Source organism: Dasypus novemcinctus, chromosome 1 (genome assembly GCF_030445035.2).
Source record: "Dasypus novemcinctus isolate mDasNov1 chromosome 1, mDasNov1.1.hap2, whole genome shotgun sequence".
In the NCBI taxonomy this organism is placed as follows: Eukaryota; Metazoa; Chordata; class Mammalia; order Cingulata; family Dasypodidae; genus Dasypus; species Dasypus novemcinctus.
This window is the reverse complement of record NC_080673.1, coordinates 190,266,448-190,554,805: the sequence shown is the minus strand read 5'-3', so window position 1 is coordinate 190,554,805 and position 288,358 is coordinate 190,266,448. Positions and strand designations below refer to the sequence as shown.

The following is a 288,358-nucleotide window of genomic DNA, read 5'->3' as shown; positions in this document are numbered from 1 at the left end:
TAATTCTTTCCTAAAGTAAGGGGGAAATGGAAAGGAGAAATGAGTTTATATGGCTACGAGTTTCTAAAAAAGAGTCTGGAGGCTGGCAGAAGGTTTGCCCTCATGCACAACTGAGCAGAGTCAGAGAGACAGATAAAGCAGATACAACCCCCAGATATTGGTTCCTTTGAGGGCTAAAGAGACCCATGGGAGTTATGGTCATGGCCGATGGGGTTAACTACCAGGGCAGATGGCTCCTCTTTGGAAATGGTGTTTATGTGTGATGAATCTGGACTCAGATGGGATCTCCCTTCATAAGACTTTCATGCTAATGTGCTGGAGGTGCAGTTAATGTTGGGGTTTAAGATATATTTAGGGGATTTGAATCTCTAGACTGACAATGTGATAGCCAGATCCTGAGCCTCAACAGACTCCAGCACCTACAATCTGATTTATTGGACTTACCACACTCAGCTAAGATGGAGTTGAAGAAGGACAACCACCACACCATGGAGCCTAGAGTGATTACAACTGAAAATGGGAGGATTGCATCCAGCATCCATGTGGAATCTGAGCCTCCTCTTGACATAGAGGTGCAATGGACACAACCAATCCAATGTCCACATAGAAGAGGTGGCATTGGATTGGAAAAAGTGGACATAATGGACAAAGGGTATGGGGAAAGGCAGGAAGAGATGAGAGGTGGAGGCGTCTTCGGGACATGGAGCTGCCCTGGATGGTGCTTCAGAGGTAATCACCGGACATTGTAAATCCTCACAGGGCCCACTTGATGGAATAGAGGAGAGTATGGGCCATGATGTGAACCAATGTATATGAGGTGCAGAGGTGCCCAAAGATGTACTTACCAAATCCAATGGATGTGTCATGATGATGGGAACGAGCGTTGTTGGGGGGGGGGAAAGGGGGGGTGGGGGGGTGGGGTTGAATGGGACCTCACATATATATTTTTAATGTAATATTATTACAGTCAATAAAAAATAAAAAAATTAAAAAAAAAAATAAAAAATAAAAAACGAAAAGAACATCACTGCACCCCGTAGTCAATGGTCCACATCATAGCCCACACTCTCCCACTGTTCCATCCAGTGGGCCCTGGGGGGATCTACAATGTCCCCTAATTGTCCGTGAAGCACCACCCAGGACATGTACTTACTGGGTGCAATGGATGTCTCACGATGATGGGAGAGAGTGTTGCTGAGGGGGGTGTGGGGGGTGGGGGCGGTGGGGTTGATTGGAACCTCGTATTTTTTGAATGTAACTTTTAAAAATAAATAAATAATTTTAATAAAAAAAAACGAAAAGAAAATGTCACATTTAAGAAAGTGCTTTTATGAATACACTAATTCAATATTCACTCTAATACTAGATATCTGTTGATCCAGGAAGTTAAACTTTTGATTGGTATTCTGCTGGGCCTTCAATTACTTCATGATAAGGGGATGAGAGGCTTACATGGCATCGTTCTGCACTGTCACATCTTTTCTTTCACAAAAAACTGGCGTGAAAGACCTTTATTTCATCCCTATTCTGTATAGTGCTTGCAAAGTGGTGAACGTCAAGAATAGACTTCGCATTCTGTTGAACTTCATGAGTGCCCTGCTGTTTAAAAAACATTTTTAATATGGGAGACCATTAATTACTAGGATTCTGATTGTAATTGCCTGGTCTCAGAATTGATGAACAAAGCCATTTTGGAAAGCAATCAATTTGAAATCTAATTTGTTGGCGAAATGAACCATACAAACAGAATGCCACTTGCGGTTTGTCTAAAATGAGATGTGCTTAACGAGCCCATCATCTTCTGGGCTCCTCGTCACTATGGGTCGCAGCCACCTCAAATGTCATCAGTCGGACCCGGCGCACAGAAAGTGGAAATAGAACCCTGCACTCTGAGCAGGGCGAAATGACAAACAGATGGCTCCGCAATCCCTCAGGGTGACTCCGCGGGCTGCTTGGGCTGAAAGCCGAGAGGCTGCTGAGAGCAACCCAGTGCCGCACACGCTAACCTGCCCCGTGTCGTGCACCCCAAGTAGCTTGGATTGTGTGGTGTAGTACAATTCACTCATGTGTCTTCAAGGCACAAAAGATAAAAGTGCAAGTAGTCACACTTGACGAAGAGGATCTGAATTCTACTTTTATATATGAAGATCTCCATCTCACTCTCTCTCTTTCCTTTTTATGAAGATATATTTAAAGATATTTATTTATTTATTAATGAGACACACCAACAGGCAACTGATGGGTTATATGTAGAGTCTGTGCTTCCTACAGTTAAAGTTTGGCACAGCATTCTCTCCTCCTTTCATTATTCAAATTTTTCTTTTTTGCTATTTTAAAGTTTTGCTAATCGGCTTTGATGACTTCTTATCACATGATCTTAAGAAACTAATTCTTGGGTTGATGATAAAAGAATTCTTAGCATGTATGAGTTACAGTTTCAAAGTTAAACTTGTCATCTAATTGTTTCAAAATTGAAAGGCCATGTTTATCTTATGGCTTATTCATGTTTAAGCAGGTGGCATGTATAAACAAAGAATTATTTGAAATAGAGTAATCTCAGGGATTTGTGCAAGTGAAATTTGAGTCGCCTTTAACATGGCTAGTCCCATCATGAGACTGGGAGGTAACTGAGACCTCGAGGACTGAAGGCCATCCAATTTAAGAAGGTAGAAAGCCCTTTTGAATAAAGTAACCTCTGTCCAAGATCAAGCATGCGGTCAACAAAGAGATGTAAATTTTAGCCAATGACAAAGTGATTTCCGGTGGAAATGTTTAAATCTTTCAAGGCTCTTTGATAATGATCTGATTTCCAGAACCCTTCTGCCTGTTTTTATTAATTATTAATTTCTCTTTTAAAATAAGGTACATAAAAATGTAAACCATTATTAAAGGAACAATTATACCTGCTCTAAGAAGACTGAGAGTAAAATTTATTCATGCAATGGCAACAAAAATTATTGCAAGCTTAACAGGCACCAGGCAGATAAAACAAAGAAAAGACAAACAAACAAGCAAAACAAACGAACATAGTTCCTATCTTCAAAAATTTTAAAGTCTAATGGAGGAGATAAAAAAGGGAACAGGAAATATCAATGAGTGGTACAATGGGGAGGTGAGTATGGGGTATTTTGAGGAGGGTCCCCAATCCAATTTGGGGACAGGGAGTTCAGATGAGAGAATTAACCAGCTAATTAATAGGAAAGTGAAGAAGAGTGTGCTGAAGACAGAAAAAAAATGCAAGTGCAGAAGCTTGGATTTCTAGAAACAAAACTAGAGCATAGGGTTAGAGCAGGATAATGGGATTTGATCACTTTTCATAAATGGAGCATGATTCTCTGATTGGGGCACAATGCTTAGGATAGGTATTTCATTCACTCATTTATTCATCCCATGATTACTTATTGAACTTCTACTTTGTGCTAGGCACTGGGAATGCAGCCGTGGATAAAAGAGACTTGGTCTCTGCTCTAATAGAACTCTAATTTAATGTGGGGAGACAAAATAAATAAATGGAAAGTGTATACGTTCTGAAACAAACATTTAAAAAAGTGTAATAGAAATTGGTCTGATGAGATGACATGATATAAAACTAGGTAATAAGGAAACATTCATACAAATATCTGGGCAAGAGCTTTCCAGACATGGGAGAATCCTGAAATGAGGATAAACATGATGTGGTGAAGTATGGGATAAAAGACAAACGTTGCTTGAAGATTTGGTGCACAGATTTGAGAATGGTACAAGGTAAGCTCAAGAGAGGTAGAGAGGCGCTAGATCCTGTAAGGTAGTTAAGACCATGATAAGCCATTTCGATTTTATTCTAAATGTGATGGGGAGGGATTGGCAGGTTTTAAGCAAGGAAGTGACCCCTTTAAATTTACATTTAAGAAAGAGCTTTATCTATTAGAATGTCTAGAAACAAAAACAATCTGACAATACCAAAGTGAAGCAAAGGATGAATAACAGCTGGAATTCTCACACAATGCCGATAAGAATACAAAAAGATACAGCTTCTTTGGAAAATAATTTGTCAGTTTTTGTATAAAAATTTAAACATAAACTTGCTATATGACCCATTGATAATGTTCCTAGATACCTACCCAAAGGAAATTAAAACACACATCTATACAAAAATCTATATGCAAATATTTATAGCAGCTTTATTTATAATCACAAAAAACTGGAAATAACCTGAATGTTGTCAACTGATGAACGTAGGAACAAATGGTAATATATCATATAATGAAATATGACGCAGAAATAAGAAGGAAAGAATTACCGATATAAGCAGTAACATGGAAGAATCTCAGAAGTATTTACTATGGAATTGAAAGAAACCAGACGCTAAGGCTGCATGCACCCTGTATGATTCCATTTACATAACATCCTGGAAAAGGCAAAACTAGGAACAAAAAACAGACCAGTGGTTGAAAGGGACTAGGTTAGTAGGGAGGAATGAGTCTTTAAAAATATAATTCTGAAATTTATCAAAGTTTTATATGCTTTAGTTTTAAAGAGTCTGTAGCCTTTTGGTGATGGATTTCTGACAATTCACCAACATATGGCAAGTACCTCCTTGTGTTTCTCCTGAATGACTGTGCCCAAATTTCCTCTGCATAGAAGCATTTCAGGAATGTGGGTTAAGACCCACCCTCATTCAGTCTGACTACGTCTTAACTGATAACATCTTCAAAGACCCCATTGGTAAATGGGCTCTTACCCATAGGATTGGGAATTAGGACTTGAACATGATTTTGTGGGGGACATGATTCAATCCCCAACAATAGGCCTTTTGTTTATTGTTCTATCCAATTCATTGCTTAGCATATGCATCAAAAACATCACTTCTTGTTACCCAAGACAAGAGACAAGACAAGCCTCTTGTCACATAAGACAGTTCCACTGGCCAAATTCCTGTTTAGCTGTGGTAAATCAGTGACCCATGTTCAGGCAACGTTGGAGGATTTAGGATTTATAGAGTCCATGCTGAAATGCAGTAGTTAGACAAAAACTAATTAAGCTTTTTTAATCCATGTCAGGACCTCTTGGCATATTCAGAGAATAAGTAGTTTCTGGATTCTACCACATTGGCATTATATCAGGTTTTATTGTATTTACACATTCATCACTTTTTGAATACAGATGCAATACTTTTGTAACAAAATGGGAAGTCACAGTAGACTACAAGAGAAAAGGACTGAGAAATAAAGGAAAGCTATAAAACTATAAAAGGATTGTGGAATGGTAAACCAGAGATCATATGGATTGTGCTGTTTTTTGCAGTTAGGATAGTATATAGAAGGAGAAAAATGTTGCCATTGGGAGAAGGAGAAATAGATATTCCTAGGTTTGTGACACAACTTGTTTAGGATCTGCAAATCAGGAGTCTATAAACTGGATGCAGGGTGTGATCTGGCCCCAGGAGGATGACATCGAGTCTGCAGCAGTAGTCAGAGGTCTTCATTGAATGTGAGAGGAGACAGAGGACCCACTGGGGAGCTGTAACCCCTGAAATTATATGGAAGCTTGGAAAGTAATTTTAGAAATTTTAGGCTGAGGCTTTGTCTCTAGGATCAGGGTTTTTTTCTGATTCTCCTGGGCCATCCACACAGCTTTCTATTGACTTCCCACTGCTGTCGAGGTCTGCTGAAGCTTGTGTCTGGACAGGAAGTTTAAATACGCGGCAGACATGGTAACCGTGGAGGTCTCCCTCCTGATGAGGCTGACTGGGCCAGGCTCTCAACAGACTTCACACACTTGTTAAGGTTTGGTGAATAGCACCAGTCTCCACAGAGGATGATTTGGGTTCCCATAGAGAAGTCATCAACACAGACTAAGAATTCAGCCAATTATGCCTCACCTCATCAGTTCTATTTAGATGGGAACCCCATGGGGTATGGACTATGTCTTTCTCTGTGTATTATACAGTGTTGAGGAAACACTTGGCACTCAGTAAATACTAAACAGGAGCTCATTTCTTGTCCCCCTCAGTCTCCCACTGAGCTGATCTGAGGCAGACATTCCCTTTGAAGTCAATTGTCCCCACGCCCAATGATGAACTACATGGAGGCCCAGAGGGAGGTGAGAAATAGGGAGTCCTGGACCTGTTTTTGGTATCCTTAGTGTTAAATACTATCTCTACAGTGATAGAGCAAGGGTGTGTGTGTGTGTGTGTGTGTGTACTTAGTGGAACCAGGCAGTGAGAAAGGCTCCACTTCCATAAACATTGTCTTACTTCTTTTTTCTCACAAATTCATGATTTGTGCTTTCAACATACACTAATACCACCACCAAGCTATCTAGATAAGCTGACAGGCAGAGCCTTATAAGTGTTAGTTCCCTTTAAATGTCCATGCCTTTCACCATCATCATAGAGAAAAACGTTGGTGGGGAAGAGAAGATAAAAGAAAGAAAAGAAACATTATGACAATAAGGAAAGCTTTCTTTTTTAAAAGATAACCTGTGATAACTTTAATTCAGACTTAGCAGGGGTTTCACATGGCACTGATTTATCTGTTCTGAAAAATGGCTTTGGGGTTTATATTGCAAATATCACAATTTTTGCATCAGGAAAAATATTTTTATTTACACATCTAGAAATAGGTCATATTTAAGGATTTCTCAATTACAGAGAAGCATAGTTGGAGTATCTGCAAATGGAGATGCTATAAGGCACTGAGATCCTTGAAAGAAAAGAAAAACAATACAGAAAATGATGTGCTACAAATGAAATAAGGCATCTGAATTGGCATGTGCATATTACACATACATATTATCAAATGAATTAAACGTTTTTAAATACTGGGAAATAAAGCATTTTCTTTAACAGCTGAGGCTAAAATGTCTAGCATCAAGAAAGGCAGGTGTGTGGGAAGCAGACTTGGCCCAATGGATAGGGCATCTGCCTACCACATGGGAGGTCAGCGGTTCAAACCCTGGGCCTCCTTGACCGGTGTGGAGCTGGCCCATGCACATTGCTGATGCGTGCAAGGAGTGCCATGCCACGCAGGGGTGTCCCCCATGTAGGGAAGCCCCACGTGCAAGGAGTGTGCCCTGTAAGGAGAGCCACCCAGCGTGAAAGAAAGTACAGCCTGCCCAAGAATGGTGCCGCACACACAGAGAGCTGACACAAGAAGATGACACAACAAAAAGAAACTCAGATTCCCGGTGCTGCTGATAAGGATAGAAGCAGTCACACAAGAACACACAGCGAATGGACAGAGAGAGCAGACAATAAATAAAAAATAAATTAAAAAAAAAAAAGGCAGGTGTTAATTAATGAGGTTAAATAATACCTAGAAGATGTGGCCATGGGTGATATGATGGCAGTTCTAATGATTTTTTACATATTTGGAATTCAAGATCTCTGTCTCTTTCCTTCCTCTCTCTTCCTTATCTCCCCGCCCCCCCTTACAATGAAGCATAATAATTATTACAGCTATTCCATCTGAATGGCTTATCCATGTCTTTCAGTCAGGAAGCCTCTTAGGGTCTTTTATGTTATGTAGTGTCCAGAAGGAGATTAAGGCACATGAGGCCAGGAAAGAGAGGTGCAATGCCTACTCATGTTTTTTTAAAGAAATTTTTGCCCTGAAAAGTGCTGAAAGTATGAAAAGGATAACAGGAATTAGGAATATCTTAGTCCAAAGGCAATAGATACTAGGAGATTTTCTTTTTGTAAATTTTCCATTTTGTTATTTGTTTCTTAAAATTAACCTACCCCTAAATTAAGGTCAAAGGGTAAGACATTGCAAACTGTAATAACTAAAATATGTTGGAATTCACCCAACATGCTGGGTATTTTGTTACTTTCAATCATGTAAATGGGATCTCAGGTTGACCATCTTAGGGTTATAGTATCTATTGCAAAGGAAGGTGAAGTTAGCCCTGTATTGTGTAGGAGGAGCAGATTGTGCCCTAAAGGACTGTATCTAGTGTTGAATGCCATAGGACTTTAGGAATGTGATTGACGTATTGAAGGGAATTGGTCTCAGAAGGCTCCAGAATGTCAAATAAATGTAAGAAATGAGGATTAAAAAAAGAAACTCAATGTATTATGGAAAAGTTGAGGAAGCAGAAAAATATTCCACTCTGAACAGAGAAGGGTGAGAAGAATATTCTGAGAAATAGAAAGGAGACATGTATAAATGGATTGTGTCTACGGATAATGCTATAGAGTATAGAAAGGGTCAGCTCATGAAAAACCTTTAAGTCTTGACTTAGTATTTTGGATTTAATGAAAAATGGAAAGCCATTGAAAAGTTTTAAGTAGGGGAATTAAATGAATCCAATTACAAGTTATGCAACCACTCTGGATGTTGTGTAGGGCATAGATATGGACAGTTTGCTATGTATTTTGGAAATAGAATTATAGGAAGAATAACTGTTTATTAGCAAAACTGACATTCTGTGTCTCCCTAAACCATTAAATAAAATATTGAATAAAAAGGATGTCCTCTCAAAGAACACAGGACACGAGGGACTCTCATGTACATAAAACATTCAGTCACAAAATCACATGACATATGTCAAGTTTTTAAAATTTCAGATTTATGTGAATTTTTTATTTTAGTCAACCATGAAAACCACAACATTGTATTCACGAAGTTACAAATGTATTTTTTTCTGTATTTTGTCATTAATGGAAATGGTATGTATGGAGCATTTACTCTGTGTCAGGTGGTCTACTATATTACTTAGCAAAGGTAGAACCCCCACACATAATAGATAATGGACCTCCAAAGATGTCTACATCCTGATGTTTAAAACCTGTGAATATGTTACCTTATATGACAAAAGAGACTTTGTAGATGTGTTTAAGTTAAGGATCTTGATAGGGGAAGTTTTCCTGGATTATCTGGTAGGCCCAATGTAATCACAAGACACCTTATGTAAGAGGGAGGCAAGGAGGCAAGAGGATCATGGGGAAAGGGGCCATGAGCCAAGGAAGGCATGCAGCCACCAGAAGCTGAAAAAGGCAAGGGAATAGATTCTCTCACGACCCTCCCAGAAAGCATACAGTCTTTTCAACATTTTGATCTTAGTCCCATAAGACTCACTTTCGACTTCTGGCCCCCAGAACTGGAAGATAACAGATTTATGTACTTTGAGTCATTAAGTTTGTGGCTCAAAAGGTCAGAAAGGTAGGAGTAATATGGTAAATTGAGTTAGCAAGTTTGAAAGCAAGTGCTTTTCAGCATTTGATGTGAAAATTTTAGATATAAGAAAGATTTTATTCACTTAAGGTTTACAGATTTCTGGGGAATGGCAAAAGATGAACTCACATATCAGGGAGGAATCACATTTTGAAAGGTCTTATGTATTAAGCTTAACTATCTACAGTTTATCCTATATAAGTAAGGGAATTTCAGGGTCAACTACTATACTTTATTTAAGAAGGATGGAACTGATTACAGTATAGGGGATGGATTGGAGAAGTGGAAGGGATTCATGATTTCATGCTGGAAAACAAATTTTGAGGTTATTCTGGAAATTAAGGCAAGAACTAATGGAAGCCTGAACTAAGGCAGGAGGATGCTATGGATGAGATTAATTTAGAGATACCTAAGGGATAGAAATTAAAGATTTTTGAGCCTAAGGTGAGGTGTGGAAGAAGAGACCAAGTTATCAAGGGTGACTCATTGGATCCTGGCTTGGATGGTTGTATGAATGTTGTTGCAATTAGTGTTCTCGTGAAATTAAGAGCTCCTTGCAGGCAGCAAGCATGCCTTAACATTTTCTTAAAAACTTTACATCTTCCAGAACTTTAAACATAGTCTTTTACATTTATATTAGAAACTCAATAAATAATCATTTAATCTGTAGAGGATTAGATTTATCTTCCCTTGCAGAAAATACTGGAGAATTAAACATTCCTTTATATTTTGAGTGAAATAATGTGATGATTTCAGCAATTTGAGGCTTTTCTTTACTGAGAAGAAAATCTAGCATATAAACTAGAAGCAGATGAAGTTCTTTACCTCTGAATTACATATCATAAAAAACAAAATAATTTACGTATTATACCTCTAAATAAATACTGCTTAATTTTTTTCTCTTAGTAATGACCAATGTGGCTGTGGAAGTTTGATATTGTCTTATGAATTCAAAGAGATATTATTTATGTTTGTAAACTGGTCTGTTCCTCTGAATATGTGATACCCTTTGATTGTATAGATTCAGTTGAGGTGTCTTTGATTAAAATTAGTTAAGATTAGGGCTTTAATTCATCCACATCATTAGGGTGACTCAGAGTTGATTCCCCATCCCCTTGGTGAGCTATATAAATGGACACTAAATCAAGGAGACATACAGAAGTAGATACACAGAAGAAGAAACATGAAAGAGAGAGAAAGTTCCATAGACATAGAAAAGGATCCTTCAGCCCCAGGAAGAGAGATGAGCCATTTGCCTGATATTTTGCAGCTGAAGAGAACAAAGCAGCTGAACCCTATGCCATTCTACAGCTGAGATTGGAAAAGCTGGGCCCCTGGACCCATGGAGCCTTAAGAGGAAGAAGGAAGGAAAGACCAGGCAGACATCATCCACCATCTTGCTTCAACACATAACAGTTGGCTTTAGGTGAGAAATCGACCTTGAGTTTGACACTTTACGGCCTTGTAACTCTAAGATTTTACCCCAAATAAGTACTTTTTATAAAAGCCAACAGATTTCTAGTACTTTGCATCAGTACCCCTTTAGCTGACTGTGATGGTTAGGATAATGTGTCAACTCGACCAGGTAATTGTGTCTAGTTGTTTGGTCAAGCAAGCACTGGGTTAATTGTAATACAAAGACATTTATGGACTTTAGTTACCAGTGACTTTACTGAATAGATAGCTGATTACATCTACATCAATCAGGAAGATTGTTATTAGCAAAGAGTGATGCTTTATCCAATCAGTTGAATGCCTTAAACGGGGAAGTGATTTCAGCATTCAGGGAGAATTTTCCAGCTCATCTTTGGGCAGCCAACATCTCCTAGAAACTCATGGAGGACATTAATTGGGTTTCACTGGAGCCCCTGGTTTGCAGCCTGCCAGCAGAACTGGACTTGTGCATCCCCACTGTCTTATGAGAGACCCTTATAAACCTCATACAATTGACAGATATCTCCTGTTGATTCTGTTTCTCTAGAGAAACCTGACTAATACAGAATTTAGTACCAGGAGTGGGGCCAGGTCACCACTCATTGCTTTGAGAGGGTTGGGTCTGTATACCAGAGATTAGGGAAAATGTTGCCACCACCTCACTGTACTAAGGGGGTTGAGATAATCTCTGGGGTAAAGTGTGACCATCAACCCAATGTTCTTGGAGGGTGAGGTCTGGAGCACAGGCACTAACTAGATGCTTCATGAGGATGGAACCAAGAAAATGGCCATTGGGCAAGTCTGTGGAAAGGGTGGGCCCTCATGATGTCCCAGGGAGAAGAAACCATCTCCTTAAGAATAACTTTCAGACTTTGAAATCAAATGGGGCATCCCCAACAGATTTACAGAACTGTAGGGAACTGCAACTCATGTTTCCCTCACAATTTCTCCTTATGGTAATGCAAATGTTTATCCTTTGTCTGTCCCTTTGCATATTGGAAGCAGATAATATGTTTTGTAAGTTTCAGAGGTTTAGAGCCAGATGGGACTTTGCCCCAAGACAAACTGTATTTCTATAAACTGAATGATTTTGTACTTTTGTTAACCAAAAGGATTTAAGGTTTCTTGGAATATTGTGATATCATTTTGGTATTCATAGGGTGGAGTGTGGCATTTTGAGATTATTTATAAATTCCAAAAAAGAGATTATGTTTGTAAACTGGTCTGTTCCTCCGGCTGTGATACCCTTTGATTGTATTAGATTTAGCTGAGATATCCTTTGATTAAATTTTGTTAAGATTAGGGACTTGACCATGTCAGTAGAGTGTCACTCAGTTTAAGTCCCTGCCCCCTTTGTGGGCTATATAAATGGACACTCACTCAAAAAGACATAGAGAAGAAAGATACAGAGAAAGAGAGACAGCTCCATAGACACAGTGAAGGTCCCTGGAAGAGAGATGAGTCATTCAGCTGATTGTTTACAGCAGAAGAAACCAGAACTCTGCGCAGCTGAGCAGGCCTGCAAAGAAACAAGCCCTCCAACCTACCACTGAGATTGGAAGAAGCTGGGACCATGGAGCCTTAACAGGAAAGAGGAAGGCTGAACCCTCACAGACATTGCCAGCCATCTTGCTTCAACATGTGGCAACAGACTTTGTTGAGGAAGTAACCTTGAGTTGAACTCCTTAAGGCCTTTTCACTGTAAGCTTTAAACCCAAATAAATACTCTTTATAAAAACCAACAGATTGCTGGTACTTTGCATAAACACCCCTTTGACTGACCAATACAGTGACATATGTTACAATTGTAAGGATACCTTTCTCTGAAAGGCTATTGACAAAATAGGCACAGCTTCAGGCAGAAGAGCACTGTTTGATTTGGGGGTTCCAAGGCTGCAGATGACATCAGAGGCTTCCAGATCTAGCTGGACACTTCTTCTGCTTGAGACAGTGAGCTGATTATGGCCCATGAAAGTATACCAAGAGCATTTTTGTGCACAGGTCCAACCTTTCCTCATTGAAGGTTTATGGAGCTTGTAATGCCAAGATCCATGAATTCCAGGGACTATGCTTGTCCTTGGATCAGATTTGGAAACAGCTTTTGATCAGCGAAGTGAAACAATTAATTATAATAAATAATGCTACTAGAAGTCCTCACATAGTCAGCTAAAGGAGGAGGGGAGCCAAAGCAATAAAGTTGTTCCCTGGCAGAATATCATTATCTGGCCAAGTGAACCAGATCCTGTTTTTGGTTACAGCAATCCTAGCTCACTAAGCCGATGGTGGAAGGCACAGCAAGTTGGTTGCATCACGTTCCAGTGGGTGGAGGGGGTGATAGAAGGAGGTCAGTGCAGAAGGAATGCAAAATTTCTTTTTATTCATCTGCATTTGATTGCTTTGCGCCCTGAGGCACATGATTTAATTATTTTCATCATTGCCTCAGCTTCCTTAGCTACCAATCTGATTGAGGGCAATAAAATTATTCAGCCTTTACAAAAAATGCAGCCATAATAATTTTTGACTTGATGAATACTTACGGTTATAAAATTAGCCCCTTGGATGACCATGTCCAATTGAAAACACTAAACTAGGGTTTTCTCAACAATTGAAGTAAAACACAACCTTACATGAAGGGCTGATGAAAGATATAGCTCAACCAGATTCAAGTGCCCTGCTTGTGTTTTTTATAATAATTCCTGGGTATTGGTTGCTTACAATGTGTACTAACCATCTCTAACCCAAACAAGAGCTCTGAGTGGAGCCATTATTATTATCTCAGCCTCAAAATGAGGAAAATAATGTTCGAGACCTGATGCGAGTCTGCTTCCTGCAAGGGAGTTCAAGGAAACCCTGAGTTAATGTGTTGAGTTGACATTATAAGATGTGTGGAGAAGGGACAGGAGCAGAGAAGAAAAGTGGGCAGAAATGGATGCCTGATGTCCAGAGAAAAGTAGACCAAAGGATAAAGCTACAGTAAGAAATGCTACAAATGGAGGTGAATAGGGGACTCCTGGGTCCAGGCCACAAATTATGAAGGAAACCAGGGTAGATGTCAGAAATGAACCAGAAGGTCCAGGGCTGCATCTAAATGGCAATTTCCTTTCCTGGAAGGGCATAGCAAGAAGCGCTGGCTCTGCCTGGTACTCTGAACCTTCCCTCCAAGTCTTTTGCATTTATGTGCATGTGTGCATGGGTGTGTACATGCACATGTGCACATATGTGAGTGCATGGTTAACTTAACCTCCTTTATTATTGTATTTCCTTCATTAAAAGTTCTTACAGGGTCTGAACCATGGCTCTTTGTAAACTTAGGCCCATTAATCCTAAAATTCACTTTTCTTACCTGAAAATAGGACAAAGTGCTGTTTCACAGAGGCGTGTGAAATAGATGAGTGTGGTATTTAGCGTAGTGCCTATTTAAAACAAGTACTCATTAACTGTCAATAAATTAGTTATTGTTTATGAAATCATTGTTTACTTATTTATTTACCTAGCTTTTTTTCTTCTTATACACTTACTCACTTACTTCCTTAAACCTACCTTGTTGCAAGATTGCAGATGACGTGTTGTTCAGCTGAACAGGGCCCTGCAGGTGGAAAGGACGGGGCTGATGTGATGGAGTGATGGGTCACACAGTGTGCATGTGTAGGTGGGTAAGGTGGCTCCCCTTGAGGATATGTTTGATCTGCAATGTGATTTGTAATCTTAATTTCAACACTTAACTAGTTGTATGACCTTGGGCAAAAGACTTGATCTTACTGAGCCTGAGTTGCCTTATGCTATGAAATTAGTACCCACCTTCTGAGATACCATGAAGATCAAATGGGGTGGAGTATATTAAACATCCATCATAGTATCTGGACCTGACCAAATGTACCATTAATGTGAGTCCAATTGCCAACTCCCTAGGGCCACTAAGTACACGTTTAAGCTTTGGTTTGGGGGTTGGGTGAAATGATCTTTAAGTAACTGTCCAACCCTAAGATTCTGTGACTCAAAGGTTACAAACCAAGCAGGAACACTGAGAAGTAAAGCCTTCAACTGCAGATAAGTGCCTTTCCCTGTCTTCTCATGTAATTCATTGTGTGGCTGGGAGCATAAGTCACCTGACCTCTTAGGGCTTGACATTTTTCCAGTGTTAATGGGATGTTCCTACTTATGTGATAATGGTGAGAAATGATTGCTGATATTTAAAAATAAAGGGCACTGTGTGTTCATAAGCAATTAATCAGGTGTTTTGGCCACAGGAGAATGGATTTAAACTATAGTAGGAAAATAGAAGTCAGGCTTTGGAGGCAGAGGAGGCTACATTTAAAGTCCAGTGACTCCATTTGGGCAAGTAACTCAAGCTCTTTAACTTCTACTTTGTTCATTAATAAAATGGGGAAGATAATCTCTACCCATGAGGCCTTATGTGTTAAATGAAATAAAGTATATAAAATACCTCTACATAGTTTCTGTCAATGAAGATAATGATGCTACAGGAGTAGATTAACAGAATAGTAGCAGTTAATGGACCTGACCATATTACACATTGGAATTTCTCGTTCTTGAATGTTTACTAAGTGTATAAGTTATAAAAAGTACTCAGAATGTCAGTTTGCCAGAGTTTTAATGTCTTTCCTTTAGAACAGTCATTCACAAACTTTGTCTGAAAAGGGCCAAATAGTAAATATTTCAGATTTTATGGGTCATATGGTCTCTCTCTCAACTATTCAATTCTGCTGTTGTGTAAGCTAAGGGATATAACTGTGTTCCATAAAACTTTACTTATAAAAGTAGACAGCAGACTGGCCTGTGGGTCAGTTTGCCATCCTTGCTTTACAACATTGATTTATCCAATAATATTTATTAAGCATCTACAATATATAAAACATTGACTTTGAATTGTTGGAGATACAAAGATGAATCAGTATCATCAGTAATAGTAAAAGGCTATTACTAGAAAGTGATTGGCTTAAAGTAGGCTAGGAAAAAATTGTAGACATGGTTCTAGATTAAATCTTGACTTTTGCCAACTCCTTATTATGTAACTTTGGGCAAGTTATTCAAGAGTTCTAAGCATCAGCTTCCTCTAGATCTATTAAATTGAGATACAGTAGCTATCTCATGTAGTTTTGGAGAAGATTAAACAAGGTAATGTACACAAAGCATAAAGCAAACTGACTGGTGTGTAGTAAGCAGTAAATAAATGTTATTTATTATTATTCAGAAGAATAACGGATTACTACTGCTTACTCTAGCTGTGCAAATCCCTTTTCAAGGTACAGTGGATTGACTCATTCTGTATTCTGCTCCTGCCCCTTAGTCTAAGTTTTAAAATCCTATTTGTCCTTAATTTTCCTGACCAGGTCTCTTTCTGCGAAGCCTTTCATAGAACCGCAGAGGTGATATAAAATGCAATCATCATCTCTTTTTATAACAAACAATTTTCTGTCAGTTTGTAGGATCTTGTTCATAAACTTCTGTTCACAGAATTTATCACTACTCCTATTGCTCTTTAAGCACATTTTTTTGTTCACCAGTACTGTACAACGCTATGATGAGGCTTAATTCTGTAAGAGGGTATCACATACCAGGTCGTCTCACTTTGTCATAGTAATCATTTGCCTATTAACTTTGCTACATTCTCTCTTGCCACTAGTCTGTAAAGAATATTAGTATCTTGTCTCTGAATATTAAATATTCTCAACCTATATCCACAATCACTGATATATCTTTATTGATTTAGTTCTAACAAAATTTATTCCCTGAACAAAGAAGTTCTGGAATATGGCTGCTCCTTATTCTCTTTACCTAGGTTGTGGCTTTTACTTTCAATTGCTCAGCTTTTCAGTTCTGCTGCCTAAAATAAACACTATTTTGCTTCCTTAGGCTCATTGACAATGGGTAAAGAATTCCACTGCTTCACTGTTAATAGGTTGAATGTTAAAAATTGCCCTGTTCTTTTTTTGTATGTGGAGCAAGTGGTTAAATATTGGAAATTTCAGATGGTTCAATCTGATGTTATTTTCAATATTATTATTTTTAATAATAAAGCCAATATCATTATTGGTTTTTTATTAGAACTTGAGCTAAAAATGAATTCCCACCATTGAGCAGAAATAATGATGTGATGATTTTTATTGCACATTACAATTAAGTATCTATATCTCTTATCTTTGGTTGCAGGAACTAAAATTATCATTGTTTATTCATTTCATACTCAAAAATAGGTACTTTGTATATTACCACATAGTCTATTTAATAATTCAGTGGGTACTTTTTAATGTCTACAATATGTCTTCATCCATTAATGCCAAATTAAATGAAGGAAGGTCATATGCCCTTGGAAGAACATAAGAGGTAAAAATATATAATAGAAGACAGGGATAAATTCTGGGAAAACATGCAGAATAAATCCCCTAACACTTTAAAAAGAATAAAAGCAGATTTAGTAGACTGACTATATAAATTACTCCAATTTTCTATTCATCACTGTATCCACTTCTTTTCTGAAGTGAATTTGAAGGTCTACTCATCAAGAAGTGGAATCTATATTCTCACCCCATGATTTTGGACTAACCTTTCAACTTGCTATGGTCAATAGAAGACAGCAGAGGTACTGCTGTGTCAGTTCTGGTCCTAGGTTTTGAGTGGCCTTACCCACATCCACTAACCTGACTTGCTGAAGGACAAGAAACAACATGGAGCACAACTAAGCCATCCCAGATCAGCCAACCCCTTGCCGACATGATAGCTGACTGACTGCAGAAACGTGAATAAGTCTAGCCAAGAGTTGCCCAGCTGAGCTCTGCCCAAATTGCTGGCTCAGAATCATGAACCGCATGAGCCCCTAAGTTTGGGGTAGATTGTTATACTAAAAATATTGCTCATACACAAATCTAAGAGCGTAAGTTAGATTTCTGCTAGTTCTTAAAAATAAATGAGACTGACAGATAAAGAAGAAGGAATAGGGAATTCATAGCAGGATAAATATTGTAAGAACAGGCTCATACTCACAAAAGAGCCTCTTTTGTTCTGAGAGAAATCCAGTAAAACAGGATCATAGAATGTAGAATACGTGGGAAAGTGTATGAGTGAATGTGTGTGTATAAGCATCTCATGCATGTTTGGGAATTTGGTAAGAAATAATGATAAACGAGTCCAGAAATGCAGATTAGACAAGACTAAAAAAAGCCCTGTAGATGAAATTGATGAAATGGGTTTTATCTTCAGTGTTTTTCCAGCAAATGCTTTGCTTTTGTTAGCTCAAAGAATTGGAGAATCAATCACTGAGAGACTGCTGCATGCCAAGGAACACCATGCTGAGTGCCTTATGTACCTCATCTCTTCCCATCCTGCCTTGGGATACTGTGCCAATTTCTAGAAAGAGAAATAGAGTCTTAGAGGTAGGGAGACCACATGTCCTGGTTTGCCCGCACAGTCTGACTTATACTTGTCTCAGCACACAACCATGCCCCTTTGACTCTCAAACAGTGTCTGGTCTTTGCATGACAAATTACATTATTGTTCTATTTAGAGGTTATGTAAGTTGTCAGATTTTGTACAACTAGTAAGTGGCAGGTCTGGGTTTTATATCTTAGTGGTCTTATTAATATCTGTTAGTAGCTTTTTTAAAAATGTAAAAATATGTGATTATTTTGTGTAATGGAGGTTCTTTGATCTTATAAAACATTCGTTAATATCTATTTGATTTAAAAGTTGATTTTAAGAGCTGTCAACCTCCATTCTAACTTTCCTAAAAGCTTGTCAATAATAAGCTTTAATTTTAATAATAAATATTGGCTAGTCAATAAACAACCTTAAAAAATTGCTTAATGTGCTGTTCTTATGAAGACTGGGGGTGGAAATTTTTATCCCGTGGGATAATATCTCTGGCATTATTATTTGAGTTCAGGGAAAACTTGCCTCTATTTATAGAAAATCCAATGACAAAAAGAACGCACCTTTCATACAAATTTGGATTTACCTATATTGGCAAAGATAACTTTTCAGAACATGGATCGTGAAAAATGCATGCATATATGTTTGTGATATGGGTGATGTGGCAAGAAGGTCAACCATTTTCACTTATCTCCCAATCACATTTGGGAACTTATACCAAGCCAGTAGATTTTGCATTGGTTTTGTTCTTGAACAGGTATCATATCAGCATTTGTCTGCCAACCACTATAATTACCAAGTATATATACTATCTGTAAGCCAATCAAAGTACAGCTCTGTCTCAAAAATTCAAGTGTGTGTCATGACACTTGGTTTACATTTTGAAAATAGATGAAATCCTTTTTCCCTAACCGGACTCCACACACCACTTAGCAAGCTTGAAGTTAATTGGTTTGTTCTAGAGTAGGTCAAGTGTGCTGTCATTTCTTCCTGAGGATATTTTTCTGGGAACTTTTTAGCATCCAAACTTGTCTTGCTCTATCACACACAATTGATGTTATACATGATCAGCAAATTAACACACTGCCCAAACAATTTCCTGTGGTGATTAGGCAGTCTGATTAGAAGCTGCTCCAAGCTTCACCACAAACAGGCAGGTCTAATTTGAAAAACATTGAAAAAAAATAGATGAAGCAAAGCACTCACCTCTACCTTGTGGAATAAAATGGTCCCTTTAAAGGGGGGCATGCTGGACATGGCATAGTTTTGTTCACACGAAGGGTTATCTTTCTCAGAGACGTGACTCTTAGCCGTATGGGCTTTCAGGAATTTGCACAGAGAAGCGTTTCTGGATTGGATTGAAAAATATTTACTGAGAACCTGCTTTTCTAGCCCTGCTGAAGGTATAGGGGACAGAAATGACTCTTGCCCATATGTTGGTGAAAGCAACACCCAGTCAAACTGGTCTAAGTTCAAATTCCTCACTGCAAATTTATCAAGAGCAATTTACTGATTGGTTTTTTGAAGATTACATTTTTATTTTTTGGATCATAAAATTTGGAAAATTTTCGGAAGTCAGAAAAGGGCATGTAAAAAGAAATTCACCATTACATATATGACAGTTGTTAAAATGTTATTTCCTTCAAATCAGTTTTTCTTTGTTCATTTATATATGTGTGTATACTATAGTATATATGTGTATATGTATATAATTCAGGTTGTAGTATTGCTAGTTACAAAAGTATGAGCTTAACTAATTACTAGCTACTAGTTACAAAAGTATGAGCTTAACTAATTAATTTTATGTTTATATTATATAGTACCCCTTGTTCATAATTTTAGAAGTTCAATGCTTCTGATGGTTTTATGGTTGAAAGAGTATAAGAAATTTTAAAACAAAAATAAACCCTGTTTTATCCTCCTCAGAGGAGGTAACTTAAAAATTTTTTTTTGCTTCTTATAGCATTTATCATGACCACTTATTGACATTTATACTAGTATATTTTAATTTTTTAAGATTAAACATTTTTATCTTTTTAACAGGGAAGACAAATATTTAGTTCTCTTATATTTCTATTGATCACCAAACATTTATCTTCTCTCATTCATCTAATATAATTATGTGAAATATTAGTGTTTATATTATTCTGTTTCTGGAAATATTATTCACAGCTGGGCCAAAGTGTGTATGTTAGCAATCCTTTCTTGTATGTCTCTTCAAATTTCCTGACATTCATTTATTTTTTAAAATTTACTATGTACCTATGTACCTATGTACCTATGACCAATTCATCCCACAATCTCTAAAAAAACTATAAAATCCCTCTGAATATGCCACACTTACAAGGAAATCTACATATTCTATTTTTTATATCAATACGCCTCCTGGAGTTCTCTGACTATTTACTTTAAGTTGTATAAATTCTTCCAAGGGGCTGCTATACAGATTTGATCATGTAATTTCGCTTTATGATCAAGGTGGTGATTTCTTTTCCTCTCTCCTATTTTCATTCCTGTTTCCCGAATCCCATGACTTCTCATTACTGGTTTACTCTCTCGTTTTGGCAAAGTGCAAACTGAGAAAACACTGCATAAAAAATACATTTTTGAAACCTCCCAGGGATGAATTTGTCTAGTCTACCTGCATACTTGCATTTTAGTTTGGCTGGGTATAAAATTCTCTGTTGAAAATAATCTCTCAGAATTTTGAAAACATTGTTCCACTCTTTTCTAGATTTCATTATTGCTGTTGAGAAATGTGATGCTACTTTGATATGCAGTTTTTAGTATTTTTTCCTGAAAATTTTTCACTTCTATACATTCTCCTAGTGTTATAATATATGGGGTCTTTTAAAATATGAATATCCAGGTTCTCCAGTTGTAGCAAAATTTCTTTAATTAAATCTCCAAAATTTTCCTTTTCTCATGTTTAATGTCTCTCCGAGCCTTCTTAGTAAGCTCTTGAATTTTCTAGATTAACTCCTCATTTTCTCTCCCATCTCCATTTTTGTCTTTTTTTTCTACTTCTTTAGAATGCTTTCAAATTTATCTTCCCATATTGCTATTAAATATTTTATTTCAGATATTGTATTTTTATTTTAAAGAGCTCTTTCTTGTCTTACAATGTTTATCCTTATAACCTCTTGTCCCTTGTTCATGTGTGCAATATTTCCTTCAATGCTTTTGAAGATTTTAATAACAATTTTCTTGATGCTTTCTGCTACTCTTCAATTGCCTTAATTTCTTTTGAGTTTATTCATTTTATATAACTATTTCATTCTTTGTCTTTCATATTATATTTTCTCCAAATAAATATCAGGTCATTTTTGACTCTTTGCTAATCTTTACGATTGTACCACGATAAAGCTGATTGTTTGTTTTGTGTGAGATGGTAAGCTATTGACCGGAGGCCTCCTATGTAATGACTGGGCAGTCACATGCATTGTTTTCCACTGGACATTATTCAAATGCCAGAATCAACTGGCATTATTCTCAACAGCAATAATGCAATCTGGTTGCTAAGGGAAGAAAGGAGAATGCAGAATTTGACTTCATTTTCCCGATTTAAGTTTGTAACCATCTCTCCACACTCCACAGTATCTAGTGCATTTATAATTCATAATCTCTGAATTTCCTACCTTCTGCAGAGTTGAAAAAGAGGTAATTGAGTAGGAAGACTGTAGGAGTTCTACTTCTTTTATGGATATTCCAATAACCCTTCTATCTTTAGTCCCACTGACTTCTTCTCCTGAGATTCCTGGCTTTCCTAGGACCCTGCAGAATAATTTGTTTTTATTGCTTTCTTCTCTCTGAAGACACTTCATTTTCAGCTACAAAGTCAGTTAGTACTCACACATCTGATATCCTCTTATCTCAGTTTTTAAACTTTTTGTTTTGTGGTAATTGTAGCTTCATATGCAGCTTTAAGAAATAATGCAGAGAGATCATGTATACCCTTCATTTATTTTCCCTTTGATGTTAGCATATTGCATAAGTACAGGATTATCACAACTAGGAAATGGACATTGATATAATCCATTAACCTTATTCAGATTTCATCAGTCTAACATACATTCATGTGTATGTGAGTCTGTACATATACTTTTATGCAATTTTATCACATTCATAGATTTATGTAACTACCAATACAATCAAGATAAAGAACTATTCCATCACAAAGATGTCTTATGCTTTTCTTTTATAGCCAAAGACACCTCCCCTCCTTCTACCAACTTCTGGCAACCACTAATCTATTTTCCATCTCCATAATTTTGTAATTTTAAATGTGCAATATAAATGGGATCATATAACACGAAACTTTTTTGCGATTTGACTTTGCGAATTCTACATAATTTCCTTGGGATCCATCTAAATTATTGTGAGACTCAATAGTTTAATTCCTTTTTTTGCTGAGTAGTATTCCATAGTATGGGATATAGATGTATCACGGTTTGTTTAACATTCACCCATTGAAGGATATTTGGGTTACTACTAGTTTTGGTTGATAAGAACATTCATGTGCCTATTTTTGTGTGAGCATAAGTTTTAATTTCTCTGGGATAAATGCCCAACAGTACAATTGCTATTTTATATGGTAAGTACATGTTTAATTTATTAAGAAATGGCCAAATTATTTTTCAGAGTTTCTGTAATACCATTTGGTTTCTGAATGAATGAGATGTTCCAAGACAGAAGAGTAAATAAGCATAGTGAGGCATCAGAGATCAGTATAGAGAATTCTGTCAGGGAGTCACAGAATAGAAGGCACCTGCATTATTCTTTGAAGAGTAGCAATGCTGAGGTCAGGTAGTATGCAATGAAGAAGTTGATCCATTGCTGTTAAAGGCATCTAGCAGGGAAAGTATGTTAAAAATAACTGATTTAATCAAGTTGGATAAAAAGCAGAATTTGTATAGACTAGCCAATGGAAATGAGGATGGAAAGACAGATTAAGACCAGATAGTGGATGCCCTTGAATGCCCAGCTAAAGACTGACTTTTCCCCCATTATCTTTAGAAAGCCATGCTGAATTGTGTTTGGAGAAGGACTGATGAAAAGCTGAATTTAGTAAAAGTAGCCTGGCGGCATTGGCTGCTAGGTTTTATTTATTTATGTCCAGATGATGTGTGCATCCTATCCTGTGGTTGAAGAAATGTTGAGTGCTATATTGTTTTTGAATAAGCAATCACTACGTGGGAAGCCAGGGTCAAGGAAGTTTCTGTTTCCAATTAAAGGAAGGATCTACAAGGTGAAAGGGCTCTGGAAGTCATCAGAATTCTTTAAAAGGCAGAGAAGAGCAAAAACTGAGCACATTTCAGGACCCTAAACTTAGGGCAACTTTTGCCTTGCTATCAAAGATGAAAGTGGCAGAAAAATAATGCCAGTCCCTATTACCTTTGCATCTTCCCTGTATTTTACATGTAATAAATATATGATTTAATCTTCATGGCAACTACACATGGAATGTGTTTTTACTCTAATTCTATAGATGAGGTGCCTTGGTCCTATGGATATGTCCTGAGAGTCCACAAATAGAGCAATAAAATAATACCTGTCACAAGAAAAGCAGGGAGAGAGAAAGAGGAAGAGAAAGAGAGGGATGGGGAGGGAGACTGAGCTAGAGTCTAGAAGTTCTTCAAGAGTAATTCTGGAACCACCACTAAATCAAAAGGACGGTAATGAAACCCTGCACATGAAAGAAAATCAAGTGGGTAGAGCAGAATAGAAACCGAGGTGAAATAAGAACAGTGATCCAAGGGGAGACCTGAGCAAGGACTTCTGAAAGCACTGCAGTTGCAATGGTTATTTGCTTTATTGACCCTCATGTATGAGTAGATTAGCCTAACTTAAAAAATAAGATAGTTTCAGGCACAGCCTTAAGGCGGAAGAAAGATTCTCACGGGAGAAGGGACCTGAAGACCAAAAGAATCTGTCCAAGGGCTCCACGGCAGGCGGTGGTAGAGTGCTAGAGCAGCAGCAGCAGGAGCCCCTCTCTGCTGCTCTTCAAGGCCAGGATGCAATTTCCCCCAGCACAGGACTGCCAGGTTTCTACCTGCTGCAGTTCAGCTTTTTACCAGACCATCAGAACTTTCCCAGAGCCTTAGGTGGGGCTCACACAGGTGGAAGGAGGATTCCCCCTTGGAGCTACACATGGTGATTTCATTGCAAGTGAGTTTCTGAGAGTCCCTGCCCTGAGTGCCCAACCACTTTTTACCAACAGAGAATTGTCCCTTTCTCCCCTACTCGCACCCCGCCCCACCCAAAGGAGACTCGCTGCTCTATCCAGGACTGATAGCAAACTCTCCTGCCTGGAACAGATGAGGGATCTTGAAGGACTATCAAATATAGACTGAGCTCTGCCTGTCCCATTCAAATCCCTATGAAACACCGGGCTAGGCGGGCTTGTCACTGGCAGGAGTCCTACTGATTCATCAGTGATACTGACTTCTATGGGGAGATGGTCTTGGACAGATCCATGGGACTAATCAGGGCATGCAGAAATCCACCAGGATGTTCTGTGTGCTTGCTACAGGCAATGTTTTAGACCATCATCAATGAATGGCTTCTCTGGACATTGGGAAAATTAATGTCCTTCCTTCTCTAGGGCAGAAACTGCACTTTATTTCCAATGTTTGATTAGGGAATCCTACCATGTTCAGATGCCCGTTGGCAAACTGTGGACCTAATCCTGCCCAAGGACTGTTTTTGTACAACTAATGAACTAAGAATGGCTTATTTTTTGAAGGAATATAAAAGCAGCGACAAAAACATCAACCATGTAGATGCACAACAGAGACTGTGCATGACCTGCAAGGTTTAAACTAAACTATGTATTATCTGGTTCTTAATAAGAGTTTGACCACTCCTGGCCTGTAAGAAAGAACATGTAGACTGGAATTTAAAATTTTAACAAATATGGTTATGCGTCCTGATACCACGGTTGGTGCAATCCTGGGCATATTATTTTAGCTTTTGAGTTTAGGTTTCCTTACCTGGGGAAGACTGCACACAGACCTTCTCCAATGAGAAATGTGTATAACTATGTGAAGTCCAGCATTTTAAAAGTGCATCAACACAACAATGGGCATTTCATTTATATTCAAAATAAGCAAAACAAATCTACAGGGTTGAAAACAGACTAGTGTCCTTAGGGCAGAAATTCTGGAATGTCATCCAATGAGGCCACAGGAGTTGGGCTGCTTAGTTTTTTGATGTAGGTGCTAGTTATATAGGTACATTCAATTTGTAACAATTCACCAAAACATCCATTCCCTCAGAAACATTTTCCTAAATGTAAATTACACTGTAATAAAAAGTTGAAAAAAATAAATCTCATCAAGAAATCTTTTTTTTGGCAGCCTGTGTAGAAAATATCTTTGCAGGAGGTTCATCCTCCACAGAACAGAAGATGAGAAACATAGAGCTGGCTCAACCTTTCCCCACAGTCACGCTGCAGATTTTCCCAGCCAGACCCCTTTTCTAAGAACTTAGAGACCAGTATTGTCTCCATATCACCAGGCTCTCTCTTGCCTCTGGACCTGGAGACGTAAACAGCTTTCAGCGGTGGTGGCCAAAAGATGCTTTCAATTCATCTTTGGCCTCTGTGACTTCACAGTAGGAACAAGCATCCCAGCCTCTTAAAGCTCTGTTCCTGCCCACTTCCTCTCCACATCTGGTAGTGTCTACCTCTGAACCTATGCTCTAGTTGTCCTGACCTGGTTTCCTTCCTGACCCCATCAAGATACTTCACAATTCTAAACTTCCTCCACTCCAAAATACCCTCTGCCCAATCATCAACTTGCAAACTTCTGATTATTCTCTGTACCCCAGATCAAGTGTCTCTCTCTTCCTACATACAGGAATCCTTCCCAGACCTCCGTCCAACAGTATTGTGTGTTACAAGCATATTTCTGTGAGAGCACCCATTTACCTAAATGATTATTTATTCATATGTTTTCCTTTCCAGGTACCTGAGAGCTCTTGAAGAGAATATTGTAATGTCACTAGTGCTTGACACAGAGCAGAGACTCAAAATATATTGAAAAAATAATCTAGTGTTCTTATAACTTTAAGGCAATGTTTTAATATGGTAGGTCAATAATTATTTTACCATTTGTGTGGGTCCATCTAGTGGAAAAATACTCAGTAGTTTTTAGATTTTATCTTTTAAATAGTAGATTCATGTAAATGAATTTTTATACACATAGTGTTATAAGCTTAAAAAATTTCGTCAATTGTTATTTAGGAAACTCAAAAGAAAAGTTAAAGATTCAATGAAGTATAAAAAGATGATAGAATATTATTAGGTGTCTTTGGATTATTTCTTTCATGGAGGAAGACAAAATCTAAAACCAAAAAAATATATATTTTTCATAAAGAGTTGAAATTTAACCTTCAGGCAAGGAATAACTAACTAAAAATAACATAGATTTTAAACTAGACTAATCATGAATAACCAACAGGCATTCACTGGCTAGACAGAAATATGGATTGCAAAAATATTTTCAGATTAAATGAAGTAGAATTAATCATATCCATTGTTATAAAATATTATGGTTTGTCAATATAGTTATTTTGGTGCTATTTAAAGCACTACCATTAGCTCACTGTGAGACATTTGGAAACTTTAATTTATCTTTAAAATGCCACAATCTAAAATGATTCAAGATTTAACTTTACGCATTTCTATTTGTTAGAATGGCCTTATGTGTACTTCTAGAAATGGCCACTAGATGACAGGGTTCCCATTTCAAAGGGAGCACTACTTTTCTTGCTCCAAAATAAGCGCCTCCAACAAACTGAATTTGAAATGTGTTTATTTGCACAGCTATAAATATGGCACATCTGATCCAGTTTTCCACTGGGTTCCATGGTTTTCAGTGATTTGGAGCTATTTTTTTTTAAAGAAAGATACAGAAAGTTATTTGATATGCAACCATATTCTTTCGAAATAATCAGAGTTAATCCCTCTTCTTTTTTTTTATCAGACATTGCAGGTCCACGGTGTTGTTAGTGGAAAAAAATTGTGGAACCATTCATTAAATAGTGTGTGTGTGTGTATGTGTGTGTATGTTTTGTGCACAATTCCACAGATTCCTCAGCAAGTGTCAATTTGAGCATCCCTGGAAGTTCTTCACAGTTCCAGACATTTGAAGCAACACCTGCTAAATGTCTTTAGATTCCTGACATGGCACTCATGACTGTTTAAAAACAATCCTACCCTGGTTACTTGGGAGTGACTGAACACTTATACTGTAATGATAAGTTGAACCGAATTTCTAGACAAGTGAAGGTGCTTTGATCAACTAAGGTAATGTATGTGGCTAATATTTGAAAAACAAATGGCATGCATACAAATGATGATATTTTCATTATTACTACAAGTTATTATGGTTATTATTGTTGTTGACTTTTTTATTTCCAGATTGTTGGAGAAGTGTGTTCCCAGAGACTGAAGAGTCAAGGAAAGAAATGTATTTCTTCCACATCTGACAGAGCAGACCAGAAATGCCTCAACCAAAAAGATTTTTTTTCCACTTGCAAAGTTTGTACTAACATTTTTTAAAGAGAAAAAGGAATCATCAAGACTTTCCTGAAAATTCCAGGGTTTCCAATTTCCAAAATTTATCTGAGCTTGCTAGACATTCTACTTCAAACAAATGAAAATTATTGTAAGACAAAAGTATCTCAAGCATTTATAACACTGTTTTCCTATTTGCAAAATAACATAACACACAGAAAAGAATTCCTGTTAACATAAAACTAAGAAGTAGATTATGTGATCTTGAGTGAAAGTGTAAAGGAACCCCCCCCCCCTAAAAAAAAACCTGCCTTCTATCTATTAAAAATACAAAATTTTAAAAAACTGGGTTATACTTGAAATTCCCCTCACCTCCCTTGTGATGGACAATCTCTCCCCAGCCTTCTGGGCAGTGTTTAGGCACAAAGTATTTTAATATATCATGTTTCCATCTTCCTGCCTAATCCTACTTCATCACAATGTGCTGTAGCACAATGGAGATGCATGCATTGCTGAATTTCCATAAATTACACAGCCTGACATTTTCATAAAGACAAATTCCAATTGTAAACTATTAAACCTAATTCTGTGTCCTTTGATGTCCCTGCAAAAGACTGTGGGGGAAGTTTAAGCATTCCCACATGGGAATATGTTCACTGGAGTAGGTGAATAGAAAGGAGAGAAAAGGTTTTTGCCCCTCAAAGCTCTTCATTAACTTGGTTGCCTTCTTCTGAAACTGAAGGTAGTCCCTTTTCAGAATATTACAAAAAACAAAACAACCTAAACACTGGGGACAAACTACACATATCAGTCTCCTGAAAGCTAAATCCTGAATCAAAAAAAAAAGACTGCTGTGCGGCACCCCTGGCTTGATTTCAACTTTGAAGGTGAGAGCCAAGTCTAACTGCCCTTAAGCAATAGTTTCACTCTTCAGATTATTTAAGATTTTTCTTTCTTTGTTTCATAACTCTCTCCTTCCAAGCACCCTTGTAACTAGGAAGTTAGATTAAAGAAAACACCATTCAGGTACCCTCACGTTTTCATCATTTGGTTATGGAATTTCCTGGGCACAGCTTGTTCTCAGCATCCTGTTGCGGTAATTTAACACACAGGTTATAAAGAATACTGTGACCCTTCTCCCTTCCTGTTGACTTTCACTCCTCTGCAGCAGGTTCTTTTAAATTGGAAAGCTGTATTACCTCCCCTGAAAGCAGGAAAGGTGTGTAGAGCTAACAGAAGAAAGCAAATACAGTGGCTTTTCAAAGGTTGCTCAGGGCTTGCTTTAGTCTGAGGGGAGATTCAGGGAGTAGGGTTTCGGCACAGGGGCAGGATGGGACCATGGATACACTTCTAAATCCTGCTGGGTTAGCCTTTCACAGGGCGGCTTTGTTATGACATGTGAAGTGTCAGGAATTCCTGGAAGCTTACACCCTCCCTATGCAAATGCAAGTGCATTTAACCACAAAAGACCACTCTTAAATCAGGACTACTGACTTGAACTAGTGAGCTGAAAGATTCCTGCATCCTGTAATGACTCCTGATGGCGTCATCCATGCACACCTTTGGGAAGAGGCTCTTTTTTCAACTGTCAGCAAGCACTGGCTGGAAACCATGGGGGCCAGTCCAGAAACATGAGTCAACATGTCATAATAGAGACGTAGGCTCAGAAGGTCCTTTAACAGCTACTTGAATGTCATAAGCACAATACAAAGCAACAGTTGATAGCACTGGGCTTGTGGAATTCTGTGGGTGGGAGGATGAGGTGTTGGTGGGAGGGAATGTGTATCGGGGGTCAGTTCTGGGGCTCAGGGTGACTTTGAGGCAGGCAGGGGAGACACTGGCAATGAGGAAGAAGGGAATTATTTATGTGCATGGCCACTAGTGAAGGAATGCAAATTTCTGATGAGGGCCACCTCTGCAATACCTCATATGCAATGAAGATTTCCTTAAGTCCATTTTGACAATCCACAGTAAAAAGGCAGGCATCTGGATCAAGAGGGGGTTGAATCACACGTAGTAGATTCTAGGCAACTGAACTGAAGCTTAAGCAAACCACAATGTGATCAATACAATTCACATCTTTCTGTGTCAAAATTCACTTTGATGAATTAAATCTTACATTACTTTTTGGAAGACATTACAAACACGATGTTAAAAACCTTATTCATTTACTCTTCCTGAATAAGATAGAAAATTTAGCATGGTTTTATGCTGCCATTTCCAACCCAAATATCATTTTTCGTCACTATGATCTGAGATTTTAAACCCAAATTTATAATAAGTGTTATAGTTACGGAATTTCCTGTGCAGAGCTTGTTCTCAGCACTCTGTATTGTATTATTCATCTTCTCTTCAAAAAGTATCTTCGCATCTGCTTGATGTGTATAAACTTTAGCCAAAAGCTTATTTAGTTTTATTTCTCATTACCAGTTTTTTTTTTAATACCATGATGCTTCCATATCTTGAAGTCTATGTATTTTTTAATTTCCCAGCCTATTGATATATAAATTTGAAAACATTTTTCAGGAAGCATATGGAAGCAAAGTGTACTTTCTAAACCCTCACATGAGGTTGTCTTTCCGTAGTCCTCACACAAAGTCAATAACATAGTTTCCTATAGAGTTTTTAGGTTGAAAGTTTTTCTACTCAAATCACTGAAGTTTCATTTATTCCAAAGATATTTATGAAGCACCTGCTATATGCCAGTCACCCTTCTTGGTGTCACATGTAAGTGAACATAGCTACAGAGTCCTTGACATTTTTGAACTTCTATATGAATTGGAAAACTCATGCAGTTCTTTTACAGTATAGCGTGCTTCCACATGGGCCATCCCTTTACTTCACCTTTGGGGGGCAGTTGTGACTTCAGTCAAGTTATAATATATATATGAAAGAAAAGAGAGGTGTTGGGGGTGGGTAAGGGGAAGCTTTAGAAGTGTTTTGCAAGCCAAGTACCTCAGGGCATTCCCTGTAGGCTGGGAAAGGGAAGGTAATATGGCAGGAGCTGGTCCATTGGCATATGGGCCATTTCTGCATGTAACTTACTTGTGCCTTCAGGGCCTACTTGAGATTGTTCTTGTACAAACCACTTCCATTTTATGATAGAGTGTTGCTGTGCATGGCCAACTTTAGGACTCGGTGGGGTCAGACAATACTCAGTTCTTGACGGGCAACTCAGTTCTACTGGTAACTTGGTGGCCTATGCTTAAGTGTTGATCTCTTCCAAGGCCCAATAGCAGGACAAAAGCTGTATCTCTGGAGAATAGTTATCTGCATGGTATTGTCTACATAAAGTGGAAAAATCATGCGGTTCTTTTTGGAGTGTAGTGTGCCACCTCATAGGTCACACTTTGTATTTCGCCTTTTGGGGCCTGTTGGGAATTCAGTCTAGTTTAAATCTGTTAGAAAAGAGAGATGGTGGGGTGGGTACTAGAGGAATTAACAGTGTCTGGCAAGCCAATTACTTCAGGCCATTTCATTGTTGTTTTCTATGGTGAAATAGGATTAATCTCTTCAGAGATGTAAAGACTATTTCCTCAGCAAAGTGTTCACAATTTTATCAGGCACAGCTGGATTAATCTTTTCGGGTGGAAGCCGGATGCCTAATTCCTCAGGACAGAGACCATTACAGATTTATCTGGCAAAGAAACTTAGCAGCATCCAAGGTTTCACTGTTCCTCTGTCATCATTATCAAACCCTATGTCCCCATTCCAATTATCAGGATCCCATTACTTTCCAATTAATGCACTCACTTTAATAGCATACACACTGCAAGTTTGGAAATTCAATTTACATTGTAAATCAGCTATTTTCACAATGAGACTCTGGGTCTTATTTTCAGAAGTTTCAAGTCTGTGACTCCATAAATTAAGTTTCTTTCAAGGCAAACATAAAAACATTCATATCCTTCATGCAGTGCTTAAGCTGGGTATTTGAAACCTAAAGCTCATTCCTTTCTTTAATAACTATATCTAGCATATTTAAGAACAACCAGCCACCATTATTATATTTTTTAACACCACAAAATCCTGTTAAGGTGTAAAATACACTTTCACCCAAAGCCTCTTTTAACCATTTGGGTAGCAATATCAATATTTTATGTGTCTCTATTACTAACTTACTCCATGGACTATCAGTGCCACCTTGATCATTGGAAATAGAATCATTAGTGCCAATGAATCTAATCAGATTAGAGAATCAATGCCCCAAACCCAAGAACAAACTTAGAAATCTTATTTTTAAGATTCTTTTTTCTCAAGAACCATTCCCTGTACCAAATCTGTAGTAGTTGGTGTTATCCAAGGAAACAGACCTCACGTGTAAATGCTATGTTTGAATTGTTTCACCTGACTCTGGGGATGGACAACTTTGAATACCATAGGGCAGGCCACAGACTGGGAACTATGATGAAGGTTTTGGATGAATTCCTTAGGAGAAGCTGGCTGGCTGAAGTAGAAGTAGAAATTCTTTCTACTGACTGCTGAAATCATCAGTTCTCCTTTTAAGGCCTTCAAATAATTGGATGAGACTTTTCTCATTGTTGAATGCAATTCTTTGGTTGATTGTAGATGACATAATCCACCACAAATTCAGTCAACTAACTGATTATTTAAATGCATGAAATATATTCACAGTAACAGTCAACCAGTGCTTGCTTTACCAAACAACTGGACACTATAACCTAGCCAAATTGACACAAGAACTTAACCATCACATTATCCCAATGATTTTATTTTTTTGTAATGATAAACTTTATTTTTAGAGAAATTTTAGATTACAGAATAGTTATAGTGAAAGCCTAGGGGATTCCCATATAACCTACTACTCCCTCCCCCACCCATTTTTTTCCCTTTTAATGACATCTTACATTAGTGTGGTACATTTGTTACAATTGATGAACCAATGTTGAAGTGTTGCTCCCTGTCAAGATCTATAGTTTACATTTTGTGCTGTAGAGTTTTATAGGTTTTGACAAATATATGACATGTATTTTTCATTGCAGTATCATACAGAACAATTCCAATGTCCTAAAAATGTCCTGTATTCTACCTAATCTCCTTCCTCCTTCCCTCAGAACCTGTAGCAACCACTAATTTTATATCAGTGTTACAAGTTTTGTGTATAGGTTCATAATTATGAATTTGATTTCTTTATTGACATAATTTTATTCAATTAAAAAACATTCTTGTTTTAGTGCTGGTAATTTGTGTACTTAAAGGGATTGGTCTTTACTACTTAAGGTGAAAAATCTATTGTCATAAAATTGTTTATATTATCTACTTATTATCCTTCTAATTTCAGTAGGATCTGTGGAATACTCCTTTTTCCATTCTTTTGTATATTTTATCTTCTTTTTTCCTTGTGATGATTGTAGCTAGAAGTTTATCATGTAATTTATCTTTTCAAAGAATCATTTGGTTTCATTGATTTCCTCTAGTTTTTCTATTTTCTATTTCATTGACTTTTGCTTTTATCTTTAATATTATTTTCTCTTTCCTATATACTTTATGTATAATTTTCTCTTTCTTTTCTTCATTCTCACATGAATACTTAGCTCTTGATTACATATCTTTATTCTTTCCTAATATAAGCATTTAAATCTATATACTTTTATTAAATAACTGAATTTTTTGGTTTATTCAAAATAAATCTGTTCAAAATATTTTTCAATTTCCCTTTTTAATTTCTGTTTGTTTCATGGAATAATTTTAAAAACTGTGTTTTTTAGTTTCTGGATAATTTGGGATTTTTTTAAGACTGTTTAGTTTCCTAGTACTGCTGTAACAAAGTACTATGAACTGGGTGACTTATAACCAAAGAAATGCATTGTCTCACAGATCTGGAGGCTAGAAGTCTGAAATCAAGGTGTTGGATAGGTCATGCATCCTTTGAAGTCTCTAAGAAGAATGTTTCATGCTTCTTCTAAATTCTAGTGGCAGCCTACAGGTAATCCACGGTGTTGCTGCATAGCCATCTCCCCTCTGTCACTCTGTCTCTCTGTGTGTACATTTCTTCTCCTTTAAGGACACCAGTCATATTGGATTATGGTCCGGCCTAATCCAGCTTTGCCTTGTCTTAACTAATGACATCTTCAAAGGTTCTATTTCCAAATAGGATCACATTGATGACAATGGGATTAGACTTGAACATAACTTCTTGGGGATATAACTGAATCTTTAATAGCAGCCTTTGGTATTCTTTTTTCTTTTCTCAAAGAAAAACCAAAGTGATTCTATTTATATGTAAATTAGGTTATTACAATTCCTCAACATTAAGACAACATAGATCATACAGTGCACCGCTATTTTATGTATGACTCAGTTAGAAAAATAATGTTGTCTATTATACCATATAATGCACCATTGGTTGTAAGCCATATCTTGAGCTGAGTGATATTAAAACATGAAAACAAAACAAACATATATGCTTTAGAAATGATGAAATGTATTACTGTCTCTTCAGCTCAAAACTCATGGTTTTCAATCTTTTAGCAAAATCCATAATAATTACAATTACCCACAAGGCTCTCATGTAATCTACCAGTTCCTCTCCCTGCCTTCTTACTTTTCTCCCATATCCTGCTCACACAACCCTTGCTCCTCGAGGCATTCTGAACTTTGGGTGCTCAAAGACTCTAAATATATTACCTCAGGGCTTTTTTATCTCCTGTTTCTTCTGCCTGAAATCCAATTTTCTCCCTATCAAATAGCCACATGGTTCTCTCTCTCACTTTTATTAAGTCTTTACTCAACTATTATCTTCTCAGTGAGAGCTTTCTTAACCATCCTCCTTAAACTTGCAATCATCTGCTTCCTTCCCACGTCCCTATCTTCCCACTTTTCTTTCTCTCCATCATACTCATCAGAACCGAATCGAATTTACTACAGAAAAATCCCACAAACCATATCCCAATTACTATTTTCCCAGTAGAATATCTCCCCATTATAACACCCAACTTCACGGAACATATGCATCTGTGAATGCAACATTTATTTTGGCCAAACTTTATAAAAGAAAAGACATATTTTTGCCCCCAAGACTCAAAACAACATTTAAAACAAACCATGTGTATGAAAAGTCTTGAGTTAATTCCAAGTACAAATCTGAAGGGAGAATTTAACACCAACTAAGATGAACATTATGTTACTACACACCCAGAAGCTATTAACAACCATATCAATGATTTAGTGAGCAAAAACCAGTGTGTTAAATATTGCACACATGAATGTAGCCCTTTGTTATTCATATTTAAGTATTCTATTGGGTTTTAAATATGGGATAGGACATTGGTTAGGGTTTGGGGTTGATGTTAGTAAATCATTTTTCTGCTTTGGAATAATTTTTAAAATCCTCTTCCGAAGTTAGAAATTGAATGCTAAAATATCTGGTTCTCAAGAATGGATGAGAGAATAGTGATTTTAAATACAAGAGAGGCCTGCATCTATTTTACTTATTGTTTTGTGGTTATTGTTATTGTGGCTATATTTTTTCCAAACAAGAGCCCCATGAAGGAAGACTTTTTGTCTGTTTCATTCACCACTTCATCACTAGAGCTAGAATGGAATCTGACACATGGTGTGTACTTAATAAGTATATCCTGACTGCATACTAATTATTGGCCTATAGATAGTCTTGCTTTTGATATCTCTCTGCAACTGGTTACCTAACAGAATTTTTGTTTTTACTTCTAGTAGTTTTTTAGTTGATTTCTGTATGTTTTCTCAGTAGAATATAGTTTAATTTTTGAATGGTGATTTTGTATTCCCTTTTCCATAAATGATTCATACTTTATATCATTGTGTGGAGTTTCCAGAAATAGTTTAATCTTGTTTTTTATACTAGGCACAATTTCCTTACCCTAAATTTTAATGGGTTCTGTTTTAAATGTCTCTGTTCATCAGTAAAACCAGTAAATATGATGCTAATTGATGTTGGCTAATACTTATCACATTAAGGAATAAAACTTTTATTCTTTTTAAAAATTTTTTGGAAAACTTATGAGCTTACAAAACAATCATGCATAATATGAAGAATTCCCATACATCACCCCTCCACCAACACTTACATCGTTGTGTAATAATTGTTACAGATGATGAAAGAGCATGATCGGACTATTACCACTAACTATGATCCATAGTGTACATTTGGTATATTTTCCCATATACCCTTATTATTGATAATCTGTATTAGATTATATTTGTTGTAGTTCATGAGAGAACATTCTCATAATTTTAACTGGTAACCCCAGTCCGTCTTTCACCACACGGTTCGCTGTATTATAAAGTCCCTTGTCTTGTACATTCTATCTAAAATGTACACTCAGTGGCTTCACTTTCATCACAGAGTTGTGTAGGTATTGCCCCAGAAAAGCTTTGAATGTTTTCATAAGTCCAAATAAAAAATTTCCATACCTCCCTTTTATTGACCCTTAACATTGATATAGTACCTTCTATGACAGTGATGCAAGAATATTACAATATAGCTGTTAACTATAGTCCATAAGTTACATTAATTTTATTTTTCCCATGCATCACTATATTCTTACCACTTTGCAATAAAGACATATTTTGTTCTTGTTCATAGAAGAACATTCTTATATTTGTATTATTAATCACAATCTTCATCCATCTCTGGGTTCACTATGTTATTTAGTCCTCAGATAATTCCCTAACTTTCTTTCAGTTTATATTTATATCCCTCGACTACCCCTTTCAGCCACCATCTCATTATAAACTAGGAAATTATACTCACGAAAATAATGTGTTACATTCAACTCTATCCATTTCCACATTTTTACAGTGGAACTACTTAAAAATTCTATATATGTTAAGCATCAGTACCCCTTTGCAGCCTTCATCCTATCTCCTAGTAGCTTATACTCTAGGCTTTAACTCCATACATTTATTCTTCATATATAGTTCATATTAGTAGGACCACACAATATTTTCCTTTTTGTGTCTGGCTTATTCCACTTAGCATAATGTCCACAAACCTCATCTATGTTATCAGATGTGTACTAATTTCATTTCTTCATATAGCAACATAGTATTGAATATATGGATATATCATAACTGTTTATCCATCCTTTGGTTGATGGGCATTTTGGTTGTTTAATCTTTTGGCAATTGTAAATAATGACACTAGGAATATTGGCATCACTGTTTTCAATTCTTTTGGATATATTCTTAAGTAGAGGGATTGACAGATCATATGACAGTTTCATATTTAGATTTCTAAGGAACTGCCATACTGTCTTCCACAGAGGTTGCACCATTATACATTCCCACCAACAGTGAAGGAGTGTTTCTATTTATTCACATTCTCTCCAGCACTTGTTGATTTCTGTTTTTTTTTTTTTTAATAATGGCCATTCTATGAGCTGTGAGATGACATATCACTGTAGTTTTAAGCAGCATTTCCCTAATAGCTAGTAGTATTGACCATTTTTTTCACGTGCTTTTTCACCATTTGTACTTCCTCTTGGGAGAAATGTTTATTTGAAGCACAAAAGTGTTTAAATTTGAAGAAGAGCCATTTATCCATTTATTCTTTCATTGTTTATGCTTTCATTATAAGATTTAAGAAACCATCACCTATCACCAGGTCTTGAAGATAATTCCCTACATTTTCTTCTTGGAGTTTTATGATTTTCATTTTTATATTTATGTCTTTGATCCATTTTGAGTTAATTTTTGTATAAGGTATGAGGTAGGGGTCCTCTTTCTTTCTTTTGCATATGTTTATCCAGTTCTCCCTGCACCATTTATTGAACAGACTGTTTTGACACAGCAGAGTGTATTTGACAGTCTTGACAAAATTCACTTGACCATAGATATCAGGGTCCGTTTTGGAGCCATCAATTCATTCCCACTGTTCTATATGTCTATCTTTATGCCAGTATCATGCTGTTTTTACCACAGTACCTAGGTAATATGATTTAAAGTCAAGAAATGACTGTTCTCCAACTTTGCTTTTCCTTTTTAAGATTTTTCTGTATACCTTACCCTTCCAAGTAAATTTGACAATTGGGTTTTCCATTTCTTTAAAAAGGAAATTGCAATTTTTATCAGATTACACTGAATCTATATATCAATTTGGATAAAATTGACATCTTAATGATATTCAGCCCTCCCATCCATGAGCAGGGAATGTTTTTCTGTTTATTTGTGTTATCTTTAATTTTTTTAGCAATGCATTGTAGTTTTCTGAATACAAGTGCTTTATGTCCTTGTTTAAGCTTATTCCTAAAATTTTGATTATTTTTGTTGCTATTGTAAATAAAATTTTTTTCCTGACTTCCTTCTCTGATAACTCATTACTAGTGCAAGGAAACACTCCTGATTTTTGCATATTAATCTTGTATCCTGCCACTCTGCTGAATTTGTTAGCTCTAGTAGCTTTGTTATATATATATTTTTGGATTTTCTAGGTATAAGATCATATCATCTGCAAATAGTGAAAGTTTTACTTCTTCCTTTCCAATTTGGATGCCTTTTATTTCTTTTTCTTGCTGGAATGTTCTAGCTAGAACCATTAAGCACTATACTGAATGAGAGTAGTGACAGTGAGCATCCTTATCTTTTTCCTTATCTCAATGGAAAAGCTTTCAGTCTTTCACCATTGACTCCATAAATACCCTTTATCATGTTGAGAATGTTTCCTTTGATTATTATCTTTTGGAGTAATTTTTTTTTATCAAGATAGGATACTGGGTTTTGTCAAATGTCTTATCTGTGTAAATCAAGATGATCATGTGATTTTTCTTTATTGATTTATTATTGTGGTGTTTTATGCTGATTGATTTTCTTGTGTTGAACTATCCTTGCATGCCTGGGATAAAATCCACTTGATAATGATGAATAATTCTTTTAATGTGTAGTTGGATTCAATTAGCGAGTATTTTGTTGAGGATTTTTGCATCTGTATTCATTAGGGAAATGGTCTGTAATTTTATTTTTTCACAATATCTTTATCTGGCTTTGGTATTAGAGTGGTACTGTCTTCATAGAATGAGTTTGGTAGCATTCCTTCCTGTTGAATTTTTGGAAGAGTTTGAGTAAGATTTGTTTTAAATCTTCTTTGAATTTTTATTAAAATTCACCCGTGAAGCCATCTGGTCCTAGGCTTTTCATTTTGGGGATTTTTTTTGATGACTATTCCAATCTCTTTTCTTGTGATTTGTTTGTTGAGATCTTCTATTTCTTCTAGGGTCAGTGTAGGTTGTTTATACATTCCTAGGAATTTTTTCATTTCATCTACATTGTCTATCTAGTTTGTTGGCATGCAGTTGTACATAGTATCCTCTTATTGATCTCTTTTATCTCTGTAGAGTTAATGATAATGTCCCCATTTTCATTTCTGATTTTATTCATTTGCATCTTCTCTCTTTTTTTCTTTGTCAGTCTAGCTAAGAGTTTGTCACTTTTGTTGATCTCGAAGAACAAGCTTTTTAAAAAAAATTCTCTATTGTTTTTTGTTCTCAATTACACTTATTTCTGCTCTGATCTTTGTTATTTCATTCCTTCTGCTTGCTTTGGGCAAAGTTAGCTGTTCTTTTTCTAGTTCCACCAGCTGTGTCATTAGGTCATTGATTTAGCTCTTTCTTCTGGTTTAATGTAAACATTGAGAGATGTAAATTTTCTTCTCAGCATTACTTTCACTATATTCCATAGGTTCTAATATGATGTGTTCTCATTTTCATTCATGTTGAGATATTTATTTCTCTGAAGTTTCTTCTTTGATGCAATGATTTTTAATAGTATATTGTTTAATTGCCTTATATTTGTGAATTTTCCATCTTTCTACCTGTTGTGGATTTCCATCTTTATTCCATTATGATCAGAGAAAGTGCTTCATATAATCTTGATCTTTTTAAATTTATTGAGACCTGATTTGTGACCTAACATATGGTCTATCTTGGAGAAAGATCAATGAATACTTGAGATGAATGTATAGCATAGAATGTTCTGCATATGTCTATTTGATATAGTTTGTTTAGCACATTATTCAAGCTCTCTGTTTCTTTATTGATCCTCTGCCAAGATGATCTATCCTATGATGAGATTGATGTATTGAAGTCTCCCACTATTATTGTAGAGACATCTATTTCTTCTTTCAGTTTTGCCAGTGTTTGCCTCATGTTATTTGGGGCATTCTATTTAGGTTCATATACATTTATGATTGTTATTTCCTCCTGGTGAATTGTCCCTTTTATTAGTATATAATGTCTTTCCTTGTCTCTGATAACTACTTTCTTTTTAAAGTCTATTTCATCCAATATAAGGATAGCCACTCCAGCTTTTTTTGGGTTATTGCACATGTGGAATATCTTTTTCCAGATATTTGTATCCTTGGACCTAAGGTGAGTCTATGGACAGCATATAGATGACTTGTATTTTCTTATCCAGTCTGTGAGTCTGTGTGTTTTGATTGGGGAGTTTAATACATTAACATTAAATGTTATTATTTTGAAGGTAGTTTTTTACCCATTTTGATCTTTGGGTTTTATCTGCAATGCCTTTTTACCACTCTTTTTACACTTTTAGTTACTTTTATCGATATAAACTTCATAGACTCTTTTCCAAGCCTCTCTCTCCTGTTTTTTTCTTTTCAGGCTGTAGTACTCCCTTTAGTATTTTCTGCAAAGCTGATCTTTTCATTATAAACTCTCAGTTTCTGTATATCTATGAATTTAATAAACTTGCCCTCATTTTTGAAAGTCAATCTTGCTGGATATAAGTTTTGGCTGTCTATTTTTCTCTTTCAGTACCTTAAATATATCATACTACTGCCTTCTTCTTTCTAATGAGAAATCAGTGATTGATCTTACTAGATATCCCTTGCAGGTGATGAATCACTTTTCTCTTCCTGCTCTTAGGATTTTCTCTTTATCTTTGGCATTTGACATTCTGATTAGTAAGTGTCTTGGAATAGGTCTATTCTGATTTATTTGGATGGGAATACATTGTACTTCTTGGACATGGACATCTATGTCCTTCAATAGGGTTCAGAAATTTTCTGCCATTATTTCCTCAAATATTCCTTCTACCTCCTTTCCCTTCTCTTCTCCTGGGACATCCATGACACATATATTTCTACATCTCTTGCCATCATTTAATTCCCTGAGTCCCTGTTCAATTTTTTTTTCCATTTTTTCTTTATGTTTTTTGTATGTTCATTTTCAGAGGCCCTGTCTTCAAGTTCACTGATTCTTCCTTCTGCCTCTTCAAATCTGCTGTTACATGCCTCCAGTGTATTTTTAACTTCATTTATTGTGTGTTTATTCATTTATTGTGTGTTTATTATTGTGTGTTTATCTGCTATTTTTCTCTGTATACTTTCAATTTCTTCTTTCTGCTCACCCAGTGTCTTCTTGATGTCTTAATCTCTTTAGACATACTGTTGAATTTATTAAGATTTGTTTGAATATCTATGATCAGTTGTTTCAACTCCTTTATGACATCAGGACGCTTAGTTTGTTCCTCTGACTGAGCCATATCTTCCTATTTTTTGGTTTGGATTGTAATTTTTTATTGGTGTCTCAGCATCTCATTCATGAGATGTATTTATTCTTGGCCCCTTTTCTTTCTTTAGTCTAGGTCTTTCTACTTGATTAACTTTGTGCTACAGATCCTCTTTGATACTTGGTTCAACTTAATTTGGAACTTCAGAGTGGCTTGTGTATAGACAATCTTATTTTTCCAGGTCTTTTTCGTCTGTTTCTTGCTCTTTATCCCTTGCTGGTTGTGGAATAAGAGCCAGGGACATGGCTGGTTCTGTAAACCATGGAAGTTGAAGCTATCTGCATTGTCTCAGGAACTAATGAAGCTTCTTCCACCCTTCTCTGCCAGGGATAGGGATGCAACCACAGCCACATGCAGTAATCAAATCATGCATCACCATCTGTAGTTGTCCAGAGAGACTGAAGAAACTCCATGCCCCTTCCTCCCCTTCCTGGTCCAGAGATAGAGCTGAAAGTGTGGGTGGCAAACTAAGCCATGTAGGCTAAAACTGATCACAGTTGCTCAGGTACACTGATGAACTGGTCACCCTCCTCCCCTTCCAGGGCAGGGTCGAGCCTCCAGTGTGCCCAGAAATCTTGTCCATGTGGGCTAAAATTACCTGCAGTTGCCAAGAGAGGCTGGTGTAGATCTTCCTGGCTTCCTCCTTGCCAGAGGTGGGGTTGGAGCCTAGGCTAGGGCTGCAACCCAACCTTGGTTAAAAGACTATGATTTCTATCTTCATTATGATTTTCAGTCAGCCCTGCTTTCCCTCATGCTGAAGGCAGAGTTAAAATGGAAGCTATCTGCCTCTTTCTGACTTGGACAGCTTCAAAGTTCAGCTGTTCTTCGGAATGGACTTTAGTTAGCTGAATTTACTAATCAGTAGCTGAAATGTGTGCCTAGCCATGTCTTCCTCCCCAGTTTTGGGGAAATGGTGCTTGCGACTCCAGCCAGGGAATAGCTCCTGTGGTGGCTTGCACCATCAGTGGGGGGTGGGCTCTGTCCTGCAGTGTGGAGTGCTCTATTCATGAATCTTCACTGCAGATTGGCAGTCTCCTCCTTCTGTTCTTCCAAGGATGCTGCAGGATGATCTTCTTGTCTCTTGGGCCCCTCACATAGGTGATTTAGATAGTTCTGGCTGATTCCTAACTGCATTATAGCATGAGCTGACTCTTGGAGCTAATTATTCTTCTGCTACCTTTCCCCCTCTCTAGAACTCTTTTATTCTTAATTTACAGAAAATTTTGTTTTAAGTGGAGTGATAAAGATTTATCTGAATACTCATATGGTTTTCCTTCTCTAATGATAAATTATTATGACCCTTTCTTTTCTTGGCTAAACCCTAACTGGCTCTTACACTTCATTTTTTCAGATTCTATTGAAGTTGATAAGAATATCTACAAGTACAGGCTATATTATTTTCATAATTAAAAACTATCTCAAATATCAATAATTTAAAAGAAAAAAGACTTTTCCTTGTCATCACAAAATCTGTCAGTGGCCAGGTTAATGCTCTGGGGCCACTGTTTTCCATGTGCTGCATCATTTCTATGCCTCTCTATGAGCACAGCTCCCACAGTCACTAGAGAAGGGTAAGAAGGAGATGAGGAATCAAGTATTGGCAGATAAATGCTACTACCCAAGAAAGTATCATGTTAATTCCTGCTCATGTTTCATTGGCTGTAATAAGTCATATTGCTATGGCAAATTTCAAGAGGGTCATGACAGTAAAATGTCTCTCCATTTGCCGAGAAGAAGAGGAGAATTGAATATTGGTGCATGGTAGCAAACTCTGCCACAAATGGCTAGGTGTTTTGTTTTGTTTTGTTTTGTTTTTTGAGGATATTTGCAGATACTTTAAGTGAAATATATATGTAACTTTATTTCTTGTGCCATCATGATTGTGATGGTTTGATTTTTGCAAATCCCAGTAAAGATTATGCCCTTGAACTAATCCATTCCTGTGGATGTGAGGCCCTTTAGTTGCATTAAATTCACTAAGGGGTCTTTGATTAGATTGTTTCAGGTATTTTGATTGGATTATGTCAGTGAGGAATGACCTAGGTAATGTCTCCACCATCTTGCTGGGTCTTATATAAATTGAGAATACATAAAAAGAGAGCTACACAGAGAAAGGAATATATCTGTAATTTTGACCCTGTCCTATGAGAGGATTCCAGGTTCATCTTCAGCTACAGAAGGACAGAGAAACCCTAAGAGGCTCAAGGAGACAAGTCCCAGGGAGAGATACTTGATCACCCACAGCTAAGCTCATGGAGGAAGAGGAATAGCTGAGCCTGAGAGCAGAGGCCTGGAAAGAGACAAGCCATATACCTGATCACCCACAGTTGAGCTCCAGAATACAGTTAGCCTGGAGGGGAACGGAGGGACCTTCACAGATATGGCTGCCATCTTGCCTTGCCACCTGGCAGGACTCCAGGATAATCAGTAGCCAACCTTGGTGAGAAAGCATCCTTAGTGGTGCCTTGATTTGGACATTTTGTGGTCTTGGAGATGTAAGATTTTTCCCTTAATAAAATTCCAATATAAAAGCTAACTCATTTCTGATATATTGCATTGTCAGCCCTGTGGCAAACTAAATAATGATCCTATTTAATTATTCAGATACGTAAGTTTATAAATGTACATGAAAATAATATTGGACTTATATTTTTTCTATAAAGATTGCTAAGTTTACTGATAAAAATATTTTGTATAACCAGACATTTTTGGAAAGTTAATGTTATTTTGGAAAATTACTTCTCCTGTATAGATATATTCATATACTTTATATATTTTTGAGCTAATTATTTCATTTTTGTTTTTATAGAAAGCTATCCATTTCATTGATATATTCAGATACATTACATAGAACCTTAAATGTTTACTTTTTATTCTTTTTGGTGAGCTGTCAGTTTTATAACACAATTTTCATTCTTAATTTTATATATCTTTGTTTTCTCCATATCTCATGTTAACTTTTCCAGAGACCTATCTATTATATTTTCCCCAAAGAACAATTTCTCAATCTTATATTCTTATTTTATTGTATTATCTTATTTGCTATAGTTTCTCTTTTCCCCTTATTGTTAATTTTTTGAGTAGGCACTGTAAACATAAAGGATTGCAAGGAAAAATAGAATTTACTCTCAGAACTTTCTCTCAGCTGCACATTTTACCTACTCAGAAGCTAATCAATTTCTTATAAATACATCCAGAGATATTTTAAATGTACACTATTAATACACATTTTGTACACTAGTATATTCATATTTTATTATAATTTTTCAAAGATTAGATTGTACTCAACTCAGTATTCTGACCTTATCTATTTGCATACAAAACTTTCATCAAATCATCTCGTGACTGTACATATAAATATAGAGTTATAGCTCTCATTTTCATTGCTGTATAGTGTTGAGTTGTATTTTTAAACCATTATTTATTTATACAGTTCTCTATTGTTAAGACTTTTTGAAATTTTTCCCCACAATCTTTTGATACTACAAAATGCTGCCATGAATATCCTTGTACATCTATCATTTTATTAAACTTTCTAGTGTGTTTGTAGAAGAAATACAAAAAGATGTAACTTGGGTCAAAAAGGAGGTACAATTTTGACTTTGATAGATGCAGTCAAATTTCTCCATGTAAGTTATTCCAATCTACATAGACTCCTAGGAACTGTGTAAAATGTGTATTTCCTGAGATAATACAACATGTTATCAAATTATGTACTCTTTTCCAACCTGGTAGGTTAAAAATCAAATCTTCTTGCAGTTACAGTCACAACTTGTTTGTTTGTTTACAGTCATTTTCAGTTTCTTTAATGTGAATGGACTGGGTTTGTTACCTCTTGTCTTGTTTTCTATTGGATCATCTTCTTTCCTTGTCTTAATTTAAAAACACATTAGTACTTTACATACAAAAGTTTCTAGGTCTCTGTAATGACTTCTGAAACATATCCAAATAGGCCTTCACTTCTCTGAGATTAATTAAAATAACAAAACAAAACCACAAAACTTCATATTTTGCCCTAGGATTTTTATGTTTCCTTTTTTGTGTTGAAATTTTTGATTCATGTGTAATTTATTTTAGTATGAGGTATAAATTATCGATTTTACTTTATTTTCTTCCAGATGGCTATCTTGTTTCCTGAGTACAATTTATCAAATAATGCATATTTTTCCTATAAATTGAAATACCAAATTTATCATATTTTAAGTTTCCATATGTATTTGGTAATATATTTGAACATTTTTTTCAGGTACATTTATATATCTGAAAATTAATCTATCCATATAAAACTATTTAGATTTTTCTTTTTAACATATTTTAATTCTGGTATGATTAATCTCTCCTCATTCCCTCCTTTTCTTCAGAACTTGTTTAGTTTCCTACCTAAACTTTAGAATCAACTTTTGTCATTTCAGAAAAAAAAATTCCCTTTTATTTTAATTAGATCATAACAAATGGGTTAATGTAGTCATGAACATGGGATGACTTTTATTTGTTGAAGTCAACTTTTGTTTCTTCCCCATCTATGTGTTCATCAACATTTATTGTCCCTCAATTATTTATTTATTTATTTTTAGTTTTTTCTTTTTTTTCTTTTCTGTTTTTTTGGTTCCTCTTTCAAATATAACAGACAATCCAGAATTGCCAGAAACTAAAGCAAATAGAAAAAATTTAAACTGACAAAAGGCTTTGCAGTAAGAGGAAACTTCTTAAAAACAAAAAAAAACTATTAATATTCTCAGGAAGTCAAAAGAAATATTTCACCCAAGAATAGCTATAAGATGTTATAAAAAGGAACATTCAGAAAACAGAAACTAGGTTTTAGAAATTGTAAACAAAATAAAAATGCAAAACTTAATAGAAGTGCACCAGAAAAATTTGAGGAACATTCCTAGGAAGAAGAGCAACTGTTAGAGACAAGGAAAATAGAAGGAAAATGAGAAAATGAAAAGTATCTGAGATGTCAAAAATGGGATTAACAGGAGTGCCAGGAACAGAGAACAGAGATAACAACGGCTGTGACTAATCAATAACATATCCTAAAACAAATGAGTTTCCATACTGGAAGGGCCCTATAAGCAAACAACACTATGGATTGCATTAATTATCTAGTGCTGTATAACAAATTACCATAAAACATAGTGGTTAGCTCATATCTCATGAGGTTGTACTCAGACATTGGCTAAAGATGCAGTCATCTGAAGGAGTGATGAGCTGGAGGATCCACTCCAAAAATGACTTCCTCACATCACTACCAAGTTAATGCTGGTTACTGGCTTGGGTCCTTTCACCACCTTCTATGTATGCCTAATTATTGGGCAAGTTGTGTGTCCTCATGAGATAGTGGCTTGCTTCCCAGAGCAAATGATCAAAGAGACCAAGGCAGAAAATGTACTGTTTTTTATGACCTAGTCTTAGAAGTCACATACTGTCACCTCTGCAATATTATGTTGGGCTGACAGGCCAGCCCTGATTCAATGTGCTAGAGATGATACAATGGTGTGAATACGAGGAGGTAAGGATCATTGGGGGCTATCTCAGAGGCTGGCCACTATACCAATAGGCTTATATCAAGTTCCTTAATCATGAAATGTCATAATAATTGTATTTTAAGTAAGATTCTCTAATAGCAGAGCCTGAAATGAGGATTCATGTACAAGTGACTTTTGGGAATAGGACTCTCAGGAAAAACCTGTGACTCAGGGAAGAAACAAAGTAAAGATGTGATTTCAGATGAAGTCTATTCTCAACTTTATCCCAACGTTATCCCATGGAGAGCTTTGGAAGACAATTATACCATTGAGCTAGTTCCACTTGGAGGCAAGGGAGCTAGCTATTATATACCCAGATTGGACAATCATTGGTGGTGCACTGCATGGGGCAAGAATTACCTTATAGGCAGCCAAGGGCAATGGAAAAGGGGTATCAAGTGTGAACCACTACAGTAACTGGGCTATGGGTATATTGGACTTGTAAAGGGGATCTGGTTGGGCTACAAACAGCATGTACTAGAAATGGGAACAAAGAAAATTTCTCACAAAGGGAAAATGCAGCTCATATATAGGTATTAGTAAACAGAATTTTATTTAGTTTCTTAAAAGCAGCAGATGTAAATAGAATGAAGCAATGCCTTCTAAATTCTGGGGGACAATGATTCCCAATCTACTATTCTATACCAAGCTGTGGCAATCATTGAGAATATATCTCACAGTCCTCTCACTGCAAGGAGTGACATTACTTTGAAATCCTTCACCATGTTTTCGCCAAGGCCACACCTCATCAATTACAGAATGTAGCAGGGTTACTAAAACAGATACATTTCTGGGAGACCTAAGATGTTCCTTTTGTCAACTTTGACTCAAGTGTGCCTTGATGGCTTTACCAAACATTCTTTAGACTGTACAGCAGTTTATGGGGCTTCGACTCTTTCATTTTCCTGCAGTCCGTTGGCTCTCCCAGGACTTCTCAGCTCCTTCCTTATTTCCTTTCACATAGACCTTTTTCCCAAGAAAATTTTTGGGTGTTTAACTCTGTCTCAGCATCTGTTTCTCAGAGAAGTCAGATTGGTATAAGTGGTGTTAAGGGTGGTCCAAGAAAATAAGAGGTAAGATAGAGCTTTAGGACTGTCTCACCAACTACCCAGTAGTCAAAGAAGATGCTGTCTTGAACGGTAGGTGGAGCACAGTAGTTCTTGGCACAAGGTGGTAGTTCAGTTGACAATGATTTCCCCACTGAAGACCTGGGGAAATGTCCTGGTAGAAAAGTCAATCCAATAAAAAGTCATTATCCATTGCTCAGTTTCAAGACCTGAGACAAGTTTCAGACCCAGACTCTGCAACACCATGGCAAAGTATGTACCATGATGTTTATACGATTCCTTAAAAAAAATGCTATGGGTTGTGGCTCAACTGATAGAGCATCCACCTACCATATGGGAGGTCCAGGGTTCGGTATCCAGGGCCTCCTAACCCATGTGGTGAGCTGGCCCATGTGCAGTGCTGCTGCATGCAAGGAGTGCTGTGCCACACAGTGGTGTCTCCCACATAAGGGTGCCCCATGCACAAGGAGTGCACCCTGCAAGGAGAGCTGCCCCATGCAAAAAAAGGACAGCCCACCCAGGAGTGGCACTGAACATACAGAGAGAACTGACATGGGAAGATGATGCAACAAAAAAAGCAACAGTTTCCCAGTGTCGCTTGACAAGAATGCAAGAGGACACAGAAGAACACACAGTGAATGGACCCAGAGAGCAGACAATTGGGGGGGGGGGGGGAGGGGATGGGGAGAGAAATAAATAAAAATAAATATTTAATAAAAAAATGTTATGCACCAGTGCAGATAACAATAGTTTCCAAATTAAGTCTTTCTGAAAGAGACTTCTTCCAAAAGTTAACATTTTATAGGAAAGGATAAATAATTATGACCACTCCAACTGTTATAATCTGTGAATAGTATTTTCACGGTCATAATATTTTAAACTCTTTTTAACCATTTTCAGAGGAATGGGCTGGTCAAAAAATATGAATGTATATGTGAATGTTTGAGTGTGTAAGGTAGGCTCACATAGGAAATAGAGAAAGGTCTTAATGGTCCATGAAAGAAACTCAATAGATAAGACCTAAAAGTGAAAAAGGACAAAACAGCAGTACAAGCACAATATGAAGATAAAGATATTTAGCTCAAAGAATTACTAGTGATTGCTTCTGGGAAAAGAAAATTGAAGTAGAGCTCTTTCTTTGTTTTAATAGAGGTATTTATCTTCTTAAATATGTGCATTATTTTCTATGATTAAAATACAGGAAAGATTAAAGCTAAGTATGCTGATTGCTACTAATATTAATAATTTAGGATGATTTTACTTCTTTATAAATTTTTAAAAATTTTGAGATACTTTCAAACATGCAGGATAGTTACAAAAATATTATAAATCCTATACAGAGAACTCCAACATACCTCTACCCCCAATTTTAACATTTTACCATGTATGTCCTTCCTTCCTTCCTCCCTCCCTCCCTCCCTCCCTCCCATCCATCATCTATCTTTTTACTTATCTTCTGAACACCATAGTATAGGTTGTATACATTATGCTTCTTAAACACAATACAGCCATGTACATTTCCTAAAAAAAAGAATATGCTCTTACCTAACCACCTTAAATGCAATAATCAAGTCCAATATATTTTACTTTTCTTCATTTTTCTTCTTTCTGCTTCTCAGTTTGATAATTTCAATTGTCTTTTCTTCAAGTTCTGTGTTTCTTGCTTCTGCCAGCTCCAGTGTGCTGTTTAACCCTTCCAGGGAATTTTTAACTTCTGTTACTGTGGTCCTCAGCTCTGTTTGGTTCCTTCTCATAATTTCCATCTTTTTATTGATATTTTCTTTGTGTTCATCTACTGTGTCCCTGATTTTCTTTAGTTCTTTGTCCTTGTTTTCCTTGAGCTCTTTGAGCATATTTAAAACCAGTATTTTTAAAAAGTCTTTTTCTGTTATGTTCTAGGTCTGGTCCTCCTCACTGATAGTTTCTAATGCTTTAATCTTCCCCTTTTCCTGGACCATCACTTCCTGTTTCCTTGTTTATTTTGTAATCGTTTATTGAAACCTAGGCATTTTGATACTTACGTTATTGCTGGAACTTAGACGCCTGTTCCTTAAACTTGTATTCAACTAGCATTATGCCAGAACTTTCCTTGAATGCCAGGAGGTATGGAAGGAAGGAAGGAAGGAAGAAAGGAAGGAAGAAAGGAAGGGAGGAAGGAAAAGGAAGTCCCTCTCCTATTCTTTGCAGATTGATTTGTGACAGTGTTGTCCTTTGGGGTTTATCCATACAATTAGTTTGGAGAATTTCTCCAGGCCATAGCACAGGTGCCTGCCCTGATCCTCTGCACATGCCTTTTGCCTTGTGTGTGCACGGCCATGGCCATGGCCCTAAGAGGTCCCAGGCAGTGCACTGAGTATCCTATAGCAGCAATTCCTTGCCCCAGGAAGCACAACTTGACTGTTCTACCAAAGCATTCTGAAGGAGCTCTGTGAGCTACCTTCTATATGTAGGGCAAGTTCTAGGATGATGAGTACCTCAGGCCACTAGATTGGACCCAATATACATCCTCTCTGCATGTGCACAAGGGTTACTCTGCTGCCTCCAGTACCAATACCAGGACCAGGGATTCCCCTGCGAGTGCAGTCCAGCTCAGCCTAGCAGATGAGGGGCAAGGCAGGGGTCAGCTAAGGTTCCTGCAGTTTTTAATAGCCTTTTTCTTGATTCAGGGCTCACTCTCTCACTGTAGTCTTTTAACTATTTTCTGGGGCTTTGAGAAAGATGTTTCTGCTAGTTCTTGCTGATCGTTCAAAGTTTCTGGAGGGGATAGAGCCCTGAAGCATCTCACTCCTCCTTCTTGATCAGCTTCTCATGATTTTACTTTTTCCTAAATCCCTTGTCCTAATTTCTCTTCATAATGATACATTAGGAATTTCAATTCGGTTTATTAGTATTAAATTATAAATTGTAATATCTCTCTTGCACAGTATTTTCTTTTTCATGTTCATTTTTATATTTATAATTATTTTATAATCATATTAATAATATTTTAGAAGCAAATATATTTCAGTTGTCTTCCTTCCTTTACCTATTTGTCATTCTCCAATTTATTTTGTTTCTTCTCTGCCCAGACAGACTAAACATTTGGATATTTTCAGTGGCACATTCAGAGAAGGCAAATGAACACTTGTATCCTGAGCTAAAATTCCAGAGACAGCACCATACAAGGATTCAATATTAGATCACAAAAAAAGTGCTGATTTCCAAGTAATTGAGGATAATATGCTCTGGAAATCTGGATGATATGACTTGAAATTTGCCTTCAGTGATGATGAAGGCCTTAATGCTGAATACATACATGAAGAATTGAGATAAAGTAGATTCACATAATAAGAATTAGGTGTTTTAAATTGAAATATTTCACATAAAATATCATTTACAGAAGAATGTATGGAATATTATAAATTAATCATTTCAGGTATGCATTGGACATGGATCCCTAAAAATCATTTTTAAAAACTTTTTTCCAAAAACCAATTTTTGGATTTTCTCATTCAAGAAAATAGTATCAGTCTTTGCATGTAACTGTATTAACTCCTTTCTCTCAGAGAACCAGCTTTAAAATCTCACCAAAGTCTGAGAAAGACCAGGCACGTGTAGCACATGAGGACAAACTCAGACTGAAGATTAGAGTAGAGAAATGCAGAACACTCAACAGGTCAGCACTGGAGTGAGGAGGAATATGGTAAAATACAAGACAGTGGACAGATAGTGTCTAGCTCATAATTTGTCTTAGAGTAGTCCTTGCCAAACTTTCCCCTGCATGGAACACCATCTCCCCCATAGCTCCAAGAAATCTGCTCCTCCATCAAGGCCCTTTCAAGTTTCTGCTCCTCTGGAATGCACTCTTTGACCCACTTATTCCTTCTTCTGAGCTTCATTGTCCCACCTTTATAATTATTATCACCATCATGATTATTTGACTGTAACTTATTTGACAATCATTTGTTTGCATATCTAACCTAATATTAGTCTCTAAACTCCTTGAGGGGTTTAAATCCTAGATACATATCTAGAACATAACACATGGCCAGTAGCGAAGTTGGGATTTGAACCCAACTCTGGTTATTACAAGAAGGAAAGAAAGAATGAATGATATAAAGCTTCCCTTGCAAATGTATGTGGGTAATGATGTTTAGGAGTTACATTTAAAATAGTTTTTCCAAGCTTTGATTTTTTTTTTATCCTGGAAAAAAATTTGTGATATTTCACAGAACTGTGGATTATATTTTGAAGCTCAGTAGATAATTTAATATATGATAATCTATCACCTTCTGTCCTGTTTTCCAAAGGTAATTGTTTTATGTCATTTCAGATACTTGGACCTTACATTGAGGATGTACAGTATTGGAATATTAAGTTGGGGCAAAAAGGGCAGACAGCTTAGGTTCATTTTGGGGTGCAAGAGTGTATCCTTCCCGTCACTCCTTCCATGATACATTTAGAGAAATCTCTACTGCCCTTTATTTGCAGGTTCCTTAAATTACAGTGCCAACTTTCCTATGTGGCTCCAAGACATAATTGAATGAGAAAAAGAAATTGTGTAAAACTGATAAATGGACAATGAGTACCAGTTGATGACTCTAGAGGTATATGTTCTGAATTGTCAGGACATCACAAGTGCTACTAATCAGTCTGAAGTAGAAGACACAAGATTTACTTTGGAGACTGCTTTTCAGAAGTTTTTGCTTAGGTACTATGAAAGGTAGCCTGCTGCCCTGCTCCTGCCTCCCAGATATGTTGTTCTTCCCATGGGCAGCCTATTCGATCCATACTAGAGACAGAACCACAGCAGTGTTTTAAAGAGTTTGTTCTAGGAAGCCATTCAATTCTGCAGCAAACCGATATTTCTCCGCTCTGCTATAGAGACATCTCCAATGTGCTTTCCATCCCTCACACCTAATTTATGCAAGGAATCTCTTGCCCTGGGGGCTGTTCTGTTTTTCAATGAATTCACTTTGATGACAGCTAAATGTGGTAGGTATTTCAGGAAGCAGATAAAGCAGTTCGTTCAGGGATAGTTTAACTTTAAAATTCTCTCACATGTGTGAAGTCTCTGAGCCTAACATTTTGGTTGAAATGCATAGATTTTGTTTCCTTTTTCATCTCTTTCCATCTGAAAGGTTGTTTTCCTAACTTATCACTGGCCTCCTTGTTGGACTGAGAGTGAGGAAAACTTTAGGTTGACTCTGCCAAAAAAAAAAAGCCATTTGACCCTGTGTATGCCACTGAGTAAACGTCTCCATACTCTGGATTCTGAGTCTGTAAAATGAATTAGTGGGAGTGGGAAGGAAGGGTTGGATGAGATGATCTCTCCACAGCTTCAAATACCACCTCTATGGTATGAATTAACATATCCAGATTTTCAGCCTAGAGTTTGAAACATAGATGTACATCTTCACCTACTATCCCCAAAATATTTCAAGGCCAACATGCAAACATGAGCCCAGCATACTAACAGTTTTTCTATGTCCTCTGTGGCTGTGAATGATGTCACCATCCTACCAGTTACCCAGAGAGATACCTAACTGTCAAGCTTGGTATTATCTGCATTTTCTTCTACTTATAATTCTGTGTGAGCCTTCATCCTAAATTTCTCCTCAATCCTCTGCTTTTTGTCCTCATGTCTCCTGTGTTAGATTGGCGCTGATGAACTTGAAACGTGATCTTTGTTTAACAAAGCAAAATGGCTTAAAATGCAAATACTTCATAAAAAATACATACATATATAAATATATACATTACATATATATATACATTACATATATATATATATATATATATGGAAAGTATTACCTTTGAATAGTTATGGTTTTTTGCTGTTAAGACTGGATCATGACATTAAAGAAAGACATGACATAAGGAAACAGAAGTAAAAGGGAAAGTAAAAACCCTCTTCTGGTTTGGGTATCAGAGAGAGAGGGATTAAAGGGCAAGCGATTGTCTATCCACATACTGGTTCCCATTCATCCTCTTTTAGAGGGGGCTTATTCTCCATTCATTAGGGCACAGCCTAGGGAAATTCAAACCCTGCATATAACAATACATGGGCATATTCCAGTGCTGAGTGGGAAAGAGATTACACATAACTGAATAAGTTATCTAGATAAGTTTTACTGGCCTCCCAGAACCTTCAAACTCAGTATTATACAGAAAGTTACAAAAATGCTGAGAGAGCTGGTGTATAGAGACATGGGGTTCAGATGAGGAGACCACAGAGGCTTGGATTTTGGGACTCCACGACTAGAAGCTATTCACAAATAACAACAGTAAGCACAATGTAAACAGGATCAGGTGATATGGCAGATTGATATTATTTATGAATTTCAAAAAGAGATATTGATTATATTTGTAAACTGGTCTTTTTCTCTAGGCATGATACTCTTTGATTAATTTATATTCAAAAGCTTTATGTTTACTTGATTAAATCAAGATTAGGACTGTGATTTGACCACATTATTAGGGCTTACAGTTGTGAGTACCCTGCCTGCTTGGTGGGCTGATGAAACAGATTCTCGAGGGAGGGGCAAGATGGCATCAGTTTAAGTGCACACTCACCATCTCTCTTGCAAAAAACAACTGAGTGGGGGCAAGATCCTGCCTGAGTAAGCTGTTTTGGGAACCCAGAGAACAGGAGGCTTCATGGAGAGAGCTTGACAAAGAGATAAATTGCTCAAGGGAACATAGACAGCAACAAGGAAATAGAATAAGAAGAACAAAATGTCAAAGAGAAAACTTGACAGATACACAAAAACAGCAACTAATTAAACCCTAGAGTATAAAGAGAAGTTAATCAACTAAATAAATGCATAAAGATAAAAAGATGACTAGACAGCAAGCAAAAATTACGAACTATACCAACTGTTGCAGTGTGATATGGTTATGAATTCCAAAAATAGATATGGAATTATGTTTGTGATCTGGTCTGTAACTGGGCATGATTGAGTATGATTGGGGCTTTGATTGGGCCCCTTCATTAGGGTGATGGGGTGGGACTCAAGTTAAAAGGCTTGGCAAAGGACAGACAGAGTTGAGGGTTCTTATTGTTGGAGTTTTGATGTTGGAGTTTGATGCTGAAGTCTTAAGTTAGAGTTCCGGGGAAAGAGACAGAGCCTTTTGCCTGATAGTCTATAGCTGACCTTGTGGAGAAAACGGACGAGCTGAGCCCAGAGGAACTCAGGAAGCCTGAACCCTCGCAGACATCAGCAGCCATCTTGCTCCAACACGTGAAAATAGACTTTGGTGAGGGAATTAATTTATGCTTTATGGCCTGGTATCTGTAAGCTCCTACCCCAAATAAATACCCTTCATAAAAACCAACCAATTTCAGCACCCTTTTGGCTGATGAATACACCAAGTAACAGGAAGACATGGCCCAGTCCAATGAGCAAACTAAAAACCAGGAAGACATGCAGAACATCAAACAACTAGTCAAAGCTGTCCAAACAAATATCATGGACCAACTTAATGAAGTGAAGGAAGAGATTAAGGATATTGAGAAAACACTGGGAGAACATACTGAAGAAACTGTAAACACACATAAAAATATAATGGATATGATGGTGATGAATGGCACAATCCAAGAAATAAAAAAGCATTGGTAGCATATAACAGCAGATTTGAACAGGCAAAGGAAAGAATTAACGATGTGGAAGACAGTACATCTGAAATAAAACAGATAGTAGAACAGATAGATAAAAAGTTAGAAAAAAAATCCAGCAGGCTCTTAGGGATTTGAATGACAACACAAAACACAACTATGTGCATTATAGGCATTCCAGAGGGGGAAAAGGAGGGAAAGTGGACAGAGGAGTGTTGGAGAGAATAATGGCTGAAAACTTCCCAATCCTATTAAGGGAGATGGATGTACAGGTCCAGGAAGCACAGCACACCCCAAACAGTATAAATCCCAACAGGTCTACTCTATAACATATACTTGTCAAACTGTCCAGTGCTCAAGAAAAAGAGAAAATATTGAATGCAGCAAGAGAAAAGAGAATCATCACATACAAGGGAAGCTCAATAAGATTAAGTGCTGATTTCTCATTTGAAACCATGGAGGCAAGAAGGCAGTGGTATGACATAAACAAGGTACTAAAAGAAAAATCTTCCAGCCAAGAATTCTCTGTCCAGCAAAGCTGGCATTCAAAAATGATGGTGAGTTCAAAATAGTCACAGATAAACAGAAACTAAGAGAGTATGCCAATAAGAAACCCGCCCTTCAAGAAACACTAATGGGATTTTTGCAGAATGAAAGGAAAAAACAGGAGAGAGAGTTGGAGGAGAGTGTAAAAACAACTAAAATGATAAAAAAAGAAATAAAAACAATGTATGACATATATAAACCTAAAGAAAAAAGGGCTAGTATAAGTAATTCCTTTAGAGTAATAACACTGAATGTTAATGGACTAAACTCATCTAGTCAAGAACAAACTTTGGCCGAAAAGATGATAAAGAAACATGACTCAACTATATGCTGTCTACAAGAAACCCACCCTAGACTCAGGGATTCAAGAAGGCTGAAAGTGAATGTCTGGAAAGCAATGTTACAAGCAAACAATAACCAAAAAAGCATGGGAGTGGTTACACTAATATTGGGCAAAATAGACTTTAAATGCAAAACTATTGTAAGAGACAAAAATGGACACTATATATTAGTGAAAGGGGTAATCTTTCAAGAAGAAAATACAATCATAAACATTTATTCATCTAACCAGGTTTCCTCAAAACACATGAGGCAAACACTAGAAAAACTAAATGGAGAAATAGGTATCTCTATAATTATAGTGGGGGACTTTAATACAATATTATTACCATTAGACAGAACATCTTGACAGGGAATCAATAAAGAAACAAAGACTTTGAATAATACATTAGAGGATTTGGACTTAATAGACATTTACAGAACACTATACCCAAATACAGTGGAGTGTATTTTCTTCTTGAGTGCACATGGATCATTCTCCGAGACAGGCTACATGCTAGGCCACAGAGAAATTCTCAATGAACTCAGAAAGATTGAAATCATACAAAGTAATTTCTCTGACCACAATGGAATGAAGTTGGAAATCTGTAAGGGTCAGATAATCAGATTAGACACAAAGATATGGAAGTCAAACAACAATCTTAGACAAACAGTGGGTCAAGGAGGAAATTCCAAAATAAATCAGTAACTACCTTGAAATGAATGAAAATGACACAACATATCGAAATCTATGGGGTGCAGCAAAAGCTGTACTGAAGGGACATTCATAGCCATAAAATTCATACATAAAAAAATAAGAAAGACCTAAAATCAAAGACCTAACAGCACACCTGGAGGAATTAGATAAAGAACAAAAAAACTAAATGCAAAGTAAGTAGAAAGAAATAACAAAGATGAGAGCAGTGCCAAATGAAATAGAAAATAAGAAAGCACTAGAAAAAATAAACAAAACCCAAAGCTAGTTCTTAAAGAACATCAATAAAATTGACAAACCTTTATTAGCTAAACTAAAAAAGGAAAAAAGAGAGAAGGTACAGATACATGAAATAAGAAATGAGGAAGGGGATATCACCACTGACCCCACAGAAATAAAGAGTAACATAGATGATAATTTGAAACACTATATGCCAACAAGAAGGACAATTTAGAGGAAATGGACAAATTCCTAGAAACTACAAGCAGACTACTGGATGAAAAAAGAAATCAATGAACTCAACAGACCAATTACATGCAAAGAGATAGAATCAGTCATTACAAACCTCCCAACTAAGAAGCGCCCAGGACTAGATGGTTTCCCTGGTGAATTCTACCAAACATTCCAGAAGGAACTAACTCCAATCCTGTTTAAAAACTCTTCCAAAAAATTGAAGTAGAAGGAACATTGCTTAACTCATTCTGTGATGCCAAAATTACCCTAATACCAAAGCCAAACAAAGATGCCACAAGAAAGGAAAATTAGAGACCAATATCTCTAATGAACCTAGATGCTACAATTCTCAACAAAATACTTTCTAATCATATTCAACTACACATCAAAGGAATTATACACCATGACCAAGTGGGTTTCATCCCGGGTATGCAAGGATGACTCAACGTAAGAAAATCAATCAATGTATTATACCACATAAACAAATTGAAAGAAAAAAAATCCCATGATCATCTCTATAGACACAGATAAAGCATTTGACAAAATACAGCTCCCTTTCCTGATGAAAAAACACTGCAAAATGCAGGAATAGAAGGAAACTTTCTGAACATGATAAAGGGTATGTATGAAAAACCCACAGCTAACTTCATATACAATGGTGAAATCCTAAAAGCTTTCCCTCCAAGATCAGGAGCAAGACAAGGATGCCCACTATCACTGCTCCTATTATCATTGTGCTAGAAGTACTTACTCAAGCACTGAAGCAAGAAAAAGATATAAAAGGTATCCAAATTGGAAAGGAAGAAATCAAAATTTCACTATTTGCAGATGACATGATCCTGTACACAGAAAGCCCCTGACAAATCTACAACCAAGCTTCTAGAACTTACAAATGAGCTTAGTAAAGTTGCATGTTATAAGAGTAATGCGCAAAAATCAGTAGTATTTCTGTACACCAATAATGAACAATCTGAGGAGGAAATCAAGAAAAAAATACCATTTACAATAGTAACTAAAAAATCAAATCCTAGGCATAAATTTAACTAAAGATGTAAATGACTTATACACAGAAAACTATACAACACTGTTGAAGGAAATCAAAGAAAACATAAATAAATGTAAGAATAATCCCTGTTCATGGATAGGAAGACTAAATAGAATTTATTGTAAAGTGTTTATCCTACCCAAACTAATCTACAGATTTAATGCAATCTCAATAAAAATCAACACATTTGTTGAATAGGGCAAGAGGCCCTGGATAGCCAAAGACATACTGAAAAAGAAATATGAAATTAGAGGAATCACCCTACCTGACTTTAAAACATACTACAAAGCTACAGTAGTCAAAACTGCATGGTATTGGCACAAGGATAGACACACTGACCAATGGAACTGAATTGAGAGTTCTGATATAGATCCTTGCATATACAGTCATCTGATATTTGACAAGTCTACCAAGCTGAATACAGCTGGGAGAGAATGGCCTCTTCAACAAATGGTGCTTGGAGAACTGGATGTCTGTATCCAAATGAACGATAGAGAAACACCATCTCATATCTTATACAAAAATCAACTCAAGATGGATCAAAGATCTAAATATAAGATCCAAGACCGTAAAGACCTTGGAAGATAATGTAGGGAAGCATCTATAGGACATTGCAATAGGAAATGTCTTCATGATGAGCACAAGCAGTGAAAAAAAAAAAATAGATAAATGGGACCTCCTCAAAATTAAAACCTTTTGCACCTCAAAGAAGTTTGTCAAGAAAGTGAAATGACAGTCTACCTAATGGGAGAAAATATTTCTAACCACATATCTATATACAGCATATATAAAGAAATCCTATATATCAAAAATAAAAAGACAAACAATCCATTTAAAAACTGGGCAAGTGATTTGAACAGACACTTCTCCAAAGAAGAAATACAAATGACTAAAAAGCTCATGAAAAGATGCTCAATATCACTAGCTATTAGGGAAATGCAAACCAAAACTACAATGAGATACCATCTTACACACATTAGACATGTGGCCATTAAAAAAAAAGAGGACTACAAGTGTAGGATAGGATGTAGAGGAATGGGAACTCTCATCCACTGCTGTTGAGAATGTAGAATGGTCCAGCCATTATGGAGAAGAGTTTGGCAGTTTCTCAAAAAAGTAACTATAGATCTGCCATATGACCCAGCAATTTCACTGCTGGGTATATACCCAGAAGAATTGAGAGCAATGACATGAACAGATAATATGCACACCAATGTTCATAGCAGCATTATTCACTATTGTTAAAAGTTGTAATCAACCCAAATGCTCATCAACAGATGAATGGATAAACAAAATGTGGTATATTCATACAATGGAATATTACTCAGCTGTAAGAAGGAATATGGTACTAACACAGGGGATAATATGGATGAATCTTGAGGACCTTATGTTGAGTGAAGCAAGTCAGGCATTGAAGGACAAATATTACATGACCTCTCTGATATGAATTAAGCAAATAGAGCCAACTCAGAGAGCTAGAATCTGGAAGATAGGTTTACAGGAAATAGAAAGGGAGAAGAAGGTTGTGAGCCAATGCCCACATGGACAAAATCTATGATAAGGTAGAAGTGAGTAGTTGTGCAGTGAAGGGATATGACAGGAGTGTAGGGATAGTATAGGGTTGGGTGGTACAAACTTGAAAGGGGGTTAGGATGGCGAGGATGAAACAGACAGGGTGGATCCATCCAGGATGGATCATGGAACTGGGGGGAGGGTTGTGGGAGATAGCAGGTTAACACTGGGGATTGGCAGGTACATAGTTGAAACTTTAATGTTGAGAAAACTTTTTTGGCAATATGACAAGGAAGTGTTACTTGTTTAGGGTGTTAGATGGAGGGGAGCATTCAGCACATAACATACTTGGGGAAGGCTTCTAGAGAGAGTGTGAGTGTTCATCCTGTCATAGTGTATTATATCAGTGAGTGGAAACCATATAATGAGCTAGAGGGTGTTTAACTTCCATCCTGGGGAGGCCTGATATGTTCTCATGGATGGTTTCTAATAGGGAAGGACAGACTAGTGGGTCAAACTCTCAGCATTGTTGCAAGTATGTATGAATCTTGTCCTTCACGGAGTGAAGCTTGGTGATCCCTGTGGGTCACAAGAGGAGGGGGAGAGAGGAATAGAATAGATGGAAGAGAGGTTAGTTAAGGGGCAATGGAAATGTTCTGCATGATCTAACAATGATAGATACAGGCCATGTTAAATTTCATCAAAAAAATCGAAATATCGTATGGTCTGAAATGTAAACCATAATGTAAACTACTGACGATGGTTAGTAGCTATGTTTCAACATTGTACATCGATTGTAACAAATGTACCATCCACATGTAAAAATATTATTAATAGGGAAGGGGGAAAAAGGAGAGGATGTTTGGTATATGGGAGTCCCCTATATTCTATATGTGACTTTACTGTGACCTAAAACTTCTGTGAAGAGGTAATGAAAAAAAAAGTAGGACACTGAGGAAGAAATGAAAGAAATTGGCACTGTTCATATAGGACAACAATTATTACAGTGATGAAAGGCAAAATGTAAAAAAAAAATTTTAAATACTTTTCATTTTTTGAATACCCCAATATTTTTTACTTTATTTTAGTTTTAGTTTTTCTAAATTATTATGTATTTTATTTCTGATGTTTACATGTATCATTATTCTCATTTTCCTATTAATTTAAATTTGTCCAGTTCATTGGACTCACCCAGGACAACTAACAAGGAGGTGAGGATGGACAACCACCATACAAAGGAACCAAGAGAGTCTACAACTACAAGCAAGAGCATCCCATCCATCAGTCATATGGGATCTAAGCCCCTTCTCAGTTAAAGTTCGAGTGGGCATCACCATCCCAGAATCCTTAGGATTGGGGAATAAAATATGGACTACAGTGGACTTACTGGTATTCTACTATAGACTTATTGTGATTATAGCAATGGAAGAAATTATATCATTGGTGTGGAGATAGTGGCCACTGGAGTTGCTGAAGTCAAGGAGAGAAAAAAGGAGATATACTATGGGGGCATTTTTGGGACTTGGAATTGTCCTGAATGACATTGCAAAGACAGATACAGGACATTATATATTTTGCCATAACCTACAGAATGGAATGGGAGAGAGTGTAAACTATAAGGTAAACTATAATCTATGCTGTGTGGCAATGCTCCAAATGTGTTCATCAATTGTGATGAATGTACCACACTAATGAAAGAAGTTGTTAAGGTGGGGAAAAGTGGGAGGTATGGGGAATGTGGCATATGGGAACCCCTTACATATTTTTTATATAACATTTTATGTAATCTAAGTATCTTTTAAAAATAAATAAAAAAATATGTTTAAAAAAGTGGACTCTCACACAGAAGTAGATACACAGAATACGATACACAGAGGAATAGAGAGGGCACCACAGACATGGAAGAGAAATGAACTTTGATCCTGTGGCCCTGGGAAGAGAGATGAGCCTGATAGTCTACAGCTGACTTGTGAAGAGAACAGAGCAGCTGAGCCTGGAAAGAAACCAGACCTCCAACCTACAGCTGAGAATGGAAGAAGCTGGGCCCACAGAGCCTTAAGAGGAAGAGGAAAGCTAAACCCTTGCAGACATCACCAGTCATCTTGCTTCAACACGTGGGATCAGAGTTTGATGAGGAAGTAACTTTGAGTTGGACTCTTTAGGGCCTTGTAACTATAAGCTTCCACCCCAAATAAACGCTCTTTATAAAAGCCAACAGATTTCTGATACTTCGCATCAGAACCCGTTTTGACTGACTAATCAGTTGGGAATTTTTTTCTCTTTTATTCCTGTATAGCCCATAACCTAGAGCACCACTTGCTATATACTAGGTATACTAGTGTACATGGTCACAGGATATCCAGTGTGAGGCTGGGAGAGCGACAGCTCTAGGAGACAAGAGAAGTGTCTGATGCCATCTCAAGGGCCTAAAGCTTGCCAGACATAACTCCACCCAAGACCAGGTTGGTATGAAATTTCTCCACTCCCCTTCAAAGTTAAGTTCAGGAAAGGGGAAGGGAAAAAATCCATAATTATTTGAACTTATATTGGGAAAAGAACATTTTTAAAAACAGAAGAGTATAAATTGTCCTTAGTTGGCTATTTTAATTATTTTTTCCCCTATCAGAAGGATTGGTGATTGTGAGAACATGAAATTAGTTACAGAGAAGAAAGTCATAATGTGTAACTTTGGCCTCACAACAATTACTGAGAACTTCCACCTTTTCTGTGCTTCTTGTTTTGTTCCCTTATAAAGCTCTTTAATGGCTCCTTGTCACATAGGAGAAAGTTTAGCATTCAGGCATTCAGGCCCCACTGGCCCCACCTATGTCTTCTACATCTCTTATCTTCTCTATATTTTGTTTGTATTCTCCATTTCAAGGCCACCCTTGACACATAGCTTCATGTGATCTTCGCACCAAGGTGTTTCAACTCCTCATTCCCAGCACCTACACACTAGCACATATGCACACACACACTATATTTGTTTCCTGGGGCTGCCTAACAAAGTCATACAAACATGGTGACTTAAAACAACAGAAATGTATTCTCTTACAGTTCTGGAGGCTAGAAGTCTGAAATAAGGCATTGGCAGGGCCATGCTCTCGCTAAAGTCTCCAGGTATGGGTTCTTCCTTGCCTTTTCCTAGTTTCTTGTGGTTGTTGGCAATTCTTGGTGTTCCTTGGCTTATAGATACATCATTCTGACCTCTACCATTGTCATATACATGGCGTTGCTCTTATGTATCTGTGTGTTCTGTTCTTACAAGGACACCAGTTATTGGATTATGGCCTACTCCTATTCAGTATGTTTCAATTTGGCCTTAACTAATTCCATCTGCAAAGACCCTATTTCCGAATAAGGTCACATTCTGAGGTTCCAGGTGAAAATGAATTTTGTGGGAGACACTATTTAACTCAATTCTCTCTTTCTCTCTGACTCACATACACACTCACACATGATCACACACACAATCTCAAATCATGGTATTATAGTTCCCTCAAAGTCTGCCTAAACTTTAGTTATACTAGTTCTCCATTCATCCAACACATCTTCACCCCATCCATCCACTTTTGTGAACACCTATACATTTAAAAAAATTCAACTAAACTGTTACCTCCTCTGTGACTCACCCATCTTTCTTGTGTCCCATGGTAAGTATTCTCTCCATTGTGCTCCCTTCTACTTGTACATTGTTCTTTCCCAGCAGCTGTAATGCTTTGTTTCCTTTTCTAGTGCAAATGATTAGCATTGTAATCAGCTAATTTTTAAACTTTTAAAAAACAAACCATCTATAATCCCAGTTCATGTGTGGGCTTCTGATTTTCTCTAATACTAAGCAATTTTCTCTTGGCTTATTTTGATTTTTCAGAATAATCTTCCAAAAGAGATTTCTATTTTACTTGGTTTATCTTCTGAATATCATATTATTGCCTTAAGTATTCCTTCTTTCTCTTATCCCATTACTTTTAGGGAAAGTGGCTTCAAGTGATCTCCTAGCTCAAGAATGTTCCAATTCTCTGTTCGTATTATTATATAAAATGTATTTTGATAGCTTTATTTTTATTTAAATATGCTCACAATGCTTAAATTCATTCACTTAATTCCTTGTTTTACAGTCTCATTCTTCATCTTAAGATATGTTATATGTTTATTTATTCAGTATCCATTTTATTCCCCGAAATTTATAGGAAACCAAACATATTAAACATCTACATTAGTAGTTTCATCACAACTGCTCATCATCTTAAGTCTTGCTTATCTCTTATTTTAATGTCCAGCAAAAAATTAAATAAATTAAGAAATGATGTGGAATGCATGAAAAGAAAGACAAGAAAAAGTCTAGGGGAATCTCCATATAGGGAAATATTTCTCTGTGTGTGTGTGTTTGTGTAATCAGTTCTTTAGAATCATGGATCAAAGGTTTATTTATCTTTGTATCTTTATGGTCTAGTATGGTTTCTAGCTCATAGTAAGTCAAAGTAATGTTTGCTCAATGAATGCTATTTCTTCCAGCTCTAATCAGCTGAGATTTTAAGATTGGAAACAAAATTGGATGGCGTTTGGAAGGAACCACCTGGACATGATATCTTACCTGATACTGATGAAACTTCTCTTAGTGTTTTCTAGTCCTAAGATGAGCCAAATGGAAAATGGAAAATAATGGTACAGTGGATAGGACAAGATTAACTTTGAGTTTCAATACTCAGTTTTGCCACTCACTCTCTATTTAAGTTCAGTTTCCTTTTCCATTTAAGGACGAAATAATAGCTATCTTCAAATGGCAGTTTTAAGTAAAAAAATGTGCTAATCTATGTCTGCTTTTTAGAAGATTGTAAAGCAATATTTTTGCTCAGGATAATGCCTTGTGGGAAGTTTCCTGCTCTCTTTTCATTTCTTCTTCAAACCAGAAGCAGGGAAATAAATCCTACAATAGGCTTTGGAGGGTATTGATTGGGAGAATAAAATAAGAAACATTTTTATAATAACTAGTGTTGCAATCATTGCTAAGATTGGCTCTCATTTTATAATGAAATACGATTCTGTGAAATAGTTAGCTAAATGTCAAATGAAGGTTATTCCATTAAAATGCAGTTTTAATCCAATCAAGCAAAGGCAAGATCATGCCACTATTACTATTACAGAGTAAAGCTATTAGTGTTTTTTTTGTGTGTGCAATTTTCTTTGGCTGGAGGAGTTTCTGCTATTCTTTATTCAGTCTTCCTACAGTAGAACAATTTGGCCTGGAATCTTTGTGTTAATGAAAAATTACACATTGGAATATGTACTATATATTGAAATAATCCTATAGTGCAATGTATGTGCATGTATAACTCTAATCGATTATTTCAAATTGAGATAACATGTTAAGGAATCAAAGCATATGTCATGCTTTATTTTGTTACTGAGTTTGATGAAATGTGATGAAATGTGAAAGAACTAGATTTAGCATCAGAAAGTTAATAAATATCTTAGGTACTACACGTTCATTTACACGTAAACATGAGGAAATAACTTAAAATTTCTGAGGCTGTTTCCCTATTGGTAAAATTAAAATTATGCCTCAGCTTTCTTATCTCTCTAACTTGTTTCCTTGTGAAAAATAGATTACTCAAAGCACTTTAAAGCTGAAAACATACAGTAACATATGAAGTGAAGGGTATTATTACAAGGCCCAGAGAACAGCTTATGGGACAAGATATTGTTTCTCTACCAATTATTAATTGGGTGGCATTAAACTAGTTATTTACCACACTCAGTTTTTTGTAGCCCCATCTATAAAAAGGGGGAGACAGGTTTGTCATACATAGCTGTTGTGAGGAAACAAAGTAGTAACATTTGTATATATCGGGCCTTGTGTATGATGGACAGTCAAATGTTAGCAATCCTGAGAACTTTCCTTTTTTTTCATGCCCCTAAGCCCAAACAAATCTGTTTTTTTTTTCTGGTAAAATTAGTTGAATGCACTCTAATTTGTAATACCCATAACTTGCTTTTGATCATGATTATAGTAGTTATTTATGTTTTATGGTTAAAATAAGTGGATGTTCTCTGTGCTTGAAAATTGGTAAATTGTGGACTGCCTACTCATGCTTTCCTTCTCTTTTCACATTTGCAAATGTTTAAGTGGAGATTAGTCAAAGGCATTAGAATCACATGCTAGTACCCTTTCCCAAAGTGTCTTATGAAAAATAAAGATTATTTTCTCTTTATTTATTTCTCTTTATTTCTTTTTATTTTATTTTGTTTGAGAGACTATTGGGAGCTGACATTTTCTTCTTTCATAAATATCTTTGGAATATTTAGGGAGAATTTAGGGTCTATACAAATCTGGTGAAATAATGAACATAGAAAACACATTTATTGCTAATCCATCACATCTTTGCCCTGAATTCTTTGCTGACAAATACGAGAGTGATGTTTTCACCAGCAGAGGAATGATAAACATCATGAAAAGGGACTGACCCCTTGTCTTTTCATCACATTAGTAGAGATACTATTTTCCGTTAACTGAATGGTTTTAACCCACCTCTCTTCCTTTTCTTCCTCAAGCTGTTCTTTATAGCTTCTTTTTTTTTTTTTCCTTGCATATCCCATATGTCCTGAGAACCAGCACTCAGTATAATTCACACAACTCTAGAGGTTTAATAAGCGGGACTCTGAAGAGCTTACATTTTCTCCTTTCATAAATATCCTTTTCGGAATTTCCTCTAAGCCAGAAGACTGGTAAATCAAGCCTGTTATTCCCAGTCACCTTGGAAATGGGGTGGCATGGGATTGTCTTCTTAATGTCTGCTTGTTAATTTCTTCTGTAGGAAATATAGGAAGAGGAGGGAGTATAGAATAGATGGAACATGGGGCATTTTTGGGATGATGGAATTGTTCTACATGATCTTGCAATGATAGATACAGACCATGTTAAACTTATCAAAATCTATTTAAGAGTGTACAGTCCAAAATGTAAACCATAATGCAAATCATTGACCATGGTTAGTAACAATGTTTCAATATTTGTACATCAATTGTAATAAATGCACCATCCACATGTAATGTGTCATTAATAGGGGAAAGGGGAAAAGGGAGAAGATATTCGGTATATGAGAATCACCTATACTCTGTACATGACTTTTCTGTAACCTAATGTTTCTTTGAAGACAAAATGAAAAAAATAAGACACTGGGGGAATAAATTGAAAAACAATGTCACTGAACATACAAGACAACAGATCTTACAGTAATGAGAGACATAATGTAAAAAAAATAATTTTATATTATTTTTTATTATTTCAAACTTGAAAATTTTAAATATTTTATCTATTATTTCTAAAACTATCATTATTATATCATTTTCCTATTAATTATACTCAGTTATTTTGTTGGCTTCAATTTTGAAGAAGATTTGGATCATAGGAAGGTTACAACTGTGGAAGGGGAGGATCGTTGGTGTGGAGTGTCAGAGATGCGGGATTCATGGGAGGAGGTTCACCTGGGGCATACGTATAAGTCATATGACTGTGTTCAAGCATTCATTGGGCATTGCCACAGTGGGTGGAGATACACACAATAACCAAAAGAATATCGAATTCCAGCCTGGGGAGCTCTGTCACATTCTCTAATGGGACAGCAAGAATCCCCTGCATACAAGGGCAGTGACTAGTGATGGAGGATGGACCACTGATGGGCCCTTAATAGTGATGACTGTACTTGTGAACCTTTAGTTTTGAAATTGAAACTTAGCTTAGTATTGTAGGGTACCTAAAAGCTACCTCCTGGGAGTCTCCTTGTTGCTCAAATATGGTCTCTCTCTAAGCCAAACTCAGCTTATGAATGCATTACCTTCCCCCCAGGGTGGGACAAGGCTTCTGGGGATATGCCTCCCTGGCATTGAAGGATTACTGCCAAGCACCAACTAGCAATGCAACTGGAGAAAGACTTTGACAAAAAGGGGGAAAGGGTAAAGAAAAATGAGTTTATATGGCTAAGAGACTTCAAAGTGAGGAGGTCTTTCCAGAGGTTACACTTATACATGTCTCAGCAAGATCTCATTGACTGTGAAAATAAATATTGCCTCAAATAGCGGGGCTCCTGAGGGCTCTGGAGACATCCAGACACTATAGGCAGGGCAGACAGCTCAGGAGTTTGATGCCCTGCCAATAGGCCCTACTTTGGAATTTATGCTCCCCAGTGTGACAGAGTTGCACTCTATTATGGTTTCCCTACAAATGGCTCTTCTGCCTCTTCTATCTGAACCTGTAGTTAGTACTAGAGTTGATAGTTATATGTCCAAGAGACTTAAATCTTTGGGCTGTTCATGTACCAGTTGGGCCCTGAATCTCAACAGATTTCCAACACCTACTCTCCAGGTCATTGAACTCACCCAGGGCAACTAACAAGGGATTAATGATGGACAATGACCATCTCAAGGAACAGAGAGAGTCCACAACTGCAAGCACAATAGTCCCATCCATCTGCCCCATGGGATCTAAGCCTCCTCTCAATTAGAGACAGAATGGACATCACCATTCCAGAATCCTCAGGATGCAGAATGAATGATGGCCTAGAGTAGACTTACTCTTACTCTACTATAGACTTATTGTGATTCTAGTAGTGGAAGAACTTTTTATCAGTGATGTGGAGACAGTGGTCACTGGAGGTTCTAAGGGAGGGAGAGAGAAAAACGGTGTAATTTGGAGGCATTTTCAGGACTTGGGAATTGTCCCAACAACTGCAATGACAGATATAGGCCATTATATATCTTGTAACAACTTATAAAAATGTGCAGGTGAGAGTGTAAACTACAATTTAAACTATAATCCATGCATAGTAGCAATGCTACAAAATGTATTCATCAATTGTAAGGAATGTGCCACACTAATGAAGGATGTTGTTAATGTGGGAAAATCTGGGAGAGCTAGGAAGCAGGGTATATGAGAATCCCCTATATTTTTTATGTAACATTTATATAATCTAAGTATCTTTTAAGAAAAAATAAAAAATATATTAAAAAAGAAGAAACTAGCGAGGAAAGGATACAAGATAGACTAGATATTTCCAGGTCCAGAGAGCCCATTAAAAGATCTCTGTTTAACTCCTTTTCAGAACTCAGAGGAAGAAACAGAGGCACAGAGGCTTTCAGGTTATGGCCAAGGCCATAGAGCTAGTTATTGGTAGAAATGGACAATACGCAGAATCCCAGAATCCCAATCCAGTGCTGCCATCAATAATTACTTTCTCTTTTTAGACATTTTTTTTCTGAAATTTTTCTAGTGATAGAAATTAAGCTTATTTTCTAAAATGTAAATATTTGCAACAGATGATCACTTCCAATGTGGATTATGAATTCATGTCTGATGTGTAAAACTCAGACTTTAGTAAAAGATCAGCTTATTATTATGTGAGCCAATGATTATCCATTCATCTAACCAGCAACTCATCCAATAATACTTAATGAGCATCTATCACAAATATAATTTAATGATAGCTTGAGAATGAGTGTAATGAGGAAGACCTAGTCCAAGGGCTTAACGTATTTATAGTTTACTGGAGGCTATAAGACAATAAAAAGTAAGCTGTAGTTCAAAGTGAATTACAGTAATTGCCTTGAGAGAGGTACAGTAAATAACCATTGGGATATGGAGAAATAAAAGTTACTTCTATCTGGGGCTCAGCCTGAAGATAGAAGGAGGCATTGAACCAAACATTAATTGGGGAAAAGAGTTAATTCTAAAACACACATAGGATAAAAATACAGAGGTGGGAAGAAGAGGATGCATGTGAAGAGTAAGGAATTCATTTTGCTGGAGGGTTTCATGTACAAAGGAGGTAGTGGGAGGTAAAGCTAAAGAAGTGGTTTGAGATTTGATCTTGAAGGGCTAAATAGTTTTGACTTTATGAGACAGTAGGGAGTCATTGAATATTTTGTGTACAATGGCTTGGGGAGGGATATTAGTCAAAGAAAACTACTCTCAGTGGGGGGAGAAGTGTTATTATACAAGCTGAGTGAGTAAGGAATTTTAAACAAAAGATGGTAAACAAAGAGTTTGAATCAGGTGGGTATGATGAAAACACATACTCCTGTGCACATGTGTGCACTAACAGACACACACACACATATATACAAAAAACATTGGAATCAATGAATGGGATACAATGTTTGATAACATAGCTAATTAAAATAAATGTGGTGGAAGCCAGGTTGCAGGTAATCTGTTAAGAAAGGACTAAGTTGGCTGTAAGTAATAGATGCAGAAATCTTGATATATATTTTGAGAAATTTGCTAGTGTTTCTCCACCACTGTCTACTACAGTGCTGAGCCAATAGTAAGCACTCACACAATATTTATAGAATGAATAAGTGAAAGATTCACAAACTTGATAAATCATGTGGTTTTCTTCTGTGGCATTATTTATAGCTATCTTACCACACACATAGAGCCAGTCACCTGGATCATTAAATAAAAAGCATGTCTGATAGTATGAAAATTTATATCCCAGTGGGAAAACATTTATAGAATTATAGAAATTAAGGTAATAAAAATAAAAGAATGAGACTACCTGAGTTTTAATATTTGACTTACCTTAGGCAAGTTCTTTGACATTCTGATCCTCATTTTTGTCCTCTGCTGGCTGAGGATAATAAGAGTTGGTAGCTTATAGCACTCTAATGAGGATTATATATTAATAAATCTAAAGTACTTAGATCAGGCTCTGGCATACAGTACACACTATATTAATGATTGGCTAGTAATAGTGTTCAAGAACCTACTTTTTTAGAATTTGCACAATTCTATTAAGTTTTGCGTTCTACTTTAAAATTTAAAAGCCATGTTCATAGGCAATATCATACAGTATCTTAATTGATTCCTCATAACTTCCTTCTCCCTTCTCCTCATGGAGTCAATGAAGAAATTCAGAATCTGAGAAGTTAATTGACTTGCTCAAAGTAGTAGAGCTGAGTTTCAAACCCATCCCTTCAGATGAAGAGCCATTAATTTCTAAATGATCGCAGGGTACCTGACTTACCCAAGCCCAGTCTAGTAAGTCATGGGGGGAGAATTTGAAGTCATGTCCCATGTCTTCAAAGCCCATGATTCATAATTATCAAACCAGAAGTGACCTGATATAATGTGGGAAGACAAAAGCCATTGCTTGGTGAAGGTGTGAGGGAAGTATAAGGACTAAGGTGTGCTCCGTGGACTGTCTTCTCAGCCTCTCCAGGATCTCAGTTCAGGATCCCAGCTGGGGGCTGATGCTTTTCCAAGTGGCCAGAGCTAACTTTCCCCCTCTACTTTCTTTTCTGAGGCCCATCTCTTTGACTCCACTGGCCAAGCTCTGCCTTGGTCCTGGGTAATCAACTGCAGTCATAAACCCATCAAATAGGTGCAGAGAAGAGCTGTTTTTCATCAGGTCACTGTAGGCAGCCTTGGCTGCCAACTTCCCATCAAAGCCTCATAAACTCTTTTATGAGGGTCATAAAACGCTGCCTATGCCTGTTAGGGGAACAGAGGACCGTCAGGCCCAAATCATGCTGGTTTCAATTGCTTCATTTCCATACATCAGACTCCTTGGGAAACCAGAAGCAGGCCACTGCCAAATAATAAAGTGGTCTTTGTGTTCCTGTGGCTTCCATTTAACAGACCTACATGTCCTATGCTATACAGTAATGTTGCATTACCCTGAGAGCAGTTCTGGGTGGCAGAGTCAGCAGAAAGGAGAGCTAGGAATCCTGGTTCCTGGTCAGAGCAGGGAAAGAGTTGGCTGCAGAGTGGGCTCGTTTTTTCCCATGAACACTGAGAGAAGGAGGAACACCCTAACAATCTCTTATGGCTTCTCCACTATAGTTAGAGAGACAATCTGCCTCTATTTGTATCTATGTTGCTGGCATGAATTGCGGTTTCCAAAAGAAAAGATAAACATCTTATTTATTAGGTTTATGGAACTGCCCAGCCTCCAAGGATCTCTCACCCAACTGCCTCACACCTCACTTCATACTCTCTGCTTTGCCCCAGAGAACTGCCCATTTTAGATTCAAGGGAAGGGAATATAAATGGAAAGGAATTTGCAGGTATTCTAATTCTCCATTTAATAGGTATTTTTCACCTCACTAAACTGTAAGCTCCTTTAAGAATAGGGATTAGTTTTATTTCTTTACCTATAAGTACCTAATCTTGTGCCATATATATGGCTCTCTTTCTCTTTATATGTACATGGTGAGAGAGAGAGAGACTTTTACAAATGGATCACTGCTATTGTTACACTTATCAATTAGGAAGTGCCAAGTTGTGCTGTGATAATATACACCACATTGGAAGTTTATTTCTCATTTTTGCTACAAGTCTATCTTCAACTGGCCATTCCATGCCATCTTTATTCTGAGATCTAGATTAATGGAGCAGTGTCTATCTGGAACATTTCCAGTCTTCTGGCATAAGGAAAAGATGACAGCGATATGGACGAAATGGTAGTTTAAAAGTTTCTGCTTGGGAGTTAGCCAATTCGAATTCAATTCATGTGTACCTGATGACCCCAAAATATAATTTAGGTAATACGATATTTCACTGTAATTTCAGACACAACTAATCTGAAACCTTCGATAGCAAACATATTTTTGGCACTTGGGGATGAATCCAGTGACAAGACAGCAAACCAATATTGATGATTTAGAATGGAAAACCTTTGTTCAGGTAATGTTTTGTGCTCAGCACCCCAATCTTATACATCTGCAATCCTGTTTAAGAAGAATTGTGGTGTAGCAGTGCTCCAAAATGTGTTCACTGAGTGCGATGAGTGTGCCACAATGATGGAGGAGGTTGTTGGTGTGGGAGGAGTGGGGTGGGGGGTGGAGGGTATATGGGAATCGCATACTTTTTAATGTAACATTTTTTGTGTGATGTATATATCTTCAAAAAATACAATTTACAAAAATGATGGGGGGTGGGGAGTAGGGTATATGGGAACCTCTTATTTTTTATGTTTTTTAATGTAACATTCTTTGTGATCTATTAACTTTAATAAAAAAAGTGTTAAAAAAAAAAAGAAGAAGAATTGATGCTGAGAACACTGATGCCTCTAGTAACAGGATGATTTTCCATTACGGCAATCAGCTTATAGTTACTAAGGCAAAGCAAAAACTGATACATTTTAGGAAGATTTTGTCATGATAAATTATTGAAATAAACAAATGAAAAATGATTCCTGTGGAAGCTCTTTTCAGGTCTTACAGGAATATAGGGAGGCACAAGAACATCTCATTCAGGAGTGATTTTATTCCCCCTAGAATATTCGGCGCAAGAAATGATTCATCCAAGCAAATTACCTGAAGGAAGATGATAACTGAGGTTTAAAGACTTGGCTAATAGACTGGAAAGGAAGGATAAAAATGAAATTAAAAATGAAGTCCTCAGTAATAAAAAAATGCATTCTGAGAGGGGCTATATATGAGGTTTCATCATTTCATGGATTGGGAATGAAAGAGGAAGATATTAACATTGAAAGAGTTAATATCTAGAAGAATTGTGCTGTGTGCTTTTTACATTAGGGATTTTGTAATGACTCAGTGCAAGGTTTACCTCATATTACCCTTTACCCTTCAAAATAAGATAGTGGCTACATTTTATAGTATCTAATATATATTGAACATTCATAATCTACTAGATCAGTGGTTCATAATCACTGGAGTGATTTTACCTTTTGGAGACATTTGTCAATGTCTGGAGACATTTTTGGTCATCACAACCTGGGGGAGGGGTGGGGTGTGTTCCTTTTATCTAGTAAGAAGGGTCTAGTGAGGTTGTAGAAATTCTATAGTGCACATGACAGTCCCTTACTACAGTGAATTATCTGAGCCCCAATGTTGACTGGCTGAGATAGAGAAACCTTGTCTTAGAAAATGGTCTAAGGTTTTTCATTTAAGAATTTGAAGTAGCTAATTTCATTAACTAATTTGATCTTCTTCATAATACCCCAATGAGTTCATAGTGTTATTATTTACACTTTACAGATGAGGAAACCGAAGCACAAGGAAATGAGTAATTTATCCCAGATTACATAGTTGGTTAGAGTTGGGGTTCCTATCTGAAGACAGGCAGTTAGGCTTCAGCATATATGTTCTTAACCACTATCCCTTGAGTTTTCCCACTATTTCACAAGTTTGTGACAGTAGGAACTCAATGTATATTCACTACTGTTCTCTGCCAAACCCTTAGCACCATGTCCATTATATTGTTGAATAAATAGTTGCTAGATGAATCATTGAATTAAGAACTTTACTACTGCTATTTGTGGATTGCTGCTGGACAGCTAAGACAGTTCTTTAAATTTCCAGCTTAAAGAAATTTTATTCTTCTATTTATTTATTCTTCTATATTTAGAAAAATTTTGCCTACCAAGTAAACATCATTTGCCCAGTGTATTAGACAGCCAAAGGATTGGTGATGCAAAATACCAGATATCAGTCGGGTTTTAAAAAGGGTATTTATTTGGGGTAGAAGCTTATAGTCACAAGGTCATAAAGAGTAAGCTACTTCCCTCACCAAAGTCTGTTGCCATGTGTTGGAGCAAGATGGCTGCTGGTCTCTGTGAAGTTTCAGCCATCCTCTTCCTTCTGTGGCTCTGTAGTCCCAGCTTCTTCTGATCTTAATCATAGGTTGGCATAAGTTCGTGTCTCTCACCCAAGGGCTTGTTTCTTTCTTGGCTTTCTCAGTTGTTCAGAGCTCTGGCATCTTCAGCTGCAAACTATTGGGCGAATGGCTTGGCTCTCTCTCCAGGGTTCCAGTGTACAAAACTAAACTCTCTGAGTTCTCCTTCTCCACGCAATTACTTCCCTGTCTTTGATTGAGCATCCATTTACATAGCCTACGAAGGGGAATGGGTAGAGACTCAAATGAGTCACCCTAACGACATGTTCAAATAAAAGCCCTAATCTTGATGTAATTAAGTGAAACCTCTGAATCTAATACACTCTATTATGCCCAGAGAAACAGACCAGTTGCAAACACAATACAATATCTATTTTTGGAATTCATAAACAATACCAAACTGCCACACCTCGTAATAGTACACACAATTTCAATCAATATGAGCCTCTGGTTAACATGAGGTGGAGTTATCATTCATTCATTGATATTTATTGAGTACCCATTTTATGCTTTGTGGTAGGCACATTTTCTAAAATGCCTTCCCTCTCCCACCCTGCCCCCAGGCAACAAGTCTTGCCCCATTCCATGGCAACTGTGAATATGATATCATTCCTGTGATTATGTTATGTTATATGGAGCAGTTGACATTAAGATAAGGAAGTTATACTGGATTTTTTGGGTAGTTGTTGAAGAATTCAGATAGATTCAAAACAAGGGCGGGATTCGATGTGCCATTGCTGCTGTGAAGATGGAAGGGGCTGCTAGAGAGAGAATGCAAGAGGAATGGCCTGATGGAGCTGACAGAGGTCCCAGCTGCTCATCAGCCAGGAAAAGATCTTAGCCCTTTAATGGCAAGGAAGTTAATTCTGTCAAAAACAGGATTGAGCTTTAAAGGTGATTCTTTCCCACAACCTCCAGATAAGAAAGAACTCAGTCCAGTCAACCCCTGCATTTTGGATCTCAGTGGAACCCACCTAGACTTCTGACCTAAAGAACTATAAGCTACTAAATGAGTGTGGTTATAAACCACTAACATTTGGTAGTTTGAGAGCAATAGGAAACTATGGGAACACAGTTTCTGTGTGTATGAACCTTTATATTGTAATGGAGGATTATGGCACACAGTAGTTGTTTCATAAATATTTGTTTTAATAAGTGACTGGATGAATGTTTAATTAATTATTTACTTAACTATTACTGATAATACTTGACACTTACATACCTTTTTACTATGTGCAAGCATTATGGTAAGTGCTTTACTTGTATTTAGTCAACTAATACCCACAACAACCCTGTGCTGTAGGTTACTATTACTGTTTCCATTTTAAAGATGAGAGCACTGAAACCTACACAGGGACTCATCAAAACTTGAAGACCTTATAGGGTCAGAATTGGGAGTCCTTCCTTGACATTCCAACACCAGATTCTGAGCAACAACTCTAAGTTACTTACCAACAGTGGTAAATGAAATAAAAGAGAAATTGTAGGTATCATGTGAGGGGAGAGGAAAACTTCTATAAAGACAGGAGTTTTTTTTTTTTTTTTTTTAATTTTTTAATTTTTTATTGACTTTGTAATAATATTACATTAAAAATATATATGTGAGGTCCCATTCAACCCCACCCCCCCAACCCCCCTCTCCCCCCCCCAACAACACTCGTTCCCATCATCATGACACATCCATTGGATTTGGTAAGTACATCTTTGGGCACCTCTGCACCTCATATACATTGGTTCACATCATGGCCCATACTCTCCTCTATTCCATCAAGTGGGCCCTGTGAGGATTTACAATGTCCGGTGATTACCTCTGAAGCACCATCCAGGGCAGCTCCATGTCCCGAAGACGCCTCCACCTCTCATCTCTTCCTGCCTTTCCCCATACCCTTTGTCCATTATGTCCACTTTTCCCAATCCAATGCCACCTCTTCTATGTGGACACTGGATTGGTTGTGTCCATTGCACCTTTATGTCAAGAGGAGGCTCAGATTCCACCTGGATGCTGGATGCAATCCTCCCATTTTCAGTTGTAATCACTCTAGGCTCCATGGTGTGGTGGTTGTCCTTCTTCACCTCCATCTTAGCTGAGTGTGGTAAGTCCAATAAATCAGATTGTAGGTGCTGGAGTCTGTTGAGGCTCAGGATCTGGCTATCACATTGTCAGTCCAGAGATTCAAATCCCCTAAATATATCTTAAACCCCAACATTAACTGCACCTCCAGCACATTAGCATGAAAGTCTTATGAAGGGAGATCCCATCTGAGTCCAGATTCATCACACATAAACACCATTTCCAAAGAGGGGCCATCTGCCCTGGTAGTTAACCCCATCGGCCATGACCATAACTCCCATGGGTCTCTTTAGCCCTCAAAGGAACCAATATCTGGGGGTTGTATCTGCTTTATCTGTCTCTCTGACTCTGCTCAGTTGTGCATGAGGGCAAACCTTCTGCCAGCCTCCAGACTCTTTTTTAGAAACTCGTAGCCATATAAACTCATTTCTCCTTTCCATTTCCCCCTTACTTTAGGTCAAACAGCATTTTAAAGTCATGGTATTTTATGTAGACATGGATATTCTGCTGATCCGCATTGAACCTTCCGTATAAGGTCATTTTCCAGTTGCATCATCAGTTGGTAGTTGATAGTGGTCCCTCGTTGCCAGGGAGGCTCATCCCCGGGTGTCATGTCCCACGCTGGGGGGAAGGCATTGTATTTACATGCTGAGTTTGGCTTCGAGACTGGCCACATTTGAGTAACGTGAAGGCTGACAGAAGGAAATTCCCAGGCACAAAGTTGCTCTAGGCCTTGTTATTATTTTGGGTTTATCAGCTCACAAGCATAGTCATTAGTATCAGGGGCTCACTGTTGAACCCTCACTCCCTCCCGGTCCCCACCACTGTACCTGGGAGACTGTCGCTGCTCCCCTAGGGACCACGACAGAGCACCACTGGCCAGGAACCCAGTACCCCCCCTACTGTGGTTTTTAATTGTTGCCACTATGAGTATATCCAAACATTACCATGCACCCTGGACATATGTTCTGTACCGCTCCCTGTCAGTCATATATCACCTGTCATTGGTATCCCATACCAGTATCCCTCCATTGCCATTGTTGAAACACTCTGTGATCCAGAACTCCTCGAAATTTGAAACCCAAAATAATGTCATGGTCCCTTACTAGGGAATGGCATATAGCGATGAGTTTAAAGGATAGATAAAGAACTTGGATAAAGTTAGATAAAGAACTTAGATAAAGAATGTTGACTTGAAAAAATTCCACATCCTATTTTTTTCTTTTTCCCCCCCCCCCCCCCTAATTATTCAGCTTTTCTTCACAGGAGTCCTAGACCACAGCAATGTATATATATAATATACAGCACTCCCACACATCCACCAGAAAACCTTTTCCCTTCCACAGTGATACTCTTACGCCCTATTCATATCATATTTACTTAAAGTGATGTACAGAGTCTGAGACATTAGCTTTCTAACAAGGTGACATCTGTGTTTACATTATGGTGCATACTTTAGGATACACAGTTCTTTACATTTTTAGTTATCCTATGTTTTACATTATGGTTTACATTATCAGTCTGTCATCTCCTATATGTTATGGTGTAATATTACATGTTTTATATCCATCCTTGTGTACTCTCAAGAAACTCCTCTCTTACCCCCCATTTACTTTGGTTCCACACATTTAACGTCCATTTTCCCTTCCACCTTGGTGCCCTCAGTGATAGCCAACCTCCGTTTCCTGAGGAGCCACTTCCAGAGATAGATGGAATAGTGTTCAGGGCCTAACTTGCTCAACTGCCCCAATGCCCTGGGAGCCACCCTTTCTCTCGAGGGATACAGTTCCCTCTATTGGATGGCATTAGTCCTCCCCAGGATGTGGGTCCACCCCCACTCTCACTACTTGGGTTTCTACCCCATGGTGTCACCCACTCTGGCAGAATGAGCATTTAGACATTCCCCAGGAGCCCGTCCTGCATCAGACCCTCCCCTCCGAGCATTCTAAACAGGTAACCCTCTTTATTATATTTTGTTATGATTTTCTCGGCATTTTACTCTCCACCAACACCTGACCCTCTCCTGGTTCGTATGCTACCCCTCCCTCCCCCCACTTTTGGGCAACATTACCCACCCGTCCCTCCCCAGCCACCCTCAAACCCGCAAAGCCCCAAGCAAAGGCAACCCCTTGCCCCCCTTTTATCTCTTCTTTGTGTTCATACTTACCACCATCTCGTCTTAAATTCCACCCCTGCAGACATCGGCTCATATCCTTCCTCCACCCTCCGATTTCCTGCAAGCCTATCGTTCAGTCTCTTGCTATCTAGGGCAGCTTGTTTATTTCATATCATTGAGGTCATGTAGTATTTGTCCTTCAATGTCTGGGTTGCTTCACTCAACATAAGGTTCTCAAGATTCATCCATGTTATCACATGTGTTTGTAGTGTGTTTGTTCTTACAGCCGAGTAGTATTCCATTGTGTGTATATACCACATTTTATTGATCCACTCGTCTGTTGATGGGCATTTGGGTTGATTCCAACTTTTGGCAATAGTGAACAATGCTGCTATGAACATTGGTGTACATATATTGGTTTGTGTTCTTGTTTTCAGTTCTGCTGGGTATATTCCCAGCAGTGGTATTGCTGGGTCATATGGCAAATCTATGGCTAGTTTTTTGAGAAACCACCATACTGTTCTCCAGAATGGTTGGATCCTTCTGCATTCCCACCAGCAGTGGATGAGTGTTCCCCTTCCTTCACATCCTCTCCAGCACTTGTATTCTTCTGTTTTTTTCATAGCTGCCAATCTTATGGGTGTAAGATGGTATCTCATTGTGGTTTTGATTTGCATTTCCCTGATAGCTAGAGATTTGGAACATTTTTTCATGTGCTTTCTTGCCATTTGTATTTCTTCTTCGGAGAAGTGTCTATTTAAGTCTTTTTCCCATTTTTTAAATGGATTGTTTATCTTTTTATTTTCAAGATGTAGGAGTTCTTTATATATGCAAGTTATAAGTTTCTTATCAGATATATGATTGCCAAATATTTTCTCCCACTGTGTGGGCTCCCTTTTTACTTTCTTGACAAACTCCTTTGAGGTGCAGAAGGCTTTAATTTTGAGGAAGTCCCATTTATCTATTAGTTCTTTTGCTGCTCGTGCTTTTGGTGAGATATTCATAAATCCATTACCTATTACAAGGTCCTGTAGATGTTTCCCTACACTGCTTTCTAAGGTTTTTATGGTCTTGGCTCTTATATTTAGGTCTTTGATCCATCTTGAGTTGATCTTTGTATAAGGTGTGAGATGGTAATCCTCTTTCATTCTTCTACATATGGCTATCCAGTTCTCCAGACACCATTTGTTGAATAGGCCACTCTCTCCCAGTTGAGAGGGTTTGGTGGCTTTATCGAATATTATGTGGTTGTATATGTGAGGTTCTATATCAGAGCTTTCAATTCGATTCCATTGGTCTATATGTCTCTCCTTATGCCAATACCATGCTGTTTTCACCACCGTAGCTTTATAGTATGTTTTGAAGTCAGGTAGTGTGATTCCTCCAATTTCGTTTTTCTTTTTCAGTATGTCTTTGGCTATTCGGGGTCTCTTTCCTTTCCAAATAAATTTCATAGTTAGTTTTTCTAGTTCCTTAAAGAAGGCTGCATTGATTTTTATTGGGATTGCATTGAATGTGTAGATCAATTTTGGTAGGATAGACATCTTAATAATGTTCAGTCTTCCTATCCATGAACAAGGAATAGTCTTCCATTTATTTAGGTCTTCTTTGATTTCCTTGAACAATCTTGTATAGTTCTCAGTGTATAAGTTCTTTACCTCTTTAGTTAAATTTATTCCTAAGTATTTGATTTTTTTATTTACTATTGTGAATGGTATTTGTTTCTTGATTTCCTCCTGATCTTGCTCATTATTGGTGTACAGAAATGCTACTGATTTTTGCGCATTGATCTTATAACCTGCGACTTTACTAAACTCATTTATGAGTTCTAGAATCTTCGTTGTAGATCTCTCAGGGTTTTCTATGTATAGGATCATGTCATCTGCAAATAATGAAATTTTGACTTCTTCCTTTCCAATTTGAATGCCTTTTATTTCTGGTTCTTGCCTCAGTGCTCGAGCAAGTACTTCTAAGACAATGTTAAATAGGAGCGGCGACAGTGGGCATCCTTGTCTTGTTCCTGAGTTTAGAGGGAAGGAGTCTAGGATTTCTCCATTGTAAACAATATTGGCTTTAGGTTTTTCATATATACTCTTTATCATGTTCAAAAAATTTCCTTGTATTCCAATCATTTGGAGTGTTTTTATCAAGAAAGGGTGCTGTATTTTGTCAAATGCTTTTTCTGCATCAATAGATATAATCATGTGATTTTTTTCCTTCAATCTGTTTATATGGTGTATTACGTTGATTGATTTTCTTATGTTGAACCATCCTTGCATACCTGGGATGAATCCCACTTGGTCGTGGTGTATAATTCGTTTAATGTGTTGTTGAATACGATTAGCAAGTATTTTGTTAAGTATTTTTGCGTCTAGGTTCATTAGAGAAATTGGTCTGTAATTTTCCTTTTTTGTGATGTCTTTGTTTGGCTTTGGTACTAGGGTAATGTTGGCATCATAGAAGGAGTTGGGTAATGTTCTTTCTGTTTCGATGGTTTGGAATAGTTTCAGCAGGATTGGTGTCAGTTCTTTCCGGAATGTTTTGTAGAATTCACCTGTGAAGCCATCTGGCCCTGGGCTCTTCTTAGTTGGGAGATTTTTAATAACTGATTCTATCTCTCTGCTTGTGATTGGTTTGTTAAGATCATCAATTTCTTCTTTTGTCAATATGGGCTGTTTATGTGTTTCTAGGAATTTGTCCATTTCCTCTAGATTGTCATTTTTGTTGGAATATAGTTTTTCAAAATATCCTCTTATGATAGTCTTTATTTCTGTGGGGTCAGTGGTGATATCGCCTTTCTCATTTCTTATTTTGTGTATTTGCATCTTCTCTCTTTTTTTCTTTGTTAGTGTTGCTAAAGGTTTGTCAATTTTGTTAATCTTCTCAAAAAACCAGCTCTTGGTCTTGTTTATCTGTTCAAGTGCTTTCTTATTTTCTATTTCATTTAGTTCTGCTCTTATCTTTGTTATTTCCTTCCTTCTTCTTCCTGTTGGGTTACTTTGTTGTTGTTTTTCTAATTCCTTCAAATGTGCAGTTAGTTCTTCAATTTTTGCTCTTTCTTCTTTTTTGATATATGAATTTATGGCTATAAACTTCCCTCTCAGTACTGCTTTTGCTGCATCCCATAAATTTTGGTATGTTGTGTTATCATTATCATTTGTTTCAAGGTAGTCATTGATTTCTTTTGAGATTTCCTCTTTGACCCACTGTTTTTCTAAGAGTGTGTTGTTTAATTTCCAAATCGTGGAGTGAAATCTGGGCTTCTTTCCCTTGCAAATCTCCAGCTTGACTCCACTGTGGTCAGAGATAATGTTTTGTATGATTTCAATCTTTCTGAATTCGTTCAGCCTTTCTTTGTGGCCTAGCATATGATCTATCTTGGAGAATGATCCATGTGCGCTTGAGAAAAATGTATATCCTGCTGTGTTTGGGTGTAGCGATCTATATATGTCTATTAGATCGAGCTCCTCTAATATACTATTCAGATGTTTTGTTTCTTTGGTGATTCTCTTTTGAGATGTTCTGTCCAGAGTTGATAGTGGTGTATTAAAATCCCCCACTATAATTGTAGATGTATCTATTCTTTCACTTAGTTTTTCCAGCGTTTGCCTGACGTATTTAGAGGCACCCTTGTTAGGGGCATAGATATTTATGATTGTTCGATCTTCTTGACAGATTTTCCCTTTGACTAAAATGTAGTATCCTTCTTTGTCTCTCACAATTGTTTCACATTTAAAGTCTATTTTGTCTGATATTAATATAGCTACTCCTGCCTTTTTTTGGTTATTGTTAGCTTGTATGATTGTTTTCCAGCCTTTCACTTTCAATCTCCATGCGTCTCTGGGTCTAAGATGTGTCTCTTGTAGACAGCATATGGATGGGTCATATTTCCTTATCCAATGTCCAAGTCTGAATCTTTTGATAGGTGAGTTTAATCCGTTGACATTCAGTGTTATTACTATCAAGGAATTATTTGTGTTAGCCATATTTTGATTGGATTTGTGTTTGTCATATTTTGTTTGTATTTTTTTTTGTCTTTTTTGTTATTGTTGTTGGTCTTATACTCTCCTCCAACTTTGCCTTTCCTGTTTTTTCCTTTCTTCCTGCAGAACTCCCTTTAGAATTTCTTGAAGGGGAGGTTTCTTGTTGGTATACTCTTTCAGTTTCTGTTTGTCTGCGAATATTTTGAACTCTCCATCATGTTTGAATGCTAATTTAGCTGGATAGAGTATTCTTGGTTGGAAATTTTTTTCCTTTAGTACCTTGACTATATCATACCACTGTCTTCTTGCCTCCATGGTTTCAGAAGAGAAATCAGCACTTAATCTAATTGAGCTTCCCTTGTATGTGATGGTTTTCTTTTCTCTTGCTGCTTTTAGGATTTTCTCTTTGTCTTGAGCATTGGATAATTTGACAAGTATATGTCTTGGGGTGGGCCTGTTGGGGTTTATGACTTGTGGAGTGCGCTGTGCTTCTTGGATATGTACATCTGTCTCTTTCAGTAGATTTGGGAAGTTTTCAGCCATTATTTCCTGCAACACTCTTTCTGACCCCTTTCCCTTCTCTTCACCTTCTGGAATGCCTATAATACGTATGTTTGAGCATTTTGCATTGTCATTCAGGTCCCTAAATCCTAATTGGATTTTTTCTATCTTCTTATTGACCCCTTCTACTATCTGTTTGATTTCTGATGTACTGTCTTCCACATCACTAATTCTCTGCTCTGTCTCTTCTAGTCTGCTGATATTTGCTGCAAGTGTATTTTTGATTTCTTGAACTGTGGTGTTCATTCCCATCATATCTGTTATGTTTTTGCGTATGTCTGCAATTTCCCCTCCAAGTGATGTCTTCATGTTGTTAACCTCTTTCATTACTGCATCAAATTTGTCGGTGATAAATGTTCTGAGATCTTTCATTGCTTGTGCCAAGTTTTGCTCCCCTTCGTGATTATTGGTTTGTTGATTGGATTCAGCCATGTTTTCCTGATTATTGGTTTGGTTTGTAGATTTTTGTTGCTTTCTGGTCATCTCTTTATTTTGACGAATTTAATCAGTTCCTTAGCTTCTTTGTCTGCTCTTGGAGGTTAATTAGTTGTTATTTTTGCACAGGTGTTAATCTTCTCTTTGTCACTTTTTTCTTCTTATTCTAGTTACTTGTTGTTGGTTAAGTTCACTTTAGAGGAAAATATTAGTGTTGGGGAAAGGCAATTGTGTAAGCAAGGGAAAAGTGTAAAGTTGTATTGGTGATGTATGTTAATAAAGCAGGAATATGAGATCTGGAAGGATGGAGGTTAGATTCATGTAGATTGTATAGAGTTATAGCTGTAGGTAGAGTACCTTTTATGAAGTTGATGACTGAATTTGGGAGGAATATGGTATGAACTACACAGCTATTGTTTTCATGAGAGAGGGAAAAAGAAAAGAAAGGTAATAGTTTCAAGAGTGGATAATAGACAGAAAACAGAACAAAGGTATTAGAAATTAAGAGTTAGACACTTTGTGGATCAAAGAACGGGAGGTGGGGGGTGGAATATAGGAGAGACAGTAGATGATAGTGGATATCAAGATGCAGGGGAAGGGGGATAGTGTAGGTAGCCTAAATCAGTTCACACAGAAATGAGGCAGTGGAGGATGGGAAAACCCAGCAAATGTGAGGTGTTCCCTGTAGCACCTATTGTATACTTGAATTAAAGTAAAAATAAGTGGAAGATGAGGGACAAGAGGGAAAGAGAAAACCGAAGGAAAAAAAAAAAAAAACAAACTAATTATAATAAAGAAAAAAGAAAGGCAAGAAGAAAGGAAGAAAGAAAAAGAGGATGGGCAAACGGTGGGGAACGGATAGGGAGAAGAGAGATACAGGTACACACGTGTCACAATTGCAACACTATCTAAAACAATAACTTCCCCCCGCTTTGCCCTAAAACCCCCCCGTCTGTCTGCCCAAATGGGTCTGCAAGCACCTCCCTTCCCACAAACCCCCAATAGGCCGCCCAGGGCCCACGAACTCCCCAGTATTGCAGATGCTCAAAAAAAAAAAAAAAAAAAAAATTAAGTAAAATTAAAAAAAAAAAAAAAAAAAACAGAAACCCCTCCGCAGGCCCGGCTCCGCCCGCCGCGGAGGCTTGGACCGGCTCTGCCCGGCTCCTCACGCCGCCTTGGCCTGGCCTGGCTCCGCCCAGCTCCGCTCGCTACAGCGGCCCAGCCGGCTCCGGCGTCCACCTCCCGCCACCGCGGCCTGGACCGGCCCTGCCCGGCTCCGTACCCGCCGCGGCCTGACCCGGGCCCGCCCGGCTCCAAGCGCTACCGCGGCCCGCAGCCGGGGCCTGCACCGGCCCCGCCCGGCTCCAAGCGCTACCGCGGCCCGCAGCCGGGGCCTGCACCGGCCCCGCCCGGCTCCAAGCGCTACCGCGGCCCGCAGCCGGGGCCTGCACCGGCCCCGCCCGGCTCCAAGCGCTACCGCGGCCCGCAGCCGGGGCCTGCACCGGCCCCGCCCGGCTCCAAGCGCTACCGCGGCCCGCAGCCGGGGCCTGCACCGGCCCCGCCCGGCTCCAAGCGCTACCGCGGCCCGCAGCCGGGGCCTGCACCGGCCCCGCCCGGCTCCAAGCGCTACCGCGGCCGGCAGCCGGGGCCTGCACCGGCCCCGCCCGGCTCCAAACGCTACCGCGGCCGGCAGCCGGGGCCTGCACCGGCCCCGCCCGGCTCCAAACGCTACCGCGGCCCGGCTCGGCCTGGCTCGGCCCCGCCCGGCCCCGCTCACCGCCGGCGCAGCGCGGCCCGGCTCCGGCGTCCGCCGCTGCGGCCCGGCCTGGCTCAGCCCCACCGAGCGGGGCTAGATGCCTCGTCTCCGCCTACCCAAGAAGGGAATCCTCTACAGGTAGCTGGGATCTCCGTGTGTATTTCACAGACGAATTCTCTCTGTTACCTTCCCTCCAAATCGATGACCAGACACCTCCGGACCAGCAAAAATCCCGAAACAATCCGGTCCCAAAGAGTCTCCAACGCCGCCCAGCCGATTCCCTGCAGAAGACTCTAACAGGGATGTTCACTCAGCCGCCATCTTGCCCCCCTCCACAAGACAGGAGTTTTAGATTAAGCTTAGAGATAAGTAGTCATTAACTAGAAAAAGAGGCAAGATACAAATTATTTCAAAACAATGAAGTTGGGAGAATTATAATGAAAAGTGACCAACATTTTTGCTAGCCTGTATATGTGATTATTTTCATTGAACACTGAGAATAATTTAAGGACACTGAAGGATCTGGTTAGCCCCAAATTAGAAACCATGCTTGATGACAAAAGATAGTCTACTGCTTTAATGACCACAGGAAAAAAGTAAAACAAAATAAAACAATCACAGCACCTTCTTATTCCTCTAGAACTGGGGTTGACAAATACCCACTGGCCAAATCCCACACAAGCCTAGTTTTTATAAGTAAAGTTTTATTGGAACAGAGCCACCCTCTTTCATTTATGTATTATCTATGACTGTGTTTACATTACATTGGTAGATTTGAGACGTGAGTGAAAGTATGTGGCCTGCGAAGCCTAAAATTACTATCCGGCCATTTTCAGAAAAAGTTTGCTGATTTCAACCATAGGGCAATATTGCCAATACTTTTAAAATAATATTTTGTTTGTCAATTCCATGGTATAGTGTTATTTTTTTCCCAGGAGCTGTAACCAGATCTACTTTGTTGGTTTTGGAAACTAAAAAGAATCTGGCAGGTGGGCTCTTGTTTGCATAGAGATTATCTGGATGACTGTGGCCTATGGCTTGATAAGTCAGTGCACCTGCATTGCTGAGTAGGTGGAAGGCTTTCTGGAAGTACACTAATATGTCTATGTAATTTTATTTATAAATTTAAAAAGCTTAAAAATTTTGGATTTAATTTCTTCCAGATTCCTGTGACAAATATACAGAGCACCCTGTTTATAAAGCAGCATGCAAACAAACCTGAAAGGGGCCTAAAATTAGTTGCTGATGTATATGGATTTCAACATAAATAAGAAGAAACACATCAAGATCTCAAGGTGGCCAGATTTGATTTCTAGCATTTGTCTCCAAAGCACATCTTTTGATCTATCTATCTATCTATCTATCTATCTATCTATCTATCTATCTATCTTAAATCTGTCACATTGTTTAGATCATTTTCCTGAAACAAGATCATGGAACACTGAATTCTTTAAAATTATAAATCCAAAAACTTTGCCAAAATGGTTCTTATCTGTAAGATTGAATATAAAATATGAATGGACAAAGATGACATTTTAAAACCTTTGTATGGAAATATAACATACATACAGAAAAATACGTAAATAATGTGTCCAGCTCAATTTTTTTTCATAAATTAAATACTTCCATGTAAATAGCACTCAGATAAAAGAATAGAAAAATCACCAGCAAACCAGGAGCACTTTAAATTAAACTCACCCGGAATATTAAATCCTATCATTGCTTCTAAAACCATTTACTTTTGCCTGTTTTTGAACTTTCTATAAGTAGAATGATATGGTATTTATTCTTTTGTACCTTTGACTCAACTTGATGTCTGTAAGATCCATACTGCTACATATATTGGTAGTTGGTTCAAATCCTTATAGTTGTAAAGTATTCCTCTGGGCACATATGTATATTTAATTCATTCTACTGTGAAGGGACATTTGTATAGCTTCCAGACTAAATTTATTATGAATAGCTCTCTTATGAACATTCTATTTCATGTCTTTTGTTGAACATGTATATGCATTCTTCACTCATTTCTGGATAGTGGAAATATTATCTACCAATCTAAACTATCTATCTCAATTGATCAATTGATCTACCTACCTACATATATAAAATGTGTTGAGCCTCTGTGTAATGCATTATCTCCCTTTAATATATTATTTGTCTAGAGTAAAATAAATGAATTCACTTGAAATTATTCTCAATAACTCATTAAAAAATCCATTGCCACAGAATCATTGATAGAATAATTTAATCTCATATTTGAAAAGTCTTCCTAGGTCATCTCCAGAATTAATTTGATGGATGAGTCACTTCTCAAAAAGTCTCAGTAAATAGGCTACTGACTACTGCTTATTTCCCTCTATGTAAAAGAAACTCACTTGCTGAAAAGGAAATCCATTAAATTTTCAGAAAACGCTAAATTTTAGAAAATTATTCTATAATTTTATGTCTTTGATACTAATTCTACACTCAAAAGTCATATAGACTTTAGCTTAATTTCTCTTCCAAATGATGGCATTGTAGGTACTAGAAGGTAGTCACTGTAGCTCTGAAAAAAAAGATGCCTTTCCCTCTTTTTTGCCTTGATCATTATTTCTAAATTCTTCCTTGTGATGTATACATTACACTGAACACAGTCTAGTCTTCCACTATCCTTTCAAAACCGTTACTGCTCATTAACAAATAATTAGAAAGACAGAACAAAAATGATAGAGTATATCTTGTATACTAAGAAAATAAGTGCTTTTAATAATTTTTTTAATTTACTGTATATTTTTCCTAAGATTTCTAAGACAAAATTAGCAACTTTTGGAAAAAAAATCATTAAACAATATAGCATCCAAAACTGAGAAAAATCTAGAGAATTACTAATCCAGTACAGAATAGAACACAACTATTTTCTCCCTTGTTTTGAATATAATTTTTTTATGAAGTTTAATTTTCTGGCTACTTTTTGCATCTGCATTTATCCATTACATCATACGCACGAGACTATCAATGAAAATCTAGTGACAATTTTTACTTGTTCATTCAGCAATTATCACTTGAACTCTGTTGGTAATAGCATAGGAGAAATTCAAACCCTGATGTAAATGAGCAGTTAGTGAGGTTTTATCATATAAAACCTATAATAATAGCTGCAACTGGTTGGGGCATGGCTGGGGGAAGGCTGGCTAGACTAGCAAAGCATAATAAATTGGATGCCTTAAAATGAAAGAAGTTTATTCTTTTAGAGTTTTGGAGTTTCGAAGGGATTGTAGGGCCATGTATCATCTTAAACCTGGGAAGGAATCTGTTCCATGCCTCTCCCCTGGTTTCTGGTGGTTAGCTTGCTGGCAATCCATAGCAATTCCTCTTCCCTCATCTGTCTGTCTCCAAATTTTCTCTTCTTATCTTGTAAGGACACCTGTCACACTGGATTAAGGACCCACCTTACTCCAGTATTACCTCATTTTAATTTGCTTAATTCCATCCAGAATGTCCCTATTTCCAAATAAGGCCACATTCACAGGACTGGGGACTAGGACTTGGACATGACTTTTTAGAGGGTGTGATTCAACCCATAACAAGAGGTGACCGTAGGGTAGCACATAAAAGATATATTAATCCATCCCAGAAACTTTTCTATGGAATACTGAGACTGGAAGGGATGATGCAGAAGGATTCTAAAGCAGGACCAGACTATGCACAATGTGCCAGAAGAGAGGAGTGTGGTATGTGAGTGGAGTTTAGGCAGGAGGCTGGATAGGCAACCTGAGACCAGATTCTTAAAACTTTCTGAAAGGTACCATGCATTCAACAGGGCATCAGTGAAACCTTTACTCAATGATGTAATATGATGCAATTGGGTGTATCCAAAAACTCATTTGGACTGCGTGCCACTCCAATGTGTAATCACTTTTGCAAGACTGTGTAATTATCCCTAATAATTTCAAATATGATGGACATTTCATCATTGAATAAACACAATTTCTTTAGTCAATATGTAGTTAATCTTTAATAGTCAGAGAGAAAAATAATGAAACAGACATTATTTTCTCTAAACCCGAATTTGAATTTTTCCTTTTTCCTCGCTGTCTCATTGATGTTAACTTCAGACTTAAATATTTATTTAATTTTACTGGTGTTGGTAGATTTACTATCTTTGAAAATCAAGTGTGACCTAACTTTATTTCATATTAATAATTCTGTCTGAGCTTGGTTTCTATGACTTTCGGATACTAGTTGGAATATACAGACCATCCTCTGGAAGTGGGACAAGACGTTCGCAGCTGTGCTTGTGGTAAGCGGTTTCAGTCCAAAAACAATCAAGCTCTTGTATTACCATAGGGCTCCGGGCTTTCTTTTGTGCTCAACATTGATTTGGATCTTAAAATTTAGTATGCCAAGTTTGTCATCAAACCCTTGGAACTCAGAAGAGAATAGAGTTTGAGGTTACTTTTGCAGAAACAGGACTCTTTATTAAGATTGGAAAAAAGCCACATCGATTCAAGAAAGGGTGGAAAAGCAGGGCCGTGTCTCTTTCAGTTTGAAACAACACGCAGTCTCCTGCTAGTGCTTTACTTCAAAGAGCTGAAAATGCGCAGTGTTGGACTGCCTGAAAATCAGGGCTGGAGGAAGAAGGAATAAATGAATGATGTTTTTGCTCCAAAAAATGTCAGGCACATTGGTCTAAGCAGGCTCATTTGCCCACTGCTCTTTGGCATCCATCAAGTCTAGCTTTGTAACATCAGTTAAATGGTCCAGGGTGATAAGCCCAGAGCTTGTTCTTGCCACACTGGCTCCGTGCCTGCTTATGAGACCTGGGCACCCTTGTTCAGCACAGGAGCTGCCAGCGGAGTGTGTAGAGGGAGAGATTGTGCCATCACAGAAACTTGTGTTAAAAATGACCATCAGCTTTCAAATCAGTTCCAACTATCTGTGCACTGGGCTGTTGGTGCTGGAATGAGAGAATCTTGGATTATTAAACCCCTCCTTGCAAATATCCTGCCTAACTGGTGACCTTTCTTTTTTTGGTGTGGTTTCTCAGTTTACTCAGCTATCTCCTTTTTCCTTTGTTTCATGTGCATGCCCCTTGAGATGAAGGCAAATTTGACATCATGGCAGGCTGCCATAATGTAATTGCTTCATTTAATCACATCCTAGACTGGCACCCAGACTCAGTATCTGCCAACTAGTGGCACCCTCACCCAGTATTCCCAGCTGCCCCCCAGTGTCCACTGGTAGGTCAAAGTGATAGACCCCTCCCTGAGCCAGGCTAGAAGGACCATGTTAAGAAGGCTTTGGGCATAGCCCTGAAATTACTTTCAGGGCCCAAAATAATGCCATAACTTATTTTTAGCATACAAGTCTTTATTTTTTTTTTCTTTTCTACCCTTGATAAATAAAATTTACCAACTGGGAATGTTGGAATTGTGTTAGAAGTGGCTTTAGAGCCATCATAGTAATTTAAGGTGAGGTTAACCATACTTCTATTTGGAAGAAGGATGATTACCAGCTTACAGTCTTCCCAAACCCTTCCTGTGCTGTATTTATCAGACATGTTTGAGCATTAACCATGTGTAGCAAACTGTGTAGAAGATACAAAAATGAATTTTTCAACAGAGGGCTCCCCTATATGTCCCACTTAATAAATATTAGACTGACAATAAATTAAGAGGAATATTAACTCAGTTAAAAATTAATTTTTTGGAACTCACTGTGTGTCAGGCACTATGCTGGCTCTTGTAGTGGGTTTAATAAAATGGGCCCTGCTCTCAGGAACTTCCTGTTAAAGGGAAAGAATCCTTTTAAGAATCTAGAAGCGAGATGAGATAAATGCAAAAATAATTATACTGAAATCAGACTTGAGTAGAAATTCTTTAGGGTTAGGCAAATTTCAAAGAGCAAACAGAAATGAAAACAAATGAAGTTATACATTTGAAAATGAGGTGATAGTACTATTGTATAGGACAAATCACTGAAATACTGGTTCAAACCAAGGATAATAATGGAATCAGACAAGGTTGTTAAATCCATATCCTGGCCAATTGTAAAATGTCTATTCTATAACTATTCTACTACTTCTTTTCATCTCTTAACACATTCCATCTCCTCCCCTATTCAACTCTTACAATCTCAGGAACATGCTCATGTCAGAACGATTGGTGAATTTATAACAGTACTTTAAAAAAAAATTAGAAAATTTCTGAGTTTTTTATCATGAAACACAAGTATACATTTTCTGCTATACAGTGGAGGGATCACTGGGTTAATACTCATGTGTGCATTTCTTTCATAGCCAATGATCAATGGAAAGAGAAGGCATGTTAATTTATGTGAGGGAATCTGCTCTGACTGTTATACCGGTATATGTTATTGTAGTTGGAATTGCTTGTCTTGATTGCTGTGGCAGTAGAATAACTTTGGAAATAATACTTTAAAATGAAAAAAAAAATCTAATTTTTCAAGTTTTTAATTTCTCCAGATGTGCAATACCATTATTTCATCTAATAAGTAACAATGTAAGTAATACCTCTTTGGGTAGGAACTAAACAGGGAACCTAAAGCCCAGGGGTCCAGTTTCTGTTTTTGCCACTAACTTTCTATGCAGTTTGAAATGATCATGTTCTATCTCTGAGCATTATCATTTGTAGAGTAAGCTGAATTGTATTGGCAATCATTAAGTTTCCTTTGAAATTTGAAATTCCATGATTCAAAATTAGTTCAATTAGAGCAAGAGGCCAAGAATTCACTCTTGCTGTCTGCTGCCTGCCTCTCTTGCCTGAGCTGGGCTCATCCCATCTCCAACAATGGAAATTATTGGGAATTGCTAATGACAATTGTTTTAGTTCCCTATACTGCCCAAGCAAATACGCAGTGGTTTGGCTTACACAATGGGAATTTATTGACTCACAGTTTTGAGGCTAAGAGAATGTTCAAATCAAGGCATCATCAAAATGATGCTTCCTTACTGAAAACTATGGAGTTTTAGGGCTGGCTACTGGCAATTCTTGGTACTTATCTTTTCACATAACAAGGCACAGGACTGCATTTCTTGGTCTCTCCCTTCTCTTTTGGGTTATATTGAATTTCATCTTCTTCCTTCCTGTGGCTTTCTCTGTCTGAATTTCATTCCGCTTGTAAAAGACTCCAGTAATAGGATTAAGACCCATCCTAATTGGGCTGACCCACATCTTAACTGAAGTAACTTCATCAAATGGTCCTACTTACAATGGGTGCACATCCACTGGACTGGATTAAATGTAAGAACATGTTTTTCTGGTGTATGTACAGCTCCAAACTACCACAACAATAGATAACTGCATCACTTTGACGAGGGTTCCTACTGTCTCTATCATGTGACAGTCCACCACAAAGCCAGAGTCTAGGTACTTATGTTTTCCATAGATTCAGTCAATTAGGAAGTGAGGAAGCCAAGTTTGTACCCAGGTCCACTTGACTCCAGAACCTGGCTTTGGCACTCAAGGCCTCTAATCAGTGGAGCTCCATAATCTTGCAAAACTTTTATCAAATGTAGAAGTGCTGGCTTGGCCCCAGATAACTGAAATAAGATGACATTTGTACCCACAGCTGTTTAGTTTGCCACCAGCCCACAGAAAATTGCTCTTTGAGAATGACTGACCTACCCTGTACCACTGTGATCCTCATCTCTGTCAGGAGAACTGTGATTATCCATATACTGGACAATTGCCCCAGCAAGACACCCAGCATTCCACACCATGACCTCCCTCAATTGTTCACATGCCGATTGTTGCTCAGACATTACTGATAAAATATCTCAGTGGATAGGCACAATTCATATTTGAACTGTAAAATAATAGAGCAACAAAACCCAATAAGCTTGGAAGTCCAAAGAGTTAGTTACAGTGTTCATGCAACTGTCTCTTTCCCTTATCATCTGAAAGGTAGCTTATAATGCTTTTACAGGATGGTAGGAAAGTTAAGGATACTCAAGTAAACTCTCTGATGACATATTTCAGAGTTATTATGCATTTATCATTTGATTTTATCATGGCTATTTGGTTTAGTATGGAAAAAACATTACTAGAAATGCACTTCAGGTTAAAAAGTGGCCTTACTTCCTCTTAGAGGCCCGTTTTTTTGTGTAGAGGGTTTTATTACTTTTGGGGAATTTCATGAAAATTTTAGGATATAAGTACTGTATAAACATAAATCCACACACATCCCATAAAATAAACTAATCGCAGAGATAAGGTTTCCTTCTCTGTAAAATGAGGATGGAAATGACACCTAACTTGCAGGAATATTTGCAAGACGTTTTAGATTCCTAGGCTGCTAAAGCAAATACCATGAAATGGTTCTGCTTAAGCAATGGGAATATATTGGATCAAGATTTGGAGGGAAACCTTGTCCAAATCAAGGCATCACCAAGGTGATGTTTTCTTCCTGAAGACTGGCTTCAGATGATTCTGGCATCTCTGCCACATGGCTAGGTGCATGGAAGCATCTTCTGGTCTCTCCTTTCTCTTCCTGTTTTGTTCATATTGGCTTTTCTTGCTTCCGTGGCTTTTTCTCTTTCTGTCTGGATTTCATGCTCTTAGTTATAGGATTAAGATCCACCCTGATTGAGGTGGAATAAACTTTAGTTGAAATCCTCATCAGTAGGTCCTCCTAGCAGTGGGTTCACACCCACGGGACTAGGTTGTATTTAAGAACTTGTTTTTTTCTGGAGTACATACAGCTTCAATCCACCACACAAGGTAACTTTGAGAATATGAATATCCCTGATAAAGTATGTGCCACAAAACCTGTAGGGTCAATATTGTTTTATTAATTTATTTGTTTATTTTTATTCTTTCCCACTGTCTTTAAACAAACTTGAGACAGATGTTTTTCTTTCAACCTCATCTGTTTGGTGTGTTTTCCTAAATACATGTTTCTTATAAGTAATTTTTTAGCAAGAAATTTTTAGAGTATTCTTTATCTATTAATACACCTTTAGGAACTTTTGTTAGGGGTTTATTTAGAAAGTATGTATAAGCATTGTTTAATGGGGTGGTCATAAAGGCCATCTTCTTAAAAAGGAAAGACAATGCACTATAAATAAGCAGTAATTTTACAATTGCATGCTTGATTGAATAAGTGATGCTTTCTAATTTTGTTACATACATTAGAAAAAGGAACATTTTTCCTTTTGAATCTCAAGAAATACATATAATTGAAGATTATGATTGATTTTTTCAACGTTGATTTTTGAGCATTTCATCAGGTTCTATTCTCTTTGTGTTTGTGGAAGCAGAATTTCCCAAGGCAACTTGATTTTGCTGGTAATAATATATGTTTAATTCCTTAAGAATTTGTAAGCTTAGCCTTTTTCCTCCTTTTTTGGAATGGATTCCTTTTCTTAGAAATATCACTGAATGATGTTTAATAATTCATTGGTGTCTGTTAATTTCAGATTCTTGGCAAATTGTTTCTTGTTAAATTATAAGATATGCCTATTTCACTAAAGGATGGTAAGTATTGTTTGAGAAATTTTGTAGTGCAGTACAACGGGAAAGCTGCCTTAGGTCTACAGTCTTGGGGTGGATATTGGTGCAAATTCATTTAATAGGTACCTGAAACTCCTTTTATAATTTTAACACTAATAAGTTAATTATTATTTACAAAATAAGTAATTATACAATAATAGTTAAGATTTACTAAATGCAATCTGTGGTCTAGGAATTGTGCTAAAACTTTGAACATATGATCTCATTTAATCTTTCTTCTTTATCCACTAGAAGGGTGGAGAAATTAGAGTTTGCCTAATATCACACAGTGAGTAATATTAATTATTGGTAACAATAATTACTAACAACAGCAATTAACAATAATGACAGCCAAACAATTAATTTAGGATCATCTTTATCATTGCCCCCCAAAGAACTAGAAAACACATAGCTTATTATTATCACTTTGTGCTCTATCAAGGATTGTTTCATATTAAACCACATTATTGTTTCCCTCCATGCAAGCTTTGGTTAACTTTTACTGATACAGAATGATATCAACTATACATTCAATAAAAGCATAACATTTATCATTAAATGAAGAGCTGGCAGAGGTCATCTGCAAGCGCTTGCATTAGTTATCTATTGCTGCATAACAGATTACAACAAATTTAGGTTTTTAAAACATTTATTTTCTTGTAGTTTCTGGGGGCCCAGAGTTTGGGCACAGATTTTCTGGATACTCTGCTTCATGGTTTTTCATGAAGTTGCAATCAAGATGTCAACAAGAGCTGAGGTCTTCCCTGAAGGCTCAAGTGTGGAAGGGTCTGCTTCTAAACTCACTTATATGGTTGCTGGAAAAATTCAGTTCCTTTTTGGGCTATTAGGCTAAAAGTTTCAGTTCTTTCTTGGCTAATGGCTGGAGAAAGTTCTCAGTTCCTTGCCATGTGGGCCTTCCCAACATGGCAACTCTCTTCATTGAGGCATGAAAGGGAGAGGCTCTGCTACTAAGATGGACCCTGGAATCTTTAGTAATCTTATAACAGTAGTGACATACTCTAAATGTTGAGATATTCTATTGGTTAAAAGCAAGTTACTGAAGCAAGAAAACAATGAAAGGTTGTGACAGGCTGTGATTGCCAGGTGGTAGAGATCACTGGGGGGCAACTGTAGAAGAGACTTACTCCAACCAACGCCTTTTCTCTCTTTTTGCCATTCTGCTACATTCCTAGCATGCTGCATCACAATATTTTTGATACCTTGTTGGGAATAATTAAAGATGGGAAAAGGCTCTTAAATTGGATTCCCTGTCTAGTGCCTATGATATAATTTGCCTAGCTTTCCATCTACAAGTCTCCTGATATTTACATGCTGTCACATCAAGGTATCTAGTCTATTATTTTTTCAACTTGCCCTGTTTGGGAAAGTTGCTGTAGTTTTGAATGAGTAACAACTCAGGAGGAAGAAACACAAAGCCTAATTTTATTGAACCATCTTCTTCAATGTAGCCTAGTAGGAATAAATGTGATAGCCATCTGTCATTTTTTATCTTTCTCCTCTTCTTCCTCCCTTCTTTTTCCTTCTCCTTTTCCATCTTTTATTCTTAGTTTTCTTCTTCTTCTTCTCCTGCCTGCTATAATCAGATTTTTGAAATATAGATTTACATATTTATAATAGTTAGACTATATATTTCTAATTCCATAGCCTGTACTATGTATGCCATATATTCTTAAAATACTACAAATTCTACTACATATTCTCAAGTAAGGTAGAATGTGCAAAATAAAATAAGCTTTAATAAAGATTAGTAAAAGTTTCTTTGTATCTGGTTAAGAGAAAATTGTGGAAGGGGCAACATAATTTTAACGAGAAAAATGTAAGTAAAAAACACTGCTGTGTAACAACATAGACAAACTATTTTCCTAGTAAGAGTGTTTGGCCTAGGGAGATGGATAGATGCTTGGAAATGTCCAAAGATTTAAGTTCCAGGGTTTGTGCTCCACTGTAGCCTACAGTGGCAGAGCTGGAAAATAATCAAATTGCTCTGCAAAGGAGGTGAAAGTGATGTTTAGAGACTGCATTGAATAAAGAGAGAGGGAATCCTGATAGTGCCTAAAGAGGGGTGGTGTTATGAATAGGTTTTAATTTTGTTGGTTACAGTTTGCTGTGCAAAACAAACCTTCTCCTTCATTTACCACAGGAATTTCCACTAAACTCCAATAAATCTGCATTGCTCACTAGTCGTTTGAGGAGAGGATATGTTTCAGAGGTGGCGGGAAGGAGATAAAGTGCCAAATCTTTCATCAAGACTTGTCTGGTGTGAAGACAGAGGCTTCCCATCACAAAAGCAGACACATATTAACAAAAAATTGTGCTGCTGTGTGATGTTTGGTAATGTACTATCTACTGTGGATACAGAAATAAGCATGCTATAGACTCTGCCTTCCTAGGAGCCTCAGTCATCAGTGAAGAATACATCATAAATCTTATGGTATATTACTTGTGAACCTGTTTAGCAAGTCATTGATGGGCATGCTTTAAAAAATAATTCTTTGGTTAAAGATGTTTTGAAAATGCTGCATAATTTAACTCCTCTTGGAGGATTCACAAAGCACCTTAACTTTAAAGGCTGAGAAGTCTGTAATTAAATATATTCATAATCACATATATTATTTAACTTTAAGCTGGTGTTTCCCAAACATAATTGCTCATAAAACTCATTATTAACATCATCCCTATTTTGTCTTCTTCCAATGTTGCCTTGAAAAAAATATTTAAAAACTTAACTTGAGCAGGAAAAATAATGAGCAAAATGTTATGTTTTTGTAATGGGACGTGAATATGTTTACATAAAATCACAATGGAAAGAGCTATTGTTCTCACTGAAGTCCTTTGAGAATGATAACCCTGTTAGGTCATTATATTAGGGTAAATAACACCAGACGCTGCAACAAGCAATCCCTAAATCTCAGTGATTATACATAATAAGCATTTATTTCTTGCTTTTATCATAATTCAGTGCAGTTGGCAAGGGAACAGTGTTTTATGGTGTTATTCAGGGAGTCAGACTTCCTCCAACTTGTGGCTCATATTCTAAATTATTCAAGAAGTTAGGGTTCTTCCAACCATATTCTGAGGCACCAGAGACCATCACCCAATTCCATGCACACAGCTACCAGAAGAGGAAGAACTTTCCCACGGAGAATTATGTAGATAGTTTTAGGGCCAAGCCTAGAAATGGCAGTTATCACTTCTCCAGCCATTCCATTGCTTGGGACTTTGTCATAATACCCATGTATACATCCGTGCCAAGCAACAAAAGAAGACAGGTATGAGGGAGCATTTTCACTTTCTTCCAAATTTTGAAAGTTCTCTAGGAATATACTGATGGGACAACATGGGTAAGAATATTTTAGATACAGGGTACTCTGTAGATAAAGGGCATGGATGCCCAAAATGGAACTGTGATTTGGAGTAATGTGGCAGTTCCAGGTGTCTCTCTCTGAAGAGAAAATTTGGCAATCTTAAGTCATGTTAAGCCTTTTGAGTTTTATATTGTCAATGACTGGAAAAGAATGGTGCTTTTCAAAGTGAGTGCTTGAGCATATTTATGTCATGTAAGACAGCTCTGATAGGAGTGTAAAGTTGGACTGGAGAGAGAAAGGCAAGAAAGGATAATGGAGGGAAAGCAGTTGCATTTGCCTGGACAAAGGGATTTAGACTCATTGTGGGGAGAGCATTGGAGATGAATAGGACAAATGAAATTGGACAGATAATTCCTTGAAAAAAATCGGTAAGATTTGTTAAGGAGCTTGTTGTGGTGGAGGATTAGGGGAGAGAAATGATTGCGGCATTTCTAGTTTTTGAGATAGTGTGGATGGTATCATAATTTATCAAATATTATTTTGGAATTGGATCACATTTTAGTGTAAAGATAATTAGTTTATATGTTTTCATATGAACTATAATGTGATTTTTGGAAATAGGTGACTGGAATTTGAAACAGAATGAACCATTGCTTGGAGCAAAATCATCACATAGACTCAATTTGAAACCTTGGAATAGATGAAGTCACCCATGGATCACAATTAGAAAATAAATGGGGACAGTCAAGGAAAGAACTCTGGGCAAAGCTGAGAGTTAAGTGATGGGTAGATAAATGCTTAGCAGCAATAGGCAAAAAAGAAAGTTCATGCATGTAGTGCGGTGTCCAGTAGGGAAAAAAGTTATTTCATAAAACACTATATCCAAGAACTTTCCTTCCTCAAGTAATACAGACATTTCTACCAATGTCAAATAGAAAAATAAAATCTGTTGCTATTAGGAGTAAAAAGCAAACCTCTGTGACCATTATTCAAAATGTTTCCAAACTTGTTGCTTGACTAATAGAAAGCATTTGTGTTAAAAGCACAGCAGCTGATACCACTTTTCTCCATAGTATTGATATTTGGTAAGCACCGGATTTTATTGGAATAATGAAGGAAAGCAATGTCAGTATTACTAATGCATGCTATGGAATAAGTATTGTCAGAATGCCTTGGTAGTCTTTAACCACTAATGCTGGCATGATGAATTTGTGGGAAGAAGGAAATGATTGTCACATTTGTATTTATTTAGAGGAAGAAATATGAAATGAGTTCCTTGACAAATGCTTAACCAAGAGACATTTCTATGCAGGAGAAAGGAAATAGCTGTTAAGTGGACCCTGATTTGGAGCATAATCAAAACTTCACAATTTCCATATTTATTTGTGAACATTTCCTTTGTTGACTTTTAAATGGCCACTTACAAAAGGGTTAGTATTTTTGGCAGGGAAAGGCACAAAGAACATGTTGCCATTTGGAAATGTGAATAAGGAACAAAAAAGCACATTGGTTTATCCATTTTTTTCTTTGTTTAAAGAAAGAAAAGGATATTGGGCATTAGCTATATGATTAAATTATGACTCCCCATGGATCTATACCAGATGTATAAGCTGTGTGCACTGCCATGCTCGGAAAATTATTGTCTTTATTTTGCTCTCTCTCTTGCTCCCAAAGTGAATCTTTAGTGACCCAAGTAGATTGAGAGTTGCAGGGAACAAAGGAAAAGGACAGAGCAGAGTTTGTCTCTGCTTTCTGTACCACACAGCCAAACTTTGTCAAAAAGCTTCCTACGATCACAGCTCACATCCCCATCCCCATGACTACACTCCATTGAAATAGCTCTGAGCAAGGCTGCCAATGATCTTGTCAAACAATAGACACATGTAAGATGTTTTACGTATCAACCCGGATCTCTTGATTTGCTCGTTTGGCTTCCAGGAAACCCTTTTCTCCTGGTTCTCTTATCTGATGGCCACTCTTTCTCAATCTGTTCCACACCTCACAGGCCACTCAAATGCTGTTTGCCCCTGGATTCCCTTATTTTTAGGATCCTTCTCTGCTGACTTTGCATTGCTGAGGCACAAAAAGTAAGATGCCTAATTTTCCATGTATGCCTAATTTTCTATGTATATTATAAAATTGGAAATTGGGATGGAGAGCATATTCAAATAGACTGAAAGATGAAAAACTGTGGAAAAAGTCCTTAATGATGTCACAATTGGTCTAATGATAGTTCACAATGTAAGAAAATCCCAACATTACCTGAATGCTCTCCCTCAACACAATTTAGGCAAGGCTGTTCATTATACCAATTTCACACTCTCACCAACTCCATAGGTAAATTTTTTATTTTTTATTTTTTTTATCCCCCCTTCCCCTTGTGGCTTTTTGTGTGCTGTCTGCTCTCTGTGTCCATTTGCTGCAGCCTCCTCTGTGTTCTCGCTTGGTGCCCTTTTCGTTGCGTCACCTTGCTGAGTCGGTGCTCCACAGTGTCTGCGGGCCGGGTGGCTCTCTGCAGAGTTTGTGGGCCTGGTGGAGCTCCACAGCATGCGGGCGAGCTTGCCTTCACAAGGAGGCCCCGGGACGCGAACCCAGGGCCTCCCATATGGTAGATTGGAGCCCATCTGATCGAGCTGCAGCTGCTTCCCCATAGATAAACTTTTAACAATTTCATCAAACCCAGAGTCACTCTCCTTGGCACTAGTTTGACATTATAATGGATCTGTAATCCTTGTGGCATATTGTACTTCATTCTGCAAAACATCACCATCCTACAAAACATCACAAAGTACACTCGGCTCATTGTTATGCCTCTTAGAATATTCTCCTGTTACCAAATGAGTTTTATCCATGGACGAAAATGCAGCAGACCCGTGCCTTTGGTTGTGTGTTTCTGTGGTTCTTGTTTCTCCTGGGATCCATTGCTTGATTACCATGTTCCTGCTAGTCACTATTTCATAAATCCCTGAGGAAATACAAATCCCCTTAAGTAACAGTGACTCCCAAAGAGTATTTCCATCTGCTTAGCTAGAATCTCTGCATGGTGGTTGTACATCTTCCTCAAGCAAACCTTGGGTCTCTATGTTTTACACTTCCCCACCACAGACACCATTATGCCCCTGGCTGTACTCCTAAAGTCAGTTTGTAGCACCATGATCTAAGTGCTGTACTTAAGTGTGTCCTGAGAAATAGGGTTGTCATTTAATCCTCTGCCTTTCTTTTACTGTCTCCTTCCACTCTTCCCTCTCCTGTCTTTACCCTACTCACCAGTTGCTCTATCATAGACCAATTACTAGCTCTTATCAGTTATGTCCTATAAATAGTTCTTAAATCAGTGCCCTAGTTTCTATATTTGCCATAAATCTCATAGTCAAATGACAATGCTGATAATATTTTTTGACAGAGATACGAAATAACATGTAGGGGCACCCCTGCATTTTCCAACCTCTCTTGTGGTTGGATTAGGAACACAGACCAGTTCTGGCCAATGGATTTTGAGTAGAAGTGACACATGTCATTTTCAGCCTGAGAAACCCACCTCAGCAACCTTTGAGACCAAATGCTCCAAGTGGTTTAACTTCAAGATGGGGTTGGACTTTCTGCCATGGATGAGGAAACAGCATCAGGAAACAAACCCTAAAGTTCCAGGATAATTTTTTACTACAGTGTAGCTTAGCCCATCTTGACTAATACACTTAGGAAAACTAGCTGTTCTGGTTGCCAGTGTTTTCCCTTTCAATCCACTCTTTACGACATGACTAGCTGTCTTTCTAAAATGCGCTTCTCTCCACTCTCTTGCTCATAGGATTTAACGATCTCTCCTGTCGAAAGGATGAAGTCTACATGCTCTGCAGCCCCACCCAAGGCCCTCGAGGAAATGGCCCATGATTACCAGGAGACCCTCAACTCCTGCAAGTTCCTCATTCACTTCCTCTCCAGTCACGTGAAATAATACATATGAGCTCATGTTCTCTTTCCCGTCTTCTTTATATGCTATTTCCTTTACTGGTATACAAGTAATACACAAAAATACCTTCTCAGGATAACAAGTCAAATAGTATAGAGGGGTACAGAGAAAAATGTAGAAGTTCCCCATTTCTTTCCTGTTCCTTATGCCCACGTCTATGGTCAGTCAGCATGTTGGAAATGTTCTTTCCATCTGCTTTCCATGCTTTCCATTTACTTAGGTAAATCTACAAATTCCCGTCTAAAACAAAAATAGTATTATATTCACATTTTATTCTGCATTTGTATTGTTTTTGTCTCTGTCCTATTTTATGCCTATTCTTTCTTCTTGGAAACTCCTGTCCTTATTTTGTTGAATTTATATTTGCCTTTTGAGATGCAGTACAAACATCAACCTTTAAGAAAAATCTTTCTCTAACCCTATGACTTAAAAGGCACATTCTCCCCCACCATATTCCTTACATATCCTTCCAGCAGAGCTCTTAGTGCAACATGGCATAATTACAATCTATACCCTTAAAGACTGTGAACTATTTACTCATCTAGTAATTTTTTCACGCATGTGGTTGACACTGATCAAATATCTGCATGAAACAAGACTATCATACATTCAACGCACCCTCCAAAATCATTGCTTTTACTTAGCTCCTTGTCTAGTTTTGACAGGAATAGAGCTTTCTGGTAAGAAAGAGGAGCTTTTTAAGTCAAGCTTAAAATCAATACATATTTGAGTAAAATTTTTTTTAAGATTTATTTTTTATTTATTTCTCTCCCCTCCCCCCCCTTGTCTGCTCTCTGTGTCCATTTGCTGCGTGTTCTTCTGTGTCTGCTTGTATTCTTATCAGTGGCACCAGGAATCTGTGTCTCTTTTTGTTGCGTCACCTTGCTGCATCATCTTGCTGTGTGCAGTGCCACTCCTGGGCAGGCTGTGCTTTTTTTGTGCAGGGTAGTTCTCCTTGTGCATGGGCTCCCCTCCACGGGGGATACCCCTGTGTGGCGTAGCACTCCAAGCACACATCAGCACTGCACGTGGCCCAGTTCACCACACAGTCGAGAGACCCTGAGTTTGAATCCTGGACCTCCTATGTGCTAGGTGGACACTCCATCAGTTGAGCTAAATCCGCTTCCCTATTTGAGTAAATTTGACTAACTTTAAGGGGGTGGATATCTGAATTTAGTTTGGTAAAATGATTTTCTTGTTTTCTCTTTATCCCTTCCATCAGTTTCTTGACTGAATTTATAAAAACTGTATTGTCTATAATCAAAACTGATTCTGTTCCTTTCTTGCTCTTAAGTAGACTCTAGATTCCTTAATATGGACTACAAGGTATTTTATGATCTAACCTTTTTTGTATTTATCTCTTGTTGCATTTCTTAATGTATTCTACATTGCCTTGCACTTAATCATACCTTAGTGCTGAACACACTGCATAGAAATTTTATCTATTTACTTGCTTGCTTCACACCCTGGAACATGTACACCATCATTATTCATTATCTAAGTCCCCTAGAACCTAGTAAATCCATAACAATGCTTAAAACAGTTTTATTGATGAATGAATATATATAATATATATTTTTATTTTGTTATTTAATAGCGACTACTTTCTGAGTACTTACTTTGTGCCAGATGTAGAATGAAGTGATTTACAAATAAAATCCAATTTATTTCTTGTATCAATTGTTAGAAGACACTATCATTATTTTCATTGAATAGATGATGAAACAGAAGCTTGGTGAGGTTAAATAAATTCATCAATATTGCACAGTTCAGAAGCAGCAAAACTAGGCTCATCTGAACTCCAATTTGAATCATTCATATTACTCCTCCCTGTACTCAAAATAGATATTTAATTTGTTTCACTCTATTTCCTACTTTAAAAAGATTTTATTTTCAAATGTGGGTCCTCATAGATTTACTGCTCTTCCCTAAGAGCTCCAAATTTTTCTTCCTTCATCTCCTCATTTCTTCCTTCCCTCCCTTTATTCCTTTCTTTCTTCCATCTGATTTTCCTCATTCACTGAAGTTTTAAAGACTCTGCTAGACAACTGCTGAGTAGAAAAATTACTTCAAATGGGTCTTAAGTCTTATTGACTAGATAAGGGATTTAGGCAGGGCATAATCAATTGTCTTTTTAGTGTCTGCCTCCAATGTCCCTTATCAGGTATCAAATTTGAAAACCACCATATATCTTCTTTCCTTCCCTACTGAGCATTGCATAGACCCAATCAGTTTTCCCCTCCCTTGGACTCTGACACTTTTCACTATAGGCCCTGTATTTCTTCTTCCCCCAGCCCCTGGATGCAGGGAGGGTGCATTTCTCTAAATATTTTTCTCTATAGACATCTCTGAAGACAAACTACTTAGCACATTTTTAAAAATCCTTTCTAGATTTCAAAACAATTTTTTCCCTAGTTCTTACGAGATTGATACAAAGATTCAGATGTTTCTTGTAGCCAATGTCTTATTTTACCAGAGCTGCTATCACACAAATACTGAACAATGGCTTGGTTGTACCACAGAGATTTATTGGCTCATGGTTTTGAGGTTAGAAATCCAAAATCAAGATATCATCAAGGGTATCCAAGGATTTATGGCATTTTGGGGGGCTGGCTTGCCATAATATTTGGGGTTCCTTGACTTATATTTCTGCCTCTTCACACATACTGATGTACTCTCCTTGTTTTCCTCACTTTTCTGACCTCTAAGTTCTCTTCGTAAGTCCTCCAGTATTCTGGATTAAGGCTCACCCTGGTTCAGCTGGCCACACCTAAATAAAAAACAACAACCTCAAAAGGTCATATTTACAATGAGTTCACACCCACAGAAATGTGGAGTACAGTTAAGAACATATATTTCTTGGTGTATATCATTCAACCCACCAAACGCAATATTTCTGGAAGAGGGGATAGTTAAGTGACTTGAAGAAATTTGGAACCAGTGTCAGGGATGCTACTATTTTAGAACTCTTAATATGGGACCATGAACTCCAGGCTTACAAGTAAATGAAACATACCATGATCCATTTCATGTATACATTATATTTCATTCCTGAGTTAGCAACAAAAAACTAAGTACTATGTAACATGAGATGCCCACTGAGCTGGGGCAGAGAAAGCAGGCATGTTCACATGATGGGTGCTGAATGCTACTGATTATTTACTCTTGGTGGTGAGATGAGAAACACTATTCTCTATTCATATTATTCACTTATTTACTCATAAAGTATTTATCGAGCATTCAGCATGATAGAAGAAATGGCACATGCTCATAAGGGTTCACAATTCATTGAAGATATAACCCAGCTCCAGACCGAACCTTTTATCCTGACCAGAAACTACCAATAGTCACTCATGGAGAAATCAGCCTGTGCCAACTTGACTGGTAATACCAGTTCACAACATAATTAGCCACTCCTTATGTTGAGTTGAGCTAACCTACGAGTCCATCAGTGGTTGAAGGGACAGCGGTTATCTTTGGTAGAACAGCAAAAAATATCAGTGATTCCCCTTTGCCTTCAGGGTCAAATGTGAGCTCTGTGTGATGCTGCAAGAGATTTCATAATAACCAAACCCTGCAAACACTTATCTCAATCGGTCATCACTCTCTGGTTTGTGCTTTGTTCACTAACAAAATCATACTACTGGAAGTTCCTCATACACATCACTATGTTTCTCTCATTTCCTTGCCTTTTCCCTATCTGCAAGGCCTGCTTATCTTCAGGCCTCTGCCCCTCCAACCCACCCCTCCCTGTGGTCATTTTTGTCTATGAGTTCCTAATCATATCTGAATATTCAATTTAGTCATGACCTCCCCAGGAACCTTCCCTGATTTCAAGAATATTAACTTTAAGTGGTCCTCCTCATTGTTACCTGAATCTCTTTGATTATTGCTATTTATTGTACTCAGTTACCACTCTGCAATATCCCATTTCTGTGTCTGATGGCCCACTATATTGCAAGCTTCTTAAAGGCAAGAACTCTGCCTTATCTAATTTTATATAATCAGGTTTTTGCATAGTATCCAAGACTTTTTAGGAATAAATGAACTAAAGGATAAATAAATGCAAGAAGAGTGAAATTTAGTTTTGTATTAATTTGGAATTGCATTTGATATTGAGTAATAGATTCTCTGATCCCTAGAACAGTTATTCTCATATAACATGGAGTCTGGAGGTAGGTGGTCCCATGCTGATATTTATGTTTCAATTTTTCTTCAGTGATCCAGGCTCTTCTATGCTTTCATTCTTCTTGCTTAAATAACATCTTCCAGATCTCATTATCACAAGGTGACTGCTGTAATTCCAGTCATTATCGTTGCACCCTAGAAAGGAAGAAGCAAGAAAGGTGAATGCAACAGGTACATAGCAATTAGGTGAAGTCATTTATAAGGCGCATTTCTCAAAGGTCTACCATATTCTGCTTCTATATCATTAGCCAGAAGTTAATCAAATGGCCACTTCCATCTGCAGTGAAGCCTAAGAAATATAGGATTTTTTTGGGGGGGTGTCAATGTCACACTCAACAAATTAAGATTCTGCAAGAACAGTAAAAGAGCAGAATGGATATTGTCTGCCCCAGACTATAAAGAACATTTGAATATCTAATGTCATAAGTTGATTTAAGTGGAGGCTAAAAATAATTCCAATTTGGATTGGAATAACTAAATTCTTTGTGTGATCACTTTATCAGTTAAGTTCTAGTCAGAGAAACAGATACCATGGCTCTATGTGAGCAAATAAATATAAGAATTTGAGAAAAATGAAAGGCCAAATGGGAGACAGAGAGGCAACCCAAGACTTAGCAATAATAGGAAGTGCAACCCTCCTTCCCCCAATATTAATGAAGCAATGTCAGAAGGTAGTGTGACCATAGCCTGGGAGCTAAGGGTGCCCAATGAGTCAGCTTGCTGTGATTAGGGAATGGATCTCAGGGAAAATGGGCAAATGCCTGGCACAAGCACCATGGTAGTGAGACGAAGCAGAACAATCTCAGCCTAAATGCAGGTTTCCATGAATCTATAGAGAAGAAGTATAAGGCATGGTGGTGTTTTAGTTTTTTTGTTGCTGAAGCAAAGACCATGCAGTGGATTGGTTTAAACAATGGGGATTTACTGGCTCCTGGTTTTGAGGTTAGGAGAAGGCCATACTGAGGCATTGTCAAGGCAATGTTTTCTTCTTGAAGACTGGTATTCTGGGACTGGCTGCCTGTGATCCTTGGTCCTGGGATTCTCTGTTACAATGGTAATGCACATGGTGGCTTCTCCTGGCCTCTCCCTTCTATTTCAGGTTCTGCTGACTCTCAGCTTCTGGCTGCTCCTTCTGTGGTTTTTTCTCTCTGTATGACCTTCCCTATAAGGTCTGCAGGAATAGGATTAAGACTTATCCTGGGCCACACTTTATCTGAAGTAACCTCATCAAAGAGTTTTATTTACAAGAGTTCACATCCCAGAACAGATTAAATTTAAGAACGTGTTTATCTGGATACATAGCTCCAACCACCAGAGAGGCATGCACTGATTATTCAAAAGTGAATATGCTAGCTCCTCCATTTAAAAACAGTAGAATATATAGGAAGCCACATAAACTCCTTGAGCTTCAGCTTCTTAATTGGCAAAATGGAGATATTAAAATCTCATAAACTAAGAATAAAGCTGGAGGATTCACAATTCCTGATATCAAAACTTATTACAAAGCTACAGTAATCAAATTAGTATAGTTACTAATACAGAACAAACACATAGAACAATGTAACAGAATTGAGAGCCCATAAATAAGCACACACATCTATTGTGAATTAATTTTTTACATGGACGTAAAGTCCACTCAATAGAAAAAGAACAGTCTTTTCAAGAATTACTGTTGGGGAAACCAGATATCCACATGCAAAAGAATGAAAGTGGAACCCTACCTTAATATACACAAATATATACCAAATACAAAATTAACTCAAAATGGTCAACAACCTAAATATAAGAGCTAAAACTATAAAACTCTTAGAAGAAATCTTAGGCAAATATCTTCAGGACTTTGTGTTAGGCAAAGGATGCTTATATCTCATTGGCCAGTAATTAACAGAAGTAATAAGAGACTAAATTGAACTTCATCAAAATTAAAAATTAAAATTAAAAAGACTTGTGCATCAAAGTACATTATCAAGAAAGGGAAAAAACAGTGAACAGGATGGGAGAAAACACTTGGAAACTGACTATCTGATGGGTTTACTATCTAGAATATATAAAATGCCTACAACTCAATAACAAAAAGACAAACCACCCAATTAAAAAATGGACAAAGTATTAAATAGACATTTATCCTAAGAAGATATACAAATGGTCAATAAACACATGAAAAGATGCTCAACATTATTAGCCAATACAGAAATGCAAATCAAAACCACAATGAGATATTACCTTACACACACAAGAATGGCTACTATTAAAAACAAAACAGAAAACAACAAGTGCTAGTGAGGATGAGGAGAAAAGATACCTTAGTATATTGTTGCTGGGAATGCAAAATGGTGCAGCAGCTGTGGAAAATAGTTTGGCAATTCCTCTAAAGATTAAACATAGAACTACCATTTGACCCAGCAATCCCACTTCTAGGCACATATACCCAAAAATTGAAAGCAGGAATTTGGGCAAATATTTGTTTACCAATGTTGCAGTATCATTAGTTACAATAACCAAAAGGTAAAAGCACCCTAAGTGTCCAACAACCTGGACTTGTGTAGTTTCACGTAATTTTGTATATGGTTCCAAGCTCTGGTTTCAGAGTGTCTGATTTGTGTACATGACAAGTTTTCCCAGGGGGGTGGTTGCAGAAGGGAAGAACATCTACATTCTCCGAAAAACACAAAAGCTCTTTTAGAGAAATCATACATTGATCTTCTCAGATTCATAAGCACAACCAGAGCTAATTATTTTATGGTTTTCTTTGAAAAGTCTTATTGATATAAGCCAGCACACAGTCTCTTACATTGGGAATACCTCATGTGACAGATGGTGCAATGGTCCTCATCATCATCCACAACACTCTTTTAATGCTCTCCCTGTATCTTAGAAACCACAAGATTGGGGATTATATTATACAGCATTCTCACCACATGTTTCAGGTATATTTTCCACTAATGAATGACCCTGCATAAGTATTGGAAGGTGGAACGGAGCAGAAGCCATGGTACTTTTTTTTGTCAGTGATAGGTAAACACTGGTCTTCAACAGATGTGAGGTTCAGCATCAGCAGTAGCTTTTGGGACCATGTTGACAATAGCCTGCCTTAGTGCTCCAGGAGGCAGTGATCATTTGAAAATAGTCCCTGGAGTTCCTAACCTGGTTGAAACTTCCTGATTCTCAAAAGACAGGTCAGGTAAATCTGAGAGCCGGTGTAGCCTTGCCTGATCTGAGTTCCTCCAGTCATTCAGTAGTGTTGCAACCACCAAATTCTGGGCATTAAATGCTCTCTTGCTTGAAATACCTAAAGTGTTTTTTGTTTTATTTTCTGAACCTGACTGTTACATCCCATTGATCATGGTCCCCATTGTATTACTTGGAAACCTAAGATGGTAGATTTTTTTATTGCTTTTTACTTATATTAGGACTCATGGCAGTCTGAAAGACAGTCTGGGTAAAAAAATCAGGTGAATACACTGAGACATCCCCCTCTTCAATCTGGCTTCATGTTTCTTAAACAAAATCTTTAAAAATTCATTATCTCTTCTCTTGAGTTGAATCTTTCATAGTCAGAGACCAACTCTTTTTCTTCTAGAAAGTGACTTATGACAATTCTTTTCCTTGATTCCTCCAGACAAATTATAGTAACTCCAGGATGAAAATAATAGGGAATAGTTTATTTTAAAACTCTAGTAGGACCAAAGACATAATGCTCCTACTAGAGTTTTCAGTTAGGGGCAGAGAAAATGTTGCTTCACTGAATATTGTTTAAAAAGATGGAGGAAGGAAAGCAGATGTGGCTCAAGCAGTTGAGTGTCCACCTACCATATGGGAGGTCCCAGGTTCAGTTCCCAGTGCCTCCTAAAGAAGACAAGCTGACACAAAAAGGTGACACAATAAGATGGCATAATGAAGAGACACAATAAGAAACATAATGAGAAACTCAACAAAGTGGGGAGAGGAGGTGGCTCAAGTAATTTGGCACCTGCCTCCCACATGTGAGGTCCCAGGTTTGGTTCCTGGTTCCACCTAAAAAAAATGAAGATGAACACACAACAAATGGACACAGAGAGCAGACAGTGAGTGCAAAACAACAAGGTGGGGAAGGGGGAGGATAAAATAAAATTTTAAAAAGGAATGAAGATCTTAAAAAAAAAAGGAAAACCAAAATACAGGTGTCTTTAAATAGGCCATGAGTTGTGCTTGTTTAATGCACTGTTCACAAATATATAACAGAGTTGTCAGGTGATGTCTCTATCAAAGTGTCTGTCCAATTGTCAATCACAATCCTGGGAGAGGCGGGGCAAGATGACATCAGAGTAAGAGCACCCACCTACGAAAAAATGGCTGACTGGGGATAAAACTCTGCCTGAGCTGTTGTGGGAACCCACAAAGCAGGAGGCTGCTGGACATCAATCTGGAGAGAGCACAACAAGAAGAGTGATAGCTTCTGCCCCTCCCCCAGAGCAAGAAGCCACAGCTTTCCTCAACCTCCCCGGTCAGGTCACACAGAAGGAGGAGAAAAACTCTGAGAGTGGGAGGGTTCTGGTGAAGGGTGGAGAGGGGTCCTATGAGTGGGAATTCAATTGTCTGGACTCCTCTTTTTGAGCTTTGAGGAGCATACCAGCTGGCTTGAAGAAAAACCAGGAAGAGTGGGGAGGCGAATCTGCAGAGGGAGCCCTATTTACCTAACCTCTGTGGGTTATATCTGGGAGAAGGTGGAGCCAGGAAGTTAACTAATCCTGTGCAACACACCTAAGGGAGGGGGACAGTGCGAGGAGGCTTCCAAGAGCATATTTAGGGTCTTGACGAGGTGGGTGCTCTCTCTCAAAGAGACTGAGAGAGTTATTATTCTCCATGGTGATTTGGTTCACCAAGGTCCCACTTGAATTTTGGAGAGGAGCTCTCACATGGGCTTCCTGTTACCCTGGAAGAGAGGGAAGTGAGAAAGGGAGAAGGGGCAAGGACAGATTACTAATTGGTCCATTCAATTGCAAAGAGTCTATCCTGTTCCTGGAAGAAAATTTTTTTGAGGAGCAGGTTGACCCTGAAGGAGGATTTGGCTCAGTGGAGGAGTTTCAGCTTTGAATGTGCAAAGTTCAGTTCCTAGCTCCACTTAGAGTAGTGACACACTGAGATATTAGCTGATACTTTAAGACATGGAAAACATAAATAATATCCTTGTATTAGCTTCCCTTGGGTCTTTTATTTTCCCTAAATAAGAGCTTAGGAGGGAAGTCTGGGTTTTTTGTTGTTTGGTTGACTCTTTGCTTGAGAGCTTATGTTTTTTTTTTTCCCTTGTTATCTGCTCTTTCCTTCCTCTTTATCCCCCTGCCCTTATTTTATTTCTTTTTTCAATTAGGTGCTTCTAGCTTTATTGTTTGCTGTGGTTCCTCATCCTCAACCTCCTCTTTGCTGTGTGTGCTGATTTTGGCTACTAATGCTATCTCTTTTCCTTCTACATCTTTCTACATTCCACCTTCTGTTGTTGCTCTTGCATTCCCTCTTTGTTTAGCCCCCAATTTTTCTGGCTTTTTATTTCTAACACTTTTATTCTGGCTTCTATGTTTTATTAACACATTATCTTATTGTCCTTTCTTTTCTCTTTTCCTCTCTCCTGATCATTCTAGCCTTTTAATTCATACTATATTCTTCTCCATACTCAGTTTCATATTTCATTGTAGGTACTCCTCTTTCTTATTCTGATAACTATACACTGCTTACATGAGTTTAATATTTGTTCTCCTAGGTCTTATATGGTTCTTCTGCTAACATTTACTACCATTACTACTATTATACTTTTTCTTTTCTTATCTCTTTTGCTTTTCCTGGCCCTAATCTTTTTCATTCAAGGTAACTTATACAACAACAAGGTAATAGAATAAGAAGAACAAAGAGTGAAAAAGAAAAATTAACACACACACAAAAGCAGTACCTAAAAAATCCCAAGATTAGAGGGAGAAACTAATCAACTGAACAAACCCACCAAGATAAAATGAAGACCAGACAGCAACAAAAATGTACAAACCAAACCAATAATCAGGAAGACATGGCCCAGTCCAATGAACAAATTAAAAACCAGGAAGAAGAGAATAATATAGAAAAACTAATCAAAGCTCTCCCATCAAATATCATGGACCAACTTAATGAAGTTAAAAAAGAGATTAAGGATATTAAGAAAAAACTTGGATTGGGAAATGGACTTGGCCCAGTGGTTAGGGCGTCTGTCTACCACATGGGAGGTCTGCGGTTCAAACCCCGGGCCTCCTTGACCCATGTGGAGCTGGCCCATGCGCAGTGCTGATGCGCGCAAGGAGTGCCGCGCTACACCGGGGTGTCCCCCATGTAGGGGAGCCCCACGTGCAAGGAGTGCACCCATAAGGAGAGCCGCCCAGCGCAAAAGAAAGTGCAACCTGCCCAGGAATGGTGCCGCCCACACTTCCCATGCCGCTGACGACAACAGAAGTGGACAAAGAAACAAGACTCAGCAAATAGACAAAGAGAACAGACAACTGGGGGAGGGGGGGATTAAATAAATAAATAAAAATCTTTAAAAAAGAAAAGAAAACACTTGGAGAAGATACTGAGGAAATTGTAAACATATGTAAAGATAATGGATATGATGGTGATGAATGGCACTATGCAAGAAATAAAAAATACACTCTCAGCAAATAATAGCAGATTTGAAGAAGCAGAGGAAAGAATTAGTGCTGTGGAAGACAGGACATCTGAAATCAAACAGATTGTAGAATTGATGGATAAAAATATTTTCAAAAATCCAGCAGGGATGTAGGGATTTGAATGACAACACAAAATGCACAAACATACACACTGTAGGCATTCCAGAAGGAGAAAAGAAGGGAAAGGGGACAGAAGGGGTATTGGAGGAAATAATGGCTGAAAACTTCCCAAACTTATTGAAGGAGATGGATATGCATGTCCAAGAAGTGCAGTGCACCACAAACAGTATAAATCACAATAAGTCTACCACAAGACATACACTTTGTCAAATTATCCAATGCTCAAGACAAAGAGAAAAACTGAAGGCAATAAGAGAAAAGAGAAGCATCATATACAAGGGAAGCTCAGTAAGGTCAAATGCTGATTTCTCAACTGAAACCATGAAGGCAAGAAGGCAGTGGTATGACATAGTCAAGGTACTGAATGAAAAATAAATTCAACCAAGAATATTCTATCCAGCAAAGCTGGCATTCAAAATTGATGGAGAGTTCAAAATATTAACAGATAAACAGAAACTAGGAAAGTATGCCGTTAAGAAATCTGCCATTCAACAAATACTAAAGGGAGTTCTTCAGGAGGAAAGAAAAAACAGGAGAGACAGAGTTGGAGGAGAGTGTAAGAACAACCAAAAAGACAAAAAGAGAAATAAAAACAACATATGACATATACAAATCCAAAGAAAATATGGCTAATGTAAATAATTACTTGAGAGTAATAATACTGAATGTTAATGGATTAAACTCACCTGTCAAGAGACACAGATTGGCAGAACTGATAAGGAAATATGACCCATTTATATGCTGTCTACAAGAAACCCACCTTAGACCCAGGGATTCAAGGAGGTTGAAAGTGAACAGCTAAAAAACAATCTTACTAGCAAATAATAATCAAAAAAGGGCCAGAGTAGCTACATTACCATAGGACTAAATAGACTTTAAATGCAAAACCATTTTGAGAGACAAAGATGGACACTACTTATTAGTAAAAGGGGTAATCTTCCAAGAAGAAAGAACAATCATAAACATTTACACACCTAATCAGGGTGCCTCAAAATATGTGAGGCAAACACTAGAAAAACTAAGTGGAGGTGAAGATTCCTGTACAATTACAGTGCGGGACTTTAATACACCACTATCACCATTAGACAGAACATCTCAACAGAGAATCAATAAAGAAACAAAGACTTTGAATAATATATTAGAGGAGCTGGACCTAATAGACATATACAGAACACTACACCCAAATACAATAGGATATACATTCTTCTCAAGTGCACGTGGATCATTCTTCAAGATAGAACACATGCTAGGTAACAGAGAATATCTCAATGAATTCAGAAAGATTGAAATCTTACAAAATAATTTCCCTGACAACAATGGAATGAAACTGGAAATCTGCAAGGGCCAGAGACCCAGGTTAGGCACCAAGATATGGAAGTTAAGCAACACACTCTTAGACAAACAGTGTGTCAAGGAGGAAATCTCAAAAGAAATCAGTAATTATCTTGAAACTAATGAAAATTACAGCACAACGTATCAAAACTTATGGGATGCAGCAAAAGCTGTATTGAGAGAGAAATTCATAGTCATAAATTCATACATCAAAAATGAAGAAAAAGCTAAAAATGAAGACCTAACTGCACATTTGGAGGAATTAGTAAAAAACAACAACAAACTAACCCCAAAGGAAGAAGAAAGAAAGAAATAACAATGATTAAAGCAGAATTAAATGAAATAGAAAATAAGAAAGCACTAGAAAAAAAATAAAACCAAGAGCCAGTTCTTTGAGTAGATCAAGAAAATTGACAAACCCTTAGCTTGACTAATGAACAAAAAACAGAGAAGATGCAAATATACAAAATAAGAAATGAGAAAGGGCATATCACCACTGACCCCACAGAAATAAAGACTATCATGTCTTTGAAAAACTATATGCTAATAAGAAGGACAATTTAGAGGAAATGGACAAACTCCTAGAAACACATAAGCAGCCTACATTGATGAAAGAAGAAATTGATGATCTCAACAAACCAATCACAAGTAAAGAGATAGAAACAGTCATTAAAAACCTCCCAACTAAGAAGTGCCCCAAGCCAGATGGATTCACAGGTGAATTCTCAAGACATTCCAGAAAGAACTAATACCAATCTTGCTTACACTTTTCCAAAAAACTGAAATAGAAGGAACATTGCCTAACTCATTCTATGATGCCAACATTACCCTAATACCAAAGTCAAACAAGGGCAACACAAGAAAAAAAATTATAATCCAATCTTTCTAAAGAACCTAGATGCTAAAATCCTCAAAAAAAAAAAAAAAACCCAAAAAACAAAACACACACACACACACAAAACTTGTTAATCATATTCAACAACACATCAAACAAATTATATCCCTGGTATGCAAGGATGGTTCAACATAAGAAAATCAATCAAAATCAATGTAATACACACATAAACAGATCAACAGAAAAAAATCACATGATCATATCTATAGATGCGAAAAAGCATTTGACAAAATACAGCACCCTTTCTTGATAAAAAACCCTGCAAAAGATAGGAATAGAAGGAAGCTTTCTGAATACGATCAAGGGCATATATGAAAAACCCACAGGTAACATACATCATTTACAATGGTGAAATCCTAAAATCCCTCTAAGGTCAGGAAAGAGACAAGAATGCCCAATATCACAGCTCCTATTTAAATTGTGTTAGACATACTTGCTCAAGCACTGAGGCAAGAAACAGATATATGAGGCATTCAAATTGGAAAGGAAGAAGTCAAAATTTCACTATTTGCAGACAACATGACCCTTTACATAGAAATAACTGAGAAATCTACAATAAAGCTTCTAGAACTAATAAATGAGTTCAGTAAAGTCACAGATTATAAGATCAATATGCAAAAATCAGTAGCATTCCTGCACACCAAAAATGAGCAATCTGAGGAGGAAATCAAGAAAAAAATACCACTTACTATAGTAAATTAAAAAGTCAAATATTAGGAATAAACTTAACTAAAGATGTAAAAGACTTATACACAGAAAACTACACAACACTGCTAAAGGAAATCAAAGAAGACTTAAATAAATGGAAGAATATTCCCTGTTCATGAATAGGAAGACTAAATATCATTAAGATATCTATCCTATCAAAACTGATCTACAGATTTAATGCAATCCCAATAAAAATCAATACAGCATTTTTTACTGAACTGGAAAAACTAACAATGAAATTTATTTGAAGTGAAAGAGGCCTTGAATAGCCAAAGACATATTGAAAAGAAAAATGAAATTGAAGGAATCGCAGTACCTGACTTTAAAACATACTACAAAGCTATAGTGCTCAAAATGGCATGGTATTGGCACAGGATAGACACATTGGCCAATGGAACTGAATTGAGAGTTAAATACAGATCCTCACATATATAGTCATCAGATATTCAACATGGCCACAAAGCCCACTCAACTTGGAGAGAATGGCCTCTTCAGCAAATGGTGCTTGGAGAACTAGATATCCATATGCAAAAGAATGAGAGAGGATTACCATCTCACACCACATACAAAAATCAACTCAAGATGGATCAAAGATCTAAATATAAGAGCTAAGACCATAAAGACCTTGGAAGACAATGTAGGAAAGCATCTACAAGACCTTATAATAAAAAATGGCTTCATAAACTTCACACCCAAAGCACAAGCAGCAAAATGAAAAATAGATAAATGGGACCTCCTCAAAATTAAACCCTTTTGTACCTCAAAGGAGTTTATCGAGAAAGTGAAAAGACAGCCTACACAATGGAAGAAAATATTTTGTAACCATATATCTGATAGGACCCTAATATCCAGCATATATGAGGAAATCCTGTATCTTGAAAATAAAAGGCAAACAGCCTTTTCAAAAAATGGGCAAGAGATTTGATCAGATGCTTCTCCAAAGAAGAAATACAAATGGCTAAAAAACCCATGAAAAGATGCTCAACATCACTAGCTATGAGGGAAATGCAAATCAAAACTATAATGAGATACCATCTTACACACATTAGACTGGGAGCTATTAAAAAAAGAGAGGACTACAAATGTTGGAGAGCATGTGGATGAATGGGAACCCATATCCACTGCTGTTGGGAATGCAGATAGATCCAGCCATTCTGGAGGACAGTTTGGCAGTTTCTCAAAAAACCAGCTATATATTTACCATATGACCCAGCAAATCCACTGCTGGGTATATATCCAGAAGAACTGAAAACAAGGACACAAACTGATACATGCACACCAATGTTCTTGGAGGCAATATTCACTATTGCCAAAAGTTGGAGTCAACCCAAGTGCCCATCAATAGATGAATGGATAAACAAAATGTGGTATATACACACCATGGAATACTACTCAGATGTAAGAGGGAATACGGTACTAACACATGGGATAACATGGATGTATCTTGAGGATCTTATGTTGATTAAAGCAAGCCAGGCATTTATGAACAAATACTACTTGACTTCTCTGATATGAACTAAGCAAATCAAGCTGTCTCAGAGAGCTAGAGACTGGAAGATAGACTTACAGGAAATAGGGTGGATAGGAAGGTTGTGAGCTGATGTCTACACAGGCAAAAATCTATGATAAAGTGGAGGTGAGTAGTAATGCAGTGAAGAGATAAAATGTCAGCATAGGGATCCTATTGGGTGGGGTTCTGCAGGCTTGAGAGGGACTAGGGTTGGGAGGATGGGTCAGATGGTCCATGGAATAGGGGTGAGTGGGTGAACTTGGGAGGTTGTCAGGTATGTGGTTGAAACTATAATGTTGAGAAAACTCTTTTTTTTTATTTTAAATATGGAACGCTTCATGAATTTGCATGTCATCCTTGCGCAGGGGCCATGCTAATCTTCTCTGTATCGTTCCAATTTTAGTATATGTGCTGCCGAAGCGAGCACAGAGAAAACTCTTTAGAAAATATAATAAGGAAGGCTTAATTTTTTAAGGTGTTGGATGGGGGGCAGCTAGCACAGTATTCACCTGGGGCAGGCTTCTAGGGAGTGTGGGAGAGCTCGACTTGTCATATTGTGTTATGTTGTGGGTGGACACACATACAATGAGTGGGAAAATGTTGTACCCCCAGCCTGGGATGGACTGATATTCTCAGAGGACAGGGTGTCTCTCAAGAGCATGGGTGGCTCACAATGGGGGAGGACAGACTAGAGTGTCAAACTCTCAGCATTGTTGTAAGTATCTATGAATCTTGTCCTTCAAGCAGTGAAGCTTGGCTGTCACTGTTGGCTCTGAGGGGAGTGGGAGAGAGAAATAGAGTAGATAGAAGTAGGGGTAACTGGGGGGAAATGGAACTGTTCCACAAGATAGTGCAATGATGGATATAAATCATGTTAAATTTCACCAAAAATTTATAAAAGTGTATTGTCTAAAATGTAAACCATAACATAAACCATAATGTAACCAAAAATTTATAAAAGTGTACCGTCTACAATATAAACCACAATGTAAGCTGTAATGGAATCATGGTTGATAGCTATGTTTCAATATCTGTACATCAGCTGTAGCAAAAACATCCACATGTAAAAAAAAAATCATTGCTGGGGAAATGGGAAAAAGGTTTGATGTTGGGTATATGGGAGTTCCCAATTTTGTATATGTGACTTTACTGTGATCTAAAACTTTTTAGAAGACAAAATTTGAAAAAAAAAAGGATGTAGACACTGAGGAAGGATTGTAGGAGATTGCCTTGCCACTGTTCATGCAGGGCAATACCTATTACTGTGATGAAAGGCAAAATGTCAAAAACAAAGGTTTATGATATTTTTCATTTTTTAATACCCCAGTTTATTTTTTACTTTATTTTAGCTTTTCTAAATTACTATGTATTCTATTATTAAACTTTAAACCTGTCAATACTATTTCACTTGCCTACTAATTGAATTTGATAATATATTAGGCTTCACTTTTAAAGAAGTTTTGGGTCACAATGGGGTTCAACTATGGCAAGGGAGGAGCACTGTTGCGTGCTGTCATTGATGGGGGATGCATGGGTGGGAGAGAGTTCTCCAGGGCACACATCAAGGGTATAGATGTGTTCACATATTCATTGGTTATTGTCATAGTGGATAGAATTACACATGACAACAGAAGGAGTGCTGAGTTCCCATCCTGGGGAGTTCTGTCACAGTCCCCAGTGAAACAGCAACAATACCCCAAGTAAAAGGGCAAAGACCAGTGAAGAAGGATGGTCCAATGATGGGCCCTTGATACTGATGACTATGCTTATGAGCTGGTGTCCTTGAAATTTCAACTAGACCTAGAGCTGCATGGTGCCTAAGAATTACCTCCTGAGAGCCTACATGTTGCTCAAATGTGGTCACTATCTAAGTCAAACACAGCATGTACGTGTATTACCTCCCCCCAGTGTGGGACATAGCTCCTGTGGATGAGCCACCTTGGTGCCAAGGGATTACTACCATCACCAGTTGGTGATGCGACTAGAACAAGAGAGGGAAATGGTAAAGACAAATGAGTTTATATGGCTAAGAGACTTCAAAATGAGTCAGGAGGTCATCAGAGGGGTTGTGCTTACCTGTGTCTCAGCAGGATCCCAGAGACAACCAAAGTAGATACAACCCCAGGTACTAGTACTCCTGAGGGCTAGGGAGACCCACAGGTTCTACGGTCTTCACAGATGGCTGTGAAATTCAGTGCCTTGCCAGTGGGCCTTACTTTATAATTTATGCTCCTGAATGTGATGGAGTTGAATTCAGACGTGACCTCTCTACACATGCCTCTTCTGTCACTTTAATGAACCTGTGTTTGGCACTGGGGTTGGTATTTGCTCAGGAGACTTGACTCTCTGGGCTGTCCATGTGCCAGCTGGGCCCTGAGCCTTGGCAGAATTGCAACACCTACTCTCCGGTTCATTGGACTTACCCAGGTCAGCTGACAGGGAGGTCAGAATGGTCAATCATCACACGAGGAAACTGAGTGTCTACAACTGCAAGCAGGAGTATCACATCCATCAGCCATGTGGGATCTAAGCCCCCTCTTGATGTAGAGGTGGAATGGACATTGCCATCCCAGAGTCACAGGATGGAGGAATATATTATGAATTGGAGTGGACTTGCTGGTATTCTACTATAGAACTGTTGTGACTCTAACAATGGAAGTGATTGTACCATTGATATGGAGACGGTGGCCATGGGAGTTGCTGAGGGCAGGGAGAGGGAGGAGGCGGTGTGATATGGGGCCTTTGTGGAAATTGGAGTTGTCCTTGGTGATATTTCAGGGACAGATTCAGGACATTATATATCCTGCCATAACCTCCTGGATGGACTGGGGAGAGTATGAACTACAGTGTAAACTATGGTCCATGCGGTGTGGCAGTGCTCCTGGGTATATTCATCAAATGCAATGAATGCAATGATTGTGCCTTACTGATGAAAGGGAATGTTGATGCAGGAGGACTGGGGAATGGGGAATGGGGTGGGGTAGGGAGTGGGGTATGTGGGAGTCTCTTGTGTTTTTTTAACATAACAATTTGTGTGATCTATTTTTCTTTAAAAAAATAATATTAAAAAATAAATAAATTTAAAAATAAAAATAATAAAAAAGAATAGAATAGGAAATATCAGAGGAAAAAAGATAAGAAATAATACTACCTTAATTCAGAAATTTAAACTTACAGTTTAAATTAATAAAAATTCTGAATATGGTCTAATGTCAGTATTCTCAGAGGGTAAACTTGTAATTCATTGGATTCTTTCATATTTCTCTGCCTGGTTTTCTTCCCCAGTTTCAATTTGCTTTCTTTATAGGTTCTGAGTGCTCCAAGTTTTTAGTACGGGAATGAACAAGTGCTAACATATAAGAAAAAAACCTCAATTTCTTCTCATGCAGTTGGCTTTATGTTCTCTCATCCTGTTGTTGTTGTTGAAAACTATATATAAATATTTTATCAGAAAGTTACTTTTATGGCCTCTTGGAAGATCTTTGCTGAGCTCTTCCAATTGTAATGCCCTTGACTTGGATGCAAATGTAGTTGTATTACAGCTTCTTGTCTCAGATTCTTTCTGAAGATCCCAATAAACCAGTCTTCTAGCTTCTTAATGTTGGAGCTCCTCTCCCTCTCCAGGCTGCCATATTGGCTATGTACCAAGGTCATGACTGCCCACAATAGTGTCATGGGAAATACCCATGAATCTTTGTATTGAGAAACTTAGGGAATGTAACTATCTTCTGGTTCTAAGGCCAAAGAAATATTCAGACTTTCTCTTTTCTTCTATGTACCAGAGACAGGATTCAGATGCCCGTCCATGGTGTTCTCCAATGGCAGATACACACCTGGAGCTCTCTAAGTAGTCCAGTTCTTTTTTTTTAAGATTTATTTATTTATTTATTCATCCCCCCCCCAATCCCCACACAACCCCCTTGTCTGCTCTCTGTGTCCATTCACTGTGTGTTCTTCTGTGTCCACTTGCATTCTTGTCAGTACCACTGGGAATTTGTATCTCTTTTTGTTGCATCATCTTGCTGCAGTAGCTCTCCATGTGTGCGGTGCCATTCTTGGGCAGGCTGCACTTTTTTCACGTGGGGTGGCTCTCTTTACAGGGTGCACTCCTTGCATGTGGGGCTTCTCTATGTGGGGGACACCCCTGCATGCCACGGCACTCCTTGCGCACATTAGCACTGCACGTGGGCCAGCTCACCACAAGGGTCAGGAGGCCCTGGGTTTGAACCCTGAACCTCCCATATAGTAGGTGAATGCTCTACCAGTTGAGCTAAATCTGCTTTCCTAAGTGGTCCAGTTGATGCTCTTATCACTGACCTAGGTTGAAGGGAGTTATATCCTTCCACACATATCCTTCCCATTTGCTTGCTTCCCAATGCAGAAGGATTGGTATTCATTGCAAAATAAGTATCTTCAAATGAATGTTTTCACAAATGTTTTCTTCTCTAGTTTCTCATTTCTTAAAGATCTCATATTGGGAAAGTGGGTTCAAGAATCATGAAACAGACTTACCAACATCATCTCTGAAAATATGTTTAAGGAGATTAGACAACTTATTATGGAATTTCACATCCATTTTTATTTTTATTTCTCTTGAATATTTAATTTGAGCATCCTGTTCAAATATATTTTTTATTTAATTATGACCACAGCTGAGTCTCAGCCACTGATACCCATACTTTACCGATATGACACCTGAGACTCAGACTAATGAAATGACTTCCTCAATGTCCAATAAATTCCAACAAGCCAAATATAGAACAAAGCCTGTCCAATGCAAAGAACAAGCACATTTCCCTATAACAACTTCCTACGCTCACAAGCTTTTCTGCCTTTTGTCATCTTTCAATAAATATTTTGGGTTATAACTCTCAAGTGACCTCCAGGTCTAAAATCTAACAAGATGAGAGAAACTTACAGAGATCTTTCTATAAAACTTGGAATCTATTTTGAGGGGCAAAGAAGAGGCAAACTTCAGAGATAAATTTTAAAGTTCTGAGTGTAGCTACCATTACCAAGCATGAAAACCCCAGCAACAGGCTGTACATTTGGTAAATGAGTACTGTTTTGAATATGCTGCATTTGATGAACTAGCACCAAGAGTGAATTGGAGGACCACAGCTAACCTATGAGTCATTTGGAAATATAGTTACAGAAGTCACTTTTACTGCAAAAGCAATAAGTAATTCCTACTATAATAAGATCTCCTTAATACTTCAAGGGTATCTAAAGTTTCAGACCTGAACATCTGTGAGGTCATTCCCATTCTGTGCTCACCCCATAGCAATTTACTTGCTAATGAAACTAAAGTGATATTCAAACCAGCTAGACTATAGGGCAATTTGCTAATTATATATGCATATATGTTTCTATCCCTTCACCCTACATTTTTTCCAGATGTATATGATCTTCCCTGTTCTAACCCTCCTTTTCCATGAATATGTATGTCCTTTTCTGTGTCCTTTCTTTTAAGTCTCATCAATTTCTCTGCCTTTAAATGAAAACTCAAGTAGGTCCATGATGTCTTTATCCAATCCTGGGTAATAGGGAATCTGATAGTCACTACTTTGTTCAATTATATTGAATCTGAGTATCATTTCCCATTTTCATTGAGGAGCTCTGTTTTTATTCTTTGGCCTTGTTCTGTTTTTCAGAACTTCTCCACGCACTTCCTCCCACAAGATAGTTGTTAGACCTTGAATTCTGGAGTCAGACTCACTCTTTGGAAGTCTTTCTTTTCCCTTCATTAGCTGAATGATCTTGGGTCAGTTATTTAACCTTTGTGTGTCCTAGTTTCTTCATCTGTAAAATGGGGATAAGAATAGCATCTTAGGTGGGTTTCTTGTGAATAAAAATGATATAATCCCTTGGTGTGATGGAAAAGGCTTGGTATACGATAGTGGTAATGGTAACACAATGTTGTGAACACAGTTAATACACTGAATTATCTGAATGTGGTTAAAAGGGAAATTTTAGGTTGTATATAATTTACTAGAATAAATAAAAAATATGACTGCACAATACAGTGAGCTCTAATATAAACCATGTCTTTAGATCCCTAAATTAAGACAATAATTTCCTGAAAATAACAAAAAGTGTCATTTGTGTCTTGCTTGAGCAATGATTCTCAAACTGAGGAAGTAAAAAAAAACAAAAAACAAAGAAACTATGCCTGGATACCACACTTAAAGATTGATTTAATTAGCCTGGGTAAGTTGCCATTTTATAAAACTCCCAAGTTCCTTTTAGCACTCAACCAAAGTTGAGAATCACACACTAAAGAATAGTTGTCAAAGTATGGCCCCAGTTCAGCAGAATCATTATCACCTCTGAATTTCTTAGAACTGCAAATTCCCTGACCATTTCCCACATGTGCGGAATCAGAAACAGTCTGATGGTACCTAACAATTTATCGAGGCTTCCAGATAATCCTGATGTACACTGAAGTGGGGGCACTATTGACACTGAAAAGTATCAGCGGTGTAGTAGGAAGGAAAGGCTAGAGTGATGTGGAATGAAGATGGAAATGACTTTCTTCATAGTTAGGTAACAAATGGTGATAGAACAACTTCTTATTCTTCTCCTTCCTCATCACTTTCCCTTTCCCTTTCTTTTTTCCTCTTTCTCTTTCTCTCCTTCTCCTTCCTCTTCATTTTCCTCTTTCCCCTCCTCCCCCTCCTCCTTTTTTCTTCTGGTTTGTACAACTTCGTTCTATTTATTCAAGTAGTAGCACTGTATTTCTCAAACACTGCAAGTGAAGCTGAATTTGACATAGAGGTTAGGGAGAATTGAAAAATGAAAGTGAGCACTTAAGTGCTCAGAGAAAATAACTTGTCCAATGCCTCTCAGTAGAAAGTAGTGCTTTTACCCCACTACAGCACAGATCAGCTTTTTCTTCTTCCTGGACACACTCTTCCACAACGCACAATTCCCTGTCTCTTGCAGTAGCATGTGGCCATCTCACTGTTTTAGTTAATAGGAGCAGAAGTGAAGTACACCACTTCAAGGTCTGACTTGCAAAATCCATCACCTGTTATTCTATTCTCTATGCTTTTCCCCTTTCTGGTGGCTTCCTGCAGTACATATGGCAAATTTGCTATTTAAGATGGAGCAACAGTCAAGGTAGTAAGAGGCTGGATCCTTGAATCGCCGTTTGGACTGTATATAAGAGGTAAATACATTTCCAAAATGTTGGTAGTAAGTGGGAAAGAAGCTGGCATTTTCCCAAACATCCATTGCCCTGATCACTCAGGCCAATCCTACATTGGATGCGGCACTCAACATGTCTTACTCCTCCTTATCTCCCTTGCACACCTTGACACCTGCTCCCTTTAGTTAAGAAACTTTCTGGCAGGGCTGAAATAGTTTGAGCCTTTCTGTCTCACTGACTTTTGCTTTTAAGGTGACAGATCAATTTCTTCCCTGTAATTTGGCAGCTTTCTGTGGCTTAAGGAGTTAGACCTTTCACCTTCAATTGGGATTCTTGTAGGATTCAACATTCCCCTCAGCAGTTAAGGCATGGCCAACGTCCTAATAAGTTGATTTTTGAGCAATCATCTTACTGATCTCTCTTACAGACTTTCATTGTACCTATGATGCTGGTCTTTGATTCAAAACTCCCATTTGCTTCAGCTCTCTTCTTAAACCAAACTTGAAAATTAATCTCCAAGGTCTTCAGGAAGTCAGCAAAACAGATTTTTAAGCCCACCATACATTCTTCTACCAAGAGCTCTTCATGAGGGGTAGCATCATTTGAAAGAAAATTTGGCTGATCTGTCTTTCTATGTATTTTTAAATGTACTTTAACTAAATAGAGTCTGATGCTACAACTGGTTCTCATTATGCACTAATTACTTGCTAAATTTGATTCAGAAGAACAAAGAAATTTAGAGTTATTCAAGGACAAAATAAATGTCTCCAACCCTCAAAAATATACATTTTTTACATTCCTACTATTCAAAAATAGTTAGCATGTATTTCTTCTTATTTGAGGGGAAAATCTCCCAGGCTAGAGAATTTGTTCCAAGTTTCTGCAAGGAAAGAATTTATGCTTTAATGTGGTGCCTGAAAATAGAAGAAGATTGGAATAAGGCTATCTCCTTGATTCTAAATTGCCTCAACTTAATAGTATGTTGTGAATATGGCTTTGATTTTCCCAGTGTTGTGACTCCTGATAATCTATTAAACATTGAATTTATTTTTACCAAATAATTTTGGAAAACTTTGCGTGCTGTGTGGCTTCTTTGAAATTCACAATATCACCAGCATATTAAAAACTCTGGCAAGTTCTCTTATAAAGAAAGACACTCCTCACCCTTTTCCCAAACTTTGTTTTATAAAATGCTTACTTCCTAAATATCCTTAGCTACTTCTGTGTGTTTGTATACTTTCCCCAGAATTCTTTCCCCAAAATCCTTTCTGTGAAATATATTACTGCTTATTCCTTTGTTAACTTCACCTGTTTCTCTGAGTAAATCTATATCATCAATGAGATTCTAACATCCTTGAATTCATTTATATTGTTAGTATTCCCTTCATTATCCAGTTGGGCTATGCTAGTCACTTAATAAATATTTTTTTAAAACTTGACTAAAGAAAAAAAAAGAGATGGAAATGTGTGAAAACTTCTTTTCCTTGTATTAAATGTGCAATAATTTTCAAGTTGTTTTTTGTTATTGTTGTTGATGTCTTACCTGTTTATATTACGCTTTAATGGAATTGGTCTGGGTCAGTAATGTATATTTAGGAAAAACTTTTATTGATAATGATATAGTTTTCAAGTTCCAGGTGCTTTTTGCATATTTCTGACCATAACTCTATCATCAATACATGTTTGTTTGTCTTCTCTGCTAGACTGAGAGCAAGGGTTTCCTATCTCCTTTGACAACTTCTCTTCAGAGCCTACCACAGAGGCCGGCAAAAACATTCAGTGGATGTTTTTTTTAGAGTGTGGGATTAAACTTGTCCATTTTCATAGGAAAAGAAGCCCTACATCTAGTTCTATTTCATCTAACATATCTAAACACAAGTTCTGGATTCTTGGTAACATGGATTCAAGTCATGTCCTCAGCTCATGATCCTACAGGGAATTTCCCATACTTAAAACTTGGGTCAACAATATAATTTGAAAGAAAATATTTAAATGTTGTAGGTCCCTCTCTAGTAATGTATGCTTTATTTCCAAGGGCATACTGCTTACAACTGCTGATGAAAATTTGAGACTGAAGCGTCAGAATACTTTCACCATCTGACAATTCCTTCACCCATCATACCCCAAAATGGTGATATTGTTTTTGTCTTCCCAAACCAACTGTGTATTATAGATGCGAATCAGCTCAGGCAGGTTCATGCAGCCTGATTCATGAAGAAACTATCCCAAATTTGAAGCCATTGCTTTCCTTGAAAATGTGTGACTTCTCCCATAAATGGGAACAAAAATCTTCACTAAAATAACCTATAAATCAACTAAAGACATATAAAAATTAAAATGTATGTAAAAGTGATAGAAAATGTAAGTGGGAATTATTAGTATAATTATATCATTAATATAATAATTTGTTATTTAAAATATTTTTACATGCAGCCTTTATAAACCAGTTTCACTAAAACCAAATTGGCATGAACATACAATGCTTGTTAATGATTAATGATTAAACTCACATTACTTTACCATTTGTCCAACTTTTATTTGGTAGGGAAAAAATGTGTATTTAAAAAATATTCACTACGAAGTATTCAAATGATAGTTTATGTTTTTCCCTCGGCAGGCTGCTCCCTCCTTCGCGCTGGGCGGCTCTCCTTATGGGTGCACTCCTTGCGCGTGGGGCTCCCCTACGCGGGGGACACCCCTGTGTGGCAGGGCACTCCTTGCGCGCATCAGCACTGCGCATGGGCCAGCTGCACACGGGTCAAGGAGGCCCGGGGCTTGAACCGCGGACCTCCCATGTGGTAGACGGACGCCCTAACCACTGGGCCAAAGTCCGTTTCCCAGATATTTATGTATTTTGAGAAAAAAAACAACAACGATGAATTACCAAAAAAACATGAAAAGTACTTTAAATTATATATATAATATATTTTTTAATTTTTAAAAAATCACAGGTTCCTATCTGCAAGTTTGCTATTGTCACCGTTGTTACCTTCATGAGCTGTTGACTTAAGCAGAAATTCTAAAGCTGAAAAATGCCTAACACGGTGTTATTTAATGTCAGCAAGTGATTTACTGTATTGTATTCCTTTTAAAGCCTTTCCTATATCTCCCCCAAATGTACTTAGTTTAGAGGCCGTGCCGCTGACGACAACAGAAGTGGACAAAGAAACAAGACGCAGCAAAAAGACACACAAAACAGACAACCGGGGGAGGGGAGGGGAATTAAATAAATAAAAATAAATCTTTAAAAAAAAAAATACATAAATATCTAATCCAGCAGGAATGGGCTTACACAAAATTACCTTTTGTGTTTACAAAGCCATAATCCTAACCACTCTGTCCATGCCCAAAGTGGTATCATTATATAAAATACCTTAGCCAAACCAGAAATTTCAATCTTGATTCTTAGATGTCAATTAAGGGTGGAAATGGATGTGGCTCAATCGATTAGGCTCCCACCTACAACATGAGAGGTCCTGGGTTTGGTTCCCAGTGCCTCCTGGAGAAGATGAGCAAGACAGTGAGCTGGCACAATGGGCTGGCATGACCAGCTGATACAACAATATGAGGCAATAAGGAGACACAAAGAGGAAACACAATGAGAGACACAACAAAGCAAGGAGCAGAGGTGGCTCAAGTGATTGAATGCCTCTTTCCCACATGGGAGGTCACAGGTTTGGTTCCTGGTGCCTCCTAAAGCGAAGACAAGCATACAGTGGATGGACATAGCAAGTGTAAATAACGAGGGTGTATGTGAATGAGTAAATATTTTTTAAAAGGGGTGAAAAAATAAAAAAAAAAAACAAGGGGATACATGCACTTTAAGGCAACAATTTGAAAATCTTTCTCTCCTATTCTCCTGCATTCACAAATTCCTAGGATTTGTTAACTTCCATTCCAAAGGACCTTTCTCTTTCTTCTACTGTATCTTTCCACAAACATCACCCAATTCGCCTTCGCCGCCTGGATCACCCAAAATGGTACTGCCATCCATAGGGAGAAAAGAAGTTATATGGGTGGAGCAAGATAAAGGCTGTGACCACTGGTATACCAATGACTTTCCCCATCATATCAATTTCTAGATTTTAGTCCTATGATATCAGACCAAAGAAAAACTTGCTACTTGCCCTACTGGCTACTGCTTGGCCACTCAAGTGTTGCTCTGACCTGGTGCATGTGAATTGTCATTTATGGCTTGGAATGAAACAGCCAGAGCATCAATAAACATTCTAGTGAACACAATTGTAACCAATGACTCATTGCAAAAATTGTCATTTTAATTTATATTTTTATATTTAAAAGTGTTTAATACATTTTAGGAAGTGGTATATGAGAAATTATAGGAATTCAGAGAATATTTTTGCTGTTTTCTTCTTTCTGACTACATCCTACATTTCTAATAAACTTGTAAATTAATGGCATGGACATTTCTAATACTCTTATCAAAAAAATGGAACTTCATATTGCAGCGCTAAGATAGAGTTGGAAAACCCAGGGTTTTTTGGTCCCAGAAACCTTGCAAAGAAATCTGTCTCTTACATTGATGCCAAAGGGAGTCCCTCAATAAGAACCAAGGATTTGAGGGGAGAAATGTGAGATGAGGGAAGGTTAAACATTTGCCTTTTTGACCACTCAGCTGCAGTGGTGGGAAAAGCAAGGACTTTGAAGCTGGGCATCTGGGTTGGGAAAAACTTCATACATTTCCTCATCTTTGAAAATGGGGATAATAATAATACCTTTTCTTTAGGGTTGAAAAGAGCTTCAGATGCTTCCTGCTCTTAAGCATACTATATATAGAAAATATTTCCCATAGTTGGTAGGTCAAGATAGCCTGTATTCCCCATCTTAAAAAAAAAGTAGTCTTTTAATGTGCTGCATTCAAAACTTCAGAGACTGTGAAATCTCTCATTTCTGCCTTGATCTCTCTTTTTTACCATAACTTTTGTAATTGGAACCATAAGGGAACTTACATGTTGGGTCTATTATATTCCCACAGCTAAATAAGAAATAAATAAAACAACATTACAAAAAATACTTGGTTAAGTTCTTGAGGGCTGACGATTTTGTTTGGTTTTCTAATTCTGGGATCTGGGTAAAAACTGGAGCAATGTGCTAAGTGATTTTGTAATCATGAGGATGATTATGATACATCCTGAATGACTGGAATTTAAACTGCCTAGGGAGAAAGTGTTATTACCAAAGTCATACACAGTTAGTTGCCTTGAGTGTTGGAAAATAGAGACTGAAAGATTTCTATCTGTGTTCATTAGTTAATGTATCTAAAATATTGATCATATAAGGTTTTTTCACTTTCATCATTTGTAAAGTGGAGATAACATCAATAGTTAAGAGCATGATATTTAGAGTTTATAATTAGCTTTAATTACTTGAGGATTAAGAGATGTTTAAGAAAAGAATGGAGGAGATACTCCTTTAAATTCTAGCAGTCATACAAATGACAGTTTCTATAGTTGTAATATATAAAGAACCACAAACAGGCTTTAACATCTTAAACTTCCCAAATGCTTAAGGTAGTTGTATTAGTTAGCCAAAGGGGTGCTGATGCAAAATACCAGAAATCTGTTGGCTTTTATTAAAGGTATTTATTTGGGGTTGAAGCGTACAGTTACCAGGCTATAAAGCTTAAGTTACTTCCTTCACCAAAGTCTGTTGCCACATGTTGGAGCAAGATGGCTGCCAACATCTGCCAGGAGTTCAGGCTTCCTGGGTTCCTCTCTTCCTGGGACTTGTATCTCTCTGGGCTCAGCTGCTCTGCTTCTCTGTGAGCTTACTTCCCGGGCTCCAGCTCAAAACTCCCAACTCTGTCCTTTGCCATGTCCTTTCTCAGTGAGTCCCTGCCCACCAAGGGGTGGGAACTCAAAGTCCTACTGACATAGCCCAAAGCCCTAATCATAATGTAATCAGTTAAAAGTGATACCTCTGATGGACCAGTTTACAAATATAATCCAATAACTATTTTTGGAATTCATCAATAACATCAAACTGCTATAGTAGAACTATTAAAAATTGTGCCTCCAAAGGACTGGAACAGTCATCTTTTAAAGAGAATATACAAATGGGCAAGAAGCATGTGAAAACTTGCTCTGTATTTCATTAGCCATTAACGAAATGCAAATCAAAACCACAATGAGATAACACTTCACATCCACAAGGAAGACTATTACTAAAAAAAAAAAGGAAGGGGGACAAGTGTTGGAAAGGATGTGGAGAATTTGGAACTCTAGTGTATTGCTGGTGGAGATTCCACTGTAGAGAGCCACAGTGGAAAGCAGTATGATAGTTGGTCAAAAGTTAAATATAGAATTACCATATAATCCTGCAATTCCACATAAAGAAGATGAAAACAAGGTCTCAAACAGATATTTGTACACCAATGTTAGTAGCATTTTTCACTATAGCCAAAAGCTAGAAGCAACCTAAACTATCAACAAATGAATGGATAAACAAAATGTGCTATATATGTGCAATTGAATATTATTCAACTATAAGAAGGAGACGTTCTGAGACATGCTACAACATGATAGAACCTTGAAAACATTATTTTGTGTGAAATAAGCAAGGCACATAAGGACAAATATCATATGATCTCACTATAAGAGATATCTAGTAATAGCAAATTCACAAAGACAGAAAGAAAACTGAAGGTTTCCGGGGGGCAGAGGGAAGGAGGAAGAGGGAATTTTTGCTTCGTGGGTAAAGAGTATCTGTAACTAGAAATTAATTTACAAATGTTATGCCTAAACCAGAAACATACTCAAATACATGTAAACATTGAATATATCATACAGAATGTAGAATATATCTGTGGAGCAATAAGTGATCATTTAATAAATTATATTGGCAGAATAGGCAAGCTATTTGAAACAATGCTCAATTTATATTATTAGCTATAGAGAACAATTGCCATTCTTTTTAGCAATTCAACATCTTTTGAATACCCGTCCAATGTTTGGAGAATTTCCTGTTATAAGTTCTGCCTCTCCAAGGCCAGAATTTGGAACTGTCTCCCAGCCTCAGTTAGACGTAGATCAAAACATGGGACCTGGGTTTCAAAAATTAGGCTTACCAACTCAAAAAGTCTTGAGTCATAAGTTAAAAAGTGAAGAAGTAGATGCTGCTTGTACTCAGTCTTGGCAGGAATGGTGGCAGGGGCAGCTGACTTTTTTCTTTGGTTTTCATTCAAGATCCCTAACTAGCATATCATTTCACCCCATATACCAAAAACAAAGCAGAACGAAACAAAACTTCCAAACGGATTAAAGAGTTACATATTACAGTTTAGATTTTAAAGCATACATGAAAAATAAAAGGAGGCTTTGTGAAAACTAGGAATAAATGGGTATCTTCACTTTAAAGAGAATGGAAAAAATCACAAAAAGAAAATGAATACATGAAAAGTAAATACTTTTCTCTATTCTCCTATTTATATCCAACAAATCAAACATACAATGGATTAATTGTATTACTTTCTTAGGGCTTGGTTACAAATTACTCTAAACTGGAGGACTTAAAACACCAGAGGTTTATTCTTTCAACATTGTGCAAACTAGAAGCCTGACATCAAGGTGTCGGCAGAACTAGCTCCTTTGCAGTCTCTGAGGGAGAATCTGTTCCATGTCCCTCTCCTAGCTTCTGCTGGCGGCTGGCGATCCTTCCTCCTTGGCTTGTAGATGCACCACTCCAGTCTGTCTCCGACTTGACGTGGCGTTTTTCTTTCGGGGCCTGTCTCTGTCTCTGTTTTCTCTTCTTGTAAGGACATCAATCATTACATCAGGAGGCACCCTCATCCAATATGACCTCATCTTAACTAATTCTTTCTGCAAAGACTCTATTTCCAAATAGGGTCACATTCTGAGCTTCCAGGTGGACATGGATTTTTAGGGAACACTGTTCAATTCAGTACAGTCCTCCCTCTATCCACCCCCCCTCCAAAATTCATTTCTGAACCACATGAAAAGTATATTCACCCCATCCCAACATCTCCCAGAGCCTTAAACCATTCCTGAATCTACTACAAGTCCTAAATCTCATCTAACTATTAAGTCTTAAAGCATCAAAACTTATCATCTATACCAGATATTGCTGAGACTCTGGGTATATAGCCCATCGTGGGGCAATATTCTGCTCCATCATTGAACCCGTGAAACTAGAAAACAATACAATAAAATCTAAAATTCAATAGTTGAAGAGGCATAGGATAGATTCTCAAATTCTGAAAGGGAGAAAATGGAAGGAATAAATGAATGCGAATGGGTTCCTGTTCTAAAGCAAGTCTGTAAACCAACAGGGCAAATTCCATTAGGTATCCAAACCTGAGAATAATCCTCTGTGGCTCCATGGTCTGCCTGGTCTTCTTGGCCCTCCATGGTAGTGGCCTTGCTGTCCCAGAGTTCCAGGGCAGTGGCGACCCGACCTTCCCTGACCTTTGCCAGAAGTGGTTCTGCTCTCGGAATCATCCTTCATTCTTTGCATCCCGTCTCTGTCTTCATTTCTTTCAATCTAGGTGGCAACATCTGATCTCTCCAGCTAGAATTTGTCCAGTTACACCCTTTGCCCTGTCTCCAGAATATGCTATTTGAATAGGCTGAAAACGTTCTAAATTATCAAGTGCTGCTTTCTCTTTGCAAAGAAATTCCTTCCTCCGTTTGTGTGTTTCTTCTCACATTCACATTAGCAGTTAGGAGACACCAGGCTACACCTTCCAAACTTTGAAAATATTCCCAGCTAAACATCCAAGTTGTTGCTTGTAAATTCTACTGTTCACCCAACTGTAGCATATAATTCAGCCAAATTATACAAATTATATGTCACTTTATAATAAGAATCACCTTTCCTCCAGTTTCTAATAATTATATATTCCTCCTCTCTGTCTGAGACCTCACTAGAAGCACCTTTAACTTCCATCTCTCCATATCGCCACAATAGTCTCTTCAAGGCAATCTAGGCTGTTTCTAGATCCTCAAAATTCTTCCAGTCTTTACCCATTACTCAATTCCACATTTTTAGTATTTGTTAACAGCAGCACCCTACTTCTCAGTACCCAAAAATGAGTGACTTTTCTAGGGCTGCCATAAAATACACCACAACTTGAGTAGTTAAAACAGCAGAAAATTGTCCCTATACTCCTGAGGGCTAGAAGTACAAAATCAAGGTGTTGTCAAAGGCTTTCTCCAAAGGCTCTAGTGGAGTATCCTTCTTTGTCTCTTCCTAGCTTCTGGTGGTTGCTGGCAACACTTACTGTTCTTTAACTTCACACTGATCTCTGCCTACATTGTCAGATAGTGTTTTCTCCTATGTGTTTCTGTTTTCTCTTCTTATACATGCACTTCTTATACATACCCTTTAATCTAGCAACACCTCATTTTAACTAATTGCTTCTGCAAAGATTCACGTTTTGATAAGGTCATATTTTGAGGTTCCAGGTGAACAGAAATTTGGGGGGAAAACTCTTCAACCCAGTATAATTACTTTATTATATATAAAGTCATATAAGACCTAAAACAACACAAAGTACATGGGAAACTTGTGGTAAGAGAGCAAAGTGATGAGAAAAGAAAATTTACATAGTGAAAATATAAATGATAACTATTTGAGTAAAATGGCCAAATGCATTGGAAATGAAAGAATTTTAAGTTAAAACCATGATGAAATAATTTCTTTCCTGTCAAATCAGTAGTATTTTTTCTTTTTAACAGAAATACCTTATGCTGATGAGTACAGAGAAGATTGTTACATTCATATATTCATGGAGGGAGTGTAAATTGATCCAATCTTTCAATGAAACAAATTGGAAATACATAGTAGAATATTAATATTTTTACCTAGTTCCTTTCCTAGAAATATTTTGTTATGGAAATAATATGAACTATCAACAAAAATTTATGCATGAGATGCTTATTGAAGCATTAATTATTAAAGTAAGAAAATTCAAAAAATTGAAATGTCCCAAAATAGAGGAAAGCTTAAGTATATTATGCATTATTCATATGTGATATTACATAATTATTAAAAGTAAGTTTCTGAGGAATTTTCAATAACATGAAAAATACACTTACAATTTAAGTAAAAATTGAGTTAACAAAACAGCTCTATAGTGTGAGCTCAACTATACAAAACACAGAGGAAAGATTTGGAAAAATAATTGCTGCAATAAATTCTTCTGGGAGCAATTTGATATATCTTTTTCTGTTTGTGTTTTTTGTGTTTTTTTTTTTTTGTATTCTTGTTTCCAAATCAATTTTTTTTTAATTAGCAAAAAAAGCTTCCTGAAATTATGTCTAAATTAAGAACAACTGGTTTGACTAAAGTTAGTATAAAAATAAAATGTTGTTGAATTAAATTAAACAATTCTTTTTGGAAAATGCTTGTTTGATGGAAAAACTTTTCACTTTTCCACTGCCAAGATACTTTTAGACAATGCTTTTATCCTGCTTAGAAACTTCATTAGCTCCCTCTTTCTTATGTCTCCAAGTCTAAACCTCTTTGACTACTTTTCAAAGGCTTCTGTCTAAAATTATTTCCCATTACTCTTTTTCTTCTTCTCTAGATTCCAATGTGTATTGAAAGTAGCCATACAATTTCATTCATTCTCACTTGCTCATACGCACACACATACAACTGTTCACCAGTCTCAGAGAAATCATGTTGCTTATTCTCTGAACAAATAGTTGAGAACTGACTATGGATTAGCTGCTGTTCTAGGAATGGGGGTACAGGATTAAAAAGGTTAAGCACCTGCTCATGTGGAACTGTTTTTTCTAGAGGAAAATTTATTTAGCAATAACTTTCCAAAGGTCATGAGGTGGAGGAATTCCTCCATATATTCTAATATCTAGTCTTAGAACTTAAGTTCAGCACCAGAACTCTGCATATGGGGCCAAATTATCTGATCCCTTAGAAGAAAGAAAACGTTCACTGAATTCCATCCTTTATTCCACACATTATTCCCCAATATTTATAAGAATCAGCTACATAAAATGTACTATTGTATCGTGTGAATGCCCCGGCCAGCGGGGCAGTAGACGGGGGCTCGTGGTTGCGTGGAGGAGAATGGTGAGACAGGAGACGCGAGGAATGACAGCGAGACAGGGTGAGGATCAAGCTGCAAATTTTATTAAGGGGAACAAAGCATATATACTCTTGGGAAGGGGAGGGGTAATAAGTGGAGGTGGAAGCTAGGGATTGGTTATTTTTGCTACTGACGTGTAGGATGGGTTTCAGTTTCCCCGCCTCGCGCCTGCGTACTGCCTTATCAGTTTGGGCAGTGGCGGGAAGACGGAGAACAAAGGCCTGAAGGGGAAGAAGAACAAGGAAGTGACAGGGCAGATTTGGATTCTGCCATGTTGTGGGACCCGACATATTGTGAGGAGTTAATTAATAGTTTGCTCAAATGAAAGAGTTGGCTCCTCTCTGACAGCCGTGCTGCTGACTCTCGCTGAGTTCGGCATATATTCTATTTTTATCGCTCCCAACATCGTATCGGAGTAAAGAAAAAGCTATTGAGGATATAATTTCTTTATTCCACTCAGTTCCATCTTATAAGGTTCATGTGTAACTTATATAATTCATACTAGAAAAAGCTTTGCTTCCTCTGCACAGTTAATTTGCTTCTTAACGTCTGATTAGAAGAAATATATGATTTAACCATGTTTCCCTTTTTATCCTGACCACCAGGAAGATCAGAGCCATGTTCTTCAATTGCATAGATGTGTACAAATATTGGCACAATTGCATAAGCATTATTTTTAGACCTGATTTTTCATTTTCTAGTTATATTCCTTAATTTTGTTGCCTGTATCTTCTAGTAAGTAGACTTAAACCCATTATGGAAAGAGAGGATTAGTATAAAATATTCCACCCAGAAGCCCCCTGTGGTTTAAGTTCTCATTCCACAGATGGTTATGTGGTGGTGCCAAAGGGAACACAGTTGAGTTCCCCTATGGTAATTGCCTTCTGCCAAAGGGAGCCAAAGTGTGTCCCTCCCCCTCCACCACATCCAATGACTATTTGATTAGAGCGTGGGTAGAAAATCCCCAACCCCTTTTTCTCAAGGGAGGACAATACTGAAGGTGATCCCAGCTCAACTGCATTGTAATTCAACTTCTTCCTCAGCCCAACCCTGCATCTCTCACCCTCGCAGGTGTTGGTCCCTGAGAACTCACTAGGAAATCAAACTATGATAACTACATTAATAAAGGAAATGGCAGATTCCCTATTAATTACTCCCCATGAACACTCGAGCGTATTCTTTTACCTTAGAGGAACACCCTAGGTGCACCTCTCCCACACATCCTCCCCATCACCCATCACTGACACCCACACCAGTGATCCTCCCCTGTCATAGTTGTAACCTTCTGTGATCAAAAACCTTCCCCAAAACAAGCTGTTATATATGTGTCAAAACCTGTAAGAATGTATGGTACAAAATGTAAATCAGAATGTAAATCATTGCCTATGTTTAGTAGCAATGCTTCAATATTTGTACATCATTTGTAACAAATGTACCACCCACATGTAAAATGTTATTAATAGGGAGAGTGAGAGAGGAGGAGGGCATTGGGTATCTGGGAATCCCCCATATTTTCTATGTGACTTTTCTGTAATGTAAACCTGCTTTGAAGATAACGGAAAAAAAATAAAAGACACTGCAGGAACATACGAAAGAAATTGTCACTGTACCTAAGAGATTACATATCTTATGGTGATGAAAGGCACAATGAATAAAAATTATTTTATTTTATATTCTTGTATTTTATGTTATTTATTATTATTATTATTATTTTATTTTATTAATTTTATTTGGCTATTTTTTGGCTATTGGATGAGAAGATGCCTTTTTTGCTGAAGGAAATTCCTGTTGTTGATTATAGATGTAATCAGCCATATATGCAATTAACAGACTAATGATTTAGATCTATCTACAAAATTCCCTCACACTAACCATCAGGTCAGTGCTCATTTGACTGAAAAACTGGCCACCATAACCTAGCCAATTTGACACATGAAATTAGTTATCACAAATCTACTATCACCAGTTGTACCTCCTGATCCAAACCATTTGTTATCTTCCCTTCCTTGCATCCAATTTGCATGTCTTTTATATTATTTTTCAGGATTGTGTAAAATGAAGGTGGTTATTCTGACAGCATTTCATTTTCTAAAATTCATTCCATTAACAGTAACTCAGAAAGATATTGATAGGTGTTTTTTTAAAGTGTGGAGAAGGAATGTTCTATGGAAAAAATTTTAGAAAATATTACATACTAAATCTCCTTTTCCAAATTCATGTCTTTAGAATACTTAGGTTAGTGAGGAATCCCACAAGCAAACTATAATAAACCAACAAAACATGTTTAGCTTGGTTTGGGACAGCATTTCTCCAATGTATTTAATCATAAACACTTGAAGGGAACCACATTGTAGAACATTTTCATTGCCTCTCTCAGGAACAAAATAAAACTGTCGCCATCTAGGACAACGCTTTACTAGATTAGTCCATTGCCCCAAGTGATTAAAACAAATAAGAACCTCAGACAATAGTAAGCTCTCTAAAGGAAATGTTCACTGCCTATTAGGATGTATTTTAATATAGATATTAAAAAATGTGGGTTCCAGAATCATACTGTTTGATTTAAATTAATTCTCCACAGCTACAACCTATGTTGTAAACAAGTTACCTAATCTCTCTGAGACTGATTCCTCATTTATAAAATGATTGTGGTAATAAAAATACCTACTCACAGGATCATTATGGAGATGGTACAATCCATGTAAAATGCCTAGCAAAGCTCTTGGCACATAATTAAATCTCAATTTGAAAATTCTGTCTCCTCCATGCACACACATAGCATACTAAAGCCAAAGTCATATTTAATGGTGGGTGCCTCCATTATTATTCTCTATTACAATTGGAACTTGTTTTTTGGCCTCGGAAAGTTTTGCTTGGAGTCATGGTGAGCTCTAGATCCAATGATGGGACCACCCAGCTGAAAGACCTTGGGCAAATCAGTTCTCCACTCCAGGTGTTCATTTTCTTTATATGTAAAATGTCTGTACAGTGTAAAATGTCTCCTCCAGTCCCAAAGTTTGAAAATATACTTAATAAAAGTGTTTAATAACTAGCTTCCAGTAAATTCTTTTGTTGTTGTGAATAGATAATTTTATTTTCATAAGCTGCATAACATGTTCCCATATTCCAAAAGTTTACTTTCCACTAATTGTTGCCCTAACAGCTGAAAACCTTTAGAGAGCCACATTAAGATGATCTTGTAGGATGGCTAAAAGATTTCAAGAAAAACATTAGCATTTAACCACATTCATGGACTATTTTCATTTCACTGGGCACTTAGAGCTCAGGCAGACGGCCTAATACAGGGTTACCAGCATGGGTCCTAGAATTACAAGACCCACAATACGAATCTTGGCTCTACTACTTATTTGCTCAAGCCCACCGTGCCTCAGTTTTCCCACCTGTAAAGTGGAGTTCCTACTTCATAGATTTATTATAAGATAATATATGTTAAGCACTATTAAAAAAGTGCCTATTATATAGTTGGCAATCAATATATCTATGCTCTCACTATCACCTTGTAATCCAATATTTATATTTCTTGAGATAAGAAAACCAAGATTCAGTGATTGAAATGACTGACCAGGAAGGCATAGAAGTAATTAATGATAACTGGACTTGGGTTTTGAGCCCAATGATCCCTTTTTCCTGAACAATTTCATTCCAGCAAGGCTGGCTATAAAACCACCTTCCCACTTCATCCCCCAGGTGACTGGGTGTGGTCAGATGGGAAAGCTGCTTGCAAATACAAAGGTGTGGACTGGCTGGGTAGGGCAAGCCCCCAGCTCTCCACCATCGTCGTGCTGCCTCTGACAGGAGAGGGTGGGAGAAGGCAACAGCAGGCAGGCCCAAGGGCAAAGACCCCAGCTGATAAAAGGGCTTGAAAAAGAAGCTTCACAGTGCCCAGTGCTCTGCTGGGGAACCTCTGTCTTGGCAGGGCTGTGATTTCAGCCTCTGCCCTAGGACCCAGCTGTCCTGGCTGGGGTCAGATCTCACAAGCCTGGGCAAGCAGCATGGACATAGAGAGTTCCCCTACCCCAGCCTCTTCCCTCCCGGGATTATGTCCTGTGGGGGCTTGAAGGTGAACCCGTTTAAAATGGAGAACCAAAGGAAGGCATTAAACACTCTGTACGCCATAGTTTCACTCACCAAAAAGCTCCTGCTTGGCTTGCCAAATATGTTACTAAATTTTGCCTAGGTTCTTGATTATGCTGCAGAAAAGAATTTCAAGAGCACGTTGGGTAAGTTAGGCCAGTAATTTATTAAGGGAGGGAAGAGAAATGGGGGGAAATAACAGATCATGAGCCCCATATAGAGAGGAAGGGGCTGAAGAGTGATAAAGAGGGCTGATTTACAAACTACAATTCCTCATTATAGATCATAAATGCCCAGGTTTTACTTGCGTGGCCACATGGCAGAGGGAAAATGGTGAGAGCGGTGAGCAGAGGGCATGAACAGGGGTCCACAGGTGAGAGAGCAGATTCAGGCCTTGTGCCTGCTTTTTGAACTGTTAATTATTCCACCCCTTTGCTAATGGCAGGAGAGGGGGCCCAGCTGTTTGTTGTTTTGATTATTACCCCACCCATCAATCCCCCATGAGGGCCCAATGATAAAGTCCTTGGGGGAAATACATGGGCTTCTCCTGGCTTCCAGAGGAAGTCCTCTTCTGAATGGCAGTATCTTGGGGGAGGATCTTCCAGCAGCCATCTTGAGAGTTACTGATGTCCACATGGACTTCTTGCCAGGTTGCAGATCCATCTCTTGATTCTCTTACTAGCCAGCTTCAGAAGGGGTCAGAAAGGAATAAGAATCTTGCTCAGTGGCAGCAAGGAAGGATACAGGACAAATCTCATTCAACAGAAAGGGTAGGAAAAGAGGAGCCAGGAAGAATCCTCCTCAATGGAAGGAGGCAGGAACAAAATCCCCACTCAAAGGAGGAAAGGAGACTTCTGCCCAGGAAATTTCTCACTCAAATCAAAAAAGCTAGTTCAAATACAAAAGGGCCAAGGAATCAACCCCCACTCAGTGAGATCTCAACATACCAGAGCACTCAGGAAAAATCAAATTCAAGTCCTTTCCATGTTTCAGTGTGAGGCAGATTAGTATAGGAAACAGGGAAGGCAACTGGTCAGAATGAAGCTGTAACAGGTGGGATTCCGCTGGTCAGAATTTTGCCAGGATACCCCACCCAGAAAGCCCCTGAGGAGAGGCAGCTACCTGAGAACAAGGCTATCACACTTATAACAGAAAAGTCTGCTAAGACCCTAGTCATGAGGTCCCATTTGAAACTCCTGGGCTCAAAAGAAGCCCTGGCTAAATCCAAACAGAAAGGCCTTCCCATTGGTTCCCTGAAAGCTGATAGGTGAAAGTAGAAAGGCAACCAATCCAGGATAGCAACTAGCTTAGATCCCTTCCTAATATGGCAAAGGAGAGGAGGACAGGCCTTAAAAAGACCTACTTTGGGGCCCCACATGTGCATCTAACCCTGTAACACACCTACACCCATGTCTTGGGTGTGTACTTTTTATTTTCTTGTTTATGAATAAACTCTTTACTTCCTTGCCTACCCTATGGCATATCCTTTAATTCCTTTATATGACATAGCCAAGAACCTAGAACCTAGAACACAGAGTGTTCCGCTAACATATTTGACAAACCTTGGCAGGAGGCAAAGAGGCATACAACATTCCCCAACATTCTGCAAAGACTGGTAAGTCTAGGGTTTTAATCGGTGCCTGGCCATGCCCCTTTTGCTTTATTAGTGAAACCCAGATGTTTTTCTCCTAAATCCACAGGATGCCCTGAGATTCCTATTAATCCTTTACCTCTGAGGCCCCTAGGGCTGTTTGATTGCAAGCTGTGGAACAATCAGTCTCTAGCTTCTTAATGTGCTTCTCATGTCTGGTTTAACTGCAAAACTCGGTCCAGCCGTAAAATGAGGTCTCTCTCATGGCCCCTTCCTAAGATTTCAGCAAAAGTGGGTCAAAAGAAGAGTCCCCAGCCAGTTCCTTTTCTAGGGAGGAAGTCCAGCTTGGTAGCTTCAGTGTGGAAACAGGATCCAGACATCTCCCAAGACTGTAAGGCCCTGGGATGCCCAACAAGCATAGCTCCCAAACGCCCAGAACACTGGGACAGCAAGCAGGGCTACCAACCAGTGGCAGGCAGGGGTGGTAGAAATTTCTATTTAGTCAGGTCTAGGAGTGGGACAGCACTAAGTCTGACAAATGGGTTTATCCTCCCATAGGATAATGGGTGGCTTCTCCAGCATTCCAGCAGAGTTCCCAATGGGGTGTCTTCTAAGGAACTGGGACAATCTGCCTACTGATGGGCTAAAAAGGAAGAGTTTAAACTTTTCCTGCCATACCACATGGCCACAGTATAAATTGGAAGACAGCCAAGAGGGGACTGTGTATGGGACCCTGAATTCCAGTTAAATCTCCTGTGTAAGAGGGAATGAAGGGATGGGCAGACCTGTGGGCCAGACAACATATGGTCATATGTCTATGCAAATGGATAAGGAAGTGCACTACCAAACCAGTCGATATAATAAACTAAAGGAAATTACTCAAAGGCAGAACCTAAAAACACAGCCTCACTTCAAGGAAAGCTGGTAGAAGCAATAAAAAATATCCCATGGTAGATCCTGATCTGGAGAAGAACAGATCCTCCTAGAAACTCACTTTATTAACCAGTCTGCATCAAATATTCATAGGAAGCTATCAAAATTTTCCCTGGGTTCCCAAACTTCCATGAACTCCCTTTTAGAAACGGCCTTTGCAGTTTTCAACAATCAAGACCAGGTTGCTGAGGAGAAACAGGTAAGGAGGGGCAGGCACCGGGTCCAGGATAGGCTCACCTTTTAGTTGCTGCTATTAAAGACATCATGTCACCTCAGGGCCACCCAAATTCAGGCTTCCTTGTCAGCAGGAAACTGCTTCAAGTATGAAGAGGTGGGTCCTTGGCCCCAAGCTGCCTTGCCACTGGTCCCATCAAGGCCTTGCCCCAAGGAAGGATGGAAAGGGCCTAGGCCAGATGTGGTTCCCTGGATGACACTGTGAACCATCAAACAAGAGGAACCTTAGGTGACCCCTGATATGGCAGGTAAGATATTAATTTCTTAATTAACATGGGAACCAATTACATGGTCCTGACCTGCCACTCTGGACCTCTCTAGCTTGAGTCGTGCATAGTAAGAGGAGTGAAAGGGGAATCAAGACCCAGGCCATTTACTAAACCTCCCTGTTAGAATAGGAAACCTCCTCATAAGCCATCATTTAAGTAGTATTCACTCAAGGAGGAAGCTGTTAAAAAACCTCTGGCTCTTGTTTGAAAAGTGCCTGGAGAATGGCCTCGTAGTTCCTTGCTAATCCCCTTGCAATACCCCAAAATTTCCAGCAATAAAGCCTGTAGGACTTTACCCCTTGTGAGAAGTAACTGATAGGGATGCAGCCCAGAACAGCCCCAATTTGTGTCTCATTGGGGGCAGGGCTTCCCTGGATACTTCAACTCTGTGCCTAGCAGCTGCCCAGGAATTTTCCTGGAGAAGTGAAGTTTCAGGGTTCTTCATGAGCTTTTTGCCATGGACAGACACTGGATGCTTCATGTGGAGGTGATTCTAAATTGGTCTTTCCCTGTGCTAAGTAAGTGTAAAATTTTTTCTTCGGTTCTAATCTGTGCTTACTTTAATTTTGTCAGACTGGTTGTGCCTAGGAGCTTGTAAATCAGATTTGGAATTTGACTGTTGCAAATTGGATAATGGTGGAAGCTAATCTAAAGATGAGTCTTTATATTTCAATACTATCTTGCAATTTTATTTGATTTGCAAAAGAAATCACAAATAGAATTAATTCAACTGCTGGGAAAGTGGAAAACTTTAGCAATATTAATGTTCTTAATAAAATAGTTTGAGTTGCTTAAACAAAAGTGCTCAATTTGCTTTGAAGTGAAAACTCCCTGGTGTCGGAGTCGATGGACCCGAAGGGTATCGGGAATGAAAGAAAGAGAAAAGGGGGAAGGAAACAAGGAGAAAGAACGAGAGAAAAAAAAGAACAAGAGAGCTGGGATCAAGGGATCTGCGAGTAGAGACTCATCAGACTGTAAAGGATCTAAGGCGGCAGCAATTTGCTGGCAAAAAGTTCACACAGATAATAGTATCGTTTCTCCCTTTTTAATATGCTCTATGTAGCGCCCTCATTACCTGTTTCCACTGTTTAAAGATTCTTTAAATCTGCAGTTTTCACTGCGACTCCGACCGTTTTTAAAAGACTTTTCAGTACCTGTGAATATTCTTCTAGACGTCCCATTTGATTTCCCATACCCTGATGCTAGCAGAAACAAAATCGATTAAAATTCTTTGGCGCCCGAACACAAGGCAGAAATGATGGACTGTTATAAATCACCCTCAGATTATGAAAAAATATCCAGGATACCTGCTGGTAGTAACAGGTGACTGTCTGTAATGTCCCTGCCACTCCTCTAACATCCCTTTTAAGACTGTTGACGCAGATGCCTTTGTGAAGATCCAGGGCCTACCACTGAAACCTGAGAAAAGGCAGAGTGGCTCCACCAGAAAGGCGAACATAGTGAGTACCAAACCTTGTGGTGCCTAGCCCAGCAGTTCCACCTGTCTTTTACTCGCCAACAGCTCCTAGACATCCCCCATAAGTTCCTTCATGCTTACTCCAATGACTGTGACATCAGAGCCCTCCTGCTCTTGAGAGGAATGAACCCTCAGATGCACTATTCAAACCCACTGAAGCTGTATTCATTACTTCACTAAAACAAAAAGGGGGGAATGTGGAAATACAGCCAGAGATTAAAATACTTCACTGAGACCTGTGGCAATTTTAACTTTAATCATCAAAATTTTTCAATTGCTGCCACCTTAGATCCTTTACAGTCTGATGAGTCTCTACTCGCAGATCCCCTGATCCCAGCTCTCTCGTTCTTTTTCTCTCGCTCTTACTTTTTCTGTTTCATTCTCCCTTCTCTCTTTGTCTTTCATTCTCGATACCCTTCGGGTCTGTCGACTCCGACACCCTGGAAATTGTAACTAAGAGTTATGACAAGATCATTATATAAATGCTTTTGTATTATAAAACAGCAAAAGGATAATTCTAAAGTTGCTGAAACTGGCTGAATTAAGCCTGTCCTTATTGCGATGAAATCCTAAAGTGAATTTACCTTTGTATATGGTTTTTGAGACCAACTTCTCCCCTAGTCCTACTATTGTGATGGTAATTCTAAATTAAACTTATCTTTGTTTATGGTTACTTCAAGTCAAGCCTCAACCCTCTTGTGTGTGTGCTATTTTGATGGTAATTCTAAACTGAGTTTGCCTTTGCTTATGGTTGTTTCAGGACTGGCCTTACCATTGTAATGGTAACTCTTCTTCCCAGTTTGAATCCATGGAAACTTCTCCTCCCCGTGGCTTAGGGGAAGGCAAATTTGAGACACTCTGACTCTAGTCCTTACATTGGCATTAATAACCCTGCTTTCTCACAGGGCTATCTAGATGTGGACTCCAATCTAACTACTCTGGGCAAGAGCTCAGAGGGACTTCATGACCTTTGGGGAAATTGCTGCCTGGTGGAATCCTTAGCCCTTGGAGTTAGACATCAACTCTTCCAGTCTAATGGTTGCCAGAGTCCTGTTATCTCCAAGGACTGGGGAGTTGGGGACCACCTACTTTGAGCATCAAGGATCCTGGAATCAGTAGGTCATGAGAGAAATAAGTTTTCACAGAGACTTCAATGACCTTAGTGGGTATATACTAGAATCAGTGTTGCACATCTGAGGTCTGTTAGAGTGAAAAGGTAAACTAAGCAGAGCTCTAAGTAAAGGAAAATGTTAAAGATTGCATTTTAAAGTATTGTGAACAATTTGGCTATAGGCTGATATTCTTGTGCAAAACTGCATGACCACAGTGAAGATTAGAGTAATCAGAAATAGCCTTCAGGTGGCAGACTTGGCCCAGTGGTTAGGGCATCTGTCTACCACATGGGAGGTCCGCGGTTCAAACCCCGGGCCTCCTTGACCCGTGTGGAGCTGGTCCACGTGCAGCGCTGATGCGCACAAGGAGTGCTGTGTCACGCAGGGGTGTCCCCCATGTAGGGGAGCCCCATGCACAAGGAGTAAGCCCCATAAGGAGAGCCACCCAGCGTGAAAGAAAGTGCTGCCTGTCCAGGAATGGTGCCGCACACACTGAGAGCTGACACAACAAGATGACGCAACAAAAAGAAACACAGATTCCCATGCTGCTGACAACAACAGAAGTGGACAAAGAAGAACAAGCAGTGAATAGACACAGAGAACAGACAACCGGGGTGGGGGAGGGGTGCTATAAGAGGAGATAAATAAATAAATCTTAAAAAAAAAAAGAAATAGCCTTCAAAGAGATCTTTTAATGTTATTTTACAACTAACCTTATTTTCTAAGGGAATGGAAATTATAAGTAACAATGAGTCATGTATTTTTGTGTCTGACTCTATTTGGTCTATTTGCTCAGTGTATACTTTCATAAGTTGTTCAAGTTGTTTTAAAAATTAAATAACTGCTTATATAAGTAAATGAGTATTCCTGCAGTCCAAATTAGAGAGATTAAACAGGATGGATATTCAGATAGAAATCTGAATACAGAAAAAAAAAAAGAAACTATTGGGAGAGGAAGAAGTTTTTCCTAAGCTCCTTGACCTACCTCTTTCCAAGAGCTATGAGGGAAGAGCTAGGTGTGACTAGATAGGAAAATGTAAGTTTATCTTAAAACTCTGTCTATTAGGCCAGGGATTAAGAGTCATGGTTTGTTCTGTAATTGTCCAATTTAAAATTTTAACAGTCTTAAAATGGGGGTAATTAATAATCCAATTACCAAATTTCAGTATGTAAAGTAAAAGTCCTTGAAAGCTATGGAAAGATATTTTCTAAATTATGATTAAAACAAATAAAATAATTATAAGCCAGAAACTGACAGTCAGTATGCTTTTAAAGTTATTCATAATTCTAGAATTTTATTAAAGAATAAAGGAGTTTCAGCTTCCAATGGAGGAGGGAAAAATAACATTTCTTGCATAAACTAATTGTTCCCATTTTATTTAGCTTGGGTATAATCTCCCTAGATTTATAGGATACTAATAAAATAAACTAGCATTGTATGTATTAAATCTTTTTGTTGTTGCTGTTTTTCCTTTTTCTTTTTTGGGAATACTAGTAAGTTTATTTCAGTCCATAGTTCATTGCCTAATCTATATTAAATCTTTAAATGAAAATTGTAAGTTCATGCTTACTTAGATTAAGTACAAGAAGAAAATGTATATCTGTCCTAAAGTGAAATGACTAGTTTTCACAGAAAAGAATGAGGAATGTAAGGCAAAACTTGAATGGATAAAATAAATGTCATTGCTTGCTAACTGTAATAAGCTTATTTAAAGGTAAAAGTAACTAGACTATGTGGTTATGATTGGTTACAGGAAATTTACAAAAGCATCCTATTACCTGAAATATTTAAATAGTTAATTTGGAGAAGCCATTATTAAATAGAAACCTGAGTTGATATTGATAATGACAAGTAACTTCTGTAACAAAGAAACCCATCAGAGGCCACCTCAATCTGCATATTTAAGTAGTGGCAGGGGGAAGATAATCTTGATTCCATTGGAAATCTTAGGTTTTCATAAAATAATGGAGAAAGTTTTCCAATAATACTAAAGTAAAATACCTGTTAATCAACATAATCAAGGTAAAGTTGTAAAAGTAAAAAGAGAAGTATTAAAAATAGACTCATTTGATATGTTATAAACTGCATTGGAATTTGGAAAATGTATAAAAATTAGAAGAGATACACTTCAGTATTGTCAAACTCTTGTGCATTCAAACTAGGACCCAGTACTCTTCATGGTGCCACTCCATTTGAGTTATTGACTAGATCAGTCACTAAACCCCCTAAAACAATAAAAGTAACTACCACATCTCTGGACATGCTCCTGAAGTGGATGGAAAGTATGTTCCTGTTTCAGACTCCTGTAGCAGATATCAATGACTCAATATGGCCAGATTTACACTGGCACTATGAACCAGGCTGGTGAAACACTAGAGACTTTTTCCAGGACCAATGGTGCTACAGCATGCTGGCTCTGTGAAGGATATACCAAGTGGAGTAATAATTACCAGAGTAATATGAATAGAACTCAAACACAATGGGTATTACAGCCTGCTCCCATAGAGTAACAACATGTATGGTGTTGCAGACCTGAAGCTTAGATATATTACTTGTAGCTAAAAGAAGAGCTTGTGCATTAATTGGTATTAAGTAATGTACCTATATGCCTGGTGAATATGATAATATCTCTTCTATTCTAGATCATATGTTGAGGGGTATTGAACATGTTAAAAGTCTTAGCAAACTTGATTCACTTTCTAAGTAATGAATGTGCCTATATGATAAAAGAATGGCTTTCCTATGTATTGTCTTAATTTTCTTCCTATATGCTTGTCTTGTTGTCTATAATATCTTGTGAATTTATGTCTAGGGCCGTACCTCTCCTCATTACATTCCTAGCAGTCCTAGGCATAACCATCACTGTGGAAACTGGGGTTGGCAGTTTATACCAAACCCAGCAGGTCTCCCACAATATCTCCCTAGAGTTAACCACCAGCATAGAAGAAACTACCCATGCCTTAGAATCTCTTAGACAACAAATAGACTCTCCTGCCACTGTGGTGCTGCAAAATTGCAAAGCTAAACATGATAGCAGTGGCATAGGGAGGAACCTGCCTGTTCCTCAGGGAAGAATTCTATTTTTATGCATATCACTCTGGAACAATCCTAGACAGCATTTCAAACCTATAAGATGAAGCAAATCAACTTCAGAAAGATATAGCCTCTGGAAGCACCTGGCCTTTCTCACTCCCATGGTTTGATATGCCATGGCTGGCTCCCTTCTTGGGGCTGCTTACCACCATCTCCTTTATTAATAAGACCATGTATCTTCAAAATTCTAACTAAACTTATTTCTTCCAGAATCAGTGTGTTTCAGAACAAGGTATTAGTCATGCAGGGATTACAACCATGGTACTGGACCCTCCTTCCCTCAGCCTCAATAAAATTGCTGGAGAGTTTCATACCCCTTTAGGCAAGGACTACTCGCCCTAATCATTAGGAAGCAGCTACAGAAGAATGACCACTGCCCTTCAGTTCTCCTTTAGGAATAAGAGTGTAAACTTTCTGAGGTCAGGAGTTGAAGCAGGTTAATATAGGAAACAGGGAAGAATAAAACCATAACAGCTGGGATCCTGCTGTCAGAAAATAGCCGTGAGACCCTGGCCAATAACCCCCAAGAGGAGGTAAGATACTTAAATCAAAGCCATCACCATTACAGCCGAAAAGCCCACCAAGACCCTGGTCAAGAGATCCCATTCGAAACTCCCTGGCTCAAAAGAAGCCCTGGATAGCTCCAAACAGAAAGACCTACACATTATTTCCCTGAAAGCTGACAGGTGAAGGTAGAAAGGCAACCAGTTGGGACAGCAGATAGCTGAGATCCTCCTTAATGTGGGAAAGGCGGAGGACAAAACCCAGGACACCATGTGCACATCTCACTCTGTAACATGCCCCATATCCATGTCTTGGATGTGTACTATCTCTTGTTTCTTAACAAGCTCTTTACTCCCTTGCCTAGCCTATGGTGTGTCGTCAAATTCCTTTATGTGACATAGCCAAGAACCTAGAACCCAGAACCCAGAGCATTCCACTAACAAATAGACAAACAGTCAGGAACACAGGATCAGGAGTCAGACACTTACTAGACCCCAGACATCCAAGCAGGCAGAGGACAGTAGGTTCATGGTGCACATGGATCAGTCCAGTTGAGAGATCTGGGGTCTAGTGCATGTTTTGATCCTATTGAAGGTATGGCACTAGTAACTGTCAAAGTAAAAACTGTACAAGAAATTGCCAAGCAGGCATGGATGTCTTTATTCAAGGACTGCTATCGCAGGTGAGAGAGAGTGAATTTAATTCTGTCAAAACAATGGACAGCCAACTTTTTTCAAGGTTGGGTGGGGGTTGGGGGAAAGGCCCTGGGTGATTGTAAGGGACATTGAACACTGGTTGAACTCAGGTTGTGATTGGGACCACTTGGCTCAAAATGTGTTCCTTTGAGGTAAGTAGCATTGTGGATTCTATATAGGTTGGGAGACAGGACGAGGTACATAAGGAACTTACCCATTTAAGGTCTCTCAGGCATATGGTTATCTGGGTGGGAGAGAGAGAAGAGGGAGAAACCAGCAATGAGTTTGATATATAGAATAGTTAAGGTTTGAAGCATTTTCCCTCTTTTTATGGCAGTTCCACAGTTTCAAGATTGGTTAGGCCAGGGGAGGGACTGAAGCATGTGAGAAATCTGGCTGGCAGTTTGGTCAAGAGAAGGAAAGTTTTAAGCAGTCCCAGAATCAAAGTATCAGTCCCTGGTCTCTCAGAGTTTAGAATCTAATGGAGTTTACACTGCTAAGTTTTGGAATGTCTTGGGACTTATGATCCTGTTTTCCTTTGAATTTCTCCCTTCTCAGATGGGAATGTCTACCCTATACATGTCTCATCATTGTTTTTGCAAGCAGACGACTTGCTTTCTAGGTTTCACAGGTTGACAGATGAAGAGAAATTTTGCTTCAGGATGAACTAAACATTTAAGAGATTTTGATAAGACTTTGGACTTTGAGTTACTAAAATGGCTTAAAGTTTTGGGGATATTTGTCCTAACCTCTGATCTTGTGGGTGTGAACCCATTTGTAAATAGTACTTTGGGGATGTTATTAAGATGTGATCATATTGAATGAGTGTGAGTTAAGGGTGAATCTTAATTCAATAAGGCTAAAGTCTATACAAGCAAAGGAGATTGGACAAGGAAGTAGAAACCAGAGGAGAAGACTGAAAGTGACAGAGTGTCATGTGATGAAGGTCGAAAATGAACTACCACAGGAATGCTACGTGGGGAAAACTTAGCCTGCCAATACCTTGATATTGGACTTCTAGCTTCCCTAAACCAAAAGACAATAAATCCCTGTTGTCAAACCATTCTGTGGTATTTATCATAGCAACCCTGGAAAAGTAAGACAGCAATATAAAATCTAAAATGCAAATGAAATCTTCCTGTGATTCCCATTTTAAACTATAATCATTTGTGTAAGTCAGGGGCAAATGAGCAAAGAATAATTAAAAGATAGACCACTGTGTAAGTAACAAGAGCTGTTCCAACTAATGGGATCTCCACTAAAAGGAGAACTTGAAAGGCCATAAGTGTAAAGAGGGCAAAATAGAGAAAGTTGTCCAAGTATTTCTCTTAACAATCCTAGAGACTACCTCATTGACAGTGTACTTACATTGATTTTGTTTTTGCCCAAGGCACTCTTAGGCACTTGACTGGTATTGACTCATATAATCTTTGTGATACCTTTATGAATTAGGCACCACTATTATTCACACTTGTAGGTGAAGAATCTTTGTGTGGTACAGGGGTATAGTAACTTATCCATAGTCACACAAATTAATTAAGTAGAATATGAGATCCCAATCAAAACATCTGATTGGAGTCCATGCTCTAACAAGAACTTTTCACAACATCTTGGGAGTTCTTTTGGAGCAGGCTGTGAGCAAGAGAAGAAGGTGCATGGGCTTTGCAGTCACACGGATCTAGACTCAAATCTGAGCTTTATTTCTTATGGACTGTATGAGTTTCAGCATCTCCTTTACTTAGGTGTGCAGTTCTGTTTCCTCATATTTAAAATAGAGATAAAAGCACATAGTTCACAGGATTGCTCGGACCAATTAAATGAGTTAAAATTAGGAGATAGTTAAGTACAGCACTCCCCCAGGACAGGCACCCTCTCAGGAATGACACTGTATTTATATGGCAAGAGAGTGAACTTCAGCATTTCAGCATTGCATCCCAGCTACAAAATAGTAATATATTAATTTTCTGGTAAAATTTGTCTTGAATATCAAAATGAGGCTGATAAATTGCTTTAAAACAAATCCGAAATTCTGTGAATTGCAGACATGTGGATTGAGAACCTTTGCAAAATAGTATATCACAGTTCTCAGACCAATTGAGAGTTCTAGGTCTCTGGAGGTGTCATCTGTGTCCTCCACTACATGTCTGAATGCACAGCAAGGTTTGATGTTGTGTATGTGAGTCACAGACGTGGAGTGGAGGGCTCTCAATCATACCTTAAAAGACCAAGAACACTAAGATCAGAAGCAGGAAATTATTATATAATGGTTTATCCTAGCACATGGATTCACCTTTCTTTAGTGAATACTTCTGTGAGATTAACGTAGTTTCAAGTCCTCACCCTTTTCTCTATGCCATGCTTCCTCATACTTGGAGTTGATAAATACCAAGCATTTCAATCAACAAGTAGAAACTTAAAGTTTTATCATGATGTCAATTGAGTCCCTCTATGAACTGATCAAAGCTCTTATTCATATGTTATTCTTCAGAAGCAGATAAAATAATTTAATTGGAAAATAAGAATCCTATTCCCTCAAATCCTAGCCTCATCCTTCTCCTTTTCCCTACTCCACTCCTCCAAAACAACCCTAGTGGTCATACCATTTGAGGCACTAACATGAGAAATTCAAAGGCTTTAGCTCTGTCTTCATAACATCAACACATCTTTTCCATTTGATGTAAATTCGTTGATTCAATGGAAAATATTTCTATACCTGCTATTTTGTCAGTAGATAACCTAAATATTTCTCAACTAGATGTTGGAGTGATATAAAATTATATCAACATTTTTTCTCTTTTGTCTAAGCAGACAATTATTTTTGGTTCTCCAAGTCAGAGTGAAGGCCTCAACTTGAAAGAAAAATTAGAATGATAAATCATTATAAATCAAAATAACTACAATTTGTTTCATTCCAAAAGCTTATCTTCTTTTCACTAATTCTCTCAAGTGGTGAGAAATCTGTGGAGTGTTCACTGTTGAAATTTATTTAGTGTGATCCCTTATTTGTTACTTGGTGCCTCTGGTACATATACGGATAACGCCCCTCTGTGGTAGTTTGAGACTACATGGACTCCCAAAAAACATGTCCTTAAAGCAATCCATTTCTGAGGGTGTGAACCTATTGGGTGGGATCTTTTAATTAGGTCACCTCAGTTAAGGACTTTTTGAATAGATTACTTCAGTAAGGTTTGATCCAGGGTGGTTCTTAATCCTCTTTTTGGAGTCCTTTATAAACAGGAATGTATACAGAAAGAGATAGACAAAGGAACTCAGAAAGGAACCCACAGATGCTGAAAGAAAAAGCTACAGATAGGGAAGCCAGAAACTGAAAGTAATGGAGCCTGGAGAAGGCAGAGACTGGCAGACAGTGCCCTGTGCCTTCCCATGTGAGAGGAATCCTGAATCTTCAGAGAGAGAGCATTGATGATGGAGACTTGATTTGAACACTTTTCTCAGCTTCAGAACTGTAAGCTTGCAAGTCAATAAACCTCCATTGTAAAAGCCAACCCACTTCTAGTATAACAGTTTTGGCAGCTTTTAGCAAACTAAACACTCTCTTTTTTAATTTGGAAAAAAGAAAAAAGAAATGGTGAGTAGTTTGAAGACAGCAGATAATATGAAACCACCTGCACTATTTAAATGAAAAAAAAAGATATTTTTAAATGTATTTTAAAACTACACAAATGGAAAAACACATTGTCTAATTTTATCAGTGCACTATGAAAATTATAATGAATAGAAATTCTGAGTATAAAAGCATACATTGATATTCACCTGGACTAATTTGTGAACTGAGCTTGTAAAGAAGACACTTCACAGATCCTGCTCTGAACCATTTGGAGTGTCTGGCTTTTGCACAGCATTCCAACCCTACCCTTGAAATTTCTGTGTCTACAACAGCACTCTGATAGGGGGAGGAATGAAGTTACTGGTGAAACATTGGACATGACTCAGAATGTCTAATGGACAAATGGGGAATTTTGGTTGCACGCTTTCTATTTTCCTTTCTCTGATTTCCTACTGAACAACTGGTTCTCCCTATTCTACAAAATATTATGGGAACTGTTCATCAAGATGGCACCTGTCCTGGCAAAAGGAGCACATATGTTCTAAGCTAGGGTTAGCTACTATAGGTCCCAGAAGAGCCAGCTCACCCCAAAATGTGTTAAATTGGCAGATCCCTTTGGAAAATTTTTTTATTTCTTACTATACTCCACTCAATGACTGCTCTAGCTACAAAAATATTTTTTTCACCCTTTCCTTTGATTCTACAAGATACCTCAAAAACTCAATGCACTGTTTTTGATATTTCTTTCTCTCTGTTTCTATTTCACTTTGGATAGTTAGATTTTGTTTCTGTTGCTTGCAACTTAATAAACACACTGATTTATTTTATTTATTAAAATATAGAAGGACAGTATAGAGATCCAAGATGGTGGAGTAGGGAGTGGAGGGCTGCACTGCTCCTCCAGAAACTGTGAGAAGGTAGGCAGGTTTCCTTGGAAGAAAGGAAGCCACAGGACCATAGGGGAGAATAGGAGAGAGTAACTAGAGAGGGGAGACCCAGTTGCCTAGGGAGAGGGAAGCTGTGGGATTTAAGACAGGCAAGCCAGTGCCCAACCAGCTGAGAGGGAAAAGGAAACCAGGGAATTGATTTGGCTGGAAGACCAGCACTCAGTGAGGAAGGCTTCCAGAGCTGATACATGAGTTCAGTAGAGTGGCAGGATATAAGATCAGCACGGAAAAATCAGTAGCATTTTTGTACACTAATAATAAGCAATGTGAGGATGAAATAAAAAAAATTCCAATAAAAATAAAATATCTAGGAATGGGGAAGCAGATGTGGCTCAAGCAATTGGGCTCCCATCTACCATATAGTTGGTCCAGGGTTTGATTCCTGGGTCCTCCTGGTGAAAGCAAGCTGGCCCACGCAGGAGTGCTTGCCCACACAGGAGTGCTGGCCTGTGCAGGAGTACTGGCCAATGCAGCAAGCTGGCCCAAGCAGAGAGCTGATGTAGCAAGATGATGCAACAAATGGAAACACAGAAGACAGACAATAAGAGACACAGCAGGCGAGGGAGCTGAGGTGGCGCAAGAAATTGTGCACCTCTCTCACACTCTGGAAGGTCTCAACTGGGTCCTAGTGCTCCCTAAAGAGAAAACAAGCAGACACAGAAGAACACACAGTGAATAGACACAGAGAGCAGATGACAGGGGTGGAGAATGGGGGAGGGGAATTAAAATTTTTTTAAAATCTAGGAATAAACTAAGGACATAAAGGACTTGTACACAGAAAACTATACAACATTGTTGAAGAAAATCAAAGAAGACATAAACAAATAGAAGAAGGTTCCGTTTTCATGGAATGAAAGACTAAATATCATTAAGATGTCTTTTCTACCCAAATTGATTTATAGATTTAACACAATCCCCATGATTACTACAAAATTTTTACTGACCTGGAAAAAGCCAATTATGAAATTTATTTGGAAGGATAAGGGCCCTCAATTAGCCTAAATCATATTGAAAAAGAAAAATGAAATTGGAAGCATGATGCTACTGTCTTTAAAGAATACTACAAAGCTACAGTGGTCAAAACTGCATGGTATTGGCACAAGGATAGACATATTGAACAATGGAACTGAATTGAGTGTTCTAATACAGACCCGTGCATATACAGCCAACTGATATTCAACAAGGCCACCAAGCCCACTCAACTGGGACAGAATAGCCTCTTCAACAAATGGTGCTGGAGAACTGGATATCCATATCTGAAAGAGAGGATCACCATTTCATAAGCTATACAAAAATTAACTCAAGATGGACCATAAAGCTCCTGGAAGATAATGTAGGGAGGCATCTATGAGATCTTATAGTAGGAAGTGGTTTCATAAACTTTACAACAAAAGGAAAAATAGATAAGCGGGACCTTCTCAAAATTAAAAACTTTTGTGCTTCAAAGGAGTTTTCCAGATAAGTGAAAAGGCATCCTACTCAATAGGAGAAAATATTTGTGGTCCACTTATCCAATAAGGATCTATTATGCAGCATACATAACGAAATTCTACATCTCAAACACAAAACCCATTTTAAAAATGGGCAAGAAATTTGAATAGATACTTTTCCAAAGAGGAAATACAAATGGCTAATAAGCTCATTAAAGATGCTCATTATTACTAGCTATTAGAGAAGTGCAAATCAAAACTACAATGATTTTACTCCTATTAATCTGGCAGCTATGGTTAGGGAGTCCGTCTACCATATGGGAGGTCCGCGGTTCAAACCCCGGGCCTCCTTGACCCGTGTGGAGCTGGCCATGCGCAGCGCTGATGCGCGCAAGGAGTGCCGTGCCATGCAAGGGTGTCCCCCGCGTGGGGGAGCCCCACGTGCAAGGAGTGCGCCCCGTAGGGAGAGCCACCCAGCGTGAAAAGAAAGAGCAGCCTGCCCAGGAATGGCGCCGCCCACACTTCCTGTGCCGCTGACGAGAACATAAGCAGACAAAGAAACAAGACACAGCAAACAGACACCAAGAACAGACAACCAGGGGAGGGGGGGAAATTAAATAAATAAATAAATCTTTAAAAAAAACAAAACAAAACAAAACAAAAACAGGACTACAAGTGTTGGAGAGGATGTGGTGGAATGGGAACACACATCCACTGCTGGTGGTAATGTAGAATGGTGCAACCATTATGGAGGACAGTTTGGTGGTTCCTCATGAAGCTATAAAATTTGCCATATGATCCAGCAATCCCACTACTAAATATATATCCAGAAGAACTGAAAGCAGGGACACAAACAGATATATCTACATCAATGTTCATAGAGGCATTATTTACTATTACCAAAAGTTGGAAGCAACGCAAGTGTCCATCAACAGAAGAATGGATAAGCAAAATGTGGTCTATACATAACATGGAATATTACTCAGCTGTAAGAAGGAACAAAATATTGACATACACATCATGGATGAGTCTCAAAGGCCTTATTTTGAGTAAAGTAAGCCAGTCAGTAAAGGACAAAATTTTTTTAACATACTTAATTCTTATTATTTTTTAAAGAAACTTAGATTGCATAAATGTTACATAAAAAATATAGGGATTTCCCATATGCCCTGCTCTCTAGCCCTCCCACATTTTCCCACCTCAACAACATTCTTCATTAGTGTGGTACATTTGCCGCAACTGATGAACACATCTTGGAACATTGTCACTAAGCATTGATTGTAGTTTACATTGTAGTTCACACACTTTCCCACACATTTCTGTAAGTTATTATTAATACAAGATATACAATGTCCTATATCTGTCATTGCTGTGTCATTCAGGGCAATTCCTAAATTCTGAAAATGCCCCCAAATTACACCTAATTTTTCCTCTCCCTGCCCTCAGAACCTCCAGTGGCCACTGCCTCCATATCAATGATTTAATTTCTTCCATTGCTAGGAACACAGTAAGTCTACAGTAGAAAAACAGTAGGTCTACTCTAATCCATTGTTCATTCCCCAATCCTAAGGATTCTGGAATGGTGATGCTCACTCTGCCTCTAATTGAGAGGGGGCTTAGATCCCATGGGGCAGATGGATGGAACTATCTTGCTTGCAGTTGCAGACTCTGTTTAAAGGACAAATTTTGCATGACCTCACTGATAAGACCTAAACATATTGAGCAGACTCACAGAGATGGAGATTGAAAGGGAGTAGAGAATGGCGAGTTGATGCTCAATATGGGCAGAACCTATGATGAAGTGGAAGGGGGTGGTTTGGCAGTGGATGGGGGTGATGGTGATGCAGGAATGTGAGTGGGGTCAACAGTACTGCAGTGTGAGTTGAGTAGAGCTGAACTGGATTCTAATCTGAGAATTCAGACTTGTTGGATCACATTCTTTACATATCACCACTTTCTAAAATAACTTTCTAAAGTCATTTTAAACCAGGCTGGCTCAGCTCAGCCTTTGAGCTACACAGATCCTTAGCTCTGCTTCTGTTTCTCTTGTCAACAACCCCATTCCTAATTTTCAATTCATTTTATAGGTGAAATGTTTTGGAGATTTTTAGCTAAAATTGTCCTGTTATTTTTCAAAATTTGACTTATTCTAGATGAGGGAACATAAACACACAGACACAAACTTCTAACCTTCATACTAACAGAAACCATAGAAGAGATGAGAAATAAAAATATCAAGTTACAATTTCAATGAACCATAGGATCTCAAGATTGGAAGGAATCTCAACCACTGTCAGAGTCAAACCTGATATTTCTGAAGTTATCCATTATAATTAACTGCCAACACAAGATAATTGCCAGTTAAGGAAGTTATGTGGCACATAATCAAAGTGAACATTTATTCAAGGTTTCCCATTTGGGGAAGATTCTATTCTAAGTGAATCAACCCACATGGTCATATTCTGTAGTCATAGAGTCGCAACCCATATTAACCTATTTATAACATATTTAGTTCTCATAATAAGTCAATGGAGTGGTTTTTTAAAAAATATTCCATTTTAGGGATGAGGAAATTGAGGCACAGCCTTATTTAATTTCCCTAAATTCACATAGCCAGTAAGTGGTAGTTGGGATTTGAACCCAAGAAATGTGGCTGTAGAGCTACTGCATTACACATCCTCATAGAGTTGGGGAAGGGACTCCTCAGCCTCCACAAGGGTTCCACTAGTGCTCATTCCTCACAAAGATGATGATTTTGCAAATTATGCTCTTTTCATTATCCTAAATTTCTTTACATTCTAGAGTAAACCTATTTTTTCCCTTCTTCTTTATTTTTCTTTTAAATGTAACATTCCAAAAACATGAGGTCCCTATATACCCCCACCCCCCTTACCCCACTCCTCCCACATCAACAACCTCTTCCATCATCGTGGTACATTCACTGTACCTGGTGAATACATTTTGGAGCACTGCTGCACCACATGGAGAGTGGTCTACATTGTAGTCTACACTCTCCCCCATTCCACCCAGTGGGCCATGGCAGGACACACAATGTCTAGCATCTGTAGATTATTTAATATATCTCTTTCCTATAGGGTAGCTTACTGGCCTCAATTACTAGTTGTACTAGCTTTTCAGTGATAGCTTCTGAGTTTTCTAGGTATACAATCAAATCTACAAATAAGGATACTTTTCCTTCATTCCAATTGTTATACTTTGTATGGGTTCTTGCCTTATCAGATTGGCTATAACATAGGTCTTGAAAACTTATTGAAATAAAGATAATGTTATGGAATTTTTGAGGCACTATGAGCAACTTAGAAGTTTTTCACATATAAAGTATAATAATAATGGTGTAGGCTAAGATGATGGTACTGGAAGATCTCTTTCTATTAGAGAAAAATTTATATTAAAAATTGATTGAAGTTGGGGATATGGGATAGAAAACACTAAATAGTTGTCAATCTGAAGCATGAGAGTAATTGATAATGATCAGGAAATTGACTCTATTTGAATAGCTGTTGAATTCTACTAATCTATTCACCTGAGACACGGTGGCTAGAAAGAAATAATTAGAATTTTCAGTTTATAAATAGCACCGGGAATGTGTCTTTAAAAGAAATTAACACATATTTTTATTATAGCTTCTCCATCGTCTGATACTTAGTGTAACTACCTGTAGAATATAAAAATTTAGCACCATGCTTATCCAATTTACAAAGTAATTTGAAAAGCAAGATGCTGACTCATTTAGTCCCTTGACACTGACGATACATTGGTTTTTCAAATTTAGTCTATTTAAAAACATTAAGATATCTCCTTAAAGATGTAGGTTGCCAGATCCTGGTCCTGGAGATTCCAGATTTAATTCCATTCCAGAAAAGCCTATGGATCCATAGACTATGCTTTAGGAAACTCTGGGCTAGCCCTTTACAGTGTGCACCAGAACTTTGAATTTGTGCATACATGGCACTCACATCCCTCGCATTCACACACCAAATTTCAACACATTCTAATCTTCCTCAGTACATGACATATTGTTGAATTTTTCCACATACCCCTGCCCATATGGTTCTGACTTCTGAGAACACCCTGGCTTGCCTAACAGATTTAAACCAAATCATCCTTCTATGCTATATTCAGACTCAAGGGAAGCTTGATTCTCTTCCATGGGGTGGCGAGACCAAAGGAGGAGGATGCAGCAACATCAGCTTCCCACAGAAGGACTGAGCAGGATGACAGGTGAGGCAGCTTTCCCGGGATGTGTGGGAACCTCCATGGTGGTCCCAGCCTATGGAATTGACATCAAGATATCTTGCTTCTATTCTTTGGTAAGTTTGTTCTCACAACCAAAGAAGTACTAAACAAATACAAAAATGCAATTTACAAAACACTTCTTTCACTTAATTTATTGTGCTGAGTCTCAAGGGGGGTGGCAGCACAGCAGTTAGTAAGGCCTACTTTACAAAAATTGAAAAGGGTAGAGTATATACATTAGCATAAGGGAAAAAAACAAATCTGAACATGGAGAGCTTCTAACTAATTCCAATAATTACCCACAAAGAATATGAGAAAAAGGAAAAAGATGCACTATCACAAATATCACAAAAATTGAGGACCAATGATTAACCTGTGTTGGAGAAAATATGGCACTTACTGGGAACGGAGACTGAAATGACTATAGATAAAGATTTATTGAGAAGGTCTCCCAATAGAGGGGGTCTGAAGAACAGACTTCAGCCCCTTCGCCAGCATGGTGGGGATCTGAAGACAGACTTCAGCCCACTCCTGGAAGGGGGGGACTTGAATTTATACAGAACTTTCCTAGGCGGGGGAATGATAGTTGGTGGGAGGAGGTTGAGGGTTTGAGTAAAGTGCAGGGACCAATAGGAAGCCCTAGAGATGAAAATTTTCCCTGACAGTGACCAGAGGATAGTGGGTTAGGGAGTTAGGGTTTCTCGGAATGCTGCAGGAGCAGATGTTTCTTTGTTCTGTGGGAATTTTATCTCCCTCTGATATGTAGGTAGGGAAGGTTTCCATTTCCCTTTACTCCTGTCTCTATGTGGTTTCTTTATTTAACCTGTGGGGAAGTGCCATGCCCTTGGACGTGTGGGCTTGTGGGGAATGGAGTTAGCCTTTCTCCAGTGAATATCAGGTGAAACTGAGCTGCAGCTTGTTAATTATTGCAAACTTCTAACAACCTGTTTCTGGAGACTGGGAGGAATTTTCACTAACGAGCAATAGTGATAGAATGAAAAACACAATAGTGAATCAGAAATAGTATGACGCACAAACACTGAGAGCCAGCTTCCTTAAAAGTAGGTAGAAATACACTGCCTGCTCCTTGTTCAATAACCAGTTTGTATATGATAGAGAGTTGATTAACCAGCACACAGTGAGCCCTAGAAAGGGAATAAGGCGAGACTGGAAGTGCATGGCAAGAGCTGTACATCCCACAAATAAACCTCTGGCATTAGGACTGAAATGCAAAGGGCCCAGGTAACAACAGTCCTTGGTGAGTTCAGGTTTCCCTTTCTGCCTCTGATTGCTGAAGTGTCCATGAGTCACACATTGGGTAAAGAAGAGCATTTCTCAGTGCCTATCTCAGATTTCAAACCTTTACTCCCCCCAGCACATCACTGTCATGTCCAGTTGTAAGAGTGAAACAAATGAAATAAATATGGCCTACCAAACAAACAACCAAAAAGGACTACAGAACAAGAGAAAGAAAATACTATCCTGAAGATAATTGTCAAAGAAGATATCCCAAACTGCTGCAACCTTTGGCAGCATGGTGGGATAAGTTTACACTTCAGGAACCTAATTTGAAGGAGGCAGCACTCATTTGAATGGATAGTTTCCAAGATACCTGTTTAAAAAAGTCTCAGTATAGTCCCATTGAGAGACATTTTGGAAGACAGTTTTACAATGTCTCTCTTTCTAGTGTAAGAAAGGGTGGAGCCCCATCTCTTGTTTTCTCTCCTGGGTGGTCTTGGTGTTCATTCATGGTAGTAGAAAGGCTATAATTTTTTTATTTCAAAACTCCTAAGTGGATGTCACTGCTCTGCCTTTTATTGTCTGCTGCCATTCTCAGCACAACCTTGCCCTTACTAGTTTGTGTAAAAGTCCCAAAAGGGGTTTTCATTATCTTTTTTCTAAGTGTTGCCTTACTAGCTTTTTCCTTGTTTCCTTTTTTTCTGCAGGCACCTTCATTTTCATTTTGCTAGGATGTTTCTGTGAGAAGGGAGAAAGTAGTGCACTCCTTTAAAAATATATCTTAGTTAAAACTTAAGATGAGAGCAATTATAAATTGAGAGAAAGGACATGGATCAAGAGGTTACAAGTCCAAAAACAGCAAGTGAGAGGGAGAAAAAGAGGGAAAGAACAATAGAGAGGATGAAACAATTTATGGCAGAGTACTGAAAACCTCTATTCAGAAATGCAACAAATTGGAGATTCCCTTTAGTCTGTCAATCTCCTCTTCTCAATTCTTATAGACCAGGTCTTTTCCCCATGCTCGGTCTGAAGTATTTCCTCTCATGAAAAGAAGGGAGTTTTTCAAACTCAAGAGCCTAATTAGGAGCAAGGTTTCCCATCCTTTCACTACTGCATTGTAAGTTCAGCTTCTCTCTACTGCACTATTTACAATGGAGGCATTTATAATCAAGGGTGTCACAGTAGGACACTGCCGGCATTGGTAGTATCAAAATGAGAACTGGAGAGAGAAAATAGACCTAAGTTCAAGTACCACAGTGTCCATTCTTTTTAAGTGTTTTTGTCTGATGCAATAACAAGCAGGCACATACCATATTGGAACCACACTGAGAGGATTGTGAAACATCTTGAAACTATCATTATATTTGCCACAATCCCATGGAATGGGCCTAAAATTTAGTCCTGGAGAAAAGACGCTCTCTTAAAAATGTTCACACCTCTCCCTTACAGGCTTCTGTAGTTTGGGTTTCAGGCAGGAGCAGAACCAGAGATGGAAATGCTCTTTCTCTTCGAGAGATAGCTAGGAGAAAAGGGAGCATTTGCATGGGAGGGACATAGAGAATATTGTTTTTAATCATTTAAAACAGTGCTTCTGAAACTTCAGCATGCGTCAAAACCAGCTGGTGGGGTGGGGGTGGTGAGGTTGAATGGGACCTCATATTTTTTTTTTAATGTAATACAAAATCAATAAAAAAAAAAATCAGCTGGAGATGTTAAAGCAGGATTCCTGAGACTTCTGGTGAGAAAGTCTGTAATGTAGCTCAAGAATTTACATTTTTACTAAGCTTTCTGGTGGTGCCAATGCTTCTAGTACGTACATCGGCTACACTTTGAGTAGCAGACATAAGGCATAATGTTTCAGGGGAGAAGAATCAGATTAGGGACCCCTGAAATTTTGGAGTCCTCTCTCTTTCTTTCACTCACACCCTAACTCCCTGAGTTCTCTCATCCTGTACCATAACTTCCAATCACTGGTCTTCCAGATTTTATCCTCAAAATATCTTTAGTCCCATCTGTCCATTCCCACGTTAGTTCAAACCTTTATTATTTCTTGATTGAATCTGCAAAGATCTCTTTAGTGGTTCAACCTCCAGTCTTGTCTCATTTTACTTTATCCTCCATGTAAGTCTTTTAACATCAAATCTGATCAAACTGTTGCTCTGGTTAAACTCCAAATTATCTACAGAATAAAGTCCAAGATTCTTAGTATTGCACCTTAAACCTTTCTGATCTCTCCTTCACTTCATCTGTCTTTCCAGACTTCTTTCCGGCAATTCCCCAACCTGTCCCCTCTAAGTAATAGCATTTTGCATTTGACAGCTATGCAGAGCTATTATATGTGGATTTCTGAATAAGCAAGACTTTAGTCACTTCCCCTGCACTATCTTTAATTTTCAACTTTGGGCTTTTTATTCATCCTTCAGAAACAGACACAGCTTCTCTGAAATTTTCCAAATTTTTTGACTCTTCAGACAGCCAAATGTGCAAAACACTCCCTTCTCTGTGGCCACTTGACAAATGTAGTAATTGATTGCTTATTTTCTTCTCTAAAATAATGTGATTTTCTTGCAAGCAAGGTTCAAAATGCAACCCATATAGTTTATGGCACATACTAAGTTTTCATTAATCCTTGCCCAATTACATTGATTTTAAGATTAAATCACATTTGAAAATTTCCAGTTTTCAGATGTGGAGAGAAGAGAGGAAAGATAAAGGAATTTGTGTCCAAGTCTGTAAAATAGGGTTTCAGAGTGATGTTAATTCCTTTGCTAAAATGATAGTTTCATCTAATAGAATTTCTGTCTTGTTAAGAAATTTACATGTATCTCTGTAAGGACGAGGACACATTTAGAAACCAACGAGTATTTCTGTGTATCTTTGAGTTGCAAGTCTTTTGCCTTAAGTGCATTGACTAAATGCTCACTACAAATATTACAAATTGTATATAGATCATGCAAAATGCTAATACTTGGGTTTATTTTATTCCAGCTGTGCTGTACTTTGAAAAACCATTGAATATTCTTTACCACGCTAAACACTAAACTCATTAAAGTCTGAAGGTTTTTAAGGTATCTATTAGTTAATAGGGAAAAAGCAATTTTTAAAGTTCAGCTTAACAAAATATTTTCCCCCTTTCTCATCTCCCATCTCTGCTTGAATTTGCTAGAGCAAATTCTTAGATATCTCTAAGGCCAGGGGCAAACCCTTAAAAATTTCAACTTTATAAGTGAATATAAATATAAATCCAAACAGCCCTGGCCCAGAAAATGACATAAATGGGCCAGGAAAACATCGCTGGGGTGGACAATATAGATTTATGCTGACAGAAGCAGGAAAGCAATAGACCCAGACAGAGCTTCAAGATAGGTGGTGGTTTGACCCAGATCAGCTGAAGGCTTGTTTCTGAAATGTGTGACCAGAAGAAGTTTTGATTCTTCAGATGGTTCCAAGGCAATTTAATGGGAGTCTCCTAGCACACATAACCACTTGTTTCTTTATCCCAACTGCTCATACCAGGGTGGCCACTTCCTGTCCCCAGCTGGCTTCAGTCTGTCAAAGCACTTGGTATCACCATGGGTTCTGGTATGAGGGACAGGAAGGAAGAGGCAGCTGAGCTGATTCCAGGCTCTGATTTCATACAGACTGGGGTGTGGGCCAGTGACAGTGTCCATGCACACTGTGCTTGGGGGAATGTACCATTTCCCTTGGTGCATTTGGCTCTGGATCCTCTTTCTAAACTTTCCCTGCAAAATCCTATCATACAACTCAGGAAAAAAGTCACACCCACTAGGACAATTTTGACCCGGATGAACCCATAAGTTAGCCCTGTCCTTCCCATTGAATAACACACCAAAGATTGTCTGTCTGTGGCCCCTGGAAACATTCTGAACCCAAGATTCCTCCGGAAATCTAGAGAACAGAGCAAAACTATTTCAGTTCTATTATCCAGGCCATGTTCTATAGCCTCCAGATGGAGAAGATAAAATACAACTTATGGGGCATTTATGTGATAGTACATATGTTCCCTCCCTTCAGACTCCCACTTCTATGCTTGGATTTTGTCTACATCATCGTTAAGGGGTGTACATTCAGTATAAATGTATACTTCCTTTTTTGACATTATTTCACTACTCCTTAACCTCTCTCTACTTTCCTCTGAAGTTATCCCAATTTTAAATTTTACAAAACTTACTGTAAGTTATGCAAAATTTTATGTGAGGTTCATGTGTCAATTTAATTTTTATGAAAGGATATTTTAATATGTCTTAATTGTGAAAATATATAAAATTTCTTCTAGCTTTTAGGACATCACCCAAATAAAACAAGCCATTAAATTCATAGTGTGTATGTGTGTGTGTTTATGTATATATATGTAAATAAATTTGGTTCTCAGTATTCATAGAAGTTACATTCTATAAAGTTGTTGCACAAGCTGAATTAGTGAATACTGAACAATCTCAATCATCTATTATTTATTTTCTTTAATAGAAAAATTATGGGTTTACAGAACAATCGTGCATAAAATACAAGGTTGCCATGTAACACCCCACCACCAACACCATGCATTGGTGTAAAACATTTGTTACAATTGGTGATAGCCCATTTTTATAATTGTACTTTTAATTAATCTGTGATTTAACTTAGGATTCACCATGTAGTGTAGTTCCATGGAGTTTTAATTTTTTTTTCCTCTGTTACCACATATACAATCTAACATTTCCCCTTTTGATCTTATTCGGATATTTCAGTGCTATTAAGTGTGTTCACAATGTTGTGCTACCATCACCACATCATCAAAAAATTTCCATCATTCCAAGTAGGAGCCCTGTACATTTTAAACCTTAACTTCCTATTCACTATCCCTACCTCATCCCCTGATAACCTATATTCTAGATTCTTGCTCTATGAGCTTGCTAATTCTAATTGTTTCCAATCAGTAAGATCATATAATATTTGTCTCTTTTTGCCTGACTTATTTCACTTAACATTATGTCTTTCAGGTCCATCCATGTTATCACATGTATCAGAACATCATTCTTTTTTAGAGTTGAATAATATTCCATTGTATGTATATACTACATTTTATTTATCCATTGTTGATGGTCACTTGGGTTGTTTCCATCCTTTGGCAATTGTGAATAATGCCATAATGAACATTGGTGTGCAAATATTTGCTTGAGTCCCTGCTCTTAAATCTTTTGGTATATACCTAGTAGTGGGATTGCTGGGTCTTATAATAGTTTTATAGTTAGCTTTCTGAGAAATTGCCAAACTGTCTTCCATAGTGCCTGCACCAATTTACATTGCCACCAGCAATTAATGAATGTTTCTATTACTTCACATCTTCTCCAACACTTGTTATTTCCATTTTTTAAATAGTAACCATTTTAATGGGTGTGAAATGGTATTTCATTGTGGTTTTGGTTTGCATTTCCCTAATGGCTAATGATGTAGAGCAATTTTTCTTGTGTTTTCTGGCCATTTTTATATTTTCTTTGGACAGATACCTGTTCAACTCTTTTGCCTGTATTTTAATTAGGATGTCTGTATGTTTGTTATTAAGTTGAAGGATTTCTTTATATATTCTGGATACTAATCCTTTATAAGTTATGTGGTTTCCAAATATTTTCTCCTATTGTGTAGGCTGTCATTTTACTTTCATGACAAAGCCCTTTGAGGAACAAAAACTTTTAATTTTGGTGAGGTCCTATTTATATATTTTTTCTTTTGTTGTTTGTGCTTTAGGTGGAAAGTCTAAGAAACCATTGCCTGCTGAAGATACTTTACATTTTCTTCAAGGAGCTTTGATAGTTCTATCTTTTATATTTATGTTCTTTTATCCCTTTTGAATTGATTTTTGCTTATGGTGTAAGAGTCCCACCTCTCCCCCCCCTTTTTTTTCAAATGGAGATCCAGTTTTCCCAAAACTATTTGTTGAAATGTATTGGTGGCAGAGAGAAGTCAGTGGTCACAGTATTGAAGGCCAGGACATGAGAAATCGCTGAGAAGGAAGATTTATTTTGACCAGTAGGGCCTGGCAGACTTTTGTCCAAAAAAACCAAGCCCAGAGCAATATTTCCAGGTCCTTTTTATACAGAGGATTTAGGAGTGGGAGTCAAGCGGTGCTTTGATGTAAAAAGAACTTTCTTTGTTAGTTTCTTAGAGTTGAGGGGTTTGTTTGGATACCAGGTAAGCTTGGATTAGCATATCGCCTATATACCAGGTAAGCTTGATTTAACATATCGCCCACATTCCATCTGGATGTAAGTTTGCATACACATTCAGTCTACATCTTTCCTGAATATTCAAAGCCTATAAAGTCTATATCACTTAATTGGCTTTCTGGAAACTAGGCAAACTTAGGTAAAGAATTAGATAAGTTTGAATTCATGCACAGATCATATTATTCTCCCCTTTGATGACTGCTTAAGGTAGTTAAGCTTCAGCATCACTATTGTCAGATTCTCTCTGGACTGACAGCTACGTATATAGAGCCATGAGATGGGCAGCTGTTTGTATTTTCTCTGTACTATTTATTAGGGCATGTATCCTGGTTATGATGAAGGGGAAGAGGCAAGGGCATATGGTGCATCCTCCTATGAGGAAGGCAATTATTCCCACTAGAAGTTCGAAATTTTCTGCTATTGACTGCCAATTCCCAAAGGGATTACTTAAATTCCAACCATTTCAGGTTTGCACTGGAACATGAGCAATTTTTACCATTTTTTTTTGTAATTTCATCGATAACCTTTCCAGTGCTGTCTAGTTCAAGGCAACAATTAGAGAGATTGAACTTTCTGCAAACTCCCCCTTCAGCTGTCAAGAGATAATCTAGGGTGAGATAGTTTTGATAGTTAGCATTTCTGAATTTTGTTTGCTGTTGGGCTAGTAAGATTAGAGCATGGGTGGTTTCATTAGTTATTATTTCTACCACTGCTTGTAAGTGGATTATTTGGTTTAGCATATAGATAGGAGTTCAATAACCCTACATGCCATTCTCCACCCAAGTTGCTGGCCCATAGTACTGGACTATATGCTCAGGGGGCAATTCATCATCTGCCCAGGTAGTGACAGCCTTTTTTTTTTTCTCTTATGTTTGATATACTGGTTGGCTCAGCTCTTTCCCTTCTGCTAAGGGAATTAGGAAGAAGAAGAGTTTTACTGTACCTAGCATACAAGCAGCACACCAATTTTGGGGATGTTCTCAGAATGTTACTTTCCCATAAATCCAGTACAGACCATTTGGGGCAGTAAAGGGGCCCTTTGCCATGGAGTTCCACACGGCAATTAATTTGGGGAAAGTATGATTTATGAGAATGAGGTCAGATTCATTCCATGTTCCCCAAGGCTCCGCTGTATTGGTGGTATGATTTTGGAACTTTCCCCCTGTACATGTTATGTTTCCCACAGATATGAAGGAGTTTAAGCATACCCTTGAAGTGCAATGTTTTCCTATGACAGAAGTTTACAAGGGCCACATACCATCTTGGGGGATGGCTGGGAGGCCAGTTTCATTATATGTTTGACTGTAATTATATTCTTTAGTTTCCCAGGGCCATTGGTCTCCCATATTAGTACCTCTGCATACATAGCTTGAGGAGACATTTAAGGCTGCCCCTGTTACCTCAGCTAGGTTTATAAAGAAGTTTTTTGCTACTTGTGGAATGGAAAAGGGTTTTTCCCTTTCTTCCTAAAAGGAGTGGAACACAGAGTGGGCTTTATTTGTTAGTGGGTGTTCCTGATACCCGGCCCAGATGTAGACTCCTGGGTCTATTCCTCTACCATCAATGTGGAGGCCCATTTTAAATCCCTGGGTCTGCCAGGATTCAGGGTTTAGGATGGTGAGGTTTAAGGGGTTACAGTGACTGTGTGGATAGTTGGAGCCTTTCCTTTGGTGAGGATGGCTGTTTGTCTAGCTATGTTTGTGGCCCAGGTGGCGCAGGTGACACAGGACTAGTAGGGGCAGTACATGCACCTAGGTATTTGCACCAGTAGCCACTCCCCCACCCCCCACCCCCCACCCCCCCGCCTTGGGCTGTACTTTTCATTTTTGGAGCCCACAAATACTTCTTGTTATGAGTATATTCTTGCTCCCAACTGAGCCCTCTACAGTCGGTGTTCCATGGTATCCTGGAGTCTATGACCTGACATGAGTCAAATAGGAGGGATACTTGTTGGTTCTGGCTAGTGGCTGAGTGGAGTTAAGTAGCTACCCATCTTGATTAGACACTTTTATTTCCCATTGACGGAAGACTGCTGAGGGCTTGGGGTCAAAGCAGGTTATTTGGCCAGATACGTTACAGGCAGTATAGGAGAGGCCCTGAAACTGGCAGGTGCTTATACTGGCCTTTGCAGGTATAAGGGCTATGATATATTAGAGTAGTATTGACATGGGCCCCCATTCGCACTTGTTGGATATATGGCCCACATTCTGTGGCATTCCCACAGAAGCAAGGGAAGGTCAGGGCTAGAATTAGGGAAAATAACCGAAGGGACATTGTAACTGGGATTAAACCATATTCCTACTCTTTGGCTGTGCATGGACAATCAGCTTCTGGGGTGTGATTGGAGCAGAGCTCTGTGTTCTGTCTCAATTTTCAGCCATGCATGGATGAGTCAGCTTCCGGGGTGTGACTGGAGCAGGGTTTGGTGTTTTGTTCTTTCACAAGATGAGTTTGGTTGAGTTGTGGGTGTCTGGAATGTAGGTCCAGGACTCTGGGGCAGTTCGTTTGACCCAGCTATGGTGTATCCGTGTGGTGATTTCAGCTACTTGAACTGCAGTGGGAGTAGATAAAATGACAAGGTAGGGTCCTCACCATTGAGAGATTAGCAGAGTTGATTTCCTGTCTTTGACCCAGACTGCATCTCCTGGCTTGTACAGGTGTATGTAGCTGCTTAAGCTAATGTGGGCCCTTTCTTAGGGTTTTCCTAAGCTGATCATTTGCTGAGCTACTGATAAGTTTCTTCTTTCTCTGAGGTCCTCTTTTATATTTCAGATTAAGGGGGAGAGGGGCATCCCAAAGAGGATTTCATAAGGGATTAGGCTTAGCTTTCAGCTTGGTTTGGTTTGAACTTGGAGGAGGGCACTCAGGAGAAACTTGCACTCATGTTAGCCCAGTTTCTTGACAAAATTTGGCAATATAAGTCTTTATTGTATGGTTCATTTGCTCTACTTTTTCTGAGCTTTGAGGATGGTAAGTGGTGTGCAGTTTCCACTGGATGCTCAGTGTTTTGGTAATTGTTTGAATAATTTTGGAAAGGAAGGCGGGTCTGATGTCAGAGCCAATTGAGAGGGATAGCCCATATTGAGGAATGATTTCCCTGAGCAAAACTTTGACCACTTCTTCAGCCTTTTCTGTCTGAGTGGAGAAGGCTTCCACCCAGCCAGAAAAGGTGCAAACAAGGATCAGGAGGTATTTGTAGCCTCCAGATCATGGCATTTCCGTGAAATCAATTACCAGATCTTTGAGAGGCATGTTGCCAATTCTTTGGACTCCTGGGGCTCCCATGGGTCCTTGGCGAGGGTTATTCTTTGCACATGTCACGCACTGCTGACATACGGCATGGGTGACAGTGGCTAGATTTGGAATGTAGAAGAATCTTTATAACACTTCTTTAAGATGGGTGTTTCCCAAGTGTGTGTTTTTGTGGTAGTCCTGCACTATGGTTGCAGCTAATATCCAAGGCATGATTCTGTGAATGAGCAATGTTCACCGCCCGTTTGCTCCTTGTGTCCTGCTCTCAGAAAGTATCCACTCTCTCTTGGCTTGAGTATATTGCAGTTCCTGGTGATTCAGAGGCTGCAGGATGAGAGCAGGTGTGTATACTGGAATTTCTGATAATTAAGAGGTTGGGGAATGAGGGCAGTGACCAGATTCTCAGATAGGGATCTCTCCCATGCAGCTCTTTTCTCCTCAGCATCTGCCCTCCCATTTCCTTGAGCAATGGTGCTGTGGCCTGCCTGGTGTCCCTTGCAGTGTATCACAGCCACTTTGGTTGGCTCCCAAACTGCTTCTAGTAGCTCCAGAATCTGTGTGCCATATCTAATGCCCTTACCTCCTGAGTTAATGAATGTCTTTTGTTTGTATAAGGCTCTATGCACATGCAGGGCAAGAAAGGCATATTTGGAGTAGATGTTAACTTTGGCTCCAGCCACAAGTTGGAGGGCTCAGGGAAGAGCGATGAGTTCAGCTTTTTGTGCTGATGTGTTATCCAGGAGACACTGGGTTTCTACTGTGGTTTTGGAGGTCACTACAGCATATCCTGCTCACTCCTGCCCTAAACAAAGCTACTGCCATTCATGAAGAACTCCATGTTGGGATTTGGTAGTGACTGGTCTTGGAGATCCAGCCTGCTGAAATACACCTCTTGCAATGTCTCCAGGAAATTATGGGTTGGAACCCCCTGCTCAACAGGTAGCAGTGTAGCATGATTCAGAGTTTTTTCGAGTTCCAGTTGGATGGAGGGATTTTCACAAAATAGGGTTTGATATTTAGCCAGGCAGCTGTTAGTAAGCCAGTGTGTTACTTTGGCTTCTAAGATTGTGTCTCCTGCATGCTGAACCCAAACAATCATAGACTGTCCAAGAGTTAATTTCATGGCTTCTAGTGTTAGCATTGCTACAGCAGCTACAGCTTGTATGCATGAGGGCCATCCCTGGGCTACAGTGTCCAGTTGTTTGGATAGATAGGCTACAGGTCTTTGCCAGGAACCGAGGTACTGAGTAAGTACTCCTACTGCAATGCCGTGGTGATTATGGATGTAGAGGTAGAATGATTTACTGAGATCTGGAAGCCCGAGGCTTGGTTCTTACATCAGGGCCTGCTTGAGAGTGGTGGAAGCATCTTTCTGTGGGCTCTCCCAGAGAGGGGTTAATAATCTCCTCCCTTCATGGCTTCATACAAAAGGTGCATAAAGACTCCAAAATTGGGGCTCCAAATGCAGCAGAATCCAGCTGCTCCGAGGAATTCTTGCAACTTTCGGTGAGTGCTAGGCTCAGGGAGGCTAGAGATTGCTTCTTTTCTTTCAGGTTCTAATTCACAGAGCTCCTGTGCTATTTTGTAACCTAGATACTTGAACTTAGGTAGGCAGATTTGGGCTTTCTTTTTAGACACTCAACAACCCTTTTATTGCAGAAGTTTTAAGAGGGCATGGGTTCTGCTAGCACAGTCCTGGTAGGTGGGACTTCTGAGGATGAGGTCATCTACATATTGGAGGAGGAAGCAGCTATGAGTTTCTGGTTTAAAAGACTTGAGATCACTAGCCAGGGCTTGTCAAAAAATACGGGGCACATTTTTGAACCTCTGAGGGAGCCATGTCCAAGTGAGTTGTTGCTTTTTGCCAACTACACAGGATTGACCCCTGTGTAAGTGAGGATCGGTTGACTTCGGGGTGCTATTCGAATGCAGAAGAAAGCATCTTTGAGGTCCAGGCATAAAAAGCAGACTGCCGATGAGGGTATCAACCTGAGGGGAGTGTAAGAGTTGCGGACCACAAGCTGAAGGGTTACTACTGCTGAGTTAACTGCTAGCAAGTCCTGGACTGGGTGGTAATCCCCATCGGCCTTTTTAACTGGGAAGAGTGGGGTATTAATGGAGACTGGCACTGCTTTAGTATGCCTTCATTCAGCAGTCTCTGAATATGTAACTGGGTTCTTTCTTGTGTTTCATGTGGAACGGGATATTGCTTTATGCTTACTGGGCTGGCTGTGGGTTTTATTTCAACACCAATTGGGGAATGGTGTGTACCATCCCTGTTGGCTTGCCTTCTGCCCAAACTTTGGGTACATCTTTAAAGGGGAGCTGTGCAGTCATAGATTGGCCAACTTCACTGAAGCAGAACAGTCTCCATTCTTCCTGCAGAGGGAGGGCTAACACCATCGTTGGAGGCTTGGTGGTCTGAGAATTAGCGTGGATTGCCCTGCAGTGTTAAAGGTAATCTGAGCTTGCAGTTTAGACGGCAGGTCCAGACCCAGGAGGGGGACTGGACATTCCAGTATATACGGGAACTCGTGAGTGGCTTCTTTATCCCCAATGTTACAGGTCCTGGCTTGGAGAAAGTTGCCCCTACTATAGTGGCTTGTCTTTTTGATAATGGCCTGACTAGCCTGGTCATTACGGAGTGTTGAGTTCCCGCGTTGACCATCATATGTATTTGGACTCTGACCAGTTTGGACTGTGACCATAGGCTTGATGGGGCTGAGAGAATAGGAGCCCGGTCTGTCCTAGTAGTCTTCACCAGAGCCCTCCATTCCAGCAAGTCCAATGAGCTGATTTGCAGGTTTTCCTACCGAATTTTTGCAAACCCAGGGTTTAGTTTGCAGAGCCCTGCTTGTTCTCCCAGCTAATGCTTTGTCCACCTTCTTGGGGGTGATAGGGTTGAGTGGCCTGTTGGGGCACTCCTACTTCCAGTGCCCTTCCTCCTTGTAGTATTGCACTGATTTTGCCCTATGGGTGGGTCCCCCTCCTTGGGGCAGGGGTGTCCCAGTTTACTCTCCTTGACTATTGCTGCTGAAAGGTGGTCTGCTTTCTTTTTCATTTTCCAGTTTTCCTGTCTCCTGGTTTCTACATCGCAGTTGACATAAACCTTGGTGGTTACCTCTGTGAGCTGGGAAATGTTGATACCAGTGAACCCATCTAACTTCTGTAGCATTCTTCAGATGTCAGCCTGTGATTGGGCAATGGATGCTGCATTGACCATTGTTTGGCTTTTGGGAGCATCCAGGTTAAAGTGTGTGTATATACGAAATGCCTCAGTCACTTGTAGAACTGAGGAAGACTTTCATCGAGAGTCTATAGGACTTGGGTGGTCTTTACCATGTTTACTGCCTTTCGACTCCCAGCTCTGAACCCTTCAACTAAGGCCCTATGGAAAGTCTCTAGTCAGTTGAGCCTGGTTGTGTCATTGGGATCCCATTGGGGGTCCTTGTCTGGGAACTGTGTGCAGGCATATTGATCACTGTCCAGGATTTCCTCAGGTGGGTGCTCTTTGAGCCAGGTTAGGGCTCCTCCCTGTGTGACTCGTATTCTCACCTCAAAGTTGAGTAAGGTCATGATGAGTTGTTTGCAGTTAGCCCAGGTGGGTTTGTGGATTTGTATGAGGACTGGAAGAGGTCCATCATGGCCTGAGGCTTCTCCAAGTATAATGAGGCGTGACTTTTCTAGTTAAAGAGGTTGGTGGTAGTGAAGGGTTGGTACACGAATGTTTGGGTTCCACCTTGGATCTGGTCATTAGCATTGTAATAACTGGAGCTTGAGCTTCACGAAGAGGTAGCTGTAGGGTGGCCCTTCTCCCTGCTCCACCTACCTCCGGGGCTCCCTGTGGTCTGAGTTTTTGTCTTCCAGGGGCTCCTACCTGACTGATAGCCAGCACTTGTGCCTGGGAGTATGGCACTATACTGCAGGGGGCCAAGACTGGCGGAGACAGTGGTTGAGGGTGGTGAAGAGGCTGCGTCACTTGGAGAAAGCGGCTGTGGTAACGGCTGGGCTGTGTTGCTTGGAGAAAGAGGCTGCAGAAGCAGCTGCAGGAGTGGGGAGGTTGTGCTGCTTAGGGAAAGCAGCTGTGGGTGCAGCTGCAGGAATGGCAAGGTCGCTGCTCAGGGAAAACTGCAGGAGGTGATTGTGGGGATGGTGAGGTCGCACTGCTTGGGGAAAGTGGTTTGTCCCCACTCCTCAGCACTGGCACAGTAGGAGCAGCCGAATAAGGTGGCAGGAGATCATTTTCATTTGGCTTTTCTAGAATGGGTGGTTCAGAACTTGATTTTGAGCTCACTTTCTCTCGACCCTTCACAAGGCGCATTTTTTACCTGGTTCCCTGGACAGCTCCTCTGGGCTTTTGTATCAGGCAAATCCTGATTTCTTTAGTCATGTATTTCCTTAACCAGGGTGGACTTTGACTCCCAGTGTCCTGTCAGGGATCAATGTATGGGAACAGGTCAGGGTGCTCTGGTTTTCCGGTTACCACATCATGGACTTTACGGATGATCCAGGGGTCAAAGTTGCCCTACTGGGGCCAGCCCATGCCAAAAGTTGGCCATTCTAATTCACAATGCATTCTAAGCTTTCCTGACTGGAACTTCATGCCATACACATCTCCATGGAATACTTGGGGAAAGTTCTTCAGCATACAGTCTAATGGGGTCCCACTTTGTGTGTTCCTCATATTTCTACCCTGCATAGGTGCTGCACAACACTCACTCAGCCTTTTGCTTCATTCATCTCTGGCTGTGTCCCTTGCAGGGACTTATGGTGCCTCTTAGCCTTAGTGGGTTGGCATAAACCCCTGACTCAGAAGAGGGTCCCTTTGCAGGGAGGCCCTCCAGACCACCCTTGACCAGATGAGGTCACCATGGAACCACGGATTGGGACTCTGCACTTGCCCCACAGAAGTGTGTCTCTGTGTTTCACTCAGTCTCCACAATCACATGCACACAACCACCTTCCTTCCTTTTCTTTCTTGGGCCTAGAGAAGACAGCTCCTCCCTTCTCTTTGGGAGTACTAGGGTCTTCTTTGGGAAGTGATCAGGCTTCCCCTGCTAACTTCCAGAGTTAGGCTTTCCCTGCACTATGGCCCTGGGAGTCTTACCTGTCTGGTGTGTGGAGCACCTTGCTTCATTCTCAGGGTAACTTTTGAACCCTCCAGTGCCTCTGGTTTCTTCTAAGAGGCCTCTGGCAGAGTCCACAACCTCTTTCTGGACTAAAGCGGTTCAGGAGCACCCTTGGCTGGGGTTCACCTGGGCCCTCCTGGCCTTCTCGGAGGCATCTGAGAAGGGCGGTCAACTGTTGCCATCTCTGGCCTTTGCAATAATCCCAGATGAGCAGCCAGAGATGTAGTGGCAGTAGAGAGAAGTTAGTGGTCGTGGATTGAAAATCAGGATGCAAGAAATCTCTGAGAAGGAACAATTATTTTGATCAGCCAGGCCCGGTGGACTTCTATTCAAAAAAACCAGGCCCAGAGCAATATTTCCAGGTCCATTTTATACAGAAGATTTAGGAGTGGGGGTCAAGTGGCACTTTGATGCAAAAGGACTTTCTTTGTTAGTTTCTTAGAGTTGAGGGGTTTGTTTGGATACAAGGTAAGCTTGGATTAGCATATCATCCACATTCTGTCTGGATGTAAGTTCAAATACACATTCAGTCTACATCCTTCCTGAATATTCAAAGCCTACAGAGTCTATATCACTTAATTGGCTTTCTGGAAACTAGGCAAATTTGGATACAGAATTAGATAAGTTTGAATTCATGCACAGGCCATATTAGAAGAGACAATTCTTTTCCAATTGAGGGGTCTTTGCCATCTTGTCAAAAATCAATTGGCCAGAAATGTGAAGGTTGGTTTCTGAGTTCTCAATTGCTTCTATTGGTCTCTATGTCTGTCCTTGTGCTACTAATATGCTGTTTTTATTTTTATTTTTTTTACTGTGGCTTTTTAATAGGAGTTAAGATCAGGAAGTATGAGTCCTCCAAGTTCTTTCTTCTTTTTCAAAATGATATTAGCTATCCAGGTCCCTTACCTTTCCATATATATTTGATGGTTAACTTTTCCATCACTAAAAAGAAGGTTGTTGGAATTTTGATTGAGATTGCTTTGAATCTGTTAATATAAATTGTTTTAGGTAGTTATGACATCTAAATGCTATTTACTCTTCCAGTTCCTGAACATGGAATGTCCTTTCATTTATTTAGGTCTTCTTTGATTTCTTTTAGAAAACGTTTTAGTTTTCTATGTAAAAGTCCTTTTAGGTCCTTGATTAGAATTATTCCTAGATATTTGATTCTTTCAGTTGCTGTTGTGAATGGAATTCTTTACTTGACTTCTTCCAATTATTCATTGCTTGTGTGTCAAAGCACTGATTTTGGGGGATTATACTGTGCCTCATCACTTTGCTGAATTAATTATTAACTCTAGGAGCTTTGTTGTAGAATTTTTCAGCATTTTTTTTGTATAGTATCATATCATCTGCAAGTACAGAAAATTTTACTTCTCCCTTGTGAATTTGGAGGTCTTTTACCTCTTTTCCTTGCCTAATTGTTCTAGCAAGAATTTTCAGGAGAATACTGAATAACAGTGGTGACAGTGGGCATCCTTGTTTTGTTCCTGATCTTAGAGGAAAAGCTTTCAGTCATTCACCATTATGTAGGATGATAGCTGTGGGCTTTTCATATATGACCTTTATCATGTTGAAGATATTTCCTTTTATTCCTAGTGCTCTAAATGTTTTTACCAAGAAAGGTTCTGTATTTTGCCAAATACCTTTCTGCATGAATTGAGATTACTGTGGGGTTTTTTTTTTTCCTTCCTTCTATTAATGCAGTACATTACATCTATTGATTTTCTTATGTTGACTCAACATCAACTTTGAACACCAACCATAAATCCCACTTGATCATGTTGTATAATTCTGTTAACATATTGTTGGATTTAGTGTGCTAGTATTGTGTTTTGGGATTTTGCATATTTATTCTTAAGTGATATTGGTCTGTTGTTCTCTTTTCTTGTGGTGTCTTCATCTGGCTTTGGGATGGGATGATGCTGGCCTTATAGAATGTGTTAGGGTGTGTCCTATCCAATTCAATTTTTTGTAAGAGTTTAAGCAGACTTGGAGTAAAATCTTCTTGGAATGTTTAGTAGAATTTCCCTGTGAAGCCATTTAGTCTTGGACTTTTCTTAGGTGTGGGATTTTTGATTACTGATTCTATCTCTTTATTAGCAATTGGTTTGTGGAGATCTTCTATTTCATCTTGAGTCAATGTAGGCAGTTTGTGTGTTTCTAGGCATTTGTCTATTTCATCTACATTATCTAATTTATTGGCATAATTTATTGGCTCATAGTATCCTCTTATATTCCTTTTCACTTCATTAATGTGGTACTAATTTCCTCCTGTTCATTTATGATTTTCGTTAACTGTACCCTCTCTCTTTTTTTCTTTGTTGGACTAGCTAAAATTTTATCAACTTTATTGATCTTTTCAAATAACCAACTTTTGGTTTTGTTGATTCTGTTTTCTTTTTTTAACTTGACATTTTATTTGAAAAGTGAAGTTTCTTTGCTGCTGCATCAAAATACAGTCCACAGTTTTTACTGAAATGTGTTTATTCTATAGGAAGATAAAGCATTTTTGTTTTAGTTAGGCAAAATACAAACAACTTAATTGCTGCTATCATAACTCATAAAAAAAGTATAAAACAGCATTAAAAACACAATAAGCAACACAGCAATGAATGGTTTTTGTCACCAGTGTTTATGATAAAGCCTTGTTTATGAAAAGTTTACAACACATAATATGAAAACTTACAAGTTTGAAAGAAAATATTTACACTGATTATTCAGATGTGGTGAGCCTTTTAAATACTCTACCGGTATTACATCTATTTTTTTTTTTTCTATTTTATTTATCTCTACTTCAGTCTTTGTATTTCATTTTTTCTGTTTACTTTGGGATTAGTTTACTTTTCTTATCCAATTTTCCAGTTTTGAAGTTAGGTCTCTATTTTGAAATCTTTCTTCTTTTTAAACACAAACATTTACAGTTAGAAATTTCCCTCTCAGCCCTGCCTTCTATGCATCCCTTAAGTTTGTTATTTTGTATTTTCATTTTCATTCATCTGAAGACATTCCTTATTTTGCTTCTGATTTTCTCTTTAACCTATTGGTTGTTTACAAGTATGTCATTTAATTTCCACATATTTGTGAATTTTACATTTCTCCCTCTGTTATTGATTTCTACCTCCATTCTATTATTCAGAGTAAATACATTGTAAGATTTCATTTTTTAAAAAATTTTCTGAGACTTCTGTTGTGACTCAGTAAATGGTCTTTCTTGGAGAATAATATATGTGCTCTCCAGAAGAATATGTATTCTGTTCTTTTATATAAGCTTTTCAGGTCTAGTTGGTTTAGTGTATCATTCACACCCTATACTTTCCTCTTGATATTCTGAGTAGATGTTCTAACTATTATTGGGAGGAATGTATTATAGACTCTTACTATTAATCTAGAACCATTGATTTTTCCCTTAAAATTCATTGGTATTTGGTTCATGTATGTTGGGGCTCTAATGTTAAATGTATACATATTTATAATCATTACATTTTCATACTGAATTTAGTTTTATCAATATATAATGACAATCTTTGTCCCTCATAACTGTTTTTTACTTCAAGACTATTCTTTTCTGATATTAGTATAGCCACCCCAGCTCTCTTTTGTCTCATACTTACATGGTATATTTTTTCCATCCTTTAAACCTTGAGCTACTTGTATCTTTGAATTTAAGGTGACTTTTGCAGACAGCATATAATTGTACCATTTGTGTTTTTTAAACCCATTCTGTCAATCTTTGCTTTTTGACTAGAATGAGTAAACCATTGACCTTTTATTTTTAAACAAATCAATTTTTATTGATACATATTAATAAAGCATATAATTCATCCAAAGTGTACAATCAGTGTTATTTGGTATAATCACATAGTTGTGCATTCATCACTTCAATCATTATTAGAGCATTTTCTTCATTTCAATAATAATAATAATAATAAACAAAAAACAAACAAGAAAATTCTTCCTCTCAATCTATTTTTCCCCTGCTGTGCATAGCTGCTATTCTCACTATTCTTGCACAGTTATTTATTTATTAACCATTTTTAATGAGATATATTCACGTACTATATGATCTATAAAAAATGTATAATCAACGGCTCTTACTATAATCACAATATTGTACATTCATCATCTCAAAAATTTTAGAGCAATTTCATTACTCCAAATTGAAAGACTCCACATCTCTTAGCATTTCTTCCCAGTTCTACATAACCATTAATGTAATTTCATCTTTATAAATGATTTATATTTATATTTTATATAAATGGAATCATACAATATCTACTACTCAGTGTCTGGTCTCCTTCACTTAATATAATGTGTTATTTTGTCTGATATTGTAGTACTAATCTACATTTCCTCAGCTTCAATGAAAAACGGTCTTATATATGCAATTTTACCCATATTCATATTTCACATAATATATTTGTACTTCACATAATATAATTTGCCCATAATAGGGCACTCATACAGTATTTTTCCTTTTGTGTCTGACTTGCTTCTCTCAACCTAATGTCCTCCAGGTTCATCCAAGTTGTCATATGTTTCACAACTTCATTTCTTCTTACCACTGCTTAATATTCCATCATGTGTATACTCTACAATTTGTTTATCCATTCTTCAGTTGATGGACACCTGGCTTGTTTCCAGCTTTTGGTTATTGTGAATAATGCTGCTATGAACATTGGTGTGCAGATGTCTGTTTGTGCCACTGCTTTCAGTTCTTCTGGGTATATACCTAGCAATGGTATTGCTGGGTACCATAGCAAGTCTATATTCAACTTCCTTAGGAATTGCTGAACAATCCTCCACAATGGCTGCACCATTCTCCATTCCCACCAACAATGAATAAGCATTCCTATCTTTTCGCATCCTCTCCAACATTTACAGTTTTCCAGCTTTCTAGTAGCAGCCAGTCTAATGGTTATGAAATGATATCTCATTGTAGTTTTGATTTGCATTTCCCTAATCACTAATGATGTTGAACATTTTTTTCATGTGTTTCCTTGCCATTTATATTTCTTCTTTGGAAAGTTGTCTTTTCAAGTCTTTTGCCCATTTTTAAATTGGATAGTTTGTCTTTTTATTGTTGAGTTGTATGATCTCATATATCATGGATATTAAACCATTATCAGATATGTGATTGTCAAATATTTATCTAATTAAGTTGGCTACCTTTTCACCCTTTTGACAAAGTCCTTTGAGGTACAAAAGGGTTTAATTTTGAGGAGGTCTTATTTATGTATTTTTTCTTTAGTTGCTCGTGCTTTGGGTGTAAGGTTTAAGAAACTATCACCTACCACAAGATCTTGAAGATGTTTACCTACATTTTCTTCTAGGAGTTTTATAGTTGTTGCTTTTATATTTAGGTTCTTGAACCATGTTGAGTTAACTTTTGTATAAAGTGTGAGATAGTGGTCCCTTTTCTTTCTTTTGGATATAGCTATCTAGTTCTCCCAACACCATTTGTTGAATAGGCTTTTCTGGTGCAGCTGTGTGGGCATAAAAGTCTTGTCAAAAATCACTTGGCTGTAGATGTGAGGGTCAGTTTCTGAGTACTAGATTTGGGTCTGCTGGTCATCCATTTACATTTAAAGTCAGAAGTGATAATTCAGGATTTTCTTCTGCCATTTTGCAATTTAACCATTATAAGTCTTATACTGCTTTTGTCTCTCTAGTCCATTAAGGCCTACTTTTATATTTATTTAATTTTGTTGCCTTATCATATTGAGTGCCTTCTCTTTTCAATCTGATTTTTAAAAAATCTATTTTCCTTCCAATTAACATGGAATTAACTTTAACCTCCTAAATATATAACAATCATATTTGGTTTGATACCAACTTAACTTCAGTAGTATGCATATATACCTTTCCTATACCCCATTCCTCCACATCAATTTTGTACTCATTTCTACTGATAGCTATATACATTGTATGTAAAAAAATATAGATACTCATTACTTTTTTATGCATTTGCATTTAAGTACCTGTAGTAAGTAAGAAGTGGAGATGCACACCAAACAATACAATAATACTGACATTTATAATTACCCAACTGGTCATCTTTACAACTGGTCTTTATTTCTTTATGCTGCTTTGAAATAGGTCTAGTGTTCTTTCCTTTCAGTCTCAAAAGCTTTCTTTAGCATTGCTTTTAGGACATGTCCAGTAGTGATAAGCTCCCTTAGTTTTTGATAATCTGAGAATGTCTTAATCTCCTTTTCATTTTTGAAAGAGAGTCTTGCCAGATATAAAATTATTGTCTGGTTTTTTTTTTTTTTCTCAGTACTTTAAGTATGTCAACCCACTGCCTTCTTGTTTCCATGGTTTCTGATGTGAAATCAGTTTAATTGGGACTTCCTTGTACATAGCATGTTTCTTTTCTTTTGTAGCTCTCAAAACTGTTTCTTTGTCCATTGCATTTGATAGTATAGTTCATATATGATGGGGTAGTTTTTTTTCCCCATGTTTATCTTGTATAGTGTTCTCTGAATTTGCATGTGCATTTTCACATCATTTGCTAAGTTTGGGTATTTTTCAGTCATTATTTCTTTGAATATTTCTTCTACCCCTTTCTTTATTCTCCTTTGGAAATCTGATAATACTTGGTGGTGTCCTATGGCTTGCTTGGTGCTGTCCTATGGCTGTCCTAGGCTATTTTCTTTTTTAATATTTCTTTTTTCTTTCTGCTCCTCAGCCTGACTCATATCAAGTGTCTTGTCTTCCAGTTCACTGATTTTTTTCTTCTAATTCCAATCTGCTGTTTAAGCCCTCCTGGGAATTTTTCATTTCAATTATTATGGGCTTCAACTCCAGCAGCTCTCTTTGGTTCCTTTTTTAAAAATTCTATCTCTTTATTAAGACTCTCATATTGATCATTCATTATTTTCCTCATAACCATTGGTTCTTTCTCTTTAATTTCCTCATCTCCTTGAGAATTTTTAAGATCTTTTTTTCCCAAAAGGTTTTATTTAGTTTGTCCACATTCTCATCTTCTTCACTGGTTTTTCTGTATTTTTATCTTTTTCTGTTGAATGGACCATTATTTCCTGTTGTTCTTTTGTTTGTTTGTTTGTTTGTCTCATACTTTTTTGTGAACATGGACATTTTAATATTTTAAAATGTTATCTATGGGATTTATTTCTTGAGATGTCTGTTTGTTTTTGTTTTTCTTTGTAAGCAAAGGTAAGACAGATTTTCTGGAGCTTCAGCCCTTCTATCAGTAGGGTCTTCCCAAGTGACTACAGTACACAGTATTTTCCCTCTCTTCTGGACCTCTGTCTTGTCCTGGGCTTTTGCTTGTTGGTTGTTTTGGAATTTTCCTGCGTACAGGATTTTGGTTGTTTCCTAGGAGACAGATCTCCTTTTCCCAGGTGTTTGAAATTGGGAGGTCTTTATCCCAGAATGTTCACCTCTATAGTTTTTTATGCTCCTTTCATTGTCTTTAGCTGCAAATTCTGGGAAGGTCACCACAGAGACGACTTTGCCAAATCAATCTTTCCCAGTCAAAGCACAGCCAGTATCCATGAAGGGTTCACAGACCATCTACAAAGAGTCCTGGGGAGGGGATTAGGAAGAGTGCCAAAAAAACTTCTATAATGGCTTCCCAAAGCTGAGATTTCCTGACCTGCCCAGCAAATGCAGACCTTCAGCTAACTGTTCCCCACTATTTAGAGGAAGCACTGTATCTATCAATCTTTATATCCTCCACCCCTGTCTTGGTATGATTGAAACAATTGACTGCCACCATCTTTGTCCTGGACAGGTTGAAACAATAGCTGCTCTCAGAGTCAGGTCTCCAGCAGGTCAATTTCACTAATCAAAAGCTGCAATCACTGATTGGCCTTGCTCATCCCTATTCTTGGGGAAGAAGATTAAGTCCCTTTCTGTCACTAGGAAACTAGCCAAAGCCTGGAATCTAAGGTGGCCTGCCATAAGAATGGGGAATGGGCCCCAGTAGCCACAGTGTGAAGAGAGCAATTTACTAATTTTTACCATAGTTTATCAACCTCTTCCTCACACTCTGCCAGGTGTTATACAGGGATCTGTACAGGGATCTTCTGGTCTCTGGATTTCAAAATAGTCGCTTCAGATGTTTCCTACCTGTTTAATAGTTGTTTCGGTGGAAGGACTGAGTCCTGAAGTTCCCCACTCTGCCATCTTCCCCAAAAGTCCCCAGGTTGGATTCTTATGAGCCTCTGGTCATAACATTTCCATCAACCAATCAATACATAAGCTTGTTTAATGTGTTTCTGTTTATTTAATATATATTGTTGATTCACTAACATTGAACTCGTGGACAATGACACTATAACATCCTTGAAACCAAGCTTACCTAATACAATTATTTTACCCATAAGGCACATTATAACCTTCTTATACTTAGGAACATTAGACAGCATTTCAGTACTGTGCTGGGGGAGTGCATTTTAAACAGCAAAATCACCAGCAAAGTGCACAGAAATGAAAAAAAAATCATGATACTAAATATGCAGTAAAAAGGACACTCATGTACAGGATTAGAGCTGAAACAAGAAGGCAGAATACACCTTGTTCTAACTCAGCTGGGAATGTGCACACATCAGTAAACTCAATTTTTTTTTTTTTTTTTTGCTGCTCTGCATGTGTCTGCAAATGATCATGAAAGTACCACAAGTAGGATTTTGGCGATAATAATACATTTTAGCATGTAGGCAAATTTGCAAATACAGAATCTGCAAATAATGAAGATCAACTGTGTGTCTTTAAATTGTTGTGTTCTGAATGAACACATTCATTTTGTATGCACAAAGCAAGCATATCACTCTAAATTTTAGAATTTCGAACTTCTCTTAATGTAGCCTAATAAATTTTAAAGACTGTCCTAGCTTTAAGTTAGGATTTTTATCATATCGAGTTTAACCATGAAAAGGACACCTTAATGTTGTTTCTTAAATGATCTACCTATCAATTTATCTACCTATCTATTACCTTTACTTGTTTTGCTTGTTTTTTCTTTTTAAAGAGGTACAAGGGATTGAACCCAGAACCTCATACATGCAAAGCAGGTACTCAACCATTGAGCACGCTACAAGCAGAAACAAATTTACTTGCTCTATCATTCACTTAACTGAATCAGTATTGCCCATTCCAGACCATTACTTTAATCACATCCCATAGCTATTCTATCCATTTTCACATATAAGCAGTCTCATTTAAAGGAATTTTTATCAGGTCAATAATGCCTCATATTAAGAGTTCAATCTCCAATATCTAGATTCCCCTTAGCTCCTGCTCTTCTTTGTAGGGCTCCATAGCCAGCGTACAGGTTGTTTTGGTTGGACTATTTTAAGAGAACTCTACCTCAGCTCACTTTGCCCTTGGTAGAACTTGGATCTTTATTCATCATAGTCCAGACTCTCTTTGCTCTCTCTGAAGTGCCGAGCAGCTCTCGCCAGCTTCTAGAATTTAGACTTTTCAAAGAAAGAATCAGGCATCAATCCCTTTGCTTACCCAAAGGTACTAGTCAAATTTCCCCAAGAAAACATTCAATATGCACTGACCCAGTAGCATAAAAGGATGGGCCTGTGGAATTCTATAGCTTAGGAAATAAAATCTGATGTTGATCTCCCTTCTGGTTAACACCCAATCTCTCTGAAGGGTATTTTTGCTGCTCTTTCTGCTTGAGTTTGAGTTGACAGAACAGGGGAAGAGGTGGTAAGAAAAAAGGAACAATACAGAATATTTTTTACTAGATTAATGAAATCTTCCAAGATAACATCAAGTGCTCTTATATATAACCTGGTGATAGTGAATACAAGATGAGTTATATAGAGATAGAGAGCAAATGTCCCTATTTCTTGGGAGGGTACATACTTACACTTATTGTATTGTCACCCTTTCCAGTTTGGCACTTATTCAAGCCTTTTCATTTTTAATTACATTTTATTAGTACTGATGCATTAAATCTGGGATGTGTTTGAAAGAACTCCTTCCTCTTTATAGTTCCATCTTTGGCCGTGGTAACTTAATGCATGTGCAATAGCCAGAGTTTTCTCTTTAAATTTTGGTTTTAATCTACAAGCTAACCGGTGATAACTTGTCTTTTCCTGATCTTATCCAAATCCAAGGCAAGACATTGGTTGATAAAACTAGCTGTATTTTCATACCTGAGGCTAGGGACTGCTAACTTCTACCTCATGGGTGGTAGTGGGAAAATATCATATGAGCCAGTTGTGTCATGAATTGTACTGTGGCCTGTGAAAAGAGCAAAGCTGTCAGGCCACCACTCAATGGGTCTCTTAGAAATGTGGGAAATTAGAGATTAGACATAAATAAAATATATGCAGGATATAGGGGCTGAACAGTTTTCCCATACAGCATATTGAGAATAGTCTAAACAATCTGCTGCAGTTATTTTGCTATTAATTGTCAAATATTTTATTTTATTGTTATTAATTTTACTTTAAGCCATGTTTTTCCATCTAGTAACAGGTTCTTTTGGAAATAATGAGCATGGAATAGGAAATACAAATGTTTAATGAGAATTTATTTATTTATTCTAGCAATTGTATTGAGATATACTTATATAACTTACAATCCATCCAAAGTGTGCAGTTAGTGTGTTTTGGTATAATCACAGAGTTGTACATTCATCACCACAATCAATATTAGAGGATTTTCATTACTCCAAAAAGAAAATCCTCACCTCACTCTACTCCTTAGCAGTTACCTCTCAATCCCTCTATCTATCCCCTGGCATGCATATCTGCTAATCCTATTCCATCTCCATACAGTTATTTATATTTTATATAAATAGAGTCAGATAATATGCAGTGCTTTGTGTCTAGTTTCTGTCACTAAGATAATTCACTTTTTTATAATTGATGAAAAAATACTATATTACTGTTCATTATAGTCCACAGTTTGCTTTAGGTGCATTTTAGCTCAAATACCACCTTATTATTAACATCTTGTAATATTAATGCACATTTGTTCTGATTCATGAAAGAACATTATTATATGTATAGTAACCACACTCATTGTCTGCAAAAGGGTTCACTGTGCTATATGGTCCCATGCTTCAGTCTTTAGTTTTTTTCTAGCAACATACACAACCTTAAATATTCTTTCCAGCCACAATCATATCCTCATATTGGTGCTGGTAATTATATTCACTCTAATGTGCTATAATCACCTCTATCCAATTCCAAACACTTAAATCAGCCTTAAAATTCTGCACAAATTAAGCCTCTTCTCCCCATTCTCTATCCTCCTTCTATCTTCTGGTGACCAATCTTCCACCTATTAACTCCATGATTTTGCTCATCATATTTAGTTCATATTAGTGATATCATACAATATTTGTGTCTGGCTTGTCTCACTCAACATACTGTCCTCAAGATTCATCCATGTTGTTAAATGTATCATGACTTCATTTCTTCTCACAGCTGAATAATATTCCACTGTATAGTTATACCACATTTTGTTTACCCATTCATCTGTTAATAAGCACCTGGGTTGCTTCCATCTTTTGGAAATTGTGAATAATGCCACTATGAACATTGGTGTGAAAATGTCTGTGTGAGTCCCTGGTTTCATACCTAGGAATGGGATTACTGGATAGCATGGTAGCTCTGTATTTAATTTCCTGAGGAACTACCAAATGGTTTTCCACAGCATTTAGCTGCAGGACCATTTAGCTGCTGTTGTAGACTTAAACATGGACCTTATAAAAGTCATGATCAAGTCTTAATTTGCATTCCTGTGAATGTGAACCCATTTGTAAATAGTATCTTTGAACATGTTAAGGGTGAGTCAAATTGTGAACCATTTGTAAATAGGACCTTTGAAGATGTTACTATTAGTTAAGGAGAGGCCTAAGTGGATCAGGGTGGGCCCTAATCAATGTAACTGGAGGTCTGATAAGAAGAGGAAATTCAGACCAAGTCTAAAGAAACTATAAAAGAGAGATGCCATGTGATGGAATCACCAGAATTCTATTGACTCTGGTAGAAAGCATGGCATTCCTGACATCTTAATTTTGGACTTTGAGCCTTCAAGAACCCTGCAACAATAAATATTTGTTGTTTATGCCAAGCTATTTTGTGGTATTTGTCATAGAAGGTATGGCAAATTAAGTTGCCATTTTGAATGCATACAGGTTTTTTACTGTTATAAGTACTTTGAAACTTTAAACATTGAATTGTATCTCTCTTTTACTATTCTAACCTTAAGCGCTGTTTTATATGTAATTTATATTGTCATTTCTGCTTTATTTGTTTTAATGTGATATCTCTTTGGTTGCCTATTAATTTTTACTTTTCTAATTGCTTTTCTTATGTGTCTGCTGTGAGGCACATATCACTGGATTTCATCTTTATCCCACTCTGAGTCCCTTTTTGAATGGGGAAAAGTAACCTATTTATATTTAATATAATGACTGATGTATTGGAATATATTCTTTCCAGATTACTTTGCTTACTTTCTTTCAGTTTATTTTATAATTTCTCCTTTTCTTTTTTTTCCTTTTTGATCAAATTACTATTCATTTTACTTTCAACTTATTAATTTGGGAACTCTGATAAACATTTCCATCCCCTTATCAACTTCCTTTCTCCCACCAATACACAATGTTTCCCCTCTTTCCAACTATCCACAGTAAATTTAGACTTTTGCAATTTAAAATTTTCACTTTCCTTTCTTCTTTCCTCTCCCAAACTCCCCTACCTCTCCCTCATCCCCCACACAAACCTTGAGACTTCCAGAACAACTTTATTTCCCCCTTTTACTCACAACTCTCCTGACTCACAGATTTTTCTGGTAGGTTAGTACTTATTTAAATTTTCCTACAAATGTCTCTAGAGTCAGAATTTAATAGTTTCTTAAGCCTGAATTCAGCACTTATGCTGTATCTTCTCAGTCAGACTATTTTTATTCATTTTGATACAACGACAGTGTAAGAGAGAGAAGTTTAGTTTGTTACAAATTTTCTCTTCATTTTTCCTAACTTTGAGGTTTCTGTTCCTGCTTGTTATTTGTTAGAGTTTTTTCTAATGTATTTTTCTCAAATAGTTTGCATGTGTGGTATACACTCTGAATTTTCATATATCTTCCATCTTTCTTCCACCTTGATGAATGAATGACACCTGGTCTGGGTATAAAATTCATGGGTTGCAATTCTTCCACCTTCACTAATGAATGACACCTGGTCTGGGTATAAAATTCTTGGGTTGCAATTCTTTTTATTGCCATTTTATTATATTCTTGTTGCCAAGTTGAATTTGAAAAATCATGACTGGACAAGAAACAAAATAATGTGCCTGAGAGGATCACCTGGGTGCCACACATATACCTTCTATCCCCTATTTTATAATAGCCATTCCACCTTTTTTTAATATGATGTGATTCCACTCCTTCCCTGCTGGTTCCTAGACACAAAGAGTACAAAGGGACCAGGTAGAAGTCAGAGCTATTGGTTCAGTGGAACTCATGTTCTGTCTCCTGAGGAAAGTATGTCCCCTTTGGTTAGTAAGGACTGATCATGCTCCATTCACCACCAGTGATGCTGTCCTCACTGCAGCAACAAGTGATCCAACTCAAAAAATCTTCACGGCACCTGCATTCTTGGACCACTTTCAATTTCCATTGTTGTGGGTTGACTTCTCTGGAAGATAAGAGATGCTGAGATAGAACTTGGCCTGTAAGGTATTTATTTAGAATCGACATCTTTGTAAGAGGGGGGGAGGAGCAGTATTGGCTAGAGGGAAGAAGTTGAATTGCATCAAAGGCATAGAGAAGTCTCTGGCAACCCCACATTTGGCTGATCAGAGATATTCAAAGTTGATCCAATATGACTAGGTCTTTTTGCCCAGAATTGACCAGTCATTGCAAGTAGATCACCCAGGGAAGGGTGTGCTCTTGATTTCTGTAGCTGCAGCAAAAGTACAATGAACTTATAGCTCAGGCTGTTGAAGGAGTATCTAGATATAGCACCTATATTTCCACCACCGAGCTCTACACTCCAGTTTTCTCATTATTTTCTTCACTGCTTCAGGTTTTTATATTTTTCTCTGTACTTTTTGATATTTCTCTCACTTGTACTTTTAGGGAAATAATAAATCTCCCAAAAGTAATCTCCTGAATTGTTTAAAGGAAAGGTCATGATTGTTTTTAGCTCCAGAATGTCTTTTTAGATGTAATTTTATCCTTAAGTGCTCTTACACTTTTACTTGGGTTTACATCTAAAACCTACAGCTCTCCCCTTCCACTGGGTCTATGTTCGGATCACTCTGCAGGGTCTTCCACTTGCTGAATATGTGACCTCTTTCCAGGTTTGATCATTTGCCTTTGATCCAGACTGATGGCTGTTATAGCCTAAATGTGGGGAGTAAGGAGCTCTCACCACCATGTCCTGATGGTGCAGAGGAAGGGGTACTGTCTTCCTTGCTGAGGAAACAGGAAGAAGCCCTCTCCCCTCTGGCTTCCTGGAAGATGAGCTAGGCTCTGTCCACTCATTCATATTACAGTTTCTGTCCTGTCATTGTCCCAAAACTGATAACTGGATAAGTTCCCAGAGCTTCTGTAACAACATAGAATGGGTTGGCTTAAACAACAGGAATTTATTGTCTCATGATTTGGGAGGCAAACTGTCTAACATTAAGATATTGGCAGGGCTTGCTTTCTCCCAGAGTCTGCAGCATTCTTAGAATCCTCCATCACGAGGTGATTTCAGTCTCCTTGTGCCTGCTACTCTGGTTTCTGATGACCTCTGACTTTTGCTTACTAACTGCGCCAGAATTTCCTTTGCTTAGAAGGACTCTAGTATATGGACTAAAATTCATCCTGGTTTAATTTGGCCTCATCTACACAGGATCTTTGAAGACCCTCTTCACAAATAGGTTCACATCCATACTCTGATGTCCCTGTACATATTCAAAGATATTTATAAATGGGTTCACACCCACAGGAGCACAGATTAAGAAGTATCTATTTCTTTTGTGAGGTACATAATTCAAATCCTAACAATGACAACTTTTCTCCAATTAAAAATGAAACAATATTTTTATATACCTTTCTTTCTTGCCCAATTTGTCTCTATGTGGCAATGCATAGAGAAGATTAAAGGCTTCTCATTTCAGCCCTCTGAAACCCACTGTCCTCTTCTGAGATTTTATTCTTTGAGAAAATCATTTTCCATCTGAATATTTCTAGGGTTTTTAACAACTGCCTACATAAGAAAAAAGGTATGTTCAATAGAAAATTATAATACATTATTGTACAAAGAAATGTTTTAGAATCAGACTTAAGTTTGAATTTCAACTTCATCATTTACTACATTTATATGTTAGACTAGTGATTTACTAAATATGAGGCTTTTAAATTTCCTTGAAATTTAGTTGTGTTTCTTAGAAACTATGCATATATGATACTTATTTAGTGGCACTTGAATTTGAACTGAGGACTGATTCCAACAACTTTTTATTTTTCACTTACTACACCTGAAAAAATTATTCATCATATCATTTCCAACTTCTCCACAGCAGCATTCCTCAAACAGTATCCTTTTTTAAATGAGCATTCACCTTTTCTTCATTCCTTTAACAAATATGCTGCTCAGCAATTATATGTCGGCTAATATGATAGCTGCTCAATATACAAGGTTGAACAACATTGATGTAATTCTAGCCCTCAGAAAACTTACAGGCTAGTGATGAATAGAAAAATAAACAGGTAAACAACCCCTCAAATAAAAATTGCAAACTGAGATGAGTACTATGAAAAAAATATATGGATAAGGTGCTGTGTTAGAAAATACTTGGCAGAGGACTCAAGTTTGGAAGGATAAGGTATTGTGCTACTCCCCAGGTTTTCTTGAGCCCCTGTGCCTGCAGAATCCTCAGTTACTTGCTCAATGGACAGCCCTGGTAATTGCTATAGTCACTTAATCTGCTAGCTCTGCAAGCTACTCAGCTTCCTCTGGAGTGAAGTCTGGGCGTCAGCCTGGCTTTAGTTGTGCTTGCTGTGGGGAATCCATTACAGTTCCAGCATCCAAAGTTCGTCCAGCCCAGATTCAGGCAGGCTCCGGCTTTTCCTACCACTTTCAGATTCAAATAAAGCACTGAGCCACAAGGCATGGATCTGGCTTCTCCTGTGACTGCCTATGAGGATAGTAACACAACACAGAAATACGGGATAGTTGTTGCTCAGTGGGTCAAACCTTGACAAATGTAAGAGAAGCCAGGAAGAAGTCAATTTTTCCCTTTTCTTCCTCCCAAGGAACTCTTCTGAGGCATAGTGGCTCCATCCAGCCTGTCTGGGGGCATTCTGTGTGGCTTCTTGTAAAGCCAGCTCATAACATGCCATTGTATTTACTTCCTCTCTACCTTAGCTCGGGTGGCTTTCTCACAAAATAAAGCTAGCTAGCATTATGTGCTAACATTTTATTGAGGATACAACTTTCAGCCAGCAAGAGAGAGAAAAATGGAAGTAGAGCAAGAAAAGAGGGTAAAAAGCCCACAAGTGGTGCATTACCAAACTGATTAAAGTCTCGAAGCAAACACAGTGGCTTAGTCGGGTGGGATGTCTTCAAGGGAAGCCAGAATGTAGAACCACTGAGCTTCAGATTAGTCTGAAGGGAAAGAATGGGAGGAATTTATTTGTTGACTTTTTCATCTCTGGTTTCTCATTCATTAACCTTTATCCCCTTGGGTAATAATTCCCTTTTTATAAAAGTAGTAAGGATTATATATTTTATTTTTCCTCAAATTATACTGACTGCTTTTGTCTTCAAGTCTTGGCACCTTTTGCAGGTTATGGTATTTGGTTTGCTTGAAATCACATTAGCACTAAAAGATATCAAGATCACAGAAGTTGTATTTGTCTTACTTTAACAGACATTTCTTCCTTCAGTTAACAACCCCCATACACATCAGAATGTATAGTTTATTGAAAGAATTTTTTTTTAGTAGAAAGGAATTTAGGTCACAAGCTTTTGTTTATGAAGCTTGCTAAAATGTTTTCTGGAATCATTTAACTAAGCCTTTTGAGACCTCAAGAGAATTAAAATTGGTTCAGGGAAACCAGCAATCAGCTTATGAAACCAAACTATACATTCTTAATTCAGCTTATTCAGAATTTGAAAGAATTGGGCAATTCCTCCTCCGTATTTCTTAAACACTCAAATACGCCCTGGGAAATAGAGGCCTAGTCTTGTGGAAGACATGATGTAAACAGAATAAGCACAACAGAACGTGGTGGTGTAGTTAATTAAGGTGGGTACACAATTGATGGCCCAAGTTTCCAGAATGCTAGGTATTTTGAAGGTAGTTTGACTAGGGATGAGTAAACACTTCAGGCTAGGTTAGAAACCATGAGCCTGGAATGACACCAAGAATATTTTGTCAATAGCTTTATGGAATGGGTAGCAAGGGTTGCTCTGAGATCATTTGTAAGCTTAGATTGGACCAAGCAATGATGTACTTTTATAACCAAATGCATTTTTTTCCCTAAAAAGGCTAGAGTCCTCATAATGGTCACAAATGACCATTACAGATAAAATAAAATCTTGTTTGAAGTAAGTTTTAATTTTCTCTCCTCAAAAATTTGAAAGGTATAAATCTAAAGGCCACTGGTTTCCCACATATTCGTTTATTACTAGCTTACAAAACTTAAGCTTAATAATTTACTCCTCATTTACTTTCTAATGTTCAATTTCCATCAGTTCCAATATACACCAGTGTAAATACCACTACTGACTATTCAAATTCAGGGTTCTACAGATCTCAGAAGCAAAAACATGGAATTGAACCAAGCTCTAGGTTTTATGTGAACTCAATGATACTGTGGAGACCAAGTAATTTTGTTTAAGTTGCCAACTCAGGTTTATTTCATTTGCAAGAGAATCACTTTTCTTTTTCTTTTTCTAAAAATTTTTATTAGAGAAGTTGAGAGCTTACAAAACAATCATCCATAATGTGCATAATTCTGACTCTAGATCTGGAGAACACTCTTTTTATTCAATTCTAAAAATGGTGGCATTCTTGTGAAATTTTTCCCTTCAGAAGCAATAGTTATGTAAATGGAATACTGGATTCAATCTAAAAATATGGGCTCTAGTCCAGATTTTTATTGCTTTATTGCATATGATGAAAAAGGGGGATAAGACTATCTCTCCCTTCCTACAATGTCCAAGAAAATTCTAATTTAAAAAATTCCCTTATGTTTTGAGTGGCATTACTTACTTAGTTCCTCTAAACAGCACCTGGGGAAACCAGAGCCTCCCTAGATCCAATCTGGTTGGACTGGGTAATAAAACTGTAGGTTCAACCATATGCTGAATCAAAGAAAACAGAGGCCTTGGCAATGCCTGATGCTTACCCTAGAGGAGTAGACATCAAGCACTGTTAAGAGATAAGGCATTAGAGGTGGAGTGAACATCACCATCCCAGGGTCCACAGGAAGAAGGAATAAAATATGGATTAGAGTGGACTTAATGATATTCTACTATACAACTATTGTGACTATGGAATGAATGAAATTGGAAGTAATTGTGGCATTGATGTGGAGAAAGTGGCGAAAGTAGTTGCTGAGGGCAGAGAGAGGGAAGAAGAGATGTGAAGTGAGGGCATTTTTGGGACTTGGAGTTGTCCCCGATGATATTGCAGGGACAGACGCTGGACATTATATATCCTGCCACAACCCACTGAATGGACTGGGGGAGAGTATAAACTACAATGTAAACTATTATCCATAGGGTGCAGCAAGTGCTCCAAAATGTATTCACCAAATGCAATGAATGTGCCACAATGATGAAAGAGGTTGTTGATGTGGGAGGAGTGGGGTGGGGGTGTGGGAAGTATGTGGAAACCTCTTATATTTTTATTTATTTTATATTTTTTAATGTAACTTTTTTTGGTAATCTATTTATCTTCAAAAAAATACAATTAAAAAATGATGGGGTGGGGGGTGGGGAGTGGGGTATTTGGGAACCTGTTATGTTTTTTAATGTAACGTTTTGTATGATCTATTAACTTTAAAAATATATAATTAAAAAATTAAATTAAATTAAACTAAAAGAGATAAGGCATTGAACAATCTTGGTTAGAGTCTGCATTAAGGGAGCAGCCAAGAAGGCAGGTGGGGCCATAAATGGACTCTTACCCACCCTCCTTTCCTGCTTCTCCTCCCTGTCTTCCTCATTATCATCGCCTTGGGATTGAGCACCCAAAAAGCAATAGCACATAAATTTTGCTGCATCTCTGTTTTCTTGGCAACCTGGTCAAAATATAGAGTCAGAAAATCATTTCTGATAGCAAGGAATGCCAAGATGGAGTATGCCACCTGATGAGTCAGAAATGATTATTCCAGGTAGAAGAAATGATTCCCCGATAACCTTATGTGCAGTATATGTAATTCCTTTACTGTAATTACTACTCTAGAACTTAACTGGAAATAGCCTTATTTTTTTTTTAAGATTTAATTTTATGTATTTCTCCCCACTTCATTGTTTATGCTTACTGTCTGCTCTGTATGTCCGTTTTTATTGTTTGCTCATCTTCTTTTTAGGAGGCACCAGAAACTGAAGTCAGAACTTACCGTGTGGGAGGGAGGTGCCCAATTGCTTGGGCCACCTCCACTCCCCACTTGTGTCTCTTGTATTTCCTTGTTGTGTCTCTTCTTTGAGTCATCTTGTTGTATCATCTTATTGCCATGGCAGCCCATCACATCAGCTTGCTGTCTTGTTCATCTTCTTTAGGAGGCACCAGGAACTGAATCCAGGACCTCCCTTGTGGTAGGTGGGTACCCAAATGCTTGAGCCATATTCACTTTCCTGTAAGAGTCTTTTATAACTTAGTTTATTTAAATTTTCTACTTCAAGATCTTCCCTTTTCAACACCAGATTACTCTTATTGTCTCAGCAAAGTGCACTGGGCTGACCACATACATTTCAGATGCTTAAAAATGGAAGAGTGAGGAGTGAATAAGTGCAATGAAGAGAAAATAGATAAAACTGCTGCCGGTCATCAGGTAAAGTCATGGGCTTGACACTGTGATTTGGGAATAAGAGTAACAATCTGCTGTCTAGTCCTATCTATACATAGAAGGAGCTACTGAGTCTTGGTCATGGCATTCAATATCCTTAAAGTGGCAGTTAAGACTATGTGCCTCTCAAATCTCCAATTTCAGGGAGCCTAATGTCCCCAGTTTCCATGCTCTGAAATTCATCACCACATTCATTCTAACACCGCACGTCCAGACTGCTCCCAACCAATGACTAAGTATGGAAGGGGTGTAAAGGCAGGCACAGTCTTGAGATCCACACTTCTGCTTTGATGGGCAACTTTGGCTAAAGAGCTCCTTATGAGCTTTACTGAAATTTTCCAAGACTGCACACAGTCTAAGCCTTTTCTTATCCAATATTATTTCCCTCTATCCTCTACAGTTTTGATTCATGATTTGATGGCTATTCCAACGTCTTAGTTACTGCTCCATTGTCCACACAGGTATTTTACTCAATCAATCTCCTACATGTCTTACTCCATCTTGTGTCTATTTCTTAGAAGACCTGAATTATCACATTAAATTTTATCTTTCTTCATATGTAAAATATGAATTATCATCATGGCAGCCAAATTCTTAGGACTCATATGCTAGCTATCAGGATTGTTTATGTTTCATAAGGGTATTTATCTTGAGAAATATTTTTATTTCATACCAGGCAGGGAAAGTAAGTAAACAAGTTTGTGTTAACCCCTGTATAAATTCAACAGCTTTGTGAATAGAGTGATAAAAGGAAACACAATTAGATTGTTGAATTGTGAAAAAGTATATATTCTAAATGCTGGTACCTAAATCAGTTTAGGAAGGAAGCATAACTGTCTGTGTCTGTCGCTCAGAATACTGCCTGGCATGTAATAGTAATAAATGATTAATAAAAGTTAATTATTCCTCATAGGTTCTATGGTCATGGCAGATGGCTCTGGAGTTCAGAGCCATGTCAGTGGGCCCTCCTTTGGAATTTGTATTTCTGAGTGTGATGGAGTTGGACTCAGATGTGGCCTTTCTACATATGCCTCTTCTGTCACTTTCACTGAACCTGTGGTTGGCACTGGGATTGGTGTGTACTCAGGGGACTTGAATTTCTGGACTGTCCATTTGCCAACTGGGCCCTGAGCCTCAGCAGAGTTGCAACACCTACCCTCTTGTTCATTGAACTTACCCAGATCAGCTAACAGGGAGGAGGGGATGGTCAACCACCACACCAGGAAACTGAGAGTCCCTACAACAGCAAGCAGGAGAGTTGCAACCATTATCCATGTGGAATCTAAGCCCCCTCTCCATATAGAGGTGGAGTGGACATCACCATCCCAGGGTCCACAGGATGGAGGAATAAAATATGGATTAGAGTGGACTTACCAATGCTCTACTATGGAACTATTGTGATTAGTAATGGAAGGAATTGTAGCACTGATATGGAGAAAGTGGCCATGGTATTTGCTGTGGGCAGGAAGAGGGAGGAAGAAATATGATGTGGGGGCAATTTTGGGACTTGGAGTTGTCGTAAATGATATTGCAGGGACAGATGCTGGACATTGTATGTCCTGCCATAGCCCACTGAATGTACTGGGGGAGAGTGTAAACTACAATGTAAACTATTGTCCATGTGGTGCAGCAGTGCTCCAGGATGCATTCACCAAATGCAACGAATGTGAGGGAGGTTGCTGATGTGGGAGGAGTGGGGTGAGGTGGCGGTGGGAGGTCTATGGGAACCTCTTATATTTTTTTAATGTAACATTTTTTGTGATCTATGTATCTTCAAAAAATTACAATTAAAAAATTGATGGGGTGGGGGGTGGGAGTGGGGTATATGGGAACCTCTTATGTTTTTAAATGTTATGTTTTATGTGATCTATTAACTTTAAAAAAAGATAATTGAAAAAGAAAAAAGAAAAGGAAATTAATTATTATTATAAAATGCCACTTAGGATGGAGTTGAGTTTTAGACAGCAAGAATTAATAGCCATGGACAATATCTAAATAAATCAGCATGGCTATATTTCAATAAAATGCTCTTTACAGTCACAAAATATTCTTTGATTTTTTCCTCCACCATTTAAAAATGTTAGCAAATTCAGGTCAACAAAGGATATTGCTAAATTGTCCTGCATTATAGCTCAATTGGATGGAATTCAGGGATGGATGGAGATAAAAGAAAGATGACAAACTTGATGGAAGAGAGAATGAGAGCAAGTAAGAGAGGACCTGGGTTTGAGCTTTCTACTTTGGGCAAAGTGGTTCAAGCCAATCAGATCACATGAAGCAAGGTAAGATAACTCTAGCTGACAATTGGGTATACCCACCAAAAAAAGAACTGATACATTAATTTTGTGACTAAGTAGAGTAATTTATGTGAGGTTTTCCCATGAACATACATAAAGTTATATTGGAACATAGACACACTGATTTCTTTACATACTGTTTTTGACTGCTTTTCTGATATAAGGCAAAGTGGTTGCAACAGAGACCCTAAAGCCAGCAAATCCTAAAATATTTACCACCTGGTCCATTAGAGAAAGTGTTTGTCCACCCCCTGGTCTATAGCCATACTTATTAATATCACATTTTGGGAGATCCAAATTCTGGTTAATAATTTTCACAAAGTTTGGACACATGTGACCTATTTCTAGTGTCAAGGAGAGACTGTGATGGGAAATTGCTGAGGCTCCTTTTTGAGCAGTGACATCAATAAAGTTGTTTCAGAGTCAGCAGGTTCTAGAAGCTCATAGTCTCCTACCAGCCACATGGGCCAATTTAATAAACATCCAAATAGGTTGCACTGTATGTCCTGTTTTGTGCCTGGAACATCTTGTTAATTATCAAATAGCTTCATTAAGCACACTCGTCCCATTATACTCATCCAGCTTCTTTTTAATTGTATTTTTGTTATTCTCCTCTGAATGGTTCTGTGGATTCATCTCTTTAACTTATTATGTCTAATGTCATGCAGAGTTGAATCTGGAGGTTTACACTAAGTTGAACAGCAAGATGGGTCAAACCAGAATTTTTTAAAAAATCTTAAATTAGAAAGTTTTCCAAGGGGCTTGGGGTCTTCATTCTTTGCTGTCATCTGAATTATACTTATATTGCCATGTTTAAGGATTTGTCTTTTATACTGATTTCAGCATTCATTTATTTTCTTTTTCTTTTCCTTTCATTGATCTCTTTGGTTACTTCTTTGGGTATATCCCTTCTTGTTCTTCAAAGAAAAAAAATAGAACATTCAAAGAAAGGAACAGAATTTTTAACTGATATTTCTGTTATTTATATTCAGTAAGGTAAAAGGAAGGAAGCCTGGGATAACCCATTTGTGCTAATGAAATGGGTGGGAGGAGCACCTCACTGTCAATGTTATTTGAACTTCAATGGAAGAGTCAATGTTTGGCTCATGTAAGCTCAAATCTCCTCATCCCAGAAGCTGTGGTATGCACCCTTGCTTAGAGCAGTGTCTATACTGTTCCTGTCAAATGGAGACTCAGTAAGTAATAGATCAAACTAGAGAAATCGTGTAAAGACAATTTCCCTCTGACCAAATCCCTGTTACACATTGTACGTTGCTACATTTTTGTGAACATGACTGTTTGGATAAATGCATCACTTCACAAGTTTGCTTGGGTATGTGAGAGAGGGAGGACGTTAGACTCATCAAGTTGACAGGATCCTGGAGCACTTTGACATCAGTTGCTTAGGCTACTTTAGAGTACTCCAATTTGTTATATCCTGATATTAGTGGACATTGTAAACATATCGTGTGGGGGAAATACTCCACAAACTGACATAGCCCTGACCCTGAAACTTCCTTGGGAGTGAAAATTCCATGTAAATCCATGGGCTGTGATTTTTCTCAGCCTAGGGCGTAAGTGTGTTGACACATATATACTTGCATACCCAGCTAAAATTTAATGAGCACATGCTGTAAGTTAAAGTCTAAGACACAAGCATGAATTAGGACATCTTTAACACTCTCAAGGTGCTAAGAGTCTATAATCAATACAGACTTGTACGTCTCTACAATGGCATGTAACCCATGCCATGGCAGACCTACACACAAGAGGCTTTACCAATCTACCTATGAAGACAAAAGCCTTCTTAGAGAAGGGACTGCTCCTGCTAAGTGTGCAGAAATGTGTTAAGAGTAACCAGAAGACAAGAACAGTCTATTCCAGATAGGGAGTGCACCTCCCTGGAGACCCCAAAGTTGAATCCTGAGTCACATGAAGAGGTTCTGGAGGGTGAGATGTTGCACTGATGGGGAGAGGCCATGGAGCCTCAGGTCGAGGCAACAGACATGAAGTGAAGATGCTGTCTTGGAAGAGGGTCTTCAGGAGCCAGTCACCTGAGCTGAACCCTTCCTAAATGTATGATCCTTAAAATACATCAGCAGAATAAATGACTGTTTTAAGCCACCACATTCTGGAGTAGTTTGATACACGGCAATGAGTCACCAGAAGAGAGGTTGTATGGGCAAAATGCAGAAACACAAGAGACCCCTTCTCACCTGGGATTAGCAAGTAGTTTAGCAGTTTGGTGTGGCTGGACAAGGAATGCTAGGGGAAATGTATTAATCAGAAATTGGCATTATAAGTGATGGGACCCTGGCTCAATCTAGCTAGAGCAACAGAGGAAATTAATTAACTCCATATCTAGGGAATCCAGAGGTAGATTCAAGTATGCTTGGAACAAATGATTCAAATGAGGTCATCAAGCCTGTCTCTGAATCCACCTCCTCTTCTTTCTTGTTCCTCTTCTTCTTCGTCCTCCTCCTGCCTGCTTCCTCCTCTTCCTTCTTCTTCCCTTTCTTCCTCTGCCTCCTCCCCCACCATCTGTGTTTCTCTCTTTCAATACTGTCCTTCCAACATATTGGGAAGATGACAATAAGCAGCATCTAATTTATCCTATTTTAATACTGTGATCCTTTTTTTCCAGCTCTAAACTGAATAATCCAAGAGAAAGACTCTTATTGACTCAACATGGTTCATTTGTTCATCCCTGTAACAAACACTGAGTAAAATGGACTATTATGATTGGTTGGGTCAAGGTCAAATTTTCTTCCCTATGCCCAGGTTAGAGGGTGCTATAGAGTCCCACGCAAGTTACATTAATAAACTAAGAAAGAGGCCATTTTACAAAGGAACAGGAGATGCTAGACAGATAGTACTTGTTCACTGTAGGGAAAATAGCAGAAAATGAACTTTTTTAAGAAAAGATTTATTTTTTTATTTATTAATCCCCTACCCCCCCCACTTGCAGTTGCTTGCTCTTTGCTCTCTGTGTCCATTTGCTGTACATTCTTCTGTGTCTGCTTGTCTCCCTTTGTTGCGTCATTTTGCTGTATCAGCCCTGCTCTGGCACAGTCCATCAGCCGTCCTCGAGCTTGGGCCAGCCCATCTTCACAAGGAGGCCCCAGGAAATGAACCCAGGGTCTCCCACATGGTAGACGGGAACCCAGTTGATTGAGCCACAACCGCTTCCCAGAAATGAATATATTTTGACAGTGTCATGGAAGGTGTTATATTTGGAGTACAGATATAGCCAAAATTTTGGTCAAACAGTGATGTAATGCTCTTTAGCTTGTAATTGATTAGATGCATTCTCTTGCCAAAGTTTTATGCAAGGTTTTATTTATTTAGGCTACTTTGCTTTTACTAAGAAAAATGGTTTTCTCTTTGTGGGTACATTCTAAACATTGAGTTTTTCCTCCAACTGTAAAGATGGTTTTGTATCAAGAAAACCACATTTTCCCATTTAGTCTCTTTGCTACTGTTTTAGTTTGCTAATTGAGGTCAAAACAATATACTGGAATGGGTTGGCTCTTACAATAGGGATTCATTAGTTTAAAAGGTATACTTCTGAGGCCACCAGAATGTCCAGATCAAGGCATCATCAGGAGATGCTTATTACCAATCTGCAGCTGTGAGGGATCAGGCACATGGCAGTATCCAGTCTTCTCTCCACTCTCCGCTCTCCTTCAGGCCTGTTGTTCTCAGCTTCTGACTTCAGTGGCTTCCTCTCAGTCTTTGTGTTCCACTGATTTCAGCTTCTGGCTTCTGAGGCATTCTTTCTAAGCTTGGATTCCTCTCTGTCTCTGCTGCTTTTTTCTATATATGTGACTTTTTATTTCTCTATTTATAAAGGACTCTAGTAAATGGATTAACACCCACCCTGGGCTATGCCCTATGGGAATAATCTAATCAAATTGCCCTTAACAGATCTAATCAAAGGTTTACAATAGGCTCGATTTAAGAACATAATTTTCTGGGGTCCACAAAAGATTCAAACTACCACAGCTCTCATCACTATTTCAAGATTATTAAGGGTGTTTAGTCTATAGCTATAGTATATACTCCTTAATTCAGTTTTTCTTTTATTAAACATGTAATGAAATGGTCCTTTCCTAAACATGATCATAGATAGATAAAGAGATAGATAGATAGATAGATAGATAGATAGATAGATAGATAGATAGATAGATAGGCAGGTAGGCAGGCAGGCAGGCAGGCAGGCAGGCAGACTGGCTTTGGGTTTCCCAGTAGCCAAAAACAAAAATGAATAAAAAGCAAAAACAAAAACAAAAAAATGGAACGTGAGCACAGAGATGGTTAATTACACATTTTTAAAAATTTTCTGTAAGAAAAAACATAAAAGCAATGAACTAAAACAAAAATTTCTTGCATGAAAACTTATATATAGGACACACAAAAAGAAAAAGAAAGGTACTTAGCATTGGCTTTAATCATATCTTCCTTATTTAAAAATACCAGAAATTTTTAAGAAATGAATTAGGGACAACCCCTACTTTCAATCAGTTACAAAATAGGGAAGCAGTATAATCATAAAGAATTGCAATCTCTGTGGTCTATTTGTTCTGTAGTGGGTGTGCTTTGGGTGACATTGAAACAAAGGAGACATGTTTTTAACAATTCTGGTTCCTACAGGTCTTGTTCTCCCTGTGGGCACAGGCATGTTGAAAGAATATTCCGGAAGCAATTTAAGAGCGTAGATCATTTCAACCTTTACATGCCTATTAACTTATGTAGCTAGTGATTATGTGGCCCCTGATAAGGATTGGGGCAGGAGGGAGAAAGTCTTGTGGGAACACAGGATGTGGGCACTGAACTTTGGCTCTTTTTAGGAGAGGCTAACTTGTTCTCAGCTGTTTTGGCCTACATGGCTAAATACAATGTGAGCAAGGTAAGATAAAATGTTATTTTAAGGACTTTCCCCTGCAAAACATAAACATGTTTTTGTAGAAAGGTAAAGTTGGTACTATATTAATTTTAAAGGTAAAAAAAGAATATAGGGTTTGGTTTTGTATGATATGGATATGATTAAGCATTTTTTCACTTCTTTTTTTTTACATTACCAAGGAGAACTTGACTATGTCATTTAATCAATCTGTGTTCATCTGTGTATTTTTCTGAATACTAGAGGAACAACTGAGTTTAGCAGTTGGAATTAGATGAGATAAAATTGCTTGTAAAACAACTCTTTAGGAGTAGTGTTTCCATAACTTGTTGAGCTGCCTTTTTTCTATTCTTTTATTTTTGTGAATTTGAAATAAGGTTGTTAATAAAAAAAAAAAGAAACATATTTTCTTCCATGTTAATTGGTTATTCTCTTTGACAGCTATCAGAAATATTATTCAGTGCTTTTACACTGTGTAGAGTGGAGTTAGGAAAAAGGCAAAAGTAATAGGAATCTTTTGTGGCAGTGATAAAAGAGGGCTAATTAAGATATTCATGAGGGGTTGTATAGAAGAGTGTTTAGGAGGATGGACAGAAGACAGACTGTGACTGTGAACTGACAGATTCCTGGCACCACTCATAGCTCTGTGAGTGAATTCCTTGAATGAATTACTTAATCTCTCTACGACTTAGTTTCCTTATTTGTAAAATATATAAGTATACATAACTCATGGAATTGTTGAGAAAACTAAAATAATTCATGTAAAGTGCTTGCAACAGCAACTAATTTGCAAGAAATTCAGTATGTAAAGTAATTGTTGTTATTGCTTTCTTAGCATATTAATAATTACAGGATCATTAGATACCCTCTCATGATATCTGTCTATATCTATCTACTTACCTACCTATTATCTATTATCTATCTCTATCAAACCTTCTATAAATCATCTACTTTTCTATCTATCATCATCTATCTAAACTCTGTTTATGTTTATTTTCATATATAGGTATATAACTTTCTTCAACTTACAGGTATGGAACTGAAGCACAAAGAACTCAGTATCTCCGCCAGCAGATCAGGCTCTGTTATTTTAACTGAATTAACTTGTCTAGAATAATATCAATCAAACTTACTCTGAGGTTAATTTCACTAACTGAGCCTGAAGGCCCCAGCTAAAAATGTCATGAGATATGTTAAAAAAGCAATTAGACTTTCAAATGTCATCAGCGGCCCCCATGCTCACCAGTCTCTTCTTTTTAGGGGTGCACTATTCATTTTGAAGGAATTGCGCTCACAGCGTTCACAAACACTCCATGTACCATTGAATCACGTCAGGCAGTGCTTCTTCACAAAAGGAAATCAAGGTCATCTATGGAATGTTTTCAGTCTGCAGAGATCAAACAACCAAAACCCCAATTATGAAACACACTTGTAAGAAGTATTCAGTAAAAGGCACAGGCTCCATAGCCAAGATGCCTAGGAATAAATCGAACTCTGAAATTGCCTGCCTGTGTGATCTTCAGCAAGCTAATTAACCTCTTTTTGTCTAGGTTCCTCATCTGTGAAACCGGTAAAAACAGTTGTGAGGATTAAATAAATTAGTGTATGAAAGCCATGTAAGATAGCATCCAGCAGAGACCAAGAATACAATTAATGTTTGCTAAATTGTCTTGCTTAAAAACCATTATCAATGAAGTTGAAATAAGATGTAATCACTTAGCCAAGCCTTGGACTGCCAGGCCTCTCTCATCCTTACTCCTTTTCATTAGCCACCTGAATGCAAACATGACAACTTTTGTCCTAAAACTTGCTGCCTTCATTCCAGTCTCAGCCTTCTGGTATTGGCTACTTTTCCTGCCAAAGAAGCTCTTCCCCTGAGCTTATCTTTCAGGATTCAGGTTTCAGTTTAAAATAAGCAACTTAAGGCCAAGGTCCTGGACCATTCACCCTCTAGTCTGCTTTCTTGTCTCAACTCAGCTATCCGACCTCAGCTCTCTGTTGACTTCACAGCACAGATCACAGTGTAGTTATTTCATTAATTATTAGTTTGATTTCTTTTGCCTCCCCCAGTAAATAATATACCCTATGAAGGTAGAAACCTTATTTGTATTGTCCAACATTTTTCCAAGTAAAGATGATGAAATCAACTTCTCTTTTTTTTAAGAGATTGTGTAGGCTGGATGTAAATGACTTGATATATCCTTGAAATTTATTAAGGCAAATATCTCTCAAAGAATAATGTCTATAGTAATTCATTCTGCCTGGGAGTTTCCTTTTTCTTTTTTCCTGCACATATGTTCATGTCCTAGCAAATTTGGAGTGGCCTTCTTCTCTCTTGTCCAACTCAATGCTTCTCACCTCAGGTCAGGTTTTATGCAAAGAGCTTAAAACACTTCTCTGGCCAGATATCAAAGGCCTACACCAGAGTAGGCTTGTGATGTGGCCTGGTTTCTGATGTGAAGCAGATTGGAACCTCTACTACTCCAGACAAGTAGCTCATTATAGGCATGGCCATGACCTTATTCAGTCCTCAGTTTTCATGGTGTCCTCCAGTGATGACTGGAGATCCAGGCCAAAGCCCAGGTCCCTGTTCCCTACTGCTTGGAGGGCACCAATTGTCAAGGAGCAAATGAACTCCTGGGACCTTCTTCCTGTTTCAAATCCCAAGCACAAAGGAAATTGTAGAAGTCAGTGGAATAGGGGGCTCCAGGACTCAGTCCTTCTACCAGAACAACTAATTAACAGGCAGGAAATGTCTGTAACAACTATTTTTGGAACTCCAGAAGCCAAAAGAACATTGTGTAGCATCTGGCGAGAGTGGGAAGAAACTGCTGAAAATTAGGGTAAAGAACAGCAAATTGGTCTCTTTGCACAGGCTACTGACACCCAGAGACCACTATTGCAGTAGACAGTGAGATCCAGTCCCTGGCTACCTCACCAGTGACAGAAGGGGTCATAAAAATCCTCTTCCCAAACCAGCAGTGGGCATAGTTGATCACTGACCAAGGCTTTTGATTAACATCTTCAGATCACTGGCAGCCCAGCTCTGAGGGCAGCCTTTATTTCAACTCACACAGACAACTGCAATGGCTGCCATTGTTACAACCCACCATGGACAGGAGCCGTGGCAGAGGAGACTTAAGGGCAGTATGTTTCCTCAAGCTGCATTAGCTGGGTTAGCTGGGTAGGCTAAGAAATCTCAGCTTTTGGGAGCCATGCCAGGGGTTCTTGGTGCCCTTCCTGGTCCCAATCCCAGGGTACTTTGGAGTCTGTCTGTGCCTCCTCCCTGGGCCCCAGCCAAGTTTTGGTTGGTAAAGTCCTTTCTGGTGTGCCCTTCCTCTGAGAATTTGCCCTCCAAGCATGAGCTGTTTGAGATGTGAAATGAGTATAAGAAACTAGAGGCTGACAATCTGGGGCAAAGGCTTGCTGGCTTCAAACACCTAGGAGGAGGATGTCAGTCTCCTGGGAAACAGGACAACCAAACTCTTGTAAATAGGGAAACTCCAAAACAACTAACAGGCAAAAATCCAGGACAAAACAGGATCAGAAAGACAGAGAAAAGAAAACCTGGCACACTGTGTTCTTCATGGGCAGACCTTCCTGGTATGAAGGCTAATGCTCAAGACAATTTGTCTTATAACCAGCAACTAACAAAATCAGATAGCAGATATCTCAGGGAATAATCCCAAAGTTAACATTTTAACATATTAAAATGTCTGGTGAGCAAGAAGAGTACAAGAAAAACAAAGAAACAGGAAATGATGGCCCATCCAGAGGAAGACAATAAAAATCCAGAAAACTTGATGATAAAGACAAGAATGTGGACACACCAAAGTCTTTAAATCACAAGTGTTTAAGTGAGGAGGTCCCATTTATGCATGTTTTCTTTTGTTGTTTGTGCTTCCAGTGTAAAATTCAAGAATCCATCACCTACCACCAGGTCTTGAAGATGCTTCCCTACACTTTCTTCTAGGAGCTTCATGGCTTTAGCTTTTATATTTAGTTCTTTGATCGTTTTTTAGTTAATTTTTGTAAAAGGTGTGAGATAGGAGTCCTCTTTCTTTCTTTTGGAAATGGATATCCAGTTGTTCCAGCACTGTTTGTTGAATAGACTGTTCTGCTCCAGCTAGGTGGGTTTGACAGCCTTGTCAAAAATCACTTGACCATAGATGTAAGGATCTGTTTCTGAACCATCAGTTCATTTCCATTGGTCTATGTATCTATCTTTATGCCAGTACCATGCTGTTTTTACCACTGTAGCTAGGTAATATATTTTAAAGTCAGGAAATGAGAGTTCTCCAACTTTGGTCTTCCTTTTTAAGATGTTTCTGGCTATTCAGGGTCCCTTACCCTTCTAAACAAGATGTATTAACCAAATGTACACTATAGACTATGGTTAGTGGTCATATCTAATGATATTATCTCATAATCTGCAGCAACTGTCTCACAACAATGCAGTATGTCGATGGAGGGATGTTGTATGGGAATTCCATCCATGTGCATGATTGTTTTGTAAGTTCACAACTTCTCTAATAAAAAATATTTTTAAATGCTCAATAAATGAGGAAAAATAGAAAGAACTAAAGGATATCAGGTAAACAATGGATGAGCAATATGAGAATTTTAGTAGAAGAGATGGAAATTTTTAAAAGAAACCAAATAGAACTAGTGGAATTGAGGACCACAATAACTGAAATTAAAAATCCCCAGGAGGATTTCAACAACAGATTAGAAGTTGCGAAAAAAAAAAAAAAAGGCATCAATGAACTCAAAGGCAGGATACTTGAAATGAATCAGCCTGAACAGCAGCAAGAAAAAAGAATTATAAATAGCAAAAAAACAAAAAAACAAAAAAAAAACCTAAAACACTTCTGGGTTAACATCAAGCATATTAATATACACATTATAGGAGTCACAGAAGGAGAAAGAGAGAAAGGGAGAGAAGGAATATTCAAAGAAGTAATGACAGATGGCGGCGGACTTGGCCCAGTGGTTAGGGCGTCCGTCTGCCACATGGGAGGTCCACGGTTCAAACCCCGGGCCTCCTTGACCCGTGTGGAGCTGGCCCATGCACAGTGCTGATGCACGCAAGGAGTGCCCTGCCACACAGGGGTGTCCCCCGCGTAGGGGAGCCCCATGCGCAAGGAGTGCACCCCATAAGGAGAGCTGCCCAGCGCTACCTGCTTAAGAATGGCGCCACCCACACGGAGAGCTGACACAAGATGATGCAGCAAAAAGAAACACAGATTCCCGTGCCGCTGACAACAGAATTGGACAAAGAAACAAGACGCAGCAAATAGACACAGAAAACAGACAACTGGGGTTGGGGGGGGGCGGGTAAGGGGAGAGAAATAAAGTAAATAAATAAATAAATCTTTAAAAAAAAAAAAAAAGAAGTAATGACAGAGAACTTTAAACTTAGCAAAAGATGAAATATACACATCCAAGATGTTCAGAGAACACCAAACAGGATAAACATGAAGAAAAATACACACCATAACATATTGATCATCCTATAAAATGCAAAGGACAGGGAGAGAGTTCTGAAAATTACAGAGAAAAGAAATATTATGTACAAGGGAGTCCCAAATAAGTTGAGTGCTGATTTCTCATCAGAAACCAAGGAAGCAAGAAGGCAGTGGGTTTAAATACATAAAGTATTAAAAGAAAAGAACTGCCAACCAAGAACTTTGTATCAATGTAACTTTCTTTCAAGAATGGGGGTGAGATTATTAAGACATTCCCAGATAAACAAAAGCTGAAGGAGTTCATCATCACTAGACCAGCCCTATAAACAATGCTAAAGGGAGTTCTTCAGTCTGAAATGAAAGGATTTTGGACAGTGGTTCAAAGGAGCCTAAAGAAATAAAGAATTGTGATAAACATAACTATTTCAGTAATTATAAATGCCAAATGGAGTATGTAACTCCATTTCTTCCTTCCTATGTGTGCTAAAATACATGCAAAAGCATAAAAAGTAATGATTAGTCTATGAATTTAGACATACAATGTACAAATATATTAGTGGTAAACTGTAAAAGAAATAAATGTGGGGGGATAGGAGAATGTGGGAAAATATATATAGAGAGAAGTTATGCTATTATCAAATCAAATATGATTGTTATATATTTAAGCTGTTAAATTTTAACGCCATGGTCATCATAAGGAAAATTGATGACCCAGGTAGAAAAGAGTAGACTTTTCAATATTGTACAATGCAAAAATCAAATAAATATAAGAGTAGGCATTATTGGATGAGTTGAGTGGAAAAAAGTGTAAGATATACAATAGCTAAATAGCAAAATGGCAGAAGAAAGTCCTTCATTATCACTTGTGACTTTAAATGTACATAGATTAAACTCTCCAGTCAAAAGGCAGAGATTGGCAAAATGTATTAAAAACATGACCCAACTATAAGCTTTCTGCAAGAGATTCATATTCACTTCAAGACAAAGTAGGTTGAAAATGAAAGGGCTTTGAAAAGATCAATAAATTTGATAAATCTTAAACTAGATTGACAAAAAAAGAAAGATGGTATAATTGACAAAATTCAGAAATGAAAAGGGGGACTACCAACTTTTCTGAAATTAAAAGGACTTGTATTAATCAGCCAAAGGGATGCTGATGCAAAATACTAGAAATTGGTTGGTTTCTATAAAGGGTATTTATTTGGGGTAGGAGCTTACAGATACCAGGCCATAAGCATAAGTTACTTCCCTCACCAAAGTCTATCTTCATGTGTCAGAGCAAGATGGCTGCCAACGTCTGTGAGGGTTTAGGCTTCCTGGATTCCCCTCTTCCAGGGCCTTGCTTCTCTCTGGGTTCAGGGTTCTTCTCTTCCTGGGGCTTGCTTCTTTTTCCTCTGTGAGCTTACTTCCTGGGGCTCCAGCTTAAGGCTTTAGTATCAAATTCCAACATCAATACTCCAACATCAAAAACCCTCACCTCTGTCCTTTGTTGTGCCTTTTATCACCCAAGGGGTGGGGACTGAATACCCTAATGACATGGCCCAATCAAAGCCCTAATCATAACTTAATCATGCCCAGGTCAGACCAGATTACAAACATAATCAAATATCTATTTTTGGAATTCATACCATATCAAACTACTACAGGACTATAAGAAGATACTGTGTACAAGCATACACCAAAAATTAGAAAACCTAGATGAAATGGAAAAATTGTTAGAAACACAAACCATCCACATTGACTCAAGATGAAATAGAAGATAGCAACAATCCAGTTACTTGTAAATAGATTGAATCAGTAATTGGAAACCTCCCAACAAAGAAAGGTCCAGTGCCATATGACTTCACAGGGGAATTCCTCCAATATTCCAAGAAGACTTAACTCCAATCTTGCTCAAACTCTTCCAAATAATAGAACAGGAGGAAACACTAATTCATTCTACAAAGCTGGCACCATCCTCATATCAAAGCCACAAAAAAGAACACTACAGACCAATATCTCTTATGAACATAGATGTAAAAATCCTTGCCAAAATATGAGCAAACCAAATCCAATGGCATAGCAAAATAATTGTATTCCATGATCAAGTGGGATTTATCCCTGGTATATATGGTTGGTATGACATAAAACATCAATTAATATAATATACCGCATTAATAGAATGAAAGAAAAAAAATAATTGATTTTCAGGAAGATGGCATAGGAGTAGGACAATGGTCTTGATGATTTAAGGTTCTGAAAGAGAAACACTGCCAACCAAGAATTCTTTATCTGACAAAACTGTCTTTCAAAAATGAGGGTGAGCAAATGTAAGGGGGAATGCAATGCCACCATGGACTAATAGGGCATCCATCTACCACATGGGAGGTCCGCGATTCAAACCCCGGGCCTCCTTGACCTGTGTGGAGCTGGCCCATGCACAGTGCCGATGCGCGCAAGGAGTGCCGCACCACGCAGGGGTGTCCCCCACGTAGGGGAGCCCCACACGCAAGGAGTGCACCCGTAAGGAGAGCTGCCCAGTGTGAAAGAAAGTGCAGCCTTCCCAGGAATGGCACCACCCACACTTCCCGTGCCACTGACGACAACAGAAGTGAACAAAGAAACGAGACGCAGCAAATAGACACAGAGAACAGACAACGGGGGGAGGGGGGGTATTAAATAAATAAATAAATCTTTAAAAAAAAAAAAAGAATAGCAAGAAAAATAAGCAAATATCTTGAGACTAATGAAATTAAGAAAACATACCCAAACCTATGGGATACAGTGAAGGCAGGGGAATTTATAGTACTCAATGTTTACATTAAAAAAAGAAGAAAGAGCTAAAATTGAAGATCTAACTGCACCTGATGGAACTAGAAAAAGAACAGCAACTAATCCTAAAGCAAGCAAAAGGAAAGAAATAACAAAGACTAGGGCAGAAATAAATGAAATTGAGAGCAACCAAAAAAAAAAAAAAAGACAAAATCAACAAAACCAAAAGTTGACTCTTTGAGAATATCAACAAAATCAACAAACCCTTAGACACACTGACAAAGAAAAAAGAGAGAAATAAATCAATAAAATTAGAAGTATGAGGGTGAACATTATCCTGACCCTGCAGAAATAAAAGAGATCATAAGGAGATACTATGAACAACTGTATGCCAACAAACTAGACAATGTAGTCAAAATGGACACATTTCTAGAAACACACGAAAAACCTACATTGAAAAAGTCATCGACAACTTCCCAAAGATGAACAGTCCAAGACCAGATAACTTCACAGGCCCAATCATTCAAAGATCTAATACCATCTTGCTCAAACTCTTCCAAAAAATTGCACAGGAGGAAATGCTACCAAACTCATTAACTGAAGCAAACATTACCCTAATACCAAAGCCAGACAAAGATATTACCAAAAATTTAAAGACCAATTTCTCTAATGAATATAGATGTGAAAATCATCAACAAAATACTTGCAAACTAGATCCAAGGGCACATTAAACGAATTATACACCACAATAAAGTGGATTTTATCCCAGGTGTGCAAGAGTTTTTCAACACAAGAAAATCAATGTAATACACCATATTAATAATTTAAGAAGGAAAATCATATGACTCTCTGATTTGATACAGACAGATTTGCCAAAAAATTTGCCAATATGATACAGTTTTGCCAAAATATAGCATCCTTTGCTGATAAAAACATTTGGAATGATGGGAATAGAAGAAAATTTCTCAACATGGTAAAATACATATATGAAAAACACACAGCTAATATTGTACTCAATGGTGAAAGACTGAATGCACTCCTGCTGTGATTAGGAACAAGACAAGGATGCCCACTGTCACTGCTGTTATTCAATATTGAGCTAGAAGTTCTAGCATAATAATTAGGCAATAAAAAGAAATAAAAGACACCCAAATAGGAAAGGAAGAAGTAACTTTAGCTATTCGCTGATGATACGATTCTACATGTAGAAAATCCACAAAAATCCCAGTAAGCTCCTAGAACTAGTAGTTGAGTTCAGCAATGTGGTAGAATACAAGATTAATATGCAATAATTAGTAGTGTTTCCATAAACTACCAATGAGCAATCTAAGAAAGTAGTCAGAAAAAGAATACCATTTACAATAGTGAATAAAGACTATTAGGAATATTTTTTAGGATATAAAGAATATAAATTATTCTTTTTAGGAATAAACTTAACCAAGTACATAAAGGACCTGTATTCAGAAAACTATAAAACATTGTTAAAAGAAACCAAAGAAGACTTAATAAAGGAAGAACATTCTCTGTTCATGGATTGGAAAACTAAATATCATTAAGATGTCAATTCTACCCAAATTTATTTGCAGAATCAATGTAATCCCAGTAAAAATCCCAACAGCCTTTTTTTGCAGAAATGGAAAAGCCAATTACCAAATTTATTTGGAAGGGTAAAGAGTCCTAAATAGACAAAAATGTCTTAAAAATCAGCAAAGTTGGAGAACATTTACTTCCTGACCTTAAAGCATATTGCTTAGTTACAGTGGTAAAAACAGTACTAGACAAAATAAAAAGACAAAAAAAAAAAAAAAAAGGAAAAACAGCATGGGACTGGCATAAAGATAGTCATATTAATAAACGGAACCAAATTAAGAATTCAGAAATAGGCCTTCACATACACTGAAGTGATTTTTGACAAGACTATCAAACCTGCCCAGCTGGATCAGAACAATCTATTCAATAAATGGTGCTGGGAAAATGGGATATCCTTAGCTAAAGAAAGGAGGGCCCATATCTCACACCTTATACAAAAAAACTCAAAATGGAACAAGGACCTAAATATAAAAGCCAGAATCATAAAAATCCTAGAAGAAAATATAGGGAAATACCTTCAAGATCTTATGGTAGGTGGCAGTTTCTTAAACTTTACACCTACATCACAAGCAATGAAAGAAAAAATAGATAAATGGGACATCCTCAGAATTAAACACTTTTGTGTTTCAAATCATTTTGTTAAGAAACTGCAAAGGTGGCCTATTTGTTGGGAGAAAATTTTCAGAAGCCACATATCTGATAAAGGCTTGATCTTCATGAGTTATTTTGAAGGAGATCATACAAATCAATGATAAAAAGACAAGCAACCTAATTAAAAAATGGACAAAAGTCTTGAACAGAAATTTTTCCAAGGAAGAAATACTAATAGCTAGTGTTCAACATCACTAGCTATAAGGGAAATGCAGACTAAAACTTCAATGGGTGAAGCAGATGTGGCTCAAACAGTTGGGTGCCCACCTACCACATGGGGGCTCAGTTTCCCATGACTCCTAAAGAAGATGAGCAAGACATGAGCTGATGAGATGGGCTGGTGCCATGAGCTAAGGCAACAAGATGAGGACAAGATGAGGATGCAAAACAGAGCAGACAGTAAGTGCAAAAACAAAGGGGGGAGGAGTTATAAATAAAATAAAAATCTTAAAGAAAAAAAAAAACTTCAATGAGATATCATTTGACACCTTACAGAAGGGCCATTATTAAAAAGGCAGAAAATTACAAGTGCTGGAGAGGATGAGGAGAAATGGAAATACTCCTTCCCTTTTAGTGGGAATGTAAAATGGTACATCTTCTGTGAAGGATAGTTTGGTGTTTCCTCAGGTAGCTAAATATAGAACTGCCACATGATCTGGCAATCACAATACTAGGAATATATTCAGAAGAGCTGTAAGCAAGATTCGAACAGACATTTACACACCATTGTTCATAGCAGCATTATTCACAATTGCTAAAAGGTGAAAACAACCCAAGCATTCATCATCCAATGAATGGATAAACAAAATGTGACATATACATACAAAGAAATATTATTCAGCTGTTTAATTGAACAATGTTCTGATACATGTGACAACATGGATGAACCTTGAAAACATCATACTGAGTGAAATAAGCCAGACACAGAAGGACAAATATTGTATGATCTCATGATGTAAAACAATTAGAATAAGAAAATTCATGTTGTCAGGATCTAAAATACAGCTTACCAGGGAAAGGGATAAGGTTAGGGAATGGGAAGTTAAGGCTTAAAATACAGTCTTCCTATTTTGAGTTATGGAAATGCTTTGGTAATAGATTATGGTGAGGGTAGTAAACACTGTGATGTAATTAACAGCACTGAAATATATATCTGATTGTGATTAAAAGGGGGAAATATTAGATTGTATATGTAGTAGCAGAATAAAAATTTTTTAAAATACCATGTTAGGAGCAGATGCGAATCAAGCAGTTGAGCGCCCACCTACCACATGGGAGGTCCAAGGTTCAGTTCCTGGTGCCTCCTAAGAGAAGACAAACAATGAGCAGACAACGACCAGATATCTAACAAAAAACAATGGGCAAAAAAGAAGAAAAAAACAATGAGCATATGACAAGCAAAAACAATGAGCAAGACAATGAGGAAACAAGCAGACAACCAGCAAAAACAAAAACTGTGCAAGGAACAGATGTGACTCAAGCAGTTGGGTGCCCACCTCCCACTTGGGAGGGTCTGGGTTCAGTTTTCAGTGCCTCCTAAAGAAAAACAAACAGACAATGAGCAAAAACAATGAGCAGACAATGACCATAAATGATGAGTGTGAACAACGAGCAAACAGATGAGAGCCATCATGGGTGAGAAAAATCTGTGGAACTATAGTACACAGTGAAACCTAAATTAGAACATGGACCTACTATACAATTATAAAATTGTATTATCATCAAATGTCACAAACATTCCACACCAATGCAAGGTGTTAATAGCATGGTATATTGCAATCTTGTATTTTATGCCTGATTGTTCTGCAAATCCACAACTTCTCTAAAAAAAGAAAGAACAAAAAGAACAAAAATCCCAAGCACAAGTTTAAGTCTGGGACTTCAGCCAAAGGGAAGCTGATACGAAGTGCTAGAAATCTGTTGGCTTTTATGAAGGGTATTTATTTGGGGTAGGACTTAGAGTTACAAGGCCCTAAAGAGTCCAACTCAAGGTACCATCAAAGGTAGATTTCTCACCAAAGATGGTTGCTGATCTCTGCAAGAGTTCAGCCTTCCTTCTTCCTCTTAAGGCTTCACGGTCCCAGCTCCATGGTTCCAATCTCAGTTGTAGCCTGGCGTAGGGCTCATTTATTTCCAGGCTCAGTCAGCTGCTCTAGTCTCTTCACAAGGTCAGCTGTAAACTACCAGGCAAATGGCTCAGTTCTTTCTGGGGCCCCAGGATCAAAGTTCTCTCCTCTGCCATATCTATGGAGCTCTCTCTCCTTTCCTCTGTAAATCTTCTTCTGTGAGTGTCCATTTATATAGCCCACTAAGGGAGTGGGGACTCAGCCCTGAGTTACACCCTACTGATGTGGTTGAATCAAAGCCCTAATCTTGATTTAATCAAGCAAACATAAAACCTTTGCATTTAATACAATCAAAGGGTATCACACCCAGAGGAACAGACCAGTTTACAAGCATAATATCTTTTTTGGAATTCATAAATAATATCAAAATGCTACAAGGTGCTTTGCACTTCTGTGTGTTTCTATTACTTTTAGAATTCATTGAGATGCTTATTATCATAAACTGATTTCCTCTTTAATACCATTCTGAAATCTGTATGTGTTAGGAATGGGTGTGGAGTCACATTTCTCAGTAAATACATTCTGCCATCTTGGCTGAAATCTGCATATTTGTGATTTGCAATGCATGAGGCTTTTTCTGCAGACTTGATCTCAGTTAATCATCAGAAACTGGTAGATTGGATTTTACTTTTTTTCAACTTACAGATGAAGAAACTGGCTCTGGCATTTTATGATTAAGTCTGCATAGTGGGGATTGAATATGTGTCTTCTTATACCTGAAGTTAAGTGGTCAGGAGCAAAGGGTAGGAAGTCAGACAGATGGGAGACTGCATTTGGACTCCACTGTTCATTAAGTATGGCCATGGACATTCTCACTAAATACTTCAGTTTCCTCATCTGTGAAATGGGTTAAAAATTTCATCATCATTATGTGGAGCATTAGCACAGGGCCAGGCAATTTGTGATTATCCAGATTATCATTATTATTAGTTTTATCACCAGCTGTCTCTCCATTGTCTGTAAATAGTTTAAATTTCCAATTCAGCCTGGAAGTAAAGTATATTAACAATCTGGAATGACAAATGTGAAATGCTCTTAAAAGTATTATCTATCTGTTTTCTGCCATTATTCCAGAATTGAGTAGGTTTCCCTCTGCCTTTCATTGGCTCTGAAATTGGTTTGTGATCCTGGTAGATGCAGATTTATGTCAGGATGGATTTTGCATCAAAAGAGGTTATTTTATGGTCAATTGCAACATTCTCCCTCCCCTGCTCTTCTCTATGACTTTATGAAAGCTGATCATATTTTATATTACCAATAAATCTTCAATTTACCATGTGGGATAAATTTGAAAAGAATGGTCAGATGGTGCCAGATTTACATGTAAATTCATCTTATTTCTTAAGTAACAGGACTAAACAAGCCAAGTATATATTTCTGGTGGCCATTAATGGTACTTCTGTGTCCTTGAAAAACTTTCTATAGACTAGAGCTATACTTCTTTATTTTCCATATATAAGAGTCATTTGGGAATCAAAATGTAGATTCTGAATTTATAGTTTGGGGTGGGGCCTGAGTTTCTGCATTTCTAACAACTGGCCAGACTATATAGAATCTGCAGGCCTGTAGACTGAGCCTGGGTTAGCAAGGCTCCGGTAATTCCTTAAACCAACTCCGACCTTTTAAAAGATACAGATCCCTGGGTCCTCCTTGCAGAGATTCTGACTGATGAAACCTAGGGCCAGATGTCTATACTTTTTAATACCTGCCTGGGTAATTCTCCTAATATGCCTGGTTTAGGAACTGCCAAAACGTAGTCCAATTATGAGTGTTCTGCTTAATCTTGACCTAGCTTCTCTTTGCAGTCTACCCACTATGCCCCTGTCCACAGCCTATCCTGCAGACATATAAAACTACTTACGAGTCCCTGAATATGTCGTCTTTTCGTGTTGTGTTAAAAATCAGATTTTCACTCTGCTTTGGAGGAAAAGGCTACTTATCCTTAACGATTCAGCCCAGGTATTAGGCATTATCTCCTGCAGATACACTTCCTGATGTGTTTGCCTACTGGTTCCTAAATGGAGGTGATTTCTTTTCCTCCCTGCTTAGGGGGCATTCGATACTGTCTGGAGACATTTTTGGTTGTCACAACTGACAGCTTGCTACTTAGCATCAGTGTATAGAGAATGGATGTTGCGGAATGTTTCTATAATACATAGAGCACCCCCACAACAAAGACTTATCCAGCCCCAAGAATCAATAGTGCTGAACTTGAAAAATTTTTCAGTTGCTCCAAAATCCTGTTCTGGATAAGAGATTGTAAATTTCATCTCTGTTTGCTCAGAACCAGTTGATTGTCCTTTTAGTATGTATTCCATAAATATTGAAAAAAATGAATGGATGACTAGATCCTTCCATGTATAACTGCATTTACAAATAAACTCAAATGCAGCATTTTGGGGTGGGCAGATGAGATAATCCATGCATCTAGACAGATTCATGGACTTTGACTGGGGGTGAGATGTGACTCTGGTCTGAAAGGCAGAATATCAAGTCATCAATCACCAACTGCAGTGTCAACCTCCTGAGAAAAACAATCTCCATTTATTGCTTTCCAATTGGAAGGAATACCATTGACTCAAACCAGCTGGTTTTGGCCTCTCCAAAAGGCTGTGACCCATTTAATCAGTTTGGAATGCATCCATAGCTTTGAAGGTGGATCAGGAAGGATGGCAAGCATGGACAAAGTCAGCTAAGACCAGCAATCTCCCCACTTAAATTGTTTGATGTTAGAGACACAATGATTAAAAAAGAAAAAAAGCTATGTGAGTGGGGTCAGGGATATGGGTAGGAAGATGGGTCATTCTTTATGATTTTGAAAGCTGACCAACTGTGTTTAGTTTGGAAAGACCTGAAAAACCTCACATAACTCAGTCTGTGCTCCATTTCACCAACGTTGTGGAGAAATAATGAAACCTGCAGTTCCTGCTTTTTGTCTGTCATCTAAGCCATTCCAGGGCTAGTAATTCTGGGCAGTATCTTTCAGTTGGAGCCATTTCCCTGGAGAGAGAGAGTTATCTTTAATAAGACATACATCAAAAGCTCATGTACTTTCTCCTACGTGTTTTTGATTTTCCTTCCTCCTAAGACAGTTTCACTGATCTCTTGGAAACTGGACAAACAAGGGATGTTCTTCACTGCTCAGGCAAACTTTTTTCCAAAACTGAACTGCTATACCATATGTAAAATTCAGATCAAGGATATTGGTGCTAATCCCTTACATTTGTGTGGGATATTCCTTCTGAAGAGCACATGTTACCTAATATCTTCCTCACCTCACTGTAGTGATCTACTTGCCTTTTCATTTACCAAAAGTAGCAACCACTCTATAATCTTAATTTCAGGCATCTTCTCTCTACCCTTTTCCTCATGCCCTTTCTGTTCATTCCTTTTAATATTCCAATTTAATATTTCCTGGAGCCCACTAAGGCTTAGAATCCATTGATCTTTTTGTTGTCATTCTTGCCCTCCTGACCTCACTTAACCAGCATTAATTCCAAGGTTTGTTACTCATTCCATTTCATATCCCCTCAACCTTCTACTTTATACTTCATACTTTATAATATCTGCCTGGCTAAACACCAGCCCTGGTTGTTTCCAACTTTCTGCCTCTTCTCCACATGTACCTGAACAGCTGAAGGTGTCAGGAGAGAAACACATGTTTACACAGGTTTGCTAGTCTCCCTTTAAATTTATGATTGCTAACTTTGTAACTCTTAATGTTGCTTCAAAACCCGACTGAATTCTCTAGACCAGGGTTTGGTCAATGTTTTCTGTAAAGGGCCAGATAGTATTTTAAGCTTTGGGAACCATACGGTTCCTGTCACAACTCAGCCATCAAAGCAAGAGAGCAGCCACAGCAATTCATAAATTAATGGGTGTGGCTGTCTTCCAATAAAACTATTTACAGAAACAAGCAGTTGGCTAGATTTGGCCCACAAGGCATAGTTTGATGACCCAGCTTTAGACCATTCAATCTTCTACTATCCTACATTATATCTTCTCTCCTTGCCTCAAACCTTCTACACTTTGTTCCCACCCTATGACAAGTCTTTGCTTTAATCTTGCTCTTTGCCCTATTAAAACATTAAAACAATCAGAAAAGAAGTATTATATCTTCTGCACACCCTGGACGTGTGCCCGTTTTACTTTGTATTCCCTCCTGTTACTGTGGATAAAATATCCATGAGGTCGACCCCTCCCCTCTGTACTGGATCCTACTCCCTCTCCTCTACTTAAGAGAATGATCCAGCAATCTTATCCTCTCTTCCTTGCATTATTAATTTTTCCTCTTTGCTGGATTGTCTATGTTTACCCTGCAAATATATTTTAATAGCTGCTATCTAAACAAAACAAAATAAAGTAAAATAAAACAAAACAAAAAGATCACAGTCCCTTAACTTCACTTCCCTTTTAGCTACAGCCCAATTTCTCAGTTTCCTTTGCAGCAAAACTTCAGTGAGTTATTTATATATGCCGTTTCCATTCCCTTTCCTCCTGTTCGTTCTTGAACCCATTCCCATCAAGTTTCCTTTTCTACCATTTTCCTAAAAGATCTCATCACAGTTAATGTGCCCCAGTTACCTCCTTATTGCCAACTCCAAAATGTGTTATTTAAGCCTTCATTTTAGCTCATATCTCAGCAACATTCAAGAAAATTGGTGACTGCCTCCTATTTGCCACATGGCCATTGTGCGGTTCCTGGAATTCACTCTTTCCAGTTGCCTCCTATATCTCTGCCTGCTTCTTTTCTATCTTTTTCTTTCATGTCTTAAAAGCTCAAAGTCACCTTCCCAGAGACCTTCCCTGATTACCCTATATAAAATTGCAACCCCACCACAGTGATCTCTATCTCCCTGACCCATTTTATTTTCCTAATAGCACTTATCATCATAAAACATTATATATTGGCATATACTTTTGTTTATTATCTTTGTCTTTTTCACTGGAATGTAAACTGCATGGGTGCAGGGGCAGTATTTTATTCACTGCTGGATTCCAATACCAGAATAGTTTCTGGCATGTAGTAGGCACTCAATAAATAGTTGTTAAATGTATGAATAAGTCTTTTAAAATCCTTCCTCACACATTATCATATAAATGCTCGCAGCTACTCCCTGAACTTGTTGTCGGCTTTTTCTTGCAGAGAAGTCTAAAGCTCAAAGTAGTTGAGTGATTGGTACAAAAATCACATGGCAGGTAAGAAACATCCAATGAAAATATATTTTATCATGTTTTTTTGAGATGGCCATCTCATTCTTCGCTTACAATCCCAAATATGGGAGCCTGAAAGAAGCCTACCCCAATATACTGCTGAGGGTATCCATTTATTAGAAATCCCCAAACTAATATTGTCTCCCCATGCCCCACCATGTATGACCAAGAATTCTGTATTTCAGCACCAATTCTTCAAGTCCACCTTTAAAAATTAAAACAAAATAAAATGTGCATTTGCATTTTTGCCAGCTGGCTCTGCTGCTTTTATTTCCTCTATCTACCTTATAAACTTATAAACTTCTTATTTTGAGTGCCAGAAAGATGTTACCACCTTGCTGGAACTTTTGCTACTCCCTTCAATTTGCCCACATCATCTCTGATCTTCATGGTATTGTGTAATTCTCATCACAGGGTCAGTACTACAATTTCTATTTGCCTAATGATAGTGAAATACCTTACTTATAGCTTTCCAAGTCTGAAACAAAGTCATGCTAATAAAAACTTTTTTGTAGAGCCAGGCACTATACTTTATATTTTACTTTTTTGATTGATTTAATCCTCACAACCCTATGAGGTAAATACAAAGCATGCCCAAGAGAACAAAGATCAGAGAGCATATTAACATCCCTATGGCAACCGCAGCTATTATACATCAAAGTGTGGACCCACCTCCAATCCTCCTGTCTCTACTGGCCATGCTCTTAAATACTATGTCATACTCACATTAATTTTTAATAAATGAAAGGAAAATTAAGAGAATAGAAGATAAACAAGACACTGTGTTTGGGGATTGAATCATGTCCTCAATAGAAGACATGTTTAAGTCTTACCATGTTCCTGTGGGTGAACTCATTTGCAAATAGAATCTTAAAAAATGTTATTATCAGTTATGGTAGACACTCATTTATGAATAGGATCTTTGAAGGTCATATTTAGATAGGGCCAAATTGAATCAGTGTGGGTCTTAATACATTTGACTGGAATCTGTATAAGCCAGAGGAAATTTTGACACATTCAGTCAGTAGAAGCCAGAAGTCAGAAGAAGCCAGAGAATGAGGGCAGACTTCATGTGACTGAGGCAGAGGTGCAAGTAAAGGAACTCCAAGGATTGCTGACAAGATGCATCAGAATGTTATAGCCTCTAAGAGAAAGCATGGTCTGTTGAGACTTTGATTTTGGACTACTAGCCTCCAAAGGATGAGACAAATTCCCCTTGCTTAAACGAACCAGTAGGAGGTGTTTGTCATAGCAGCCCTCGCAAACGAAGACACATCACACCCAACTTCCCTCACTTGAACTGGCCTATTTTAGAAATAGAGAATAATTATGTACATTCTCTAAGTGATGATCCTTTCAGTCTTTTAAGAGGACAGCCATGATCCCACAGGGTGTCTTCTGTGAGATTGCCTCACTGTCTTGGCCTCTGCTAGGTTCTATTATCTCCAGCTGATTTGCATTTCTAGACCTCATAACATCAAAGAGACTGCTATTGAGCCTAGGTGTGTGGTCTCTGACTAAAATGGGCCAGATCAGACGAGAATATTAACAGTTATCAATGACCTGGACAGCCTTGATTGAATTCTGGGTCCATACCCATTGACTATCTGCTTTTAGGTCAGTGACTTAATTTCTATGTGAATCAGTTTTTTCTTCTGTAAAATGGGGATAATAAAAAGTACTTCCCTCAAGGGTTAAGAGAAATATGCTAGTTAATATCAGCAAAGTGCTTAGGAAAGTGCCGGTGTATGTCAAGTGTTAAATAATTATTTTCTAAAGAAAATTGATCTCTCTGCTCAATTTGTGCCCAACTTTAGCAGTGCCATAAGAGGGACACTGACTATGCGGTGGGTGATTTCCTTGGGAAGAGCATAGAAGAGACAACAATTTAGGCTCTGTCTCCCTGGGACTGGTAATTTCTTCTGACTGATTTAACCTGCCAACTCAGAGAAGAAAAGGAAGAAAAAAATCTACCAAACACCTAGTCGATTCAGATAAACATCAATTTAGCTGATTATTTTAAATTGAGCCGACTGGCAGCTTGCCTGAAGAGATGAAAATGACTTGTTTTGGCATTACCTGTACAGGCTGAGCGCTGACGTGGTTTTGGGATTTAGGGAAATGGAGGCTGTGGTGACAGGGCCAGGTTCTGGCTCTGCCCAGGGTCCTAACTCCAGGGCATGAAGAGGAAATTGCCAGGCTAATTAGAGTCTTGTTGGTGGCCAAACATTATAACTCATGGATTTGGAGGCTTGAATTGGTTTTGCTTTCTGTTTTGTGGCAAAATGTGACAGGTCTGGCTTGCCTGGCTGCTGCATAGCTAAAGGGACCCAGAAACATGGTTGTTGCTTATTATTAGCACCAACATAAATGGTTCCCATTTGAGCTTTGACGCCTCTCTCTTCTTTGAGTCTTCTCCCCAATGCACAGTATAAGACCTTAGGAAATGTGCTCTGAATTAATGCTGAACTAGGGTGTTAATATGCACTGAATTAGACCAAGGCTCCAAGATTCAACAAAACCAAAATGAGAGGTATGGGTGACCCAAATTATGCTCATTTTCTGCGGTAGCATTATGAGTAAGAAGGTAAGAGTAAAATCTACTGACAGTACCAACAGCTGCGGTTCCCTTATGGGAACATTTGGCAATTTCCCGATAAAAACAAAATGCTTGACAGACCAGGTAAGGATTCCCTGAGAAGACAGACTGAAATATGTGTGCACGTGTGTATTCTAATGGCTGTGGACTCTAATCAGTATAATTAGCTGCATGATGTTATAGGTCAGCTTTGCTAGGTATAGTATCTAGTTGTTTGGTCAAGGACTAGCTTAGATGTTGCAATGAAGGTATTTTGTAGATGTGATTCGCATCTATGATCAGTGGACTTTAAGTAAAGGAGATTTCTCTCCTTAGTGTGAGTGGTATCATCCAAATATGGCTCAAAGGTAGAAATTCTGCTTTAAGGCTGCAAGATCAAGTCCTCTCTGAGTTTCCAGCCAGTGAAACTTCCCTATGGTTTTCTGACTCACCAGCCACCACAAATGCATGAGTCAAGTTCTTAAATAAATGTCAGAGAGAGAGAACTTTATAACTATAGTGATATAGATAGATACAGACACAGAAACAGATACAGATAGGTACGTATCCGGTCAGTTCTGTATCTTGGAGGACTAGGACTGATACAGCTGCCATTAGTGTTAACACAGACCACCTGATTCCTGGTTGATACTCCTCTCCAAATCCAGCAAGTTCATCTTCCCCAAAACTTCAACAATGCTACTGCCAACCTCCAAGATATTGTGGTGAAAACAGTGTCCTGTAATTAGGGGATGGCTTATTAGCATCAAGGGTGTATAGACGCTTATATGGAAGCTGCATCCATCTCCTCTCTCTTCTTCCATTTCATGCTTTTCCCTGAGCAAGCCCTGTCTATGCCTTTCCTCCCAATTCATGTGGTAACACCTACAGCCTTGTTCTTCAAAGTGTGGTCACATGACCAGTAATAGACGCAATCACCCAGGAGCATGTAAGACATGCAGGATCCCGGAGCCCCACGACATTTTTAATAAAATTCCTGGGTGCTTTGAATGCATTTAAACTTTGAGAAGCACAGGGGTAGAATAGACTTTCACACAGAATTGTTAACAGGTGGTATAGGAGTTGATTTTTATGTGGCAAGTTAGATAATTTTAGGTTTCCCAGAAATCAGGTTTTTTATGACATTGAATGGCATTGCTGTGAGGCTGTCCTCTTTCCAATTCTCTTTCAGTCCTCCTGTTTAAAGAGAGTCTAAGTTCTAACATCAGTGCTTTAACACTTCTTTAACACTTGTATCTCCCCATTTTCACAAGGGAAGTACAGGCTCTCATAACAAAGAGTTATCTGGTCCAAAATTTCAATAGTGCTTATGTTGAGAAATCCTGCTCTTTATGGTGAAATCTTTTGTTGCTAGCAAATGTACATATCTTACTTTTGCAGCTAGGCAAAACATTCTTTTCTTTAAAATATTTATGAATTTGTATCTCTACCCCTGCTTAAAATACAACTAAATTATCCCTTGTTATCTATCTGGACCTTCAATGAAGTTGATGAATAATCTTGACCAGTCTAATTTTGAAATTAATGGTTACAACACTTCTACTTACATATTCTTTCAACATTTATCCCATACTCACTATATGTCATGGACATTTTGCTAATGGAAATTCACTAGGATAAAATCTTACTGTTCTAAGGCTGTGAAAATGTCTAAATCAAGGCATCATCAGAGATGCTGGCTCAAAAAGAGACTGCTGGCAGACCCTGGACTCCTGCCACGTGGCAAGGCAAAACAGTGGTCAGTCTCTCCACGTTTCACTGAGACTCTCTTTCTCCCGGAGATCAGCTGTGGGCCATCAGGCATATAGCTTGTCTCTATCAAGGCCCAGTTTTTTCAACTGTAGGTTGTTCCACTGATTCCAGCCTCTCTCTTAGTCTTTTGGGGTTTCTCTGTCATTCTGCAGCTATAGACAATCCTGGAGTCCTCTCTCACATGGCAACGTAAAAATCACAGTTCTCTTTCTCTGTGTTCCATTTATATAAGACTTTAGTAAAATGGGTCCAGGAATCTAATCAACGACCCTTAAAAAAAGTGATCCAATCAAGAGTTATCTAATCAAAAGATACCACCACATAAAATAAGAGGTTTACAGACACAGGAATGGCTTAGCTTAAGAACATAATTTCTGGGATCCACAAAGACTCAAACCAGGAAAATGGACATTTCAGTTATTTTTGTTTTTGCTCTTGTTAGAATATATTTAGTTCCAAAGAACATCTGTCTGCCTCTATAACTATCTATCTATCTATCTATTGATGGATCTATCTGTCCATCTGCCAATCTATATCTGTCTCTCATCTATCTCTATCCATCCATCATCTGTCCTTCTACTCACCCATTCATCTATCCATCCATCCATGTACCTACCTATTTTTGCCTTAGTATCTTTGAATTTTCTTTGGCCTGTTAATTTCTAATTTAGTGAGGGAAAGGAGTGTTTATTGTTCAAAAGAATAGCTGTGATGCAGCCAGTGTGGTAGGAGGACTGACCACTTATGACAGAATGCTTCGAAGTTCAGTGAACTAGTAGAGAATGCTTAGACATGGAAGGAATAGTATCAGGCCAACTACATAGACCTATGTTGTGATTATTTTCTTTCTTATATTTCTCTCACTGTGCTCTGTCACATAATAGTGTATGTTTCCTAGCTTCCATTTTATTTCTTTTTTCATCTATAAAAGAGCATAATAATAGGGCCTAACTTAAAAAGCCATTGAGAGGATTAGTGGAAAACTACCTGTAGAGTGATTTATTACAATGCCCAGACCCAGAGTTCTTAACCTTCTTTGTCCCACAGAGCCCTTTGCCAGGCAGGTAAACATGACAGACCCTTTACTAAGTCCACAGTATACTGTGCATTATTTAATAAATACATCACACCCACAGCAACATGTCCCCACTAGAATAATGTTTTTTTGAATTTTCAATTCTAGTTCATGGACCCCCTAAAATCTTTCTATGGACCCTTTGGGGGTTGGGGAACTCCTGGTTAAGAACCCCTGACCTAGACCAAAAAAATATTAATAGCGCAATAAGCAAAACTTATATAAGAACAGGAATAAGGCCAGTGTGGCTGGAGCATTATCAATGAGAGAGGGAGAGAGGAAGGAAGCTCTATAGTAAATGAAGTAGTTATGGGTTATATCATATTGGGCCTTAAAGACCAGGCAAGGGTGGATTTTCAGTGTAAGGGAAAACACTGAAAGGTTGGAGTCAGAAGGGCAAGGTTATCTTATTTATGATTTGAAAAAATCACTCTGGCTGCCTTACAGAGAATGGACTAAAGAAGCAAGAATCAAAGCTGGAAGACTAGTCCAGGTATTAGGTGATATTAGGTGATGGGGCTTGGACTAGGGTCTTAGCAGTGAAAACAGTGAGGAACAGCCAGATGCAAGCCATATTTTAGAGGATGCATGGATAGAATTTGCTAATGGATTGCTGGGAAAGAAAGAATGGAATCAAGGATGATTCCTAAGTCTAAGAGAATGAATGAGCAGATGTTGGTGCCATTTACTGAAATGGGAAAAACTGTGAAGGAATCAATTTTGGAAAGCTAATCAGAATTTTTGTTTCAGCATACAAAGTTTGGAATGTTTATTAGACAAATATGCAGAGATGTCAAGAAAGTATAGAGTTTGAAGCTCAGGTAATATCTCAGGGCTTGTGATTCACATTTGGGAATTACACTTTTAAATGCTACTGAATGTCTTGAAATTAGATGAAATCTCTTTAAGATGAGAATATAAATAGAGAAGAGATTGCCTTTGGCGAATTTCCATATGCTGGGGGATGGAATTGTGAACACCACAGGTTTAGCTGAAGGGCAGTACTTGCACCCTTTGAGACATCACCTAAGGGTGTGGCAGCACCTGGGAGACACTGGCCAAGAGGACAAGAGGAAGGATGGATACTATGTCCAGGACTCCGAACTCATGTCTGCATAAGACATGGCAGAGGAACAAAACCGATGGAACCTGCAGACAAAGACAAATGAGCAGAGTAGGCAGGTGCCAGATAACTAAAGAGACCTACCTGCCACCTTGATGTTGAATAAGTCTTTGTTCTTGGAAAAACATCAAAGGGTAGAACTTTAGGCATGTCCAAGAATAGCTGGAATCCCGATGGGCTAGACGAGGAATGGCTCAATTAACCAAAACTAAGTTGAACTAAAGAAAAATAATGAAATGAGATTTGTTTCAAGTGGCCTGAGATTTGCACATCCTCTAGATGCTGATGGTATAAATGTATTTTACTGACTAATAAACAGAGAGGTTCTTTGTTCATTACTTTCCCATTCCCAGGGATGTATTTTGCATTTACCTCATATACTCATTTTGGAGGGTGATCTTCAAAATATGTATTTTCTACGTTGTGATGAGTTATGGAACCATTGCTCTCTCTGCCTAGGGTTATGAACCTGACACAGTTAACACAGTGAAATCTGCTGTGTATTTAATCAGAGGTAGTTAATTTGATTTTCTAAAATTAAGCAGAGCATCAGTTTGCCATTAGGCTAGAGAATTACTGCATTTCTGAAGTCACTCTGCATACCCCAGAAGGGCTTTATTGGATATGAATAATAACAACTTACATATATGTCGATGATACCGAGCATTTGACTGTTCTACAAAGGAAAAAAAAATCCCTGACAAGTATGATTTGTGACTCATGATAGCCAGTATTTGTAAAATTTACGATCTTTACAACATGAAAAAATAATTATGAATAATAAAAATCTGTTACAATAATTAGGTGTAATGAATGCCATGGTGAGCTAAATGAACTGGAACAATTTAAGGCAATAGCATATAATTTGCATTTTGTGTTCTGTCAGATCATTTTATCATTAGAGAGAGAGAGGGAAGAAGAAAGATACAGAGATGGCGGAGACAAGAAGAACTGAAGAGGAGAAAGTAAAATTAACTGTTCAGGTTTTTATATCACTGTCTTCTAAAAACAAGGAAAATTGCTGTGCATTGCAGTCTCGTTTTTACAGCTTTTCTGACTTCTTTGAAGATGTCAGTAACATAAGAAAGTAAAAGATGTTTGGTGTAGCAGACATTTGAATTAGACAAACTTGCATCTGACCCCTTGTAAATGATGTAACTGTGGTGGATTGAATTGTGCACTGCAATTTGGACATGTTCTTGGTCTCGGTCTGCACTCTGGTGGGTGTAGACCCATTGTAAATAAGATCTCTTCCGAGACGTTTCTTCCGTTAAAGTGTGACCCAGCTGAATCAGGTTGGGCTTTAAGCCAGATTACTGGAATCCTTTATAAGCAGAGTGAAAATCAAATGGAGAAATAAGCCATGGGGAGCAGCCAGAAGCTGGAAGTCAACAGGACCTGAAGAGAGCAAGGAGAAAATGCTGCATGTGCATTGCCATGTGCTGGAAAAGCCAAGGAACCCCAAAATTGCCGGCCAGTCAGAAGATACTTACCCGAGGAGGAAACAAGCCTTCTAACCTCTGAAGCTGTGAGCCCAAAATTCCTGTTGTTAAGCCAGCCCATTGTATGGTGTTTGTTTTAGAACCCGAGAAACTAAAACTGTCACCTAGGCAACTTTCTTAACTGACCTGGTCCTCTTACCTCTGTAAAACAGAGTAATTATAACTGCATTTTAAAGCTATAGTGAGGAAGTAGATATGTAGTGTTAACTGCCAGCGCTCAGAATGCATCTTGCATTCTCCTAGATGCATTCACATGAACTAAGTCATTTAGTCCTTCTGACAGCCTTAATCAGTAAGTACCCCAAGTCTTTTTTACAGATGAGAAAATGGAGACTCAAAGTGACTGAGGACAAATAGTGAGCAATGGAGTGGGATGACTGGGGCATTTAGGCTCCAGCATTTACACCTTTAACCACAGCTCTAAGCAGGCTTTCCCAGTGAGCATCAGCACAGTGTGTGGGACACATCCAAGAGCTCAGTAAGGTCAGGTATCACTATTTATCCTATTACCTTTGTGTGCAGGAGAGAGTTTGATTTGCATATGTGAGAGGGCCTAGCTGGAAGTAATTCACTTTTGCAGGCTGAAGGGCAGCATTTGGGAGCTGCTTTCACATCCCCCCAGTATAATGCAGGGACCTCTGCATTTTAAGACGACAAGTTTACCTCAAAGTAACTTTTTCACTTGAGTGCTAGGCAGCTCCCAAGGGGACTGTCATCTCCAGTTCTGAGCAGCAAGTTCTTCCTGACACCCAGTTGGACTGAAGGGCCATCACTCATCATCCAGGGTGCCAGAGTTGATCCCCCACCCCTCTCCTATCCCCACTTCCACAGAACCATCTCATTGACTCAACTGGATCAAACTTTCCCAGTACCTTCAGGGCCTCTCTTGGGGCACCCAAGATGGTCTTGAGGGGTGAGGGTTAGTTTTATCATCCTGGAGTGGGAAGACAGAAGGCCCAAGTGGCCCAAATCTCATTTTATGTGTTTGGACATTTTGCAAATGATACACACTCCCATGCATACCCATTCAGCTGATAGTGGAGGAGGTTCTCACGATTTTCCTTCCATTTTAAACTCTGAGCATTGAAAATAGAGGACCATTCATCTAAACCCGTTTTGTTATCTCTTCATTTCATCAGGAGCCTTGCGAAATGGGAATGTCTTGGGCTTTTCACATCTGCTGAGAAACCTGGCCTGGTTAACACTGCTATCAGAGACGGAAGTAGGAACTGTCCAGGTGCAGATGGGCTGAACTTTCCTTTTGTATTGGGACATGCAATAAATACAAACCCCCAAAATAGAATAAACAGACACCGAGTGGGAGTCCTTATCCTGTGTGTCTGCGCCTTTCCCTACACGTGCACTTTTTCTTTAAAAAGCAGTGACCCCAGCCCGAGGCCCCACCTCTCCAGTGCCACAGTCCAGCTTTCTTTCCTCCTCCCCCACCGCAGTGCCCTGGCTCACCAGCTCCCACGCTTGTTTGCTCTTTCTGGTCTCCTGTCTGCTCCAGGTTATCAAACCACTGTGCACACAGCTGGGAACTTTCCCCAGCCCGCTCCCAGAGCCCCCGGAGCCCCCCTAGAATCCCCCAGGGCAAAGAGATTGTTTTCCTTCCCTCTCTGCCTTTTGAGGATGAGCCTCCACTTGTCAGACAAATGCCTTCAGGCTGAACAGAGGCCTGCAGGAATTTGCTTTTAAAGAAAAGAGGGGAGGAAAGAAAAGAGGGAGTGAAGTTCTCTTTGGCAGTATTTCTCCTCTGGGCAAATAGCTCCAACTCCAAGTTCCCAGGGCAGAGGCACAGGGCTGAGTTTAAGCATTGCATGGTTTTCATCTTTGGACAGAAAGTCAGATAGGAAACTTGCCTGGAATTTGGATGGTTTCTTTCCCTGAAAAGGCATATTTGTTACCCAGTGGATGCGAAAATTTCGCATATGAAGAGTTGTTTTTGTTTGATGGTAATCAGAAAGGATTGGGTTTCTTTAGCATGCACAGAGGCCCTTAGTCACAGTTGGATTTCGCTTCAGGCAAAGCAGAAAAATGGGAAAAAAACAGCCCTAGATTGCCAATTATGGCAGGTCCCTAACAAGAATAGTTTTACTCTCATTTCCTTGTCAATTGCTTTATTAAAAGAGAGAGAGAGAGAGAGAGAGGAGAGAGATCCACAGAGAGAGATAGAAGGAGAGAGAGGAAAAAGATTCACTTAATTGCTTACAATTTTCAGTCAGGAAGTGAAGACATTATCTTTGCTGAAGTAGTTGATTTCAGTAATCATCCTCGGACCAAAGAATACCCAAGATCCAGTCTTACCCTTCTCCCTAGGGGCCTACTGAAACAATGTGATTTCCACTTTACAAATTTGTGTATCTTAAGAAAGTAGGATATAGTGAGGTTGTTTGAACTGATTTTAAACAGAGTTCAAAGTCCATCAGTCTAAGAGCTAGATTTGTTGTTTTAACATTAATTATATGTGTTTGTTAGAAAGGACAAAGTAAATTTTCTCTACTCAAATACTTTCATGTAAGACAAGGACAGTAGGACATCAAAATGCATATTTCCCCAGGAGTGGCTTCAAACTACTTCTTTTGATAACATTCTGCCTGACCTGCTCAGTGCACCTATCACTTCAAAGCTGATTGTCTTTAAAAAAAGAAAAGAAAAGCAAAAGCGAAAAAGCCAAAGAACAAGGCCTTTATTTTTGTTTTTCTTAGATAATGTTTCAGTTTTCTATGTACATTTTTAAGCTATTGGTGTACTTTCAAAAGAGGACTTTCAATAACCTTGAATAGAGATGTAGAATGCAAAAAAAAATTTTATTTTAAACAACATAGAAGCTGACAGATTTTACAAAAAGTTGTTAGAAGAGGTCACTTCAGGGCAGTACTATAAAATGTTTAATGCTGACCTCAGTGACCATGCACAGAATGAAGGCTTTCAAATTACTTTCTCTTCTTGGTTGGTGATGAGTTGACACAGTGATTGGAGTACACGGTGTCTTCTATTACCATTTCTATTTCTTGGGCTGTGGCTTTCTGATATTCCTGAGCTGTCACAGGAGGTTTCCTTTTGCAAGGAGTTGGATATTTGAGATCAGAAGAAAATGACTTTCTTTGAAGGATGTACAAAAAGCTGATTAAATTATAAGCATTGATGGAAATGCATTATGAAAGCAAAAATACATAGGTTGAATATAGGTTTATGACCTTTCACACCTTTTCCAAAATGCTTTTTATTTGCAAGACAGCTTAGAAATGGGAATTAAGGGCTGCACAAATACTCGTGCTTTGATGGAACTAAGAGTAAGAGTTCTGGTAGAAATAAATAATAGGCTCCTAAGATCTTATGCATGTCTTTATTTTATAATAGTTCTTGAACATCCAGTAAATGCCAGATGGAGTGGGAATTCTAAGGTAAGTGTTAGTCACTGTTATTAGGGTACAACAAATCAACAGAGATACAGATAGGTAAACCCCCAGCTATTCCCCTAGAGATACATGCTCAAAGGATGAGTATTCAAGCAAGAAAGGAGCAATCAGTAAAGGCTTCCTTGAAGAGGAAACCACTGAATTTAATATGTCTGTGAAGTATCTTTCAGGGAGAATAACATATGGGAAACTTCAAAAAGTTGGGAAATGTCAGCCAATTTGCTGACATTTCTCCCTTCTGGCTAAAACTTCCCTGACCTTAATATGAAATTTCAGAAAGGGGAATGGACATTTTATGGTGGGCATACGTACTCACTTTTGGACCAGGATAGAGAGAGGATCCAATATCTCTCATTGTTGGAAAGTATCTCAGTTTGATCCTGGACCCCCTTCACTTCTCCCTCTGTGTTCTCTGTTTAGGTTATCTCTTGTGCACAAAGGGCTTTAATCATTGGCTGTTTCCAAATGACATATCTTTGGATGCCAAATGTATGGCAATTTGCATTTATATATATTTTCTTATATATCTCCTATACTTTCCAAAGAATCCTTCCATTTTTATTTATTTTCCCCCTTGGTTCAGGAAAGTCCAAAAATTTTATTACAACCTAGATCATCTTTTATTGCCAGAGAAATTCTATAGCTGCCCAAGTTCAACTCCATATCCTCTTATAAAACAACAAAGTTGAGCTGGTCAACTAAAATGGGACAAAGCAAGCCAAACAAGGCAAATAAAAACTAGTAGATTCAAACCTGCCTATGTACTTATGAGATAATCATTTTCAAAAACCCTAAAATAGTATACAACTTTGTTACCTTAGAATTTTATACTTCAAGTCAAAGCTAATTAGAGTTAATCTTAGCTTTATAATAACTAATAGTTTATGAACATTTTCAGAGTAGGAATTAATTATGGTCTAATTTAAATGTTCTAATGATCATAATGATCTCTACTCTGTCCATATTTTCCAATATATTTTAAATTCTTAGAGAAAAAGATTTATACATTTCGGTATGTTATTTCCAGAGCCTAGCACACAGTAGGTCCTCAGTAAGTGTTAATATAGTATTTAATGAAAGTAAAGACTGATGAAACTTATAAAGAACAAAATAATCTTAAAATAATTATGAACCCCAAACCAAAACAAGGTAACAGCTCCAAGTGCAGAAATAGGTGTTATTTCTAAATTAATATAATAACAGTCATAAATCAAAACTGCAGTATCTGAAATAAGTTTATTTCTGGTTTTTAGGCATGCAACAGCAATGCAAAATGCTTCTAAACATTACTAACATGTTTGTGTAGGATAAGTAATTTACCGTATCAGACATTAAACAGTAGTTTAAATGACCTCCCTGCTCTTCAAACATCTGGTATGTCTCCAATAAATAGGGCAGCATAAAAGCTAATATAGAGGAAAGTCTTGCTCAGGGGTTTAGGGATATAAGTTCTCTGGACTGGGGGATTATGGTGTATATGCTTTTAATTATGGAACATTATAAACATACAATATGAGTTTTTATTAAAAAATATAAATAGTTTCTGAACAACCATTGGAATTTGAAATTGAAGCAGTGGGTTCCAAAGGCAATGTAATTTTCTTAACAATAACAGTTACCATTCAGGTAAGAATTTTTTTTTTCTGCCAGGCATGGTGCTGGACAGATTGAGTTCATTACCTCTCATCCTTATAACACCCTTAAAAGATAGTTTATTTATGAAGAAATTGAAGTGCCAAGAGTTTTTAAACTCTCATGTCCCAAAATAGAAATTAGTGGTGTGTTTCTCTCCCTTAGCATATGCTCTTTTTGCTATTTATCTCTTAGGATTGGTGTAACAATAAGATGATATTAATAGTGATAATAGTAACTATGATTGACCTTTACCATGCCAGACGATATCTAAACACTTTGCAATATCAATACATTTAATACTCACGGCAACCCTAGGAGGAAATCAAGGAACAGAGAAGTTACGTGTCTTGGCCAAGATTACACAAGTGCTGCATGAAACCAGGCTCTTAGCACAGCATTATACTTCCTCCTTTAAATAAAAGAAATTGAGGGAAGTTTCTAGTTCAAGGAAATGCTAGCTCCTTTCTTCCTAATATTTCCAATGATTTCCACAGAGTGGGCATTTAATATTTTATTGAATGGGTCATGAAAATAACAATACCTATGTATTATGTACAGATATATAAAAACAAATGCTAGATAGGTGAAGGATAGCCTGTCAGATTTATTGTTTTGTTTGACATTTCAGCTCTCCCATTCACAAGAGAAAAATGGTTTCTGTATTTAGGGTTATAGAAATATCTGGCACAGTCATCACTTTTGGGTTATGTCTGTTTCATATACTCTTGTAGTCAGGACATTTTCATCGAAATGCCAGGCAATTTGTGATTACTTTTTTGTTTTATGACCTTTCAGTTAGTATGCAATCTATTTGACAGTGCTCATCCAACACCTAGAGCAATTTTGTCTCGTATGAACACAAGTTTTCCTGAGACACTAACTTGTGTCTGAATAAATCAAATATAATCCAATACTTCTGCAATGCTTTCTTTGTAGACTTATCTCTGAATAGTATGGCGAAAAGAATCATATATTCTGGTGTGATTTGTATTTCTAGAAATCCATGCTAATTCGACCTCATAATCTATTGTTTTTTTCTTTGCCAGGTTATTTTTATGAATAAGTAGTTCATCATTCTAGTAGAGACAGAAATAAATATGCTATAGAGAGGAGGAGTTTTTCACCACCATCATAGGGCAGATAATTGTACCTCATCATTTGCCTTCATACATTTAGACAAAATTGACAGAGACCATTTTGAGAAGCTTTATTTGGCTTTTAACCATGTTTTGGCTCACACACATGCACATACATGTGAGCATTCACATATGTATCCCTCCCCTCCCTTCAAAGAGAATATCTGTTTCTTAAGTCAAAGGCAGTGACTTTTATAGCTATTTTATTAGCTCTGTGTCTAGCACAATGAAAGGCAGATATCATATGCTCAACAATTCTAGTTGGTTCATGTTCTCAGTCAATGAAAGAATGGAATAAAGTTGTAGTTGAGCATCCACATTCTAGCATGATATAAAGGTTGTTTCTAATCTTTTGATTCTTACTGGTTTTATAATCTTAGGCAAATTATTTATATGTATACCTCAGCTTTTCATCTGGGCAGTGTGCCTGGTAATGGTAACTGCAACATGGGATCAAATGAGATCATTAGCACTGTGGTTGGCACCTTGTAAGGCAAGAAAATATTGACATGAGCTATTTATTTAAAAAATACTTATTGAGCACCTACTGTAAATCAATTAGACCCTGAGCTAAGGAGTAGGTAAATTGCCTTGTCCTTTCAGGCAGAGACAGATGCCAAGAATTGTAATAGGATGTGGTTGTGTTATAATCCATTATGTAAGAATTTAGTGCAACAAGTGTCTAAATACCTAGGAGAATCAAGGAAGAGTTCAGAAAGAATGTAGCATTTGAACTGATGCCTAAAGTTGAATGGAACTTAGTGGAGAGGGGTAGGGAAATTACAGGCATTAGAATGAATGATTAAATAGTTTGCATAAATGAGAAGCACTTTCACTAAATTGGCATCTTTGTAGGTATATAGCGGTTTGATATGGTTCATGAATGCCAAAAATAGACATTGGATTATGTTTGTAAACATGTCTGTAACTGGGCATGACTAAATTATGATTAGGGCTTTGATTGGGCCATGTCAGTAGAGTGGGGACTCACAGATAAAAGACATGGCAAAGGACAGAGTTTGAGTTTTGATGCTGGAGTTTTGAGTTGGAGCCTAGGAAGTAAGCACACAGAGGAGCAGAGCAACTGAGCCCAGAAAGAAAAAAGCCCTTGAGACAGAGACAGAGCCGGTTGCCTGATAGTCTACAGCTGGCCTTGTGGAGAGAAGCAAAACCTAGAAAGCCTCATAGTCTAGAGCTGACCTTGTAGAGAAAACAGCAACTGAGCCTGGAGAGAAATGAAGGCTCAGGAAGAGAGGAACCCAGGAAGACAGATGTTGGTAGCCATCTTGCTCCAAAATTTGGAAATAGACTTTGGTGAGGGAAGTAACTTATGCTTTATGGCCTGGTAACTGTAAGCTCCTACCCCAAATAAATACCCTTTATAAAAGCCAACAGATTTCTGGTATTTTGCATCAGCTGTATTGAGTAGATAATGTACTCACTGAGTATTTTAAACTTATTTACTTTCAACAGAGAAGATCTGTTTTACAACATACACCAACTAATATCCTTCCATGTTTATCATCCCAAAAATGTATACTTAAAACATTTATGTTGAGGTGATGTGTATGTATGTGAATAATTTAACAGTTTCTTCTCAGTGTAATGGAAAGTTATTTGATTTTTTTTAGTTCTAGTTTCCTCATCTCTAAAGTGGGACAGTTACTCCTAACTCACAGACAATAAATATCTAGCTCCACAGTGACTTTTGGTTTTGATTCTTGCCCTGGACTATAATTCTGACTGTAAAATTGCAGGGATGTCTGGTTTGGGAAATATCATGAAGCTGAGATTTGGGAGCCCTTTGTACAGCCTTAAAACCAGTGCCTCCCACATATGGAGAGAAGATATTAACCTTCAGGATATTATGTTCTCAACTGTCTGCCATATCTGTACTATGTACTTTACACATTGAATTACTTAGGGATTTATTTTGGGTGTTTTAATAAGACAGAATTGTCTTTTCTTTCTCATGTAAATTTCATTAAAATAAGCTGTCCAGGGTCTCATCTCCATGAGATTTTCCAGGTACCCAGAATGCTTTTACTTCTTTCTTTCCTTTTTTCTCTGTCATCCATCAAAGTGTTTCCTTGTCTGCAAGTAAATTTGGTCATCACTTCCAGATCCACACCCTAACCCTTGGGAAGGAAGAAAGAGGAAGGACAGAACAAGCAGCTTTCTTTTAAGGACACCACCTGGGACCTGAACACATCACTCTCAATGCTATCACTTGCCAGAGCTTAGTCACATGCTTCTATCTAGCTGAAAGTGAGGCTGGGAAATATAATCTCTAACCAGGAGGCTCTGAGTGCAGCTGAAACTCAGAAGCTTAACTATTAAGAGGGAGGAAAGGAGAAGCAGATGCGACTCAACTGATAGAGTATCCATCTACCATATGGAGGGTCCAGGGTTCCATCCCTAGAGCCTCCTGACCCATGTGGTAAGCAGCCCATGCACAGTGCTGCTGCGCGCCATGGAGTGCCGTGCCATGAAGGGGCGCTCCCATGTAGGGGAGCTCCACGTGCAAGGAGAGTGCCCCACAAGGGAGTCACCCCAGGTGAAAAAAGCGCAGCCGCCCAGGAGTGGTGTTGCACACATGGAGAGCTGATGCAGCAAGATGACACAACAGCAAAAAAAAAGAAACACAGAGAAGCAGTTTCCTGGTGCCTCCTGGCAATGCAAGTGGACTCAGAAGAACACACAGCGCCAGAGAGGAGAGCAGACAACAGGGGCGGAGGGAGAGAAATAAATAAAATAAATCTTAAAAAAAAAAAGAAAAGAGGGAGAAAGGAAGACTGGCTATTGGGGGTAGATAATGACCAATTCTTGTCACATGCATGTTATCACAGCACTTCTTTAAGGGTGACCTTATTGTCCACATTCAATGGATAAGATAGATGAAAATCGGAGCAATGGGTTACTCGGCAAAAGTCTTTTGAATTTGTAAATAGTGGAAAAATGATTACAATCAAGGCAGCAGTACACTGGGTTCTTAACTATAAAAAAGAAGGAAAAAAATAGCTAGCTATGTAATGTTGTTTTACAACCCATCAGAAAACAGGCAACTGCAGTGTTCATGTGCCATTGGCAAGCCTGTGTTTTCCAGGTAATCTTGTGGTGATGACATAACAGGAAGAAGATTAATCATTGAAAGTAGTAGCTAGAGTTAAGCCCTTGACAAAAAAAGCACGGTTTGTTTTCAATTACTTGATTGTACAAGCTTCAAAGGTTCTCCTATATACACTGGGTAATTGAAATCTCCATTCTTTTTAAACATCAGCTTCAGTAGAATTTTTAGTTTGAAAAAACAACCCTAGGAACATAAGGAACATGCAAAACAAATTCAACTTTGAAAACAATGGGGATGATAAGACAATAAAAAAATATAGGAAAATAAAAGATTGGATGAGGCCTTGAAATTTGCCAGAGTTTTGAGGTATGATGTCCATGAGGCATGGAATTATTTAAAATCTGCCTTGGATAAATATTTATTGTAGAAGGATTGCTTCTACAATTTTTTGTTTTGTTTTTTTTTTTTTTTTAGTTTTCTTTCTAGAAAAATGGTGGAAGGAAAAATTCTTAGGACCAATGACAACATGAATATTAGGGGACATATGTATCCATAAAGATGATATATTCAGCAGGGGCCCCTATTATTTTAAAACAATCTTCAGTCATTAAAATTTTTCAGTCAACTATCAGGTTTTATTTTAGAGTTCTTCCCTTTTACAATTCTTTGACTTTTCTTCACTGTATTAAAAAGATTCAAATTTGACTTAACATATTTAACACTTTAAACCTACTAATTCTCTCATAAAGGTCTACCTGCCCTGGAGGCAGGTAACTTTAGGAGGAACTGGGATTTTGTGAGTAGGTAGCAACAGATAATCTACGGTAGAAACCTAGAATTTTAAAAATAGAAGGTTTTCCTGTATAATGAGCACCACAGTTTTAAAGACAATCTCAGTTCATTTCTTCTTTGGAATTAATTGATTAATAGCAACAATGAAAAGACTTCAGCATCTAATATTACTCTGTTTCATTACTATAGTTATATCCTTTGTAGATTTCTTATTCTCTTAATGCCTACTCCTTCCACACACACACGCTCACATACACACACACACAAAGATGACTAAATTCAGAACCCTAATCCAAATAGTCTTTGAAAATTTTATTTTGCTTGTTCATCATCTGTCAATACTTGAGTAAAGAATACTCAATGAGCCCAGAGAATTTTTGTAGAACTGAGCAACACATTTGCTAGTTTGTAGAACTGAGCAAAACATTTATCTCTGGTAGTAGAAAAATGGAGCTAGACTTTATGTAAAGTTTGGCAAATTTATAAAATCCACGTATTTGTATGATATTTAGCTTGTCTTAGAGGTTGGTCTGAAATTCCCACCATTTTATCTAGTTCTTTAGGTAGGATTGTATGGTGATTTAAAACTGTATGTACCCCAGAAAAACATGTTCTTAAATCCAGTCCTTTCTTGTGAGTGTGAACTCATTGTAAGTAGGACCTTTTTATGAGGCTACTTCAGGTACAGTAAGGCTCAGTACAGTCAAGATGGGTCTTAATCCTATTACTGGTGTCTTTTATGCAGAATGAAACACATACAGAGAAAGTAAAAGCCACAGGAAGGAAGAAGGTGAAATTGAATGGAACCCAAAAGAGAAGGGAGAGGCAAGGAGACACTGCCTTGAACCCTGCCATGTGACAAGCTAAGGAAAAATGATTGCCAGCATTGCCTCAATGACACCTTGATTTGAACATTTTCCCAGTCTCGAGCTGTGAGTGAAGACATTCCTATTGTCTAGTGTGACCCATTTCATGCCATTTTCTGGAGCAACCTAGGAACTAAAACAGGCTTTGTCCACAAAACACTGTGAGAAAATACAACTATGTTTTGGGCAATGAAGAAGGCCAGAGTCTTTCCAACTATCTCCTTAACATGGACAGCTTTATCACATTTATTAGTTGTCATTTTAGAAATTGCAAAGCAGAATTATGGTAGTTTTGGGACATGGGACAAAGCTTGGAAGAAATGAGGAAAAGGGATAAAGAAATGGGATACAGAATCTATATACTCCTCCTTTGACATAACCTATCTGCCTTTCTGTTTCTTGACTGATGTGCAAAAATCAAATTCCTAGTACCTTAAAATGATATTATAGTCACTATCTTGATCCCTTTCTTGGGTTTCATTGCCCAGTTGTTTCCAATATTCTCAATGTCTGACATCTTGACTAATCATGATTGTTTTCTTTCCTTGGGCATATTACCTGAACCTGCTATCAGACATAATATTAAAGATAGTAATTATTAAAATGATCATACAAGTATAAAATAGATTCTACTATTACAAGTACTTGTCCATAAAAATATCAACCATTTTCCTGAGAACTCACAATGTGCAAAGGACTTTACATGTATCTTTTCGATAACTCTTCTTAACAACCTTATGTGTTTATTGTCCTCTTCATGTTCTTCTGATATTGACAATAACTTCTTCTTTTTCATCCAGTGCCCCCTGGTTGGTTTATTGCAAACCTGTCTCTGAGTAAGAGGTTGTACCCAACTCTTAGAATATAAAATTGTAGAGAGGTAGAATGTAAGATTGCAAACTGCATCTAATCTGAGTCCCCATGACACAAGGATGATAAATATCAATCAGACTGTTTAGTGTTGAATAACAAAAGTAACCGTCTAGCCAGATTTCACAATTGTCATTAGGTTATTGTTGTTTTGCACTATAAGGAAAAACAGACTTACAGACTTGTCATCTCCCTGAAGGGTATCTCTTTTCTTGTGGCTGCTCATCAAAGACTCCCTTATTCTTCAAGATAAGAAAGGAGATTTACTGATAAACATAATTGTTCAGAATGAAAGAATATTTTAGATATATAGTTGTGTTTTCAGATTCTTATCCTCTTTTGTACATATTTCATTACTCATTTAATGTAGCTTGAAGATTATTTAAAAATTTGTTCATTAAATTTAATCTACAAATCATTTTAAGCCATTACTATTATGCATTATATGAACGATTAATAATTATGTTAAATGAACACCTAATATGTATCTGGTATTCTACTAAAATGATAGATTACATAATCTGAACAACAATCGGAATGTTATGTATCTGTTACCTCTATCTAAAGATGTGGAAATTGAGACTCAGAGAGGGGTAAATATCTTTTCCAGTACTAGAGAGTTCATGAACGGCAGAGCTTGGATTTGAAGCCATGGCTGACGGATCACAATTCCATATCTGTTTTACAAATTGGTTCATAATTTCTCAAATGACTTTGACTTCTCTCATGTATGGAATTTGGTCACAGATAATCAGAGCTGCTTCAGGTAGTTTCCATCCTTTTAAATATGAAAGATTTGTTCATTTGCTCACCTCACCATTTTCTCTCTTTTCTAATAATAAGTCCAAATTATTTTAGATATTTATTATATTAGTCAAAATCATGTCTTCTTTGTACACATTAGAGAATTTGTCCTCATCTTGAATAAAAAGAACTCCAGAGAGAGTATTCAGATTAGAATGTTCTTGAACCTTTCGAAAGAAAAAAAGATTTTTATTTTTGTTTACCATTTTAAGTTTAAAAACACTTTCTTCTCCTGAATATTAAGGGTTTTGTTTAAGCCTTTGTCCATGCTATTTTTCCACAGCTTATCGGTAACCTCAGAATCACTGTACAAATACTGTGAATGGGCAAATTTGGCTATTTTTCTTTTGGAGAGTGTGTTTGTCTCTGAACTTTGTATCTGTGTTTGCAAATGAGTGCATATTTCTGTGTGAGTATTTTTGTGCCTTATTTTTTTTTCATGAAGATGATTTCTTTTCCAGTGAGATCTGTAATGAGATATGGATAGCTCCTGATATTAAAATGAATCAAAATCCACTTCACAAGAATTCAACATTAACTGTTCTCTTTGGGTAATATTTTACCATCCTCAGCTCCCTCTGCCCATTTATTTTCTGAATAAAACCATAAGCACACAGCACCAATTTTCAAAAAAAATTTGCTTGGAAATTTTTGTTTGATCAGCAGCCTCAAGATCAGAAAGGGATTACAATTTTCCCCCTTTTTTGTTTCGTGAACCAGCATATATAATCCTCTTTGTGATAATACTGTCTCCCAGAGTACATGTTTATCATAAGAAGACTCTTGTTTCCATGGGCTAATGCACTCAGAAGCTTGGCTGACTTTCTGATGCAAATGTCAGACAGGATCCATGTTTTTGCTTTTCTAGCCAAATTGCTGCATTTTTACAACATTATGCTGGATTTATAGGGTTTTTTGAAATATTAAAATTTCCCCCTGCACTAAAAGAATTGCAAAGTATAGGCATTTTAGTATAGAAACATTAATACAAATAATTTATGGGGGAAGTGTGTTGCAAGGTTTTGGAAAACATTCAATTCTTTGAGAAACACACAGCAATGTCAATGAACAAAATTGACATTTTAAAGGGAGGTGTATATACTGAGGGATAACCAGAACCAATCCCAAGAGTATGTCAATTTCATAGTTGGATATAAATAACCCTTCCAGAAATGGAGGGGAGAGTGGAGGAAAAACATCATAAATCAATTTATTTTTAAAATTTTCTTGTAGTAGACTTCTTTATTTTTAATTTTTAAATGGTGAAAAATGATCACCAAACATGTGCTTACCCAGAAAAGTGGGTTCTAGCTCCATCAAGGGTATATTGCTCCCTGAAGCCTTTAGCAAACTAAAACACTATGGGAGAACAAAGATCCCCTAAACGGGAGACCATAAATGTGTCTATATAGGAAGTGGGGAGGATGATGAAAGGAACTAATAGTGCACATATTAAACATGCTAGGTATAGGGATGGGTAGCCTACATGTCTTTTCAAATTTCATTCTTTCATATAACATGAGAAATGGGTGTTTGTATTCATATGTCATTGCTTGGGATACTAGAAGTCAGAAGTGATTTGCCAAACATCTTAAAGTTAAGTTTTGGTCAAATATGCCCTTCAGTGACTCTGCCAGTGAGAAAGAGAATAGAGTAAAACAATAGATTGGTTTGAAAGCATTTTTATTTTATACTTTGTTTCAAAATATCAAAATATTGGCCAAATCTAGCTAGGTAAAAATTAGGAATGGGAAAGGGGTTCTGGTAACATAATTTTTCTCCCTCAACAAAGTAGCTTTCATAAAGTTTTTATGTTTCAATTAAGTAGTTTCATGATCATTTAAAGATCAGAGGGAACATTTCAAAATGTTTTAAATATGGATGACATTTTATCGTAGAGACATAGCATAAAACTTAAAACAAAGTATGGCAGGAGGCATAGGGGAATATATACATACAAAAGAAGGAAACAGAAAGCAGGAAAATTAATGCATGTGAGAAAAAAATTTTTGATTAAATTCAATGCCTTAAAGACAAGGGCTGCTTCTGGATAATGATGGACTTTTACTTCATTTGTTTTTGATCAATTTGGTTATTATTTATTGGACATCTGCTATGTACCTGCCTTTCTTTTGGACAGTGAAATACAAAGGTCCATGACTTCAAGGAACTTACAGCTTTTATGGGCACAATAACCGAAGGGAAGTGAAATGGTGCCAAGAGAGGAATAAATGGAAGTGTTCTAGTTTGAGATTTTTGTGGACCCAGAAAATCCTGTTCTTAAAACCAATCCATTCCTGTGCTTGTAAACCCATTGTAGATGGGGTCTTTGATTAGATTCAGATCACTTTTGATTAGACCACTTCAGTTAAAGGCCTTTAATTAGATTATGGGACCATAAGACCAGGGTAGGTCTTAATCCTCTTACTGGAGTCCTTTATAAACAGGACTAAAAAGCTATAGACACACAGAAAAAAGCTGCAGAGACAGAGAAACACTGGAGGCTGAGGGAGAGGTCTTAGGAAGGGGGCAGGGAGGTGGAGGCTACACTTAGCAGAGTACAGAGGCATTCAGAGAGGCCCTTAAGATACTAAAAGAGATGAGGCCCAGGGGAATGGGGAGAGATGATTCATATGGCTGATTGCTCACTGCTGAGTTTGGGAAGAAAGTAAGCCTAGAGGAGAAGGCAGGGATAGGCAGAGCTGACATCATGTCCTGCCATGTGCCTGATCATCTACAGCTGCAACTTGGCGAGACAGCATCTCTGAGGATGCCTTGATGTGGAAATTTTCATGGTCTCAGAACTGTAAGCTTTTAGCCTAATTAATTCCTGTTGCAAAGTCAACCCATTTCTGGTATTTTGCTCCCAGCAGTTTTTAGCAAACTGAATCACTATGGGAGAACAAAAATCCCCTAACCCACATTTAAATGTCAAGAAAGACTTCCCAAAAGGAAGTGACAGTGAAAATAAGCTAATAAGAAGAAGGTAAATAAGCATTAATCAGGTGAAGTAAGGCGCTTGGGGCAAGGGACAGAATACTGTTGCAGGCATATTCTTTGTTTTGTAAGAGCCAATAAATGAGTGCGCCATGGTATAGTCAAGGAAATATATGTAGTTTGGAAATCCTGGAGTATAGAGTGAGAGAACACAGAAAGTAGAAGATAGGACTGAAAATACCAGCAGAACCTATCCATTCTTTCACTGAAGGAAGCATCATTATCACTGTTGTCATCATTTTATTTTCATCTATGCACTCTTCACACAGATTTATTATATAGCAGGAACTCCGCCATTTAATGTGGATGTTTTCCAATGGAAAATTCTGTTTTGTAAGTTTCTGGGGCACAAAAACAATGCTTCATTTATTCTTGTATTCTCAATAGTAACCTGAAAATTTCACTGTGCATAAAAATTAATATGTAATTTATATATTTGTTCATTGCCTAGATGTTATACGTCAGTCTAACATAGCAGCTAGGAATCAAAACCAATAAGGAAATTAAGAAAACAATACCATCAAAAAATCAGTAATAAATATAACAAAAGTACCAGAATATTCAATGAAAACTGCAAAACATCATGGAAAGAAATTTTTAAAAGATCACATAAATGAAAAAAAAAAAAAACCTTACTTGTGATTGGAGAACTATATATTGTTATGAAATCAATGCTATTAAAAAATCTACAGATTTGAGGCATTCCCTATCAAAAACCTAGTTCCTTTGAGCAGAAAATGACAAGATGACCCCAAAATTCCATAAGAGCCAATCTTGAAGAAAAAAAAAATTGGTGGCCTGAAATTTCCCAATTTTAAAATCTACTACATAGCTAGAATAATAAAGACTGTGTAGTACTAACATCAGTATAGATATACAAATCAATGGAATAAACTTAAGAGTCCAAGAAAACACATTTGTTTATCAATTGATAAAAAATTTTGGGTAGGTGAAATCATGTACTCCACAAAGATATGTACATTCAAGTCCTAACTCCAAGTCCTCTGGCTGTGAACTCATTTTTAAATAGGATTTTTGAAGATACTATTAAGTTGAGGTCAACATGAGTCAGGTGGGTCTTAATCCATTAAGACTGGAGTCCTTATAAACAAAGGAAACACAGCAGTATAAGCCACAGCAGGAGACAGAAAGTAACATGATCATGTGACAAAAGGCATAGATTGCCAGCAAGCCACCAGCAGTATGCTGCAGACTGCAGAGAAGGCAAGACTTTCTAAAACCTTGATTTTTTTGGACTTTTATTCTTTAGAAGTGTATGACAATAAATTCCTGTTTTTTTTTAATTAATTTTTTTTAATATTTAAAGAAGCTTTTGATTACATAAATGTTACATAAAAAATATGAGGAATTCCCATATTCCCCACTCCCTCCCCCTCTCACACTTTCTGACATCAACAAAATCCCTGTTGTTTAAGCAAAAAAGTCTGTGGTATTTATGATAGTAGCCCTGGAAAACTAAGATAGTCTTTGGTGCTAAGATCTGGGTGCTGCTGTGACAAATACCTAAAAATGTGAATGTAGCTTTGAAAATGAATAATGGGAAAAGACTGGAAGAATTTTGAGATATCTGATAGATAAAGCCTAAATTGTCTTGAAGAAACTATTGACATTAAAGACAATTCTGGTAAGACATCAGAAAGAATTGAGGACAACTTCCAAAAGATGGAAGCAAACCAAGTGTCCATAAACCAATGAATGGATGAACAAAATGTGGTTATATATAGAATGTAATGTTATTCAGTCATAGAAAGGAACGAAATTCTGATACATGCAATAGCATGGATGAACTTTGAAGATACCATGTTGAGTGAAATAAGCCAGACACAAAAGAGCCTATGATCCCATGGATATGAAATGATTAGAACTCTAAGCAAATTCATAGAATCAGAAGCTAGAATATGGGCTCCCAGAGACCAGGGTGGGGGTAAGGATGGTAAGATAATGCTTATATTTTATAGAACTTCTATTTGGGGTAATGGAAACATTTTAGTAAAGGATGGTGGTTATGGTAGCACAGCATTATAAATGTAATTAGCAGCATTGAATTATATATTTGAATGTGTTTAACCAGAGAACTTAGAGGTTGTATATATGTTACTAGAATACAGATTTTAAAAAGATACTTAGTCTGTACAAAAACAAACAGGGAGCCCTAATGTAAACATGGACTATAGTGAATAGTGTAATTATAATAATATTCTATTCTTTCATCAATTGTAACAAATGTAATACACTAATTCAAGGTATTAAAAGTAGGGGGGTATCTGGAAACTTTGTTCTTTCTGCATGATTTTTCTGTAAACCTCAACTTTCCTAATTAAAAACAAGTGAAGAGAACTGTGGAGAAAGTTTCTATCATTTTATGGAATACATATACCATCATAAGCAGATATATTGGTACAAATACGGATGTGAAAAGTATTCCTGTTGAGGCTTTAGAACAGGGGTTGTTCCACGGACCCTTTGCCAGTCAGATGAAAACCACAGACCCCTTATGAAGTCCACAACATACTGTGTGTTATTTAATAAATATATCACACCAGCACCAACCTATCCCCACAAGAATAACATTTTTCTGAATTTCAATTCAGGCTCACAGATCCCTTGTTAAGAACCCCTGCTTTAGAAGGAAATGATAAATATTTTTTGTGGAAGCTGGAAGAAAAGAGGTCCTTGCTGTAAAGCAGCAGAGCACTTGGTGAAATTGTGGTCTGATACTGGATGGAAGGCAGAATTTTCAAGCCATGAATTTCAATATTTAGCTGAGTTTATTTTCAACAAAACTTAGAAGGTTCACTTTGTTTTCTCCTTGCTATTTATAGTAAATTGTGAAAGAAAAGAGATAAACTGAGACCTAAAATGTTAAGCAAAAAAGAACCAACAACTTGGTGATTTGAAAGTTCCACCAGCCTATCTAGATAGTGTGCTATGAAACTAGATTCAGATGTGGCCCTGATGGAGACATCCCTGGGTTTCTGTGAGATGAGTCACCAGAGAATGGGACTCAGTATGCAGGTGTGGCTGAACAGACATTTGGTAAAGAGGTTAGGCATATGACTCATGAGTCCATGAGTCAACCATCTCAGAAAAAGTCAGGATTGGAAATGCAATAATCCAGGAAAGATCAGTGAAAGAACCTTTTGCCTGATGCCTTAGCCCCCTTTGAACTGCTTAAAAGGCCAAAAAGTGTTTTGAGAATTTTGTATAAGTAGAAATACTCCCAACTTGGATTGAAAAGGAGAGAGATGACACAAAATAAAGGAAGAATGATTTCAAGGGCAGAACCATGGAAGTAGAGGACCAGGACAAGAAGATGTCCTTGGGCCAAGATAAAAGGAGCCATAACCCTGGCATGGAAAGGGTGGGACCACTGAATAAACACTTGGAGTGGGAGGTTCCTGCCCCTGCACTTAAGGGGTGGGTCCTCTGCCCTGGTACTCAGATGGGGTAGGACTTATGTCCTAGCACTCAGAGAATGTGGGGCTGCTGCTCCAGGCATGGAGAACAAATCATTGATCCACAGATTTCTCTTAGAGGGCAGGGAAAGGGAAAAACAGGTGTAACACAGGTATTTTGACTTGAGAATCATCCGGAAAGACATTGCACCAGCATATACTGCATTATACATCCTGCCATAACCTACAGAATTGAGTGGGAGAGAGTGTAAACTACAATATAAACTATAATCCATGCTTTGTGACAATGTTCCAAAATGTGTTCATCAATTGCAATGAATGTACCCCACTAATGGAGGATGTAATTAATATGGGAAAATGTGGGAGGTGTGGGGAATGGGGTATATGGAAATCCCTTATTTTTTTTTACTGTACCCTTTATGTAATCTAAATATCTCAAAAAATAAAAAAACATCTAGTGGGATTTGCTCTGCTGGATTTGAACTTGCTGTGGGCCCCTGATCTCTGTTTTCCCTTTAATTTCTCCCTTCTGAACTGGGGATATATAGCCTATGTCTGTCCCACCATTGTATTTTATAAATAGATAACCTGTTTTTGAAGTTTTTCAGGTCCAGGTGGAATGGAATTTTGCCCCAGGACAGACCAAACTTATAACTTTATTTTGATGAGAAATTGGACATGAGAGTTATTACTGAAGCTTAAGGCTTTTAGGATATTGGGATGGGGTAAATATATTTTGCATATAGGAAGAACATGTCTTTTGGGGTCCAAACTGCCAATTCTGGAAGATTGGATCATGCCTCCTACAAAGACATGTTCAAATTCTAACCCTGGAACCTGTGAGTGTGAACTCATTTGTTAATAGGATTTTCAAAGATCTTATTAAGATGAAGCCAAAATCAACCAGTTGGATCTTAACTGGTATGACTTCAGTCCTTCTAAGCAAAGAAAATGTGAATGCAGAAGTACAAGGCACAGGAAGAGACAGACCGTCTTCAAGAAGAAGCATGGCCTTGTTGACACCTTAATTTGAGATGTTTCCAAACTGTGAGATAATAAATTACTATTGTTTAAGCCAGCAGTTTGTGTTATTTGTCATGAAAGCTGTGACAAATTAAGACAATTTTTGACAAAGGTTCTGAGACAAATCAATAGGGATAAAGTCTTTTTACCAACAGTGCTATGATGAATGGATATCCACATGCAAAAGAATGAAGTTGGACTGCTACCATATAAAAATTAAATCACTCAAAGTGGATCAAAACCTAAAGGTCATAACTAAAACCATAAAAATTTTAGAAGAAAACACAGATTTAAATCTTTGTAACATTGGATTAGACAATAGTTTTTAAGAAATAACACCAAAAGAAAAAAAATGGTTAAATTATACTTCAACAGCATTTTAAAACTTTTGTTCTTCAAAGGACATTATCAAGAAAGAGAAAAGACAACAGACAATTTGGAGAAAATATTTGAAAATCATACAAGGAGCTTCTATCCAGATCATCTAAAAACTCTTATAACACAATGATAAAATGACAAATAATACAATTTAAAAATTGACAAAGGATTTGAGTAGATGCTTTTGCAAAGATATACAAATGGCTAATATGCACATGAAAGGATTCTTAACAGCATTCATCATTAGGGAAATAGAAAACAATGAAATAACTACTTCACACTGACTAGGATGGCTGTAATAAAAAAGACAGAATAAATATTTGTAATGATGCACAGAATTGGAATCTTCTTTTGTTTTAGTAGGAATGTAAACTGGTGCAACCACTTTATAAAATAGTTTGGTAGTTTCTAAAAAAGTTAATCACAGAGTTACCATAAGTCCCAGCAATTCTACTCCTAAAATGTATACCCAAGCTAATTGGAAATTTCACATAAAAACTTCTACCTGAATATTCATGACAGTATTAATATTAGCAAAAAGTAGAAATAATCCAAATGCTTATCAACTGATGAATGGATAAGCAAAATGTGGTATATCCATACAGTAGAATATTATTCAACCATTAAAGAAATTAAGTACATAGTACAAAATGGATGAATTAAGATAACATTACACTAAATGAAAAAAGACAGATATGGAAGGCCACATATTAAATGATTCTATTTATATAAAATGTCAGAGCTGGCAAATCAATAACAATAGAATGTAGATTAGACAGAAAGGGAGAAGGGGTGGAGTCCTGCTATTGGATACAGGATTTCTTTATGAAATGATTAAATATTCTAAAAATAGATAATAGTGATGAATGTACAACTCTAAACATACTCAAAACCATTGAATTATGCACTGTAGAAGGATTTGTGATATGTGAATTTTATCTCCATAAGATTGTTATGAAAATTCTAGAGGCAGGATCGATCTTAGTAATTAGCATAACTAATTAAATAACTAACTAAATAAATACAGTAAGAAGATGCTTTGGAAGTCTCCTTTTTCATCTCCAGCAATGAGGGTTGACTATCCCAGTAGGTGCAGTAGGCACAGTGTATACAGTTCATGATAATTTTCACTGTGGTTTTCTTCTCACAATATGTAAGAAACATACTTTAAGGGCATTAGTAAAAAGATAGCTATAATCTGGATATTCATCTTTATACCAGTGCAGTAGTAGAATATGTGTACTAGTAGTTTGGTGAAGGAAGAGGCCAGTGAAGGCAATGGCTAGGGTCCAGTAAAGACACCAAGAGGCTCTGCCTTCCACGACTGAAGACTACCCTACCTCATCCCACCAAGGTCAAAATTCCTAGGTATAATTTTGTGATGAATTACAAAAATGACCATGCTACTTTTCAGTGCCTCCCATCAAATGATGGATTTCTCCACAAACTTTACAAACCCAGCGCCTGCCCCTCCTTGTTCTGGGGAATGAAGATGGGGCAATTCCAAGAGAAAGGGAGGAGTTTGATGTGCCTGGAATATACTGCACTAAATCAGGAAAAGGCTGGTGTTTTAAGTACAAGCAGAGGAAAGTAGGCCATGAAGGAAACAGAAGGAAGGAATAGAAGGAAAATTATCTTGTTGCAACTGTTTTAGTTTGCCAATGGGCTGCCAATGCAAAGTACGAGACATCTTTTGACTTTTATAAAGGGGATTTATTTGGGGTAGAATCTTAGTGTTCCAAGACCATGAAATGTCCAAATCAAGAAACAATCAGAGATGGTTTCTCACCAAGATCAGCAACTGTTGATCCTGGGGTGCTACTACATGGTGAAGCAAGATGACTGTTGATCTCTGCAAGGTTAGGTTTCAGCCTTCCCCTCCCGGCTCACTGTCTCCTCTTGAGCTGCTCCATGGACCCAACCTCTTGGGGCTTCATACTTAAGCAATCCTGGCCTCCTTTTCCTTTTGTCTATGTGTGTCCCTTTATATCAGATCCAGCAAGGGGGGTGGGGACTCAACCCAAATCACTGAGTAGTTCAATTAAAAGTCCTACAGCAATTTTATCAAGTAATCTAATCAAAGGTCCCTTAGCTGAATAATACAAAAGGTATTATACCCAGAGGAATCGATAAGTTAACAAACATAATCTTTCTATTTTTGGGATTCATAAAATAACCTCAAACTGTCACAGCAACTATCTGAAATATATCAAGAATTTTAACATAGTTTATATTTTTAACCTGGCAGCTTCCCTGAAGACATCAGCAACAACATACAGGTGGGTTTTCAATGAGCTGGGTTTCTGTGACTTCCCTCTGCTTTTCTTCTAGATGCATCCACTGCCACATCTGCAATCTGTTTCTCTACACTCCAGCACCATTCACAGGCGTGAAGTTATCTACAACCAGTTTGCAGTTTTTCACTTCTCAGCTTATTCTTATGCTTTCCTTGTTGCCTAAAATATCTCCTCCTGAACTCTTTTCTATATCCTTCTAGGGCTTTTCCTCATCATTTGAAGGAATCAACACAGGCATAAATTCCTGCAGGAATATTTTCATTTCAGATAAATTGAGTATTTTTCCTCTGAGGCATTGACTATACTGCTCTCATTACACTCACTTTGGCACACTAAGTCATTTTATATGATTATCTCACAAGGCTATTGATTCTTTGAGAAAAATTAAGAAAAAAATGTGTTAAAATTTCTGGGGGTAAAATGATAGAACCAAAAAGAAAGAGGAAAATAATGAGAAAAAAGAAAAATAAACATTATCTATTCAAATGCTTATGCAAAAAGAGGAAATATAATCAGAACATGTGTGACAAGTAGTGCAAACAAGAAACCAGAATTAGTCTAAATATACTTGTAATCAAAATGAAAATATTCACTAACTAATAGATGACAATATTAAGGACTTTTAAAAACCCAGCTTTAAGATGATTACAACAAGCATACTTAAAGTATACCAAAAATAAAGTTGGAGCCAAAAGAATTGAAAATGACAGACCAAGCAAACAGTTTTTAAAACTTTAAAAATACTTTTTATTATTTGTAACATAGTATCAATTGCAATAAAAAAAAACAGGAAAAACACAAATTTCCATGACAAGTGAATAAATTATGATAAAGTAAAGCAACTTGTACTGAACAGGTATGAAAAACAGATGAATCTTGAATACCCTTAGCAACGTGGATGAATCTTAAAAGCATGACAGCAAAAAAGTAAGTCCTAGGAAAAACTATTTTATTTATATAAAGTTCAAAATATGTGATTTTAAGCAATATTCATCAGGGGAAGATACACATATAGCAAAATCTCTAAAGAAAGGTCAAAAATAAAACACATAAAATTCATGTCAGAGGTTACCCCTTATATGGAGGAAGAAACTGGGATCAGGACAGGACCCACAGTGGATTTCAAAGGCCTTGATAATATTCTAGTCAGTGGGTGCACTGGTAGTCCTTTCAATATTGTTATTAAACCAACAGATAGATAGATAGACAGATAGATAGATAGATAGATAGATAGATAGATAGATAGATAGATAGATAGACAGAAAGTGTATTAGTCAGCCAAAGGCATGATGATGCAAAATACCAGAAATTGGTTAGCTTTTATAAAGGGTATTTATTTGGGATAGGAGCTTACAGATACCAATCCATAAAGCATGAGTTACTTCCCTCACCAAAGTCATTGGAGCAAGATGGCTGCTGACGTCTGCCAGGGTTCAGACTTCCTGGGTTCCTATGTTCCTGGGACTTGCTTTTCTTTGGGTTCAAGGTTCCTTTCTTCCTGGGGCTGGCTTCTTTTTCCTCTTTGAACTTACTTCCCAGGGCTCCAGCTTAAGTCTTCAACACCAAACTCCAACATCAAAACTCCAACATCAGAAACCCTCAACTCTGTTCTTTGCCATGTCTTTTATCTATGCCCTAATCTAACTCAATCATGCCCAGGTACAGATTAGATTACAAGCATAATCCAATATCTATTTTTGGAATTCATAACCATATCAAACAGATAGATAGGTAGGTAGGTAGATAGATAAATAGATAGATAGATGAATAATAGACAGGGGTTTTGCATTATTATATTTCAAAATGAAAATTAAATTAAATATAATTATCAAAAAACCTACTTTTGTAATTGATAAAAGTTCAAAAACATCTACATGTTAGAAATTTGGCAAGAATCAACAGATTTTGTGTATTTGCATGATTAAATATTATGCAACCGTTAAGTGATTTATAAATAATATTCATGTCAGGGAATTCACTTATGCTGTAATTTAGCCCCCAAAATGTTAACAGGCTAGAAAATGCTGACATTAGTATCATTTCTATTATGTAAGAGACTTTTTAGAGGTCTACAAAGAAATATACAAATATCCCAACAGTGTGTGTTTCCATGTGGTAGGATTGTGGATGTATCTTTAAACAAGCCATCAACCATAATCACTAATGACAGGGTTTTAAGAACAGATGCCTGAAAATGGCCAAACATGGTAAAAGCTTGCAATGTTTCTAGATTACATGTGGCTTGGATGCTTTAGAAATATACGATGAGAACCATTCTTTGGGCTTCCCTGAGTGCAGGTGAGTGGTAGTTGAGCATGTGTCTTGCAGGAACCCTGGAAGCTCTGTCTATGGAGCTTTATCAAATGATATCGGCTTTTGTGGAGAATGAGACTTGTAAGACAGAGAGGCTCCCAGATCCACCCAATGTGGATCTTTTCCCCTTATACCTTAAAGTGTTAAAGCTCCCTGTGTGAGTTAGCCTGAATGGATTAGGCCAAGTTATTCACGTGATAATGGCAAAAACTGGAGAAGGAGGAGATTTGGGCTTCTAGAAACCACATGTCTGATAACCTTTAAAATAAATCATGTATACAGGTGGACTAGCTTTTATTGGTGATGAGTTGGCAGGAATGAGAGTAATGAGTCTGGTTTCTAAGCAGCATAAAAGAGTAGACTCGGAGGGTTCCGTGAAAGAATAAAACGATTTCAACCTTTGCAGCTACTGGAGTATCAATCTTAGTTGAAGCATGCAGACTGGTAAATGAAGTTATCTGTTTCCATTTGAGTGTTCAAGTTATTCTACACTTCTGAGTCTACAATTTTTGTACTAAGAATATAGAGGCTAATTACTATGTGCTTCACTCTTTACTGCTGTTCTCAAGTTACAGAACTTTCCCAGAAATTATGTGTTTGAGGACAGGTAAGGTATTAAATGGAGTTTGGGTCCAGATTGATAACCCTGGCCCTAATTTTCTAAAAAAATTACATTAGTCATTCTTCCATTAAATTAACTGTTTTTCATGAAACTCTTAATCATGACAAGATTTTCATAGGGCCATAATATTAGCAAAGAGAAGCAAATTTCCATTTGAATTTGGTCAACAAATTCTGCCTGCAAATTCAGTCAATTTAAATTGGTCCCTTTCCCAGGATCTACATTTTGTTTATGTATAGGGGAGAGGGTGGGATTAAATCATAAAATTGTGTTCTATTTGATTGAAAGGAAATTGGGTACAATGGATGACACAGACTTTATAGGCCTTCGTTAAATTCTAAGTTCTGCCCTTTCTTCTATGTGACTTTGGGCACAGTCAGAGTTTTCTTATCTTAAGTAGGAAATGATATTCCACCTTAGTTGAGTTCTTTGTGATTTAGTGAATATTCATCATGCTTTCAGTAAACAGTTTTTATTGTTGATTGGGTGCAGCATGCTACAGTCAGAAAAGACTTAAAAACTCTTTTCAGGGCGGCGGACTTGGCCCAGTGGTTAGGTTGTCCGTCTACCACATAGGAGGTCCCCGGTTCAAACCCCGGGCCTCCTTGACCCGTGTGGAGCTGGCCCATGCGCAGTGCTGATGCACGCAAGGAGTGCCGTGCCACGCAGGGGTATCCCCTGCATAGGGGAGCCCCACATGCAAGGAGTGTGCCCCGTAAGGAGAGCCGCCCAGCGCAAAAAAAAGTGCAGCCTGCCCAGGAATGGTGCCACACACACCGGAGAGCTGACACAAGATGACGCAACCAGGGGAAATGCGGGTTCCCGTGCTGCTGACAACAAAGAAGACGCAGCAAATAGACACAGAGAACAGACAACAGGGGGGGGGGGGGGGGGGAAGGGGAGAGAAATAAATAAAAAAAAAAAAATCATGCTAGATAATCAGTATAAAAAAGTATATAAAAAAAAACAAAACAAAACTCTTTTCACACGGATTCAATGACACCAGGGGATATAGGTATTATTAATGCAATTTTATGGATGGAAAATTGGTCTCTCAGAGAAGTGAGTGAGTTTCTTGAGTTCACAGCTAATAAGGGCAGCAGTTAGACTTGAACTCATATCTTTTGGTCTCTAATTCTTTCAAAGAGCGTGCTGCCTTTCTTGATTCCCTGAACCTCTGTGTTCATGGTGGTGACATGTGGCAATCCCAGGCAACTGCAGGAAGCAGACCGCAAAGATTTTATTCTAAAATTGATCTGTGGAAGACAGGCTGTTTAATACTGAGTACCCAGGTTTTATTGAATTTGAAAATGCAATTTCATATAAAGTATCACTGTAGAATTGCACTTAATTCCTGTTTTATTTCTATATCTAGGAATAGCATTATATGTGGGAATTTTCTAAAGCATCTCATGTATATGTGTATGTTCATGTGTGTGTACATATAAAATGCCAAATAATAACATTGTTTTTTTTTTCTTTTGATTTAATAAAGCTTTGTTTTTCAAAAGGTACAGTTGGTTGGACCTGTTTATTCATCTTCTCCAGCAGCTGGAGCATCTCCACCCTTGGTGTTTCTGGTATAAACTACTTGAGTTCTGTGTTTTGAAACCAGCCCCATGAGTCCTTTACTAAGCAGCTCCTGAAGGGCTGCCCTGGCCAGGGAACCGCGAATCTTCAGTCTCTCAGAAACTACAGCAGGAGTTACAAGCTTGTAGTTGGGAACTTCTTTACAGAGTTTGTCGTAGGTGGCTTTGTCAAACAAGGCTAAGTTATTGAGCTTGTCTCGGACTTTTCCTTTGGACCACTTCTTCTTTTTGGCCTTGCCTCCAGATTTGTTCACTGGGTCTTTGTCTTTCTTGGCCGACTTTCTGGCATCATTTTTTGTCGTCCTTGGGCGGCATTGTGAAGCTCAGGGGGCACTTGCAACCACTGCAACCTTGCTAAGATGTCGGACAGAAAAAAGGGATAACATTGTTATTATCAGCATCATTACAATTTTATGATGTACTTAAGTGACATGATTACCCAGCCCTTTTGGTAACTTAATATGAAGTTTTTCATTTGACCTTTGACTCTCAAGTTCATCTGGAAGATTCATTTCAATGGTCTTCAAGATGGCATTCCCCTGGAAATCAGAACTTTTTCAGTTCAATCACATAACCCAATTTTGATTTCAAGTTAAATACATTTTTGAAAAATATGGGTGACTAGTAATAGTCATATTGCCCTTCCAAACACTTGCAAGGAAGAACCCAGAGCCACTTAAGTGATGCACTTTGAAGATGAAGGTAAGGGCCTCGAGTCAAGAAATGCAGGTGACTTCTAGATACTGGGAAAGACAAGGAAACAGATTCTACCCTAAAACTTTCAGAGAGAATACAGCCCTGCCAACACCTTTATTTTAGGTTTCCAGAACAGCAGGAACATAAATTCACATTGTTTCAAGCCACTAAGTTTGTGGTAATTTGCTACAGCAGCAATAAGAAACTAATACCTCACTGCTTTTAAAAAATAGCAAAAATTTCCTTCTTCCCCTAAATAACATATTAGTTGAACAGATGATAGATCTGGAATTCTACAGTTTTCAGATATGTCAGGTAAGGAACTCTAATATCAAACTGGCTGTGCTGGCTCTGATCTTTGAGTAAGTTAAAGAAATGTCTGAAGAGATGGAGTGAGACTACCTATTTAACTGGTGATTACATAGATTTCCCAGTGGAGTTGACTTAACAAATGAGATGCAAAGGCAACTGAATTTTTCAGCTGTTCTTAATGAATGATACTGGCAATGATAGTGGCTCAATTTTTCAGTTCCCTCCCAATCTGCACGTTCTCCACATCTTAGATCTTTTCACTCATTCATGAATTCTGCCTAATGCACCAGAAAATTATATTAAGTGGTTATCTGGCTCTCCATATATGCATTAAAATAAAAGAGTCATCAGGAAGAAAAAGAAAAGATTACAGTAGAAAGAAAGACTTTTTGTTAAATGTTTTTCAAGGTCTAGGCACCATTCCAGGAAAATGAAGGGCACTTTTAAATGGACTTGAACTTTCTCTCTTTGGTAGTATTAAAAGTCCTTCCTTGGGATGTAAACTGCATAAGCCAATGGAGGATATTCTACCAGAAATTTACCACTAAAATTCAATCCCTTAATACTTTGAGGTTAGTCAAAGAGATTTTATTGTCTAGACAGCAATCTTAAAATTTGCGTTTTAAATTAATTGCTATTAACAGAAAATGCTTGTCAAATACATACACTATATTTCTTCTTTTGGGATTTCTACAACTACATTTTCTTTCTGCTTCCGTATTTTTGGATTACAATATCAAGAATTCCTACTCAGGAAAATAAGTATTTAATTTTAAGAAAACATTCTATTTTCAATACTCTGATTCTGTGGAAAAGTTAATATTAATGCCAGATAGAGATAAATTTAGACATGAGAACCAAAACATTCCACATACCTTGCCTATCATCAACATTTAGAATTCAACAAAATGAAACATGGAAGAAATGTTAAATAGTATAAAGCAAAGCAATATCTAAAGAGAGAAATGCAATATGCACAATTATATCATATTCATTATTGCATTATCGGAGCAGAGACAAAAAAGATAAGTTTATGTGTAGATTATGTTCTGTGATCCCTCTATCCATCTCATTCCTTCTCCAATAAATTAATTTGCATAGAATCAGGTTCAGAAAAGAAGAATGTAAGCTTAAATAGTTAATATATGCCATATGCATGCATGTGCTACCTCTGTCATTTTTACTTTGGGTACTCCATTTCACAAACTACAAGGAAACAGAAACTGTGGGAGATACCTCTCTGAGGATTTCACAGTTAGCACATGACAGTGGTAAGATTGGAACTTGAGTCCTTTGCAGCAAACACTATGCTCTTTCCTCAAATCAAGGGTGTTCTGAAAAAAAAAAAAGAGGGTCAAGGTGGAAAGACAATATTCAATTGAACTTTGTCTTGATAGAATTAATGGGATGGTATTTTGAGGTTTATTGAATTGTTTTACAAGCCTTTGGTGTGTGTGTATGTGTGTGTGCATACATGTAACAATCGGTTGGTCTTCTGACTCTGTCAGTGGAGAGATTTATCTACCAAAACTACCTTTTTTACAATCTATTGGGATGATTTTGCAAAGAAGTAGTTACAAAGGATCTATAAATCCAATTAAGAAGTATCTATGGCCAAATTGGCAGCTAACATGTAAGAAAACACAGAAATTATAAGTAAATGATACATACAGTATTTTTGCGAGTTGGAATCTGATCTTTTCTGGGAGAAAATTCATGTACTTGTCATTTTGTAATGGCCAAAAATATTTTCGTTTGTCTATGGAGGCAGTATGGGGTAATGAAAATATAAAAATGATGTTAACAAGCTTTCAAACATTTAAAAACAAGTAGAGAAACAAAGAGCAGTAGAGTAATTTATACAAGGTCACCCAGATATTGAAAACAGAACGGGGATAAAAATTCAGGTTCCCTGGGATCCAGAACCCCTGATATTAACCGTAGGGGTTGAATATATTTAATTGTGTTATAAAAAAAAAGGTGGAGGAAAGAAAAATGAAGCAGAGCTAAATGAGGATATGAGTCATCAGTATAAAAGAGCTCATAAAGGGCTGAACAGACTATAGAGTTAGGAAACTGATTTCCTAATCAGTGCTCTAAAACTTGGCTGAGTGAACTTGGAGAAATTACTTTATATCTTTTCTGCAAATATAATATGAAGCAAAAGGTAAGATAAGGTGATGTTAAAGATATATTGAGATTCTGGGAATTTGTCAAACCTATTTATCGAACTCTGTCTAATACTGATGACCAGGTTTGTAATGTCAAAATTGTCTTATTAGATATATAAAGACTGAGTTGTAACTTGGATGTCAGAGCTATGTGAAGCTTGGCTCCACATCTGATATTTTTCCAAGAACCTGAGAAAAGAATGAATTTTATATCCAGGTAGGAATTCTCACAATTGTATTGTCTCTGACATACTGCCACTCACTAGATGTTCTCCAATTGAATATTGTGCTCGTGGATTATTTTTCATGTTGGGATGCCAAGTATGTTCCTGATCGTAAGCAAAGCATTTCTCTTAATTTTCAGTCCATTTTTTAATAATCATATTATTAATTTAAGAAAATATCTTTTGAGAAGCTGGTTAGTTTGGGAGAGGATGAGCTCTAGGATTCTGAAGGATCTTTCAAAGGTAATGCACATGTTTCTGGATAGAGAAATGCAATTTTGCCCTGAGCAAATTTTCGTGGGTCAGATCAATGAGAACTTATTCAGTTTATATTTCATGACTCTGTACTGATTGCCCAAAACACAACCAACTTTTCTCTTTGCTCTTTCTCTGTGCCTTTCTGGTCTAGACTGGAAATATGTCTTCTCTAAGCATTTGGAAAATAGCCCATATGAAATACCTTTATCAAATCCTATACACGGCAGTTCCCTGGGGAAATTGCCAAAACTGACCTCTTATGCCAGATAGGAAAACCTCAGCAGGCTTTCCAAATTAAAACACTTCATTCTTCCAACAAGGATCTTTGAAAGCCAAGATAAATGGGGTTTGCACATTTTGGTTTACAGATCTCAAATTGAAATTTGACTCACCTTACTTTCATTAAGTACTAGGAAGAAAATAAAGTAAGCATTTCCTAGAATTCAATATGAAGAGCTTTTAAATGCATTCTGCAAATCCAAAGGCATTTCAAATCTTTAAAAAGTAACCTTGGATCCATAATTCAGCCACAGTGCACAAATTGCAGCACAGCTGATTTAAACCATGCATGTTATCTTATATAAATGATGCTCTATTGTAAGAAGGGAGGAAAGTTTTAGATTTGTTAAATTGAAGATTAAAACTGAGAAAATCCCAGGTTGTGGAAGGAGGGGCACCCGGCTTGCCTCAGTGGCAAACAGTGCGGCAAAAGGTGACACCGCCTCTGCCCACTGGGCCTAGACAAGGTGACCACGCCTGACTAGGCCTTTGCTGCTAACGGCTAGCCGGCACCGCCCTCCCCCTTCCTATCTCCCGCCTAGCCCAGCTCTCACTTCCCCTCCCCACTCCCTTAAACCTAATCTCTTAGTACGCTGTTTGCCCAGCAACAGCTTACAACCACCTATCAGCTTAGTAACAGTGTCAGCCTATCAAGAGTTAGCACATACTCTATCTACTGGCCAATCACTAGCCCAATGCCAGAACATTGCCTTATATGGAAACAGCATTTGCCCTAGCCAATCAGAACCCGCCACACCACTCCCCAATCCTATAAATCTGCATCCCCTTCCGCAATAAACCAGACTTGTGCCATCAGCCTGTCTCCGCGACTCCTTCCTGGGTCGTGCGCCCTCCACGCCTTCGGAGCCCCCGAGGGAAGCCTCAGCGGCCGTACGAGGCTTTCTTCCCCAGGCCAGGGACCCCTCTCGTCCCACAACGGGACCCCACTCGTCCCTTAACAGGGACCCCGCTCGTCCCATAACAGGGACCCCGTTTCGTCCCTCACCAGGTACTATTTTAAATCTATGCTTTGGCAAAATTCATTCTACTTAATACTTATTGGCTTATATAGAGAGTGACACACATTAAACTAGCATAAGTATTCATTCTTTTCATAGTCTGGTTATTTTAGTAACGTGGTTGAATTGTTTAGTCCATGTTGAGTTGACAGTATTGATACAATAGAGCAATTAGAAATATTATTTTTATCACTCATTAAAATATAAAGTTTGAAATCCTTACATAACATAAGAAATAGTCCCTTGGGGAGAGTGACGGGATTAGTAGTGGTCTCTTATGCAGTTATATGTGTTTGCATTTTCATTGGTGCACCAGAGAAGCTTTTCTAATGACATCTGGAAATGCAAAAGAAAAGGGATCTAATGGAGTTTTCAGTCTCTTGTTAAAAACCTCAGAATAAACCCCAGAACCTTGACTGGTCTCGTGGACTACAAAATATTAAATTTCTGAGCTGGATTGATTCACACTTCACAATTATCCAGGTTTTATTTTTTTTTGACAGTTTAGCTTAAGCTTCTCTTGATCACAACAGTGTGCGCTATTCAGAAATGTACATACTAAGTAAAATTTGGATTTGTTGCTCTGTATCATCTTAAAGATAAATAGCATTTGAAAAATGTTTTTTCAAAGCAGCATATTTTCTTTGATTTTTAATTACATTTTGTATGTGGGTAGCAGCTACAGATATAATTATCCTGTCTGCATGACAGGTGATAGTGTGCTTTCTTGAATAGCCCAGAATTCCTGTATAAAAATAGGCATGGCAACTAAGATCACATTTCAAAAGCACTACAGAAAATACCTGCAATAAAATTAAATGGCAAACTATTCCCATGTGTATGGGATCAAACCAAAAAGTGTCGATAAGAATTGTATGGTTTTAGCAACTCTTTAGCAAAAAAGTGAAGCACAAAAAAATCAACTTCAAATGATCCTAAGAGCTGTCAAAACCAGAAATCATTTCATTTATTGTAAGTATTTTGGTGGGAATATCTTGAGCAGCCCAATTGAGAGGGGGTTACAGAGGCTCCACTTTACAAGGAAGTTAATAATGATCCTGGGAATTTCAGATATCCGTCTGGTACTTACGAATCATTGAACTTAACTAATTGAAATTCATATTTAGAATATAGCACCAGATTAATGAGGAATTGCTGTGAGAAAAATCAACACTGATTAGAAAATAGATATTATATGCAAAGGAATGAATCAGTCCAGATAAAAATAGGCAAAGGAAACCAAACCAGTACATCTCAGAAAATCCAAGGCCAGGTTTATTACTATTACATGATAACAGTAGAACACATTGTAACTAGCTTCTCTTGATCTAGGCAATATTTTAGCCTGTCTTCCCCCTGTGAGAGTCCAGACAAACCCATTTCACTTAGAAATGAGCAAATGAAATAAAGTCCTGTATTAAAATGCCATAAGAAAAAAGAGAGAAATGAGTACAATAACATCTTTATGGATATTTAAGTCATGCACAAAAAGAGACGTGAGAAAGACATTCACAAAAAGTAATAAAATCCATAAGCTAATATTTCAAAACAACCAAAAAGGAACTAAGGAATTATAAAAAAGCTTGGTAGTAATTAATTTTACAAAAAAGATGGTATGGAAAAAGGACTAATAGAATTCTGACAAAAATTACGAATAAAAGAAAAAATTTAGAAGTAATTTATAAAAATGAAGAAGGCAAATAATGTCATAAATGAAGTAGAGAATGGAAATGCAAAAAGAAAAAAGGAAGGATTATATTAAAATATTTTAAAAATTGAGATAATGATAGATATAAAATTCGGCAATGATGCATCCTAAGTGTAAAAGTAGTAACTGCAGAAGATTAACAAAACAACAGGGCAGAACAAATGCTAAAAACTAGAGTTCAAATAAATATTCTTGAAATCATAAAAGAATTACACTATGTATTTAAAGAACCCACTATGGGAAGCAAATTTGGCTCAATTGATAGAGCATCCGCCTACCACAAGGGAGGTCCAGGGTTCAAACCCTGGGCCTCCCGACCTGTTTGATGAGCTGGCCCAGGTGCAGCGCTGATGCGTGCACGGAGTACCATGCCACGCAGGGGTGACCTCGCGTAGGGGAGCCCCACACACAAGGAGTGTGCCCCTTAAGGAGAGCTGCCCTGCATGAGAAAAGTGCCGCCTGCCAAGGAATGGCGCTGCACACACAGAGAGCTGACACAGCAAGATGACACACCAAAAATGAGACACAGATTTCTGGTGCTGCTGACAAAAATGCAAGTGGACACAGAAGAACACACAGTGAATGGACACAGAGAGCAGACAATAGGGTGGGGGGGAAGGGGAGAGAAATAAATAAATAAATGCTAAAAAAAAAAAAAGAACCCACTATGTACTTATGAAAACTGATCCTGAAAACTTTATTTCTAGCGTAATTATAGACTTTAAAGAAAGAAAATACTTTTACATTCTCCCAAAAATACTTGGTCAGAGTAAGAACACCAGATTAACATAAAAATTTATTAGAACAACATTTATGCCAGAAAATAATGTAAAAAAATTTTTTAAGACAACGTAGAAAGGAAAATGTAAGATAGTTTTTTATATGTAGCTAAATTGGCACATACATAAAATTCACAAGCATACTATTATTACTATTATTACCATCTACATGCCAATTAATTTCCTTTTTGTCCTTCACAAGAAATACACTAAAGAAGACTCTTCAAATAAAAATGTCTAAAGAGACACAATCTATATATAGTGAGGGCAGAATATAATTGTTTCAATAAAACTAAGGCAAATTTGGGAAGAATGAGGTGAAGGAAAACAGGGAAAGTTTACTGGTTGCTTTATGGATATAAACTAGGAGTATTTCTTTTCAAATTGGAGACAAATAGACATTATCCAAAAAGAAGTAAAAGGAGGAATTGGGAGTATTATGTAAAACAATTAGTATAAAGGTAGTTATTACACACAAAAAAAAGAGTCAATGTAGACTTGCCTAATTATCAAAGACATGCAGAAAGCACAAGAGTGAATGAGGGAGAATAAGACAGACTTCATTATGAAATGACATTTAAGGTAAGCATCCAAGAAATAAAACACAAAACTCAGAAAGCCAAATCGCCACATATGACAGACAACTTTCACTCAGGAAGACCAAATGCACTCTATTTATTTAGGTATAATTATTTTAATATAAACTAAGGCGTTAGGATATCTGTTGGAAGAGCTGGTGGGGCAGGGATCAGAAAAGCTACTGCTAAATGTCAGAGATTTCCTGGATGTCAAAGAAGTTGGCATGCGAAGTCTCAATCTGAAGAAGCAAAGCAGGTAGTTCTCAAATGAAGCAGCTGCAAGTTTTGAGGCTCTTAGAATTCCCTCCAATATATCAGCCTGCAGTGGAAAAGCAGGTAATTCTTAGGAGCTTGTCAGAAGTTTCTCATCTGCCCACGTCAGGCTACAACTGTCTCCAAAGAATAATATCTTCTTCATTTATATCTTTTAAATTCATGCATGTTTCTTCTATTGTAAATCTTTTCCCCAGAACCATGGAGGGAATGGAATTCTGGGAAAGAGGACTGGGGTACCAAAGATGTTCAGTTGACAACAGAGAATCCATTACAGCTAGTGTAGATTCTCATATAATATATCAGTACTACATAAAATAAGTGCATGCAAAACAAAGAGGTTCTGAAATGCTTAAAATAAAAGTGTCAAAAATTTACCAGGCAAATACAAATTAAAACGTGAAAGAAGAGGCCATAATTTTTATACCTAGCAATGCCAAACTGAGGCCCAGAAACAGAGATAAATAAGAATGCTTTATAATGCTAAAGACTGTATTTAATAATGAATATATAACAGATATTATTAGTCATGCATACAATAACACAGCAATAACTCACATTAGGAAAAAAAACTCCAGGAGATAAAAAGATAAATAGAACATAGTAATAATTCAAAGAGCATTCTCTTACCATAGGTACCAACAATATTAAAAAAGCATAACTGGATATTATCAGACTTTGAATTTTTGGTAATATTTTGGGCAAATGTAATGTTTTTATGTATTTTAATTTTCATTTGTTTGATAGCTAAAGTGATCAAATTATATGCATATATATATTCCTCTTTTCATTTCTAATTCTGGGAATTGCTCATGCCTTTTGCAAATCTCATCTCTTACTTTTGTCTTATAAAAATATAATTTTTTTATTGATATCCCTCGTTTGTTATATATGCTGACATTTTTCCTCCCAATAGACCATTTGTCTTTTTTTTGTTTACCATTTTTCTTTTAATTTTCATAATGACATGTCTTAGTTTGCCAGGCCAAATACCACAGAGCTGGTTAACTTAAACAGCAGTAACTTATGGGCTCACATGGGCTAAAAGGCCAAATTCAAGATATCAGCCGTGCCTTCTCTGAAGTCTGCAGTGTTCTGGTGATTGCTGACAGTCAGTCTCAGCCTCCATCACATGGTGATCTGACTTTTTGTCTCCTCCTGTGACTTGGACTTCTGGGTCCAAATTTCCTTGCTTATAAGGATTCCATTCATACTGGATCATGGCCCACCCTGATTCAGTTTGGCCTCAACTAAATAGGATCTTCAAAGATCTTATTTACAAATGAGTTCACATCCATAGGACTGAGAGCTAGGACTTGAACATGTCTTTGTAGGGTACATGATTCAATTTATCTGTGGAGTGAATTGCTATATTGCGTGTCATGGGAACTACAGGCTCAGGCACAACAGAAATTTTCAGCAGATGATTACTTTTATTTTATTGTATTTTAATGAAGGGTATTTATTTGAGGTAGGAGCTTACAGATACCAGGCCATAAAGTGTAAGTTACTTCCTTCACCAAAGTCTATTTTCATGTGTTGGAGCAAGATGGCAGCTGACATCTGCAAGGGGTTAGGCTTCCTGGGTTCCTCTCTTTCCTCTGTGTGCTTACTTTCTGGGCCTCCAGCTTAAGACTTCAGCATCAAACTCCAACATCAAAACTCCAGCATTAAGAAAACCCTCCAACATTAAGAAAAACCTCAATTACTTTTTAATGTACATAGCATGGAGGGTCCAAAAGAGTGGGGGAAGAGATCTCATTGTGGCTGGTCTCCTGGGGAGGCCAACTTCTCAGGTCAGGGTCAGGAGATGGCAGCTCCACATACCCCACTTTTCATCAGAGAGGGGAGACTCTGCTGTTTGTAGAATATTTATCCAACCCAGGCAAAAGGAGGGTCCCATTGTGTATTCCTATCTTGATAAGTATCTGGGGTTGTTTTTACCTGCTTTCCAGGCTGAAGTTGTGGTTGGGCTTTGTCTTTAGACCTAACATCTCCCCAGGGCTTTAGAATGGAAACAAACTGAAACATGTGCACAACAGAAAAGGAGGCAGGAGGGTAGGCGAGGGCTGGGAGTTCGCCAATGAGGATGTGACTATGACTTCTCCAACACTACCAGGTGACATTTTTTTGCCATATGGAAGTAGAGAATTTTTTAACTTCTAGGAAGTCAAATCTGCTAATCTTTTTAAAAATATATATATTTCTTATTTATTTTTAAAAGATACATAGTTCACACAAAATGTTACATTTAAAAATATAGGAGATTCCCATATGCTCCACTCCCCACACCCCCCGCTTTTTCCATATCAACAACTTCTTTCATTAGTGTGGTACATACATTGCAATTGGTAAATACATTTTGGAGCATTGCCCCACAGCATGGATTATAGTTTACATTGTAGTTTACACCTTCTCCCGGACCATTCAGTGGGTTATGGCAGGATATATAATGTCCTGTACCTGTCCCTGCAATATCATTCAGGACAAATCCAAGTCCCAAAAATGCCCCATATTACAACTCTTTTTCCCTCTCCCTGCCCTCAGCAAATCCAGTGACTACTGTCTCCACATCAGCTAATCTTTATATATCATTTTCCTTAAAAATCTTTCTCCATTCCAAAAGGAGCTATTTTCACTTTATTTTAAAAGGAGTTTTAGATTACATAAATGTTACATCAAAAATATAGAGGATTCCCATATACCCCACCCCTCCCCTCCTACATTTTTCCCCACAAACAGCATCCTTCACTAGTGTGGTACATTTGTTATAGTTGATGAACACACGTTGAAGCATTGCTACTAACCGGACCTATAGTTAACTTTACAGTTTACACTTTATACTACAAATTTTATAGGTTTTGATAAAATGTATACTAGCCTGTATCTGACATTGCAAGGTCATGCAGGACAACTCCAATGTCCCAGAAGTGCCCCAGAAATGCCACATGTAATGCCTATTCTTCCCTCTCCCTTCCCTTAGAACCTCTGGTGGCCACTGCCATTTTATCAATGCTACAAGTGGAAGAGCTATTTTTAAACTATACTTTTAAAGAAATAATAGAACTAAATTGAGTACCCCATCCTTTACAGCAATTTGTCTATAGCTCCACTAAAAATTCACTTGATTTCTGACTTGTATTATTATATAGTTATTTAGATGTATATTTCCTTTACTAGAGTTTCATGATATTTTAGTTGCTTGGCTTCCAAAGCAAATACCACACAATAGTTTGGCTTAAGCGTTAGGCATTTATTGGCTCAGGTTTGTAGAGTAGGAGAATATCAAAATTAAGGCATCATCAAGTGATCCTTTTTCTCAGAAGACTGTGACATTCTGGGACTGGCTGCTGGTGATCCACCATCTTGGCTTTTCTGTCATATGGCAATGCATGTGGTGGCCTCTCCTGCCTTCTCAAGTCCATCATCTTCTAGCTTTGGATGTTCCCCCTGTGGCTTTCTCTTCTATGTGTCTGAAATTCATTCTGTTTATAAAAGACTTCAGTAATAGGATTAAACCCATCCTGATTCCATTGGACCACATCTTCACTGAAGTATCCCCATCGAAAGTTCCTATTTAGAGTGGGGTCACAGACACAGAAATGGATTAAGTTTAAAAACATGTTTTTGTGGGATACATAGCTATAAGCTACCGTAAGTGATTATGAAAACTCTGTCATTCTTACCTTCTGTTTCTCATTGCATAACAAGGAGTTCTTTTTTTTTTCATTACTTTTTTTTGTATTTATTTTTTTAATGTTACATTAAAAAAAATGAGGTCCTCACATATCCCTCACCCTCCTCCCCCCATAACAATAACCTCCTCCATCATCATGAGACATTCATTGCATTTGGTGAATACATCTCTGAGCACCGCTGCACCTCATGATCAATGGTCCACATCATAGCCCACACTCTCCCACAGTCCACTCAGTGGGCCACGGGAGGACATACAATGTCCAGCAACTGTCCCTGCAGCACCACCCAGGACAACTCCAAGTCTCGAAAACACCCCCACATGACATCCCTTCCTCCCTCTCCCTACCCCCAGCAGCCACCATGGGAGTTTTAAACACAGCCAGCCACTGAGCTTGGGCAGTCTTCTAAAGATAATGGTTGCAAAGAAACCAACTTAGAGAGTCATGTAAACACACCTAGCGTAATACCATGGCCTCCAGAAGCAAATGAATTGCTATATTTGCTTCATAACTTACTAAGATTTGTTAAAATTACCCAAGATATCTAAGCTTATTTATTATTGAAGAGTACTGTGAATATTAAATAAGATGATTTATAGGCAGTACTATAGGTAGTAGTTGGCACCTAGACTGCCTGGAAATCGCATAGTAAATTTATTTCTCTTCTCATTGTATATAATATGCAGACACGCACACAAATATATCATCATACACATAATATACATGACACATGAAGTCCATATGTTATTTTCCTGGTTAGTTATTTTCTTTCTATTTTCAATCTGAGTTTATATATCAGTACAATCATATGTAAAGTACAAACAAGCAACAAGAAAGAACAGAAAATAGTTTTGAGTTAAGAGGAGATGATTTCATAATTCACAGGAACTTTCCTGTAACATATCAACCATTATTATATTTAGAGGTGGAAGCAGATTGAGCTAGTTGTTCTAATGATAATTCTTAAGGAAAAAAATTGCTCTTTATTAAAGAATAACTAAATGAAGGGCTTGTATTATTATTATTATTATTATTATTTTTCATGGAGTGATATTATAGTAGAGATTTAGACAAGGGCTAAATACATCTCACAGCATGATGAAACTACTGGAATTTTGACACTGATATGTGGTAGCCTTAGAAAAAGATTGGGACTCCAGAGTAGAAGAGATGGAAAAAATGGATGTACAGGAAAGGGGTTAGGACAAACTCATGGTGATGGATGGAATTAAGGAGAAAGAGGACTATTGGAGTGGGGTGTATTGGATGCAAATACCTAGAAGTAGTGTATTCTGACCTCAAGTGTTCAGTAGGTCCCTGTCTTGTAATCACTTTACATCCTTGCTTTGCCTCACCTCCATATACCCAAACCATCCATAGATTTTGTTGTGCTTAAAGGCCTTGTGATAGCAGCAGTTTGTGTTAATAAAGAGAAAGAACTGTTTGGTACATTTGGGAGAAATTGGCTGAGAGATTAGCAGCTGCAAAGGCAATACAGAAAGCAGGTGTGGAAAAGTCTGTGCGAACTGGAATTTAAAGCAAAAGGAACTTTAACCTTGTGAATCCCCCACTGGACCTCTCATAGAGGCTACCAGAATTCCTGCTCTTATGTAGCATGTTAGCTAGAGCATTTTATTTGGTTCTTAAGAAAAGGGTCAACCCAGAAAATGACAGATTTAGATTACACATAGATAAACACAACCCATTTAATTATTTGTAAAATTAAACTCAACAATATAACAAGTACCATCATTTTGTTTTCTCTAAATATTTGTCTTCTTCTATCATTAGATTACAAAAATTTCAGAAGTAGATAAAGAAGATTTTCTGAAAATTGAAAAAATGAGAAATAAAAGCTGTTAGGTGAGAAGAGACAGCAGAATTGCAAAGTAAAACAAATGTAACAATTTGAAGATATCCATTATAAGTACAAAAAAACAAAGAGCCCTATATTACACCATTACTAAAGAGTAAAATAAAGGATGTTCAAAATGATGATCATGAGGTTAAACCTAATCTATGTTCTGTCTTCTATTTAATAAGGTGCAATATATGTCTATTTGAATTTTCAGTTTTCAAAGAAGTCTTTAATATAAGAAAAGACTATTTTCTGAGTCTGTTGAGCATGAAATTAATATTCAATCTGTCAAAATTATAAATTTCAAAACTAGATTTTATTAAGCTTTTGGTTCATCTTATTTTTTTTTATATTTATAAATGCAGTGTTTCTAACATAAAAGAAGAACTTTTGACTTCTAGATGACCAAATAGTGGTATAGATACTCCTTGGTGCTATCTCTGAACAACTAGCACTAACAAAAAGTGGCAGAGCCGTCTTCCTCAAAACTCCATAGGGCAGTTAAAGTGTTGCAGTAACTGAGTTAATGCTGAATAAAAATAAAACAGCTTTAAAAATAGTAGAATCTGGGAAGCGGATGTAGCTCAAGTGATATGGTCTCTGCCTACCATATGGGAGGACCTGGGTTCAATCCCTGGGGCCTTCTGGTGAAAAAGAAGAGAAAGCATGCCTGCATGGCAAGCCAGAGCCCATGTGGCAAGCCGAATGCCTGCACAGTGAGCCAAGTGCCTATGTGGTGAGGTGAGTACCTTTGTGGTGAACTGAGCGTCTATGTGGGTGCTCACACTGCGAACCTGTGTGGTGAGCCGAGTGCCTGTGCGAGTGTCGGCGTGGTGAGCCAAGTGCCCACATGAGTGTCCATGTGATGAGCCAGTGCCTGTGTGGTGAGCCAGTGCCCACGTGGTGAGCTGAGCGCCTGTGCAGCAAGCTGAGTGCCCATGCAGTAAGCTAGTGCCCATGCAAGTGAGTCATGCAGCAAGACGATGGCACAACAAAAGAGAGATGAAGGGGAGCATCAAGGTGAAGCACAGCAGGGACCAGGAACAGATGTGCAACTGACAAGGAATCTCTCTCCACATCAGAGGTCTCCAGGATCAAATTCCAGTTGTCCCCGTCTCCTTCCCGCCCAGTATTGGCAGCCGGCGCTGCCCCTCCTTCTCCCCTTCTCCGTCTTCCGCCTAGCTGTTATCTAGACAGCCCACACTTTCCCCTTCCCCTCCCTTGCTCCTAACCTCTTAGCCAGCTTACTGTCCAGTAACCGCCTACGCAAGCAACAGCACCCGCCGGCACCAATCAAGTCCCTTTACGTATCCCTAGACCCTATAAAACCATGTCCCCTTCAACAATAAAGTAGACTTGTGCCTAGACCTTGTCTCCGTGGTGTTCTTGCTTGCACCGCGCGTCCCCCATGCCTGAGCGGAGAGAGCGAGGGCCCAACGGCTTCGTGCCGAACCCCCTCCTCTCCTTCGACCGCGAGGCAGCCCCCGTCCGGAGAGCCCGCCCGGCCAACCGCCGACCCTCCCGGAGGCCCGCCGCTGCCCGCATCCAGTGAATCCTAGAGGAGAAAGACGAGAAGACAAAAAGAAAAATAGATACAGAAGATCACACAGGAAATGAACATAGACAGCAAAAACAGTAGGTCAAGGGGAGGGGGTGGAAAAAAAAATAAAATTAATTAAAAAAATAGAAGCTTATAGGGCCTTTGCTGGCCCCTTCCCCAACACGGTGCACAACTGGCCTGTACACCAATTGTTGGTCTGGGGTCCAGTTCTGGAGTAAGCAGCATATACTCTATATGCATGCTGGGGTGCCTTTATATCAATGCCAATCTATTGGATGGCAGCCTGAAAGCCTGAAGCAGGACACTTGTATCTGGGTCACCATCCCAGAACTTGCCTTGCAAGTAGAAGCAACTTGCAGAAGACCAAAGCAGTTTAAGAAAAATTAAGTCAAATAGAACTAGTGCAAAAAAATTACAGGCTTTAAGACATACAGTGGAGTATCTGGGAGTATGGGAGAGTAGCCTCTTTCATAGGGTGTAAAGGAAACATTTGGATTCTTACCAATGGGGGAACCACTAAGTCCATGAGTGAGGACAACACAAGCTCAGAAAATAGAAAACTCTGTGCTTCATATTTGCCATGGAATGATAATGATAGGAAGGGTAAACTCTGAATGAAAGCACCAGTCAATGCAGAGCCAATTTGCCAAAACTATGAAAGATGTTGTTTTTAATTTACATTTGTTTGTATGTTTTGTTAGCTCCTGGCATTCAAGGATATCTCTGTCATATCAATAGTTGGATACAAATTTAAGGAACATACAATTTGCTATTTGCCATTGACATATATTCTTAAATAAATGTGGTTACGCTATATATCATTTAAAAAAATTTTTTTTAATTGAAGTATATCATTCATACATGAACACACATAAACAATAAGTGTATAGTAAAGATTGTGAACTTACAAAATACATATATATATAACATCACACAGGGGTCTCATATATCACCCCTCCACCAACTCTTTGCATTGTTGTGGAACATTTTTTACAAACTATGCAAGAGCATTATCAAAATATTACTACCAACTATATTCCTGATCTTAGATTTGGTGTGTTTTTCCCCCAACTCATAGTATTTTTTTAAAATGTATTTTTGTTACAGATATTGTGAACTTGCAAAACAATCATACAGATGTGTAGATTTCCCATACAACTCCACACCCTGATGGAACATTTGTTATAGATTATGAGATAATATCATCAGACTATTACCACCAATCATGGTCCATAGCACACATTTGACACACTTTTTCCATACACCTCCATTATCAACACAGTATAGCTTGGCATTAATACAAGAATATTATAGTATTGCTGTTAACCACAGTCTATAGTTCTACATATCATTTTAATGTGCATTTCTCATTTTGTTTTTTTGCTAATGACTTATTACTTACTGTTTATTTTATATTTATTTTAGACTATGGGACTGATTTACACAAAAAGCAAATTTGAGCGATATTCGAGTTCAAAATGGGCCGTAAAGCAGCAGAGACAACTCACAATATCAACATCTTATTTGGCCAGGAACTGCTAATGAACATATAGTGCAAGAAGTTTTGCAAAGGAGATTAGAGCCTTGAAGATGAGGACCATAGTGGCCAGCCATTAGAGGTTGACAAGGACCAATTGAGAGCAATCATTGAAACTGATCCTCTTAGAACTATATGGAAAGTTACCGAAGAACTCAGTGTCGACCATTCTACAGTCATTTGGCGTTTGAAGCAAATTGGAAAGGTGAAAAAGCTCAATAAGTGAGTGCCTCATTAGCTGATTTCATCAAAAATCATTAAAAAATCTTCATTTTGAAGTGTTGTCTTCTCTCATTCTACGACACAACAAATCATTTCTCAATTGGATTGGGATGTGTGACAGAAAGTGGATTTTATATGTCAACTGGCAATGAACAGCTCAGTGTTTGGACCGAGAAGCTCCAAAGCACTTCCCAAAGCCAAACTTGCACTAAAAACAGATCATGGTCACTGTTTGATGATCTGCTGTCAGTCTGATCCACTATAGCTTTCTGAATCTGGTGAAAATACTACATCTGAGAAGTATGCTCAGCAAATTGTTGAGATGCACCAAAAACTGCAAAGCCTGCAGCCAGCATTGGTCAACAGAAAGGGCCCAATTCTTCTCCACTACAATGAACAACTGTACATTGCATAACCAATGCTTCAAAAGTTGAAAGAATTTGGGCTACAAAATTTTGCTGCATCTGCCATATTCACCTGACCTCTCACCAACCTACTGGCACTTCTTCAAGCATCTAGGCAACTTTTTGCAAGGAAAATGCTTCCACAACCAGTAGGATGCAGAAAATGCTTTCCAAGAGTTTGTTGAATCCTGAAGCACAGATTTTTATGCTACAGGAATAAACAAACTTATTTCTCATTGGCAAAAATGTGTTGATTGTAATGTTCCTATTGTGATTAATAAAGATGTGTTTGAGCCTAGTTATCATGATTTAAAATTCACAGTCTGAAACCACAATTCCTTTTGCACCAACATAATATATCCCAGAGATAACACAGTAAAATAGTGAAATATTCAGTGTGCAAAAAAGATATTATAAAAAATACAAAGAACAGGAAATTTCTTTTTTTGTTCAAAATAACAAGATAAAAATCCAGAAATTTGTGTTTATGTAAGGCTAGGGAAGGAAGAGGGATTGAGAAGTGCCTGCTAAGTGATATGGGGTTTTATTTTTTTTTTGAAGTAATGAAATTGTTCTAAAATCTTTTGTAGTTATGAATGCACAACATTTTGATTATACTAAAAGCCATTGATTGTAAACTTTGGATAGATCATATGATATATGAATATATCTCAATAATACTACCCAAAAATAAACAAATAATGTGCAAGAATGGCCAGAAATAGCAGCTTTGTATGGAAAGGGAAATTGAGAGGTAAAAAATTTTCTTTTTTGTTTGTTTTTTTAAAATTATTATTATTGAAATAATATAAAAAGGATTAATGATTAATTAATTAGATTTATCTTTTATAGATTTGACCATGCCTCTATAAATTAGGGAGATATAATTCTGCGATCTTTCTTGCCAAGTCTTTTTTATTCATTTTCTCTCTACCTCTCCCCTTAAGTGTGATTAATAGCATTTAGATTCCTATGAAAGATTCCTGAATTTCATAATGAACTATGACACTTACAAGGACTAGATGGACCATATCATTCAAAGTTCTGAATGCTAACTTTAGAATTGATGTGTGTGTAGATATTTTGCTAACATTTCACAAAAGTAATAGTTGTGCAACTGTGAAGAAGGTAAAATACAATAAAAGCAAATATGCCAGCTAGAAGGCTCAAAATAGGGAAATTTCCATAATTACTTTTATAAATTTTACTGTTGAGGGTGTCATATTGATATTTTCTGAAGTTCAGACAGCAAAAGCGTAAGTGGACGCATAGTATTTTGTCAAATCTTAAGATAGAATTGTTGATATAGCATCTGGGGTCACTTTGGCCCTTCCCCTGATGTTGTGTACATAGGGGACCCAGTTAGACAATACTAAAGGACACTGAGTTTACAAAACTTAAGGGGATTGTGAATGGCTGGAATGTGAAGATGAGCAGGGCAGGGGGAGACAGGGAGTATATTGTCTTGGTAAGAGTGTGTGGACAGAGATTTAGTATGAGAAAAGACCATCTGAACAGAGGTGCACAACTGTGGCTGTACATGAAAATCACTTGAAGTGTTTTAAAAGTATAGATGACTGAGCCTCAAGCCGCAGAGATTCTAATCTATTTGGCTGAACATCAAATTATTGAAGGTATGCAAATTTAATCTAAAATGCAATGAAAGTTAAGAATTGGTTTAGGGATAAGATAAGGAAAGAAAATCTTGGGCAGCAGGAGGATGACAGAGATGAACTTGGGCCTTACAAGCTATTTTTAATCATTTATTTTTTGATTACTCCCATTTCCATGTTTAGTCCTGTTTCCTATAGCTGGGGTTACCTATGTCTTTTAATAGCATGGAAGTTCTAAACTACAAACTAGGAGATAATATTTTCAAATTTAAGTAAGGACTTGTCACCTTGTCTTTCTATAACCCAAAGGCAACTTAGATTATCCTAAGGGGGTCTACAGAGGCTACCTGCAAAACAACTCTCAAATCAGCTAGTCAATGATACTACGTCATCAACTACCTCATAAAACTTAGGATAATTTCAGAGAATTTTAGATTGATTTAGCAAAAGAGATATAAAAGGAGAGAAATCTCATGTTTTTATTTGTGGAGAAAGAAAAAATCATATAAGTTGGCTTGTGATACGCCATTTGTTTCCATCCTGCTTGACTCCTTATCAAAAACTCTTCGAACATTTTAAGCACTGCTTTTGGAATCAGATATCAGTCACTTATTTCAATAATGTTAACATTAATATTTATCTTATTGAAAGCTATATTTGTATATAGCAACATTTATAGTGATTAAAGAGACTTTTCATATCTTACAGGACTTATCCTATGTAACCAAGCCAAGAGAACATTAGCAGTCCTTTATGTGCCAAAGAGATCTTCTGTTACAAAGAAAACTGTTCCGTTATCTATTGGACCATGCTCCCAGTTTTACTTTAAGTACTGAAAATAAGGTGGATTAAAAGGAATGAACTGACACATAGAACAATGGAACAGAAGAAAGTCCAAAATTAGACCCACATAAACATAATCAATTGATTTCTAAGAAAGGTTTAAAAACTATTGAATGGAGAAAGAAAGGATACCAAATGAAAATGCGAATTAAAACAACATTGAGATACTCCTTCATGCTTAATAGGATGGCTAAATTGAAAAATTAAAAAAATACCAAGAGTTGGTGAAGATGTGGAATAACTGGCACTCTCAGTTATTCTGGGAAACAGTTTGGAAATGTCTTATAAAGTTAGATATACAAATAGCATATGATTCAGCATCCCACTCCTGGGTGTTTAAACCAGGCAAATGGAAACCTGTATTCACCCCAAAACCTGTAAACAAATGTTTATAGCAGCTTTAGTCTTAATTTCCCAGCACCAGAAATAACCCAAATATCTTTCAAACTATGGACAGAGAAACAAATTGTGGTATAGTCATATAATCAAACACAATAAAAAGGAGAATATTCTTTTTTTGTATCTTAAATATTTAATTCATTATTTCTAAAAATAAATTCATTTTTTCACTTTCACAAATTTGTGAAACTGAATAATTTTAATCCACTTCGCAAAGAGTAATTCCGTCCAGGCTGCACTTTATGAGTCTTTAAAATTGTCCTGTTACATTCTAATAAGTTTTCGTCCAAAGGATATATATCATTTTTTATGACAGCTTTACAAAACTGTAGCTAGAAATGTTAACAGCACGTTTCCTTTACAGTGGCATCGGCCTGCCAAGATGTTGCTGCTGCTTTTTTTTTTTTCACTTTTTAAAATTAATTAATTACTTAATTATTTTAACAAAGGAGAATTTTCTTGATTCATGCTATACCATGGATGAATCTCAAAGGCATTTGCGAAGTAAAAAAAGCTAGTATGATTCTGTTTTTATGGCATTCTGTAAGTAGCACATCTAAGGAAATAGAAAACAGATCAGTGATTACCAGGAGATTCAAATGGGTTTGGGTTTCACTACACAGGGGGAGCAAAAGGGAGTTAGGAGGGTAATGTAACTTTCAGGCATTATGATTGTGGCAATGGTTACATAAATCTCCACAGGTATTAAAACAATAATTAGCACCATAAATTAAAAAATTAAAAAGTCAACTTTATTTTATGCTAACTCAAAATTATAGCTAGAAAAAGAAAAATACATACTATTGCAAACTGTGGAAAAAAATTTCTAAGATGGCTGGAAAAATCCTTGGGTAGATTTCTGAGAATGTAACACACATCTGTTTCCCAAATCAAGATTCTGAAAGGCCTCAGCCTCGAGCTTTGTTGCCTGGGTCCTTGTGTGACATTGACCTGGACCTCAAACTTGAGGTTATTTTAGAATAGGGGTTGTTTTCCAGGAGTTTCCAGTGCAAGAAAGCCCCAAGAATCTTCACTATACCCATTGCTACAATTGAAATCTATCTTATCCCTCCATGCATCTAAGAGTGCACCTTTGTCTTAAGAAGGATTTGGGGAATATGAGGCTACATGTTTCATTAGGGTCTCTTCAGTTCCTAGGGCCTCTTCAGTTTCTCCTCAGCATCTATTTTTGCTTCTCAAAATCCTCCCCACACATAAGAAGCATCCTCAAACTCCAGAAACTCCAGAAGTACATCTCTAATTTTCAACTCACTGCTCCTGCCACATCATAAATAATTTATCTTCCCTGCATATTTCTAGGATTTTGGACATAGCCCTTTGATGACCAAGCTTGTTTGTATTTTCCACCAGATTGTATTTCATTGAGATTACTATAAATTATTTATATATGAATTTCAAATTGCCCGTAATACATTGAGCTATCATTTATAAACTTTTTTTTTTGAGTACCCATGTGTTAGGAGATACAGTTACAAAGAAGAATGTGACAAAGCACATGTGTGCATATTTTAATAAGCATTTTTTAAACCAGCCTATGTGCTTCTCTGGATTAGAGTACACATGATACCACCACCCTATTCCATACCCATGCTTAGAATTGAATCAAAGACTTCCAGGTCCCAAGAAAAGAATAAAATACTGAACTTTCTTTCTAGGGTTAAGACTGAAACTAGATAGTAGGGAGAATATGCCAAGCACATTCCCACCTTTCTGGCAAAGAGTATTACAGGCCTAGGGAACAGAAACTACAGAGCTTGGTTTAGGACTGTGCATGGCACATTCCAAGAGAAGAAGAAGAGCAGACTGAGGAAAGACAGGGAGTTTCAAGATGTGATGTCACAGAACTAATAAGAGTCAGATCATGTGGTGCCTTCCAGGCTATCATAAATATACTGGCTTTTATTTTCAGTGAGATAGAAAGTCACTGAGATTTGAGAAGAGTGACAGGATTCCTCTAGCTTTTGGTAAAAATAGACCATCTCTGGCAAGGATACAGTAAAGAGACAAATTAGAAGAGGATGAAATTATCCAGAAGAAATAAGATGGTGACTTGAACTAGAGTGTAATGGCCATGTTGGTGAAATGTAGTTCAGTTCTGTATATCTTTAGAAGTGTGGAGTATGGGCAAAAGAGAAGATTCAGGGATGATTTGGCTTAAATAATTGGAAAGTTTGAATTGCCATTAACTGAGATGAAGAAAACTGTAGGGGAAACAGTTTTGGAGGATAAAGGAGAGGAAATCAGGTAATCACTTTAGGAAATGTTAAATGTGAGATTACCTATTAGTCATCCATGTGAAAATGTCTAATAGGAAGTTTATTCATAAATTTTGGGTTCAGGGGAGAAGATTTAACTGAAGATAAAAAATGTGAGATTTATCAGATTGAAGATGATACTCAAAACCATGGATGTAGTGGGTTGAATTGTGTCCTCCAAAAAGGTAAATTCAAGTTCTAACTTCTGGTACCTGTGAATGTGACCTTATCAGGAACAGGGTCTTTGTAGATATAATCACATTAAGATGAGTTTATATGCATTACTGTGAGCCCTAAATCCAATGATGAGTGTCTTTATTAGAGAAAGGAGAGTTAGATGTGAATAGGAGACAAAGGGAGACACAGAGGAAAAGGCTATATGAGGACAGGAAGAGATTGGAATTAGGTTTTCACAAACCACACAACATTTGGAGCTACCAGAAGCTGGAGGAGACAAGCGTCAATTCTCCCCTAAAGACTTTGGAGGGAACATAGACTTATCAACACCTTGATTTTAGACTTTTGGCCTACAAAACTGTTAGAGAACAAAATACTCATATTTTAAGCATATTTTCGTAATACTTTGTTATGGTAACACTAAAGAACTAACACAATTGCTTGTGAAGAGAAGATTTAGAAAGTCAATGTAGAAAGAACAGAGAGAGATTTGAGACATGAGTTATTCCATTGCCTAGAGATTAGAATAGGTGAAGAAACTAACAACAGAGCTTGAAAAGAACCAGCCAGTGAAATAGAAAGAGAGAGGTGTCCCAGAAATGAAATGACAAATGAGTTTCAAGAAGAGGATGATAGGACAACCCACCTTCCCCACTGCACCCTCATCAAAAAAACCAACACTGCCCAACCCAATAGCATCGCTATACCACTGTCATGCCTATCCACTGCACAACTACACCCTTCCACCTTATCATAGATTTTGCCCATATGGACATTGGCTCACAACCTTCTTGTCCCTTTCTTGACTCTTTCTGTCTCCTGTAAACCTATCTTCCAGACTCCAGCTCTGTGAGTCTGTTCAATTTGCTTAATTCATATCAATTAGGTCATGTAATATTTGTCCATCAGTGCCTGTCTTGCTTCACTCAACATAAAGTCTTCAAGATTCATCCATATTTTCCCATGTGATAATATCAGGCTAAGTTTTAATTTCAGAAGTAAAGGTTTATAAGTATAATCATCAATATCAAGAGCCTGTCAATGGTCCATCCTCATTCACTAGTCACTGCCCCTATACTTAGGGATTCTTGCTGTCCCATTAGGGAATGTGGCAGAGCTCCCCAGCATGGGAATTTGATATTCTTTCAGCTATTGTGTGAATCTCCACCCAGTGTTACAATGCCCCATGAACACTGAACACATTTATATGCCTTATATACTTGACCCAGTTGAACCTCCTCCCATGCATCCCCATCACTGACAACCCACACTAATGATCTGACCTCACCACAGTTGTAACCCTTCTCTGATCCAAAAAGTCCTCAAAAATGAAACCAACAAAATAACCAAATACAAATTAATGAAAAAATTAAATAATAATGATAGCTTTAAAAATAACAAATAAAATATAAAAATTGAAATAATTAAAAATATAAAATTAAAAATTTTTGACATGTCTTTCATCACTAGGATCTGTTGCCTTGTACGTACAGTGATGTTTTCTTCTTAGCTTAACCATTCCTGTGCCTATCAACTTATTCTATGTGGGGTCTTTTGATTAGATTTAGTTAAGAGACCTTTTGATTAGATCACTTCTGATTAGATTGCTTCAGCTAAGGGCCTTTGATTAGATTATGGGACCTAGGATGGGTCTTAATCCTTTAATGGAGTCCTGTATAAATGGAAGAGAAGGCAGAGGAAGAAAGCACCATTTTACCTGCCATGGATTGTCTGCAGCTACAGAAACCCAGAGAAACCCAGAAGGGCTGAGAGAGAGTCTTTTGGCTGGAATCAGTGGAGCACAGAGGCTCAGAGAGGGGCAGATGTCCCTGGGAGGCTAGGCCCACAGAGCAGCTAGAAGCTGAAAGAGACAGATCCTGAGGAGAGGGAAGAGAAGAGCCATGCCTGATGGCCTGGAGCTGAGCGGGCGGAGAAAGTGAACCTGGAGAAGAAGGCAGAGACAGATCGCTATTTTGCCTTTTGCAGGAGTCCAGGACTGCCAGCAGCCAAACTTTGGTGAGACAGCATCCCTGATGATGTTTTTATTTGGACATTTTCACAACCTCAGAACTGCTCCTAACCTAATAAATTCCTATTTTAAAAGCCAACCCATTTCTGGTATTTTGCATTGGCAGCCTTTAGCAAAACTAAGACAGAGGGCAAATTGGTAGACTATCTTCTTCCAATCTGAAGAAGCTTCTCATCACAAGAGCACTGGTAATGCTATCACTATGGGTTAATGTGCATTATGTGTACCTACCTCTGCAGTTGATAGCCCATTAAGAAATAGTCAAGTTGATTCCTGCAGTTTTCACTTCTCAGAAGCTATCTATCTTAAAGCTACTAGACAGGTTCCAAACAGAAGTGGAAGCTGAGGACAGAGGAAAGTGAATTGCCTAAATACCCAGACAGTGGCTAAGCCCAGATCAGACCTGCATCCTTTTCCATGAACCTCACTTTGTCTGCTACACCACACTGTATCAGTCTGTGCCTCAGGCCATAATTTAATTACCTGTTTGAGCTTTCGTTCTGGTTTGGAACCATTGTTATCTGACTTGCAATTTCCTTTGTACCCATTAGCGAAAAGGTCAAAAGTTTTTACTATAACTAAAAACTACCAGTAGTAAATGGCAGGCCTTCTTTTTCTCTTCTTCAGCCTCAAAGCAGTAGGATACAAAACTGAAAAAAGGGTCCTTTTACACAACACAGATTAGACATGGCACTAGAGAGCTGGAAAATTTTGGGAAACTGAATCTGAAAGGCAAATATAAGGTAATTCAATAACTTACATTTAGGGTCACTGTTTATTTTGTCAGAAAATGTGGATACTCAAGGAAAGAAAAATTAAGAAAATATCTTTTATCAAAACACAATGTGGAAATTTAATTTTAGAAAGAAGAGATTGCTCTGTTTTTCCCTATGGAAGCTAAACTCTGGAGAATTGCTCTGCTGTATCTGTGATGTGTTCCTTATACAGGCACTGCCTCCAGTCACTGTCTGGGGCCTTAACTAAGAACATAAAGTGAAGCATTTTCTGTACTTTGCTCAGATTAAACCAATGAGAAACAACTTTGATTTGGAGCTACTGTAGCTCAGTTAGTCAAATATAGAGAGTATGCTGTTTAGTAATGGCTTTACATTTATTTACTGTGCTGGTGTCTGAACTCTCTCATTCATGTTTACATGCCATTTTGAAAGAGAGTTGCAAATAAGGTAATTTTAAACGTGTTGCCCTCTAACTCCCAGCCTGCCATGCAATTGCATGCTCCACAAGCATCTAAAATGCAACCTATTAATATTTTAATACTGACTTATTTTTACAACCATTGAATAGCACCCTCTCTGAATATTTTTGCCATCTACTTATGGATCCAAGCAAAATATCTGGAATTTATCCAAGGCCTCATAATTTCATGGGTAAGAATTTAAGCTCTGGTGCCAGACACATACACTCAAACCTTGACTCTAATTAAGGCTGCTCTGACATGCTGTTTAATTACTTAAACACCACTTGCTTGCCTTTAAAATAGGAAAATAATAGTGCTTAATCCACAGCATTATTTTTTTATTTTACCGGGGATTGAACCCAGGATCTTGTACATGGGAGGCAGGTGTTCAACCACTTGAGCTACATCCGCTCACCACCATAGCATTATTTTGAAGATTAAATATTTGAAGATTAAAAATTTGAAGTATTAAATACTTAATAATATTTACTGAAACCCTAGTATCCAACATTGTACATCATTGCATACATCAGTGGGCACTATATGCAAGATTCATCCTTTAATAATCTAAACATTCCAGTAGGGAAAGCAGATGTGTCAGTTTGATACTATTTATGAATTCCAAAAAGAAATATAGATTATGTTTGTAAACAGGTTTGTTCCTCTGGCGAGATAAATAACTCTTTGATTTTATTAGATTCAGCTGAGATACGTTAAGTTTAAGGCTTTGATCCAACCATGTCATTAGAGTGTGACTCAGCATTGAGTCCCACCTCCTTGAAGAAGCTGGGACTGTGGAGCCTTAAGAGGAAGAAGGAAGGCTGAACCCTTGCAGACATCACCTGCCGTCTTGAGTCAACATCTGGCAACAGACTTTAGGTGAGAAAGTACCTCTTATGGCACCTTGAGTTGGACTCTTTTAGGGCCTGCTAATTGTAAGCTTCTACCCCAAATAACTACCCTTTATAAAAGCCAACAGATTCCAATACTTTGCATCAGCACACCTTTGACTGCCTAATACAGCAGATTAAATAAAAACGAATAAATAAACAAGATTATATCACGTAACAAATGCCATGATAGAAATGGAAGCAGGTGACATGATAATTAGACATTGGGGAATAAGATTGGGAAGAAAAGGAAGGTCTTTGCAGGGAGGCAAGAAGAAAAGCCAGCAATTTAATGATCTGGGGCAGAGGATTGTAGTATGAGGGAAGGAAGCAGTTATTGAAAAAGCACTAATGTGGGGGAAGTGTTCTTGAAATATGTTCAAAAATAGAAAATGGACAAGTATAGTGAAAGAAGAGTGAAAAAGAAGCAGAATGGTACAGAAAATGTCAGAGAGATTAGTTAGGAACAAGATAATATAGCATTTTGTAAAACATAATAAGGTTTTTTTTGTTGTTGCTGTTTTACTCTTAATGAGACAGAAAGCCAATGGAGATTTGAATAAAAGAATGGCGTGATCTATTTAACTTTTGAAAAATATTACTTGGCTACTGCTTTGCTGTAAGGGAGTCTTACCATTCTCTTTAAACTCTAAACCTTTTCCCTGATTTATTTTTCTCTACAGTTCATGCCATTGCTTGTGATATTTCGTTTCAGTTTTGTATGCTTTCTGTCTGCCTCAATCCAATAAAATATAAAATGCATAGTAGAAAGAACATAGTTTGGTTTGTTTGGTGTTGTATCTAGAAGAGTATACCTGGAAGAGTCCACAGCAAAGAAAAGACTATAAATATTTGGTGAATGAATGAGTATGTGAATATATGAATGACACAAGGTATGACAAATAAAAATGAGTTCCACATTTTTGGATTAAGTAGTAGTGCTATCTACTGGGAGATTCAGAAGGCTGGTGAAGAAATATTGGGGTGGAAAGAAGTGAGAGGTTAACAGGAATAAAATTTTTATAATTAAATACCAACATTTTATTAGACTTACAAAGGAGATATCATGTAGGTAGTTAGATATAGAATATTACAATTGAGGTGAGTTGTCAGGGATGGAAATATAAATTAAGAGGTAATCTTCGAACGGATGTTACTTCAAGTCATTAGCTGGATAATCACTAAGAAATGACTATAAATAGAGAAAATGTAAAGGTTGGGAAGAGGAGGAAGAGAGGCAATAAAGGAAATGAAGAATAAATAATCAGTGAAGCAGGAGGAAAACCAGTGATGTAAAAGCCATGAGATGGTGCATAGAAAACATTTACTGCAGTGTCTGGCATATGGGCATGTAGATGTTCATATTGGGATATTTTCCTCAATCTCTCATTCATTATCTACGTTTTATTTCCTTAATATTTTAGTATATCTTTCATACTCCAAAGTTAATGCCTCATACCTTGTCTTATGTTCCCAAATCATTTTGAAAATTGAAATGAAATTTGAATCATTTATACAAGTTTCAACCTGAATAACATATAAGAAGAATAGATCCAAACCAACATAGGATAGGTTTAGAAGAGTGAAATGAGATTTGAAATACTCTCTCAAGTCTCAGCCTAACTCTTGAGCTTTTTGTATATGAGACAAAAACCAGCATGACAAACACTTTGAAAATTGAACTAAAATTTAAGCACACATACTAATTTTGTTCTAACCCCTGATCTCTGAATACATGGGACAGACTCAGACCAATACAGTAGATGTTTAGAGAACTGGATTGAGATTTGAACCATGTGCATGAGGTTCAGTCTAAGCCCTGGTCTGTGTGCACATGGGACAGACCTAAAACAGTATAGCAAAAGTTTGGAGAACCAAGCTGAAATTTGAACCAGCTCCCCCAGAAGGTGAAAAAAGATTTATGGTCTGAACCTCACCTGCTTAAATGCATGTTAAAACAAAGGCATCAACATTCTCCAGATGGTTATAATAGACCCCAGTGTCTATACAACATAATACCCACAATGTTCAAGACACAATCTAAATTTACTTGACATACCAAGAGCCAAGAAAATATGACTCATTATCAAGGGAGAAGATAATCAATAGAAGTCAGCCTCAACCCAGATGTTGAAACTAACAAATACTTTAAATAAACTATTATAACTATGCTCCATGAGGAAAAAGAAAACAGATGTGAAATAATTGAATACATGGAAATTGTTAGAAGAGAAATAGAAACTATAAAACAACCAAATAGAAATTATAGAAAACAATTTGAAATGTTAAGTGTACTGGATGATCTCAATGGCAGAATGGAGATAATAGATGATGGGAGGGAAAGTCTGGGACCTTGATAATACTTCATTAGAAATTTTACAATCAGAAAACTAGAGAAAAAAGTTGAAAAGAAGGCTAGAGCCTCAAGAATCTGTGGGACAATATCAAAGCATCCAGAATACATTCAATTTGAAGCTCAGAAAGATAGGATAAAGAGATTTGAGAAGAAATAAATATTTGAAAAATTACAGCCTAAACTTCCAAAATCAGATGAGAGACATACATTTATAGATGTAGGAAATGCAGCAAAACCCAAATAAGTGAAACACAAAGGAAATCATGTCTGGACACAGAACAATAAAATTCCAAATGAAGAAAAGAAATCTTGAACAAATCTGATGCAAAAGATTGCAGAACCTGTGGACACCTACAGTTTTCTATTACTGTATAACAAATTGCTGCAAAAGCAGAGACTTACAACAACACACATTTATTATTTCGATTTCTGTGGATCAGGAGTCCAGGCAAATATCCTGGATATTGTTCTCAGGGTTTCACAAGTTGCAATCACAATATTGGCCAACACTGGGTTCTCATCAGAGGCTCAGTAGAGGAAGGGCCCACTTCAAGGCTCCTTCAGAAGGTTGGCAGAATTCATTTCCTTGTGCTTGAAGGATTTCTGGCAATTTACTTCAAAGCCAGAAACACACACACACAAATTCTAGCAAGATGGCTGCTACTACAATCCTATACAATCAGTTAAACATAAAGACCTCGTTACTTGGACTGCCATAACATGGTACTACAATCTAAGAGGCTTAACACAACAAAAATGTATTGCCTCACAGTTATGGAGATGAGACGTCTGAAATTGTTGGGGAGATTCTTCTTGCCTCTTCCTAGCTGCTAGTGTTCACATAGTGTTCTCCCCATGTCTATCTGTGTTCAATTCTCCTCTTATAAGGGCAGCAGTCATATTGGATTAGGTCCCATCCTAATCCAGACTGGCTTCACCTTAACTAAAAAAATTTTCAAAAACCTATTTCCAAATAAGGTTGCATGCACAGAACCAGGTTTAGGACTGGAATACATCCTTTGAGGGAACACAATTCAACCCATAATACATAATCACACACATCTCATCTCCTTTGCCTTATTCCATAGATTAGCATCAAGTCACAGGTCATGCCCAAACTTAAGGTGTAATTACATGAGGGTATGAATCCAGGAAGTAAGGATCACAAGGGTAATCTTTTTTAATAACTTCATTTTAAAATAATCTTTAGATTCCAGAAATGATACATGGAAAATATAGGGGGATTCCTATATACCCCAACCCCTCTGCCTTCTGTATTTTCCCCAATAACAACATATTTCATTAGTGTGGTACATTTGTTACAACTGATGAACACACATGGAGGTATTGCTCCTAACCATGGTTAATAGTTTACATTACAGTTTACACTTTGCACCACACATATAGGTTTTGACAAAATGTATAATGGCCTGTACCCATTAGTGAAATATCATACAGGACAAATCCTATGTCCCCCAAATGCCCCATGTTACAACTATTCTTCCCTCTTCCTCCCCTCAGAGCCTCTGATGAGGTTGTATCAATGTTACAAGGTCTTCTGTTGCTATAAAAATAATAAATCTACTTTAGTCCATAGTTGCATTTCCTCCTTATGTATGCTCATTTCTCAGTCTTGAGGATTTTGGGATGGTGATGCCACTATCTTTCTGATTGAGAGGGAGGGGGCTTAGATACCATGGGGCAGATGGTTGGAGCTGTCTTGCTTGCAGTTGTACTCTCTGTTTTTTAGGATAGGCACTTTTCATCATCTTCATTTTGTTCATTTACTGTAGTGGGCAATAAGGTCCTCCTGAGACATGTGTGTCTCTGGAATGCCTTCCCGACTCACTTTGAAATCTCTTAACTAAAAAAACTCACTTGTTTTTAATATTTCCCACAAGGATGATCTTAAACTCTGTCCACCATAAGGTCAGAAGGAAGCAGAATAATGTCTTTAAAGTAATGAAAGAAAAGGTCAACCAATAATTCTTATGTAGGGATAACATCTTTCAGAAATGAAGGTAAAATATAGATAACTCAGATTTAGAAAAACTAAGAGAATTAATTGCCAGCAGACTTGTTCTAGAAAAATGCTAAAGAAGATTTTCAGACTGATCAGAAATTATGTGAGTGGACATGTTGTATCTTGCAAATAAAAGAAGAGGATAGGAAATGGTAAATAGCTGGATAAATATAAAACACAACATTTCACCTTAGTTCTTTAAAATACACATAGGGGAGCTGATGTAGCTCAAGCAGTTGAGCGCCTCCTTCCCACATGGAAGGTCACAGGTTTAGTTCCCAGTGCCTCCTAAAAACAAAACAAAACAAAACAAAAAAACCAAAAAAACAAATAACAAGCAAACAAATGAAAAAAACAACTCAGCCCATGTGGTTCAGTGGTTGAGTGCTGGCTTCCCACATAAGAGGTCTGGGGTTCAATCCCCAGCCCTTGTACCTCAAAAACAAAAAATAAACAAACAAAAAATATATTATTTAAAGCAAAATTGTAACATTGGTGTTTTCAATGTATGTAGATGTAACACACATGACAACTATAGCATAAAAGTCAGTGAGAATGTTAAAGGACCCACATAGATGCAAGTTTTCCATATTTTTTCATGAGATAGTAAAATGTCAACTCTATAGATTATTAAGGATTAGGTATATTGTAATTCTTAGAGCAGCCACTAAAAAAGATAATGCAAAATGGTCCCTCCAAAATACAAAAGAAAATTAAAACAACTGAAATGATTCAAAAGAATACAGGATGAGGGAAACAGAGGGAAAACAAAACAAAAACAGAAACAAAAACGGATGGTAGATGGTCGACC

The 288,358-nt window shown here is 37.9% G+C and overlaps 2 long non-coding RNA genes, 1 other non-coding gene and 1 pseudogene across 4 annotated transcripts; 1 reads left to right on the top strand and 3 right to left on the bottom strand.

Moving 5' to 3' along the window:
• Nucleotides 1-106,216: 106,216 nt before the first annotated feature.
• LOC131278832 (uncharacterized) lies at nt 106,217-120,131 on the bottom strand. The gene is made up of 2 exons (XR_009186288.2): nt 119,983-120,131; nt 106,217-106,464 (listed from the first exon to the last, which is right to left on the bottom strand). It is a non-coding gene; the product is annotated as an uncharacterized lncRNA (long non-coding RNA).
• Nucleotides 117,880-117,986, bottom strand: LOC131279860 (U6 spliceosomal RNA). Its single transcript, XR_009187357.1, has one exon. It is a non-coding gene; the product is annotated as a U6 spliceosomal RNA (small nuclear RNA).
• Nucleotides 120,132-149,575: 29,444 nt separating the features above from the next.
• LOC131279163 (uncharacterized) lies at nt 149,576-274,038 on the top strand. 2 transcript variants are annotated; one of them, XR_009186521.2, is made up of 4 exons: nt 149,576-149,789; nt 159,891-159,989; nt 239,716-239,902; nt 273,006-274,038. It is a non-coding gene; the product is annotated as an uncharacterized lncRNA (long non-coding RNA). The 2 variants fall into 2 exon arrangements; XR_009186519.2 differs by lacking the exon at nt 273,006-274,038 and having other exon boundaries at nt 239,716-240,190.
• Nucleotides 256,086-256,481, bottom strand: LOC101438581 (small ribosomal subunit protein eS25 pseudogene; annotated as a pseudogene).
• Nucleotides 274,039-288,358: the final 14,320 nt, after the last annotated feature.